We start from the raw sequence: 288,358 nt of genomic DNA, 5'->3' as shown, positions 1-288,358 counted from the left end.
GCAGTTGACTGTCTGCCCTAGGCTTAGGTCATGATCCCGGAGTCCTGGGATCGAGTCCTGCATCAGGCTCCCAGCAGCTGCTTCTCACTCTGCCTGGGTCTCTGCCTCTCTCTGTGTCTCTTATGAATAAATAAATTTAAAAAATATTTTTAAAAAAATGAAATTAATGCCCTTATTAAAAAGACCTCAGAGAGCTTCCTTGCCCATTTGTCATTGTAAGACATTCTGTGAACTAGGAAATGGGTCCTCAGCAGACACTCAATCTGCATCATCTTGGTCTTGGACTTCCCAGTCTCCAGAACTATGAGAAATATATTTCTCTTTTTTATAAGCCACCCAGTCTATGTTATTCTGTTACAGCAGCCCAAATGGACTAAGACAATATATAAAGAATGATTTAAATTTTATGTATTTATTTATTTTAAACAGTGTCTCTAAAAATCGACATTGGTATAGTCCAGTGACTTTATTCTGATTTTATTACATATGCATGTACTTATTTACATATGCTTATGTGTGTGTGCATTTAGTTCTATGCAAATTTATCACATGTGTAGATTTATGTAACCACCCCTGGAGTCAGGAGATAGAACTATTCCATTACCACAAGGATCCTTTTTGATAGCCACATCCTTCTCTCCTTCCACCTCTCAGTCTTTAATTCTTGGTAGACACTAATCTACTTAGTATCTCTATAATCTTGTCAGTTCAAGAATTTTATAAAAATGGAATCACACATTTTGTGACCACTTAAGATTGGCTTTTGTCACTCGGTATAATGCTGTTGAATTTGATCCGATTATTGTATGCATTGATAGTATATTCACACACTACCAAAAATTCACTCAGAATTGATCACAGAGTTAAATATCAAACTATAACTTTTAGGGGAAAAAAGATACAGATAAAACTTGAGGAACTCAGGCTAAGAGAAAAGATCTTAAACTTGACAACAAAATTGTTTTCCATAATAAGGGGGAAAAAAGATAATTTGAACATCATCAAAATTTAAAACTTTTGCTAGGCAAAATCTTGTGAAGAGAATGGGAAGACAAGCTACAGACTGGGAGAAAATATTACAAACTATATAACCAACAAAGATCTTGTATTTAGAAATTATAAAGAACTTTCAAAATTCAAAAGTAAAGAAACAAACAATCCAATTAGAAAATATCAAATTACATGAACAGATACTCCAATGAAAAGAGTACGCAGGTGACAAGAAAGCAGCAGAAAGGTGTTCACTCAATAGCACCAACCATTAGGGAAATAAAGATGAAAACCACAATGACATATAACTACACAGTTATGAAAATGGTAAAAACAAAAACTAGTTAACACCAAATGCTGACTAGGATGGGGAGAAACTGAACCTTTCATACACTCATGATGGTAATATAAAATGCTAAAGCCACTCTTCAAAATTCTGTAGTAGCTTTTTTGATATTTTTAAACATCATAAGACATTAAAATTATTCTTTAGGATCAACATACAGTTAATATTCTAGTATATTTGCTTTCCTATTTGCTCTCTTGCTTTTCATTCATTCTTGCCAATTCTACTTTTCTATGAGATTGTGTTCCTTCTGCTTAAAGAATTCCAATTAGTGTTTACTTTTTTTAGTGCTTATCAGCTGGTAAAAACTCCCTCAGATTATTTTTCTCTAGAAATGCACTTATTATTTTTTTTAATTTTTGAAGGCTATTTTTGAAGGATATAGAATTCTAAGTTGGCTTTTACTTTCTTTTGACATTTAAGGGATCAAACCAGCTTCTAAAAAATGTTTGTCAACACCTTTAGACAATTTTGCAAAATTGCCAGCCTTTTAAACTGCAATTAGGGTCAGAAGAATGTCTATCTCTGTCTCTGTCTTCAATGAATCTATTTCACTGGAACAAGGCAATAAAGGAAATCATTTCCGCTAGTACTCACATAGTAGCAGCAGAAGTGAGGTTTCTTTGAAGGCCAGTTTTTAGATATCATTCCTTCAAGTTTTGTCTTGGGTCTACTTCCCCAGTCCTCCAAATAATTCTGTAGCTTCACTGTAGCCTTTTAATTAACTCCTAATTTTTCAGCTAGAATTGTGTTTTATGGCTTCAAATAAAAACCCTTGTTGATACCATTTCAATTAGCCTCAGCAACTTACTAGGCATTTCTTTCCCCTCTTGAAATGTCTCTGCTCTTGACCTCTGCTTCTCTAATCTTGCCACGCCACATCTTAGTTAAGCCTACCTAGATTTCAGAGCAAGTGTATGTGTCACTCATTTAGTGATCTCTCAGTCTATTGATTTTCCTTTCTCCAATACATACCATGATTTATGGCATGTTTACAGTACTTTGATCAAGGTATTCAACCTCTCAATAACAGTCAATATCTCCTTGTGGAAAGCAATAATCACCCTATATATTATCTACCACCATATGTTCTTTTTTTCCTGATACATTTTTTTCATGATTTCAAATATATTTTTATGGTTTTATTATTTTTTTACTCTCCCATGTATTCTTCTGGATTTTAAAGTTGTGCATTATACCTTTTTTCAAGACATATCTATATTTTCTTCCCTTGCTCTTAGGCCTTCCCTGGATTCTCTGAGCTCACTAATTTCCTCCCTTCTATCAACTATCAACTTTTAAAGTGGAATCCTAATCATCAACAAATGTAATATTTGTATTTTTGTTTTATGTAGCCTCTGGCAAAGAATCTTAAAGGCATCACACCAGATGTTAAAAGATGCTAGAAAATGACAATAGATTTTTCCAAATCTTTTCTCAACTAATTTTAATGATTCTAAATATAAGTTTATTATTTATGTAGTAACTGATAAAAATATAAAAATTAATACTATTGAATCAGTTTATTAGAGAAACCATTTTTATATGAGAAAATATAGGTAATAATGAGAAAAATAAATTATACAACGTATTTTGAGTTTCTTTTCAAATAATTTAAAATAAGTTCTACCTTCTTCACAAACCTCATTGCTCTTTACTTGCTCTGAATTTTTTGCATTTAAACCGACACCCCCAAATTTAGTACTTGATTATGTATTGTCTTATGTGTTGTTGCTTTGCATGTGATGATTTCATTAGAAGAGTAGAGAAATAGAAAACAAGCTATTTTTCTTCAGTTACTCCAAAAGAACTTGAACCAAGAGTTCAGTAAATGCTTGTTTATTTCCAAAAATGGTGGGAAAACTAATTAGGGAAATCCCTCTAAAAGTGAATATCAAAATTCTAAAAGTGAGGTAATAAAATTACATTCTTGGATTACTCTATTATAACTGTAGGAACTGTAGGAAAATGAATATGGAAAATAAGTAAACATTATTTGAATAAAAGCACAAAGGATTTATTAAGGAAAATAATTAGAGATCACAAAATTGTTCTCTCTTATAAAAATGCTTAGGATTAGTGAGAAATACTAAGACAGAGAGCATTACGGTGATAAGAACAATGCGAGGTAATTTAGAATTCAGAAAAGGAATATGAAGTAAATGACACAAAAAAGGAAAATTCTGATGAGCTGAACAAGGTTACAGAAAGCATACAAAGAACAGAACTGAGAGAAGCTCATACAAAGAAGTACTAGGACAAATTGAAGGTCAAGCACCAAATAATGTTTTACTAACATATGTTTTGATTTGAAAAGAGATGGAAAAATCAACAACAGTACATGATCACTACACCCTCAAAGGCAAGGGAGCTAATTAGAAATAAGGCAATTGAAAAGTCATAAATAATAGACATATTTTGCATATTATTAAAAAATGATAGGGAGCAATGGGAAAATCTTTCAATGTCCCCTTAAGATACTATTAACAAAATATAGTGTATCTTTGTTCCTCAAATAATTACAAAGAAATGGAAGATACACAATGGAAATACATGTTTCTGACAAAATAATTTAACTTCTTTTTTTAATATTTTATTTATTTATTCATGAAAGACACAGGTAGAGAGAGAGGCAGAGACACAGGCAGAGGGAGAAGCAGGCTCCATGCAGGGAGCCCAACTGGGACTTGATCCTGGGTCTCCAGGATCACACCCTGGGCTGAAGACGGCACTAAACCACTGAGCCACCCAGGCTGCCCAATAATTTAACTTCTTAATTTAGAAACAAAACAAAACAAAAAAGTTTAAAGGATCCCAACATTGAGGTTTCAAAGCAAAAAAGGTAGAGTATAAATTTTTATATTTACACAAAGTAGGAAGACCCCAATTCTCAGTGACTCTTAAAAGTATTGAAAACACTTTTTCAGTAATGACATATTATGTCAGCATTGAATTTATAGGTATATTTTTAATTAAATATTTCTTTTTTCCATTTACAGAATTTTCTACACCTCCATTGTTACTTAAAACAATCTTATTGATCATACAAAGTTATTTTTCAGTGTATGCGTATAATTTTTACACAAATGTAGCATATGATATGACAAAATAACTAATTTGCCTCATCTGTAATGATTCCCTAATCTGTACAACTGCCTAATCTTCAAAAGCTTCAATTTTTTAAAATGGCATTCTCCAGTAGACCACTAGATGTCACTCAAGATAAGGTTTCCCCTTTGGTAGCCCAGCACCCCTTCAGCTTTTAATCAACTCTGGGTTCAGCATTCTTATTTGGCAAATTTTATGTTGTGTTCATACCCATTTATATTTCATTATTTCCCACTGTGAAACTTCAGATGGATATTTTCACATATAAAAAAATAAACCCCTAGGATTAATAATAATCTTGATTACATATGAAATATGTAAAATACTGTAGAAAAAATAAGGTAGAGGTCTTTATTATGGTGAAGATTCTGTGGACTATGGAAATACCTGGAGTATAATTTTCAATTCCAGTTAATCTTACACGATTAATAGAAATAATTTTAGAAAAAAAATAAATCAGTTTTACCAATTGTTTCATATCATTGATGAATAAGGTTTTATTGTTGCATACTTCAATATTTCATGCTTTACTTAACTCATGTTTTTAAATAGAGATAATCCTATGAGAGAAATTACTGAATTGGTGTAAGTTTATACTATTTTCTTCCAACATTTACTCATAGTCTCCTTTGCATTGAACAAGGTCTTTACTTTCTGATTTTCCGGTAGAGTGCTGTGCTTGTTCCTCAAGGAATGGGAGATGTGTTCACAAGCTCCCATGTTGGTGTACAGCAGGGAAGTCTTGAATAACAGGTAACTCTTCTTATTTCAACTACCTTCCTTAAACTAAAATTGCCTATTAGTTTTTTTTTGTAATTATAGCTTGCAAAAAGTATTTTTAACAGTAAGTATGGAACTAGCCCTAGAGCACTCCATGATTGATAAATTTGTCACTGCTTTTTGACAAATATCTCTTGGAAAAAGTACTTTTTGTAGAGAGAACATTTTGTCTTTCATAAACTTATTATTTCCTTATTATGCCCTAAAACTAGGACTTTTTTTTATTAAAGTATAGTCTCCCAAAACATGACCTAATATCTGAGATTAAATTTGGCACTTCAGAAACGTATTAATTCTTTGAGTCACCAGGGCATCAAGCAAAGTGAGTGTTTCATTGTATGAAATAGTACTCCAGGGACTGAGTTAGTCCTCCATACTGTCGAGTCCAAAGAAAAGCCTCATGTATTATTAATTGTAACTGTACACAGTCAAGCTTTACTAGGGAAATAGAAATTGGACAAGTATTCAGACTTTACCTATAAACTTTGGATACGTAACTCCAGCAATAAAATAGCTCCAAAACAAAGAGCAGTCTAGAGTCAACAGTCAATCTGGAAAAAACATTTGGGTACACATGAGACAATAACTCCACTAAATAAATAAAATTCTCCAAGGCCAGTAGTAAAATAGTAATAAAAAACAGTGAACAAAAGATGAAAAATAAATAAGCTCACTTTTTGGAATAATGATCTAAAACATATAGTACATTAAGCTGTCTAAATTTAAAATTTTTAACCATACCTAGCACTTTTGAACACTAAAATAATATGCATGTGGGTCTCTTGAAGAAAAATTTTAAAGAGCTGCCACAACTGGTAAAAATTATTAACACATTGCTTATTGGTCTGAAATAGCTTCACATAATGCAACATGGAGGCAAAGGCTGATGGATCTGCCTTCGTGAAGATAAATGATTAGATAAAGCAGAGATTTCAACATGGTGCTACACTGTGATCTTCATTCTGCTTGGCCTACAAAGCATAAGTAAGTCATTGTTTCTGTACTTTCTGGAAGACATTATATTGTAGTGGGGTTGGGGTCAATTTTGTTTTTTGAAAAAAAATTTATTTATTTATTTCATAGAGTGAGCAAGAGAGAGAGAGCACAGAGGGAGAGGGAGAAGCAGACACCCCACTGAGCAGGGAGCCCAATGCGGGGCTGTGGATCCCAGCACCCTAAGATCATGACCTGAGTCAAAGGCAGACGCTTAAGTGACTGAGACAACTGACCTAGCGGCCAATTTTCAAAAAAGGTAGGAGTGTGTCTTTCTATGCCAGTATATCCCTACTATTCTGTGTTTTGTTGTTTGGTTTGGTAATTTCTGCATTTTATCCTACCCCACAAAAGCATTCACTTTCTTGGCTGCCTGCTCCCTTTCGTCACTTAAGGAAATTAATCTGATGAGTTGATGCACACGGAATGGCTGAAGAAGGAAAGTATTGCTTTTTGTGACCATTTGTTTCAAAATGGTGGAATTTTGGTTGCCACCAGGAAAAATATTTGGGGGCAGAAGAGTATTCAAAAGCTCTCTAGTACTTCAGCATAGGCTATGTAAAAGTTGTTTTCTTCAAAGGTATTAAATGATTTACGGGAAGCTTACTTTCAAAGAGGACTTAAGATGCTTCACGTGGAATGGCTTAAAGAGTAAACCATCAACGTTTGGATGGAAATGAAAGATTCATATAAGAAAGGAAATTGTTCTCTATTTTAAAAATATTATTAATTTTAGAGAGAGAGCACATGTGCACACAGGGGAGCAGGGAGAGGGTGGAGACAGAGGGAGAGGGAGAGGGGGAGGGGGAGGGGGAGGGAGAGGGAGAGGGAGAGGGGGAGGGAGAGGGAGAGGGAGAGTTCTCAAGCAGACTCCCCGCTGAGCATGGAGCCTAAGGCAGGGCTCCCTCCCATGAGCCTGAGATCACCACCAGAACCAGAGTCAGGAGTTGGACACTCAACTGAGTGATACACCCGGTGCCCCTGGAAATTACTATCTTAAAAGACTCAGGAGCAGAATACAATTTAACATTGGGATACCACACAATTATGGCAAAAATGAAGGCAAAGCAAGATAGCGCCTCCTGTACGATGACATGTGCTTCCGGCTCTGAACTTGCAGAGAAGTTTCCACCTAGGGACGAGAGCACACGCAAGGCCCGCAATGATGAAGAAAAAGAAACCAATATCTCTGGTTTCAGTGCTAGATATTCGGGTGAAATGGATAGACAGCAGAGGATGTTAGAATTCATAACCCAAGGATGACTTCACTGTAATCTATATACACAGAGGATGAGTTAGGATTGCTTTTATTCTCCCACCTTTAGTGAAAGAGTAAAGAAGGAAATAAATTAAACATATTTGTTTAAGGTGCGAAAAATCTTATATGAAGTATGCATACTTGAAGCACACTATTCTATTTTTAAATGAAATTTAAAATTGCCATTTGAGTTTTCCTCTTTTTTTTTTCAGTTCAAAGATTTACTTTCTCCATTGTAAAGTCGGCATTTTTAGGCTTTTCCTATGATTTATCACATAAAGCAATACAGTAGCCTAGGGTTTTGAACTAAGATGTTTAAATTAATTTGAGATGCTACTGGAAAGGGTCTGGGAAGGTCTGATGTACCTAGAAAGTGTTTATAGCTATCTTCTAAAATTGTTTTGTTTTCTCAGATTTTGCAGAATGGTACATTGCTGAAGTCCAATAGCTCAAATATCTGGGCACATTTATCAAGACCGAGCAAACCCAGCCTCTGCTTTTGGCATTATCAGAATCCTCATGGAACTCATCACTTCTAGGTCGTAGCTGTAAATGGCCTTGGGAGAGGCGATTTCAGGGACATCAGTCAAGATTTTGTCTTGAAACATAAGGGTAGGAGATTAGAAATAATGCATTACCCCAGTAAACCACTCCACCAGGCTTTATTAATAATATAGTTTTTATAAGGCAGTTTCCCAGTGTTACATAGACATATAAAACTCACATGGACTGTTTGTTTTCAAACCCATACTTGGGTATTAAAAAAAAATGGCTAACTGGTATGAAGATTTGAAAATAGAAGAGAGAATTGGGGAGGGAGTTTTAGAAATATGTATGTGAAAAAGGAATGACCTAGTTACAAGTATACTTAGAAAAATATATGCGTGTGTGTGTGTGTATACACACAATTAATGAAACAAAGTGTGTTAGAGTTCCAGTGTGCCTGCTTATAAATTGCAGGTTTGTTACTAATGAAAATAGAATACCACAAGGTCTCCAAGCATGTCAAAAGCAAACCTCAGTCATCATAACCTTCTATAATCAACGCAGATTTAGGGGTTTTGAAGGATTTTAGTTAGTCCCCATGCACATCTCCAGAAAAATATACAAGCATACAAGGTGTGCATAATATAGTTCAGAGGACGCATTTTTATTAGGGTCTAGATTTGTTTATGAAGGCGAAACACAAACTTATTAAACTATCTTTTTATTCATTCCACAGAGGAATGAACAGAAATTCATTCTAGTAACTCTACTCATTCTGCTCAAGAACATGTCATTCAAGTAATGTTTTTGGGCCTCTTTCAACTATGACACTTTCTGTCCTCCATATTTTGCTAGTAATAAAAAAGGAATGCAAGTTATAAATATTTATGAAGATATATTTTTAATATGGTTTAGGGAGAAAATTTATAGATGCATGATGTAATCTACTTCTTGGTTTTTAAATACCTGCATGTTAATAATGCTGATATACCCACTGTTAATTTTAAATATCAGGCAAAGCCATATTTAGCTAATAATAAATAATCTCTTGGCCCTTGATAAGGAGGATTTTTCAAAAACGTTTTAAATTATTCATTAGGAAAATACCTTGGCATGCTAATGAAAATATGAAAATGAACTATAATTTCATCCATATATAGTTAATTTAGAAGTTTATATTTTAAATGTAGGACATATCCATGGTGAATTTAAATTTATTACAAGGCAAAAAGACTTAACTATTTTATAATCACACTTTTGTTTATTCAAGTAAGCTTAATGTGCCCCAACTAATACTTGGGTACAAGAACACAAAGATAAATAAAACTAGGATCTTGTTTTGGATTGCTTACAATTCAATCACAGACACTGACATGTAACATATGGTTAGATCGGGGGGTATTCATGGAATATAGTGATATCACAAAGGAGGAAAAATTGGTTTTGTCATTGTCAGAAAGAGGGTGCTTATGGCAGGCTTCCCCCCACCCCCTTGCCACCTCCACCCCAGCAAAGACTCAGAATGAACTAGGGAGGTAAGATTGTTAAAGGTATTCCAGAGAGAGAACTTTGCGATGGAGGCATCTAGGAAAGCAGGTAAATCTGATTGACACATAGCTGGAGAGGGAACAAGGGGAGGCTGAAGGCAATACTGGGAACAAGTTACATAAGACCTTTTGTACTCTGCCCAGAAATTTTGAATTAGTTCTACGAGAAGTGGGAAGTTACTGAAGATTTTCAAGCTCACAAATCACCTATCCCTGCAGTTCCAGACAAATAGTTGTGGTGCTATGGGAAGAAGTTGGATGAGGAGAGACATGCTTATTATGGAATATTTCAGTTTGGAGAGAGACAATGTAGAAGAAAATTATAGGATTCATAGTTGGGGATTCTGTGTTTGCAATTTGGTTTAATAGTTGATTAGCAGGGTGCCTGGGTGGCTCAGTCAGTCAAGCATCTGCCTTCAGCTCAGGTCATGATCCCTGGGCCCTGGAATCGAGCCCCACGTCAGACTCCCTGCTCCATGGGGAGCCTACTTCTCCCTTTTCCTCTGCCTGCCACTCCCCCTGCTTGTGCTCTCTCTCTCTGTCTCAAATAAATGGGAAAAAAATAGTTGACTAGCAGTATAACCTTGGGCAAGTCCCTAGTCCTTTGGAGACTTACATTTTCAGGTATGAAATTGTGATGAGTGGGAACAACCCAAAAAGTTGTGAGGATTATCTGAGGAAAATTAATGTGTGTATGCCAGGATAGTTATTAAATATTAGTTCTTTCCTGTAAAATGATCTTGACAATTTAACTACTAATCTGTGACTAACATGATAAAATGTATTCAATGTTTTAAAAGATCTCCCATAGCCACAGGTATCCAATACCTGATTTAAATATTTATAGTTATTACATTTATAATAAAGTCATGTACTTTTTTCTAACAGCTAAAACTGAATACCTTACAAGTAGCTTAATTTGTTTCTCCCTTTTGTTGTTCTTACTGTTTAGTTTTTATTTCATAATCATAAACTTAATTCTGTAATCCAGCTAGATAGACTTGGAGGGGCGTAACCAAACCAGGGATCCCACAGAAGTGCTGGGAGAGCACAGAGAATATAAGTTACTGCAAGCAGATGGGGATGGGGATGGGGATGAAGGGGCCGTCTGAGCTACGGAAGGAAAGGTCTGGAAGTCAGATAAAACACAAGTCAAATGTCAGATCTGTCCACAGTCAGCAGTGGTGCTCTGGCCGGCCTTGCCATCCCTAGACCCGCTGCCTCCGTGGCTTGCACAACCTCCCGGCCGCCCTCCTTGTGCGAGAGCACAGGCGCGCCCTGCGAGCACCCAGTCGTAGCCGTGCAGACGGGGACCTGCTGTGCTGGGCCAGCCTTTGCCGTGTGCCAGGTGCCAGGACCCATGTGCCTCAGGGCGAAATGCCCGTCATCAAACTTCTCCCCACAGATGCACCTGCCGCCAGTGCCGTCAAGGCCCGTCAAGCGCACAAAGGCCGGAAGGATCCCGTGAAAGCAGGAGACCTGGTCACCCAGGCCTTTCTCCGCACTGCGCAGAGCAGGAAGTTCCCTGTTGTCCTCGGAACTTTGCAAACAGCTCGAAGGAGGCACAAGCCAAGGGCTCAGGGCTCAGGGCTCAGGGCGTCGCGGAAGAACGGGGTGGGGGTGCCCCTGGCTGGGCAGCGCCCCGAGCGGTGGCATCTGCAAGGTGGCCTATTTCTTCATCTTTAGCTTCAACAGAATGAGGATAATGATAATGATCCCCTTCTGTGAAAATGCTTAAAGATGTGAAGATTTAAAAATTGTTCTTATAACTGCATATTTTGAGGCCTAACTGCAAACTTACTGAATCAAAATACCTGGATCTGGAACCTTGATATTGCATGTTTAGAATTTTAATAATTTTAATATTCAGCTGTATTTGAAATCCACTACTCTCTCCTTCTCTCTTTTTTTTTAAAGGATTTTTCTTTTCTTTCCTTTCTTTTCTTCTTACTTTCTTTCTTTCTTTTTTTTTTTTTTTTTTTTTGTTGTTGTTGTTTAGATTGTATTCATTTATTCATGAGAGACATAGAGTGAGAGGCAGAGATACAGGCAGAAGGAGAAGCAGGATCCCTGCGGGGACCCCGATGTGGGACGCGATCCCAGGATCCCCGGTGTCACGCCCTGGGCCACAGGCAGATACCCAACCGCTGAGCCAGCCAGGTATCCCTTCTTTTCTTTTTAAATCTCAGAACTTAGGATCCACATCTAAATTCATTTTAAAGATTTCTACTGGACCTCTTTTAATTATAACCGCTCCTCTATTATTATTATTTGTAAGGTGTAAGTGCACAACTCAGCCAATAAGCACAGCCTTCTGCCTCACAGATGTGAAATAAACGTTTACTTAATCTTCCACTTCATAGAGCACTCACTGGAAGGAGGATGGTTCGGTAGTCAATATCCATTCTTTTGGAAGGTAAAATAAAGGAGACTAGCACTCTGACTACACTCATTGGAAATGTTAACCTTGTAGCAAATTAATATTTTATTCTTTACTAGTTTTTCAGTACAGCACAGTGTTTAAAATGTCAGCCTTGTAACATGAGCCTCAAATCACATGGAAGTGTGTTTAAAAATCATGGCCCTGTGCCCTGTCTCCAAACTATAGAATCTGTATCTTGTGGAGGGGAACCACATACCAAATTTTTATAAGCATTCAAGATGATTCTTGTAAACATAATGTTTGCTCATCATTGGTCTAATTCCTATGACTCTTCTCTGCTATTTGGTATATGTGCACATATATATTCATATATCATGTATACATTAGTAATTTTTTTACCTAAATAATATTATCCCTTTTTCTTCTCAGAATACTTGCCTTTTTTAGTCTGATCTGCATTAAATAATGTAACGTTCTTCCTTTCTAACTGGCTACCATCAGGCAAACTTAAGATTGATTTGATGGATGTCAGGGACAGAAAGACTGAGTATCCAAATTAAAACAGAAAACCAAGAAATCTCCCCCTCGACTCTAGGACCAACAACAAATCTGAGTATCATGTATTGATTGCCAATTGTTTGTTGATTGCCGTTGGATTAACAGTTAAAGTTTACAATGATATTTATAAATTTCTGTATTAGTGGAAAAAATCTTGAAGCACATAGGCCATATCAGGCCCATAAGCATATTTTGTTTGGCTTGCACATAATTTTTAAAACAAAATTGTTTGTTGAGACTTAAAAATCAGAATATTTAAAAAGAAAATTTCACATTTCCAGTCTCGCTTTAAAAAATGGTAAATCTAAAATATCTGTGCCTATATAACCTTATTGAACCTTAGGTTGTCGTTTTTCCTAGGTACTTAAACTTCAGAGAGCCTTGTTCAGTACTGGTCCACTTCAACTCATTTACTTGTCCAGCTTCTATAGGCATGAGAGTTTGCAACTCTTATTCTAGAAATGTGATATAATGTCAACTACGCCATCTCAAAAAGCAACAGCAAATAAATGTGTGTTGGTTGGATATAAGAATGAATGAATCTGGGAAAAGTAGCTACATTTAAAAGTTTTAAGTTACAACTGTGAAATTAGATGGTCACAATTTGTTAAGGATCTCTAAATACTGAGCCACCTAACAACCAGGGAAAATAAGTTATGTATTTTCATTTATTATAGAGTTTAATATAAAGATGGAACTCAATTTCTAACCACAATAATCTTTCTGTCTTCTAACAGGAAATTGGGCTAGAAATGTCTAACTCAAAGTAAAATCATCTTGCAGTCTTCAAACTGTTAATGCTAATTATTCCTATACTTCTCTGTACTTCCTTATTAAAAAAAACAAACTCTCAGACTTGTATTTTCTAAGGTCATATTGTTTTTGATTTGGGGAGTAAAGCATCTGATTCCATAGTAATCACAAGTTATGTCTCTATCCTATTATAATTTGCCATTTGTTCAAGTACAATTTTTGCTAAACTAGTTTCATTTGCAAAATAAATATTTATCATCCAAATTCAGTATCTTTCCAAAAGGATTCATTTAAACCGTTCTGTTTGTCAATAAACAATAGTTTGAAAATGTGCTGAAACAATGGCTTACATAATGTTCCTCCTTTTCTGTTTTCTCATTGGCTTTTTCACTAAAACTGTGTTTTCATCAAAATGAAGCAAAAGGATGTGATTTTTTTTAATTTTAAGAGTGTCAGCACATACTCTCCTAGGTAAGAATGCTATCATATTATGTATAACATATTATATATTTTACAGAATATATCTTCTAGGTTCTAGTGATCCATTAACTCAAAATGCTACTGAGTATGTAAGTTGGCTTAGGTCTTTTATAGTAATTAAAGAAATGGTATTTCTTAAAAGGAATTTTTATTTATTTTATTTATTTTATTTTTTAAAGGATGCAGACTGAATCAGAATACATTGAGGCAATACACACTTGTTCTGGGAATCACAATTTAAACTCAGAGCTGGCACAGATTTGAGGAATGTGCAGGATTCTTATCCAAACCATGTCTGGTATTTATCCAGGTTAAAATTTTCTTTTCTTTTCTTTCTTTCCTTTTTTTTAATGTGAGAAGAATGCAATAAATGATACATTTTCTTTTCACTCTCCAGTGTTCAAGTTAGAAGTTCATATAAGTTGTATTCATTCAATTCATTTTATTTCTTGACTTAGCTTAATATACCTAGCGGACTTTGAAAACATGGCTGAATAAATTTATGAATGAAAATTGCCAAGTTCTAATCCTGGCTCTTACCATTATTTTTCACAATCTTTGGAAGAAAAGCAATCCCAGTACGTGCAGAGAAGCCGTGTAGGGACACAGGAAGAAGGTAGCCATCTATAAGCCACAAAGAAATGCCTCACAAGAAACCAAACCTGTTAAGACCTGAATTTTGGACTCCAAGCCTTCAAAAATGTGAGAAAATACATTTCTGTTGTTTATTTAAGCCGTATGGTCTGTGGTGTTTTGTTATGACAGCCTGAGCTAATACACCTGCCCACAAAGCTATAACTGAAGGTGCCTCCAGGGATTCCCAGGGATCAACTGATCCTGATGAGCTGTATTGAGAGTGAAGCTTTTGGGTAAGAATTTGAAGAAGAAGTTAAATTCTAGTGGCTAAATTCTCTAATACTAGAGTAGTGCATAGGAAATGTCAAAGTCATGTGAAGGTGGGGAAGAGTGTTGAGAACTTGGCTAATTCCACTAAATGTTTTCTTTATGTGCCATTTGCTAAATTATAAAATGTATTTACACTATAAACTACCTCTACTTAATTATCTGCAGCAGTCGTCATAATTAGAACTACCATTCTGAGGGTGTCTTATGTACCACTCATTGAATTTTAGCATTTTACTAAACATTACAGCAACTTCCTAATACAGACATTATTAACCCATTTGGCAGATAAGGAAACTAAAGCTGAAAATGGTGAGGTTTTTTTCAACAACATGCAGTTGGAGAGAAAGCTAACAGTCTAATTTATTATGATGTTTAAACAAAAGACAAATATACAGAAAAGGCCTAGTATAATTCTAAGGTTTCAAATGAATATGTGAAAATATATTTTCCTCCTTTTTTTATCTTAATTTTGCTTTGTTTTCTGGAGAACCCAGATTTATTCTATTAGCCTATTATGTACATGTTTGGGTCAGTTTTGTCAAAAGGACCTTTGTCCATATGTGACCCTATTACAGCCACTGTAAATCAGAGTACAAAGTCTTGTATTCTTAGTACGAGTCTTTTAAGGAGTCTCACCTAGCCACACATTCTTATAAACTATTCACCTAGCTGGCAGTGGGAAGAAACAACTAATCACTTTGGATGAAGCTAACAAAAAGCTGCTAAGTGATATTATAGTATTAATGGTCTGACAATTAATGACATTCTTCACTGGAGTTCTTTGTATCAACAATAAAGAACATGATGAAGCATATTACCTATCACATATTTCACTTTCCTTTTTATTTAAAAATTTGAAGTTTTATATAGAAGCTTTAAAGATAGTCTTTTCATTTCTTTGCAGATTCATTCCCTTAGTTTCCCACAGAAATTAGTGGAATATGTTTTTAAACCACTAGCTAATAACGCAAATTCTGCTAAATGTGGTTGTAACACCATATCTGAGATATTTCCCCTCTGTTTTCTTACTGGTTTTTATGTTTCTGAGTGGGAGCTCTGTTCTTATTCTTTTATGTCAGTTTAAAAGGAAAGAAACCAAGTTCCAAATTGGAAGTCAACAACTGAAAAGAAGGAATTTGAAGTCCTGGGATCAGAGAGGTACTTCAGTACATCTTAATAGATTTTTATGCTAACCTATAAACAGAACAATGGGCAGGAAAATATGATTTATATACACATCAGGAAAAATCATTTATATAATACTAATGATGCTACATCAGTTCATAAATTTGAAAGACAGACAACAAAGAAATTTTTATTTCCTTTAAGGAAAGTAATGCTTAGCAGCCAGACATGGCCCATGATCAAGTGCACTGAAAAACAAAATTGTTAAGCTTGCACAAAAAAGCCAGAGAGGTAATGTCTTCTGGTGATTGTCACCATATGTATACATTTGTAGGTGTCTATGTGAGATTTTATATGGGTATGTAACTATATGTCACTTTTTTTAACAGCTAAAGAAAAAAGTTATTTCAAACAAAGTTGGGATGTCACCAACAAATCTTTTTAGGTCAGCTTAAAAATATTAGCAAAGTCAACAATATAAATTCTTACCAGAAATCGTAAACAAAAGTTTTTCTTTACCTTTTAAGTTGTTTAAGAATTCTGTGGTTAAAAAATAATTTCCTATGTTTATCAGGTCTTTGGTTACTTAAAAATAACTGAGGCTTAATAGTAAAAGAGCTCAATTTTACTCACAATTACATAACCTTTTATAGCTGTCTTTGATATCTTCTGTTGTCACTTTGGCTTGATGTATAATTAAATATTGTCTCATAAAAATAAATTCTTATCATAATACACACCACACACTTATATAAACACACACACACTTTGATGATGGTAATGATGAAGTGAGAGGAAGAGAGAATGATTCTGTAAAACTGAACTCCTGAACAATTCCTTAATTATTTTGGTATTAAAGTATATTTAATAATTTAGATTGGTTAAGATGACAGGGAAAAAGCAATTCAACTGTCTACTAAATCCATCATATGACTGTGAATATTTTGAGTCTAAAAGCAGTCAGAAATGATGTGAGAAGATAGCAGTATAAACATAGCACAAGGCTTAAAAATTAATGAAAGGTCAACTGTTCAAATGGAAAACTGAGAACATATCTGTGGGAGGAAGTAATGCTTCAGACAGATTTTTCACTTGAGGTAATTGAAGACTTCTCTATGTGACCTGAATCTACCTGACAGATTGTCACATTTTGAAATTTCTTCTTTTATATTTTTCATGTTTCTTTTCTTATCTTTGTCCTTATTGTGTTTTTGCAAAGATACATATGTTTGCTTTTTTCAAGTAGTTTTCTCAATGCAGTGATTTAATTTTCTATATCTGAATTTAATTTGATGGCAAAGAGGAAGAGAAAATTAAAACCGAATGCATTTATTTTTAGTTTGCTTTATCTGGAGCACACTTATTTTGAAAAATAAGTAACTAGAAGTTACTTATTTTAACTGTAAACTGGAGGTTTTTAATTACTTGCCCAAGGTAACACAGCTAGTGAATAGTGAAACCAAGAGTCAACCTCAGGCACTGTGGCACCAGAGTCCATGCTCTTGACCACTTCACTTTACTATCCTTACAGAAAAATCCATAGACTTTAAAGAAGAAACAATGCTTGAGATGATTGTTAAAAGACTTAGGAATGTTATACATTGAGCAAAAGAAGAAGCACATTTTAGGCTGAGGAATTGTGCATATGGAGAGCATGATGGCTTCACAGACTCCAGATTGTTTAGAATTAGACTATAGAATAAGCAGAAGAGAGAAGTATGAGATACAGCCACAGATGAGGGTAGCTACCCGCAAGCGATTGTGTCACGGATCATGATAAAGAGCTAAGAATCCAGTGTTAAGGTGGTAGACCACAAACTGAATAGTTAGGGGTGACAAGAAATGGGGCCAATATAAGCATTTAAGGAACACTTTTGATCTATGCCAGGTGTCTGCAAACTTTTTCTTTTTTCTTTTTTTTTTTAACAGGGACAGATGGTATATATTTTAAGCTTAGTGAAAAACAGGCAAATCAGAGATATTGTGCTGACCCTTGATGTAAGAGAAAAAGCAAAAACCTGGGATAAGGCAATAGTTTCTGGTAAGGTTGATGTTAATTGTGGCAAAGAATCAACATTAGATTGAGAACTTACTAGAAGTTTAAATTTTAATATTTTGTGATTGATTGAATATGGAACTTGGCAAAGAAAGATGAATGTGCAATGCCTCTGAAGAGTGTTTAGGTGGCATATTATTCCTCTCCTTCCACCTGCCATGAGCATGCCTGCACATCACACAAGTCCACATGTTCACATGCACACTTGAAATGGAAATCAGGAAGTCAATAAAATTAGTTCTCATTGATTTCACTTTGACCCTTGTAAAAGTTTCTCAAATGCTTCTTCTGAAATACCCTCTTTTGCCCTGGCCTCAGTGATGCTGGATTTTCTGCCAATCTCTGAAATTATCATATGTGTAGCTTGAAATATCACTAAGATCCCTTCTAAGTTTACTTAAGACTGAATCAACTCAGAGATAATAAGACAAATCAGCAAGCACAAACACTACTTTCAAGAAACTTGGCAATGATAAAAGTAATGTAAAGAAAATAAGGACATTTTTAGTAAACTAGCAAACTAGATATCCAGAGAAGCTTCTAGTAAGAATATCTGTTTGTTGGATGAAATTAATAGCAAATGCAAATAAAAAAGTAAACGAAAATGCACACACACACACACATGCATACACACAATTATCTTCTTTTAACTGTATAATGGAGTATCTGAGAAATGAAAAGAAATTCACAGGGTCAGGGCAAAAAAAAAAGAATTTGCAACAGTGGCTCTTGTTTATTCTGAGTGACCTAGAGCCTGACTTTAATGGATCTGGCCTTGTTCCTGTGAGGAAGAGGTATGACACTTGAACCCTGAGCAAGATAGAATGCTAAATTGGAGATCCCAGGATTTGACATGTATTCTCAAGGGCCAATAATTTCAGAGAGTGAACTAAAAAAATGAATCCTGATCCATTAGGAATTGGCAGAAATACTTGTTTACCTCCCTGGAGAGACCTCTGCTACAATTATGCTGAAAACCCCTATGAAATGAAGTGTTCTTTAATTGGCATGATACATATAATCCTCCTAACTTGAATGTCATTGTAATTAAGTCTGGAAAGCTCAGTGTCCCCCATTCATAAACACCTTTAAGAGTAATCTACAGAAAGCTATAAGGAAGAAACAGAAAAGAATACATTAAGCCGTGAGCCAGTAAATCAATAAAAGACTTTTGAAGGCTCTGAGCTTCTAGGACCTTTGAACATCTGTCACATGCATACAATCTTGCTAGTGACTTGGAGTCTATGGAAGGTGAAAAACAAAGCATTTTCCTGACAACAGCTCAGCTTCTTTTTCCCAATCCATCTGGTGTGTGATTGCCATTCCTAAACCATGCTGTACAAGATGAGACTTCTTATTTGGAAGTTGTCTTCTGTCTTATCTTCACTGGTATTGTAATCATAACTTATCTACACCATTGTCAACTTTTCTTCACACATCTTTGGCTTTCCCTGATGACTTAAGCCAATGATTCTCAACATTAGCATCAGTATAAGCTGGTATGGGCCAAATTATGTCCTGCCAATATTCATGTATTGACACAATCCCCAAGTACCTCAGAATGTGACTGTTTGGGGAGATAGAGACTTTAAGGAGGTATTAAATTAAAATGAAGCCATGAGAATGGGCCCATATCCAATCTAATGGTGTCCTAATAAGAAAATGAAATGAGAAAGCTGCATGCACAGAGAAAAGAACATGCGAAGGAACAGCAAAAATGTATCTATCTTCAAACCAATGAGAAGGGCCTCAGAAAAAACTAACTCCACTAATACCTTGAGCTGAGATTTCCACCCTCCAGAACTATAAAAAAATAAATTTATGCTGTTGAAACGACCCAGTGTGTGATATCTTGTTATGGCAGCCCTAGCAAATCAATATACCTAGGAACTTATAAGATATGCAAATCCTTGGGTTCACACAAAATCTATTGAATCAGAACTTCTGGAGATGGAGCCCAGCAATTTTATTTTACCAAGATTTCCAGATAGTGCTGATACATACTAATGCTTGAAAATCACCGATTTTATTCTGTGTTGTTGAGGAATGAGTTAATGATATGATCCCCAACTCAGTTCATTGCAATAAAATTCACAAAGGGTCTCATTTCCGTCTTAGTATCACCACTCATTTCTCTGTACTTTTACATCAATAAATGCTCCTAGGGGTCAAATACTTATCAGCACTCAGATGTTTATGGAGAATAAAGAAATATATATATATATAACACACTCCAACATCCAAGGGCAAAGATTTGCTAATACGAAAAAAAGGAAGACTGAGAAAATATAATAAAAACTAATGCAACACCTAAACTGTAAAGGGCTACTTTATATTACTTTCCTTTGTATTTGGAGACTGATACAGGAGAGGGGAGACTGGGGGATGAAGGTGATTTAACTTGGTTACATAGTCTATACTTTTTTATATTACACAAAACTAAGGAAGAGCAACAGTATACTAGTGGAAGGAATGAATAATATAGCTTCTGCAAGCAGTTGTAGGAGTAAAAGAGAAATGAGAGCCAACTGAAAGAGCTTCCAATGCTCAAAGCTGGAAAAATTTGAGTGAAAAATGAACGAGTATGGATTACAATCCAAAGTATAAAGTAAATGTTCATGAATCCATACTGACATAAATAAATAATTGAATGAATGAATGAATAAATAAATAAATAAATAAATAAATAAATAAATAAATAACAATAGACAAATCTCCCCTGCAGCAGAACTTCAAATAATTTGTGTAGATGCTGTGCACTCAAGCAGGTGCAGCATAACTCCCTACTCCTTAAGTGTGGGCTCTTCGTAATGACTTTCATTCAAAGAGGACAGCATGGAAAGGGAAAATTAGTCATTTTATAGCTGCTTGACAAACAATGACAAAAACTCAGCCAAGAGATCAAGATTAACATCAACAGTGATGTCATATTGATAGTAGGTACACTTGCTGTGATGTGATAAGATGGCACTTTACCTGTGTGTTCTTCTTCCAAAAAACCATAATGCCAAGAATAATCATGAGGAAAACATCAGACAAATCACAGCCAAAGTACATTCTATGAAATAATCAGATCAATATTTTCAAAACATCAATATCAACAAAAAGGGAATTCTCAGAAACTAAAACAACCAAATGGAGCCTAAAGAAAAATGAGCACCAAATGCCATGTGATATCCTGGATAGGATCATGGGACAAAAAAGGACATTAGGTTAAAATCTAAGGAAATTTTTTAAAAATGGAAAGTTTTAGTGAACCATAGCTTTAGTTAATAATAATGTACTGATGTGCGTTCATTTATTGTGAATATTGTATGATATTAATTTTAAGATATTAATAATAAAGAGAACTAAGTGTGGTACATATGAGAGCTCTATATTGTCTATAAGTTTTCTGTAAATCTATAACTATTTTAATATAAAATATGTATTTAAAAAGCGAACTTAGAATTTAGCATGAGAAAATTGTTTTGCAAGCAGAAAAGCACTGTATGAAATGTAAAGGGTTCATATTATCAAGTGCCATTAAAAAAAATAAAAACAAAATGCTATAACCAGTGGGAAGAGAGAGCTCCAGAGAAAGCTCATGGTGAGAGGTGGGAAATGGAGGAGTGGGCGTTTAATAGCTGTATGACCTTGTACAGGAAACTCAATATCTCTGAGGTATCACATCATGATGTCTTTCATGACTAATTCAGGTTATATTTTTTGAAAAGCATTTGGGAATTAAACATAAAATTTGAGGTGATGCTATTATTGTGATTTTTTTAAATGTTGTTAATATAATTAAAAATTCCGGTGGAAAAAGTAGAGTATTTGATGAGTAAATCTGGGAGAAAAAAGCATTACAATGGAAAATTGAACAAGTATAAAGGAAGGAGGGCTTAAAGGGCAATGATAAGACCATTCTGGCTAATTTGGGTGAGTTCTATATAATCATCCTTATCTGTATTCATGAATTTATTTGTGGAAATTTTACATCCCATATTTAATATTTCTGAAATTAATCTAGGCATATGATAGGAGATATGTGTTATTGGACATCATCCTGGCTGTTGTGTGAAGAAGGACTAGGGAGGGACAAGATTGAAGGTAGAAGGACTGATTCAAAGGCTGAGAGCCTGCTATGGTCACCAATACAAGAGATGAATAGAGCCCTGCCTACATTTGTGGCAGAGGGATTGGAAAAAAATTAATGGATTTGGAGCATAGGTTGGAGATAGAATTGGCAAAATTTGATAATGCATTGGATTGGAGAGTGAGGACAAATCAAAAGTCAAGGGCAAATACTAGGTAGTGTCTGTCATTTACTGAAATAAGAAAGAAAGGAGGAGAAAAAAACAGCATACAGAGAAATACCATATATATTTTTGGATAGGTTGGGTTTGAAATATTTATAGGACATTCAGATAGAATGGTCTACTGTGTGCTTACCTATAGATCTAAGTGTTAAAAAGAATGGTACCAGACAGAGATATATACATGGGAGCCTGTGAGCACATAGAATAACTAACAATTGAAGATTGGGCAATGGAGGGGATCATCAGAAGAGGCAAGTAGTGTGAAATGAAAGAAAACCAGGCTCTGACGGACAAAGACATTCTACAGATAAACCTTAACTCCTGGTTAAAGCCTCATCTATTTAGCATCCACAGTATTGTCCCATTCAATGTCATGATGCAGTATAAGTCAGATTAATGTGTCTCAAACAAAAATGTCATCTTCTTAGCCCTCGCCCCAGCATCCTGCTCTGTCCTCTTGGAATGTCAACATTATTCGAGCTAACAATTCCTTTATTTATTCACATGTTTATCAAGACAATCACTTAGTAAGTGGAATCTCATTGAGGAGATTCCATAGGATGTCACTGGGCTCTTCATAACCCACTTCATACAGCCACTTCAAGCCACCTTACACTCAGTGATGTACCTTTCAAGCTCACAGTCACTCATGCTTTGGGGTTATCATGGACTCTCAACTCATCTATCTTGCTGGAACAGTCATGTAACATTTAGCCCCATTCTGCTTTTCACTGTTCCTTATTTTTGTGTGTGCATGTATGTCTTTAGGTAGATTTTAAGTATCTAGACAGCTGAGACCACTCCCATTTTTCAGATCACCTAGCAAACTGTCTTGCCACTAAGAATTTGTTGTCTCACTGATTATAATTTCCTGACTCAAACAAACAACAACAACAAAAGTTTTGCTCACTAAGGAAAAGTGAGAAGAATGTGAAAACTTGAAAGGGCTGTTCAAGAAACGAGTTTGCTGTATTTTAATTCTTCCAATGGTGATTGAAATGGTAATTCTATAGTAGGCCATCTTCCTTTGTTAGTGAAGAGTAAAAATAAAGTTTTTGTACATGACAAAATGTATTTTCTATTTTTAGCTTATAGCAAATAAAAATAGTTAAAGAGTTAGACATTTTAAAACCATGCTTTTTAAGTTTTCTTCCAATAACCACAATATGTATAACACCTGTTGGTTGTAGATTTTAAGAAGATTTTCTATATCTGATTTAATTGCAAGTTCCCTTGCCATTAACAGGTTTAGAGAGACATGGTCATGAATTTCTAACTTCAAGGCAGTCAGTGCATACTCAGATATGACAGTTTGACCTCCAGAAACACCCTATGACCCTGACTTGGTACAAGAAATGGTTGGCCATAGAAATCCGAATCCCTCCCCTCCCCCAGCAAAAATGAACAACACTTTCTCCTTTGAAATGTCTCCCAACTGCTCCCAATACAGCCAGCCAAAGACTACCAAGTATACCTGAATACCAGTTTGAAATCCCTCCAATACCGCCCTTCTCCAAATCCCACCGTAATAGAGTAATTGCTGCAATTAGAAGAGCCTTTGTCAAAATTTCTTTTTTTTATTTTAAAATGTATTCTCCTTGCTAGTACCTCTGAACCTCTGCAACACAAGGGTTCCCTCACCATACTTATTTGTGAATAAGTATCAATTGCTAGCTTTGTGTCAAACTTATTTTGTCTTTGACACGGAGTAAGAAAAGTAAGTGTGCTATACTGCATTTTAATATGTTATTTTAAATTATCCAAGATAATATTAGTACAAATTGTTGAGAAAATATAATTCGCCCTAGTAGAGATTTTGATGATCTTTTAGGTAGAAGATATCTTGTTATACATTCATTGAGGTGCATTCAATGAGTCTATTACATATTGGATTAGGACTAAGTTCATAGTCCTCTAATCATTTGCAACACAGACAAAATATCATGGTGACATTTTCCTTATAGTATATCCTGATGTTCCTGAGAATATCTCTGGAGCATTTTCCGCTTTTTGATGAGCTTTGTTACAGTCTCAGATAATGGTTTTCGTTCTGTCTAGAGATAGGTTTCCAGGCTAAACCTTTAATTTTGTAGCAATTGAAAGGTGAGCACCTTCTGTTAAGCAACAGAAGGACTATATTGTGGTAATAAGAATCCATTGCACCTCCACTGGGTAATGTCTAAATATAAGGAGCTTGGCATGTCAGTTACCTGGTGTAGAAGTTAATATGAAAGAGTTTAACACACATTTATTCTTTTTGTTTTCTCTAGCTTTTCAATTGCATCCCAAACAACAAACTGTTAACCTTTCAGGGCCTAATCTATAATTCGTATTCTGGCCAACAGTTGATTTACTTGACTGAAAGTTGTGCTGAGGTAAGGAGCAAAGGATCAGGCATTTAATGGATATGTAACTAAAAGCTCAACTCCATGAATTTAAATCCATTTTACAATAAAAGAACTTATGATAAGTTTATGGCAATAAAATGTCAAGATGTTAATAAGAATTGGCATATTTCCATGTGATTAAATGACAGAATTACAGCCCCAAATGCCACCTTTTTGTTGGAAATGCAAGAAATACACTGAACAGATGCATTCAGAAGGATAATCATTGTAAAGACATCTGTCTACACTCTATAAATCATTCCTTATAAAGTCATTGGTAATTTATCTCTCTACAATGCCTCTTAGACGACTTTGAAAATATGGCATCAGAAGAGATTAGAGTTTTGAAACAAGGCCTCCTCATTTGCTTTTAGGGGTGCTCCCACTTGATGAAATCGACAACCTTGCAGATACTAATATACTCTGTTTTTAATGAAAACATTTAAGAAGTTAAATATAGATACCCCTTCTGTCTCTTTCGATGGATATAGACTGATTTTAAAGGTATATAATCCTTGATAATTTATTTACTTTTAAAGACTTTATTTATTCATTTATTTATTTATTTATTTATTTACTTGAGAGAGACAGAGATAGCAGCGGAAAGCACAAGTAGGGAGGACAGGGAGAAGCTGACTCCCCACTGAGCAGGGAGCCCCATGTGGGGCTTGATCCCAGGACCCCTGGATCATGATCTGAGCCAAAGGCAGTTGCTTAACTGATTAAGCTACCCAGGCACCCTAGTATAGTCCTTGCTAATTTAAATCAAGGAGATTATGTTGATTCTTCAGTGACTCCACAAATCTGCCCTCTGCCTTCATTATTTTCAGTTCGTGTAATCAGCATTTATTGCTTTTAGCTCCTTATTACTTCATCAGATTATAAAATCTATGACATCAGGAATCTTGATTTTTCTTTTCACTGTGTCTTATAGAGTCTAGTAGAGAATTTAATAGTTATTTTTTAAAGTAGAATGAATAATTAGATAAAGTCTAAAATATACTTTGGCACTGTAATGATATACTTATGTTCTTACTTATGTTTATATGTGAGACTCTCCACTATTCATTTGTTTGATTTTACATTCTAGGATGTTAGTTTTTGAAGAGGATATTTCCATTCTGAACACATCTATGTTTACTTGATTTCCAGCCAGTTAGTTTATTTTTTAAAAAAGAGTCAAAATGCTTGTTATGCTGTACATATAACATAGAATTAAATGTTTAATTTTTTCCCCCTACTGTCTAATTGACAATTGTAGATTTGTGTGGACACAATATGACCAACCCCATCAGGTTAACAGAGCCATCAAAGGAGGCCTAGTTAGGACCCAGAATCCTCCAAGGCCATTGTCTGATGATTAGCACAGAACAGTTTGTTGCTGATATTGTCAAGAGTCCTCTCTACTCCCTCAACTCAATTTCTCGCTTCATTGCTCTGAACCCCTATGGGGCATCAGCAGTTGAAGGGATGTCAACAAGAATACTCTTGTTCTCTCAGGAATTCAGTACAAGAGGAGAAACAGCTACACAGCTGGGCAAACTAATAGGTATAGAAGTGTGTGACTTAGTGTTTAATAAATGCATGAGCTTTTTACAAGACCTAGTGGACCCTCCTCAGAATTACTGAATTTGATTGATATATATAGAGTTGACTTGAGGTAATTTTTGCTTAAAAACACAGCGATAGATTTTTTTTATTAGATGTGACAAACATCATGTTTAGTTCATTGAGAACCCAAATATAAAGCCATATTTTGTCAAGTATTTCTGTAAATATAAAAAATTTTTGAGAAAAAAATTCAGATAAATGCCTTAATCATATTCTATTTTGTGTACGTGTGACAGTGTTTATGAATAGTTTAGGATCCATAAATGAACAGAGAGAGGCTCTGCACTTATTTTCTGTACTCCTTTTAATATTGATTTATTTAAATACTGAGTCTTAGGGGCTCTTAATCCTTTAAAGAAGGATTGCAGGACAGCAAACAACCTATGACTTGAGGAGTGAAAATTTATGGAATGCAAACTTGCTATTTCTACTCTAGAGTATAACTAACTACAATTTATCTGGCTGGAGCATGCAGCCATTATATCCAGTCGTTGAATGGATCTTATTTTAATGTCACAGAAATTTTTACCTGAACCCTCTTCTAGGATCCAGTGGTTTAAATCATGGCCCATTACTACTTCTCCCCCAGATCCGCAAAGAGATGATCATGGCTGTGTGGCGAGGGTTGGCTTTGCCGCTATGAATTGTGGCCTACGACCCATCCTCATGTCTTCTAGAGAGAGTTCATTACTCAAATTTCAACCACCAGTAATTTCTTTCTTTTTACTTGTGACAGGAGTAAAACTGATGCTGAAACATATGGGATATGCGACTTATTGAAAAACAGGTAGAATTTGTTAAAATCTTCTTGGGAGGCTCTGCCTTGCAGAATGGCGCTGAAATAAAAAATGAAATTGACAGCATTTTGCCACTGCCACTTCAATTGCCAAAACTCCCTTTCAAAAATATAATATAATAAGAGTGTTGGTCCAAAAATATGAAAAGGCATCTATTTTATCAATTCAAAAAATATTTTTCAAGCTACAGCTGGAGAATATTATGTGAATACTATTTTATACTAATTAAACCCACTGGCAGCAGCAGATTCCTTTTCTCTGGAATCATTGCTAAAGCCTATTTAAAGTATTGGAACATTTTATGAGGTCAGGAAGAATTATACTGTATATTTTTAGTTTCCCCACTCCACACATGCTATTACCATTACTGATAGAATCACAGAGACTACGTCTAAAATACTTAAGGCAACTTACTTATGACTTTTGTTTACTCGTGTGTAGGAAAAAAATCTTTAAGCTTCTTATACTACAGTTCCCTCCTCATTTTTAAGGCAGTTTTGAATTGGGTCGAGTCCCGAAATTAGGAAATCGCCTAGGACCAGCCTTAAGTAAAATTTCTGATAAGTGCAACGTTTTCCTCTTGCTCTCCTTTCTTTCTCTCTCTCCGATACACCTTTCAGTAGCCAGTCATTCCTTTCTTTATATGGTGTTTTGGCTTCTCCAAACCCAGGTAATTTCCTGTGATGTGCTCCATTTTTTGAAAGGACCACTCTTTCCTTCCTTTTGCTGCTCATGACCTTCATTAAAATGTTCGTGTTTTGAAAATATGTTTCAGGGAGTCAGAAGAAAAGTAATTGGGGAATCCCTGGGTGACTCAAAGGTTTAGTGCCGGCCTTAGCCCCAGGGCATGATCCTGGAGTCCCCAGATGGAGTCCCACTCTGCTTCTCCCTCTGCCTGTGTCTCTGCCTCTCTCTCTCTCTCTCTCTCTCTGTGTGTGTGTGTGTCTTTCATGAATAAATAAATAAAACCTTTAAAAAAAAAAGTAATTGGATTGAAAAGTGAGTAAAAAGTGAATAATCTCTTGAAGTGTTTGAATTTTTTATTTGCATAAATTATCGCTCATCAGCATGGGTAATAATTCTTTTGACAGAGGGTTGAACTAAATTACTTTTTAATGTCCCTTCCTCCACAAGATATCAGAAAATAAATAAAGTGAGCTATTAAAGAGTTTGGGAACATAATTTGGATAGAAGACCAGAAAAAGCTTAACAGGCATCAATTATAATACTTAGACCACTACTCAGTTGCCTTCTCATGAAACCATCCCTGCCTGGTGTTTTATGATAATAAAATAGAACATGAAATAGGTAGTAGTCAAATTCCGAACTGGAAAAATGAAAGTGAGTAATAAAACTTAGTAAAACTTCACACAAACACAAATAGTCCTCATACAAACATAAAACATTCCAGTCTTGAATTACTAAGGCTTTGTTTTACCTAGGTTCTAATTTGAATTCCAAAGATATGATTTCTGTTCAAAAATATTTAAACACTTCTCAAATATGTTGAATGCATATTTGTCATAATTTTTCCACACTATGTTCAAGGTGTAGAGAGTGATCCAGCTTAATTTAGTGTTAATAGTAGCTTATCCTTATTGATGAAAGTTTTTTAAAGTAAGGAAACATAAGTTCAGGGATAAAAAATAAATATAGTTATTTATAAGCTTATTATTTAACTTTGCAGCTGTTGTAACACTATATGTAGGGAATAGTGTTACAAGGGAATAGTAAAATTTTGTATTAATAGATCCTCCACAGATCAGTGATACAAACAGTACATTACAGCTTTTTAGACATGTGAAATACCAAACCTTTGACATTACTGAAGAGTTTTATGACCAGAGCATTGTATCTCATATAAAATCCACAGTTGAATTGCTTTGTTTATATATTTTCAAATCTTCCTACCCCACCCCTCTGGCCTGCTAGGCACAAGACATACATGCTTGCATTTGCAGGGAGAAAAGAAAATTTGCAATTTGGAATCATAATTTGCTTTGAATTTCTATTAAACATTGAAATTAAAAATAGCTCCCTGTAGGTCTGGATAAACATTTGGTTTGTTACTTTGCTTCCAATTTTCTGTTTTGGGAAAAAAATTAAAATAAAATTCTTTGTGTTCCAAACAATGGCTTAGTCATGCATAAAAATACTCAGTAATATATGAAAATTATTATTTGACGATACCTTGTTAATTCAAAGTTGCTTTCTCAAATACTGTGTTAAGAACTCCCTAGAAGAATTTAACATTTTATTTGTTTGGGAATACTATCAAATACTGAATTAGTTATCAAACCAAGGACTTAATTGTTTGATAGTATTTTCACATCTGTTTCATTGTCATAAATGGCTTTTCCTGTGTAATGCATTGAGCTTTTTTCTACTATAAAATAGAAACTAAAACTTTTTAAAGCTGGGGCGTCCTACAATCATATCATATGTGAAGGAACACAGCTCTTTAGTTAGACAACTTGGGTTTAATTCTACTTCTGAACCTTTTGACTATTTACATCTCTGTTTTTTTTTTCAACTGTTAAATGAGAAAAATAATACATATCTTAGGGCTTCTAATGTTGTTAGAGATTTTTAAAATATAATATATGAAAAGTTTTTGTGAAGTGCTGACAAAAATTAGCATCAATAGTGTCCCATTAGAAATAGGGAATGATAAGATGTCACTATGTCAGCCCTCCGTATTAATCTAGAGCTTACAGTGGGCAAGGCAACAATGACCAAGGGAAGCAGAGCCTTCCACTAAGAAGTTTACACTACGGTGAAAAGGTCTAAAGATACAGACACTATATATAAAGATAAAATGTATTTCAGTGAATAACAAATGTTATATACTAAATTAAATAGAGTGATGTGGCTATTTATTAATGCATATGAATCAAAGTATTACTGATTTGGATAATGCTGCCCAAGATCTAGCACTTTGTGCTTTGGTGGCCTGAAATTGTATGCTGCTTACTTCATCTATTCTTACATACTTCTACTGGAAGAAATTAGTGATTTGAAATTATCTATGCATATCTATGAATATTATCTTGCTTCTTTCCCATGTTTTATAATTGAGGATTTATGACTTTTGATTCATTGTGTCTAACCCCCCAAGGTTGACACATTAGTCCCATTTTCCTAAATACCTAGCATGATTAAAATCTTTTATTTTTTTCAAGTATAATCTCCATTTTTTTTTTCCAGAGAACAGTTTTTCTTCAGTACTTAAGGACTAAGCTCATTCCATGGGCTTTGGTAGAGGTCATGAGGCAGTACCTGGAGGCCTAGATCAAGGTAGAAGTGTTCAGTTCTTCACGAGAGTGATTCCTTACCTTGCTGTGAATGGCACATTCACACAGTGATGGAGTTTCACATACAGCTTGGGAAGTGCATAAGTCTCAACAACTCATGCTTTGGCAATGTCCCTGACCATGGTGGCCTCCACTATGTTCCAAATATGGAACTTCTTAATGGCTTTGGTCTTGGGCACGCAACTGGTACAACTGGTACAGTAAATAGGCCCCAGGTGGCCAGGACCCTTTTGGCACACCCATCATTCCCTCATTTCTTGGTCATCTTGGAAGCCAGACTGGAGAGAATGATTAAAATATTTAAAATAGTCTTCCAGGATACAACTTGTAATATTTATAATATTTATTGGAGTGATGGCTATGGAATCAGGATTAATTCTCCTATATCTTTTGACCAGAGAATGTTGGAAGACTTTTCCCAGTTCACTCATTCATACTGTTACATATTTAAAAGGTCTCCTAATCAATAACACCAAGGACAGAAAGAAGAGTGAGGGCCAGAAACAGACATTTAGTATGATTTGTTAGCACCTAAGAAACAGAGACTATAAGAATTCTAGTAAGAAAAACATGATTTAAGGTAGCCAGAAATGAGATCATGTGCCTTCTGGGAAGATTCATAACTTGTTGCTACACCTAAAGAATATGCTTTGGGGACCTAATCACTTATCCTGGATAATTCATACAAAATAAAAGAATAAAAAAGAAAAATATAACTCTATACTGTGTCAGTTGATAAGTTGTTCAACAGTCCATCTGGAAAAAAAGGCATCCATATAAATCAATTGGAATTACTTACACCTTGTCTTTAAATGTGACTTTATAATACCCAGTAAATTGAAAGTGATGTTAAATATGTTCCATTTGTAAAATGTTTGTCGTAACTTAAAATCTAACATCACTTTTTTTACATTTTTTATTTGAAATAATAACTTTTTGGGGATAGACCAAAATACATAACATTTTTCTTAAATTTCTCATTTTGTTACATTAATTCATCCCTTCCTCATACAACTTTTATTGGCCATTCAATTCTTATTTGTAAAGGAAACTTCCTTATTAGGAATTTTAGAAACGAACACACACAAAAAAATTTACCTGTCTAAAATTTTGCCATTCCTTATGTGTGTTCTCGAAAGCCTTTTTTGTAGGCTCAGCCATCCACTTGCCAAAGGAGTTGTACCCTAATAAACCTTATTTTGTGATTATAATGTGACAGAAGCTCAATGAAAAGAAAATTTGAGCCTCATAAAAATAAAATCTGTAGTAAGGAGATGAAGATAGCCTTGTAAATGGCTGTACACACACACACACAAATGGAGTTGGAGCACTCGGACAGCCTTTTGACTCTTATTTTTTAGAAATAACATCTTTGCTGAACAGTTTCCTCAGCAAAAAAAGCACGTGCATATTGTAGGGCTGGAGGTTTTTTTCCCCCACTAATTTAAAATCCACTATTTAAATGATTTTGTCCCACTTTGTTTCCCTCCTTCCCTATTTTAAAGACAAATATTTTCATTTTTACTTTCATAATAATAATGTGAACATATTTTTTAAAAGAAAAATATCAGTTCCTTCTGAAAACTAAAAACAAAAACAAAATAACTCTAGTTAAAGCCCAGAACTCAGTACTAGACAGTAAAATCAACAATGAAATAGAAAATCCCATTCTTATTCTTTAACTCTTTGATTTCTTTTCACTATCTCTGCAATAAGAATGAAAATACCCAATGTTCGACAACTGCAAAATAGACTAGAGTTCTAATTATTTGTATAATGCATATATCTCCCTAAATGTTGAGAGTGAATCCAAAAGGATAAATTGATATTTTTGAAGATATAAATAGATAAATGCTATTTAAATAAATTGTATACTTATATGCATTTGTGAAACCTATTATGCCCCAGTTAATCTATGGGGTGAAAATGATTTTTCACATAGACCATTTACTTAATGTAATGCTCTACATCTACTGAATGTAGGTCCTGAAGTTGAGATGCCTATTTCACTGACATGCCAAGGAGATGGTATAATGTACATTTCTCTCCTGTGGGGGTTCTTTACCAAATCTGTGCACTGATATGGTTGAGATATTTCATTCAAAATTAATATTGCTTACCATCACCTAATGTACTTGTGGTTTTAACTACTACCACAAGATATGGTGATGTCCCAAAGAGAACAGGGCAGAGAACATGCTCCACCTCAAATACCCTTGGGCAAAAAAGATGGTGGCAAGAAAATAAACTTGAGCATTTCTTCTGCACTCTATGAGAGTTATTGCAAAATATCAGGGATAATGTAAATCATTTAAGAAGCTTCTTATAGCACAATGTGGCCCTGTAAATTATACCAATGGGTGACATGGTGACAGGTCGATGAAAAAGAAAAAAAAAATTAAGAATCAGAATATTAAACATGGAAGTCTTTAGCAATTATCTAGTCCAACCTGCTCATATGAAAGGTGCATAATCTGAAACCAACAAAGGAAAATGGAATCTCATCACCCCTTCAAGAATAATTACTATTTTGTTGACCATTTATTATGTGCCAACCACTTGCTAAATGCTAAACATTGCACAGTAAAATAGGAATTTTGTAGAGGAGAAACTGAACCTTATTAAAGTTAATGTAAGCTGTCCAAGGTCACAGAGTTGTTATGAAGTTAGGACTTAAATTTGGCCCTGCTGGACTCCAAATCTTATCGTCTTTTTATAATTTAGCTATAATGCAAATTTCTGTAGCATTCTAATCACATAGCTCCTTTGCCACAATGATACACGTGGGTTAATGTGTGACTGAGCCACCTGACTCACACATGGGCTTGTGCATTAACAAGAATAATTTTCCTCAAAAGCCACAGTCAGGTGGGGGATATTAAACAATGTAAAACAAAGAAAAAGAAAGAAATTGAACAGAGACATTCAGGTTGTAAGCAGAAATCCTGTCACTTATTGCAAGCTTATTTTAAGCAAAATTGCCATTATGTATTAATTATAACATTATGCCTATGTAGAAATCAAATATAGTGACATTCTCTCTGCTTTTTATCATATAAACCTCCACATTTTATCTCATTGGTGGATCCTGAGGGAAAACTGCTTTCTATTAAAACTAAGATCTTTACCTTTCTTTTGTTTGTTTTGTAATTTTTTTGTGGGAATTTTAACAGAATCAAAATGTATTTAGAAAGAGTACAAGTCTATTTCCTTCTTATAGGTAAACATTGTTTAGTTATTTCTCATCAAACTTGAATGAAATCAATCAGATTGACTCCCATTTGCTAACAAAACAGAGGCATTAAAATTCAAAGAATCTTCTATTTAATAGCTCCCAGAGACTTTAAAGTTTATTTAATCAGCCACCTTATTTTTTGGATGAAGAAATAGGCTCAGAGTGATTAACAAATTATTTTCAATTATTTTCCCTCACAATTATACTTAGTGATAGAGTTGTCAAATGACTGTTCAACTCCTAACACAGTCAACATGTTTCCACTGAGCCACATTCCTCTCCATAATATTGTAATATCTATAAAGCACTCTTAAAAAATAAGAATTTAAATAATGAAGGAAATAAGACAGATGACCAGAATCCAGAGAATCAGGGTATTCAGCCAACAAGCAATGCCATTTTGCAAAGTTTAGAATGTGGCTAATTAGAGGCTTTGTAGACAACAGCACTTCCAGGGTGAAATGGAGAACCCTAGGAAGAAATACATTGAAAGGTTGCAATGTTATGCAGTGATTCTGACTTGGACCACCCAAAGTCAGCACAGACTCCACAAGCTAAGGGCATAGTGCCCGACAAGACTGCCCTCATGTCTGCTCCAAGTTTGGGGATCTCCTGTCTACCTGCATTTCTGATTAACTGATTAAAATTCGAGGCATAATCGATTGAATTTTTGGCCACAAAACTGAACTTGATCCCTAGACCCTCTCTCCTTCCCAATTGTCAGGATATCAGGCTGATATATGAGGCTTAAGGCCCCAAATCTCTAACCACATAGTTAGGTTTTTTGATAGGACTAGTCTCTATTCTGAACCTTGGTTGACATAAATTCAGGTGTCGTCCAAGGGCCCATCATCAATAACGAAGAGATTCCCATAAGTCAGAAAATCCCAAGGGTTTAGAGTTTCCTCCCAGGAACCATGAACAGAGACCAAATTCTATATTTTACAAAAAAAGTGTACATAATGAATTAAGAGGAGTATGTTTTTCTTGCCTCCTAAACCTACCATGATGATAAGAAACTATTCTACTCATGGTAGTCATAAATAAAGGATGAGTACTGCTCTACAGACCATGTACAATTCTTTATACATTAAGTACTTTTTCATTATTGCTGTTCCAAAATTTCAAACACCTCAGTAAGTTCCTTGAGTTTCAATCTATTAAAAAGTGGGCACCTGGTGGCTCAGTTGGTTAAGCCTCTGACCTCGACTCAGGTCATGATCCCAGGGTCCTGGGATCCAGCCCCAATTTGGGCTCTTGCTTAGCCAGAAGTCTGCTTCTCTCTCTCCTTCCACCCTTACCTTTCACTTGTTTTCTCTCTCTGTCTCTCTCTCTCTCTGTCTCTCTCTCTTTCTGTCTCTCTCTCACTCTCTGTCTCTGTCCCTCTCTCTCTCTCTCTATCTCAAATAAATGAATAAAATCTTTAAAATAATAACAGAAAAATAAAACAAAAATCCAAGATATTAAGGAATGGGTAAGTAGTGTTTACTACTAGTCACACATATCACTGAAACAGCCAAGCACTTAGTTCAAATACACAAACATCCCTTCAACCACAAACAACTCTAAAGCCTGAATCTGACAAAATCCATTAACTGAGAAAATTGTAATAATCCTAGTAATTAATGGCCTGCAAAAGGCTTCCAGATGGCATAGACAAATACACTTAATTATAGTTCATCATTCTTGCTTGTACTTAGAACCTCTAGCATTGTAGGACAATTCTGAAATTTATATAGTTATGAATTATTGTTATGCCATATGGAAAGGCAATTTTGATAGAACTGCACATTTAAAATTCTACTTATTCAACAAACACATAACTTTAAAAATTTTGTGCCTATAAAAATTTTAAGTCATAAATATCTAAACCAGAATGTTAACGGACTTTAATATTCTTGCACAAATTACTTATTCAAGAATCATGTCATACTTAGTAAATAAAGAGGAAACAGCAGATTCATTTATAGAATCCGAGTGTACTCACAAAAAATAAAAAAGGCAAAAAACAACAACAACAACAAGACTAAAAGCCAAAGGATTCCTTTGAACTTGCTTGGAGTAATCAAGTAAATGTGTCTCTTCCTTGATAGCACTTATTTCTCATGTTATATCAATGGTCATGTGTCAAATGATTCTTCCTCCAAAAAAAGCTATGGATTTCTTTAGGGCATCTGTGAAAACAAAATACAGTGAAAAGAAGTTTCTGGCTTTTTGATATTTCCTTGTTAATCTTTTATAAAACCAGTATGGAATACTTCATTGGAATGATACATGAAAAATGATAGAGTTTATCATAATTATTTATAAATACCATTTGTACTATTGTTATTAGGCCACCTGATTGGAATAAAACAAATGACAGTGCATCCTCCTGTCATATACCATTCTATCACCATTGATAAACATGACACAGGCAGAAGGCCTGTGGAGAAGTCATAAGTAGGACCAAGCCATCAAAAGCATCCTGTATGTACAGAAACTTTCCCATTGCATTTTGATATTGCTCATTATTGCTCAGGCTTAGTATTTTAAATGATGTTTGAGATAAATTCAACATCCACTTGAAACAAGGCACTTTGTAAGTTATCCCAGGCATGCAGTATAGTTTGAGATCATTAAAAACACTAGATAGTCATCAGGGAAAGGCAAATCAAAACCATTTCACACCCTCTAGGATGAATATAATAAAAAGACAGAGAATAACAAGCTTTAGAGAGCATGTAGAGAAATTGGAAGCCTCCTACAATGTTATTGGAGATGTAAAATGATCCAGAGAAATACTTTGGAAAATAGTATAGCAATTCCACAAAAGCTTAACCAAAGACTTATCACATGACTCTGTGATTCTACTCCTAGATAGGTCTCCAAAAATGAAAACATATGTCCATATGAAACCTTGTAAACAAATTTTCATTATATTCATAAGAGCCAAAGTGTGAAAACCCACGTGTTCATCAACTGATGAGTGGATAAATAAAATGGAATATTATTTGGTAATTAAAAAATGTTAAAATACATGTTACAATATGAACAAACCTTTAGAACATTGGTAAGTGAAAAGAAACTAGACACAAAAGAACAGACATTTAGGTGATTCCATTATATGAAATGTTCAGAATAGGACAATTTGTAGAGGCCAAAGTGGTTGCCCAGGACTGGAGGAAAGTTCTAGAAGATAGCTACCATTGCATATGGAGTGTCTCTTTAGGGTGATAAAAAGTTTCTAACAACACTGATTGTGGTGATGATGGTTGTACAACTTTGTGAACATGCTAAAAATCACTGAATTGAGCTGTTGAACTGAGTGAATTATATAGTATGTGAATTACATTTCAATAAGGTTGTTATTTTTAAAACATACATCTTTCCTACAATTTTCTTTTAGGATTAATGTGCTTAGAATTAATTGGTAGTAAGTTCAGTGTCATCTTCTCTCAGAATACATTTTAACATAAGAGTGTATATAATGAATCAAAAGTAAGAGATCAGTTATCATTATAGTGGTATTAAATAATGAAACTCTAATTTTTAAAAATAATGGATGAAAAAATAATTTCAAATAAAAAATTGTCATTGTAGAGGGGTGGATGGGGATAAAGGACGAAACTTCAGGTTGAAGCAAATGTAACTCCAATTACTTTAATATAATATTCTATAGAACCAACCAATTAGGTTGCCTAAAAATGGAACATCAGATTAAAATGAATCCATTTGGTTAAAGAAGATGAGGTCTATGTATACAATGGAATATTACTCAGCCATTAGAAACAACTAATACTCATCATTTACTTCGACCTGGATGGAACTGGAGGGTATTTTGCTGAGTGAAGTAAGTCAATCAGAGGACAAATATTATATGGTTTCATTCATATGGGGAATATAAGAAACAGTGAAAGGGATTAAGGGGGAAAGGAGAGAAAATGAGTGGGAAATATCAGAGAGGGTGACAGAACATGAAAGATTCCTAACTCTGGGAAATGAACAAGGGGTAGTGGAAGAGGAGGCAGGTGGAGGGAATGGGGTGACTGGGTGACGGGCACTGAGGGGGGCACTTGACAGGATGAGCAGGGGGTGTTACACTATATGTTGGCAAATAGAACTCTAATAAAAACATACACAAAAAAATAAATAAAAATGAATCCATTTGGGATGGAGATAGAGTGAGGGGAGTGGAATATAATCAGGAGCTCTTCCGTCTATATAGAAAGCTTAATTTCTTAAAATTCTCCTAATTTTCTCCCTTCATAACACTTTCATCAAAACTTTATCTCATTTCAAGTTCTCTCAACCACACCCTTTCATTTACTCACTAATATCTACTGAGGCACATACTAACATACTTATGAGCAGGAGGGGAAGACGGCGGAAGAGTAGGGTCCCCAGGTCACCTGTCCCCACCAAATTACCTAGATAACCTTCAACTCATCCTGAAAATCTAGGAATTCGGCCTGAGATTTAAAGAGAGACCAGCTGGAATGCTGCAGTGAGAAGAGTTCACGCTTCTATCAAGGCAGGAAGACGGGGAAAAAGAAATAAAGACACAAAAGGCCTCCAAGGGGGAGGGGCCCGCGAGGAGCCGGGCTGAGGCCGGGGCGAGTGTCCGCAGGACAGGAGAGCCCCGTCCCGGAGGAGCAGGAGCTGCACCGACCTTCCCGGGGGAAAGGGGCTCGCAGGGAGGTGGAGCAGGACCCGGGAGGGCGGGGATGCCCTCGGGCTCCGGGGACACTAACAGACACCTGCGCCCCAGGAGAGTGCGCCGAGCTCCCTAAGGGCTGCAGCGCGCACGGGGGACCCGGAGCAGCTCGGGGGGCTCGGGGGCGGCTCCGCGGAGGGGGCTGCGGGGCGGGAGCAGCTCGGGGGGCTCGGGGGCGGCTCCGCGGAGGGGGCTGCGGGGCGGGAGCAGCTCGGGGGGCTCGGGGGCGGCTCCGCGGAGGGGGCTGCGGGGCGGGAGCACGAATCCACCAGCGCAGGCCTCGGAGCACAGGGCGCCAGGACACAGCCCAGGATCCGGCCTCCCCCGGGACAGGCAGAGGCCGGGAGGGCCCAGGACAGCGAGGACGCTCCTGCCCCAGCTGAGCAGATCAGCGGCCCCGCCCGGAGCCTCCAGGCCCTGCAGACGGAGAGCTCTGTGGTGACTGCAGGAGCTGACTCCAGGGCTCCAGAGCTGGCCCCGCCACTGCGGTTGTTCCTCCTGGGGCCTCACGGGGTGAACAACCCCCACTGAGCCCTGCACCAGGCAGGGGCAGAGCAGCTCCCCCAAGTGCTCACACCTGAAAATCAGCACAACAGGCCCCTCCCCCAGAAGATCATCTAGAAGGACAGGGGAAAAACAAATTATTGACCAAACAGCACTGGAAAGTTCCAGGGGAAGTCGAGGGATTTACAGTATAGAGAATCAGAGGATACTCCCCTTTGTTTTTTTATTTGTTTGCTTCCCCCCCCCCTTTTTCTTTTTTTTTTTTTTTCGTTTTTTCTTCTTTTTTTTTTTTTCTTTTTTCCTTTTTCCTTTTCCTTTTCTTGTGTCTCTTCTCTTTTGTTCTCCCTTTGCCACTACAACTTGTTTTTGGCCACTCTTCACTGACCAAAATGACTAGAAGGAAAACCTCACCTCAAAAGAAAGAATCAGAAACAGTCCTCTCACCCACAGAGTTACAAAATCTGGATTACAATTCAATGTCAGAAAGCCAATTCAGAAGCACTATTATACAGCTACTGGTGGCTCCAGAAAAAAGCATAAAGGACTCAAGAGGCTTCATGACTGCAGAATTTACATCTAATCAGGCAGAAATTAAAAATCAATTAAATGAGATGCAATCCAAACTAGAAGTCCTAACGACAAGGGTTAACGAGGTAGAAGAACGAGTGAGTGACATAGAAGACAAGGTGATGGCAAGGAGGAAAACTGAGAAAAAAAGAGACAAACAATTAAAAGATCATGAGGATAGATTAAGGGAAATAGGTGACAGCCTGAGGAAGAAAAATCTACGTTTAATTAGGGTTTCCAAGGGCGCTAAAAGGGACAGAGAGCCAGAATATGTATTTGAACAAATCATAGCTGAAAACTTTCCTAATCTGGGAAGGGAAACAGGCATTCAGATCCAGGAAATAGAGACATCCCCCCCTAAAATCAATAAAAACTGTTCAACACCTCGACACTTAATAGTTAAGCTTGCAAATTCCAAAGATAAAGAGAAGATCCTTAAAGCAACAAGAGACAGGAGATCCCTAACTTATATGAGGAGAAATATCAGATTAACAGCAGACCTCTCCACAGAGACCTGGCAGGCCAGAAAGGGCTGGCAGGATATATTCAGGGTCCTAAATGAGAAGAACATGCAGCCAAGAATACTTTATCCAGCAAGGCTCTCATTCAAAATGGAAGGAGAGATTTTAAAGAACTTCCAAGACAGGCATGAACTGAAAGAATATGTGACCTCCAAACCAGTTCCTCAAGATATTTTAAGGGGGACTCTTAAAATTCCTATTTTAGAAGAAGTCCAATGGAACAATCCACAAAAACACAGACTGAATAGGTATCATGATGACACTAAACTCGGATATTTCAATAGTAACTCAGAACGTGAATGGACTTAATGACCCCATCAAAAGGCGCAGGGTTTCAGACTGGATAAAAAAAGCAGGACCCATCTATTTGCTGTCTACAAGAGACTCATTCTACTCAGAAAGACACCTCCAGCCTGAAAATAAAAGGTTGGAAAACCATTTACCATTCAAATGGTCCTCAAATTAAAGCAGGGGTAGCCATTCTTAGATAAACTAAAGTTTATCCCGAAGACTGTAGTGAAAGACGAAGAGGGACACTATATCATACTTAAAGGATCTATCCAACAAGAGGACTTATCAATCATCAACATATATGCCCCAAATGTGGGAGCTGCCAAATATATCAATTACTTAGTAACCAAAGTTAAGACATACTTAGATAATAATACACTTATACTTGGTGACTTCAATCTAGTGCTTTCTATACTCGATAGGTCTTCTAAACACATCTTCAAAGAAACAAGGGCATTAAATGATACACTGGACCAGATGGATTTCACAGATATTTACAGAACTTTACATCCAAACGCAACTGAATACACATTTTTCTCAAGTGCACATGGAACTTTCTCCAGAAGAGACCACATACTGGGTCACAAATGACGTCTGACCCAATACCAAAAGATTGGAATTGTCCCCTGCGTATTCTCAGACCAAATGCCTTGAAATTAGAACTAAATCACAATAAGAAGTTTGGAAGGACCTCAAACACGTGGAGGTTAAGGACCATCCTGCTAAAAGATGAAAGGGTCAACCAGGAAATTAAGGAAGAATTAAAAAGATTCATGGAAACTAATGAGAATGAAGATACAACCATCCAAAATCTTTGGGATGCAGCAAAAGCAGTCCTAAGGGGGAAATACATCGCAATACAAGCATCCATCCAAAAACTGGAAAGAACTCAAATACAAAAGCTAACCTTACACCTAAAGGAGCTAGGAAAAAAACAGCAGTTGGACCCCACGCCCAGCAGAAGAAGAGAGTTAATTAAAATTCGAGCAGAACTCAACGAAATCGAGACCAGAAGAACTGTGGAACAGATCAACAGAACCAGGAGTTGGTTCTTTGAAAGAATTAATAAGATAGATAAACCATTAGCCAGCCTTATTAAAAAGAAGAGAGAGAAGACTCAAATTAATAAAATCATGAATGAGAAAGGAGAGATCACTACCAACACCAAGGAAATGCAAACGATTTTAAAAACATATTATGAACAGCTATACGCCTATAAATTAGGCAATCTAGAAGAAATGGACGCATTCCTGGAAAGCCACAAACAACCAAAACTGGAACAGGAAGAAAAGAAAACCTGAACAGACCAATAACCAGGGAGGAAATAGAAGCAGTCATCAAAAACCTCCCAAGACACAAAAGTCCAGGGCCAGATGGCTTCCCTGGGGAATTCTATCAAACGTTTAGAGAAGAAACCATACCTATTCTACTAAAGCTGTTCGGAAAGATAGAAAGAGATGGAGTACTTCCAAATTCGTTCCATGAGGCCAGCATCACCTTAATTCCAAAACCAGACAAAGACCCCACCAAAAAGGAGAATTACAGACCAATATCCCTGATGAACATGGATGCAAAAATTCTCAACAAGATACTAGCCAATAGGATCCAACAGTACATTAAGAAAATTATTCACCATGACCAAGTAGGATTTACCCCCAGGACGCTCGTAAAACTCGCAAAGGCTGGTTCCACACTCGTAAAACAATCAATGTGATTGATCATATCAGCAAGAGAAAAAACAAGAACCATATGATCCTTTGAATAAATGCAGAGAAAGCATTTGACAAAATACAGCATCCATTCCTGATCAAAACTCTTCAGAGTGTAGGGATAGAGGGAACATTCCTCAGCATCTTAAAAGCCATCTACGAAAAGCCCACAGCAAATATCATTCTCAATGGGGAAGCACTGGGAGCCTTTCCTCTAAGATCAGAAACAGAACAGGGATGTCCACTCTCCCCACTGCTATTCAACATAGTACTGGAAGTCCTAGCCTCAGCAATCAGACAACAAAAAGACATTAAAGGCATTCAAATTGGCAAAGAAGAAGTCCAACTCTCCCTCTTCACCGATGACATGATACTCTACATAGAAAACCCAAAAGCCTCCACCCCAAGATTGCTAGAACTCAAACAGCAATTTGGCAGTGTGGCAGGATACAAAATCAATGCCCAGAAATCAGTGGCATTTCTATACACTAACAATGAGACTGAAGAAAGAGAAATTAAGGAGTCAATCCCATTTACAATTGCACCCAAAAGCATAAGATACCTAGGAATAAACCTAACCAAAGCAGTAAAGGATCTATACCCTAAAAACTATAGAACACTTCTGAAAGAAATTGAGGAAGACAGAAAGAGATGGAAAAATATTCTATGCTCATGGATTGGAAGAATTAATATTGTGAAAATGTCCATGCTACCCAGGGCAATTTACACGTTTAATGCAATCCCTATCAAAATACCATGGACTTTCTTCAGAGAGTTGGAACAAATTATTTTAAGATTTGTGTGGAATCAGAAAAGATCCCGAATAGCCAGGGGAATTTTAAAAAAGAAAACCATATCTGGGGGCATCACAATGCCAGATTTCAGGTTGTACTACAAAGCTGTGGTCATCAAGACAGTGTGGTACTGGCACAAAAACAGACACATAGATCAATGGAACAGAACAGAGAACCCAGAAGTGGACCCTGAACTTTATGGTCAACTAATATTCGACAAAGGAGGAAAGACTATCCACTGGAAGAAAGACAGTCTCTTCAATAGATGGTGCTGGGAAAATAGGACATCCACATGCAGAAGAATGAAACTAGACCACTCTCTTGCACCATACACAAAGATGAACTCAAAATGGATGAAAGATCTAAATGTGAGACAAGATTCCATCACAATCCTAGAGGAGAACACAGGCAACACCCTTTTTTGAACTTGGCCACAGTAACTTCTTGCAAGATACATCCACGAAGGCAAAAGAAACAAAAGCAAAAATGAACTATTGGGACTTCATCAAGATAAGAAGCTTTTGCACAGCAAAGGATACAGTCAGCAAAACTAAAAGAGAACCTACAGAATGGGAGAAGATATTTGCAAATGACGTATCAGATAAAGGGCTAGTTTCCAAGATCTATAAAGAACTTATTAAACTCAACAGCAAAGAAACAAACGATCCAATCATGAAATGGGCAAAAGACATGAACAGAAATCTCACAGAGGAAGACATAGACATGGCCAACACGCACATGAGAAAATGCTCTGCATCACTTGCCATCAGGGAAATACAAATCAAAACCACAATGAGATCCCACCTCACACCAGTGAGAATGGGGAAAATTAACAAGACAGGAAAAAAACAAATGTTGGAGAGGATGTGGAGAAAAGGGAACCCTCTTGCATTGTTGGTGGGAATGTGACCTGGTGCAGCCACTCTGGAAAACTGTGTGGAGGTTCCTCAAAGAGTTAAAAATAGACCTGCCCTACACCCAGCAATTGCACTGCTGGGGATTTACCCCAAAGATAAAGATGCAATGAAAAGCCGGGACACCTGCACCCCGATGTTTATAGCAGGAATGTCCACAATCGCCAAACTGTGGAAGGAGCCTCGGTGTCCATCGAAAGATGAATGGATAAAGAAGATGTGGTCTATGTATACAATGGAATATTCCTCAGCCATTAGAAACGACAAATACCCACCATTTGCTTCAACGTGGATGGAACTGGAGGGTATTATGCTGAGTGAAGTAAGTCAATCGTAGAAGGACAAACATTATATGGTCTCATTCATTTGGGGAATATAAAAAAAAATAGTTAAAGGGAATAAAGGGGAAAGGAGAAAAAATAAGTAGGAAACATTCAGAAAAGGAGACATAACATGAAAGACTCCTAATTCTGGGTAACGATCTAGGGGTGGTGGAAGGGGAGGAGGGCGGGGGGTGGGAGTGACTGGGTGGCGGGCACTGAGGGGGGCACTTGACGGGATGAGCACTGGGTGTTATTCTATATGTTGGCAAATTGAACACCAATAAAAAATAAATTTATTAAAAAAATAACACACTTATGATAAAATTAACATTTTGTAAATATTTATACACTGTTGTGCATTGTTCAGATTGAGGGAAAAGACTCTTCCAAAATCCACAGGCAGAGAGAAGGACCAACAAAAGCAAGGCAGGGAGATTCAGGGGGGTTATTATCTTGTTAGATGATGGGAAGGCGCTACTTATATAGGAAAATTAATAGGGAATAAAAATATAAAAGGAGAAATAAAAGAAAATAGATAGGCTAGGTCAACACCAGGGATGAACGAAGTAGAGTTTCATGTGTGTTGGTCCATTAAATGCACACTAAGTGTGTTCCTGAATTAGTCATTTCCAGATATGATTGGCAGTTGAGTTGCCCAGTTAACTGAGCAGTGGGGGTGGACAAGATGCTCTAGTTGTCCTATCAGGGAGCACTCAAATTCTGAATCTTAGAAAATGTACATGATAGGAGACATTTATTTGCCTTTTAGAGCAGTTTTTAAATTGTATTAGGGTCCATTCATAATTTTTTAAATTTGGAAAACAGAACAGAGTGAAAAATGCTAGTGAGAATGAGAATATCTAACACAAATTTGTGCTTATTTACTTTGTACAAGTAATTTTTAAAAAGTTTTTATTATGAGATCATGTATTTTATCATAAAACATCAAATGTGTGTTTTATAAATGTTTAGCAACAATTATTTAACTGGAAACCCATATAATGATTAATATCAGGGAAACACTAAATCTTTTCCTACATCTTTGGCTCCAGATCATCAGTAGGCTAGACCTTTTCATCTTCTATAACTTTTTATACTTCCAGATGTTCATATACACCAGGAAAAAGTTTATGGGTAATATTCTAATTATTTATCCCAGGGTCAAAGAAATTAACTTGTTTTCGGTTATTCTTTTTAGAGCAATGTGTAAAATATGATAAATTAATGAATGGTGCTTTCTTAAGATTGGATTAAAAAATCGGTTAAATAGTATTGCTGATATTTTAAATGAATAAAATTGAAAGGAATCCTTATGATATTTCTAACATATTTGACTACTAAGTGTTTCTAGATGAAATACAATGTCTCATTTTTACCACATTTATTCCAAAGAGAGGTAGAAGATTTAAATACAGGTATATGAGACATATATGACACTTAACAGAAAATACCACCCAACTTTATATATTCTTATACTTTCTTATATATTATAACATTAGCTTGCTATAATCCTTACCATTAGTGGTAGAAATAACATACTAAGTTTATTTTGGAATTACCATTAGCATATAATCACATATATTCATGGTTAGCACCTATGAAAAGGTTTTGGTCTTTATTAGCTTTTATTTGTTTTGCTTTCAAGAAGAATAAAAAAGAATGGATGTTGAAAAATTGTCTTCAAGAACTTCAATGTTTTTAATTATTTTTTCTTTAAATATTTTAATATTATAAGCAGCACTTTTTTATTTACATTGAATTTAGTTAACATAGTGTATTCATCAGTTGCATCTAACAACACTCAGTGCTCATAAAATCACGCCCCCCCCAACACCCATTACCCATCACCCCTTCCCTCCACCCATATCCCCTCCAGCAACTCTCAGTTTGTCTCCTATAGTTAAGAGTCTCTTATGGTTTGTTTCCCTCTCAGTTTTTATGTAAAATAAGATAAAATAAAATAAGTTTTCCTTTCCTTCCCCTGTTTGTTTTGTTTCTTAAATTCCACATATGAGAGAAATCATAGGGTATTTGCCTTTCTCTGACTGACTTATTTCACTTAATGTAATAGCCTCTAGTTCCATCCACGTTGTTACAAATAGCAAGATTTCTTTCTTTTTGATGGCTGAGTAATATTCCATTATAGATATAGATTCACACACACACACACACACATGTATATATATATATATTTAAAATCGTTATCCATTCATCTGTCAGTGGACATCTGGGCTTTTTCCATAGTTTGGCTGTTGTGGATATTGCTGATATAGACATTGGGGTGCAGGTGCTGCTTCAGATCACTACTTTTGTATCCTTGGGTAACTACTTATTAACAAGGAGAACTTTAATATTTTCAAGCCCTTTCTGCCCTCCATTGCATATAATAAATACATATTATACTTTGTCTGTAAGCAAAACACTTTTATGGGTATTAGAAACCTGAAAATGTACTAGCAATAAATCTAATACAAAACATACTGCCCAAAGTGATTTTTTTTCTCAGCCACTAACTTAATTCCTTCAACTTCCATATTTAATCTATCAATATTTCCCGTGGGTTCTACTTTCAAAATACAGCCAGAAAGTAGATATTTCTTATCACGTAATATAAGCTTCAGTTTGAATGACTGAAATCACCTGTATAGAGTGTAGTCTATAATCATTATCCTCATAGTAATGATTTATTTATATTTAATTTTCTTTATATTTAAATTTATATTTAAATACAAGTCACATATCATTTTCCCTAAAATCTTCCAACTACTTCCCATCTTTCAATATTCTAGCTATTTTTGCATGGAACATGGTCAATTTAAGCATTGAATTTAAGAATTTAAGAATTGTAAAAATTATCAAAGGTCAAATCTACTAGAAATATGAGAACTCCTCTTAATTTTAAACATATTTGGAAAATTCCCTAATACTATTTAACCCATTGTTTTATTTGATCCTGAAAAGCACCATTTGGCTCTCTGCCATGGTACATAATGTTCCAGATCACATGGGCTTGTTTACATCTTTTTTTTTTTTTTTTTTTAAGAGCAAGAGGGGGCAAGCAGAGGGAGAGAGAGGATTTTTTTTTAGATTTATTTATTTATTTATTTATTCATGAGAGACAGAAAGACAGAGGAAAAGACAGAGGTAGAGGAAGAAGCAGACTCTCTGCGGGGAGTCCAATACAGGCAGGACTCGATTCCAGGACTGCAGGATCACGATCTGAGCCAAAGGCAAGATGCTCAACCACTGAGCCACCAAGTATCCCAGGAGAGAGTCTTAAGCAGGCTCCACACTCAGCATGAAGCCAGACCTGAGGCTCCATCTCATGACCCTGAGATGGTGACCTTAGCCGAAATTAAGAGTCAGTACTTAACCAACTGGGCCACCTACCCAGGCTCCCCTGGGCTTGTTCACATCTTAGATCCTTTCCTTTGGCCCCAGCCACACTGGAGAGGCTGGTGTTCCTTCAAGAGTTCAAGTGTGTGCATTCCCTCTACATCAGTTTATTCTCATTTGCTTGGAAAGACCTCCAACAGACTATCATTCTTGCATTCAAAAATATTCATTACCTTCTTTCTGTGTGCCAAATATTATAATAGGTGAAAACATATCAATTTATTTACTTCCTGAAGCTTAGAATCTATTAGCAATGATAAATAGTCATTCAATAATTCTCTATAGTACTTCAGTTATAGTTTTGCTTAGTAATTCCCAAATAATAAAAGCTCTTTTTGCAATATAATTTCAAAATTTTAGGAATAGTCAATGTAAGAAAGTTTCATTCCATTTTTGATATTTGACCTCTGACATTTTCCATGTGCACCTTCCTTTTTTTTTCATTTCCCCCAACACTTGGTGATAAGCCTCCCTTGACTGTACAGGGAAAGTTTAAACTATGCAAATCCTGGCCTTCTTGGCACCTTCTAACTTCAATTAAAAACAGAGCCACCTGCCTGCAAATCCACTCTCCTGCCCCTTTTGTTTCTATTCTGGGCAAAAATTGAGCTCTTCTCCTTAGAGAATCCTTTGGTTATTTACTAGGTTTCTTTACTTTGTTTATTCATTGGTAACTATGTGTCCTTCATTCCAACCTCTATAAATCCATCAGAGGATGCTTCGGCCCTAATACAACAATTGATACTATAAGCATGATGCCATGGCAACCATCACTGATGTGATGTAGCCTTAGTTTCTCTCTCTTGACTTACTAACTGGGCTTACTTACATACAGTTCAGTGGGCTTAAATAAGATCAGTTAATGCTCTGCTTATATATTTATGCTCTGGGTTGTGTTCCTTTATGTTTGTTTGGCTAGGTTTTGCCTCTCTTAAATTTGTCTAGCTTGAGCTGTCCCTATGAGTGGGGGAAAGTGGCAAAGAGCCTAATGTTGAGTAGGATTAGAGAAGTAAAAAAGAAATGAGAGGCTGAGTTGCTTAACAAGCATAGTGTCATTGTGATGCATCTAACCAGGCACTGACTCCTGTATTTCAGGAATGGTATGCTAAAGGATAATGGATCTCCTAGGTGGTCACTAGCTACAATGTGGCATCCACACCTCAATGGTATAGAACTGCAAGTTAAACATAAAAGTTGCTATTCTCCTTTATTTCACAATATTTTGATCAACATTTTGATTCCCTCATAAAAGAAAAAAATAATAAAATAAAAATTTTCTTAAAATATATGTAATTACAAAGGCATAGATAAAATAACAAGAAGTAAAGAAAAAAATGTGATAATGATCCAAATTTGGTACAAAACCTGAATAGTCTACATATAATACATAAACTATGCAGACAAGACCTCCACCACATCTAGTTGTCCCGTGGAATAGAGATATGACATTTTTGGTTATAATTTTTCTACACACAAACACAGATCTTTAGAAATATATATATACACTGCATGTCTTAAAGACACTCGTAAAAAGTGAAAGAATATAAATTATTTTTCTCTAGTCGTATTCTGGTCAAGTCAAGTAAGTAAAAAAAAAAAAAACACATTTCTGACTTGGTATTTATTTAATTTTGGATCGAAGCAGTTTAAATTAAGTTTCATTGAGATGAGCTCAGTTTCTCCTTCAAAATAATGACTACCCTGCAATGGGTTTTACTGAGTTGACAGATGTCTACAATATGCATAACTGGATACATACATAAACATTTAAAACTTCTATAGAAGTGCAATTTGAGCAGAGAGAGGAAAGAAAATAAAAAGTAGCAGATAATTTCTTATTAAACTTATCCAGAAAGGGCATGAATTATACAACTTTAGGGTGCATTTACCACTAGATTAATGGAAATTTATTCACAAAACTCCCTAGGAACAAAGTTGGGCATATACTATTTACATTTCTCATTTTACAAATTATAAGTTTATATTTGTCAGTAAGTTATATACTTAAAAGACCAGCAGGCAAAATGTTAATAAGAAATAATCTTTTGATCTTGTGTTGATGTTTAGTTACATGTAGAGAAACACAGGAATTTAAAATGTTTATATCAAACCCAAAAAGTTACCTCGCATGAGGCAATTGAGACTATACTTCCTCACATGGTGATACTGCAACTCTAAGCTAAAATTGTACTTTTGTTTCTATTGTAAATATAGCCTTTATTATTCTTCTTGATGTTGAGAAGGGTATTCCATATCAGATCTTCTGCATGTGAAACAATTCAGGAACTCATTTTAAAGACCATTTCAATCACTTTCTCCAAGATTTTTAAAAACAATTCTAGCTTTTCTCTTACCTTTAATATTGCCTCTATATAAAAATTTCTTCCTTACAGAAAAGTTATTAGATAAACTGAAATATATTTTAAATAAACTCTTCAAATCCCAATGATGTTGCAATCAAAGGAATACTTGTATAAAAAGCTTTGATGAGGCTAACATAAAATAAAAGGTGCACATAAGTACATTTCTATCTTATCAAGAGATGGGTAATCCTCTAACTTTAAAATTTATCTACAAGTTAGCAAAACAAAACAAGAAGTTGGTCTTGAAATCATTGAGAGAATCTATTGATACTTACATTTGATACTATTTTGATTTGTTAAAATATGGTTAAAACCCCAAACCTATGAGTTGATCTTAAAAGTTAGAATATGAATTACAAATTCTTACCAGTCACTTTGGGAACATAAGGAGAGGCAGCGATTGCCATTTGAGAAAAGACAGAAGATTGTTACCAGCTTTTTGTAATCTACTAGCAGGTAACAATCCCAGAAATATCTCCTTTCTGAGATGGTTCAAAATGATAGATGGAAGACCCTGAAGTCACCTTTTCCCCAGACATAACAAATTTACAGCTATGTATGGAATAATTTTCCTGTTGAAAAGACCTGAAAACTAGATGAACAACACCACCATAACAAAAGACACATCATGAAGGGTAGGAGAGGCAGACACAGCCCTACCTGGGATGCCACCCAGGAGGTGGTGACCCCACAAATGAAAGCAATTCCCAAAATGGAATATTTTTTTCAGGGATAAAGGACTTGTACCCCATACCAGGCACCTTTTCCCTGGAGGGCAGTACTAGAAATACAAGCCCACATAACATCTAATTTTGAAATTCAATGAGGATTAAGACCAAGAGAGAACTATAAAGAACAAAGACCCCACTCTTATTAGGCTAACACACAAGCTCACTTGCCCTGAAATCCAGCATAAAATCTACAGAGTGAAAATCACCTAGACTACATGTGAAGGAAACTCACTAATTTTTAAGTGGTGTGGGAGAGGCAGGTGCATGCAGGGAATTTATTCAAGGATAGAAGTGCTAGTGGATACCATTTTTGCAATTTCATCCTAACTTGCTGGTGACAGAGCACATAAGTACCATTTCTGCTTCCATCTCTTGAGCCTGCTAGCACCTGAGGATATGCTTTGCCCACCTTTCACTACTAGTTGAGCACCCTGTGCCCAGTGCACTCTACACAGAGATTGAGCTGTAACCAGAATGGAGGGCACCCCAGTCCTGACCTTTCCATGCATCAAATGAGCTGCAACTAGGCTGAGCAAGTGCCCTGAGCCTCATCTTCCCCACACATCAGACAAGCTGCAACCAGGACATTCATTTCTTGAAAAAGAATGTACATGGAATATTCTCTAAGACAGATCACACATTAGATCACAAAACAAGACCCCCCAAATTTAAGAAGATTAAATCTTTTTAAGCATCTCTTCCTACCACAATGGTATAAAACTAAACAATCAATTACAAGGGAAAAGGTAGAAAAAACACAAATGTGTGCAGACTAGGCAACATGCTATTAAACAAAGACTCAAAGACAACATGCTACTAAAAACCTAATGAGTCAACAAAGAAAGCAAGGAAGGAATCAAAACATACCTTGAGACAAGTAAAAATGGAAATATAATGTTCTGAAATCTTTGAGATATAGCAAAATGTTGTTACAAATTAAAAAAGTTATTCATAATTCTCAATCTAATTTTACATTTAAAGGAACTAGAAAAAGAAAAATAATTTAAGGAACTAAAATTAAATTTAAAATTAAATTAAATCTATTTCCTTTAAATTTAAAGAAACTTGAAAAAGAAAATCAAAGCCCAAAGTTAGTAGAAGGAAGGAAATAATAAACATCAGAGTGGAAATAAATGAAATAAAGACTAAAAACAAAATTAAAAAAAAAAAAGAAAAGATCAGTGAAACTGAAAGCTGTTTCTTTATGTTTTTTTAAAAGAGCTATTTATTGGGGCACCTGGGCGGCTCAGTCAGTTAGGTGTCTGCCTTTGGCTCAGGTCATGATCCAGGGGTCCTGGGATAGAACCCCCTATTGGGCTCCCTGCTCTGTGGAAGCCTGCTTCTCCCTCTCCTCCCTACTCCTGCTTTCTGTTGCTATCTCTGTCTATCTTAAATAAATAAACAAAATCTTTAAAAAATAAAAAAATAAAAATAAATAAAAAAGCTGTTTCTCTAAAAAGATAACCAAATCCATAAAACTTTTAGCCAGACTCATCAAGAAAACAAGAGGAAAATAAGCAAAATCAGAAATCGAAGAAGAGAACTTGCAATTAATACCACAGAAACAAAAAGAGGTCATGGGAATACTATGAGCAATTACATGCCAACAAATTAGACAATCTGGTAAAAAAGAAAAAAAAAAAAAAAAAAAGGCAATAACCTCTTAGGTGCACAAATCTTCCAAAAGTGAATCATACCAAAATAGAAAATCTGAATAGACTGATTCCTAGTAATAAAACTGAACAGTAAAAAAAAACAAAAAAACAAAAAAACAAACAAACAAACAAAAAACAACTCTCAACAAACACAAGTCTGGACAAGATGACTTCATAGGTAAATCTTACCAAATGTTTAAAGAAGAGTTAATACTACCTTTCTTAAATTAATTTAAAATTTTGAAGAGGAAGGAACACTTCTGAACTCATTTTTACAAGGCCAGCATGACCCTAATGCCAATACCAGGCAAAGATGCTACATAAATTAGTGGCAAGATAAACATAGATGCAAAACTCCTCAACAAAATACTAGCAAATAGAATTTAACAATATATTCAAAGGATCATGCTCCATGACCAAGTGGGATTAATTCCAGGAATGCAAAGATGGTTTAATATCTGCAAATCAATCATATGATAAACTGCATTAACAAAATGAAGGATAAAAATCATACAATCATCTCAATAGAGGAATAAAAAGCACTTGACAAAATTCAACATCCATTTTTGATTAGAACACTCAACCAAGGGAGTAGAGAGAGAACATATCTCATCATGATAAAAGCAATATATGACAAACCCACAGGTAACATCATACTCAATGGTAAAAAGTTAAACTTTTTTCTCTAAAATCAAAAACATTCTTGCCACTTTTATTCAACATAATATTGAAAGTCCTAGCCATGGCAATTAGACTAATAATAATAATAATAATAGTCATTCAAATTGGAAAGGAAAAAGTCAAACTGTCATTATTTGCAGATGACGTGATACATGTACATGACATGACACTGTACATTCAAAACCCTAGAGTCCATCCAAAAACTATTAGAATAAATGAGTTCACTAAAGTTGCAGAATACAAAGTTAACATATAGAAATCTGTTATGTTTCAGGGTACCTGGGTGGCTTGGGTCATGATCCCAAGGTCCTGGGATCGAGTGGGATCCTTGTGGAGAGCCTGCTCTTCCCTTTGCATATGTCTCTGCCTCTCTCTGTGTGTCTCTCAAAAATAAAAAAAAAAAAAATTAAAAAGTATTGTATTTAGAAATCTGTTATTTTTCTATACATTGATAATAAACTATCAAAAAGGTAAAATAAGAAAATAATCCTATTTACAATTACATCAGAATGAACAAATGTAGCCAAGGAAGTGAATGAACTGCTCTCTGAAAACTATAAGAACTTAATGAAAGAAATTGAAGACAACACAAATAAGGAAATACATAGTGTGCTCATGAATTGGAAGCATTTATATTGTTAAAATGTTCATTCTACCCAAAGCAATCTACAAATTAATGTAATTCCTATCAAAATACCAATGGCTTTTTTCACAGAATTGGAACAAATAATCCTAAATTTTGTATGGAACCACAAAAGATCACAAATAGCCAAAGCAATCTTGAGAAAGCACAAACTGGAAGGAACATGCTTCCTGATTTCAGGCTATAATACAAAGCTATAGTAATCAAAACAGTATGGTACTGGCACACAGATTCATCAATCAATAAAATGGAATGGAGAGCCCATAAATAAACCCATACTTACTTATATGTCAATAAATCTGTGACAAAGGAGCCAAAAACATACAACAGGGAAAAGATGATCTCTTCAATATAAGTGCTGGGAAAACTGGACAGCCACAAGCAAAAGAATGAAACTAGACCACTTTCTTAGACCATGTACAAAAATAAACTCAAAATACAGTAAACATTTAAATATAAGACTCGAAACCATAAAACTCCTAGAAGAAAACATAAGCAGTAAGCTCTTTAACATCAGTCTAAGCAATATATTTATTTTGGGTATGTCTCCTTTTGTAAGGGAAACAAAAACAAAAATAAACAAATTAGACTACACCAAACAAAAAAGCTTTTGCACAGTGAAGGAAACCATCAACAAAACCAAAAAGCCTACTGAATGGGAGAAGATTCTTGAAAATTATATATGCCTGATAATGGATTGATATCTAAAATATATTAAGAACTCATGCAACTCAAAAACAAACAAACAAACAAAAAATTCTGTTTAAAAATGGGCCAAGGACCTGAACAGACATTTTTCCAAAGAAGACATACAGATGGCCAAAAGGCACATGAAAAGATGCCCAATATCACTCAGCATTAGAGAAATACAAATCAGAACTACAATGAGGGGACACCTGGGTGACTCAGAGGTTGAGCGTCTGCCTTTGGCTCAGGGCGTGATTCTGGAGTCCAGGGATTGAGTCCCATGTCGAGGTCTCCGCAGTGAGCCTGCTTCTCCCTCTCCCTATGTCTCTGCCTCTCTCTGTGTCTCTCATGAATAAATGAATAAAAATCTTTAAAAAAAAGAACTACAATGAGATTTCACCTCACACCTGTCAGAATGGCTAAAATTAACAACTCAGGAAACAACAGGTATTGGCAGATGTGGATAAAGGGGAACCTTCTTGCACTGTTGGTAAGAATGCAAATCAGCATGGTTACTCTGGAAAACAGCATGGAAGTTCCTCAAAAAGTTAAAAATAGAGCTACCCTATGACCCAGCAATTGCATTAATAGGTATTTGCCCAAAGGATACAAACATACTGATTTGAAGGGGGAGAAGCACCCTGATGTTTTTAGCAATATTATAAATAATAGCCAAGTTATGGAAGCAATCCAAGTGTCCATTGACTGATTACTGGATAAACAAGATGTGGTTTATATGTAGAATGGAATATTACTGAGCCATAAAAAAGAATGAAATCTTGCCATTAGCAATGACATGGATGGAGCTAGAGAACATCGTGCTAAGCAAAATAAGTCAGAGAAAGACAAATACCATATGATTTCACTTATATGTGGAATTTAAGAAACAAAATAGATGACCATAGGGGAGAAAAGAAAAAGGAGGGGTAGACCAGAAAACAGACTCTCAACTATAGAGAACAAACTGAGGATTGTTGGAGGGGAGACTGGTGGGGAATGGGTTAAATGGGTGATGGCATTAACAAGGGAAGTTGTTGTGATGAGCACTGGGTGATGTCTGTAAGTGATGAATCACTAAATTCTACACCTGAAACTAATATTACATTGTATGTTAACTAGCTGGAATTTAAATAAAAACTTGAAAAAGAAAAAAAAACCTTCAATGAGATATCACTTCATACCTGTCAAAATGGCTAGTATCAAAGGGGTAAGAATAAGTGTTGACAAGTTTCTAAAGAAAAGAGAACTCTTGGGCACTGTTGGTGGGAATGTAAATTGGTGCAGCCAATGATCTGCAGTTCCTTCAAAAACTTAAAAATAGAGCTACCATATGATCTAGCCATTCCACTTCTGGATATTTCTATGAATAACACAGAAATACTAATTTGAAAACATGTATGTACCCCTACAGTCAATGAAGCATTATTTATAATAGTCAAGATATAGAAGCAACCTAAGTGTCCATTAATAGATGAATGGATAAAGAATATATGATAGATAGAGATAGATATAGACAGACACACACAATGGAATATTACTTAGCCATAAAAAAAGAATGAAATTTTGCCTTTTGCAACAATATGGATGTACCTATAGGGCACTATGCTAACTGAAATAAGTTAAAGAATAATAAATGCTATATAATTTAATGCATACGTGGAATCTGAAAACAAAACAAAACAAAAATAGACTCAGAAATACAGAGAAGAAACTGGTGGGTGCCCAGAGGAGAGGGGAGTAGGAGGATGACAGAGGAAACAGGTCCAGTGGTTTAAGAGGTACAAACTTCCAGTTATAAAATAAGTAAATCATGGGGATATAATGTACGGCATATGGAATATACATGATAACACTGTTATAACTTTGGTGACAGATGGTAATTAGACTTATCATGGTGATCATTTTGTAAGGTATAAAAATATCAAATCACTATTTTTCACTCCTGACACTAGTATAATATTGTATGTCAATTATGATCCAATAAAAAAGGAAACTTCTCAACACATGTTGACAGTAAGTCATCTTTGAATAAGAGCAAAAATACATTTCTAAGCACCCATAGATTATTTCTTAGTTAAGATTCTTGTGTTAAGGGGATCCCTGGGTGGCTCAGCAGTTTAGCGCCTGCCTTTGGCCCAGGGCGTGATCCTGGAGTCCCGGGATCAAGTCCCACTTCAGGCTCCCGGCATGAAGCCTGCTTCTCCCTCTGCCTGTGTCTCTGCCTCTCTCTCTCTCTCTCACTCTCTATCTCTATCTCTATCTCTATCATAAATAAATTAATTAATTAAAAAAAAAGATTCTTGTGTTAAGAACCCAGTTTTCTCAGTTGCCTTCCCAAACACTAGAATCCTATTAACTCCAGTTTATGTTCATATATCTCAATGTAAAAGTTTAATATATATGTATATATTAAAAGTTAAATATATATATTATATATATAATATTATAAATGCACCGTTGAGCAAACAGTTAAATAGGCTTTCTCTTAACTTTCATGTTTCAGCAAGAACTTCTAAGTATATCTTACATGTTAACATTTTAATGGAAGAAAAAGAAATGGTTTTGTGAGTTTCTAACTTGAATCAGAAGATATTTTGACATTATTCATGTGGAAAATATTTATGTGCAAATAACAAACAAATAAAATTAAACCATGTTGTTTTGGTAACCACTTCAGTGTATTGTATGACAGTGTGTGGTAACTGATGTATTATGTGCCAATTGTTTTTTCCAAACAGCTAAATATTTTCCATATATTGTTTCTTTTTCCAAATAAAAAAATGCAGACAGCTCTAGAAAGTTTTGGAAATAAAAAAAATGTTTTTGACCTTCAGATCACACAATTTTATTAATATTCAGTAACATGAACATCCAAAGGACAGCCATCAGCACATTTTCTGCATTCCTCTGACTTACTTTACATGAATAAAAAATCAACTACATATTCAAAATGGATGAAACCTTGTAAAATATTACATGCTTTTCTTAACTCACAGATAACTGAGAAAAAGTACATTAACTAATAATTCTCTACTCTCCATATAAACAATGTTACAATCTTCTTTAAAATAGTCTTTTAATTTAACCATTACAATACTTGGGTAATAAACACCTTAAAAATAGTCACAAAGATGCTCTCAAATTTAAGGTGCAATGTATAAATTCCTAGGTCTACATATGACTCAGCTATTTACACTAGCTCTCTCTTAAGTAGAGAAATTATCAACAGTCTCAGAATCCAATGTCTGCAGTTGATCTACTTTTTAAAAGTCATACTTTTTATTTACACTCTAAGTGTGGGATTGGGCCCCGCATCAGGCTCTGCACGCAGCGTGAAGCCTGCTTGAGATTCTTTCTCTCCCTCTACAAAAAATACAAACAACAAAAAACTTCGCTGGGATACACAGGCATTGGAGCCCAGAGGAGCAAGGGCTCATCAAAAAAACATGTTAACTATGTATTATAGTGAGAAAAAAAAATCCTATGCTTTCTTAAAGTATTAATAAAAGAGCCTGCAGCTTGTCAGGTGACTTCTAATATATTAGGAATTAAGGAGTACCAAATCAAGTTCACTCACTATCCTTCTGAATTTAAATTATTGAAATTTAATATTATGTGTTGGGCAATAGTTCCTGTTCAAAATGAAAACTTAGCTGAAAATGGTTACAGAACTACAGTGTTCCTGAGTTGGAGGACTGAAAAATCAACAAAGGCTTTCAGAAAGCAGGAAAATTGTCAGGTGTGACTATTTTACTCAAATTGTCCTTCCATCCCCCTTGGGATGGAAGAGGTTAGTTCCTGAATCTGACTCTAATGAGGAATTTAAAAAGGATCTATTCTATAGACCAAATTAAGCCCGTAGGTATGTTTTCTTGGTAGTCATAGTGTTATTATACCTGTGTGTTCCTTATTCTTGTGTTAAATTAAAATTTCTTTAGGAGAATCATGCATTAACCAATATGCACTGCCCCACCATTTCCTACTATGTTTCATACAACTCAATTTATACAATTATGTTTTTTAGCATCCTCTCTGGCCTATGTTCTACATAAACTATCCTAACTCAAATTTGAAATATTTTCTATAAAATCTGGGAAGTTCTTATCTAAGAATTTAGGTTAAGATGGTTTTGGAGTTCCATTTATACCTGAGCCAGTTTATACCTGATTTGCCTACCTTGTTGCTGTTTGCAATGCCACAAATTTGAAATTTGCACAATTTTATGCCTCATATTTTATGGTGTACTATAATTTAGCTTCTCCAGGAACAGGAAGCTTATATCTTTTAAGACATTGCTTGGATAACAAATAATAATAATAATGGTCAGACAACCAAAATCTGAATATTTTTGAGTCTGAAGATTATAAGCATCACTATATCTCAGTTGAGCATATAAAGTAGATATTTGTCATACTGGGACTAGAAGCCTTTTGTTTGGATTTTTGAAAGTCAGTTGCCCATCAATATCCCTTGGACACCCAAAACTAAAGAGTTTAACCAATTTGCTGTTTAGAATTGAAATACTTTACCAATAGCCCCTGCCGTGAGTGAAATTAACTTAGATTACAAAATCTACACTCACAGCAAGGGTCAAGGGCAAATCACATCACTATTTGAGAGTGTCTCCTGTGAGCTGCAAGCTAGTATGACAAGAAAACAGAGAAGACATGAGGGCAGAAAACAAACAACCACAGAAACCACCGAAGCAATAACTACAAAAAAAAAATTATGTGTATGCAGCCTTTAAATTCTGACTCATTGAAGAGACTGCTGACATTTAATTACAACCCGATCCTTTATTTGAGTAAGATTTTATTTGCGCAGTTTTGTAGAAATGGCTATACTTATAAATTTCAAGAATTTTCTAAGACACTAATCACTCAGCTTTCAGTATTTATATCCTTCTCATAGTAAATTAAGAATAGGGACACCAGAAGGAAATATACAATGTGTTTAGTGCCCTCCTGTTGATAATACAACAAGCAAAAACAGAGACAATTGTACTAATTTATTTTCAAGAACACCATAGGGCAATTGCTTACGCACACGTGTTTCCACACACATGTGCACGCACACACGTCTACACAAGACTTGTTTTGATAAATGATATTACCCTTCTGGACACTAGTTCTTATTGCTAAACTAAATCAGATTTTTTTTTAAAATTTTTATTTATTTATGATAGTCACAGAGAGAGAGAGAGGCAGAGACTTAGGCAGAGGGAGAAGCAGGCTCCATGCACCGGGAGCCCGACATGGGATTCGATCCCGGGTCTCCAGGATCACGCCCTGGGCCAAAGGCAGGCGCCAAACTGCTACGCCACCCAGGGATCCCTAAATCAGATTTTGTATAGTTTTTAGTGACAACTTCCTGTTTCAAACATCATCTTACTAATAGGATAGAAATGCTTACCAATGGACTAAAAAGGTGCTGTCCCTCCATTAGACAAGAACTTTACTATAGCTTCCCCATCTAGTTGTTTCCAGAATTTAAGTGCTGTTTCCAACAGCAAGGCTCAAGGATTATGTGCATCAGAATCTTCTAGAATGCTTAATACCAATGCATTTTTCCCAAACATCCATATCTCAATCTCTGGGGTTAGGCCGTGAACACTCCATGTGATCTCTCTAATTTGAGAATCGTGATTTTTACTATAAAACTGCAGAAGAAAAAAGGAAGAGCTATCATTCTACCATTAACTAAAAAAAATGTGATGAAAGTAAGCCACAGTATGCCTTCAAGTAAAGTTTTAATGTTAATTTGTCATAAAACTTTCATTCATTCATTTATTCATACTACCATGATGCTAATACTGGTCTTTCATTGAGTTCATAATTACATTGCATAAGTGTATGAAACACATATTTTTATCTCTAGATATTTGGCACAACTATGGATCCATGAATCTTTACAAAAACTATCTCCCTTTGAGTTTCTTGGGTTGCAGATTAGGAACTACTATTGAAAATTATAAGTAGTTTCCTTGACCACTCTTGACCAAGTAAGAACATTTATCCTTTTCTATTATCTATTACCAGTCATAGTTATGCAATGTTCCTATAACAGAAAGGAAGAAAGCTGCTCTAGTATATGTTCATCCATGAGTTCTCTCAAATCTAGGAACAATCAGGAGAACAAAGTCAGTGCTTTTCCATTATAAACATCAATTTCTAGAATTCTATTTTGCAAAGCCCACCTACAGAAATAATCCTGGAATCAAGTGATTCTGTTTCAGAAAGATAGATTTGCATGGTTAATATCTTAAAATAAAATTAATGAGGGGTCCCTGGTTGGCTCAATCATTTAGGTGTCTGCCTTCGGCTCAGATCATAATCTCATAGTCCTTGGATCAAGCCCCACAGACTCGCAGCTCAGCAGGGGAATCTTCTTGTCCCTTCGTGCCTCCCCCTACTCATGCTCTTCTTCCCTCTCTCTCTCAAATAAAGAAAATCTTTAAAATAAATAAATAAATAAAACAAAACTGATACATTTTTCTTGATACGTCAGTCCATGCTTGTTTATAAATTTTATAAGTAAAATAAAATGCAGTAAAATACAATGAAACAAAGGTGGCTTCTATCCCTACCACTCAATGATGACCAATGTTATTTGGGTGGATTTTCTGGAATTCATGTATTTTTTTTCTTTACAAACTGCTGATATACTATGAGCATTTATTTTTTTACTTCATAATATATATCTATATTTTCTACATTATAGATTTATTATTATAATGAAAATGGTTACCTAATATTTCATAAGGAATATCCTACCACAATTTGCTTAAGACTATAACATTTTTAAGTATTTACAGGATTTCCAATATTTCAAGGTAATAAACGACAGTGAAAAGAATCTTAGCCTTAAAGCACTGTATAAATTTTGAATTGTTTCCTTTAGGCAAATTTTTAGGAGTAGAAATATATAATCAAAGGGCATAAAATATTAAGGCTTTTGATACCTACTTAGAAATTATTTCTCAGGGATTTTACTAGCTTTATGGATGATGACATGAAAATACATCTCAGAATCTTTAAAATGCCTTTTTTATTGAATTTGGCTATTAGGCATCTGTAATACAAATAATAATGAATAGGCTAAAATATTTAGGGTTATTTATAGACTTTAATAGGAAAAATCCAACAATAAAGGTTACCTAAAGATCAGAAAAGAAGTTATATAATATTTCATAACAAAGTATCATTGAAGCAAAAAATATACAATAATTGTTCTTGATAGTTTTAGGTTAAAAACTTGGTAATCAAAATGTCATACATATGGTTTTATATATATAAGTTACATATATATGGTTACACATATATTTCTACATATGGTAAATATAATATATAACAATAATTTATAAATACTATATGTATACATATGCCTGATAGGAATGCACATATTTTTAAATGTTATTTTTAGCTCTTTATATCTATACATACACACATATATATTGTATGTCAAAAATGGATATTATAATCAGAAAAAACACATGCATAAAGGTGTGCTAATTTCATTTACACAGCCTTGGGTGAGAATGTCATTTTCCATAGCTTTGCAAACCATCACTCTATTTTTAAAGCTAAATGTACTTTTAAATAATTATAGAAAACAGTACTATTGGTATGCAGATATGTTTTCAATTTGGGAAATCTTGCTGTTACAAAGTGCTTTTCTTAAAGGAATTTGACAGCTTTACCCAAAAGGTAAAAATTGAGAACTTCACCTTGGCAAAACATATTTGTAAGAATGACTATTGTGATAATGGTTAAAGTGTGCTTTCTGAGGAGATGGCATCAGACAGGATGTGTACTAAGCAATCTGATGTCTGATGAGAGGATTTGCTTCATTGACTTTGCAGTATGTCTAATAATCCCAATATTTTATAGCAACTAAATTTTGACATTTGTAGAACAATTCTATATGTAGAATAATGCTTTATTACCCCTCAAATGATCTGACTGTTGCTAACAATTCTGAAATAAAGATGCCATAAAAATAAGTAAGTATATGACACAAGAGTATAAATTTTTTAGGAATACAATTTCAAAAATTACTTTTGGAAATATGTTATATTTTAGATACGTGATAGTTATCATCTCAAATAAAAATATGGTATATTCAGTGGCATTAATTTCTATGCATAATTACTAAAGAATATTATTAGACCATGCCAACATAAGTTAAAATCTACTGATACAGGATCTACATCAAATAGTTGTGAGCCTAACCTCGTGCCCATGAATAAAATGTTATGCTCTAAGCATAAAGTGGAACATGGCAAATCAGCTGTTTCCTTTTTCATCTTGAACTTATTAGTGTTTATAACTATTTTTGCGATGTTCTTGGGAAACAACTGTACAATTTTCAAAAACCCATCTGCAGTTTTACTTTGGGGATTCTACGAAGCACTAGTAGAGCTTTCCACAGAAAATGCTGAATAGATTATCACTTATCAAGATGAGTATTTCATCCATTTTTTTGCATACCATTTTATAAAAATTGTGCTTTTCTTTCAGAATGTCATATAATGGTGTAAAAATTAGATTAATTATCTGTAAGTGGGGTAGTAATTTTACAAATTAAAAGTAGAAAAAGTAATGAGTAATGAGTAAACCGACCTATCTCAAAAAAGTGTGTAAATAATCTATAAGTCTACTTCTTTTTTTTTACTAATATTAAGACAAAGAAGCTATGTTCTTTTTATAATGAATTACTTTCTTTTGTATAATATATGATATTAGCTGTCTCCATGTTCCAAGACATTTTAATATTCATGCGAGTCACTTCCCATCATTTTAAGAAAAGGTCTTCCTCTTAGCTACAGAGTGAAGAAGGCCCAGTGAGTTTTTCATATGCACCAGCCTTTGTTCATAAAAGAGAGTATATTGGCAGAGGTTTGGGGAATAATAACAAGCTCTTTTTACTGGGCAAATATTTCAAAGGAAATATATTGTCAATATCATCCTTAAATATGATGAGTATTTTAAGTATTACTACTCAAATTTTCATTTTGGGGTATTTTATTTTACAAATGCATGTCATTTATGTTGAAGCCACTTAGAACTGCTTTCGCTTGCTGCTTCCTCTTCTCTAAAGAAAATAGACTCTACCCTGGACAGGAGAGTTTGAATGGCAGCTAATAGCCATTCTACACCTCTAAGTTGTACACCTCTAAATCACTTCAAATTGCTTCCTGATTTTAGGGGCAATTAATGCCTAAAGTTAGTGTTAAGACAACAAATATTTAACAATACCAAATACATTTTACTCAAGATAGATACATAAATAATAGAACCTGTGTAGGTACAAGTGCTTTTAAAAAGCACTGGCCACAATGTAAGTGCTGCAAAAATATAAATACCAAAACAATGTGTGATAGCTAGTTAGAATTTTAAAACCTCACATTATAATATTTTACATTTAGTGCCTATGGTGCTTCGCTTGGGAGACTGTGACCCTAGGGCAACAATCATATCTAGTTTATTCTAACCGGGAAGTTTCACATTTTATGAAAAGCAAAAGGGGCCTTGAAAAACTTTGCAACTGATTAGATAATATAAAAGTACTACACACTGAATTTGTTTATTTTTTAAAAAAATTTTATTTATTTATGATAGTCACACAGAGAGAGAGAGAGAGGCAGAGTCACAGGCAGAGGGAGAAGCAGGCTCCATGCACTGGGAGCCCTGACGTGGGACTCGAATCCCAGGTCTCCAGGATAGCGCCCTGGTCCAAAGGCAGGACGCTAAACCGCTGCGCCACCCAGGGATCCCTGAATTTGTTTTTTCACAACTTTTTACTTATTAAATGACCTAAATCTGCGATTCCAATTCACTACACTGGCCTTTTAAAAAGGACAAACTATGGGTATACCACTAGATGGCAGGAAAAGATCAGAAAATTTCCATTACATCCTCCACATTAAAAAGTATGTATAGTGAGTGCACTTACATAAAATACGTTAAATCATGATCTGGCTATACTTTCACTTATCAGTAAAATGTGCCTTATAAATTTGATACAAGAATAAAATATTTTCTCTGATTATCCTTATTCCTTACTTGACCAAGAAGAGCCAAGATTTTGTCTAAACAGAAAATTAGGAAAAGCATCAGACTGAGCTATTAAACACTGGATCCAGCTTTACCTCTACACCTGGCATGCCCTGTAATCCTTAGTAGGCCAATACCTTGATGCCAATAAATAGGTGAAAAAAGTTTGGTGCCTAAAAGTTCTCATGGAAGAGAGGAGAATGATTTCATTAATACATGAGTGATTTTTTTCTACTTGCCTGTTTTAGAAAAGCTTAAATAAAATGGGGTTCGGTTCAATTTTATACTATCATAACCTTGCTTCTTTAAGCCTGAATTTTTAGAGTTCCTCTTACATCCATGTGTCTAAAAAGTCTTCATATTTCTTACTTCCCCTCCTAAAACTTATCACCTGTTACTTATCTTCCCTCCTTCTCTCTTATTGGGACTGATGAGATAAAAGAATCAGAAACTTAGTATTTTAGAATCAGTTGGGCAAGGACATCTTCCGTTTTTCTGAATTCTTTAGGACTTAGAAAAAAATTGAGGTTATTAACTTAAAATTTGTTGTAAATAAATCATACTAGGTGTAAGGATGACTTTCACTGGGTGGCTGAGCAGAAATTTGGGAAAATTTTCTAAAAATTTTCTAAAAACCGGCTATTATTTTTTCCAAATATCTACAAACATCTATAATGTCAAGCCAAATACACGCATACCTATCTACCTACATACATACATAAGTTTGAGGCTCTGAGTCCTCATATCTATGAATGTTAATGTTCATTTCAAGTAGATAAAACCTTTTTACACCTATGCTTACAAAACACTGAGACATGGCTTCAATCATAATAGTACACTACAGGTAACACTCAGAAGTCTTAGAGTTCTTCCTGTTTATGCTACACCTTTGGCACTACCAATAATGTGTTTTTAAAAAATAATATTTTTGGATGCCTGGGTGGCTCAGTAGTTGAGCATCTGCCTTCGGCTCAGTTGGTGATCCCGGGGTCCCAGATTCAAGTCCCAGATTCAAGTTCCACATAAGTCTTGCCTCAAGGAGACTGCTACTCCCTCTGCCTGTGTCTCTGCCTCTCTGTGTCTCTCATGAATGAATGAATAAATAAATAAATAAATAAATAAATAAATAAATAAATAAATAAAATCTTTAAAAAATTTCTCTATCTTAAAAGTAACATAAGTATTTTTGAAGTCTTTCTCATCTAATGAGATTGTAGGCACTTTGTGGGCTAGGGCAGTATCTGGGGCATTTTCAATTTCTAGGCATTCTTAGCATATAGGCATTTAATAAATATTTATGGGTTCATTACCTTATTATACAAACTCAGAAAAAAACAATTCTTCTGATGCATACTCATTTATATTCTGTAACCAAATGTTTTCTCTAACCTCAGGAACTACTATGTTCTTAGTATTTATTATCTTGTTACTACTATCTTTTGACGCTTTAAGAGTAGTTTTGAATAAATGGTGTTTGAGAAACATTAACCATAAGCATTCTGATTGCAGAGCCATAAATAAGGAACCTGTAGTCATACTGAGGCCACTAGAAGCATCTGATTCCTGGGGTTCCTAGTTCCTAGACTTTTAAAAACTTCTGCTGTTTATCAATAGGTTAGGAGAGACAATTAGGCTTAAAAATATCAGTGGCCTCTGATTTCCAAGGCTGAACAGGAATTCCCTTCTCCAGCCCCCCAAACCAAAAGTAATATCCAGATTATTTATTGATTTCTACCAAACTGCATCTGATTATTTTTTTAGTCTACTGTTCTATCCCCACCAAGGGATTGTTTCCTGCCTGGTAGTCTTCAGCATAAGCACATATTTCCCAAATTGTGTAATGTACCTAAGCACAGTCCTGAGGTCAACAGTTCCACTTCTCAGAACGCAGGAATACTTAAAAATACAACAGTTATGAATAATAACAAAATGATGATGACAATTCATCAATATGAACTGATCTGGTCTGCCCCATCCTGTCCTAGGAACATATGGGGATGTCATCACTTGTGCTAGTTGTTAAGATAACAACCTCAAAAAGCTGAAGGACAAGTTTTGTACCACTATTTTGTCTGTAGGCTGGAATTGTGTGCAGCTCTACCACACAAATCTTTCTCACTTGGGTTTCAGGCTAAAGAAACAGCCCTACCTCCGTGTCAGCGAAAACGGAAAAGCAGACAACTTCACATTTTAATGGGGGCGTATTTTTATGATTTAATAATCTCTGACATATAATCTGTTTTTTCCTAATGTTTTGAATTTGCTCCCTTAATGTCCTTAGATTTCTCCTATAATCATCCTGGGTAATTAATCCTTACTGCATATCAATCTACCAACAGCTAGAAAAAATCCCCATTCATTCTTTCCTCTCCAAGGAAGAACTTTTAGTGAGAAAAACCATAGATATAATCTACATAATATTTTCCTGAAAGATCTATGGATGGTGTCACTTTAATAAGAATAAACACAACTCTCTATGGGCACATTTTACGTTTTTTTCCAGATAAAATGAAATTTGAGAGATTTGAAGATAACAGAAAGGAAAATTCACCAACTAAAGAAACTATATCACTGTCCTGCCAAACTTCAAATGATATGCTTGTTTTTGTTGTTGTTCTTGAAGTAGAAGAAATTTAGCAACTATAAACTTAGTATTTTTTAAAGATTTTTCTAATTTGAGAAACTTCCTACTTCCTCTGCTTTGATAGGATTGTCAAGTCTGAAAAATATAACCTTAGCATCAATTAATCTTATGTTTCCTGTTTACCTCCTAAGCTTTATTTGACGTCCTTTGAACTTTCCACCTATCCACACATTATTTCTTATAACAAGAAACTACATACAAGGGTTTAGTAAAGACTCTAATCAATGTTTAAGAGAAATATTTTCTTTTCCTTCACATTCTATATTTTCTATTAATATATTTGCTTCCTTAAAACACCATTGCTAAGAAATATACTGCTTATGGCCCACGGTGTTCTCAATCTTATTCTTAATCAATTGTCCCACAGTGGGTTCCTGACTTTACTCACATAATGCAGAGCAAATATGGTAAACACTGCCCCCTGAATACTTTGTCTTTTGTTTCTCTATTTTATATGTTTATTGATATTTTCTATCACTTGACTTTCAGGGAAAGTTCAAATTCCATTTAAAGTAGTTGTAATGATAACCAATGGTATCGTCTGTCTACTCATTGACATACACACACACACACAGTATCATAATGGCTTAATTATCTAACTCTATTTTGAGAATTTATCAGTTTAGGAATTATCTCTTATGAAATAATTCCTCCAGATGTTGAAGAGAACATGAAGGAGTGATGGGACAATGTCCTCATCCATAAGGAGGTTTAGAGTTCAATAACTGTGATATCCCGGCAGAGAAAAGTTATTTCTTCCTCTTTCTCTTGTTTCCTGCCAAGTTTTCCTCAGCTTTTGAGCATTTCTATGGCTTTTGTCCAAAGAGATTTTGCTACATAATCAGTGTAAAGTATCTTCTGAAAAGGATCAAAATACATCCCTATGAGAACAGCTCCTGAACACACTGGTCAACAGTTTGTTGATTGCCTTCCCCTTCAGAGAAGAACACTTGAGGCAATACATGAAAAGGATTGCTAAACTCTAGCTTAGGTAAAGATGCCTGGTTATTACCAAACTGATACTTGCTGTTATTTAATTGGATTGGCCATGAAAGACTATCCTTCTAGAAATCTTCTAGCTTTTGTAGTAATTCATCTGATATCTGCCGTAAGGTTTAAAAAAAAAAAAAAGCCTGCACAGTTTTGACTATGAAAATTAGTTAAAACACCTCTCCAGTCTTTCATAATGGCACTACTGGATTTAGGGAAGCACAATCCTTTGTTCTGAGAGGCTGTCCTATGCATTACAGAATATTTAGCATCCCCGTCCTCCAAGTAATAAATACCACTTGCTCCCTCCTCCCAGTGATTGTTACCACTAAAGCATCACAATTATTTTACTAAAACCTCTTGGGGGTGGAAGAGACATTACACGCCCTGAGAATTGCTGCTATATGATTTTTTCTATTAATGTAAAACATAATACTGTATATATTATACATTCCTATATTTGAAACATATATACAAAATTAAGCAGAGGATAGTTCCAAGAAAACATAAATTCCTAAATATCACTATTAAAATGCTCAGATGTGGTCAAACTTGGATTCTGAGCTTCTGAAGAGAGGTATTCAAAAGCATGTTCACTTTAATAAAATGCCTTAGACGTTTCTAGAAGCAAGAAGTGTCAAAATGCTTTCTAGTCCACGGCCTAACCTCATCTCTCAAATTAGCACTAGTGTTCTAACACCACTAGACCCATCTTAGGGAAAACCCTAAGGGATGACCCTTTGTCATCCCTTCCATTCTAATTGGAATAAATGAAGTGCAAACAAAACTTTAGACCTAAGTCTCATTCTTAATGATTAATGATGAATGCAGTCAAAAAACTTCTTTGGCTGCCGATGCCGTCTCTTAATTATGGTGTTTTTGATCTGTCATAAATATTTCTTTATACACCTTATTTCTAATATCCCACTAATCTTAATCAAAATAATCAGTTCCTTTAAACACATTTGAATATAAAGTAATAGGGTATTGTATGACTTAATCATACTATTCATGAAGGAACAATGACATTAAACTAGAATTCATGGAACATGACATATTGTGTCCAACAGGTTCGCTTTTAGGTCTCAACTCGTGATAGAGTGCCATCTTGGATGGAAACAGATCTGTTGTGCAATTCAAAGATGTCACTACTGTTACGTATGGTGAAACTTGCCATTGTGTCACAGAAAGAATAATTTTTTTTTTAAGAATAAAATTTGTTGGGCTAAATTTATTCTTCAGAGAGCCTCACTGTTTACACTATCTCAGTGTTTACTTTTTTTGATAATATCAAATTGAGAATTGAATGAGTCAAGGAATCAAAGTTAAACTGTCCAATTTAGGATCCTATATTCTTCTTTTTTATTATTTATGAAAAAGAGAAGCTGCACATGCTGCTTTGCCTTTTCTATTCAAGATCGTCATGAACCAAATTCCTGACTCCAGGAACTTTAACTTTTCCTGTGTCCACTTTACTCTTACTTTCTTTCTAGTAACTCCTCTTGCCTGCAGAATCGTATTTGGAAATTAATAAGATAAACTTGCTCTCAGAGTCTCTCACTTGTGATATGACCTTACTTTTTCTAATTCTCATGTGAGTGAGAGGGGAAAAATAAGACTTTGAAAATCTCCCCTAATACATTCCAATTTTTCTTATTCCCATTGCTTTCTTTTTCTACTAGGATTAATTCATATTCACACTACTTTCATTCTATCCTCCATCCTCAGTCTCTGGAGATCAATGTGAGCCCTCATAACAGATTGGCAGCTGGAGGAAGCCAGTAGACAGGTATCAGCTTGTCATTCTGCTCATAAGCTTGAGTTAACCAAGAGTAGAAAATCTTTCCAAATATGTCTGAGAGTATGAAAAAATGTGGTTCTTTCATGCTTGAATAACTGAAAGGTAGCCAAACTACTTCTATCCAACTTAGAATCAGACTGAGAATAGCATGATAAATTTTGACTCAAAAGTTAATTTATTCAAAAGGTTACAGAGCACTTGAAATCAAAGAATTTAAATAGGGAATGCCTCTTGAACATCTGGAGTATCCTTGCAAGAAAAGTGAAACTGATAAGGAAATATATGAGAAAGCAAAGAGATATCCAGTTAATTATAAATTCTGTTCAGTAGATGGATATATGGAAATAAATTTCTCTTATCTTTTTGTACCTGTAACAGACTCACATTCGTCCAAAATTTCATTTTGAAATATGTCATCTGTGCAAATGTCCTTTCCAATTCCTTCTTTGGTATAATTTCTGCAGTGTACTTATTAGGTGACATGAATGAAAACATTTTAAGTCCCTGTGGTGAGTTTTTAGAAATACTTTTTTTTTTTTTAATTTTGATCCATTTTGAGGAAGATTCCATATCTGTTGTCTCAGTAGACATTTTCAGTCTCAGCTACCATTCTGGAAGAAGTGAGAGTTTGTGACTGTGCTAATAATTCGAAATTTCAAAAGATCATTAAATCAGTGTTGTATAATTTCCTAAAGAAATCACATACCTTCACTAGACACTATGTGCAAAGACATGAAAATATTTCTATTTCCATTGATTGTGGAAAATATTTTTGGTTTTGCAACTCGTTATCTATTCCTTCATATGTTCCCATATGCTGAAACACTATGCATAATGAGCTGACTGGAAAGTAAAACAATCAATTTAACATTGCAAATAAGTGCCAAATAAATGGCTCTTGCTCAGAAAATAAATAAATTTCCAGACCTCAAATCCTGAGGTTAGATACTTATACAAGATAAGTGGGGTCCTGGGAAAAATCCAACTGCTGAGGTTGTATTACTTCTTCACCTCTTGTTTCCTTCTCATTGCAAAATAGACTCAAATTCATAATGCAAACACATACTTGCCCTTCTAGTTTTATATCAGGATAAGCTGTCCAAAATTTGTAGTGAAATGCCTTTTAACATAAAAGAATGGATAGAAATATAGACACAAAGAGTAAACTTGTTTATGCCTCAGGCTTAGTTTGATGTCTGAAACATGTGTGAAAACTCAAGAGCCTTGTAAATGTTGTTACCTCCACCTCATAAACTCCATCTCCTCGTCCTCCAAGAGAAATGTATTATAATGATCCTCATTGTTAGCCAGTTAACATTTTAGTGGTTAAAATGTAAATGAAATACTAGTGCTAGAGCTAGAAGATCTCCATAATAGAGGTATTTTTTTATTCTATTTGAGATATATTTGAATTTTTCTTTACAAGAAAAAAGTTCAACATGTCTTGCTTTCATCTATGTGTTTACTTCACTTTTAATAGCTGAGAACTATTGCTTTCTAGAGAAATCTCACATTTTAGAACAGCAGTGTGTCTAAGGCAGACCTCAAGGTGTAAGATCTACAATCACTTCTGGACAAAAATGCAGTCAAATGTTAGCAAATGTTATCTTCCTAGTTAAAATTATATATTGGCAAAACAACATAAAGTATTCAGATTTGAATGATAGATTGCTTTTATTTCATTTTCCTTTTCCCATTTTTATTTGTATTATAGAGGCACTAACATCTAGTTTTTGTTTTGTTTTGTTTTGTTTTGTTTTTTCAGCTTATATCAACTGCAATAACTGAATGTACCATAAACGTTATGACCATGTTGTCTGAATTTCTACATCATTTCTATATTCTTTGGAGCTGTAACTACTGTTGAATAACCAGACATCTGTTGTTAAGTTAGTTTTTAAGAGTCAATATTACCAATATCACTGAACATGCATATACATAACTTATGCTATGAATTTCTGACATTATCTTAAGGATAAATTGCAGAAGAAAAATTATTGAATTAAAGCAAGCTAACAGTGTGCCGAAAGTTGTACCAATTACCCTGCCATCAGCTTAGCTTCTCTAATCCTCATCATAAGACGTTAACAGTTTTTAAAGACATTAATTTTAAAATGGATTGGAGAAATGATAATTCTTTTTGTTTACAGTGTTGTTCGGATAAATCTAAACCTTTTTGTCACTTAAAAGCAAAAAGGACAACAACACACCAAGATATGTCTAACTACTTAATTTCCCTAATTTAAACAAATGATTTCTTGAATTTTTTTCCATTTAAATAAATTCTTAATTTCCTCTTTAATATCTGCTTCAAAGAAGGGTTTTCCCCGTGTAAAACCCTGGTCCGTAAACGTGTGCCACAGGTTAATAAAAGTTAATGATTACACAGCTTATGAGGATATTGAAATAGATGTTTTTAAAAAATAGTTCATTTTGTGGTTTATCTATCTCTGCATTCAGTTATAATGAATTGAGTAGCTTCTATGCCCCTGTAGGCAATACCCTATGTGCAATGGCTTCCACGGTTCACACCAGAAGATCCGTATGTCCCCAAGAGTAAAATTCCAAGGATAGTAAGCTCCCTCGAGTGACACAAGCTTTGCCTCCGCTTAGATATTCAAAATTGGCAAAATGTTAGATCCGTCGGGAACTGCTGGGTTGCTGCCGTCACCCTCCTGATGCACTTCTATACAGAAGGGGTGAGCAGCAGGGGCCCCGCAAGGTCACAGCGTGGCTGCGGACGCCCCGGCTGGCCGCCACCCCTCCCTTGCTACACCGATAGCACAGCAGCAAAGAACCTGACGCCTCTGTAGGTAAAGATCAGAGTATTTTGGGTACGTGCTGAAGTGTCCCTTCGTCCGACGTGTACGGGCCTCCCAGACAAGCTGTGTTCCTTAGAAGCGCTGTGTAAGGTCTTCACTGGTTGTTGCAACAAGTCGATCGCCTCTCAGCGATCATAGTCATAGAAGGTAAATGAATGTTTGGGCCAAGTAGGAAGTGAACGTTCCTTCTGCACGTTCGCTGCCCGTGTACACGCTCCGTTCCTGCCTCCTATGCTCCTGCAGAGCCAAAAGGCTAATTCAGCAGCGAGTACGATGCACATACAGTACGGATATTCCATCCTTTATAACATGACTTCTCAGGTTATTTCTAGCTTTATCTCTGGGCCTACTTTTACACTACTCTACTTCTACATCTTTAAACCAAAGGATAACTTGTTAATAAGGTGATTGGAATTTACTCCTCAGTGTAATATGTATTCTACTCTACTTTGTCAACTTTCCTGTTATAACTAAATCAAGTGTATTATAGCTATTTCTTGATTTACTGTCCACTTTTTTAAAACATCCATTCAGGAGAATGTTATATTCCAGACTGAAATCATTTTTATTTTGAAAACTCGACAGCTTGAATTTTCATTATGAATTAGAAAATAAAATTCCCAAATAATAAGCAAATACTAGATTATTTCAGAGAAATACTCTAATTTTGTCAAATAGACCAAAGCAATCAGAATGGTCCAATAATGTGCATAGGAGCCAATATTCCCAGGTTGTATCAGAAGCATTTTTTTTCACACATTCTGATATCACATACAAAGTCACTTCACATTAATAGTTCATGCGTACTGCTTAGTGGCATGATAAACAGAATTCATTCATCCCTAAAACCTAAATCATTAACCTACAGTTTCTGAAAAGGCAGGAAAAGACAGCAGCCTTAAGACATGAACCATCCTGTACCCTTTAACATTTTAAATGAAAATTTACAGCAATTCTCCTGGCTCATGGTCATTTTTAGCACTCGGCTCCCCAATTTCTCCTTTGCTACTCCAGTTACCATTTTTGGGAATTCAGTGTAGATCCAAAATCTTTGATCTCTTCAACTTCTAACGTTATTCCCTCCTGGATTTTGTCATCGCTAGGAAGCCTACCTCCAAAATCTGCATTTTAATGATCCCATTTCACTACCATATTCTGTCTTGTTTACTTACTGAAGTAATCCTACTCCAGCTAAGCTTCTAACTTTCACAGGCCCCTGAGAGTTTGACTCTACTTTTACCCTCTCTAAAATCTGTCTCTTTACCTTTCTCCACACCCCTGTTTTACTGCTTTTCTTACCCAACTGAGATTCCAGAGATTCCGTAGATGACTACACAGCACAATGACCCATGCCCTGCGAACACTCTTGTCCTCCTCTCCCTCTGGCCTACTTGCTGACAAACCCCCAATCGTGGTTCAATTTAACTATTCACTGACCATCTATTCAGCTATATATGGCTGGAGGAAAAAATGCTCTCTGCTGCATGGACTGATCTCACTTTAAATTTGCGCTTACACATTTCTGATGGACACTCAGCGCATGTAACAATTCCACTGTGCTTCCCCAAGCTCTTAAGGTCCTATTTCATACATTTTCTTCTGTCTCCAGACGCTTAACTTATGCCACTTTTTCTCACTCTCCACTGAAGATATTATATCAAACGTCATTGAAAATCATTTGTTACTGTAAGAGTGGATCTTATCTTCCTCAACCACATTCACTCATTTGTCTGTACCTGTAATCAGTCTTCTTCCTCTTGCTATGAAGGAAAAGACATCTGCTGCGATGTAAGCCCAGCTTCTCCTAGATAGTCTGAAGAACCCCTTCAGTCTCACCCATTTATTGGCTTTGCTTCTTATAATTATGATTTGTCTGTAGTTATAGAACCTGCACCACGTCTTCAGTTCTCTCCTCAACCCACTTGAAATGGGTTTCAATCACCCCTCCGGTTTACTGAAATTGTTTATTAAAATGTCTATAGAGATCTCCATGTTGCAATATCTAATCTAAATAACCCCTTGACACAACTGCCAATTCCCTCCTGGGCAGACCTTCACTCTAACTTTCTGTGGCACCGTACTCGTCTGATTGTCTTTTTAACTTGCTGCCACTTTTCAGGCGTCATTGCTGGTTTGAAATGCTGGATTTCTGTAGGCTTCTTTTAATACATGTCTTTTTTTCCTTTCAGCTTACAATTTCTCTTTGTAGAATATTTAGATTTAGGTCTTGAAATGCACTGGCACATTGTCTCTGTCTCAACCCACTCTTTGGACCTCCTTCCCTGTACGTCCTACTGTCTACTGTCTATCTCGGCACATGTATTTGAGATACAAACTTCAATACTCCATCATGCAGGAGTTTGAATCGTCTTCCCTTCCACCAGTCAGAGGTAGTCCTCTCAACTGCCACCTTTGAAGGGCTCACCCTTGTTCCCTCTGTTCCCACCTACACCCTCCATCCAGCACATCATTTCCATTGACATCACCTCCAACATATATCTTGGCTCTTTCTGCTCTTTACAGCTAAAACTCTAATTCAAGTCATCACTGCTCACCTGATTTAAAGAGTGGGCAAAACAAACTTTTGAAAGTCTAAACATACCATTTTATTCCATAGTCTCATGAAAACCACATTTCTTTTCAACTTTTTAGATATTGTATTAGTTTCTTAGGGTAGGCATAACAAAGGACCTCAGATTGAGTAGCTTAGGCGATAGAAATTTATCTTCTAAGAGTTCTGGAGGCCAGGAGTCCATTATCAAGTGTCGACAGCTGTGGTTTCTTCTGAGGCCTCTCTCCTTGACTTCCCAGAGGCTACCTTCTCCCTGTGCCTTCACATAGTCTTCCCTCTGTCCATGTCCATTCCACATTTCTTCTCTTTTAGGAACACCAGGCATATTGGATTAAAGCCCTTCCTATGATCTCATTTTAACTTAATTTCCTCTTTTAAAACCCTATCTCCAAATGTAGTCACATTCTGAGGTACTAATGGATAGGACTTCAACATCTAAATTTTGAGGGGACATAATTCAGCACATAATGGATACCTTTTGAGGAAAAGTCAGATCAGTGTTCCAATCTAGTTTTGCCACCTTTTCAAACCTTGCAGAAGTTAACTTAATCATAAGAATTGTTTCATTTTCACTGAGGTGATAACTAATAAAAGCCACCTCAAAGGATTATCGTTAACATTAAAGGGAAAACATTAGGAGACTATAATATGTGCTTGTCACACAAGAAAAAAAAAAATGAATCACAATGTGCTTGTCACACATGTGATCATTTTATATTATAAATTAGTACTGTTCCCCTGTCTTTGTCCTTTTTATTGTATGTCCTTCCCTATTGTAAAGTGTGTGTTTGTGTGTTTCCCCATTATCTTCTAACAGCACAAGTTTACATTCTCTCCATATGAAGAGTAAAGGTAGAGTAAGTGGTGCAATTAATTACGCAGAACATAAAAAAAAAAAAAAAAAAATTACGCAGAACATTGGCTCAGCATGCAGCCACTCTCTCCCGAACACTGAGAGTCCTGCTCACATGCTACAAAACCTGTCTAGGCCGCAGTATTCTCTGTTAACAAGTACAGTGTCTGCCTGTTTTGAATTGGCAGTCACGTTAGAGTGAGCAAGAGTGAACTGTCATTGAGAATCTCCTGTGTTTCCTTTAATCTGAAAGATGTTAGAAATGAATGAAATATGGTCTCCGACCCTAAAGAGTAAATAATCCAGCTCAGGAGTAGGAAAGCATTTTTTTTCTGTAAAGAGCCAGGTAGTAAATATTTGAGGCTTTGTGGCCCACAGGGTCTCTGTTTCTAACTACTCAATTCTGAAGTCCTAATGCAAGAGCAGTCATGAACAATACACAGATAAAGGTGACTGTGTTCCAGTGCACATTTATTTATGGAAATTGAAATTTGAATTTCATGTAATTGTCATGGGCCATGATATATTTATTTTTCTTCTTTGGGCCGTTTTCAACGATGACTTTAAAACATTTTTGTAGCCTGTGTACCTATAAAAAACAGGTAGTAGGCCTCATTTGGCCTGCTGTCCAAAGTCTGACAGCCCCTGAACCTAGTTTAAAAAGTGAGAAAATACTTAGGAGATATTTTGTTACTTGCACATGAAATTGAGTGATATATTTTGCAGCAGAAACATTATGTGATTTCAATGGCCTAGTGCTCTTAATATAAATTATTTTATAAGAGTGTCAAAATGAGGTGTAATGGATCCTTCTACTCCCACCCCTTAGAAGATAACTACATCATTAGTTAGGACTATCATTAGATCTTTACTCCTATGTTCATATCAGGCAAATCTCTCAGTCCCAGCTTGGATAATTGGTTTTACTGCATGCTATGGGAACCTGGAAGATGGCAATTCTCAGAGTCCATTCCTTTCTGGCATTCATTCAAGAATCCCAAGTGTAAGTCATGTCTTGTCCCATGGGGGAGAAACCAAGTATTCCAACCTAGAGAGCAAGAGGAGTGGGTGAAGTATAGTTCTCACTGTTGAGGAGATAAATGTCTGAACCCAGAGCTCATCTGATAGGTGAGTTGCCAATAAATCTCTATGGATAACAGCAGTTATGAAAGACATCCATAACATTCTGAGATACCTTCCTACTTTCACTCATCTGGCTTGTCAAGACTTCACAATGCTGGCCTTGAGGCACATGGCAACATAAGCAGTATGAATGTTTTCACAAGTGGACACCACCATGAGGTCATGAAAGGAAGCAATTAAATCAGATTGGGATCATTTCTGGTAGAAAGGGTACCTGGGTAAAAGGAATGTCCAAGTAGGTGGATTTATACAAGAATTTAGAAACTCCACAAATCTATTCTACTTTAGAGCCTAAAGATACTTTAAACTACTAGAGCAGAGGTGTTTGACTTGTATTAATGAAAAGTGACATTCATTCACAGTTATAAATTAAAAGTTACTTTTACAGAAGGAAAAGTCCTATATTTGAAAGTATTATCGGTTTTGAAGATAGAAGCTCTGGAGCATATATTCAGTTTTTAGACCGGGAAGTCTTTCTCAGTTTTCCGTATCCTATGAAATGAATGTCTGCTAAATTCACTGCTCTAATTTATGATGCTATACAAAGTTTGCATCCAATCTATAATCTTTAACAGTAGACTGCAATTCTAGAATTTAAAAATCAGTTCAGTAAATAAATGACTGTTTGAAATGTACCTATGTTAAAGGAATATTTACTGAAACTCTTTAATTCATGTTTATTTTCACATGCCATAGAATAAATAATGCCATTTAATATTTGGCCTCTTTTAGAAGTTTTCTATAATTTTGTTTTTAAATGATGTTATACTTAATTTTGTAAACTAACTCAAATCCTGTTTGGAAGTAAGCAAAAAGTGTAAGACAAATAAGAACATAAGTTTAATTTTGTACTTCTACGCCATCGATCTATAATGCCAGATATGAATATATAGCAAAAGACATGTAGCTCATAACAATGGTAACGTAATCATTCCAAAAACCAAAGTTAAAATGCACATGAATTTCCTGTTTAACCAATTTTCAGGCAAAACCCTTTTTCTACCCAGTTAGTTGTCTTGTATTTGAATATGTTTTCTTTTCTTTTATTTCCTCTAATGTAATTGCCTTTGCATACAACAGAATGGCTAATGCCATCACTTGGTTTACATTTGTTTTGCTTCCTGCTGTTGAATGAACAATCGGTGTTTACAGATTAGCAGCAGTTGTAGTCTTCTGACTTTTACTCCTTTCAAACAGGCAAATGAGAAGCATTTATATTTGTTGCTCTGGCATTTTTGGAGTAGCTAGGACATTCACAGTGCACACCACTGTTATTCATACTGTTATAATTCCTTTGCAGTTAAGTCATTACGAGCAATCATAGCAGGCTTGTAGTACAATACCTTATATGGGAATGTCATGTGAGATGCCCAGAGCAACACAAAAAATAAAGGCCAACTTGTCTGGCTGAGGAGGGATTTATTGCAAGCCCCCTGGCAGAGGGATCTTTTGGAAAGTATTATATGCTTCTGCAGGGCAGATCATATGAACATGAAATGCAGCAGGTGTCCTGAGCCTCAAAGGAAAGGTGCAATGAACATCCAACCATACAGCAATTCTAAAAGAATTTATCACAATTCCAGTTGCATTGCCTCTGTACACAAAACTTTAACTGAATTATTTTGATAATTAAAATATTAACCAAAATTAGTACAGATCAGCAAAACCACGAAAGCACTCTGGGACATTTAGTTAGCCCCACTTCCCTACTTACTTCCCTGCTTAGAAGCAAACTGGAAAGACAAGTTTACTTTCTTGTCCATGGACCTATATCTCTGCATGCCTGTAATTTGCTGTGAGATACTTTGAAAGAATGATTCCAAAGTACACGTGGAATGAGGCCCTTAATTTATCAATCCCAAGAGTCTCAGAAATTTAATTTATGAGGCCCTGGGGCAATTTAACACCTGGTCTTGCCTCAGACATAAACCCCATGTCAAGAGAGAATTTGGAAGTTTTAAAGTAGTTCCAACAAGGGAAACACTGTAGGGAAAGACAGCAAATGTAGAAGTTCCAGAACTATTTCTTGAACCATCTAATCAAGTCTCTTATCTTTTTCTCTGTATGTTATTATTTTAATTAAAGTGAAAATAGTACCCTATCCAAGTGTGTGCTAAGGCAATAAATTATTAATAACTAACATTGATGTAACATCTTATTGCTAACATCTAACGTCAGTACATTTGACCCTCACACCTACATGATGAGATATGGTGAGAATGGATATAAGTGAGAAAACAAAGCATGAGAGATTTAGTGAAATGGTTAATTTCAAGAGAAATATATACAGTCATCACAACTAGGTATTCTTACTAAATAGTCACTACTTTTTTTTTGTTGAGATTTTCTTTTTAAGAAATCTCTATACCCAGCATGGGGTTTGAACTTACAACCTTAAGATCAAGAGTCAAATGCTCCACCAAATGAGCCAGACAGGTGTCCCAGTCCCTACTCTTTTAAATATACTTACTGTACAATATGAAATATTGATTTCAGAATCGAAATGGTTTGTCTCAGTGCAAGGTGAAAGGTCTAAATGCAAAATCATATTTTCTGAATCCTCTTAATTGCAAGAACTGGCAAGGATTTCAGAGAGCATCCTCTAAACCACTGGTTCTATGAAATGAACCAGCAAAATCTGTAGACTTTTTACAGAACTTTATACAGACTTTTAAAGGCAATGGGAAAAAAATAAAAAATAAAAAAAAAAAAATAAAGGCAACGGGTAACTTCTACACCCCGTGATAGATGCCAGATTTCTGACTCAGATCATTTTAAAAATTTTGAATTAACTGAATAAACATGAGAGTAAACAATGATGCCGACAAGAATTGAAGCAAAGATGCCAACCAAGACCAACTATAAGCACAGTCTAATATGTTTTAATCTTGTGCTGCATTTCTGTTCTTCAGTAGACAAAATAATGACCTCGCAAAGATGTCCATACCCCAGTCCCCAGAACCTGTGAATGTTACTTTACATAGCAAGAGGAACTTTATGTACGCTAGTAAGATGAAAGATCTTGAGATGGGAACATCATCCTGGATCATCTTGGTTGGCCCAATCTAATCATAGTAACCAAAAGCTTCCTAAGCCAGGTCGAAGACAGAGATGTGACAATGAAGAAGGGACAGCGAGTTGAAATCCCTGGCTTTTAAGACAGAGGAAGGAGGCCCTGAGCCAAGGAACACAAGTGAACTACAGAAGCTGGAAAGGCGAAGGGAATGAATTTTCTGCTAGAGTCTCTAGAAAGAACAAGCCTGCTCATCTCTTGATTTTAGCACAGTGAAACCTCTGTCGAACTACTAAGTGACAAAACTTAAAAGGTTACAAATGTCTTGTTTTAATTCACTATGTTTGTAGTAAGTGGTTATAGCAACAATAACACACATTAATATATACTCTATTTCTAAACCTTTGACTTAACTGATTAAGTTAATTAGAAAAATATCACAATAAGGCTGTAAACACTTATCATTGATTCAAACTGACTTTATCCTTTTAATGGCTTTTTTGACTAATTTTTTATAACATCTTATGCTGAAGTTATGCTTTCATGGGTGATTTTTATATCACAACTCTTCTAAAAACTAAAAAAAATAAACGTGTTTTATTCATTTGATGATGAACATTGGTTTGACAATTATTTTTTCTCATTAAAATAAATGAATGTATTTTTTCAATAAGCAATGATTTTGACAAAAGATGTAGTATTTCTTTTTTTTAAAGATTTTATGTATTTATTTATTTATTTTATTTATTTGAGAGAGTGAGTGAGCAGGTGAGAGAGAGAGCACAGAGAGGGCAAGAGAGAAGGGGAGAAGCAGACTCCCCACTGAGCAGAGAGCTAGGTGGTGAGCTCTATCCCAGGACCCCAGGACCATGACCTGAGCCAAAGACAGACACCTAAGCAGCTGAGCCACCCAGGCACCCCTGTACCATTTCTATAGACGTATACCAGCGTGTATCATCTTTCACAGTAACATGATATTGATATGTGTAGAGTAGTATGGGTGACTACTTGGTCATTTTATTTGAGTTAAATCTGCTTCTGTAATAATGGACTGCTGTTTTTAAATTCTAAAACAGCAGCGCCTCTCATATGAGGATTTTGATAAAGAAGATTCATTTGTCATCTTGTTTTCAGTCTGAATTTTTGATGTATTATACTTGCATGACACTTGAGACGAATATTGAAGATCACCAAAGAAATGGGAAGCCACGGTTACATTTATAGTTAATGTTGTGTGTCGCATTTTATGGAGGCTTTTCTATCTTCACATGTGGTTGACTTGGCTGGCTCACTGGTTATATGTAATTCTTGATCCATTTCAATCCTACTTCAACACTGTAATGAAGTAAACTTAAATATTTTATATGCTACGTTTTCAGCAATATATACAAACACATTACAGGGCTTGTTCCAGGACACTGAAATACCACTCATATCCCTTTTGCTTACTCCTTATACTGATGAAATTCATGTGGAATAGCCAACTGCTCCCAGCAAATTTATATGGATTTAGAAAACTATCATTTAATAGATTATTCTTTTTTTCAAACTAGAAATTCTATGGTATGACCATAGCCTCAATTTAAAGAATATTCAGTTATTCCTTTTGTGTTTTAAAAACAAAAACAACAACAACAACAAAAAAAAACCAAATTTGCAGTTCATCTCAAGTGCTCCCACTCTAAAAAATTATTTCATGGTAAGTAAATTAAAAAGGATAGTCATTTATAAATTAGAATGTCAATAAATTCATGAACATTGAGAAATGTGCCACCTTCTAATCTGCAATAATTACATTGACTAGTTAGAGAGATTTCATCTCTAAAAGATTAAGGGCTTGGAAGGGAAAGCAAATGAATATGAGAAGGGTGTTTCAGTGAATACAGTTGAATCTGTTTCACTGACAAGATCCTTAGAGGTTTTTCTGGCCTAATCCTGTACATATTGAAAATCATAGTCCAAAGATGCTGAACCTAGAGTATCCAGAAGTCCTGGGTAAACAGCGTTGGCATTAAATATTTGTGGTAGCTGGCTTTTTACAAATAACCAAATGAATAATCCATTCAGAGTTATCCAATCAAGAGTTGAAGGAGAATGAACCATTATAAGACCTTGACATTGAAACTGATTTAAATGACTTCTAATGGGTAATTCGCTGAGCAAAGCATGGACTTAGTACACTTTTTAAAGATGCCTTCTCAGAGGAAAATTTATTAAAATCTATATTGATGATCATGATAATGATATAACTAATTAAAAACGTTTACATTTGTGTATTGAATTGTCTAGGATCACATAACAGTCAATCTGAATCTGTGTCCATTGCTCTCTCAGCTACAATAAAACAAAATTAGACTGTTTTATCTTACTATCTAGTATCAGTACACCTGATAGCTTGGCATGTCTATTTCTACCATGAGAATATCTCCAAAGTAAATCAAAATACTTTCTTGAACTACATTGTGTAAACTTAACTCTGGTTATTTTTGCGTGTTCTAGATTCCAAGAATATGTACTTATATTTCTACACTACCTTTCAAATGTAATGTGTTACAATCAATTAGTTCATAGCTTACTTCATATGAGTTTTATTTTATTCTTGCTGTGAGATTTCAAAAAAAAAGCTTAACTAGTTTTCTCAATCTGTTGTCTATGATGCACCCTTGAGATTATAAAATATTCATGTTCTTATTGCCTTCAAAGACAGTGATAGGCCAAATTCCATCTCCACTTCCTGCTTTTTTTTCTTAAAGGAAGCTCTACATCCAATAGGGGGGTTATACGCACAACCTCAAAATCAAGAGTTGCGTGCTCTCTTCATCAAGACTGTCAGGCATCCCCCTACTCCCCTGCTTTTATTCATCACTAAATATGCTCCCAAATGCCACAGAGCTCCCAACTGCCCCATTTATTTACAAAGTAAATATTTTATAAATATAAGATTACAGTATTAAACCACACATATATATGCCATCTGTAATCCCTTGATAGAATTTATAGAGTGGTCTACTCCTACCAGCATTAACATTTACCACTACTAGTGGTAGCTAACTCACATTTATCACGCCCTTGCCATGAGTCAAATAATGTATCAAATTTACGTGTATTTGTTTATTTGTTTTATAGATGAAGACTAAAATATTTAGTGTTGAGTATTATACCCAGGAGTCAACTTGGAACTCAGGGGCATACTCCAGTTTGGGGCTTTAATATTTATTACCACCTAAGATGACCCTACAAAGGATACAAAGAATCATATTATAAATCAATTCAGCTAAATAAAAGCAATGACCTTTCCTCCAGATCTTCTACTGACTCTCCATGTCCTTCAGAGATGGCCTGTCCATGTACACTGATCTTCAAAATCTTCTGCAATCTGGTCCCTTTACTATTCTACTACACTCTAGCCATATTACCTTGTCCACTACACTCCAGTCATGCTAGCCGTCATGCTATTCCTTGAACACAATAGGCATTATCTTCTCTTTTCACTGACTGTCCTTTCCACTTGGAATACTTTTTCCACAGATACTAACATGGTGAATGACCTTAGCCTCTCCTCTAAATCTCTTATGAAATATAACATTCTTTGTAATGCTAAAAATTGTATTTAAAATTGCAACCTCCTTCCACCACTTCCAACTCCACCACCCTCTGGCTTTCCCAACACCCTTTCCCCTATTATTTGTCATTAATAGCACTTATCACTATAAATTTTTTTAAAATTTACTTTCTAGGGCAGCCCAGGTGGCTCAGCGGTTTAGTGCCGCCTTCAGCCCAGGGCGTGATTCTGGAGACCGAGGATCGAGTCCCACGTCAGGCTCCCCGCATGGAGCCTGCTTTTCCCTCTGCCTCTCTCTCTCCCTCTCTCTCTCTCTCTCTGCGTGTCTCTTGTGAATAAATAAATAAAATATTTTTTAAAAATTTACTTTCTAAAATCTGCATTAAAAAAAATTTAAAAAAATTAAAAAAAATAAAAATAAAAAATAAAATAAAATCCGCATTGCTAGGGTTAGTATCCAAAATATATAAAGAACTTACACAATACCAATAATAATAATAATAATAATAATCCAATTTAAAAATGGGAAAAAGGGATCCCTGGGTGGCGCAGCGGTTTGGCGCCTGCCTTTGGCCCAGGGCGCGATCCTGGAGACCCGGGATCGAATCCCACGTTGGGCTCCCGGTGCATGGAGCCTGCTTCTCCCTCTGCCTCTCTCTCTCTCTCTCTCTCTCTCTCTGTGACTATCATAAATAAATAAAAATTTTTAAAAACTTTAAAAATGGGAAGAAGACATGAACATACATTTCTTCAAAGAAGACATATAGATGTCCAACAGGTAAGTGAAAATAAGCTCTACATCACTCCTCAGCAGATAAATGCAAATCAAAACTACAATGACATATCACCTCACACCTGTCAGAATGGTTAAAATCAAAAACTCAAGAAACAACAAGTGTTGCCAAGAATGTGGAGAAAAAGGAACCTTCATGTACTGTTGGTGGGAATACAAACTGATACAGTCACTGTGGAAAACAGTGTGGAGATTCCTCAAAAAATTAAAAATAGAGCTACCCTACAATCTAGTAATCACTACTGGGTATTTACTCAAATAATAGGAAAACATTAACTCAAACAATAACCCCTATATTTATTGCATCATCATTTGTAAGAGCCAAACTATGGAAGCAACACAAGTATCCACTGATAGATGAATGGATAAAGATGGAGGTGTATGAACATATACATGGAAATATTACTCAGCCATAAAAAGAGTGAAATCTTACAATTTGCAACAATATAGATGGATCTAGAGAGTATAATCCTAAATGAAATAAATCAGTCAGAGAAAGACAACTACCATATGATTTCACTCTTACATGGGGTTTAAGACACAAAACAAATGAACAAAAGGAAAGGGGGGACAGGGGCACCAGGGTGGTTCAGTTGGTTAAGCATCTACCTCCATCTCAGGTCATGATCCCAGGGTCCTGGGATCGAGCCCTGCATTGGGCTCCCTGATCAGGAGGGAGTCTGCTTCTTCTTCCCTTTCTGTCCCTCCCCACTGCTTATGCTTTCTTTCTCTCTCTCTTTCTAAAATAAATATTTTTTTTAAAAGGGACAAACCAGAAAAACTAAATAACTAACTAAAGGTCACACAGATGTTACCAGATGAGAGGTGGGTGAGAGAATGGGTTAAATAGATGATGAAGATCAGGAATGAACTTGTCTTAATGAGCCCTGAGTAATGTATGGAACTATTGGAGAACTATACTGTACACCTAAAACTAATATAGCACTGTATGTTAACTATACTGGACTAAAAATAAATTTAAATAATAAAATATCCCTCAAAAAATCCACATTAATCTATTGATTGTAAAGTCTGTAAGGGCAGCTTTCTGTTTTATATTTTTGGAGGGCAATCTGTTTTGTTCACTTATATATATCAAATACCTAAGGTACATAGTAGGCAGGAAATGTTTGTTGAGTAAATGAATAATGACCTCTGCCCCTTTGCTCCTGTAATATAATCAAAAGCTTTACAGCATTGATTTGTACCATGTTTTCTAATGTTCCTAAAAAGATCTTCACACAGATTCATTTTTTATCATCATTTCATCATCCAGGAATCATTAGATACAGTGATATCATCTAATTTTATGCTGAAAGTAAGAATGGTAATTGGAGTTTCTGCATTAATCTTTTGTGAGCCAGGATAATTGTAAATTTTGCCTTGTCTTTTTTTTTTTTTAAGTTAAATGTCATTTATATAAAGGGGATTAAAACCAAATTTATAGATTGTACCTATATTATGGAAAAACAAACTTGACTGCACAGCTCTATAGTCACAGATCCAGCCTAACCATCATCAATTGTTCACATATACTATGTGATAACTTCAAGGAAAATCTGCCAAGAAGGGCAGTCCTGGTGGCTCAGAGGTTTAGCACCACCTTTAGCCCAGGGTGTGATCCTGGAAACCCGGGATCGAGTCCCACGACGGGCTCCCTGCATGGAGCCTGCTTCTCCCTCTGCCTGTGTTTCTGCCTCTCTCTCTGTGTCTCTCATGAATAAATAAATAAAATCTAAAAAAAAAAAAAAAGAATCTGACAAAAGTGCTAAAAGAATTCTGCAAAAAAATTCAAGTACTACAATAAATCATATAAAAAGAGTATACAATGGACTATGTTTATCTATCACAAATAAACTCAAAGCTTCTATGTTTCTAAAGATCGCAACTATTTCCCATGTGAATTGTAGTATTTTAGTATAAGGCTATTTGGGACCATGTAGTTTATATTACCTACTAATTCCAAAAAATATGGTATACTCTCTCAATCCCCCTTAACTCACTATTAGTAAACCATCTGAAGACTTTTTTAAAAGTAATCTCTACACCCAATATAGGGCTTGAACCTACAACCATGAGATCAAGAATTGCAGTCTTTTTTTTTTTTTAAGACTTTATTTCTTTATTCACAAGAGACACAGAGAGAGACAGAGACAGAGACATAGGCAGAGGGAAAAGCAGGCTTCATGCAGGGAGCCTGTTGCAGGACTCGATCCTGGGTCTCTAGGATCACGCCTTGATCTCAGCTGCTGAGCCACCCAGGCATCCCAAGAATCTCATGTTCTACCAACTGAAGCAGCCAGGCTCCATCATTTGAGATCATATTATCATGTAGAGAGTCCCTTTTAATTCTGAGTACTGTTAATTCAGTGTTGTTATTTTTTCTGAGTTAAGTTCATTCATATTTTTTTCAAGATAGCTTTCATTACATAGTATGGCATTTCTTATATTTCTTATAATGATAATAGACATTTATCAGCTTTTTGGTCACCCAGTTTCTGATCCATTTTTAGGAATGGGATATTGACTCCCTACACTCAAATTTGAAGATGTTAAAAGAAAAGGTCATTCCAAGACTCTCCTGATGTAAAGATACAAGCACAAGATCTAGATTTTACCCAAATATCTCTATCCCAGACTGTAACCTTGAAACAATAACAAGGGAATTCAGGTATCACACAGAATCCTGCTTGGTGAAGAGAAGGAGAGGTGTCAGCGGCTGTAGCTACTGCAAAAGCAGTAATAGTAACAGATGAAGCACCAGAGTCCAGAGTTGGTAAGGAGGTATGCAATGTTTGAGCAGCAGTGTCCAGAGCCCAGTAGGAGTGACTCCATTATCAATAATCTCTGAATGATGGGTGGATAACCATCAGCCTTATTCTCTGGCCTTCGCCAAGGACACTCCATGCCCTCTCAATAGCTTGTTTTTTTGTATTTTTAGTTTAAATTAAGTAGGATCAGTTTATATTTCTTGATTCTAAAACTCTAGTCTGGTATACTAATAAATGTGCATTACAAGTATGCTCATTAATATTTAACAGTGATTGATTCATATTTCTACGTACTAAAATGTTTTAAGCTGTATTCATGTCCTCCCTAACAGCATGTTCTAGCCATCAATTTGTTATTTACTTAATATTTAGAAATAACCTGGTAAAATTAACTGAGTAAAGCAATGTACAAAAAAATATAATGTGTGATTAGCAGTCTTAATGTATCACCAGTACTAGTGGAGTAAGCCCAGCCTTCATATAGTTTTATAAACACGCAAATTTATTGAAAAATCAGATTTTAATTTCTTGAAGTGTAATCATTCTTAATAGTGCTGACAACTAGTTTTTATTGTATTCAAATATCAAGTCTTTGAAATAATGGAGAGGGAATTCAACTGGGATTCAGGAAATATCATTTTCAATATTATTGGTATTCTCATTACCATAACCCAACATCCTCCTTTGAGGAAAAGACACAGAATCATTAATGTATAAATTTCCCATGAAGTGGCCATGAATACATTGTTCTAGACTTACAGTGTTGAAACAGTTTCTAACTTAAAGTAAAAATGTATGAAGCAAATATCATAAAATGTTAATATTTGTCAATCTACTTTGTTGAGTCTGTTACATGGTGATCTGCTGTATTGATCTTTAAATTTTATTTGTAATACTTTATGTTAAATTTTTAAAAATATTTTAAAATAAACTGAATAAAAGAATTCACAGACCTCAACACTAAAGAAACAATCCAATTAAATACTGGGCAGAGGACCTAAATATACGTTTTCCCAAAGAAAACATACAGATGACCAATAGGCACATTGAAAAATGCTCAGTGTCCCTCATCATCAGGTAAACAAATCAAAACCACAATGGGATATCACTTCATGCCTGTCAGAACAGCTAGTATCAAAACCAAAAAATAATAAGTGGAGAAAAGGGAGCCCTCATGCACTGTTGGTGGAAATCTGAATTAGTATCACCACTATGGGAAACAGTATGGAAGTTTCTCAAAAAATTGAAAATAGAAATAACATATAACCCCATAATTCCACTACTAGGTATTCACGCTGAGGAAAAAAAACTAATTTGAAAAGATATATGCACCCCTATGTTCATTGCAATATTATTTACAATAGCCAAGATGTGGAAGCAACCTAAATGTCCATCAATAGATAAATGGATAATGTGATATATATAATGAAATATTACTCAGTCATAAAAAAATGACATTTTTGCCTTTCACAATAACACGGATGGGCCTAAGGGGCATTATGCTATGAGAAAGAAGTCAGAGAAAGACAAATGCCATATAATTTCATCTCCATGTAGAATCTAAAAAACAAATAAAAAACGGAAATAGATTCATAAATACAGAGAAGAAACAGGTGATTGCTGGGGAGGTGGGGAAAAGGGATATAAAAATAGGTGAAACCCAGTTACCAAATAAATCATGAGGCTAAAAACTATAGCACAGGAAATATAATCAACAATATTGTAGTGATAGATGATAACTATACTTATCATGATGAGCATTTTGTAATATATATAACTGTCAAGTCACTATGTTGTACACCTGAAACAAATATTATATTGCATTTCAATTACATGTCAATAAAAAAAACTTTATTTCTGACAGGAAAAATTTATTTGTAATATTTCATATTAAAAAATAAAATATTATAAAATTGATTCAAGAGAATGTCATCTTTTTCCATGATAATTGTGCAATAAGAGTCAGTACACATGACCAAGGCTCACATATTGTTAAACTAATTTCTTTTGAATTTCTTATGTTTTGTAATTCAACCCATTCTGTAGAAGCAGTACATCAGAAGCTACATAATAGACGTGAGTTACATGTAAAGATAGATGTGGATATAGATATAGGTATAGATATGTTTTTTAAACTATACACGTTTAAGTTACTTTCACTAAGGCTATTAAGGATGTCATTGTCACAGTGTCTATGAAAACTATGTTGGAAATAAAGAAAACCTATAATAAGAGACCATTCACATAAATTTTGTTAAATTGTTATAATCGTTCTATTTTATTATTAGTTTCTGTTGTTAATCTCTGTGCCTAATTCATAAATTAAAATTTGTCATAGATACGCATGTGTAGGAAAGAACATAGTATATATAGGGCTCAGTACTATTAGCAGTTTCAGGTATCCACTGGAATTCTTTCAATAGATCTCCTGTGGATAAGAGAAGGAATACTGTACTGGTCTTTCTCTCCTTTATTTCACTTAACATGATGCCCTAAAGGTCCTTCCATATTGTCCCAAGTGGCAGCATTTCCTTCTTTCTCGTGGTCAAATAGTATTGCATTTTCTTTAACCATTCATCTTTAGACATACAGGTTATTTCCACAAATTGGCTATGATGAATAATGCCATAATTGACACGGGAGTATAGATATCTCTTCAACATCCTAATTTTATTTCCTTTAGATACATACCAGAAGTTGGCTTACTGAATTCTATGGAAACTCTACTTTTAATTTATTGAGGAATCTCCATACATACTGTTTTCTATACTGGCTGTACCACATTACATTCCCACCAAAGGTGCACAAGAGTTCCCTTTTTTCCACATTGTTGCCAACACTTGTTCTCTTTTGTCTTTTTGACAGTAGCCATTCTAACAGGTGTGAAGTGATATCTCATTGTGGTTTTGTTTCACATTTCCCTGATGATTGGCAAGTGAGCATATTTTCATGTTCTGTTGTTTATGTGTATGTTTTCTTTGGAAAAAATGTTCCTCTGACCATTTTTAAATCAGATTGGTTTTTTGCTATTGAGTTTATGAGTTCCTTATATATTTTGAATCTTAACCACTTAACAGGTTATGATCAGATTACAAATAGTTTCTCCTATCCTATAGATTGCCATAATTATTAAGCCAAATTAAAAGATACTTTTAACTCTTTATATACCCTTAAGGTAATACTTTATTTTCATCAGGTAACTGATAAGACAGATTAATGTTGAAAATATAGTACAAAATGGTTAACTGTGCTACATTTGACTTACACTGAATATTTCCAAAGGATAGGCTCATATATGTCTATTCTGTTGCAGGATGCCCAAATAGTCCATATACACAGGGCAAACAACCACGTAGAATGGGAATATTTCACAGTCAAATATTTTGACCTACCTTTTCTAAACAAAATCTTTAAATTACTCAACAATTTCTGATCACAATGTTATATTGTGATAACTCACAAATTTTGTCCTCAAATTCAGAAAGTTAGTTAACTTTGTGACTTAAGTTTCCTTAAATTTAAAATAATAAGGTTAGCTTCATGTATATTTCAGCTTCCTTCCAGCTCCAGAATATTATAAATTAGCTGTAGAATTATGTTTTGCTTCTCTTCTTTCCATCCAAAATTAAAATTAATCTTATATATAGTGAAATATTGAATATTACTGAAGTGAATAGATAGGTAATATCAGCACAACAAAAAAATATATATAAAATAAGCTAGTTCCATATTTTCTAATTTGTTTCTATTACTTACAGTTAAAATCTACTATCTTCCTTTTGTAACATAACTGAGATACTGTAAAATTGTTCCCCAAAGAAATCAAACGTGGTTGAAGGACCAATCAATGAATATTCCTTTAAAAAAAGGAATTTTCAATTTTCCTGTCACTTGCCACTAAAAAAAATTTTTAAATAGTACTCAGTGTTCTTATCTTGAAAAAATAATCTATATATTTTATAAGTTTAGTTTTAGCACAATGAACAAAATTGTCATTGATTAGGTCAAATCAATTTTTCATGATGACTATAGTAAAAAATTTATATATTTGCCATCTTCATTCAAATGCTTTGTATGTATTTGCTCATTTAGGGACAACAATTTTTAAAAACACTGCTAAAATGATAAAATAATTTCAATACATAAGGTGAATGAACTTTAAATAGAAATTTTGGATATTTGGGGAATCCATTTGTATTTTTGTCTGGTTTTGTTTGTTTTCCTAACTAATTCAATTCTAATCAGCTTACACATAAATATATATATACATATATTTGTGTGTAAGCTGATTACATATATATATATGTAATATATGTAATATGTAATAATATATATATGTAAGCAATAATATATATGTATATATATGTAAGCAACAAAAGAATAATTTAAGTGATATATTCTACACTTGAGTACTGAGAATTTTTTTGTTGCTTTCTCCAGTGTCCTTTATTTTCTACAGGTAGTGCTATTCAAGCTTTTTAACAATCTTCATTTCTGGGTGTATACACAGTATTGGCTGACTCCATTGATAAGGCCAAATTTAGCCTGAAATAATTAAATCTGCTTATACTAAACTCATCACAAAGTTAAGTGATCAGTTGCCTTTTGTATTAGTGTTAGCAAAGTAACATAGCTCAAAAATATCTTCTAGCCTAAGGGCATTTTCAAACTGGTTAACATTTTGATTTACGACTTGATTATGATAGATTTCTAACTATATTTAAGATAGGATAAGTTCCTTGGATCTTCATGTACCACTTTCCTGGGTCAGTTTGAAGATTCTTGGGACAGATCTTCAAAATGAGGCATAAGGGAGAATGTTAGTTATGCAAGGCATTCACAAATGTATGCAGTGCCACTCACTGACATCTACAAAGAGTCCATTTTATAAATTGTCAAAGAAGCCATTGTGACAGAGTGACACCAGAGAAGAGCTGTCAATTCTATTATTAAATTGACATTCCACACATGCTGCTTTCAGATGGAGACCCTTTATGACCTTAGTTTCCTTCTTTTCCCCTGTGCACCATTGAGTGTCTTCTTTCTCATCTGCTCTTCAAGTAGTCATCAGTTTATACTGGTGTTGGCTAAGTGAGCCCAATGAGATGCCATCTTTCTGGTTCATTGACAAAATACCTGGGGAAGAGTCTTCACAGCATCTCTGTTGCTCAAGAATACTACAATGACGGCTACAGAAACTATGACATCTCCTAGGGTATTGTCAATCAAGCATTTGAGGGTAAAAACAAGAACAACAACAAAGAGTGTCTTAAGCAAGATAACAAATAGTATGGTAATCCTATTTGTGAAAAAGAAGAACAAGGCATTGTCTTAATCAGAAGAGCACAACACCCAGTTTTTGCATGTTTTTGACAATGTAAAGCAAAGAAAAGGGCACATGTTTTAGCCAAAACTGAGTGTTTGACAAGCTGGTTGTTAATTCTCTTGGGATCTCCATTATTCCCCTAGAGACTGGAGTCATGTGTGCCAAATAGGCATCCAGTGAAGAAAATACCCTACAATCTTTGTTCATTTGTTTAATGACATTCTTGTTGTTCTACATCCCCCAAGCCTGGATTTCCCAGGTAGCCAATCTTGCTATCCTGCCTGCTGTGAGTCTTCTATGAAGATGACAAACATCAAGCGATAGCTAACTTTTGTTCTCAGAGGTGTCTTGTTATGGGTATCCTGTGACTGACAGCTGTTGGGAAGCAGGACAAGGAGATTTTGACATCTGTTTACTGCCTTGAAGTTTCCCCATTCCTTCTCACATTGACCATTGTCATTCGAGGAAGAACAAGAATTCCTACACTTCCAATGCAGATGCCACAGAGCTATGGAACTGAAAGTTGTCATTATATGAGACATAAGAAGTGGATTGGGGTCACTGGGAGTGGAATTCATGCATAGGCTACAAGTTAGAACATAAACATTCCTAACATTAAGATATTTCATCTTACATTATTTTTTATGTGAAGCAGAAGGCTTAAACACTGTATATTTTCTTTTTTTTTTTTTAACACTGTATATTTTCAAAAGGATATTGGTAGAATGAGATCTAAATTAATTGTATTAATTGTGTCTCAGCTGTTTTGCTTTGAACTTTTTGATTTCTTATTACAGCTAGTATTTCTTATTATAGCTAAAAAACTGGCTGAGTGGAATGAAGATACCTCTGGCAGTAAAATGATGGAGTCACCTATAAGTTTTGCATTTTCAAAAGGTAATTGTTTTTATTTCCCTTTTTTCTTTTTAAACTTGCTTGTCACCTAATTGCTGGGACTTTACATTCCATAATTAGTTGCTTGACTATCATCTATACTTTACTTCAAACATGATAGTGTAATAATATCTGAGGCTTATGTAAAAACTTCAGCACAGAAATTATACTACGGAACTTTCCTAAATAAAGAAACCAAATTAACGGAATTCCCGTGCCCATTATGTGGTCTAAAACTTTCTGAAAAATGTTTTACTGTGGCATATAACTTAGTCAGTGTAAGTGGTTTCTATAGAGCTATTGAAAAGCCTTCCTGTCACTTACTGGCTTTAAGATGATGGGATTTTAAGCCCTTTGATCCAGAGCCTATGTTTCACAGTCAAGACTAAAAGCCAAGACTAAAGCATAATTGAACTTCCTAACTTAAAAAAAGGATTGAGTTATGGATAGCCTTAGGGGAAAAAAAGTGGTATGTCTTCAGACTAAAAAATATGTGCTAAGTGAATATGAAACCTTGAAATATACATGTCAGCTAAAAAATCAAGTCTCAAATGTAGTACATCTACCTATCTTTTTTCTAACTAGCTACACATGTTATTCATTTATATACATATATTAAATATATAAAACAAAATATTTTCTTTCATGTCATTTCACAGTAAAATTATCTAAAACACCTTATTCTGCTTTAGAACAAGAAATAACTTTGAATACTTTTATAAGGGAGGAAAAATTACTTTTCTTACTACCCTCCTAGGTTTTCTGACTGTAGCTCTGTAAAATAGACTGTGAAAAGGTAGATTAACAAAGGAAAAGCACACAAATGTATTTAATAGAAGTTTTATGTAATACAGAGCCTTCATAAGGAAACAAAGACCTGAAGAAAGAGTTAAGTCTGAGTTCTCTCATACTCATTTTGATGGAGTGAAAAGTCATAAAAAAATATGTCAAGACAAAAAAGGTATGAACTAAGGGTAGTAAACTGGGAGAAACAACAATGCCTGTTCCTTCAGATTCCTTTTGGCATCCCCTCATCTTTGAAGATAAGGATGCTTCTTTCCTCCGGGTATAGGGAAGTCACCTCTCACATGAGGGTTTTATGACGTGCTTCAGAGGACAAGGGAGAAGTCAGTTTTCCCTGCACCTGTCACTTCTCAAATTCCTTGAACTTAAAATAGTCTATATGACAAGTCACTGTATTTTGGGGTAGTGTGCTCTAGACCTCTTTCAATATAATAATTTTAGGTATTTTGAATTTTTTAAACAACTTTGATTTTTTTTCTTCCTTTTCACCTCTCAATCCTATATGACTTAGAATAAAATATGTGATCAACATCAAGAAATATCACAAAAACTTCAACATAATTGGAGGGTCATCTTACTATATAATGATTTATGGAAAATCACCAGTAAAAATATTACACTTTTTATCTAAGCAAAACAAGAATCATTTCTAATGCTGTATAAGCTGTAACATTTTATGATTCCATCACTATAAGTGCAATGGATTTTTGACATAAGGAATCCAACGTTGCTTATTTTAGAAGAAATACACTTGCAGATAAAGCATAAATTGAATGCAATTCTAAAGTTACCAGTCAGGTACCAGAAACTTACAATCTTCAACATTTCAAATGTTAAATTTTACAAATTTTTTCAATTATCTGTTTACTTAGCAAAAATATAATGACATGGTAGTGTATTACTGGGGGTATAGCAAAAAACAAACAAAATGATCCCAGCCTTCATGGAGCTTACGTTGCAACACAAGGAGATATTAACTATTACTAAGTTGTATTATTAGTTGATGATAGTAAGTAAAATATAGGATAAAAGGAGGCAGTTATTTTAAATAGTGTGATCAGGAAAGGCTGAGGAAAAGAAAAGAAAGAAGAAAGAGAGAGAAAGAAAGAAGAAAGAAAGAAAGAAGAAGAAAAAAGAAGAAAAAGAAGACTACAAAGAAAGAAGAAAGAAAAAACAAGAAAGAAAGAAAAAGACGAATCAGAAAAGAAGACCGAAAGAACTTCATACTACGCAGACAATCACTCCATAAATAACCCCTACATCCCCAATCACCTCCAGATCCGCACCCAACTACCCAATCACTACAAATCATCGCAAAGAATACCGCTACATTACAAAGAAAAAAGACCAACGAAACAGACACCAAAGCAAGTAAAACTGAGTTATATAGGCATTATGTAGAAGGGGTATCCAGTAGAGGGAAGAACACATAAAAGTCCCTGAGGCAAAAGCATATCTGGCTTATTTCCAGAAGAGCAAGGGTATGGCTGAAATAGCAAAAGCAAAGCTAAGGAGGACAGAGAATAAGGTCAAAGGTATAAAAAGGTCAGGTTATGCAAGGTTTGTGGAACATTCTATAAACTTTACTCTGAATGACACAGAATGTCACTAGAAAGTTTCAGTCAGAAAAATGAAACAATCTAGTATGTGTTTTTAAATGGCTAAGGTGTTGTGACTAAACTGGAGAGTTAGTACAAGGCCCAAAGCAGGTAGACAAGTTAGTAGACTTCTACAACACTGCAGATGAAGACGGCAGTGTCTGGTAGGTCACGGCAGTGGAAATGAGGAGAAACAATTCAATTCTGGAGATATATATATAGACCTCTTTATACCTCTGACTATATATATATATATATATATATATATATGATTTTATTTATGTATTCATGAGAGACTCAGAGGCAGAGACACAGGTAGAGGGAGAAGCAGGGGCCCTGCAGGGGCCCTGCAGGGAGCCCAACATGGGACTTGATCCCAGGACCCTGGGATCACGACCTGAGACAAAGGCACATCCTCAAGGACTGAACCACCAGGTGCCCCTAATTCTGGATACATTTTAAATGTAGAGCCAAGAGGTTTTGCTGCTAGACAGTACATGAAGTTTGAAGACCCATGTGTTTCCCCCAAGATCTTTTACCTAAGCAAGGATAGGATTGTCATTAACTGAGACTGGATGACTGTGTAAGAAGCAAGTTTGATAGGTAAGATGAGATGATTGATTATAGACATATTATGTTTAAAATGTATATTAGATAATTCAAGAGATAAATAAATAACTATATGAAACATGTTCATGAGAAAAAGCCAGTCTAGGAAAATAAATTTGGGCATTTACATATCACAAATACCATAGTTGGCATATAAAGTCTGAAGACTAAATCATCTAGAAAAAACACAATTGTATATAATATATAAAATCTGAAGACTGAACACTGGGACATTCCAAAGTTCAGAAACCAAGACATGAGGAACCAGCAAAGACTCAAATAGAAGAAAAATTAGAAGAGTAGGTATCCTGGCAGTCAAGTCAAAATAATGAATTTTTGAGGAAGGTGCTTAGAAAGCTCAATAAGAGTACAATTCCATATGCATTTCAAAGGGAGGGTAATAACTGGATTTCTCTAAAAAAAATGGGTGGAAGAGTGCCTGGCTGGCTCACTTGGTAGAATATATGACTCTTGATCTCAGGATCATGATTCTGAGCCCCACACTGGGCATAAAGTTTACTTAAAAGTCAATCAATCAATCAATCAATCAGAAATAAAATGGGGAAAATGTCCCTGGCATTGGTGTGGTTTTGGACCTCCCCATAAAACAGTCATAGTAACTAGAGTATCAAGACTAAAAGATTCACAATGTTTACAATAAAACCTAGTTATAAATTCATTTGGGGAAAATAAAATAACTTGTTTTTTTTTTTATCAATATTGTCACACCCTAGAAATAATTACTGCATAACATGCTTATTTCCTCTCTTCTTTCAAAATAAGTAAACTCGGCAATGTGGAGTTTCATCACTTCACTTTTAAAATTTAACTTGAAAAGAATTAGATTTATTCTGAATATGATATACTATAGGAATGCTGACTACAAAACGTGGCAATCTTTATTTAGCAAACAAATAATACATAAACTTTAAGAAGTACACTTGATGGGATGAGCACCAGGTGTTATATGGAAGTGTTGAATTACTACACTGTACACCTGAAACTAATATTACACTATATATTAACTAACTGGAATTAAAATTAACGCTTTAAAAAAATTAAAATTAACACTTTTTAAAAATAATTAAAATTAACATTTTAAAAAATATATAAACTAAAAATTTAGTAAAAAGCTAAAATAATAGTAATACACTAAAAATATAGATCAATGGATATATAAATGGGGCTGAAGGAGAAATTAATGTTAACAGCAGTTGGCTCGGAATGAGAGGCTAGCGAGTAAATGTATTTTAATCTTATTTACTTTTCCACATTTTCCAGATTTTCTATGATAAATATAATTTTTCTAATTAAAAAAAATAAAGAACGTTAGAGGATTCCCATTGCTCTAAAATAAACCATAATTTTTTTCTCATGGCTCCTTTCACACAACTTTGCTTTCTTGGCTCTTGAACACTGTCTGTGCCCAGAATTAATGAACTATTTTCAACTTCCTGAACTAAGTGCTGCTTCTTTTCCCTGTGCCACTAGTCCATCAGAAATGTCCCTCTCTCCCTCATTCACCTGGTGAGCTCGCTTGATGAGTCACCTTTCAAGACTCCCCTCGAATATTTCTTCCTCCGAGAAACATTCCAAGACAGAACTCTAACAATGTTTTTTCATCTATCTTCTTTGAATTGCTTCTTACTGTTCTAGAATTTAATACCTCTCATTTCAACTCACTTCATGCCACCTACATGTGTCAATCAAATTGGGAACATGAAAAAAGAGGAAAAAAGGTCTCTTTATCAAGTTCATTGGGAAAAGTTGTTAGTGGTATCCATCATTAGCCTCCTTTATGTCCTTTTCCTGGACTCTTTCACCTTGGAATGCATATGGTTGGCCAATACACAGAGACCTTTTTAAAACCATGACTTGAATTTACTTGGTCTCTGTCAAAATAATTAATTACAAGTTTCAAAAGTTAAGAAGCTAAGACTTTCGATACCTTCTTTGCAAACTGCCATGTACTATGGCATCTGTTTTCCTGCCCAACTCATACCAGAAGCAAAATGTGATTCACAAAAGTCGAGCTCCCCTAAACTTGTATCAAAAGTGGGATTTTACTTTCCTTTGACTTATTAATGCTCAAGATGTCTCATAAGAAGTGTTTAGTTATTATTTGCCCTACTCTTTTAGCTTGCTTTCAGAGTTAGTATCTAGGTACATGTTCAGAGTATGTTCCTGAGTTCAGTTCTGACTCATTCACATTTAAGAGGTGGTTTTGCTCAGTTTCTTATCATAGTACTTGCTCTGCAAAAACAAAGAATAAGATAGATAAAGAAGAAGGTAAGAAAAATAAAAGCTTGCAGCTTGTTCTACTTTCTCTTGCCCCAAGGCCAGAGACTATAAGGAGGTACCCACCCTACATATATGCATATACTCCCTATGACAGTAATTATCATTTTACATTTTTGTAATTTATTTCCATGTATTTCTCTACTCTTGAGATGCTTAGGATAGGAACTATGTCTTACTTGCTTCTGTATTCTTAGTACCTGGGAAACAGTGGTCATGAAAGAAGTGTTTAGGGGCACCTGGGTGGCTCAGTCAGTTAAGCATATGCCTTGGGCTAAGGTCATGATCCCAGGGTCCTGGGATCCAGCCTCAAGTTGGGAGTCCCTACTCAGTGGAGAGTCTGCTTCTTCTTCCTCTGCCCCCTCCCCATCTCTCATGTGTGCTCTCTTTCTCCCTCTCTCTCAAACAAGTAAAATCTTTTTTTAAATAATAAAAAATAAAGAAGGGTTTAATAAATGTTTTTAATAAGTAAATGAATACATGGATGAATATCGGAATATTAAGGTGTAGCTCTTGAGTGTAGCTAAAGGTGTAGCTCAAAATTATAGGACCTAAAACAAAGGTACAAATAACTATAAGGCAAAGGAAAAAATGATAACTACAGATAAAAGTACAGATTTATCTCACAAATTATTTTACTATATGTTACTCTAATGTTACAAGACAGACATTTTTATTTAAACCAAATCTCTATTATCTTGTTGTTAAGTATTAATACAACAACATACATGAGATAGGAGATATAAGTGTGGAGAGTAGGTATGGCCAGACAAAAAAATGGGAGTGGGGGAAGACTGAAAGAGTGAGAGATGGGAGTTATTACTGAAGGTATATATTGGCACAAGCATTCTAGAAGTAACGGGCAATACTTAGTAAAACTACATATGAGAATGCCCCTTGACGCAGGGATCATGGTTCTGGATTCATGTCTCAGAGAAATTCTCACGTGGCCTGTAAAATAATAAACAGTTCTCAGGCCCCTGGGTGGCTCGGTAGATTAAGCATCCAACTCTTGATATCAGCTAAGGTCATGATCTCAGGGTTGTGAGATCAAGCCCTGCTCAGGAGAGGGAGAGAGAGAATCTTAAGGCTATGAGTCTTTGTTTCCTCCTTTTTAATATGGGGATGATACCTTGTGAACTCTTTTTCTCAGCGCTAATATAGAATAGTAATATCTTCAGAAAACAAAGGCTCATAGAATAATGACCATCTACAGTGTTACTTTGTACCAAGGATTCTAAGCTCCTTACATATGTTAACTTACTTAATTGTAAGAACTCTATTATCCACATGTTGTATAAAATAACATCATCATCCCTCTTAGTGAGGACCACCCTAAGTAAACATTTTTATTCTCCTGGCATTCTTGTGAGTTAGATATTATTATTCTATACTAAAGTTGAGGTAAAAAGTTCACTAAGAGGATGATGTTTCAGTAGATACCCAAAAATAAAGAAAGCAGACCTGCCAATATCTTGCAGAATAATAGTCAAGATGGGAGGAGCAGCAAGTATGAAGGTCCTGAAGCAGGAGTTTTCATGGCATGTTACAATGACAGCAAGGAGACCAGCGTCACTATCAGCAGAGTGAGTGAAGAGGAAATAGGATGAAATCGGAAATGCTGGGGATCAGAAAACATAGGGCTTTATAGATCATTTCTCTGTCTGAGTGACATGACTTACTTGACTTTCAAAAGATGCATTCTGATATCCATTTTGAGAATAAACCAAGGGGCCCAAGCACTGAATTAGGGAAGAACATTAGTAGACTCAATAACCAGCAAGAGATGATGATAGAGACAGAGAGAAGCAGAGGGATTTTTGTTTGTTTGTTTGTTTAATGCACTGTGTGGAAAAAATAAGAAGACAACTTCATTTTAAGAATCTGGAGTTGAGGAAATGATTCAGGCTGTAGAAATAAATATGAGAATTGACAGCGGTCACGAAATCTGAGACCTGAGAATTGTCTAGTGCATAGCAATATGAAGATCTTCAGAGACACCTGACAAGAGAGTTTCAAGCAGTGTGATGGGCCAAAAGCTAATTAGACTCAAATAAGAATGGGAAGGAGGGGAGTTAAAAAGAAATAGTATAGATAAATGTTTGAGGAGATTTACCATAAGGAAAAGAGGTGCCATAAGGAAAAGAGGTATCAGTAAGTAAACATAAGGTCAAGGAAAAAGTGTTTAAAGCTGACATGAGATTTTTGCACATTGACAAGAAACAGGGAAAATTTGATCATGCTAAAGAGTTGGGAGAGTTTGGGGAACTATAGCCTTGGGTAGGCAAAGAGGGTTGAAATGAAGTGCAATAGAGGAGAAGTTAGCCTCGAAAAGCATTAAGGTAGCTTACAGTTACAGGATGTCGGTGGGATGTGTGGCACATGTGTAAGTGGTCCGTGTAGTCATAGTTTGAGAAGTCTTTTTGGTTGCAAATCAGTTTTCCTAGAGAAATAGGAAGTAAGGTAATCATCTGTGAGAGAGTTTGGTGTTGTGGAACAGATCTAAGAAGAGAGGGGAAATTTTAAAATTCTAATGAAAAGTTATTGGAGAATTAACAGACAAGGGAAACTTAAATTTAGAAGTCCTGGATTTCAAGCCTTGCTAGGTTGGTTTTTTTGTAGCCGTATTCATTTGCAAAGGCAGAGCTGAATTGAGCCACATTGGAAGTTTTCCCAGGGGAGCATTCAAAGCCAAAAAGGGACAAATGGCTCTCTGCTCCTCCCCATTCGACAGACATCTTCTGGTGCAGCGCCAGCTCCGTCCGGAGACACGATGGTGAAGATTGGAGTAAACGGATTTGGCCGTATTGGGCGCCTGGTCACCCAGGGCTCCTTTTAATTCTGGCCAAGTGGGTATTGTCACCATCAGTGACCCCTTCATTGACCTCAACTACATGGTGTACATGTTCCAGTATGATTCTACCCACGGCAAATTCCACGGCACAGTCAAGGCTGAGAACGGGAAACTTGTCATCAACGGGAAGTCCATCTCCATCTTCCAGGAGCGAGATCCCGCCAATATCAAATGAGGTGATGCTGGTGCTGAGTATGTTGTGGAGTCCACTGGGGTCTTCACCACCATGGGAAGGCTGGGGCTCACTTGAAGGGTGGGGCCGAGAGGGTCATCATCTCTGCTTCTTCTGCTGATGCCCCCATGTTTGTGATGGGCATGAACCACGAGAAGTAGGAAAACTCCCTCAAGATTGTCAGCAATGCCTCCTGCACCACCAACTGCTTGGCTCCTCTGGCCAAAGTCATCAATGACCACTTCGGCATCATGGAGGGCCTCATGACCACTATCCATGCCATCATTTCCACCCATAAGACCGTGGATGGCCCCTCTAGGAAACTGGAGTGATGGCCGAGGAGCTGCCCAGAACATCATCCATGCTTCCACCGGTGCTGCCAAGGCTGTGGGCAAGGTCAGCCTGGCATGGCCTTCCGTGTCCCCACCCCCAATGTGTCAGTTGTGGATCTGACCTGCCGCCTGGAGAAAGCTGCCAAATATGATGACATCAAGAAGGTGGTGAAGCAGGCATCAGAGGGCCCCCTCAAGGGCATCCTGGGCTACTCTGAGAACCAGGTTGTCTTCTCCAACTTCAACAGTGACACCCACTCTTCCACCTTCAACGCCGGGGCTGGCATTGCCCTCAATGACCACTTCGTCAAGTTCATTTCCTGGTATGACCATGAATTTGGCTATAGCAACTGGGTGGTGGACCTCTTGGTCCACATGGCCTCCAAGGAGCAAGAGCCCCCTGGACCACCAGCCCCAGCAAGAACAAGAGAAAGAAAGAGGCTCTCAGCTGCTGGAGAGTCCCTGCCCCAACTTAATCCCCCAACACACTGAGAATCTTCTGACCTTCAATATTTACATCCCAGACCTCCTAAGGAAGGGGAAGGGCTTGGGGAGCCCTACCTTGTCATGTACCATCAATAAAGCATACTGTACCCCCCCCCCAAAAAAAAGGGACAAAGGGGTTAAAAGAATTTGCAAAGAAGTGATCATAATAAGGACCTTAGGATCTAGAAAGACAAGACAGGGGGTGAGAGTTAGTGAAAAGCTGGATAATAGATTGTAAGTTCCAATGAAGTTGAAAAATAATATGAATTGAGATATTACATAGATTTGGCTAGCAAGACAGAAGCTAAGACTTGGAGGGGAAGATGTTCAGAACTGAAATTCTGGGTGATTACCAAAAAAAAAAAACTGGTATATTATCATGGGAATGAATGGCTGAGATAGAAAGGGGGACAAGACAATTTTAGGAAGAAAAAGTCTGGTAACAGGCTAGAATATTGAAAGAGCCATCAGCATAGGTATTAAAACTGCTAAGAATTTGAACACCGCCCGTGCTAAAGTGACAAGAAATGAAGTCTTGAAGAGATGACCAGAATGCGGCATTTGCGTACATTAGACTATGTCACAAGAATAATTCTTTCTCAACTCACGTTTTGTTAAAGATTTTATTTATTTGTGGGACAGAGAGAGCAGGCGAGTGCAGGCAGGGGAAGCAGCTGAGGCCTGGGAGACTGGGGCTGCGGCGGGGCGGGGAGCCCAGGGGAGCCCAGGGGAGCCAGGCGGGCTGGATCCCAGGCCCGGCCGCGGCGGAGCCAAGCCCAAATCCACCCCCAGCCCCGGGCGCCCCTGCGTGGGCTGCGGGGAGGGTCCGGCCCGGCCCTTCCGAGGTCGGCCGCAGAGGCCCAGGTGGCGGCCCGGGGTTCTAAGCCGGCGCCCGACGGGACAGGGGTACCGAAGTGGCCTTGACAGGGCGCAGGGATATTAGGATAAATTTCAAACTCCTTGTCTTGGCAAATGCAACTTTTAGTGATCTGGCCCTTGCCTACCCGTCCAGTTCCTGGTCTCTTTCTGCTGCACTATGTTGTGCTTGGAAGGTCCTTGCCTCATTTATATGTCACCACCCCCCTTCTGCCTTGAAACTCAGTGTGATGTAATAGGTTCTGGAGAAACTTCCTTCCCCCTTCTCACATGTCCCTCTATTTGAAACTCTGCGGAACTGGGATCCTGCACAACACTGTCCCAGGCCGCTGGGATTCACCTTTCTGTGCTCCCTGCCACACCCTTAGGGCAGCACCACGTGTAATTTGTCTTTGTTTACTCCATGATTAAAAGTCACTGGTACACAAAGCAGGCAGTTAATAAACATTGGCTGAATGAATGAATGAATGAATGAATGAATATGTATGTGTCTTTGTTTTGGTTTTGTTTATTCTGTGGCTTTTCATGAAATGCAGATTTTTTAAAAGTCTGTTTTCCTTTTGAAAAAAACCAGCACGGGTTGTTGCACCAAATGTTTTCTTTTATTCCTCAGCATGTCCAGCTCTCTGAGCAACCATTTCTCCTTTTGTAGAGCTTAATCTGTCTTTGAATAATTAGTATTTAAACCATTAAAGTCCTTCTCTTGACAAATTACCATGATAATAATAAAACCACAAAAAAGTCTTTTTTTTTCTGTGCCTTAATAAAACACAATTAGAATTTAATAAGAGCTCTGTATTTCCATTTATCCAATTCTGCACATCCGGAGAGAGGCAACCGAGGTGTTACAACAGGACCAATTAAATAGCCAGTTGTGGTTAAACTCCAATTCACAGAGAGGTGAGTGTAATTCTGCACTTAACATTCCAGCTCATGGCTTTTTTTGAGCAGAACATCCGCTTTTTTGTTTTTTCAGTCCTGTCCACATTTCAGTATGTTGCAGAGCTAAGAGGTCTCAGTTTATTATATTTGTTGATATTATGATATTTCTCTAATGTTTTCTTCATCATCCATTTTCTTCCAACAGATTAATGTCTAAGTACCATCGTTTTAAGATGCATTTCCCTTTACATCACTTACCACCACTGTCCTCACAGAGAAGAAAAGGAGAAAATCAGAAATGGAACATATACTTTTAAATGACTAGAGGTCATTTTAAAAGTACAAGCAGCAGCAGCAGCAGCAGCAGCATTTTCCAAATATTGAAAATATCCATGAAGGATTCTTGCAGAAGTATACACTTTCCCTTTTCTAAGATTCGAAAAATATATTTCGAAACACGAGCGAAATGGAATTAACATATGCTACTGCCTTTGGCAGCCCGCAGGCCTGACCCCGGCCCTCTCACTCCGTCCGGCGGGGACGCCGAGGGCGACCGGGTCGCAGGCCACACAGGCCCAGCGCGCCGACCCGACCACGAGCAGGGGGCCCGAGAGACCCCGCTGGGAGGCGGGAAGAGGCGAGGAGGGACGGCGAGACCCCTGCCCGCCCGCGTCACGTCGCCGTCGGCCGGTGGCCCCGGGAGGGCCGAGGCTCACCCACCCGCTTTGCGGTCCGCTTCGATCAAGTCCTGGATGGGCCTCGCCGTTGCTTAGGAAGATATTTAAAGTCTCAACATGAAAGATACGCTGCGTACTTCGAACCCGGTAGGTCACAGTGACAGCTTTCGGTGGAGGCATTTGTCTGGCAAACCCAGGAAAGCTCGTAGAAACCTGAGAGTAGGGTCCCTGGGCGGCGCAGCGGCGTGGAGCCCGCCTTGGGCCCAGGGCGCGATCCGGGGTCCGGGATCGAGTCCCGCGTCGGGCTCCCGGGACGGAGCCTGCTTCTCCCTCCGCCTGTGTCTCTGCCTCTCTCTCTCTCTCTCTCTCTCTCTGTGTCTATCATGAATAAATAAATAAATAAATAAATCTTAAAAAGCAAAACAAAAAAACGACTAAGAGTAGTTGTTGATTCTTTTTTTAAGAAAGACTATTTGTGGTCAGGAGAAACAAAACTGGTGTTTTCAAAAGGTAATCATAGAATCATAGTGATAATCAACAGAGTGGATTTTTTTTTTTTTTTAATTTGAGGGTCAGACATATTTGAAGTGTTCTATATTCTCACACTTTCTTTTTTTCTTCTGTGGTATTGCCACCGATGTTCTTATTTCTTAAAAAGACTGGAGCTCACAATGTTTTTAAAAAGTAACTACAGGACCTGGAACATGTGTTTTGTTTTGCTTTTTTACCTTTGATAATGCTATAAGTTTTATTTCTTATGATTGCTGATATTCCTTAAGAAGCACTGTTGATAGATTAATACATTGGAAGAAAATTATGGATTATTTAGAAACTAATGAAAACATTGCCATGGATTTAATAGCCAGTAAAGTAATTAAAACTGTTTTACTTGCTTTCATTTTTTTTTTTGATGTGCCATTGAAACTTTTAATGTTAATTCCAGAGAAAGGAAAATATTATGACATGCATTTTATTGCCTTTCCATCTGACTAAAATTAGTTAGAACTGGTTTAACTATACCATCTAAATAATACCAGCTTGAATCTCTCTCAGGCATTTGTATTAAGTTCTGAGCGTCGTTTTTTTATTTACATATACTGAAATTTCACTTTGGCTGTGTTTACATGTATACCTGTCTAATATTTTAACTACATTATCTGCATTCCTAAGGTTCATTTGAAATGGTTTAACTAATATTCTTTTAGACTCAGGATTCCTGTTTGGGAGGGAGCTGGAAAGGTAATGGAAACACCTGCATTTTCAGGATCATTTGAATGGACACTTCCATACTGAAATAATCTATATTTCCTTTACCATTTGCCTCTAAATTGTCGTTATACACCTTTTTGACATTTTCCAATACAACAATTTCAAGATGAGACAGATTTCTTTGCTTGCATTTTGTAGGAGTTAGGCAACTTGAAATTTTCCGACTGGCTATTTTTTACTGCAATCTGGTTGTTCTCAATCTTGGCTGGGAGCTCTGAAAGCAAACTGAAACCCAGGCCTCACCCCACACCAAATGAATCAGAACATCTGTGGGCAGGGACAAAGGAGAGGCAAGGCAAGGAGGGTTTAATGTGTCATGAGCTAGAGAACCACAGCTATATAACCTCTGCAGTATTTTCTTGGAAGTCACAGTTTGTACCTGCAGGTTTGTATGAATAGTTCCTGATAACTATTTTAGTTTTCAGGAAGAAAACTAAGCCATCTCTACCACAGAGCAATGTGAACAAAACAATCATGTGCAAAATATAATAACCATAACAAACTGGGTTATTTTGTTAAAAAGGAAAAGATGTCAAAAAAATAAAATAAAAAAATAAAAATAAAAAGGAAAAGATGTCAAGCAAACATATTATGCCCAAGTGTCCTTTTGCAAGTTCATTGTTCTAATCTACAGAGTTTAAGAAATATCTGTAATTCTACTGAATGTATGTCTGTAGGGACTGTACTCTGTAGCTGGAGAGAAAAGACTATATTGACCACTGTTGGTGCCCTGATCAGGTCTCCTCCCATAGTTCTCCCTGGTTCTGCACTACCTTGCTGGTAATGCTTCACACCTGGGGGGGGGAGGGGACATTCTTCTGAGGACAATCTGTGAACTTCCTGGTTGTGCTTGAGATTTTACACCACCACCGTGCCCCCACCCTGCCTTCCACAGCCCATAGCCAAAGATTGACTAGTGCAACATACACAAGTCCAGCCCCATAAACATTAACTAGAACAATCTCGGGGGAGCAATTTACACTTCAGAACTCTACATGAGATCAAGCTGAGGCTCAACTTCACCTGATCATACCCTTACTTACCTTCTTCCCTTCCTGTCCTGCCTGCTTGCAACCATAATCACTTGCAGAGGAATCGGTCTCAGGCTTGTCTTCTAGCAAGCCAAACCAAAACTGTAAGAGTATCTCACATAAACAATGTGGAACACATAAAGAACACAGTAGTGATACTGTGAATGAGTGCTGGTGTAAAGTGAGTACCTTCATTGTATCAAGCACTATGCAGACAAGTTTAATCAATTATTCTAATATTTACAATAAGCCATTATTATCACTCCCCCCAATTTGTAGATCGAGAATCAGAAGTTTTGAGTGGGCTAGTGACTTCCCCACTTCCCCAAGGCTCCCAGCTAGCCAAGGGACCCAAGTAAGCCTACAGTTTTAACTTCTCTATAAATTCAGTGCTTAAATACTAATCAATAGATTCATATAGCATAGAGATCAATGAAAACCCTAAGTATAAAGAGCAGAGGTTGGGATCAAACAGACCTACACTTTTGCCATGGACCAGACAGTTATTAGTTGTGCTGATTAGCAAAGTTACTTAGGTCTGTGACTGCAATTTATCTCTGCCTTGTCAGATTTTCAGAAATTCCATGAGGCTCTTATTTAAAGCTCTTAGCATAAGAGTTACTGAGAATTAAAAATAATAATAATAATAATAATAATAATAATAATAATTACAAAATTCCCTCTGTCGAAGTCACAGAGTAACTTAACATTTCAGTTACATGGCCAAAGTAGTTAGTAGTTAGATGTATAATGTTTCTTGGGGAACCAAAGTTTCTAATTGAGAGATTTGGTTAACTCATTAATATTGTGAAGGGGATATAAATATATTTTACACACATACACACCCCAATATGGTTATGGCTAGAATTACAAAAAAAATTTTTTTACATTTTTTTATTGGAGTTCTATTTGCCAGCATAACACCCAGTAACACCCAGTGCTCATCCCATCAAGTGTCCCCATCAGTGCCCATCACCCAGTCACCCCAAACCCCTGCCTACCTCCCCTTCCACAACCCTTTGTTCATTTCTCAGAGTTAGGTGTCTCTCATGGTTTGTCTCCCTCCCTAATTTTTCCCACTCAGTTCCCTTCTTTTCCCCTATAATCCCTTTCACTATTTCTTATATTCCCCGTATGAGTGAAACCATATGATGACTGCCCTTCTCCGATTGACTTATTTCACTCAGCATAATACCCTCCAGTTTCATCCACATCGAAACAAATGGTGGGTATTCATCCTTTCTAATGACTAATATCCCATTGTATATATACACCACACCTTCTCTATCCATTCATCTGTCGATGGACACCAAGGCTCAGTTTGGCTACTGTGGACATTGCTGCTATAAACATTGGGGTGCAGATGTCCCTGGCATTTCACTGCATCTGTATCTTTGGGGTAAATCCCCAGCAGTGCAATTGCTGGGTCATAGGGCAGCTCTATTTTTAATTTCTTGAGGAACTGCCATACTGTTTTCGAGAGTGGCTGTACTAGAATTACATAAATTAATGGGTACTTAGGTTCACACAGGTCCTGGGACAGAGCAAGCACTAAAGGATATAATTTCCTTTGCTAAAAATGGCTTTATTCATACAGACATAAATGATTACAAAAATTAAGTGGAATAAATAAGTCTTTTATACAGAAGAATTGCAACGAAGTTACACAGATACTTTTCCACCAAGGAGTTTTCACCCATTAAATGTTGGCTGCACTTAAGGACTTGCTTCCAAAGAATACAGTACAAGAAGAAGGGGGAAGTAGCTTATAGTGGAGAAAACTGTCAAACACTCACCAGTGTATGGACAGCAGAGAAACCTTGCAAACTCTATGTCAAGCCACATGATTAAGGTTAACATTATCAATGACAATGTATGTTCAGAGTCTATACCCTTGATGTAATAAGAATAGTACATCTGCAGTTTAAAAAAAAATTCATAACCTCAGCTTAATCATGAGAAAAACATTAAAATACATGAACAGTGTTCAGAAAAACAGCCTCGGTCTTTAAAAACAAAGTCTGAGAGTCACAATCCAGAAAAGTCTAGGGAGACATGACAACTAAGTGTAATGTGGTCTCCTAGATGGGATATCAGAAAAGAAAAGGGAAATGATGTAAACATCAAGGAAATCTTAAGAAAATGGACTTTAGTTAATAATAAGTATCAACCTCAGATCATTAATTCTAACACAGGGACTACACTAAGATGTAGTGTAGTTCCTCACAGGGAAAATGGCCTGTGGGGCAGATAGAAACTATCTGTGTAACTTTTCTGCAAATCTAAAACCTACTCGAAAATAAAAGGTTTATTTCTTTAAATGAAAGACTTCATGGAAGAGATGTAAAATGTGGGTAGAATTCTCTAAAAGGAAGTCACTGGCAACCATGAGAATGTAAAAAGCACTCAATGTCATACACACAACGTAACATTCAGCCTTAAAAAAAAAAAAAAAGAGAGAAACTTTAACACACAGTATAACATGTAAAAAGCTTAAACATATGCTTGGTGAAGTCAGCCAGTCAAAAATATTGTTCCTAGAGTAATTAAATTCATTGAGACAGAAAGTCGAATAGTTGTTGACAGGAGAGGAGGGATGGCAAAAGGGGAGTTCCTGTTTAATCGTTAACAGTTTCAGCTGCGGAAGATGTTAAGTCCTGGAAATAGATGGTGATCGTCCCACAACAATGTGAATGCACTTACCACCACAGAACTGTACATGTAAAAATGGTTAAAATGCTAAGTTTTATGTTATATATGTTCTTGGTATTTGTTTTGCTTGTTTTTTAAACAGGTTCCTCTTCCAGTGTGGAGCCCAGCATGGGGCTTGAACTCACAACCCTGAGATCAAGACCTGAACTTAGACCAAGAGACAGATGCTTAATAGACTGAGCCACCTGGGTGCCACATATATTTTTTAACACAATAAAATAGGTGCCTAATGTCAAAATCAATTCATACATATGTAGTATTGCGAGTTCTTTGAAAGGAGGTATCATACATTTTTATTCATTTTATTATTAAAGATCTCTTAGTGCCTACAGTGGCACCTGAAATGGATCAGGCATATCAGGACAAAAACATCAGGACGTGATGCTTGAGATTTAATTAAATATGAGGGGAAGGTGTGATTTCACAGAAAAATTCAGAATTTAATGATATTACCACAATTACTTTATTTTACTACCACAACTTTTAACCATTATAATGGAGACGGTGGTTTCACACCTCGGGAAGAGTGGAGTTTTAATAGGGGTGTGTACTTTTCTTTAAACGTTCTATTGACGAAGATTAAAAGAGGCCCTTTTAAAAGTTGCCCTAAAAAATTCTTAAAAGAGAAAATGTTGTTTCAGAGATTTAGAATTTATACACTTAACATAAATGTTAACTTAAGCCAAGGCAATTCAACTTTTTGAGTAAATTTGAAATTCTTACATGCCCTGTTACTAAATATTATTTTGAAGCGTGCTTGTAAAAATCCACAAGTTACACTTTAAAACCTTTTTGGACTGTGTTTGGCCTCTAGGCCTAGATCCTCATTCTCTCTCTCTCTCTCTATTTTTTTTTTTTTAAAGATTTATCTATTTATTCATGAGAGACACAGAGAGAAAGAGAGGCAGCAACACAGGCAGAGGGAGAAGCAGGCTCCATGCAGCGAGCCTGACATGGGACTCGATCCTGGGTCTCCAGGATCATGCCCTGGGCTGAAGGTAGCACTAAACCACTGAGCCACCCGGGCTGCCCCTCATTCTCTATTTGGGCTGCAATATCCCTGGAAGAAGCCTCTAACATCCACTGTGTCTGTGCTTTCACTGAACTAAAATTCACACTGGACGATATATGTTTTTTTCTACTGGAGCTCTCTGCATTTTTCCAGAGGGTCTTTCTTGCCTTACAAAAATCAGAATCATTGATTGGGATACAATCACGCATAATTGTTCTCCTTTCGTGTGAAGTTGTAAAGTGTGCTTTTACAGGCTATATCTCCAAATGTCAGATATTTAAAGCACATTTAGAATTGTTAGCAGTACGACAAACTGACTTGCAGCTTGAGGGTAGCATTTGGCTGGCTAGTATTGAGAATGAATAGATAATGTTGGCAGTAGATACAGTAGATAACCTCAAGTGTTTTGTATTAAATTTTGAAATTTCTTTTAAAATACCTAATGTAATACTTTTCACTGACAATACCTTTAACTGACAAAGTACCATGGGCTAGGCATTATGCTACTCTTTTAAAAGTATTATCTGGGGGCGCCCAGGTGTCTCAGTTGGTTAAGGGTCTGCCTTCTGCTCAGCTTTTGGTCCCTGGTCCTATGATGGAGCCCCACAGGGGGCTCCCTGCTCAGCGGGGAACCTGCTGCTCCCTCTCCCTCTGCCCCTCCCCCAGTTCATGCTCTCTCTCTCTCTCTCTCTCTCTAGCTCTGCACTCTTTCTTAAATAAATAAAATCTTTAAAAAATACGTGAATTAAAAATAAAATAAGAGTATTATCTGGTTTAATCTCAAAATAGCCATATCAATAAAGATTATTATGCCAGTTATATGAGGAAACTGAGGGTTTAATGATTAAAGTTAAATATCTACCTAAAGATTCATGCAACCAGCTAGTCAAGAAGCTTGGTTCTATTCCAGGCATTGTGTACTTTCCTAACTCTAAGGAAGACACTATAAACATGAAAGAGGAGTCTCAGGGTCCTTCTTTAATTTAGGTATATAGTCAACAGTTGAAGTCATTATTTGACATTTTTTAAGTTCTAGACATTTCCACTATAACATCTATAGTTTACTTCTCAATTGAAACTAAAGGCTGAGATTTGTTTAATGCTAAAGGACCATAACAGCTTAATATTAAAGTTTCATTTCATTTTTTAAAACCATATCTTATCCCTAACTATGTCCCACATTTTCCCTAATGAAAAGTCATCCATAAAAATCCTGCAAAGGACAAATGAAAGAGTTGTGCCAGGTGCCAGATGGCTTTGGTGGAAGAATTTGTACCTACACAGGATCACCCTGAAGATGGTATAATGTCACAGGATCATTCTCTGCCACCTCCCGTTTTCTCCTTTCTCCTTCCTTCCCCCCCCTCCCCAATTGATAGGTTCTTTGTCTCTTTTTTCATTTCTTTTTTTCTCTTATTTTAACTCTTTCCTTCTTTTGTTTCTTTTTCCCCATAATCTACCTTTTAGTTTGATTGGCTAGTCTTGTCCCCTAGAGGGAAAGGAAATCAGCCCTGGAGCCTGAAGAAGGAAGATTTAGAAAGAAGCATTCATTTAAGATCCACCTTTCCACTTACCCTTAACCCTTTTGTGTAAGCTACGTCTTTAAAATATTCTTTTGGCTCTGAGGTTAAAACAAGTATAAAAATCCATTTCAGTCCTTTCTCACCTCATTCCCTACATTTTCCTGCCAAAAATTTGGATATATGGCAATAACCCCTGTGTTTGCTGTTGGATCAAATTCACATTATTTTCCCCATTTTAATAATCATTAAATAATAGTTATCAGTTTTGTTTCTATTTACCAGCTGATGACCATGTCAGCTACTATGAAGCCATTAGACAAGACCGTTTTACTCAAAATAAAATAAAGCCTAAGTGAAGTGTTTTACTCATGACTCTGGCTCAGGCTAGAGGTTGTCTTTCTGCTAGAGGTTGTCTTTCTGCTTTCAAACTTTTTCTAATTGTTTTATTCTGATATTTTGTATTTCACATATGGTGGTTGTTACTCTTGAAGTCGCATGAAAGAAAAAGTAAATTAATGGAGCAACCTACCACTGTAGAATATTAAAGAGGCTCTGATGGGACATTGAGGAAATAATCAAATATTGGAAAAATGTTTAACTGCGTCTATTTAGGACATCTTTATGCATGTCGGCTCAGAAGGAAAAAGACCTTTATGCAGACACAGTGCATCCCAGGTGAAGCAGCTACCTGCCCGCCCAGGACTCACCTGGGGGCGCGCAGCCTAGCGGCTCCCTCCCGGGGCGACTGGGGGTACGACCTTCTCCCTATACTCCTCAGGCTTCGCCTCCCACCCGAAGCCCCGCTGCTGAAGGTCACCTTTCCCTAAGGTCGCGGCCCCGCTCCCGAGCCGCCCCTGTCACCCAGGCAGCAAAGGCCCGGCCTCCTGACCCGGGCGCGGCCCCTCCGAGCCACCCGGCTCCAAGCTCACCTGCGGGCTGGCGACCTGCGGCGGTTCGCGGGCGGCCTGGCCTCCTCCCCGCGGCCCGCACCGGCTGGCGCCTCCTCGCAGTCCGCAGGTGCTGCTCTGGGAGCGCCCCGTGGGAATACCCTGTGCGCTCCACACCTTTTCACACTCAGTTTGCTGGGAAACAAACAATTTCCTCATGCTTCCATTCCTTCATATTTAAGATAGTGTAAGGAAATTCTTTTTTAAGTGTTAGGGATCTTAAAATTCAGTTACTCTTAGTCGCAATCACCTCTGTGGCCTTGGCATCATTCAAGGTAATTAAAGGGACATTTCCATAACCTACAAAAAATCAATCATTGAGTTTTGAAAAAATCATGCACACACAGAAACAATTTTACCCATGAAGATAATAATTCCATGAAAATAAAGTCTGGAAATGGGTAAAATGGAGGGGCAGAAAGCTACAGTGAATATTCAGTTCAAAATTAAATGTTTCAATTGAAAGTTATTTTTTGCCAATAGAAATTGGAACTACATTGTATCTCCACGAGGAGAAAGTGGAGAGAGCTGAACACCGAAAACAAGTGGAGAGTCCGATAGCAGGAGCTCTCTGGGGCACTGTCCTCGACCTTCGACCTCGCTCCAGGTAGGCAGATTCTTTGACACCCCTGTGCCTCCAGCACGCAGCAACTGTTCCTAAATAACTGCAATTTGCTACAAAACAGAACGCAAATAATTTCTCTTCAAAAAACATTTCAGAGGACTCGTGGGTAACTTGCTCTTAGGAACCAACACCATGGCATCTGGCTGCAAGATTGGCCTGTCCATCCTTAACAGCGATTTGGACAATTTAGGGGCTGAGTGCCTCCGGATCCTGGACTCTGGGGGCCGATTACTTGCACTTGGATGTAACAGACGGGCCTTTTGTTCCCAACATCACCTTTGGACACCCTGTGGCAGAAAGCCTCTGAAAGTAGCGAGGCCAGGACCCTTTCTTTGATAATGCACATGATGATATCCAGACCAGAACAGCAGGTAAAACCAATGGCTGTAGCAGGAGCCAATGGATACACCTTTCATCTTGAGGCAACAAAAACCCAGGGGCTTTGATTAAAGACATTCGGGAGAATGGGATGAAGCTTGGCCTTGCCATCAAACCAGGAACTACAGTTGATTATTTGGCACCGTGGGCTAATCAGATAGATATGGCCTTGGTTATGACAGTGGAACCTGGGTTTGGAGGGCAGAAATTCGTGGAAGATATGATGCTGAGGGTTAATTGGTTGAGAATGCAATTCCCATCTTTGGGCATAGAAGTCGATGGTGGAGTAGGTCCTGACACTATCCATAAGTGTGCAGAGGCAGGAGCTAACATGATTGTGTCTGGCAGTGCCATTATGAGGAGGGATGACCCCAGATCTGTGATCAACCTGTTAAGAAATGTTTGCTCAGAAACGTTCTCTTGATCGATGAAACCACAAGGAGTCCAGTGTTTATGCTTATGAAATCTTTTTACTGGAAGATAAGAATATTGACTACCAAACCCTATCATGGTTGAAGGAGTGCTATTTTCCTGAGCAGCTGCTCATTCCAGTGACTAAAATCTATTCTGCAGAATGTTCCAACAGGTTCGAAATTGGTATATATGACTATATTTTTAGCTATGGAATTTAAAGATTAGTGTGGTAAAATACAATTTTTACTGAGAGACTTGATTTTTATAAAGTAAAAATACACCTGTATTAAGGTTATAAACAGAAATGTGTATTAATGCCTAATGAAGGCATTACTAGCTACTAACGAAAAAATGTTTTCTTCTGCATTTTAAATCTTCTCGCTTCTTGATTGTTTTCCAAAGCAAAGGAAGTCCCTAAAAAAATAATAATTTCAGAACCAAGTAATTAAAATTGCTTATGTCCATTACTGAGTACAGAAAGGATGACCAATATAAAGAAAATAAAAGCATGACAAGAGGAAGGATAGGGGTGGGGGGGGGGGGGAGATCTCTCTTCAAAAAAGAAAACAGTATTGTCCTTGCAATTCAAATGCCTTTGCCTATTATCATTATGTAACCTAACAAAAGTGTTCCTCCCATGAAATCCATCAGCACTGTTGTGTTTTATCATTCCTTGTGACTTTTAAATTCACTCTGGGTACCTTAGTGTTCTGGAGCCACTTGGAAACCTGAAAGAATAAGGACAACAAAAACAACTCTTGGAAGAAACATTAAGATATTACGTAATACTTTAAACAGTTTTGCACTGGAAGCCCATGTTTCCCACTCACCTGCTCATTACTGATGCTATAATAGGGATCAGGTCAAAAAAAAATTTTTTTTTCATCTTAAGGTGCCCATTTGAATACTCCTCTCCCCAGCCAAAAAAATAAATATATAGACCATGTCTGCTCTGAAAGACTCATTAAAATGAATTCAGAAAAAAAAAAAGATGAAAAAAAAATTAATTCAGGTTGTGGCCAGGGCTACACTGTAAGTTAGAAATACAACTCTAGTAACTCTATTCTTAAAACAGACTGGACCATGGATTTTGACAGATGGTGACAAATTGGAAATAATTTACTCATTCATTTTATTATTTAGTAACAGAACTGACAATATTGACTAAAGCTAGTTCAGATTTTTAGTCTTTTCCTATAGCAAGTTTTCTGTTTCACATTCTCTTTGTGCTTCTTCCTTGATCTGCCTTTCTCACATTGAGTCTCTATTTAGTTTTAGTTTTAGTTTTTTAAAAGATTTTGCTTATTTGAGAGAGAGAGAGAGAGAGAGAGCATGCATGAGGGGCAGGGAGACAGAGAAGCAGGGTCCTGACCCATCAGGGAGCTTGAGGCAGGGCTCAATCCCAGGACCCAGGGGTCATGACCTGAGGTGAAGACAGGTGGGTTTTGTTATATATATATATATATATATATATATATATATATATATATATATATATTTATTTATTGAAGTTTGAAGTTCGATTTGCCAACCCAGAAACCGAAGCCAAGAAATTAACATAAAATATTTACATCCCTAGGGTTCTTGAGGATAAGCAAAATCATCTGTCCAAAACCTTTCACAACTCAGGGATAACAGCATTCTCACAGAAAACAGGTCTCATTGAACAAGAGCTAACAATATCACTTAGGACAAAGATGACAAAAACTGATTAAAAAAATGAAAGGACAAGTGGTTAATGAAAATAAAAATATTAAGGTATACCTCCACAGAATTGGAGATGAAGGAACCGTTTGAAAACATGACAACATAGACATGCTTTAGATGACTCAAGAGATTAAATAAGACACGTGAATCAATAAGAAGAATAGGAGAACATGAAATAAAACAAGTAGCTTTGAAAAAAACTAAGAAAAGTAAATTGTATTTTAGAAACATTGTCATCATTGTAATAAAAAAAAACCCAATAAGTCAATTACAATGAAAAAAATAATTAATGTCCTCAGTGGCCATATTACCCAGATTTAAATACAGGGAGACACAGATGTGGAAAATGCTCAAGACAGATCAAAAATATAATAATCAAAAAACAAAAAAGGTCTACTACATGTGTCTTAGAACTTTCAAGCATAAAGAAAAGGAGGGGAGAAGTAATACTTAAAGAGGTTTTTTCTGATCATTTAAAATGCTTAAAGAAAGAAACATGGATTCAAAAGGAAGTAGCACAGCCTGCCCCCCAAATTTAAATAAGCATCAATCTTCTACCCAGTCATATAAAGAAGAACTTAAAATATAGAAGAGCACTCTTTAAACCAACTTTAGGAAAAAAGGTGGATTTTCTAAAAAGAGATTGGGATTTGTTTTTTGTATATTTTTTATTGGAGTTCGATTTACCAGCATAGCATAACACTCACTGCTCATCCTCTCAAGTGTCCCCCTCAGTGCCCATCACCCAGTCACCCCATCCCCCCATCCACCTCCCTTTCCACTACCCCTTGTTCATTTCCCAGAGTTAGGAGTCTCTCATGTCTGTCACCCTAACTGATATTTCCCACTCATTTTCTCTCCTTTCCCCTTTATTCCCCTTCACTATTTTATATATTCCCCAAATGAATGAGACCATATAATGTTTGTCCTTCTCCAATTGACTTACTTCACTCAGCATAATACCCTCCAGTTCCATCCACTTTGAAGCAAATGGTGGGTATTCATCATTTCTGATGGCTGAGTAATATTCCACTGTATACATACACCACATCGTCTTCATTCATCTGTTAATGGACACCGAGGCTCCTTCCACAGTTTGGCTATTGTTTACATTGTTGCATGTAAACATTGGGGTGCAGGTGTCCCAGCGTTTCACTGCATCTGTATCTTTGGGGTAAATCCCCAGCAGTGCAGTTGCTGGGTCATAGGGCAGTTCTAGTTTTAACTCTTTGAGGAACCTCCACACAGTTTTCCAGAGTGGCTGCACCAGTTCACATTCCCACCAACAGTGCAAGAGGGTTGCCCTTTCTCGACGTCCTCTCCAACATTTGTTGTTTCCTGCCTTGTTAATTTTCCCCATTTTCACTGGTGTGAGGTGGTATCTCATTGTGGTTTTGATTTGTATCTCCCTGATGGAAAGTGATGCAGAGCATTTTCTCATGTGCTTGTTGGCCATGTCTATGTCTTATTTGGTGAAATTTCTGTTCATGTCTTTTGCCCATTTCATGATTGGATTGTTTGTTTCTTTGCTGTTGAGTTTACTAAGTTCTTTTTTTTTAATTTTTATTTATTTATGATAGTCACACAGAGAGAGAGAGAGAGGCAGAGACATAGGCAGAGGGAGAAGCAGGCTCCATGCACCGGGAGCCTGATGTGGGAATCGATCCCGGGTCTCCAGGATCGCACCCTGGGCCAAAGGCAGGCGCTAAACCACTGCGCCACCCAGGGATCCCGAGTTTACTAAGTTCTTTATAGAGCTTGGATACTACCCCTTTATCTGATAGGTCATTTGCAAATATCTTCTCCCATTCTGTAGGTTGTCTTTTAGTTTTGTTGACTCTTTCTTTTGCTGTGCAGAAGCTCTTTATCTTGATGAAGTCCCAAAAGTTCATTTCTGCTTTTGTTTCCCTTGCCTTAATAGATGTATCTTACAAGAAGTTGCTGTGGCCAAGTTCAAAAAGGGTGTTGCCTGTGTTCTCCTCTAGGATTTTGATGGAATCTTGTCTCACATTTAGATCTTTCATCTATTTTGAGTTTATCTTTGTGTCTGGTCCTAGTTTCATTCTTCTGATGTGGCTGTTCAATTTCCCAGTACCATTTATTGAAGAGACTGTCTTTTTTTCCAGTGGATAGTCTTTCCTGCTTTGTCGATGATTAGTTGACCGTAGAGTTACAGGCCCATTTCTGGATTCTCTATTCTGTTCCATGGATCTATGTGTCTGGTTTTGTGCCAGTATCAAATGTCTTGATGATCACAGCTTTGTATTAAAACTTGAAATCTGCCATTGTGATGCCCCTGGCTCTGGTTTTCTTTTTCAATATCCCCCTGGGTATTCGGGGGTCTTTTCTGATTCCACACAAATCTTGAGATGATTTGTTCCAAGTCTGTGAAGAAAGTCCATGGTATTTTGATAGGGATTGCATTGAACGTGTACAATTGCCCTGGGTAGCATAGACATTTTCACAATATTTATTCTTCTAATCCATGAGCATGGAATATTTTTCCATGTCTTTGTCTCTTCCTCAATTTCTTTCAGAAGTGTTCTGTAGTTTTTAGGGCATAGGTCCTTTGCCACTTTGGTTAGGTTTATTCCTAGGTATCTTATGCTTTTGGGTGTAATTGTAAATGGGATTGATTCCTTAATTTCTCTTTCTTCAGTTTCATTGTTAGTGTATAGAAATGCCATTGATTTCTGAGCATTGCTTTTGTATCCTAAGGCAGACGTTTAACTGACTGAGATAAAACTACTGTTTTAACACTAAAACTACTGTTTTAACACTGTTTTAACACTAAATTTTTTACTTTTTTGTTAGTACCTAAGGTCCATCACAAATTGGGAAAGGAAAAAAAAATTGGGAAAGGGCTCTTCCCATGCCATCTTCATTCAGGGAAGAGCATGCACTCTTTGGAAAAGGGATAAGCTAAATGGCACCTCAGCACTCAAGTGCTTCTGCTTATGTTTCATTGGCCAATGCAATTCATGTGGCCATGCCTAATTTCAAGGCACAAGTTTCCTACATGTTCAGAAGAAGAAAAAGCTAAAATCTTAGTGAAAAATTTAATATCCACCACAGCCTGATTATTTTCAAATAGGAATATGAGATTGCATACACACACACATAAGGTTAGATTGATTGATTGATGGGTTGGGGATGATCTAAGCAGCTTGTTAAGACAAGAATACAGGCCCAAATGGAGCTGCTCATGCTAAGCCCTGTATCACCAAAACAAGACTATAAATACCAATCAGTCAAGAACCTACCTCATCAGCACTAGTAAGGTCATCTGGCTGCTAGATTCCTGCACTCCCCAAAAGGACAGTGACCTTGCAATAACCAACCAGCTTTTTTGTCTTGGGTAACTTCCTTGTTCCCTCATCCTTCTGCCTGTAAAAGACTTTCATTTCACACAGGTCCTCAGAGCTCCTTTCTGCCTCCTAGATAGGATGCTGCCCAGTTGGAATCACTGTTTGCTCAGATAAACTCAAAACATTTTTAATATGCCCCAGTTTATCTTTTAACAGTCCAAATCCATTTCCTTGTACACTGCAATTGTGCTTGCTCTAGGATTATTATCTAGAATTTGAAAAATTATTTTTTAATGGAGTTTCGTGGTAGGCATCTCAAAACAAAACAAAAACATACCTGTAAAGGAGATTAGGAGGGGTGACTTGAATAGGTAATCTTGTTATCTCTCAGTATATTTCAGTAAGTGGCTTTTTACAGAAAATATCCTTGCAGTCTTTTTATTTTCTATCTTAAATCAAAAGTGAGTGGGTATCAATATATATCTATATATATTTGAAGAGATTCTATCTAAAAGCAGCAATCTTGGTATGCCTGGGTGGCTCAGGGGGTTGTGTCCAACTCTTGATTTCAGCTCAGGTCATGACTTCAAGGTCATGAGGTGGAGCCCTTCATTGGGCTCCGTGCTTAGTGGAGAGTCTGCCTGAAAGTCTCTCCCTTTGCCCCCACCCCCCACTCTTGCACTTTCTCTCTCAAATAAATAAATCTTTAAAAAAAATTGAAAAGTAAAAGTAGCAACCCTACCACCTACTCCTTTAATACAATGCAAATAATTTTGCAGCTCTTCAGTATAAATGTTATTTTTCAATATTTCTGTTAACATTCTCTGAAAATTTAGTAATGCATTTCTGCAGTATTTAAAAACATATTTGGAGATCCATATTTTTAAACTTTTACTGTAATAAAGTTCCTCTGCAATATATTGCTTAGTTGGGGCTCGACACCATTGATAGAAGAGATAAAGTGGAATTTGAAGGAATATAAATATTAATAGGAAAGTAGGGAATGATGTAAATTTCTAAATAATTGATAGAATCAAATGGCTAGTTCAAGCTGGCCTGCATACCAAACTCTAATTTGTGAAATCTAATCTTAAATTTATTTCAAGAGTAAAGCCTTACATGTGTTTACTCCTCTACCCTGGGGTCTAGACAATATGGAGAAAAAAATTATATATATTTTTAAGGTTTTTATTTAGTTAAGTAATCTCTACACCCAACCTGGGGCTTGAACTCATGACCCGAGATCGACAGTTAAGACTCTCGAGAGTAAGACTCTTCCAACTGAACCAGCAAGGAGCCTCAAAAGTTTTATAATCTTAGCAAAAATAGATGTAAACTGGGTAAAGTTAATAAGTTATTCTAAAGAATATAACTGCAAAATAAAAACTGTTAGTGAGATTATTTTAGGATTAAATTTACTTTGCATTAATCCATATATGAATAATTAAATCATAGATCTAAGACACTAAATTGGAAGCCCAGAAACAAATCTTATTTACTTAGTATTCTTGGCTAAATAATGAAAATGTGAGTAGAAATACTATTTTAGATTTTGAAGACATAACAATGAAAAGAAAATAATTTTCATTGTAGTTTTCCATTACATTATCCATTAAAAAAAAAAAAAAACTACACAGGAATTATACATTTAGAATATAGACCCTAAATCTGAGGAACTTTATTTCTTGGTAATTTCATCTATGTCTATTTCAGTGAAGCAATCATAAAGGAAAACTTGGAGTTTTGCAGGCATCTCAAAATCAATCCGTATCTTCCTAAAGTCAAGAAAATGATATGACCAAGAGGAAACCCATTCTGACCAAATAAGCATTTTGAATCTTTAATTTGTTAGTATCTATGTCTTTGTGTTAATTTATATGTTAACAACGCATGTTCCCAAGTTTTCAAGAACTTCAGAATGCTGAAATAATCCACTTTTTTCCTCTTGCAATCTTCTCTCCCCCTATGCTGACTTTCAGATTTTGAAATTCAGTCCTTTCTTCTGAGCATCTGGCATAAATCTCCATCAGACTCAAAGAGGAGGGGCAAATTCTGTGGTTTGCATGAGAACAGCCTGACAGTTGCCAGTTTAATCCCTTGACAATGCAAAAATGTCTTCAAGGAGGGAATCCCACTTAACATGCAAACAGTCAAGCTTGATAGAGTTGGTTTCTTTCCATGTTAGTGATATTAATTAGAATGAAACAGAAGAGCATCCATTTTTTAACTTTTTTCTGAAAAATAGTTAAAATCATAGAAAAGGAATTTTATGCCAGCATCTAGATAACTCAGATTTACATAGTAAACTTGAAACGACATTGTATATTTATAAAATGTGAATTATTAAGCATACTGATAACTTTGAACATATTATAATACAATAGTTTGGTAAAAACTTTGAGGAATCCTTAAACTTAAGACCCTGAATACAGGATAGATATTGGAAAAAAGAGAGGTGCTATGGGTGGGGTGGACAAGGGATGATTTTCATGCTTTTACATACGTGCTTTTATTTTTTTCCTGACACATCCCTTAGCTTTAACCAGATAATCCTCACCACCATGGCTGTGATCTGGCCCAATCTTGTAATTCTGGGCAGAACTCCATTTACTGGAAACCTTCTATGCCTGCTCCCCCCAAAGTTATAGCTGTTTGTCCTTTCATGAGTTATTCCCTAAATCCAGTCTTCTTCAGTTATGCATTCCAGCAATTCACAAGCCTTGGAGCCAGAAAGAGTCACAACTAATCTGAGACTTCCAGAGAGAAAGTCAAATGCTGTCTCCCACGTATTGTCCTGGCATCTACTTCAAAACCATGGCAGAATTATTTTGCTCCCCACTGCGGTCAGCACCCCTGGGTGCATTGTTCATAATCCAAATTAGAGTTGAGCCGGTTCTGAAATCACTCTTTGTGTCCTGGTTGAGAACAAACTGGTTCTCATTCCAAAAGAATGGACCACTTCTAGTTCCCTTTCTGTGTTTCCATCTACTAGAGAGAGAGAGAGCTGTTAGTATGTCTCGGTTTAAGCCATGACGTCTGAGAGAATCTTGGGGCAGATAGAATCTCATTACAATCACTACCAAGTACAACTCTTTATTTACAAGTCTCATTCTTATTTTACATCCTCCCCAGCCTGCCTCGGAGCAATAATAGCTAACGCACAAATTATTTACCATCATTGGGCACTCTTTGAAGTGCTTTACACATTTATTCCTTGCGTGAGGCACTCTGGACACCTTCTCAGATTTCCCTGATGGCCTGTCCCACGGAGGCCTCCCTGCACTGGCTCTCTTCCCCATTTTCGGACTGTGAGGGACCTCTCTGCAGGGTTTCTCAAGGAAACACCAAGGGCTGAATGACAATCTGGAAATCCAGGAGAGCCAACTCCATGTTAAAGTGAACTTTGAACTTTGACCAATAGCAAAGAACCGAAAAGCAGTCACCACGATAACTTCTCCCTCCCTTCTCTGTGGCTCTTCCCTGTGCGACCTTTCTAGGTAATTTACACATACAGAATAAACATACCTGCCCAGAGACCCAGTTCTTCTCTAGGTGGTTTGCTGTGAAATAGCGCCCAGATCAACAAATGTCACATCATGTTACCTTCTTTGTTACTGCAGTTAACTTCTTCTCTGACTCTTAATTGCCCTGGGTTGTAACCACCAAAATAAAGGGCTAACCTCTTAAATCTTTCCTCCTGCTATGCTTTCTAGAGGACCTGAACTAAGGTTCTTATTTAGTTTCTATAAAAATCCTTTAAAGCAGGTATGGTGGTTTTGCCTATTGTACAGATAAGAAAACTGACACAGGGACGCCTGGATGGCTCAACGGTTAAGCATCTGCCTTCGGCTCAGGTCGTGATCCTAGAGTCCTGGGATCAAGTCCTGCATGGGGCTTCCCCTCAGGGAGCCTGCTTCTCTGCCTGCCTCATCAATAAATAAATAAAATCTTAAAAAAAAAAATGAAACTGTGATTAAGTCACTTATTCAAATTAATGCAGCTAGTAAATAGCAGGCCAGGATATAAACACAGGCCTCTTTGGTCCAGAAGTGCATGCTCTTAAATCACGGCTGTGTGATGTCTGGATCAAGAGGCCAGTTTGGAGCCAAATCTCCTCTGGAGTCAGCTTCATCTCTATAAGCACAAGGAATGATTAGAAAGATTAAAAAAAAATACTGGAAATAGTTGTCTTGGGTACTGGACAATACCACAGAAAGTGTGAAAATAGGCAATGCCACGATATCAGTTAGGTCTGCTATCTAATTGGAATATCACTGCCGAGGGGTATCTGCTAACTAGCTAGCTAACTAACTATATATATTTGCAGGGTAGAGTTTTGTTTTGTTTTGTTATAGCACCATCAGTGCCAGAATATTCTAGAAATACCAGAAAATCATGTGAATAAACAAACTCTGGATTACTAAATTCTTTTGAGTAAACCTCTGAAAAATATCCCTTCCTTTTTATATTTCTTATGTATTAACTTATGGCAAAATATATCTTTATTAGTTTTAAATAATAAATCTATCCATAATTTAGGATGAGGTATTTATTAATGATTGATTCTTCCGAATTTTGACTGTATGTCATTTTATTTTTTTACAAGATATATTTATTTATTTTAAAGAGAGAGAGAAAGAATGTGACTAAGGGAGGGGCAGAGGGAGAGGAAGAGAGAGAGAATCTCAAACAGACTCCCTGTTGAGTGTAGAGACTTACTCAGGGCTTGATCAATACCCTGAGATCATGACCTGAGCCGAAACCAAGAGTCCGATGTTCAAATGATGGAGCCACTCAGGTGCCCCTTATTATTATTATTTTTTTAAGAGACAGAGAAAGGGGATGTCGAGGAAAGGCAGAGGTAGAAGGAAATAAAGAATCTTAAGCAGACTGCATACCCAGTGTAAGTCTGACATGGGGCTTTATCTCATGACCCTGATATCACCACCTGAGCCGAGGTCAAGAGTCGATCACTTAACCAACTGAGCCACCCGGGTGCCCCTTGACTGTATGTCATTTTACAGTGGAACTTCCCTTTTCAAAATCAAACTTAATAAATTCTCAAATTAATGTAGCAGTGCAGACTCTTATCACTCAAACTTAAAAAGCAGTTGTAATAAAATTATAAAACCAGGAAATACATAGCCTGGCTAGGGAAAATATAAAATTAATATTTGTTTATTGGGGATGAGAACTTAAATTGTTAACATAAAAAAGTTGGGAAATCTAAACACTTGTTCTTAGTAATATTTTCATGTGTATATACAATAATAAATCTGATAACCTACTAAATTCAGAATGGACTACGGTCTGCCTCAAGCACATACAAACCATTCCACTCATTCCAAAAGATCAGTTATAATTCTTTCAGGAAATTGTGGAGGAACCTCCAAATCCAGGTGAATTTTTGGGGAGTTTAAATTCCAAACTTCATGTTCTTCAGACTCATAATCTAACTATTATTTTTAAATCCCCATTCTTTCTATTTCCCACATACAAATCATTAGATTTTACCAATCCTCCCTTTACAGCATTTTCTCAGCTTTAACATTTCCTTTCATTTTCAGAGCTTTAGTACACTCTATTTGCAGACTGTAATCCAACCAATATGGCCCCAGGCATAGTAGATACTGTACTGCATCCCACAGCTTTAGGGAGAAATATTTCCCTAAATGACTTTGTGAATTGCATTTCCTCCCCCAAATTTGTGAGGCATTCCATATTCCATCACAATCACAATCCTCCGTTTGATCAAAAATATCTCTTCATATACAGCTGGCTACAAATTCTCAAATCATTTTCATGTGTTCCCTTTCCATTTAGAACCTCCAACACTATTCTGTCGATTTTCACAATCTGTCACTCAATTCTTCAATCTGTAGGCAGAATGGCATCATTGTTACATTTTTTGTATATTTCTCTTTTTGGTATTATGTTGGGTTTTCTTTCGTTATATCTGAATTTTTTTTAAGATTTTATTTATTTGAGAGAGAGTAAGGGAAAGAGCATGAGCAAGGCAGAAAGGGAAAAGCAGGGAGACCAATATGGGGCTTAATCCCAGGACCCTGGGATCATGACCTGAGCTAAAAGCAAATGCTTAACCAACTGAGCCACCCAGTGCCCCAATATATTTGATTTTTTAATCCAATCAAATCTCAAGCATAATTAATAGGGTTCTCCAAGGAAACATATATACATTCACACATATGTCTATATATATAAGTGTATATATTAACACACACACATACATCCTAATTATATCCTATGCATCTATATATGTATGCATGTATCATACACACACATACATGCACACAATATTTATTTATTTATTTATTTATTTATTTATTTATTTATTATAAGGAATTGGCTTACATGATCATGGAGGCTTGTGAACTCAAAAACTGCACTATAGACCAACAGGCTGGAAACCCAGGATAGCTAATGGTGCAAATGAAATCCAAAGGCAATCTGACAGTATTCTGGAAAATTATCCAGAGGAATTTCAGAGAAGCTGTGGTCTTTTTATTCTATTCAGGCTTTCAACTGATAGACCAGGATCACCCCCATTATGGAGAGTAATCCACTTATTCAAAGTTTACCAATTTAAATGCTAATCTCATCCAAAAACACCTTCCAAGTTCATACATAAAAATAAGTCTCATAATGCTATTTTATTCCCCTCCCCCCATAACAGTAGCCAGTACTCATACTCTGTTTAGCAGTGGATAGTTTATAACTTAGGTGACAAGGTCATAGTATGTTTTGCAGATGTCTGAGAAATAGATTAGGCTGGAAAAGATAATTTTGCATAATAAAAATGTAATAGGTTAATAAAAATTGATTTTTATGATCTTTATTTTTGTATGTTATATCCTTAGAAATCACGGAATTCACAAATAATGCATGTTACAAAAGTGATTTTCAGTTTCTAAGCTGTCTATCACACTTTTAGATAACTCTTTAGTAACTTGCAATGTAGGGTAGACATGAAACTCAGACTGGAGTCAAACTACTTGAGATTTAAATCCTGGTTCTATCCCTGAGAAGCTGTGTCACTTTGGGCAAGGCACTTCATCTCTCTGTTCCTCGATTTACTCACATATACAATATTGATTAAATCTTCTTTATGAGCTGTGTTACAGACTAAATGTTTGTACTCCCTCAAATTCATTTGTTGAAACCTTAACCTGTGAAGTATGATGGTGGAAGTGAGACCTTTGAGAGATAATTAGGATTAGGTTGGGTCATGAGCATGGCACCCTCATGATGAGATTATAGCCCTCATTTTTAAAAAGAGGATGAGACAGATCTCTTTTTCACTGTTTCATACAAGGATACTGGAGAGAAGGCTCTCACCAGAATCTGACCAAGCTGGCACCCTGTTCTTAGATTTCCCAGCCTCCAGAGCTGTGAGAAATAAATGTTATTTAAGCTACGCCGCATGTGGTATTTTTGTTATTACAGCCCAAGCTAACAAAGACAGGTCATTAGGAAAATTAAACGAGTTACTATTTGTAAAGTCCTTAGAATAATTTCGCTGCTACTGACTACTTTATGAGTTTGCTAAATAATAAACAAACAGAGAAACAAAATATTTGTCTTGCGTTAGGCAGGGGTCTTTTCACTGCTGTGAATTGACTTTGGAGAAGTGCAAAATCAGTGTGACTATTTTAGCTAATTAAATCCTCAAATTCACTTAAATAAACATTTTATATAAGTCAAAATAATGAGCTTGAAAGTGTTTGCATGAGATATTTGCTCTAATGGTCAGATCTGTGTGAGCAGGACAATGCTAGCTTGCCCTGTTGAAGAAATGAAGTTGTCAGTGTCATTGCGACACACCAGTGTGCATAACTAACTGCATGCAGATGAGCGGACAGTTTAATCTCTTCGACAAGTAAAAAGTCAGCAAGTTTAGTGACGTGGGGCTGGTGGGATGTTTGGCATTGTACACACACATGAACTTATTAGCCAGTATTTCCTTTTCCAGTTTTTAACCAGTGTATGTCATTGTATATAAGCCCAGAGCAATGAAAATATTCCTGGGGGAGGGGTGGCAGAGAGGTTGGGTAATGCCTTTTTGTGCTGTACTTCGATACAGTATTGAATTATAATATCCGCTCTCCTTGTATGCTATTTTTATACTGTAAGGAGGGTAATAAATCTGGCCATGGTCAAATATTAATACCTATAATTACGTGAGGCTGCCTGAAGAACCTCGAGATGTTTCAAACATCTGAAGATTTTGGGATCCCTGGGTGGCGCAGCGGTTTGGCGCCTGCCTTTGGCCCAGGGCGCGATCCTGGAGACCCGGGATCGAATCCCCACGTCGGGCTCCCTGGTGCATGGAGCCTGCTTCTCCGTCTGCCTGTGTCTCCGCCTCTCTCTCTCTCTCTCTCTGTGTGACTATCATAAATAAATTAAAAAAAAAAAAAAAACTTAAAAAAAAAAACATTTGAAGATTTTTTTTTCTGGATTTCTAATATCAAATTCACCTTCTAAATAGAGCAGCTCCTACAGATCAATCCTCTCTACTGCTCCAGGTCAGAAGACAAGAGCGCACGCGTCCGTCTCCTTAGGCTTCCGTGGGTTAGCACAAGTTGACTAACCAAGGATTTATATGGCTTCTGCCCTGCGATTGCTGCATTCAGCCTCTGCTTGATCAGCAATAGATGCTGATGTCTGTTCCTAATTGCTGACTGGCTCTCCAGCTCTTGTACTATGAGAGGTTGGGTCACAATGACCCAGAAGAGTAAAACCCTGAGTGAGGTAGCTCCGCATTTCCACACAAGGCTATCCTCTCATGTTCAGGTCAGACTGGGGGTCTGACTCCGTAGTAGGTAGAGCACTTAGGGGCATCTCGACGCACAGAAATATGGGGAAAGATCATGGGAGTATGGTGTTGGATTTGAAGAACTTGATTATTTTTTAACTGTAGTGGGGAAAAAAATGTAACGAAGCTACCATCCCATGCCCATCCAATTGAATATAAGAGGCCGCTGTAACCCCAACATGTTCCTCCCTAGACAAACTTCACAAAGGCACAGGAACGTGAGGACGCTCCAAGCAGCAGCAGCAAACAGCAATGATTCTCTCTTTCCTTATTAGTGAGAGAAATTTTCAAGACATATTTCATATTGATTTATAAGAGGTCCTTAAAATATATATATATATAAATTTGTATATTTGATATTATTCTTTTCACTTATGCGCTGAAAATGTAGGCTTACAGAATTTCTATCTTGTTTTGGGAACGTGTAGATGTTAAATGAATCCTTATCTTAATTTATGTTTAATTCGTGGTTAAAGAGGCCTCCTCTACCCCAAGATTACAGATTATTCACCAAAGATTTTTGCACATACTTACACAATCTCTCATTTTACATATAAATTAATAACTGATTTTGTATAAATAGTGAATAAATGTCCATATTTATTTTTAACACCGTTTGTTGAATGATTCAATTTCTCCTCACTAATTTTATTTATTTTTTTCACAGTTCTTTCTAGTTTATTATTTGGTAGAAAGACAGGCTCTTGAACACTGTATAAACATCTCAAGTGCTTCTTCTGGATTATGGAAAGTCAAGGCCAGTTTTCTTTTTTTTTTTTTTTTAATTTTTAATTTATTTACTTATGATAGACACACAGAGAGAGAGAGGCAGAGACATAGGCAGAGGGAGAAGCAGGCTCCATGCACCGGGAGCCCGACGTGGGACTCGATCCCGGGTCTCCAGGATCGCGCCCTGGGCCAAAGGCAGGCGCCGAACCGCTGCGCCTCCCAGGGATCCCAAGGCCAGTTTTCTTTGAGACGCGGGCCCTGTAGCCTGACACTAAGGAGACCGCTGTGGCACCTCACATTCCGGAGGGCACCTCCACGAGGGCACGCTAGGACCTGTCTCAAGCCTCAAGCATCGAGAGATCCGTCTTTCCTTCCAGCGCCTCGCGGTGGTAAGAAGAGGGGGAAGCGAGGTGTGTGGGTGTTGGATGAGTCGGAGGCGGCTTCCCACTGCCTCTGAGATCCCGGCCTTCGTTCTCTCTCGAGACTCGGGGGTCGGGCCCCGCCTGTCTCCGGGCCGCGCTCTCCGTCCACCTGCGGTCTTCCCGGGACCTGGGCGCCCCCTGCACGCCCCCTGCACTGCAGCGCACCCCAGCGCCTCATCGGGCTGCTTGAAAGGGCTTCCGGTGACACAAACAGCTTTAATTTAGTCACTGCCGATCTTTAGCCCTTAGACAAGTATTTTTTAAGACAAAAAAATGGAGGGGGGCACAGGCTATTCTAAGGAATTCGACGCGGAAATAAGCACCTTTTATGAAAGGGCTGTTGCGCCCTCTGAGCTCGCGGGGCGGCACCTGCTCCCCGGGGCCCGGCGCGCTCGGGGGCGTCCGGCCAAAGCGCCGCGTTGGGAACGGCACGTGCGGCGGGAGCGCGGCCGCTCCTCGGCCCTAGGCTGCCCGCGTGGAAGTGGGCGCCGGAGACACGGGACGGCCCCGCTGGACCGCCCCGAGCAGCCGGGCCCGGGCCCGCGGGGGCGTCGGCCTTGGCGGCGGGGCGTGGGGAGACGGGGCCCCACGGGGGGCGTCGCGGGGGCTCCGGGCCCGCCCCCTCCTCCGGGGCACGCGGGGCGGGCTCGGTACTGGTGCTGGCCCGCGCGGCCCTCGTGCTCGCAGCCTGGGCGGTCCGCGCGCCCACGCTCGCTCGCTGCCGCGTGTCGGACGCGCCGGGATTTGCGCCTCTCGGAGCAGCCGCACGACGCCGCCGCTGAGTCCCGGGGGCGGCGCGGGCCTTCCCGGGCCTTCCCGGGCCTTCCCGGCCTCGAGGACGTCCCCAGAGCGCGGCCGCCAGCAGCCGAGGGGCCGTCCCCGGGAGGTGCCGTGCGCCGGCCGCGAGGTGCGCGAGTCCGCCCCGCCCGCCCCAGACCCCAGACCTGGTCCCGGCCACCCGCGCCGAGCACGTTTACTCGGAGTCAGACCACGCCTCACACCTTTGTCATTTCTATTGTTCTGTTCCCCGTGTTTATTCCCACAGATGTCCTTCCAGTATTTCTTTTTTGATTCGGAGTATTTTTTAAGATCATATTTTTAGGTGCTCTCTGCACCCAATGTGGGACTTGAACTTACAAGCCCGACGTCAGGAGCTGCGAGTTCCACCAACGGAGCTAGTCAGGGACCCGGAATAATTGTTTTCTTTAAAGACTCTAAGAATTTGATAGTGATGGACTGCACAGCACTAGTAGATTAATTTAGGGAGAATTGACAGATTCGCTATTTTCCCGTCCAGAAGGAAAAAAAAATATCTATCTTTCCATCTTGATGGTCTTCGGCAAAAGGTTTCAGAGTTTTAATTATGTTTTCTATATTGTTCTACCATGTTTTGTGTTAAGATATTCCTAATTTTCCTTTTACCTCTTCATAATATTTCGATTTTATAGATAGGAAAGCTACGGACTAAATTTGTTTCTAAAAGTTTGTAAGTGAACTTATCGATTAAAAATTATCTGTGGCACCTGGGTGACTCGATCTGCTAAGTGACTGACCCAGTTTGGTTTCAGCTCAGGTCACGATCCCAGAATTGTGAGACTGATCTCTGGACCAGGCAACGCGCTCAGAGGGGAGTCTACTTCATTGTCTCTCCCTCTGCCACTCCCCCTGCTTATGTGTGCGCGCCGTCTCTCTAAAATAAATAGATAAATCTTTTAAAAAATCTTCATAGCTTTTTAAAATAGTGGTACATTTTATTTCCTCTGTACGTAATGCCTGCCTGGGGAATGTGTGCAAAAAGGGGATCCCTGGGTGGCGCAGCGGTTTGGCGCCTGCCTTTGGCCCGGGGCACGATCCTGGAGACCCGGGATCGAATCCCACGTCGGGCTCCCGGTGCATGGAGCCTGTTTCTCCCTCTGCCTGTGTCTCTGCCTCTCTCTCTCTCTCTGTGACTATCATAAATAAATAAAAGTTAAAAAAAATTAAAAAAAAAAAAAAGGGTTCTCAGACTCATTGCTGTGTTTCCAAATTTGCCCAGCACTAACAGATCCACAGATTTGTATGCAACTGAATCATATGGTTGTTTAAATTCATTTTTCCCAGATGAGTCTGTAATTCACATTGATATGAGTCCCCTTTGTAAAGCTTGTTAAAAGCATAATCCATGTCATAGAATTTAAGAGCTAGATGAAACTATAAGACATCATGAAACCCAATCCTTTAAATGTTTCCCATACCTCAAATATATTGAACTCTTTGAAAATACTGAATACTTTTCTTAGTTTTTTTAATGAACTATAATCATCACTACTCCATTGTTTCAATTACTGGGTTTTGGTAATTGCGTTGCTTCACATACTCATGGCCCAGGACCAACTCAAGTGGTGGCTCTCATTTCACCTAAAATAAAAAACTGTTATCAGAAAAAAATATATTGGTGTCTGCAAGGCAATCAATCTCCTTAACAGTACATTGGAGTCATTGGCTCCCTGAAGGTTGGGCAGAAAACTATTTATCATTGTCAAAAAAGTGATTATTTGGACAAGTCTAGGTAACAGAGTGACCCTCTATGATTCAGCAATCTTCCTCTACCAAATTTTTCAGTAGCAAAAATCATAAATCTTTCTTCTTTAATAACAAATGGATCGTTATTTTCTACTTCTGCCAAACTATGAATGAGATAGTCTCTATCATCTATAGTTAAGAAACAAGTTAGATACTAAAGATGAGATCTAATCCCTGTGCAGCTGATCGGGAATTAGGGAAAAAAGGCTCATGTTTTTGGTACAGATTCGTTAAGGGGTATAATAATCAAGTAAATTAAAAAATAAACATATGGTATGTCGTGACATCAGCTGAAGAAGCCTAAACTTTTTTTGCACAAATTCCTACCAACCGAAGAGTATTTTCCCCTGTTGACCGTTTGAATGACAAGAGTCTCTTAAAACAATTTTCTCTTATTCTTACTATTGCCTATGCTTTCAGAATAGCTCTACCTTAAGAATCATTCAACTGGCAATAAAAATCGTGTGTCATTAAAGTTAATAAGTGTTTAATATTGTTAATGTAGTATGTGAAGCTAATGGCAGCCCATCTACTCTGTCACCAAACCACTCAGTTTCTCTTAATAACATGTGTTGGATTTCCAATCACATAGATGATTTCCTTTTAGCCAAAATGATGAATAAAATCTGCCTATACTAGGCTTTCCATTATCTGGCAACTGCCTTTTTCTGGCACAATACTGGCCTTAGGTGTGGCAGTTGTGTCACAAGACGAATGCTGTAGGGACTACATCACCACGTCGTCTACCAGGCTTTATGGAAAGGGACAAAATAGGCTCATGCACGTGAGGCTCAAGCAGCAAGAGTTCCTTGCTCTGATACTCTGTGCACAAAGCAATAGTGTAATAATTTGTCTTTTAATACAGCTTGCCTAAAGGGAAAGAATATGCTTAGAGAATGAATATAAACATCTAGTCTTCCTATAATTGTACCACCTACTGTAAATTAATAAATTCATATATATTGGTTTTTATACATAGTCTTTTGTGAACATTTTCAAAGTTGGAAACCTTAAAGGATCATTTCTAGAACACTTGATTTTTTTTTAATTTTTATTTATTTATGATAGTCACAGAGAGAGAGAGAGAGAGAGAGAGGCAGAGACATAGGCAGAGGGAGAAGCAGGCTCCATGCACCGGGAGCCTGACGTGGGATTCGATCCCGGGTCTCCAGGATCGCGCCCTGGGCCAAAGGCAGGCGCTAAACCGCTGTGCCACCCAGGGATCCCCATTTCTAGAACACTTGAAAAGATCACTTTTGGGGCATGGCCAGGTTATGAGCCAACTCTGGATTTATTTCTATTTTTGAAAATAATTCCATTGATACTTAATCTCTTCATACACTGAGGAACTGTATTAAAGAAATACCTCTTTAACACAAAGAATTTATTTTTCATGCATGTCTTGCCTACTAATCTATGAAGCTTGGAGGTCAGAAGTAGCATCTTATTTTCTTTTACATTCACAGCATCTAGTGCAGTGCCTGGTACATGTTAGGCAAATATTTAATAGTTTATGAAAGGAAAGGAACAGTGCTATGAACTGAATATTTGTGTCCCCTGAAAATTTATATTTGAAATCTAATCCACCATATGATGATTTTTGGAGGTGGGGCCTTGGGAAGTGATGAGATCATGAGAGCAAAGCGTTTATTAATGGGATAGTGCCCTTATAATAGAGACCCCAGAGAGATCTCTAACCGTTTCTGCCATGTTAGATTACATTGAAAAGACAGCTGTCTAGATAGCAAACACTAAATCTGTCAGCAGCTTGATCCTATAATTTCTAGCCTCCAGAACTGTGAGAAATAAATCTTTGGGTTTATAATCTACCTGGTCTATGGTATTTTGTTATGGCAACCCAAACGGACTAAGATAAACAGTTACTCAAAAGGTGGAATTATAGGTAAAAGAAGCCCTTTTCCATTGAACAAGATTATAATATCCTTAGTATTTAACAATTGCTTTCTTGGTTTTCTGTGTAGCAGGTTTTTCAATGTGGCAGGTTGCATTGTATAACAGCCGTTCTGGTGGCAGTTTGCATTAAGTGGCTGATAAATGCAACTTGTTGAACTACATAGCAGATCTATGTGACAGGTTGTGTCATTAGTCCTATTGTGAGAAGGGATGAGGTGGTTTAGATTTGTAAAATACCTGACCTCTTGCTCCTTTAAATGTGTGATAGAGACAGGCACCATGTTAACTTGCTCAGCTCTCTCAGTGGATGTCTGAAAGCCTTTTTTTTTTTAATTGAATAGCAGAATTAACACAGATTTTGTTTAAACCGCCTGACATTAAATAGTATGTTTAAAACAGAGTATTTAACATACAAATGATTTTGATAACTTGAGCTGCAAACACAATTTTCTCCAAAATCTTGGGGATTTTTCATCTGTATTGCAGCAACTGAAGAGTTTCCAAGACAAGGAAAGGTACTTGGGAGGGGATTTTTTAAATCAAAACACCGTCTCCCCCACCCCAACTCCAAGTAGGCTATGGAGAGCAAACTGTGACTTTTTTTTTTATTTTTTTTATTTATGATAGTCACACACACAGAGAGAGAGAGAGAGAGAGAGAGAGGCAGAGACACAGGCAGAGGGAGAAGCAGGCTCCATGCACCGGGAGCCCGACGTGGGATTCGATCCTGGGTCTCCAGGATCGCGCCCTGGGCCAAAGGCAGGCGCCAAACCGCTGCGCCACCCAGGGATCCCAAACTGTGACTTTTTAAGGTTAACTTACAGGTTATTGAATTTTTCTTAATGTTTACTTCCATTGAGTATCTTAACAAATAATTTCTTAATAAGATGGAAGCAAACACAAAAGCCTATGCAAGACAGGAAACTGGGCAGAGGACTAGGAATCATTCTTCAAAGGCATAAAGTTACAGAAACCAATTGCTAAGAGGTTCCCTCCATTGAATGAAACAATGAACAACAGAGTGCTCAGCAGTAGAGCTAAATTTACAAACCTAGGGCTGAAAACATGGAGGTTCAAATCTAAGGGAAAAAGAAGAGAGGAACAAAGGAAGAAGTTGTGAGAAATATAAGTATTCAGAGCAAATTAGCCAAACTAAAGTTAAAACTCAGTAAATCAGGTAAGAATTATGAGCCCCAGCCACTTGATGCTCAACTCTGAGCTACTATATGATGATTCTTACCTTCAGAAAAGATAAGAGTAAGGGGCCAGAATTGGGCCATATAAAACCAGCAAGGAACAAACACTAATCAGTAAAATAGTAAAAGGAATTACAAGATGAGCTCAAAGAAGGAATACAAGTATGTGTGGATTTAAAATCAGTAACTAGAGACAAGAAGAAGACCCCTAACTATAACTGCGTCGGATTAGCACCAAAGGAGCCTGCCAAGGCAAAGAATTGCTCTTTACATCCTGTTTCACAAGTTTATCTTTTTGCCATGGGTGAACTTATTACCCCTGAAGTTCTTAGAGAAATGGTAAACAGTGGAATTCTTTTAACATAGGCAGATTCTGATTTTGATGAAATTGTTTTGAGTTTTTGTTGTTGTTGTTGTTTTTTAATATAATCACCAAGTCACTATGGAAAGACATTCCTACCCCCTCCCTTCTAGTGAAGCTATCATGTAGACACAATCCAAAAAAAGATGAATGACTCTTATTAGATAAATGACAATTTGCCAGCAATTTATTAAATAAGAACTGTGCACTTATACCTTATAACATAAATTTTACTCATGGTTATCTTTGTGCTTCACTGTAAATTTCTTTATATTTTCCTCTCTATTATATTCCTGAATTCGATTTATCCAGTATGTTCAAAATTTCATATTAAAGACAAATGAGTTGATGCTGGGCATATCTCATAAAACATATTTGGAGAACAAGTTTTGATGGATAAGAAACCTTTTTGGTCAAACTTGCAGTTGGTTTTCAAAGGTCATTTTTTTCAACTCAAATTCAATTAGTCTTATAAAATGGGAGTTCATCATGTCCATCCAATTCCCAACAAACATATCCTGATCCAGTAGCATATAGAGCTGGGATGGGTATGCCAAATAGCAAATTTACCTTTAGTTTCTTCCTCCCCATTCCACTTGATGAAGTCCAATCAATCAAAGAGGAATTTGGTCTTCTAGAGAAAATTTCAGTGACTTCTAAAGTAAAAGATTATTGCTTCTGAAAAACTTGGTTGGGAGAATAGTCAGTGTTTTTTTTTTGTTGTTGTTGTTCCTGAAGATAGATCGTGTATGTCCTCTTCATTAGTTTTTCTAATCATAAACAGATGAAAACTCGTTGTAGAAATTGTAACTTAAAAAATCCCCAGATTTAGAATGAACCGTTATTTTTTAAAGTTACTTTTAAAATGGCTTTTAATAATTTTCCTCATATAATAATAGCTTTTATATATGGTACTCAGGTGTTCTCAGGAATACTGCAAAATCTCTTAGGTATTGTTTTCTAACATTTTGAGATAAAAACATTTAAATAAGAAAAAAAGATATAATAAAGCTAATAAAAGTTTTTTTTCTTAAAAAAAAACCTATTGGTAAAATCTGACTAATGTTAGTATTTTATAATAAGTCCAGCATCCCATGCTATTTACTGATATTTCCCTCTATAAAGATCTGAAAGAAGTTGTAATTATAAAAAACACAAAAAATATCAAGATATTTTTGATAGGAAAATGCAGAGAACTTGCTTTTCTAGTCGGTCAAGCTAGTTAAGAAAGTAAAAGGAACGTTTCTCGTTCACAGTTCCACGAACCGTTTTACGTAGGCTACAAAGCGGACAGTGCAGTGCCCTTGTGTTGCTCCTGCCCTCCTGCCCTGTCCTGCTGAAACCAAATGTGGCTTGAGAAAATGTCTCAAACAGTGATCTTACTGAGCCCGTCTTAGTGCAGTTAGATGATTGAGAAGCACAACATGCTCTGCAGATGTGGAGACCGTGTAATTCTGAGCTTCCTCCAGGAAAGAATGAGCTTTGATAGGCTGGAACTAAAGCTTCTCTAAAGGTGTAAAATCACCGTGAATTTCCTATTACCATGGACAACTATTTCAGATATTCACAGCTAACTTAAGCAGGGTGGCTAACAGCTGTTCATAATAATGCCTTCAAGTACGTGTACCTTCTAACAAGAGTGGGGGGTACATTCTTCATTCTTCCTTTTTTAAAGAAATTATAACCATGTTATTTTTGCTTACCTTCTGATTTACTCCTTTGTTTGATTTGATGAGATTTGCCTTTTATAAAAGGCATCTAGAAGTACTACATTCTTGTTTTATAGAAGTTTGAATTTTGCCTCAGAAATATATTTTTATTTAGAAATTAAACACAAATCTTTATCAGTTGCAAAGTTTGAGAAGTAAGCTTTCCAATTTTGCCTAATTCTAAGGACAATAATTTTAACTATATAGATAACTGCCCAGAGATGCAACCCATAAAAATTCAAGTAGTTGCCCATTTTAGTTTAGCTTTAATAGAACATTAGTTCAGGGGTACCTGGATGGCTCAGTGGTTTAGTGGCTCACCTTCAGCTCAGGTCATGATCCTGGGGTCCTGGGATCAAGACCCACATTGGGCTCCCATAGGGAGCCTGCTTCTTCTTTTTCCTATGTCTCTGCCTCTCTCTCTGTGTCTCTCATGAATAAATACAAATCTTAAAAAAAATAGAATATTAGTTCAAAGACAAAATTTAATACAATGGAAATGGAATGTCTTTCATATACCCTGATAGAAAGGCTATTTTTTGATCAAATACATAACAGTTTGCATATCTACCTGGAAGTTCTCTATGTCTTTTGACCTAGAGGGATTGTAATAAGCATTCTAAATTCTAACATCAATTCAGATCTGTGAAATTGGCTTCGATCTGAGAAATCTCAATGCCATAGATAATGAAAGTCTAGTATATAATAGGTTTATACATATCACTCAGTAAGTATCAATAGAAGATGATGATGGGGATGGGGATGGGGAAGGATGTGTGTGAAATATGGAGGCTAGTTACAGCTTTAACATGAATTTCTGGAAACAGAAATAACATGGCACTAGTAATATATCCCCCTCAAACACATTAATTTTTCCAAAGTAAAATGAATTGCCTTGGTTTCAGGGGACAATTTGTATCCATGGCTATTGTATTGGGAGAGTACTCATAGACTTAAATAGATGACTGGATCTACTTGTGTACCCTGCAAATCATTTTATAATCAGCACTTCAATTAATCACCCTTTACATCCAATTCAGGAAAACTTATGAGAATTGAGGCACTGTACGTACTTTATACTTGGGTGCCTTTTATTGTCTTGCTTTGGGAACGCAGATCGATAAAGTTCAAAATATTATTCCATTTGCTTTGATAATCATATTTCAACATCACAATCAAGGAATATTACATTTTATATTATAAACCTAATTACAAACCCAAGATGTAACAAAATGTAAAATGCAAACCTAGATTCACTATACATACATTTCTAATTCATTTTCAAAAGCTTGTTTTTGTTTTGTTTCTTAAAGGGATATAGTCAATGAAAGGAAGATTGCTTTTAAAATATTTTAACCATGATGGTTGACAGAAAAGATAGGATACTGAGAAACATTGTGATACTTTAATTTCGAAAATCATTAATGTTAAAACACCTGGGTGGCATGGTCAATTAAGCCTCTGACTCTTGGTTTCAACTCAGGTCACGATCTCAGGAGTGAGATGGAACCCCACATTGGAGTGCGTTGGAGGGTAGAGCCACTTGAGATTCTCTCTCTCTTTCCCTCTGTCCCTGAACTCGTGCTTTCTCTATATATAATATAAATAAACCTTTACAAAAGTCAGTAATGTTGTTTTCATATTGAAATGCATATTTTGCAGAAAAATATTAATGTACATCAGTGTTATTAAAACTCATTTACTTCTTCAAAAATAATTTACTATTTCTCTTACAGAAAAGTTAGCTTTGTGGTATCTAAATTTTAATCCACCTCAATATTAAACTTCAGAGATGAAATTCAACTATACTTTCTAGAGTTACATATATTTCTTTTTTTTAAGATTTTATTTATTTATTCATGAGAGACACAAAGAGAGAGAGAGAGGCAGAGACACAAGCAGAAGGAGAAACAGGCTCCATGTGCGAAGCCTGTCATGCGACTCGATCCCGGATCTCCAGGATCATGCCCTGGGCTGAAGGCGGTGCTAAACCACTGGGCCACCCAGGCTGCCGTAGAGTTACATATATTTCTAAAGTGGACTAATGATTGATATATTTTGTCATTTTGTTATGAAAATGTTCTCATGGTTAAAATCATGTACAAAGTTATTAAACTACTTAAAACTAAGTAAAATGATGTTTATTTTTTTCAATAAATTCAAATACTATAAAGGGAGGGATCACCTTCCCATATAAATAGTACTTATGATGGACTTGGCACTAATCTAGGTTTTCTGTATATATGTATATATACATTAATTAATTCTCACCATATTCTTATGTGAGAATAATATAATGTTATGGACATAATATTACTTTTCTCTGGAATACTGTATAGCTCAGATATGAAAAATCTTTTAGATTTCCTAAATTCCCAAATGCCATTGCTATTAGCAAGTTATAAATGATAAAATTTAAATAAAAATGATATTTTCTGGGCTTTCTTTTACTGTTTTAAGTAATTTTTACCTGGTTTCATAATAATATAAAATCATATATTATCAAATTTGCAAACTACCATAGTTCAAAAACTTGGAGTTACTTGCTAGTACAGAGATATAACAAAGAGGCTATTCTATTTTCATTGTGAAAATTGTCTATAAGGAGGAAATCTTAACCAAAAAGAGAACAAAATGGTGGGGAAGGAAAAGGAGTTTTTTGTACCTTCTCTTTAAAATCTATTGTTATTGTGATCATTATGTTTTCACTATGCTCAGTGGACATTGTCACAGGGGAGGAAAAAGGCTTAATAGCATGAAAAGAAAATTTCAAAATTTATGTTTTTATGAGACTATCCATTTAGATCAGACTAGAGATTGGCATATGAACTAGTTCACACCAAATGAGTCATTTGAGATGACAACAGTTATTTGTTGAAATCGTTGTTTTGAAAATCAGTGCTGCCTTCACAATCCATTAAAAAAAAAAAAAGACTAGAGACACCTAGGTGGCTCAGTGTTGAGTGTCTGCCTTTGGCTCAGGTTGTGATCCTGGGGTCCAGGGATCAAGTCCCACATCGGATTCCCTGCTGGGAGCCTGCTTCTCCCTCTGTCTGTGTCTCTGTTTCTCTCTGCCTCTCAGGAATAAATAAATAAAATCTTTAAAAAAAAGAAAGAGGAGCTAATTTATTAGTCTTATTTTCATCCCCAAAACAAATGCTTCTAAAAAAGGAGGGGGCCATAACGTTGATTCCATTTGTAAATTAGTCTACTTGAGAAGTGTAGATACATAGGACAAGATAGCAGTGATGAAGATAAGGCAGTGGAATCCAAAACTCTATGCCTCTCTCAATCTTATCTTCAATAAACTTGTATGAATTATTCTCATTTTTCAGGAATCCTGACAATCTTAATCTCATTTCCCCATCATCCAAAATGGCTACCTAGCCAAAAATGGCCCTATCCTGGCTCCAGTGAGTCTAGCGAAGAAATGGCAAATGTTGTCAGAAAGCTTAAACGATTCTTATTTTGGTAATCATTGATAAATCTAAAAAGTTAATCACTCCAGTGAAATGAAAATAAAATTCCACAAGGTTATACCTATATATATAAATTGATAAAACAGGTTGGCCAATGGAGACAATTAAAAAGCAAACAAAAGTGAAGATCATCTACAAAAACATGGTTGTTACTTATCTGGCAAATGAACTGACCAATAAAAAAATAATTGATTAATTCAAGATGAACCATAATGTTGTAAGAAGACCAGGCTTTTGAGTCTGACAGAGGTGTGGTTCACTGCCTAGACTCTAAACTTATCTTTTTAAATATTTTTTGAGATTTTATTTTTTAAAGTATTATCTATACCCACAATACAGGCTTGAACCCACAACCCCAAAATTAAGAGTTGTGTACTTCACTGACTAAGCCAGCCACGTATCCCTTGACATCTTTTTTTTCTTATCATATTTTTAATCCCTTTAAGTAACATAATCCTGTGTCATAATCCTCATAAATAAATAAATAAATGATATATCCTTTTTAAGACTATTGTAATAATTAAATAATATAGAGATTATAAAAAGCTTCATACCAGGGGGACAATGTATAGAGAATTTTGCCATATTTGTACATGTGTTATGGGCTGAATTGTGTTTCCCTCAAAATTCGTATGCTGGAGCTCTAATTCCTAGTACCTTAGAACATGACTGCATTTGAAAATCGGGCCTTTAAATAGGAAATTAAGTAAAAATGAAGCTTTTAGGGTGGACCCTAATCTCATCTGACTTGTGCCATTGAAAGAAAAAATCAGAGCACTCAAAAGAGACACCAGGGATGCTTGCACACAGAGGAGAGACCATATGAGGACACAGCAAGATGGCAACCATCTGCAGGATTCAGGAGAGCCCACCCTGTTGACATCACAGTATTGGACTTCCAACATGCAGAACTATGAAAAAATAAATTTGTGTTGTCTAGTATTTTATTGTGGCAGCCCTGGCAAACTTTATGCATAAATACTTTATGCATATGAAGAAATAACAAATTATCCCAATGTAGGCAATATGTATTATTTCATGTAATCCTCAAATAGTGATAATGGATTAAGTGCTATTTTAATATTCATTTTACAATGAGGAAACTGAGTCACAGAAGATTTTAATGACCTAAGGTCACAGTTAGCCCAAAATTAGAGCCTATGCTCATGACCACTGTGCTACAAAAAGAAACAGCAGATTTTTTTTTAATGAGTAAACATTCAGTTTTATGGGCATGTCGTACAAATTGTACATTCTTATTCATTAAAGAGCATGAAACTCCACAAACCTTTGTTAAAAATGAAGGAAAAGTCATATAGACTTTAAACCTAATTTGGGCATACATGAGTGCATGTTATCAGATCTATTTATATGAGAACTTTTTAATGCTCATTTTCATGAGGAATGTAGATGACACACAGTTTTAGAACACTAAGAGTTGTTTTTAGTGTAGCCCACACTATAATTTTAGAACCCCTTAGTCCTATCTGTTCCATGTACCCACTGATTAATTCCATGAGCACAAACACAAAGCAGATATAACTCAAGGAAATAAAAGCTGACTACCTTGTCTGACCATAGTTGAAATGCTCATACTTTCAACTTAAAAAATTGTATTTCATTTTGCTGAAGTAATTTGGTGGAAGGATTTAAATAGGTCAAATATCTGAATTATATATTATCTTAACAGAAACTTGGCTTGATAGTTTAAATTACTGTTAATCAAATATTGATATGGAGAGGCCTAAGAGATATAAAATAAGAATTTGATACAGTGTTGAACATCAGTTACTTATAAATAAATGTATCTGAAAAGATTAAAATAGCATGGTTAGTAATGAAAAAACGTATTATCAGGTGCCAGTCACGTCCCTAGATTTCAAGGATAGCATTTTTCATAAATGAGAAAAATACCTAGTAAAATAGTTTAATACCATTACTTTCTGTTGAAATGTTTTTTTTTGTTTTCGATGGAGCAAAAGAAAACTTTACCTGATGCTTCTCTAAACATAATCATAGGGGATCCCTGGGTGGCTCAGCAGTTTAGCACCTGCCTTTGGCCCAGGGCGTGATCCTGGAGTCCCGGTATCGAGTCCCACGTCAGGCTCCCAGTGCGTGGAGCCTGCTTCTCCCTCTGCCAGTGTCTCTGCCTCTCTCTCTCTCTCTCTGTCTATGATAAATAAATAAATAAATCTTTAAAAAAACATAATCATAAATTCTAATATTTAATTCTGCTAAAGCAGTATTTTTATTAAGTTACTTATTCAGTCTTACCCATTACATGTCTTAAAATCTAGAAGGATTGTACTTTAAATATTTCCTCCAGTTGTAAGAGCAGTACATAACAATTGGAAAATTTTAATGAAACAAATACTAGCACTTGTATTCCCTTCACCTTTAAGGATCAGTACTATTCAGATATTGATTTGATATAGCTTCATTTTAGTTTGGTATTTCTATATATGTATTTGTGCCCTGAAATTTTGATTCATGTATTCATTTATTATTTAGTTTAACAAATGGGTATTGCACAACCACTCTGTACCAGAGCAACAGATTATAGGAGTGACAACTGTGTATTCTAAGGTGGAGAAATCCACGGATGGATAAAAATACCAGGTAATTGGATTTGGACATGTTGAGTTTGAGGTGTGCATTAAACCCTCAAATGGAAAAGTTGAGCATGGAGTTGGATATTGTATGGTCCAGAAGAAATGTCTGGTCTGGATATGGACCATCTGGGAGTAGAAGTTATTTAAACCCAGAAGGCCATATAAGGCAGCAAAGATGTAGAGCATGTAGAGCATGTAGAGAAAAGAAGAGGCCAAGGACTGAGCACTGAAGCACTTCAATATTAAAAGGATGAGAAGGGGACATCTAGGTGGATCAGAGGTTGAGCATCTGCCTTTCGCTCAGGTCATGATCCTGAGGTCTGAGATTGAATCTCACATCGGGCTTCCTGTGGGGAGCCTGCTTCTCCCTCTGCCTCTCTCTCTCTCTCCTCTTTCTCTCTGTGTGTGTGTCTCTCATGGATAAATAAATAAAATCTTTAAAAAACAATATGGGAGAGCTGTGATGCCCAGGAGCAAGAAAGGGAATGGAAGTGCTTTCCTCAGACAGATGAGAGGTTGAGCTCTAGAAGTGGGCAGGAGGTCAAAGAATAGTAGGTAAGATAGGTAGTGATTAACCATGGTCTGAAATGATGCCTTTTGACGACTGAGTGAATGAACTAGAAATAGGATAGAGTAGACATTGAAAAGTCAAGGATAATTTCATGAATTTATAGTGAGAACAATCAGGATGGTGTGTTCCCTGCTCATGTTCAGCTGATGTGATGCTGATTTGGAGTTAGATGGCATTGGCTAGGCCATGGCATGGCCAAGAAAGCAAAATAAAGATTTTCATGAAATTTTTTTTCTCATTTAATATTAACTGATGAGTTTCTTTCCTGTGTTATCAAATATCCTTTAAGCATTATTTCAATGCTTATATGTAATCATATATTGAAATATTTCCCTATTTTTAAAATTGTTTTTACTTATTATATATAATATTTCAATAATTATAGATTTAAGAGTCAAAACTTAGAACCAATTGTAAGAAGAAAGGTGTCTGAAGGAACAAAGATATTGCAAAGGGATTCCAAAGGAATAAACTGTTTTAGTAAAGATCCATTGGTATGTAACAATTCACTTCCAAAGTTCAGTGACATCAAAAACAAGAGCTCTTCATTTGTTCCCATTTATACAATTTAAGTATTACATGGTGGGAATAGATTGTTTTTCCTTCAAAATGTATCAGCTAAAGCAACTTGACTGGAAAAAATACTTTCAGAGTGGAGTCACTCACATGACTGTTGCTGGTGGCTGGCCCCAGGAGCAGACTGGGGATATTTGAAAGATTATAACATATCTTAGAAAGCAATATCTCTTTTTTTAAGATTTTATTTATTTATTCATGAGAGACATAGAGAGAGAGGCAGAGACATAAGAAGAGGGAGGAGAAGCAGGCTCCATGCAAGGAGCCCAATATGGGACTCGATCCTGGAACTCCGGGATCACACCCTGAGCCAAATGCAGATGCTCAACCGCTGAGCCACCCAGGCATCCTAGAAATCAATTTAATTGATGGATATGAATTTAGATTAGATTAGAAGAGTTTTCATTTATTCTATTATTTTCAAAAATCGATATAAAACCAATTCTACTTAAGAAAATAATTTCTGCCTCAAATTTTTGTAATAGTTTCCCTATCTCTTGGAGGTATACAATGTTGCTCTTTGTATGGCCTATCAAATAAATTCTTTTCATTCTCTATAATTATTAAAATATGTAAAAATATGCTTGTGCCTCTGATATAATTTTGGACACATATGCTTTACAGTGATGTTGATGGCTAAATAATTCACCATTGTAATTTGTTTTCTATTTTATACAGTACTTTTTAGCCCAGATCTGCTATGCTTTGTTCTTTTTCTGTTTATTTTTGTTGAGTTTTGGGGGTTTTTTGTTTTGTTTTGTTTTGTTCTTTGGGTTTTTTGTTGTTGTTGTTTTTTAGATTTCTTTCTTTTTAAAGATTTTTTATTTATTTATTCGTGAGAGACACAGAAAGAGAGGTAAAGACACAGGAGAGGGAGAAGCAGACTCCCTGTGGGGAACCCCATGTGGGACTTGATCCCTGGATCCTGAGATCAGGACCTGAGCTGAAAGCAGATGCTCAGCCGCTGAGCCACCAGGCATCCCATCATTTCTTTTATAGAAATACAGTGTTTTCATTCACATTAATCATCTGTTACTATACAATCAATTGTACTTGGCAAAACAAAATATGAATAATCCATTCATTGTCAAGCTATACAAATAACTTAAAAGACTATTCTATTGTTTTATTATTATTATGACATAAACTGGGCATTAACTTCTTATATCTAGAATCCTTCTGTTCCCCAATCCTAAATTATATATTGTTTCTGGGTGTTAAAGTCATATATCTGAATTTTTTATTCTCCTCCAATATTTAAAAATACTTTAAAAATATTTTTCAAATGTATTTAGGCCTAAAAACACAGTTACCATTTTATTCACAGGATGCTTCTTCCTATACTCACAGCATCTCGAGTTTGAGTACAGTAAATCTCTTGTGATAAAGTTTATCTTAAATATTCATGCTTTTTATGACTTCATCAATTGTACTAATCGTTTCATCCACCTGGATATAAAGCAGAGAAAGAACTATATTAATCACATGTTTAACAGCATTGCAGTCTAAGGGTATTTACTATATTCACATATCTCTTCTTTTGACTATAATTTTGCAAAACTGATCTCAGGATTTATTTTTACATTGCTATTTTAATTTTATTGAAAAGTATTATTCAGTTCAGTTAATATTTTAGCACAGCAACTATTAATTAATAATATTTTCTAGAGTTATTATTGATAAGTTAAACATTTCAATGACATTCTGTATGTAATATCACAAAAGTCACAACTACTTGACTTTCATCATTTGCATACTAAGGAAATGACTCTTAACAATATTTCTATGGAACAAAAAGTATGTTCTTTGTGAACTGCATTAACATAAACATTTGTCTTCTTGGTTTGGAATTACGCTTGTAATAACATGAGCAAATTCTGTGTGAATTAAACGCTTCCTAGGTGATCTAAATATATTCTTGAAGTCAGAGCTGACTAATAGCTAATTATTTTTATAAATAAGCCTCTGTGTTAGAATTGTGAGGTTCATAGGTATATTTTAATGCCATTTCAACAAATGCACCTCCATACCCAGACAATAAACCTAGATTATGGAGATCGTCTGCTGGAGTTCCAGAACTATTTGACAAGATATTCTTTTTTCTATAAAACATGTTTATATTTTAAGTTTACTATTATTCTACTGTTGTGGCTTTCCTTTTTTCTTTTATTCTTGTTCTACATATAATTTTTATCTTCAATCTTGAACAACATAGTTTTCCCCCTCAGATGTAACAAACAACTATATCAGAGAGTAAATCACCTTTATTGCCATCTCTAGGAAAATAACACATAGCACTTTAATTCCCTAGGTAAAGAAATCTTATAGGAAAGATAAATTTTATTACAGCCTCTATTCTAGAATGTAGAAATGCATTTTGTTATTATTACTGGTGTTTCTGCCTGTTTTTAAAGACCCAACATCCATATGGGAAATTTTGATGTTATTCTTATAATCCTTTTAATACACACACACACACACACACACACACATTCATTTTGAAGATCTCACACACTCTCTCTCACACACACAAGCAATATCTCAGTATTTGAAAACCTAACCTAAATATATGTCAGCATATAGAGAGTTATGAACTACATCAATGATAGCAGATCTCTTAATTAGAATCCTGTGTTCTCCATTTAACGCCTATTTATTTTTTTGCAAGCTACTAAATCTTTCCAAGTTTTGAAACTTTTATCTATTAAGTGATATATTTTACTGAGGACCATGTGAAGATTTAGAAGATAGCATATCTAAAGGGTGATGTATTCCTGGTACCTAGTAAGAACTTGCTGTATGTTAACTATAACTTTTATTGTGTTTATTTTCATATCAATATAATTTTAAATGGAAGTATATGCAGACAATTATGTGTGTCATTGTAAAAAAAAATGTTTACAGTTTAGGGCAATATGTGGTGAATAACAAATAGTGGATTCCACAAGGAAATTTGAATAAAATCTAGATATTTGAAGAAGAGGAAATCATTTTTAATTGATGTTAATTTAATTTTCTTTAAATTTTTATTTATTTATGATAGTCACAGAGAGAGAGAGAGAGAGAGGCAGAGACATAGGCAGAGGGAGAAGCAGGCTCCATGCACCAGGGAGCCCGATGTGGGATTCGATCCCGGGTCTCCAGGATCACGCCCTGGGCCAAAGGCAGGCTCCAAACCGCTGCGCCACCCAGGGATCCCATTAATTTAATTTTTAATTGATGTTTTCAGAAAAGACTCCATGAATAAATAAGACACTTGGTAGTCACTGACATAGATTCGCAAGTTTATTTGGTTATTAAAATAATAGGTAATTGGAAGACACAGGTGCACTTTCAATATACTAGAATTAATACGTATTTTTTAATTAAAATGGATTCAATATATATATGGTTTATAATTTAATTCTCTATCATATTTGAATCCTTTGGGTGTGTTCAAGAAGCAAAGCAAAGTACGATTGTTTCTAAAAGTCACAGGTTAAAAAGTACGTGAAATACTTTTTAGAAAATATTTCAATTGGTTACTGCACAGATAATAACCTGTGGTTACTGCATGTGGTCATGAATTAAATGCAAAATAACATCAGGAGCCCTGCTTCAAGAAATAATTAGGCCTTCTGCAGAGTCATTCAGTAAAATTACATTATTGTGTTCAACTGAGAGGAGCTGTGTAGAATTGTATTTGTAAAATATAATTGCAGGGACAGCTGGCCTGAAAAAGGAAGAATCTTAATAATATATGTTGCTGAGGTGGTTGGTTGTTTACTCCCCATTATGAGAGTGGTTGATAAGAAGAACAGTCATTGTTGCATAGTAGAGAGAAATTAATTCCGGAAAATAATGATGTAGCTTCTCATGCAGTTTACCTGAATTTTAAAGTGAAATGTATTGTTAGCCATGCAAGCAACATGCCTTGAGGATTTGTTCTTGCTCCTACTCCTGAAGCTTCAAATCTTCTATGTGGCCTTTCTCAGTTGGCTTCATCTTTTATTTTCTTAACATCCCTCTTATAATGTAAACATGGGAAAGAGAAAGTGGTATAAGAACAAAGGATAAGCATACAAAATAGCTCCACTTTCTTTGCAGAAAGATTTAATAGGGAAACGGTACCACACTGAGATTTTATGAAAAGATTGATAATGGTGTGTTCATTTAAACCGAATGGGGAGCCACTGTATGTTTTGCCATTTTAAAGTTAATTTCACTTTTTACTTAAAGTCCTTCTAGATTTTTTTCCACTGTTTGTCAAACAAGACAATTAATTTTATCAACATGACTTTTCAATGCCATTGTAAGCTCACATGCGCTGAAATAAATGTCTTGATACCCTCATGAACATGAATTATACAGACAATCACATGAAATATGGGGGCTAGTATTTCATATACAATATGCTGTCATGTTAATTAAACACAAAGAAGGGAAGACAAAGAAAATTTGTTGGTTGATTAACTCCAGAGAGAACTATAAGTTTTAATATGATATTTAATAGTAAACTAATCTTTAAATGGCTTTGGCTATGTAAATGAATATCAAGTAAATATACATCCCTAAAAATAAAGGCATTAATAAATGCATGTTAATTACTTCTTCAAAAATAAAAACTTTTATCTTTAGACGATATCAGAATACCTTTCTTTTTAAAAAATATTGGGGTGAATTGTAATTTTTACTTACTAAAACAAAGTTTATAATTTTCAGCAAGAGGACAAAGTTTTACTTCTACAGCAAATATTTATTGAGGCTATTATGTGCCAGTCACTTTTATGCAGGAAACAAACTAGGGAAATGATATGCAAAAATGTCAGTAATGATAAGTGTAATGAAGAAAAAATAAGCAGAGTAAGGAGGCCAATGAAAGATACACAAATAGGTTGGTCAAGGAAGATCTCTCTGAGGAGGTGAAATTTAAGCAAGGTTCCATCTTTTATTCTGTTTTGTTTTTGTTTTTAGAATTCTTTAATATTCTGAATTTAAGGAGAAAAAATTGTAAGATCTATATGGAAGACCATGTGTAGGTCTTCTTTGGTGAAATTTCTGTTCATGTCTTTTGCCCATTTCATGATTGGATTGTTTGTTTCTTTGCTGTTGAGTTTAATAAGTTCTTTGTAGATCTTGGATACTAGCCCTTTATCTGATATGTCATTTGCAAATATCTTCTCCCATTCTGTAGGTTGTCTTTTAGGTTTGTTGACTGTTTCTTTTGCTGTGCAGAAGCTTTTTATCCTGATTAAGTCTCAATAGTTTATTTTTGCTTTTGTTCCCCTTGCCTTCAAAAATGTCTCTTGCAAGAAGTGGCTGTGGCCAAGTTCAAAAAGGGTGTTGCCTGTGTTCTCCTCTAGGATTTTGATGGATTCTTGTCTCACATTTGGATCCTTCAACCATCTTGAGTGTACTTTGTGTCTGGTTTAAGAGAATGGTCCAGTTTCATTCTCCTGCATGTGGCTGTCCAATTTTTCCAGCACCATTTATTGAAGAGACTGTCCTTTTTCCAGTGGATAGTCTTTCCTGCTTTGTCGATGATTAATTGACCATAGATAGAGTTGCGGGCCCATTTCTGGGTTCTCTATTCTGTTCCATGGATCTGTGTGTCTGTTTTTGTGCCAGTACCACACTGTCTTGATGATCACAGCTTGAAATCTGGCACTGTGATGCCCCTGACTCTGGTTTTCTTTTTCAATATTCCCCTGGCTATTAACAAGACAGGAAACAACAAATGTTGGAGAGGAATTGGAGAAGGGAGAACCCTTTTGCACTGTTGGTGGGAAAGTTTACATTGGTTACATTGGTTACTGGTTACAGCCACTCTGGAAAACTGTGTGGAGATTCCTCAAAGAGTTAAAAATAGAGCTACCCTACGACCCAGCAATTGTACTACTGGGGATTTACCCCAAAGATACAGATGCAGTGAGAGACCAAGACACATGCATCCCAATGTTTATAGCAGCAATGTCCACAATAGCCACGCTGGGGAAGGAGCCTCAATGTCCACTGACAGATGGATAAAGAAGATTGTGTGTGTGTGTTATATATATATATATACAATGGAATATTACTTGGCCATTAGAAATGATGAATACCTACCATTTGCTTCAATGTGGATGGAACTGGAGGGTATTATGCTGAATGAAGTAAGTCGATTGGAGAAGGACAATCATCATATGGTTTCACTCATATTGGAATATAAGGAATAGTGAAAGGGATTAAAGGGGAAAGGAGAGAAAATGAGTGGGAAAAATTAGAGAGGGAGACAGAACATGAGAGACTCCCAACTCTGGAAAACGAATAAGGGGTAGTGGAAGGGGAGGTGGGTGGGGGGATGGGGTGACTGGGTGACGGGCACTGAGGGGGGCACTTGATGGGATAAGCACTGGGTGTTATACTATATGTTGGGAAATCGAACTCCAATAAAAAAATTATACATAAAAATCTATATGGAAGAATTCTGTGATACTCGTGACAGAAAACCAGTTAAGTTCCCTCAATTATATACAGTTTTTATTGACAAAAAATGTTTTATTGGCTTTACTTATATAGAAAATATAATTTAAAAAAAAAAGAAAATATAATTTAAGTAAAGCACTGGGAGATATGTAAACCCCATCATTAGTTTATTATATTTCATGATCTTATGGGTCAATAATTCAGACAGAGCTCAGCTGGGCTCTTCTGTTCCATGTGGTTTTGGCAAAGGCCGCTCTGGTATTCAACGGCAGGGCTGGTCTGGTCTGGAAGGTCCAATGTGGTTTCTTTCATTCATACAGCTGGGGCCTTAATGTGGATGACCGAAGTCTGAGCATGGTCCAGGGCTGTCAAGGAGGATGCCTAATGTGCCAGTCAGCACGGTAGTCTCCAGCAATCAGAATTCCTATGTAGTGGCTCAGAACTTCCTTGAGAGAATGTTCCAAGAAACAGGAAGCAGATACTCCCAGACTCTTAAGGTCCAGACCCAGGCCCTGTCCACAGGGTTATTGTGGCTGTGTGTTATTGCCCAAAACAGTCACAGCATTCACTCAGATTCAAAGTGTTGATACAGGCTCCACTTCCTCATGGGGGCAGCATCAGAGTTTGCAGCCATCCTGAATATGCCCACAATCCATTAAAAAAATTAATAACAAAATTTACTCAAAGATAATGACCAAAAGCATATTCATCTAAAGTGTTTGGATAGTTCTATAGGATTTTCTGCAATTGTGTGTGTGTGTGTGTTTGTGTGTGTGTGTGTAGTATTTGGACCAAACCTAAAATGCTGTAGGTATCATGAGAACATCGTGTTTTCCCATGGATATTCAGAAGCTCATATACTAAAATCCAGTCAAAGAAACATTAATTACTTACATATTGAAGGTGGCAACATGAATCCATGAAATGCAGCAAAAGCTACTGTACTATTGCTATTTCTCTTACAGAAAAATTTCATAGTTTATTTTCATTTAAATATTGATTTTAGCCCTTTAATCCTTACATAATGATCTCCTTTATTTTTAACATCCCGCTGAAAAAATTATAAAATAAATTATCTATACAATGTCAAAATTATGATGTCCTTATTTAACTTAAAGACTGCATTGTATTTGCTCCAGAAAAACTTGCAAACCACTCTTTTGGTTGCTGAGTTGTTTCTAATCAGTACAGCCTTTGCTTTTGAAGTCTCTTTGGACAGAGAACTCGAAATTCCAAGCAAATTATTTAACCAGTTTTACCTACAGTAACAATACAATTATCCTAGTTCTCTGATACATTTGTTTTTCTCCTTCATTCACCTTCATTCATTAGGTCTACTTTAATAGAACAGATAAGATCACTTAGAATATCTGCTATACTCATAGAAACCTTAATTTGGGGAACTATGAGGAGTTTTAATAATTGGGGTCTAATAGTAGCTATAAGTTAATTATATTACTAATTTTATTTTCTATGTAAAAGTTTTTTACATATTTAAATTGCCAAATGTTTGCTATGATATTGGTATGACTTTGTCAAATTGATATTTACTAAATGGAGCATAGGGTGCTGGATGGTAAGCCATGGTTCAACTACAAACTACAAGAGCAAATCAAATAGGACAATCTATTACTCACAGGTCCTAGGGGAAGTAGACAGCATGCCTCAAAGAGTGGCATAGAGAGGTCAAGGCAGGGTGCAGGCAGAGAAAGAGAGGCTGGACCTGAAGCACATGCCTTTATTATGGTTCATGGGTGGAATGCTTTGGAGTTCCTGGGCTAAAGTAGGATTGGTCAATTCAAATGAAAAGAGCGGGGTTTTGGTGACCTCCACAGGATCTTATCTAAGGGGAGGATGAAGGATAGGCACTGGGAGGCGGGGGAGAATGTTGATCACAATGGCAATTGGGTCGGTCACATTAGAAACCTACATTGGCTTGTGACTGGGCTGCTGCCTAGGGCATGCACCTGCAGGAGAGACTCATGCCAGCTTCAGGGCCTGGAGATTACCAGGCCGAACAAAGTGGGTGTGGAGGCAGCGATACCATGGAGTCGCTTAAACTCTTGACAGATATCTTAAATAAGAGTATGTAAAATTTTAGAACAGCTTTGTCTCCATTATGTTAGTTCTCTGATTTATCCAAATTTTGGTTTGTGTGGACAGCAAGATTATATTTTTCTTGAATTCCCTTGAGATTTAACAAGGATTCTTATTTCCATATATTCAGGCAAATCTGAAGATAGCTGTGCACACTATTCACCTGGACACAACATACTTTCTTCAGAGACACCTTTTATTTTGTCCTTTTGAAGTCCCTTTGACACTCGGTGTAACCAGAGCTTATATAATTAGATAGGCTTTTTCAAGACCTAACTTCTCCTAATTTATTTTTATGGTAATGAATCAGGAAGATCTATGGCTGCATGACTTAGAAATAAAAAATTCCCCTTGAATTTTTGCTCATTAAACATACAAAAGTTACTCAGAAACGGGCCCGAGGTATTGCCCATTGCAATAAATTTAAAAAGGAAACTACATTCCATTCTTTTTGTGCTAGTTTCATGGAATAGTCTCGTTCACTCTTTAAAATATGTCTCTAAAGTTTGATGTTGGCCTGGAAGATAAGATCCTAATCACAATCTGTTCTCTTTGAACTGGGGGGGTGGGGGGGTCTGCTGGTCAACTTCTGCTTGCACATTCACAGTCTCAAATTAGTCATGGAATTAATTAATAGCCACTTTAATTCCTTTCTTGAAAGGCATATAAAAAATCCCAACACTTAAATGCCTTGCCATATAATCACCTGGAGATGCGAATAATATCTGTCTGGCTAGATTTCACTATTACAGGAATATCTAGGGCCAGATATTTGGAAATATTTGAAAGTTTAATACCTAACCTATTTTCTTTCTTTCAGGTTCTTTCTCTTTTTTCTAGGCTTTTCGCATTAGGTAGGCCTAACTAGAGATGATTTGATAACTGAATAATTTTTTTATAGGAAGCACTCATAGTATTGAGTGTCTTACTGGATTTACAAATTTTATTTTCTAGAAGCCAAATGTGCTTTTTAAGAGCTGTGGACTCATAAGCATGGGTAAAAAGAGCTAACTCTTACTCAGGTATTACTCCAACCACTTCTTTGTGTATTAATTCCTTTAATCTTCATTATAACACTATAAGGAAGATACTTTTTTGGAAGAGAAGAAGTCATCCCTGGTTATAGAGGGGGAATCTGACCTAGAGAAGGTCACAAAGGTAGTAAATGGTAGGATTGGGATTTGAAGTCAGGCTGTTTAGCCTGCATGGTCCTTATTTGCTATATTGTTCTTTCTTTCTATATGAGATTATGGATGACACTATTTGTAAAAATTCAGTGGCTTCAGGTAAGTCATAACAGAACAAATACATTCAAAATTACCCGGTGTGAATCATGGTAGTTTTCAAGGCTTTATGTCTATGAACTTTATTTAAGCTAAACTCAACATACCTTAGACCATATAGGATATCTAACATAACCTCTTTTGGTGAAAGACACTCCTTTTCATCATTTTCTATGTATACCATATGATTATCGTTTGAATAAGTATATATATTTTTCTGTTCAGAATTTCTGGACAAAAATGTGTACATGTTAAATATATGGAAATGTTACTATTTTAGATTTTACAAAATAGAATTTTCCTTCTAAGTTTATCTTGTTCTAAAGTATATCTAGAAAGTAAAAACAAACCAGCCAAATTACATTTGGAATTTCTTTTTCTAAATTAATGTTCTACTAGAGGGTATTATACTAAGTGAAATACATCAATCAGAGAAAGACAGTTATCATATGATCTCATTCATATGTGGAATTTAAGAAACAGAACACAGGATTATAGGGGAAGGGAAAGAAAAATAAAACAAGACAAAATCAGAGAAGGAGACAAACCATAAGAGACTCTTAATCATAGCAAACAAATGGGTTGCTGCAGGGGGGATGGGGGATGGGGGTATGGAACAACTGGGTGATGCACATGAAGGGGAGCACATGATGTAATGAGCATTGGGTGTTGTATAAGACTGATGAATCACTGATCTCTATCTCTGAAACGAATAATGCTATATGTTAATTAATTGAATTTAAATAAAATAAATAAATAAATAAATAAATAAATAAATAAATAAATAATTTAAAAGGGTTTATTTGAGAGAGAGAGAACATGCAGGGGGTTGGGGGGGGGAAAGGACTGAGGGAGAGTCTTAAGCAGACTTGCTGCTGATCCCAGAGCCCCATGCCAGCTGGATCTCAGCACCTTGAGACCACACATGACCTGAGTCAAAATCAATAGTCCGTTGCTTACCCAACTGTGCAACCCAGGCACCCCTCAAAGAAATTTCTAGGTCTATCTTCCTCACTTCCTTCTGGTCCACACACTTTAATAAGACCAAGTAAGGTAGCTTGGTCGAGGAATGAGGCTATCTCCAAATAGAGATCATTACTTTTTTTTTTCCAGATATCATTTGAGTTGCATGGATACAGAGAACCAAAATTCTGATACAGAGCAAAACTTATCCTATTACAATTAATTTGCCTCTCTGAATCATTCACATGATAATTAAGTTTACTCCTCTCCAAATTGCATAAGATAGTGTTTTAAAGACAACTCCTTCTTGGGACGCCTGGGTGGCTCAGTTGGTTAAGCACCCCACTGGCGATTTTGGCTCAGGTCCTGATCTCAGGGTCCTCAGATCAAACCCTGCCTCAAGCTCAGCAGGGAATCTGCTTGGGATTCTTTCTCTCTCCCTTTCCCTCTGTCCCTCCCCCACTTCTCACTCTGTCTCTGTCTCTCTATCCCTAAAATAAATAAATAAATCTTTAAATTTTTTTTTAAAGACAAATCCTTTTTTTTTTTCTTTATAATCTTGAGTTGTGGAATTTTTTTCCATGAGGTTCTTTGAAATCTTATCCTAAAATACTTTCTTGAGTTAAAGGAAGAAAAGGAAACCTCTGTCTTAAAAAGTTTTTTTTCTTAAACTACAATTAATTTATGATACAGGATGTTTAACAGATATCTCTGAGGCAAGATTTTTTTCTTTTAAGAAATAATTAACATGTGTTATATCAGTTTCAGGTGTACAACAGAATGGTTTGACATTTGTATATATTACAAAATGATTACCTCAATAAATTTAGTTAACATTCATCACCACAAAAAAAAAAAAGTCAATAAAAAATAAATTAATTAGATAATGTTCTACCCTCAGTGACCTCATGAAGATATTCCAAAGTGGGAGGTGGAGGAATGGAGGATTGGGAAGAGGACATCTTTAAACAGCAAAAGCATTTCATGTATTTTGATGTTTAACAACATGGACTGTTAAGTGACTGAAATATTGCTAAGAAAAGTAAAAATCTGATGTCAAAACAATAATTTCTTACTGTATATAAGTCTTTTACATGCATCTTGTCATAGTACTTAAGTGAGTTTTGACCTCATGAATACTTGTTTACAAATATATACTAATAGATATAATTGACATTATTTTAGGAAAAACATCTGTTGGGTTTAGCAAAATTCACTTTAGGAAATTTCCAAAATAATTTTAAAAATTATTTAAAGGTGTGAGAATATTTTTACATTAGCATTTATGGGCCATGAAAATATTTCTTAAATATAAGAGAAATATCAAGATAAAAATTTTCAAGATAAAATTTTTTCTTTATAACTTGTTAAAACAGAACCTCTCTTGTGGAATCAGAAATTTAACACATCAGCAAAATATGCTTCTAACCTAAAGTGTGTGTGGAATGAGTAGCAAATTTTACTTAAATTGCTATTACATGGTGTGCTTTTTCTGCTCTGACTATGCAAGGTATGGACTCATTATAGTATAAATCAAAGAAATTTCTATTTGAAAAACATCATAACTGTATCCCCAAATAGGTCTTCCTTATGATCTCTTCAGAAATGAACTGCTTTTTCCAGACATTATTTAGCTTTAGCATTTGGTCAGTGAATCAATAAATAGAAAAGTTGTAACCTCAAGGGATATCTTAAAATATCTGATGCTAAGTGTGGATATAAAATAACAAGCATTTGGGGGCCATGATTTTGGCAGTTCTTCTTGAAAGCATTATATGTTTTCTGAGGCTGGGGCCATATACTATTCATCTTGACTCTAGCACAATTTCTGACACATAGTAGGCAGTTAAAAAATATTTGTTGAATGGAAAAATGGCTGAATGACTGGATGTACTTAACTGTTCCTGCTTAGCACTTAGAAGGCTATTTTTAAAATTGTTGGAGTGACGAATATACTCATTGAAAACAGCAGAAAATATTTTCCTTTCACAAATCTCCAAGGAGTTTTGATAGGTATGTTAGCTCCCCAGTGTGCCAAAAGCTCCAGTCACTGTTTTCTTTTCAATGCAAGCACCGTGAAAGTCTTTGGTTAAATCCTAAAGAGCTTAAGTTTGTATTTCCAGCTGTTCTATTTATGGAAATGTTCATTTTCATGTTGAATTTTCCATTTTAAGAAATATCATTAATGGTTTTTATGCATGATGGCTTAGAGTTAAAAGCAGTTTTTCTTAAAACAATTCTCCTTTCTTAAATACCATGTAACAATTACTTTATTTTACGTAAACCTCACAGCAACTCTAAGATGTAGATATTATAATTACTGTTCCTATGAAATTAGACCTAGATATCTTAAAAAATATTATTCCACTAGTAACAGGGTCAGACGTGACAGATTCTAAATTGTTGCCACTATACTATGGTCTTTAACTATTTTTGTTGGCATTATAAGATGTGCCACATTCACTGCTTTAGCATGTATATATTAATTTGTAATTCATCTATTCCGACATAAAATGTAATCAATTTAGAATTCTTGTTTTGGCAAAATAATTCCTTTATGTTTAGAACCAAAACACATGGCTGGAAATGTTATATTTCAACGTATTGTATGATAACAATATAATTCATTTTTAATGTCTTAAAATATATAGAATTTCTTTCATTTTTTCATATTCTTAAGGACATCTATGTAGAGATAGAAAAGCCTGAAGAATTAAGACAAAACTTGCTTATTTTTAAGCACCAAATTTGTTTTTCATTATGGAAAATATTTTTGTTTTCTCACTTCCCAGAATGCATACATGGTTGTGCCTGGACACAGATCTACTTGTTTATGATATTCTAGTGTTCTTCAGGCAAACACAGTTTCTTTCCTTTTTTTTCAGACTGTTCTTTTATTAATGTAAGCCAATATGCCACTAAAATTTCTATAAGACTAATTAAGGAACATATCTGAAACCATTATTGTCCAGAAACGAGTAGAAAACACATGTATTTAAATTACCCCAAAAAAGTGCTTCTATTCCTTCTTCAATCTGTACAATTCAGATATGACTAGTGATGAACCAGACTCTCTGAGAGCCATAATTGTATTCCTATTATGTCATTTGGATGCTCTCAGCTGCTTTTGTATCAGTGAGCCACATCATGGCCATAGAACAGGCTGTTTCTTGCCAAAAGCAGCAACAGAGTAGTAACAGTTCTCTGTAAAAAGAGCAGCAAAGTACTGCCATGTTCATATTTTTGCATGATCATTATAAGTTGCTTCCATTTTCAAAGTTTAACATTCACCAGGGTTATTATTACGTCCAAAGCAACAAAAATAACTATATAATTTAAAAGTTATTTTGATTAGAGTGATAATGTAACAACTGATTCAAGGGGGTCAATATAAAATCCCAGTTCTATTGTAATACTCTTAGTATCTATATTCTTGCTGTGGGCTTTCTAAATAGACAAATAAATTGACCATTTTAATGTGCAACTTATTTATGACAATAAAAATTTATAAATTTAGATGAAAAGATGTCAAGCCCTATATCAATTCTTTAACATATTTGTTGAATAAATGAGTGAACTAAGCCCATCTCAGCTGTTTGAGTAAAGTCAAACCAGTTGACGAGGTGAGGCCAAAATGACAGACCATGGATGCTCATTTGAATATTATAAGTAATAGAGAGAAAAATCTCTCCTTTTTAAAGTTATGGATTTTTTTTTAAATAGCATAATTTGAAGATTAGTGATTTAGGAATCAAGGACCTAGATGCTAATCGGTTCTGCTATGTAATGCTACGTGACCTGTTGCCATTTATTTAACCACACTGGGTCCCAATGTTTTCATGGAGACTACCACAACTTGCTGGACTCATGATTTTGTAGTGACTATCAAAAGATACAAGATATGGTACAAAACAAAAAACAAATGTAAATTGTAAAGAGCCTTACTGCTAGATTTTTCTTATTAGTATAGAGTTGAGAATTGCCTGGAGTTTGCCTTATTCAGAAGGAATCCCTACCTCCAGCAGCTTGTTCCTTTTTAAATCTTTGGAATTTTCCATGTCTATCCCAAGAATAGCAAGTGGTAAATTTCCTTGATGAGTTTACAGATCATAGAGATAAACAAGGGAAGTAGGCACCCCATCATTAGATCAGAAGACTAAATGTAGCCATCATTCCAGAGTGCCTTATGGTCTCATGTACCCAAAACAACATCAGGGGTTTTATATGCATGTGTGCATGAGTATGTGCATGCACTCATATGTGTCCATGTACATTTTTGCTGTGTTTTTGTCTTTATAATAAATATGCATTATCCCTTCAACGAACTATGCCAGTTTTCAACTCTTGAATAATTCACTGCACATAGAACTAAGTTAATACTCTATGCCTTAGAGGAAAGCCCTTATACAAAGAAAACAGATTTAGGTTTCCTACAGAACAGCAGAGCACAAAGACATTATACAGGAGAAATAGCTGGCTTGTTTAAAAGAACCAGTCTTAAAAAGACATGTTTTATGTTATCACATAGAAATGATGGATACTCCTCATAAATGGGATCAGACAGCAATAAGAGGGAGCATATCTGATAGCTACAATATTGGGACCAATTAGACAAATAGGACAGTAGCGCCTAACAGACAGCATACATTTGTTGTTACAAAGTGAAGTACTTCAAGGAATTTGAGGATTACATAAGAAAGAGTAGAGGAATTTCACACACTTTGACTTAGTCTCTAGATTGAGATACCATAAATCTATTTTCATGCTAGAGTAATAACATTTCCCAAAAAAAGAAAAAAATCTATCTCAAACAAATATTGTGATATTCAAGAAAGAAAAGAAAATATGATATTCAAGAAAAAATAACTTTGCTTCCAAGCAGTTAACCAAGAGAAAATACACAATTACTTTTGTTGCAAAAGTAGTTTTGAAAAATAAAATAAAATTTAGCAATACAGATGGCAAGAAACTAATTTCGGATCATCACATAGATAGGTACTTTTTTTCTACCATGAAAATGAAGAATGACAATTTTTTTAAAAGATTTTATTTATTTATTCATGAGAGACAGAGAGAGAGGCAGAGACACAGGCAGAGGGAGAAGAAGGATCCCTGCAGGGTGCCCAATGCGGGACCAGATCCCAGGACCCCCGGATTCCGCCCTGAGCCCAAGACAGACACTCAACTGCTGAGCCACCCAGGTGTCCCAAGCATGACAATTTTTAAGTGGGTTTTAGTGGCAGTGATGTGTTATTATAATCTGATATCAATGTTGGAAAGTTACAAAACTTTTGCACCTATTTAACTGCCCAGTGATCAAAATACCCCAAATTAGTACATTATAGCTTTGAAAATGAAAGCAACTTAGTCTAAATTTTTTTTCAGAAGAAGATAATTTTGGACACCAGGGTGGCTCAGCAGTTGAGCGTCTGCCTTCGGCTCAGGTGTGACCCTGGAGTCCCAGGATCGAGTCCCGCGTGCTTCTCCCTCTGCCTGTGTCTCTGCTTCTCTCTCTGTGTCTCTCATGAATAAATAAATAACATCTTTAAAAAAAAAGAAAGAAAAAGATAATTTGGGGGGATGAACTGATGCAAATTGATTTTAGTATTAACCTATTATTCATGTTCAAATACACCTATCTACTTTCCCATTGGAATTCTAACTAAAAACACATATTAATGATCCTTTCTTCAATCAGCACATTTAGCCAAGGGATTAAAGTGCCTCCTTTAAAGATAAACCACAACAAAATAAACAATATAACTGAGTACTGAGCCCATATTCTAAAACCTCTGATATATATTATTCTCTGATGCTAGGAAAAATGAAGTAAAACTTACATATAAGAAGTAGGCCAAATATTGTGTCGTAGTATTTTCTTCTATAAACTTGGCAAATAATTACTTTTACTATGAAACCAATAAAAGCGTTTGGTATGATCTCCATCACATTATTATTTTTTCAGCATGCCCTCAAGTTTCTCTAAGTTACACATGCTATTTGGAGAAGAGAAACAAAGTCAAATTTACTGGCACATAGCCAATGCTGTTAGAGTTTGCTTTTGCCTTTGGCCTAGTTGATATTAGGATGGTGGTTGAGGGTAGGGTGGGGGTTGTTTTTAGGTTAACAATGTAGGAAGAAATACTTTTGGGGGTAACAAAGCTTAACTTATATAATTATTTTTCAGTGAGCCACTTTGAATTAGGCTCTAGGCTGTTGGTTGTTGTAGAAATTTGAAAATTCAGAGGGTCTTGGGAGAAAAGAAAAGAAAAAAATCACCCACCACTGAAATATTTAGAAATATTGTTTTTTTCCTATAAGGCTCAAGCAATTCTGTTTCTGTCTCACTGCTATAGTCTAAATAATGTTGAGCTAAAATACAGAAGGACCTCATGGGTATAGCAACAGATGCAGTGAAACTCAGATACAATGATGATGATGTTGATGATATATCTAGCATATACAAAGTACTTACTATGTACCTGGAATTGTTCTAAGACACATACAGATAGATAAGCAGATAGATAAGCAGGTAAACAGGGACATATTTAACATGTCACATGTATATGTGTAGGTACATATACACAGATATAATATAAACATGTATATATAAACATGTTTATATTTATATATGACACATGTATATATGCAGATATAATATATACACAGATATAATATAAACATACACACACAGAAACAGAAACAGAGAGAGAAATGTCTACCCCAATTCCTTATGTGACGAATACTATTTTATCTTAATGTCAAAAGTAGGAAATCAGCATCGAGGATCTAATAACTTTTTAATGATCAATCAGCACACAAATTGTGGAGGCAGGGTTCAAAATCAGAAGCGGGAAGACCTTAGGGTCTGCATGTTAAATCTCTACACCAGCTTTCACTGTTCACTAAAGCCCCAAACTCTTTTAAAGAAGAAAAATTCTGAGTTACATCCCCTAAATCTGCCTTCAAGCAAATGACCTTGGTCATGTTATTTTTGTTGCTTCTCACTCCAAGTTGGTTCAAACACTTGATAGACTTCAAAGTCTGCCATACTTCAGTTTGGATACTGGCCAATGTATTATTTACTCCATGTGTGATTTGGGGTTAATCACTTATCATTCCTGAATATCCGTTTCCCCATTATTATTTACTCTATTATTTACATTCTCTAAACAATGGGGAATAATCATTTCCTTTTACTATTGTATACAAAATTAAACAAAGATCAGTTTGATTGTGAAGTTCTTGACACAGGGCATAGAAATTGCTAAAGCAGAATAAATGGCATTATTATTAATATAATTGCTGCCATCATCATCATCATCATCATCATCCTTTGGCATGGTGTTCAGGTTTTTTAGACAAGTGAATAATATGAAATACACATTTCTTAAATATATATTGAATAATGAATGAGTGTTCATGTTATCCTATAACTTCTTATAGAGTATCAACTCTATTTTATCAACATTGTTACTGTTTTAGAGAATATTAGCCCTATACATTAAATTGAGGAAGTATGCTTGGGATGTGCTTGGGATTTTGGGAGATATTTAATTTTTATTAATAAATTCATTTCCAATATGTACCCACTACCCAGCATTCCTTCTCTGAACCAAGGTATTCATGACTATATACAATTGACTTCAATTTAATCCCTGATAAGTTTTGTGGTTCAGCCCATATCTTGATCCAAGTCTTTTTATGCAATAAGAAACCTAATAATTTCTATAATTAATTGCACTTAAGTATGTTTGAGGAAAACTGACATCCAACACAAGAAACACTTTGTCTTTGAGCCATCTTTGAGGAGCGAAGGTCAATTTTCAGAGATTCCAAATTTTTCATTTAGATAGTTGCCTGATCTTGAACACATCTAAAAAAAAATTTATCATCCATTATATGCGTAAAAAAAACTTCACCATGTTGGTGATCCTGCTTTAAAGAGGTTTAATATTGACATAATATTGTAAATGTAGTAACAAAGACTCACATTTTCTTTAATAAGAGGAAAAGTTTCTCTACAGGTTCTTATTTCTTCTTCTTTTTTTTTTTAATATGTGACAGCAAGGATACTGACCTTTATATGTGAATCTAAAAGCCCTAAAATCTCATTTGGTTCAACAAACACCTACATGGTACCTATTAATAAAATTAGCTATTATTTATTATCCATTTCACATTTGATAGACTTTTTTTTTTTATAGACTTTTTAATTTTGGAAATAATCCCATTAGGTATCTTATGGAAGATAAGGTATTACCTCCTTTAAAATAAGAAGAAAACTGGGGCACCTGGGTGGCTCAGTTGGTTAAGCCTCCAACTCTTGATCTTAGGGCAAGTCATGATCCCAGGGTCTTGGCATCAAGCCCGCATTGGGCTCTATGCTCAGCATGGGGTCTGCTTGAGATTCTCTCTCCCTCTGTCCCTGTGCCCCATGTTCTCTCTCTCTCTCTCTCTCTCTCTCTCAAATAATAAATAAATCTTTTAAAAAAAAAAGAGGGAAACTAAAACCAAAGAGATGAATAATTCAAAAGACACAGAGCTATCACTGCAAGTAAATGTTGCAAGCTACTGCAGTAGGGGACAACCAGGAACAAAATAGCTTTACTGGGCAGCCTAGGTGGTTTAGTGTTTGAGCGCCCCCTTCAGCCCAGGGTGTGATCCTGGAGACCTAGGATCAAGTCCCATGCCCGGCTTCCTGCATGGAGCCTGCTTCTCCCTCTGCCTGTGTCTCTGCCTCTCTCTCTCAATATGTGTCTCTCATGAATAAATAAATAAAATCTTTAAAAAACAAAGAATAGCTTTACACAAGGCACAACATAGGCTAAGCTGTATAAGCAAGATACTTTGCATGCACAGAGTGGGGAGTACATGATGCTGATTGCAGAAAGCTAGACGGAATTGCCCTTTGATATAACTGGAAAGAAAAAGTGAGCATCTGAAACTGTTGAAAAGGACTGTTGAGGCAGAAGAAAGAATTTAAGCAAAGGCACAAAGGTGTGCCAGTGTAAGGCAAAATCAGAAATGAGGGGGTCGTCACATGCAGTTGTAGTGTGGAATGTCTGAGGAGATCTGCTCTCTAACTTCAGTGCACATCACAATTACCCAGTTAGTAGACCCAAGAGTTTTCATTTCTAACAAGTGACAAGGTTATTCTAATGCTTCTGATTCAGGGAGTGTACTTCGAGAACTACTAGCTTAGGGGCATATGTGTTGCTAAGTTTACTTCAAATTGAAATTAATTGCAGAGCATAAGATAATACAATTGCTTATAATTAGTAAAACAAGATGTCTAATTTTGGCCTACAATGTTAAAACCCTACGAGTGAAAGTATAATTGAATATAACCCTGAAAGACCGATTGAGAAAGGACTTGGCACAATGGAGTCAGCAGTTCCTATGACTGTATATTGGAGTGCCTGCTCAGAGCCCTGAGGATGAAAGCACTGTTAAAATTGGCATAAGATCAAGCTGCTTGTAAGAACAAACATTAAAGCAGCAATCAGTGCCCTGCGTGTGGTAACCTATCAACAATACACCCCAAATAGAGCCTAGAGAAGCAAAGCAACACCATGTGACATATGCTAAAGGGATGCTATGTGAAACCAAGAAAACTCTTTGAAGCATCTCATCTCTGTGAAGATCTATTGCAAATGGTCTATGAATTTGTACATGGCCCAAAAGTATCTAGCTGGAGTAGAAAGGGGGAGTTAAAGTCCACCTCTAATCCTCATCCCCTGATGCTTGACATGGAAACCACTGTGCATCTTTCCTGGCACAAAATATTCATCGGTCCAGAGGTACATCCATTTGTAATTCATCATCCCACTTCAGGAGTCTAGCTTTACATTCAAACCCAACAAGCCAAAGAATTTGGGCCAATTTGTCAGTACCTAAAATACAGAGAGAAAGCACTCACAATCATAATGTGATACTGTAGTAGCTGGTCACATGACTGTAAGTAAGTAACCGGTCTAATTCTTCTGGGCCAGTTTCCTAAAACATAAATTGACATGGTTGGAATAAGTAATCTCAAGTGTTCTTTCATCCCTGATATCTAAAAATCCTATGTTTTAGAATAAAGGAAGATAGTACATGAATAGAAAAAGTCATGAGCTTTGACACTGAGCAGATCTGGGTAGAAATCCACATTCAGAATATTTCCTTCCTGACTGGTTTTAGATGCACCATTTAATCTGGATTTCAATTTGCTCATCTGCAAAATGAGGATGATGATTCTTACTTCATAAAACTGAAGAACAATGAGTTCCAACATAAATACTTTGTTGAAGTCATTAAAGCAAAAAATTGTTTCCATTATTTGTCTGTCTTTGGTAAAATAAAGAACCAAACAGAAGAAAATTCACACCCACTCCCATATCACATCTCCCCTCGTCCAATCCTGAAAGGTTTAAATCTATAGTTAAATTTCTTTAAAAAGTCGGGAAGGAGGAAAGAAGGGATAGAAACAGATGGAAGAAATAAGGAAGGAAAAGATGTGGGGAAGGAAGGAGAGGTCTTTTAAATCTAGAAGAGAACTCTTCCTTTTTATTCCTAAAGAGATGAAATAGGCCATGTGAAAAATTACTATAAAAATTAAATTGTCAATAGCTAAAGTATGACCACAAAAGGAATAAGCCAGCAGCAAAAGAAATATTTCACAGGTATCTGAATAGAGAAAAGATTTAGCCTTAGCAGGTCAAATTCCCAGAAGGGTCCTTAAAAGATAGGAGGTGCTATACTATTTTCTAGGAATATTGGAAACATTGTGGGTACAGAGGGTCAAACCAAATCCTATTTGAATCTTGATTCTAACACTTGTACTCCAATAATGTGACATGGAACCAGTTATTTACACTTTCGCAGACGTAATTCCCTCATTTATCAAATGTAGATAAGACTACCTACTTCCCTAATAAGTCTGTTGTTTACTAATCAGGCAACCCCATGACAAATGTAAATATTTCCAGCCCTGTTTCTGAGCCATCTCTAAGTATTGTCTCTTCTGGGGATTAAATATGATAATGTATTAAAAGTACTTGTATGTAGCACTCATTCAATAAATATCAACTTTATTAACATTAATGTTAGTATAAAAGTACTCAGGTTACATTCAGTTAAAGATATTTACCTGTAGATATCATCATTTCGATTATTTTACCACCCTGTGATCTTTAGCTTTGTGAAAATAAAATATTTATGTTTACCTCCAAAATTAGTAAAAGCTAAATGAAGATAAAGAATTTTCTACAGATTCTGTTACTTTTCATGGGACATAGGAGAAACATGACCACTTCAAGATTCAGTTTTTCTATACAAGTCAAATCCTATTAGTAGCATTTCTCAATATTTGTCAATTTATCCAAGCAAGCAAACAATAACACAGCGGTGCCTGCCTAAAACACAAGTAGAAGAGTCAGCTATTTATGTGTGAGCCCTGAACACTGTTTTGCACAAATCCCAAAATGATAATGCCCCAACAAATATCCTTTTATCTTCTCAATACCTGAAATTCCAAATTTTAGTGTTTCGTTGAGTTCAAAGCTATGATCCCCCTTATTATTATGTTCAAATGCTCCTGGAGAACATACTTTTCAAGATAATCAGTGGGTCTCCATACTTACTCTCATATGTAATCATGATTTTGACCAACTGCCTCCCCTGACATAGTCAGTCTTATAATCCGGGTGACTTTTCTACTCCTTGTGGTTGTGTACTTAAAATCCAAATGTTAGCCCACTTGAAATGATTGAATAATCAGTACTACTATTCAGGCTACAAACTAAACCCTTTATTATTAGAAGTAATAAATATGTAGGTACATTGTGCAAATTTCAAAGAAAAACAAAAGTTAAAGAAGAAAATCAGTATTACCTTTCACTCAGAAGTATGTGAATAGCAACAGAAAACTCATACCTGACGATTTTCATATATCTTAAGTATTTTCCCTGGTGATTAAAATTTTTTGTTACTGTTTCTAATGACTGTGTAAAATACATTCACACATTTTTTAATTTTGTAAAACTTCTTAAAATCTAAATTCGATTAGCTGAGTACATCCTTAGTTTCAGATGTAGTGTTCAAGATGCAGTCACACATCTGTACTATAATTCGCTTCAACAACTCTTACTATTGATGCCAATTTTTTGGAATCATAAATGGTATTACAATAAAAAATTATAAATAAACCTAAGAATTATGTATTATTTTAAAATAGCTTCTTAAGAGGGGAATCCCTGATCCAAGGTTAATAAATAGAGCTACTGTTGGTAAGTACTTTATTTTGCTCTCCAAGAAGATTGTACCAGTTAATGTTAAATAAGATCACTGTTTAAAATATTTCCTTCCAGTATTTCCACTGATGCCCCCCTGGCTCAGTGGATGGAGCACATGATTCTTGATCTTGAGTTGTTAGTCTGAGCCCCATCCACTGGGGAGGGGTCAAAATTTTAAAAGCAGATAAAATATTTGTTTTTTTAAAGATTTTATTATTTATTTATTTATTTATTTATTTATTTATTTATTCATGAGAGACAGAGAGAGAGAGAGAGAGAGAGAGGCAGACACCTAGGCAGAGGGAGAAGCAGGTTCCATGCAAGAAGCACGATGTGGATCCCAGATCCTGGGATCACGCCCTGAGCCAAAGGCAGATGCTCAACCTCTGAGCCACTCTGAGGCGTCCCAAATAAAATATTTCCAGTAACATTGACTTTTAGTTTTATGGAAGTATAATTAATTTATGTTCTTTGCAAAAAAATTAGAAAATACAGGAGAAAAAATTTTAAATCTACTAAAAATGTTTATCATTCACAACGAATAATTGTTCCCCTTTTCAACAGAGCTTTTGTATGTATAGTATACACATAATTTTTCAAGGACAATTAAGAATATATACTTTGGAGCTCTACTGTTTCTTTTTTTTTTTTCTTTTTTTTCTACTGTTTCTTTTTGGCGTTGTATCATGAGCATTTTCTGACTTTCAATTCTTTTTTTCCCTATCTCAATCAACCCCACTATCCACCCTAATCAGAAACGGAGGAATCACTCCAGACATGACTTTGTTTTATCCAATACCAACAGCTTACCAGCTCTCAAATGTCCATCTTTAGAATAAGCCTCAGGAGCTTCAGCCTTCCTACAACCATATTTCCACTGATTTTCTCACTCCTGTTATTGCAAATACCCTTTACTGGCTCTTTCTAAGCCTAATCCAGTTATTGTATATCCCACACTCCTTGATGCTGGAGTGTTCTTTCTGTTGTTGAAATAAAACCTTACCATTCCAATGTTTATAATGATTCGTTTAAGATAAAAATCCTGTTTTTTTCAACGTGATGTCTAACTCTTTGGCTTCAAGATGCCCTCAGGCAATGCCAAACCACTAGCTCTGCATGTTGCTCTTTCAGTGAGTATGCAAATTCCACATGGGAAGACTCTATAAGGACTAAGAACAGGAGCCCTGGAGGCACACTGCCTATATTTAAGTTCTGGCTGTGTCCACTGCTTACTCTGGGCAATTCACTTAACTTTCAGGTGTGAATCACATGGAAAATTAGGATAGCAATAGTGCTTACCCCGTGGGATAGTTACAAGGATTGAATGAGTTAATGTTTGTGACATGCTTAGCATAGTAACCAGCACAAGAAAGTGCTATGTGTCTATTAAATAAAGGCTTTCATTTTGCCTATTATATTGCTTAGTTCATACAGCCTGCTTAACTTCGAAATCTCTCCAAAAGTATTTCCTGAAATGAGACTGATTTGCTTGCTTCTACTCTTTTACCTTGGTCCTATCACTTTTCACACAGAGGTGATACTGTCTACATTGGTGACTTCCAAAACAGGCAGTTGTCTGGGAGGAAGGTCATTTTTCTTGTCTTCACCTGGCAGCTAGCATTAGGCTAAGGAATGCCCTGCTGCATGTGGTCAGTCACTATCTGTTTTGCAAATGGACCATATTTTAGAACTGGTGGTTTTATTAAGGTCTTGTGCACCACTTGTTTTTGTGTGCAATATGTTTTCAAGACCCCAGTTAATAAAATATTTTAAGGGTCAAACCTCACATTACAATAAATTACAAACATATATTCTATTTTTAAAAAGAAACTGAGTGAAAACCCACTTTAATCTAGTATTTTGCTGTTTTCTTCATGGAGCAAACAAGTAGCACATGTCATATATTAACAGCGCAAATTAACAACCAACTAGCCATATTTCTGAGATCATAAATTGTGGCAATCAGAACTAAGTACAATGAGAAGATGTGAAGGAAAAGAAAGACACAGATCTTACTTTAAAAGATCTTGCGGCTCTCTTTTGTTTCAGAACACACATCTACATGATTATTCAGGACTGCCTAAAGTCATGCAACAGGATACAATTCAAATAATAAGCAAATTAAGATGATGTATTGTCCACAGGTATAAAGAGGCCATAAATGGAATAAACAGGACAGACTCAGCTCAACAATTAAACAGTTTAAGGGAAGTGAGATTGAATTCAGATTACAAAGACAGACAATTATATAAGAATTTTAAGAGAAGGCAAAAATAGCTAAGGGAGATGAATAGCACACTTAAAATCATGAAAGTGGAAATAAGATGGATAAACTGAAAGCTTTTTGAAGGATGTAAAACACCTGGCAAACTCTCTCTGCTTGATAATCAGAAAACAAAATAGGTGAGTACACTACAAAGCCTGGAAGTCTTTTTCCAGTTGTGTCTTCAATTAATAGGAAGTTAAAACACTTTGTAAAGAAAGAGGTCCCTAAAATATTTTTATAACCCCATTAACACTAACGTCACTATTAAGTTTCTATTAACAATAATGGCAAATAATGCCACAATAATATCATCACAACTGATTGCAATGAAAATGATGAAGATTATCATTATATGAATAGATGAGGGGAAATAAGATAGGAGGACAAATATAGATATTGTAGATTATGTTATTTATATACTTGAAAAACTGAACACCTGGGTATCTAAAAAGAATTATCCCAAAGAATATGCTATTCCTTTAGTAACGAAAAGAGCTTCAAAGGAAAATAAATAAATTCCAAAGTCTTTTTGGTCTCCAAGTCTCTTATACAAGAGGAATTTGATGAGTTAAGTACAAATGCATAAGAAACATGTGGATTGCATTTTCTTTAAAAATACACAAGGGCTTAAAAATTAAGGAGAAAAGTGTTTGGCACAATGCATTTTTCATGAAGCCAAACCAAAAACATTCAAGACAGTTTCAGATTGTAGTATGACCTTCAGCATTGTTGTGTTTATATCTGTTAAATTAATCTAAAAATAAACACTATTTTTAAGTAGGAGAGCTGAAGCAATAAAATATTCGCCAAGATATAGATTCAAATGAGTAAAAGTTCTTTCTTCCTTCCTTCCTTCCTTCCTTCCTTTCTTTCTTTCTTTCTTTCTTCTCTTCTTTCTTTCTTTCTTTCTTTCTTTCTTTCTTTCTTTCTTTCTCTCTCTCTCTCTCTCTCTCTCTCTTTCTTTCTTTCTTTCTTTCTTCTTCTTCCTTCCTTTCTTCCTTTCTTTCTGGTCTCCTATCCAGAGATGCTCAAACAAATGCCCACCATATGTGTCATACTCTATGTCTATTCCATTATTTCTTCATAATGTTTCTGGTTCACATAGTAGAGGAGACAACATCTGAATATGTGTAAGAAAAATGTCAACCCTCCCCTAGTGGTAGGATTACCACAACTTAACCACAACTTGTGATCTTCAATTGGTTTAAATGTATTCTCAATTTGAGTCATTTTTTAATACTTTCAGCCTGTTCTTTGTTCCAATCTCTGCCTATGTGTTTGTTGCAAATACACTTTCTGAGATGACATTTTGTTCCTGTAAACAGGCAAGCATGAAACTTGAATAGCTGGGTTGAGCTACACTGATGGGTGGGTCAAGGTGATGGAACCTACACCAGGATAGGCAAGATCGATGTTGACAGGCTGCACCAAGTGGGAGGAATGATGAAGTGAGAATGGGAAAATTGGTGCTTTTATTTTCATTGTTTGCTGCTGGCACACCTGGTGCCTCTGTTCGAATGGAGCATTTCAATGATTTGGGGCTGTTACTTTGTTTTTCTTGAACCAGAGTTATCATAATGAACATTTTGCTCTTCCTCAAATTGCCCCAGTTATCATTCATGGTCCTCAGCTCCAGCATTCCTTTTATATCAAGCATGAAGTCTTGTCAATGATTACTTTGCACTTTTCCTCAAAGACATCCTTTCTTTTTATTTTCCATTACCACCTTCTAAAATGGCCTTATCTCTACTCCTAAAATGCAGTTATAAAAAGGAAGAGATCATCTCTTTGTCTTCTGTTTCAAGGATGTCCCCATACCTATTGACAAGGATGTATTTCTAAAGTAGTTTTTATTCTACTACTTTTCTGCTCAATAATCTTCAAGGATATCCTAGTGCTTAAAAGCAAAAATTCTAAATCAGTATAGTAGAAAGTAGTATTTATTCAATAGTTGTTGAGAGAATCAATGTATTCTTCTCATTCACAGCCCTCTAACACCTATCTCCAAACCACCTCTACTAAATCTTGAAGCACACTAAGTCTCTGGTAGGCAGAATGGTTCTTCCAAGATGTCCAACCCCTAATCCTAGGAATCCATGAATATGTTATGTTACATGGCAGCAGAGAATTCACTGATGTAATTAAGATCACAGATTCTAACATATGAAAGATAACCTGGATTATTCAGGTATGTTCAATCTAATCATGGCAGCTCTTAAAAGAGAACTTTTCCTGGTTGCAGGCAGAAAAAAGATGGGAAAATGCAAAGTAAGGGATTTGTGGCAGAAGGGAAAGTCAGGGAGACTCCAACCTTGACCATAGTTCATGTGCTCTTATTGGCTCTCAGATAGAAGGACCTGGAAAGACCATGAGCAGCCCCAATAACACAGCCAGCAAGGAAACGGGAACCTCAATTCTACAACTACAAGGAACTGGATTTTTCCAAAAACCTGTGTAAGTTTGGAAATACGGATGGTTCTAAATTTATGATGATTTGACTTATGATTTTCCTACTTTACCATGGTTCAAAAGTGATTCACATTTAGTAGGAACTGTACTTCAATTTTTATTTTATTTTTAAAAATATTTTACCTATTTACTTGAGAGAGTGAGCATGAGAGAGAGAGAGCACAAGCAGGGGGGAGGTGCAGAGGCAGAAGCAGACTACCCACTGAGCAGGGAGCCCAATGCAGGACTCGATCCCAGGACCCTGGGATCATGACCTGAGTCGAACTCAGACCCTTAACTGAGTGAGCCACCCAGGAACCCTGTACTTCAAATTTTAAATTTTGATCTGTTCCTGAGCAAGTGGTATGCAGTGCAATATTCTTTCCTGATGCTGGGCAGTGGCCATGAGCAACAGTCCCTAGTCAGCCACACAACAGTGAACAACTGATACAATCATCTTGTTTTTCACTTTTAGACAGTATTCAATTAATTACATGAGATACTCAACACTTAATTTTAGAACAGACTTTGCGTTAAATGATTTTGCCCAACTGTAGGCTAATACAAGTGTTCTGAGCATTTTTAAGGCAGGCTAGGCTAAGTTATAATTTCAGTAGTTTAGGTATATGGTTTTTATTTTATTTTATTTATTTATTTATATGACAGAGAGACAGACAGAGAGAGCAAGAGAACACAAGAAAGGGGAGCAGTAGAGGGAGAGAAAGGAGGCTCCCTGCTGAGCAGGACCCTGAAATCCCAGGACCCAAGCCAAAGGCAGATACTTAACCGACTGAGCAACCCAGGTCCTACTCCATAGGTTAGGTGTATTAATGCGTTTCTGATATACAATATTTTCAAGTTACAATGGGTTTATTGGGACATAACCCCATCATAAGCTGAAGACCTGTAGAGTCTTCCCAAGAACTCCTGATAAAAGCCAAGTTTCCCAACATCTTTATTTTAGCCTTCTGAAAATGTCAAATCTCAGAGGACAGAAATTGGCAAAGTTGGAATCACTGTAAGATAATAAATTTGTGTTGTTTTAAGCAAAGTTTTTGGTTGTTACATCAGCAACAAAAAACTAATATACTCCCTAAAATACTTTCCTTCAGTTCCATGCATGTGTATCACTGCCTCTTTACCTGTGATTGACACTGTTTATCTATGGCAATATCACACTGTTCATATCACTTCCTTTCTCAACCCCAATCCACAAGACTTCTTTAAAAAAAATACAATGAGTCCCTCATAGAAAAATTTTAATTAATCTGTTCGACTGAAAGGAACAATGTCTTTGTTTGACTGAAAAGAATAATATACCTTTTGGAGCACATGCTATTATGTATAAAACTTTGATTCATGACTCAGGATTTAAGAAAGAGAAACACTTTAAGCTAGTACGTAGCAAACCTAAGTCTGCAGGTATAGTACGCAGGGATCATGTTAAAATGCACATTCTGATTAAGTAAGTAGGTCTGGGATGGGCCTGGGGAGTCTTCATGTCTAGTCAGCTTTCACTGCATTCTGCCATTTACTTTTTGTGTGACCTTGGGTAAAGCATTTCAAAATAGAAACATAAGTTTTCTATCTGTAAAGTGGACATTGTGAATATAAATGAGATCATGTGTATAAGGGAAATGCTTCTGTTTGTGCCCCACGCCACATGCCCGTGGCCCGTTCTAAGCTGCATTTGTTATAGGGCACAACACACTTACCACACCCCATATGAAACACAAGCCACGTTCACTACTTCTATGGTACAGCAACTCTATGCCAGTCAAGCAGCCCAGGAATGTGTTCCATGGACAAATCCGTCGATCAGTGGTGTTCAGGAGTTGGTGATGAAGGCCCAGGCTCTGGTTCTTCATCCAGGGGTGCACTCAACACAGTTCTTAAAGAGACTGAGGCTCACGGTGGATGAGTCCAGCTACTTGCAGTGAGATTGAGTTCCATTGTTCTCAGTGGGAACAAGGTTTTTTTTTTTTTTTTTTTTTTTTTCTTTTTTTTTCTTTTTATCCTGTTCCTGCCATTATCTTTATATTCATTAGGAGTCTCACCTTCTTTGCAATGGGATCGGGGTGGAAGAGAGAGACAAACTGCCTGGGGACGATGTAAATGTAAAGACAGTTTTAGAAATCATGGAATTACCTAACTTTTTATTTGCATTGGAAACTTTGGAGAAATAAAATGCCAGCCTGAAATTACTACCTAAAAACTCAGAGAATGCTGGGAAAGACAGAAGATCTTCATGGAAATGTTTTAAAGATCCTCATTTCCTACAGCTGAGGGTAGACACTGGTGAAATTCAAACCTAGGATTTGATAGTAAAGGAAAAACTGCAGGGAAGACAATGTTTGGCCTTAGTGGGTCTTCTATGCTAAAATATGGCCAAGATACTGATTATATAGGAAGCTGAGATCTAGCAATACTTGTATACCCAAGGTGTGTGTTAGTGTGGAGAACACTAGCATCTTTGAGAAACTCAGTGTGACTGTCCTCTGTAGAAACCAAAATCACAGGAGATGATGATTTTATGAGAGACAGGCTTCTAGTGTCATTGAAAAGGACACTTCCAGAACAGCAAAAGCCAGGTACCTACCCATCAGAAGTAGAGTAAGCATAATTACACAAAGCAGAGCAATATGAATATGGCACAAAAGGGGTCTTTCACTTGCAGTGTTCTCTTCTGACGGCTAAGAGACTGTGGTATGTTTAGCTAAGTGAAATAAATGAGCAGCCAGCAAGGGTGTTGCTTGATTTGCAGAGAAATCTCAAGGTTTCTCTTTAACCTATTCAACAACAACAACAAAAATCACCATTCCTTGCTCAGTTTCCAAATCTGAGCTGGCCTCAGATACAGGATCCTCTGACCAGAGTGAAGATCATTTTCTTGAGGAAAGATTGTGTTATACCACCAAAATAATATCAAATAAATGTTACACTAAACTCTCCTTAAAGGACCTCTGGCCTTGTGCCTGAGTAATTGTGTATTGAGAAAAAAGTATCCAAAATCTTTCAAGAGATGGTGAAAATGGAGTCTTATATAATACTGAAATTAAAGTGACCCTAAACCCTGTACATTATCGTAAGGACAATTTCAAATGGTTCTAGAGAACTTTTGGAAGTCACTTGAAATTAGGAGATGGCTAACCAAGAAAGAGAAGGATCCCAGTACTAGAATACACAGATGTGGAAGACAAACATTGAGATGATTGACAACCATCACCTTCTAACCTCAAGTAACCCATTGGGGAGCTTATGATGCTCACTCCTGCAACAGTAGACTCTGCAGAGTTCAAGGCTTTCAACCTCATTTGGAAAATGTTTCTTCTATGGGATGTACTAAGGGTTCCTTCAAAGCTAAAGTAGGCTTCAACTTTTGCCTACTCATTTTTGGTTCCTCATGGCTTTAGAGCAGCAAGTAAATAAAAGAATTAGTAAATCAACAGTGTCATTGACTCTATCATGAGTTTCTAAGGTCACTGCCACATCATAAATGCATAGAGGAATGTATTGGGCCCTGCGAGGGATCACTATGGTATCTGCTGGTGTCTCTATGCTCAGTAATAACAGAAAGGAAACAAGGCTTTTGTAGCAACAATTGCTTGATAAGGGGCCCTGTAACTAAAGACTCAGACACCCAAGGGACAAAGGACTAGGTTTCTTTTTCAGGTAAGCAGCTTATATGCCAACTGGAGAGCTGGCTAAGCATGAAGGGCCCCTAGGATGGATGGTATTGATGGGAGATATGAATATCAATAACAGACTTGGGACCCACCACTGTAGTAGGAACCTGTTTTATATTCTTTATTTCAATAGTTCGTGACCAGCCATAATTTTTCTGAGTTATTCAAAAGCGTGAACTTAGTGTGAGGCAGTGAGTTTTCTGAGCAGCGACCAGGGATGCTATGACAGACAATGAGTGGTGGCTCTGTGTTAAGTTCCCTGAACCAACCTACAATTCAGCTGTCACTCCAGCAGCATCCCACCTCAAAGGCCTGCTTCACTCCTCTGCTTTTGTGGAAGTCACAGCAAGCTCCTTCACTGCACACAGGACACCTAGGATTGCCCCCTGAGGCGCAGCCCTCAACAACAGACAAACATCATGATAAAGACCCCAGCTTCCTATCCTTCAAAGAAACAATTCTAAGAGTCCCTAGCAGGACTGAGCTTTAGTTGACCTCAGTGGTCAACTAAGATGCTGTTGGCATCTCTTCCTGCCCTATCTCATTCAGCTTGCTTTTCCATACAGTCTGTCTACTCTCATACTTCTACAGTAGTTTTATCAAACATGGAGTGTCACTAGGTCCCTTCTCAGAGATACAGGCAGCTGGTGAAACCTTAAGAGAGAGGTCTGCCCCTTGGTATACACCAAATTCTTCCCATGAGCACCTACATGAATGTAACATGTTTTGAAATGTAGTCAAACCTGAAAGTAAAACTTTTGTTTGAGATGAAGGCAGTTAGAGCTTAAACTTGGGGAATTATAAAATTCCAGATTCAAGGTAACTCCTAATTGATTCTATTTAAAACAGAACCACTTATCTCAAGAAAATGAACTTGAATAAAATTCTAAGTAGGTAAGAGTATGAGTAGGCATGCTGTGATTAATTGATGTGAAACATAATCGTTTTATCAGACTAGATATGTCCAGTGAATAAATATGAACAGTTAGAGTCTTTTATAAAACTTCCAAAAAATAATATTTTTAAATATATTATTTTAAATATATTATTTCTGCATTGATTAGACTCAAAGACTGTAAAAGTAGTCCTAGGATTGCAGATTGTTAGACAGAAAGCCCTGTAGAGAATGTCCAAACCATCCTCTGTCGCTTTGTCATCCTTTTGGCTCAGGAAAAGAAGTGCGACATTAAGGTTAAAACTAGAATCTGGAGGCAAACCATCCAGGTTCCAAATGTGGCTGCAACAAAGTTACCTAACTTCCCCAGCTACCAGTTTCTTACCTGTGCAATGGGGGTATTAATAGGAGTAGCCAGTTACAGGGCTATTGGAAAACTGAGTGACTTAATCCACAGATCTTAGAAGAATTTGTCAGACACTGAGTATGATAAATTTTATTATTTTTGTTTTTCTTCCTTCAGTCACTGTTTATTGAGTGAGTACCCACCAGATGCAATCACTGACCGGGTACTGAAAATATAAAGATGACTATCATGGTTTTTGCTTTCAAGATGCTGAGAAGCTAGGAGGAGATGAACACAAATTGCACAGGACAAGAGTGCAATGAACAGACTGAATAAATTTCTGGGAGCAGTCTCTACAGATTAGAGGATATTTTAACTAGCTTTTGAAAGTTAGGTAAGAGCTCTCTGAGAAGATGCTACTGTTGCTGCTGTTTCTGAAGATAATAAGAAATACTAATTAATAATAGAATCTTTAGTTAGTGGCTAACATTTACTGGGTCCTTACAATAGGCCAGATAATCTGTAATATCAATATGTATTATTTTGCTTAATCATGAGAAAGATCCCATGAATTCAGTTTCATTTTTATCTTGAAACTGAGATAAATCTGAATTAAAAAACTGAGGCCCAGAGAGATAATGACATTTTCTGAAGGTCACTAAGAGAGTAAATGGCAGAGCTACAAAGTGAGCACAGCAGAAATGCATTTTAAGCATTGAGATAAACAGTGGAGAGCACACCTAATTATGAAATAGCAAGGCATGACCTGAATGAGAAAAATATTCAGAGTGGCTCTAGCAAGGAGTGCTTGAGATGTTAAGGATGGTGGAAGGGGATAAAGAAACTTGAATATTTTGCTAAAAGCTGTAACATAATACAGAAGGACCCAGTAGGAAAGGAGACACTTGCGGAAGCTTACAAGGGGGGAAATAAGCAAATTGCAACTGTTTACTAAGAAATTTACATCCATTCATTATCTCATTTAATTCTCCCCAAATCTGTGATCCATATAATCATATCTTGTTTGTACAAAAAAAAAAAAAAAAAAAAGAAAAGAAAGAAAGAAAAGAAAAGAAAAAGGAAGCTTAACATTTAGAGGGATCAATCACTTTCCTAAAAATGTTGGAAAGATTATGTGGGAGTCAGTGCACCTGAGACATGTCTTAATGGGAGGGGAGGGTAAGACGAGAGAAATGATAAAGTCAACAGTAACTGTAGTTCTGTCCTAGGGTATCAAGTAAGAAATGATACCATTAAGTAAGATTCATAAGAGAGTTTGAGGAGTAGAAGAGGACATAAAGAAATCAAGTTTTACATAAAGACTTTCATCATTATTGGACTTCCCAGAAGTTTTTCAAAGGGTAGTTGAAATATGCATCTAAATTCAGAAAAGAAGATAGATGAGAATGCCAATGCAGGTAATGATATGAAAAGTATTAATATACTGTGCTCTTGACCTTTTCTGCATATATAACCATCATGCTGATTGACCTAAGGTCCAGGTCTGTAGGCATCACTGGGGGATGAGAACATGAAAGTGTACTTCAGAGGAAATGTAAAGAGAAAGAGGATGATACCAGTTACCCTGAGGATGATAACAGTTACCTTGTCAGTAATATTTTACAGACTATGGATCATAAATTTTGTCATTACAGAGAAATAGGATGCTTGATTTCTTGAGTTTACATTAAAATATATAGGGTTAAACCAAGTATTTTGTAATAGGGAAAGCAACCATATTCTCCAGAGGTTAGTATGTGAAGGACCATAGTAAGTGAAATAACACTTTCCCTGATCCTGAAGGTTGGTCAGAGCCTGGAGAGGGAGACTGACTTGGGTCTTAGTATTTCCTCTCCGGGTTTGAGTTGAGTATGAGGAAAGTCTATTAGATAATTGAAAGAGTACCAAATTCAGGGACTATCATGCACTTTTTCAGTTGAGATCATTTGAGTGGAACCACTATGCTCTGTGAACTTTGCTAATATGAAGTAGCCCAGGCCAGTAAAGAAGGTGGAAGAGCCTGGTGAAAGAGAAACGTGGTTGGCACTCTCTTGGGCCTGCCATAGTTCTTTAGAGCGAGACCATGCTGGAAGATACCAGGTCTGTGAGCATTCTTACTCTAGTAAGTTAGGATAAGTTTTTATATCACTATACTATATCACTTCATGAGTAGTGCGAGTACTTTTAAATAAAATAACCCTAATTCCTTCTTTCCATCCCTTGTATTGTTAATGTCATTCATTTCACTTACATATAAGCATATATAACAAATATGTGTATGATTCATATATAAACATACATAACTAAAACATTGTTGCTATTAATTTGAGGGAGAAAAAACCTGTTACCTATTAGAACAAAGAATAATAAGAAAACTAAAAGTTGTTACCTTCATTTATTCCTTCTTCAATGTTCTTCTCTTTACATAGGTCTGAGTTTCTGACCTATATGATTTTTTCCTTTTCTCAATAGTTTTGTTTTATTTTGTTTTTACATTTCATGTGAAGCAGGTCTATTAGCAACAATGTCCTCAATTTTTGGTCGATTGAGAAAGTCATTATTTCTTATTTGCTTTGGTTTTGTTTTTAAAGATTTTATTTGGGGATCCCTGGGTGGCTCAGCGGTTTAGCGCCTGTCTTTGGCCCAGGGCGTGATCCTGGAGACCCGGGATCGAATCCCACGTCAGGTTTCCGGCATGGAGCCTGCTTCTCCCTCCTCCTGTATCTCTGTCTCTCTCTCTATATATATGTCTCTCATAAGTAAGTAAGTTTAAAAAAAAAAAATTAACATTTTATTTATTTATTTATGAGAGACATGGAGAGAGAGAGAGAGAGAGAGAGAGAGAGGCAGAGACACAGGCAGAGGGAGAAGCAGGCTCCATGCCGGGAGCCCGACGTGGGACTCGATCCTAGGTCTCCAGGATCACGCCCCCAGCTGAAGGCGGCGCTAAACTGCTGGGCCTCGGGGGCTGCCCTTTTATTCGTTTTTGAAGGATATTTTCAGAGGGTACAAAATTATACTTTGGTGGGGAATTTTTTCCCCTCTCAACACTTTATAAATATTTCATTTATTTCTATTATTGTTTGCATGGTTTCTGGGAAGAAGTGGGATATAATTATCTTTGTTCCTCTATAGTTAAAGGTATCCCCTCCCACAAACCTCCCCTCCCCTCCTCTCCCCCCCTTCTCTGCCTCTTTCAGGAAATGATGCTAAAGGTGTAATAGTCCTTTTTTTTTTTTTAGTGTTTATCTTGCTTGGTGGTTTTTTTCTTCCCCTTCTTTTTTAAGATCCATTTATTTATTTGAGAAAGAAAGAGTACAGGGTCCTGGGATCAAGACCTGAGATAAAAGCAGATGCCCAACTAACTGAGCCACCCAGGCGCCTACTGCTTGGTGTTTTCTAAGCTTCCTGGATCTGTGGTTCAGTGTCAGAGATCTGATGTTAATTTTGGGAAATCTCAGTCATTATTGTTTCAAATATGTATTCCGTTCTTTGTTATTTTTCTGATACTCCCAGTACATGTATATCTTTTTTAGTCTTTTCTCCCCTTGTCCTTAGACATTGTGTTCTGTTTTTCTCAGGTTTTGCTCTTTTCTGTTTTTGAAGATTCTATTGATATTCCTTTTAGGTCAGAGATTCTTTCCTCAGCTGTATCCAGTCTACTAAGTTCAAAAGCTTTTTTCAGTGTTTTTGATCTCTAGCATTTCTTTTTTTTTTCTTTTAATTTTGTTAAAGATTTTATTTATTCATGAGAGACAGAGAGAGAGAGAGAGAGAGAGAGAGAGAGAGGCAGAGACACAGGCAGAGGGAGAAGCAGGCTCCATGCAGGGAGCCCAAGGTGGGACTTGATCTCGGGTCTCCAGGATCAGGCCCTGGGCTGAAGGTGGCGCTAAACCACTGAGCCACCCGGGCTGCCCTTGTTTTTTTTTTTTTTTTTTTTTTTTTTAGGATTTCCATTTCTTTGCTTACACTGCCCATCTGGTCTTGCGCGCTGTCTACCTTATCCATTAGAGCCCTTAGCACATTAATCACAATTGTTTTAAATTACTGGTCTGATAATTCCAACATCCTTGCCACGTCTGGTCTTGATGTTTGCTCTGCCTCTTCAGATTGTGTGTTCTGCCTTTGATAGGATTGTGATTTTTTTCTTGACAGTTAGACAAGCCGAGTAAAAGGAACGCTGTAAGTCAGTCTTTAGTAATGTGGAGAAGTGTAGGGCAAGGGGAAACTTTCTACATTCCTAGGATTGGCTTTTAATCTTTTAGTGAGGCAATGCCTCTGGGCTGTGAACTTCAGAAGAGATTCTTGGGTAACTGGAACAGGGTAACTAGAGTGGGTTGGGGTTAAGCATTTCCCTTCTGCCATGAGCTGGGTATCCCCCTTCTCCAGGTCAATTAGTCTTTGATAATATCTCAGCAGGTTAGGACCTGGTTAACTCACTTCCCCTGAGGGCAGGACTTGTTAAGAAAACGGTACTCTGGATTATTTCAAAAGGTTCGTTCCCTTCTCCCACCCCGCCCCCCCCCCCCAAAAAAAAAAAACTGCAGGAGGCCTCAGGGTATTTTTCTAGATAGTTACTGTGAGGAATTTTGTCAAGGTCCTGGAGGTAAATCGAAGGCCCTTCTCCCCCTAAATACTCCTGGAGTTTTAAGCTCTCAGCCTTTCCCACCTCACAGAGCCTCCAGAAACCTATCCATTGCAGTTCAGGTTTTCCTACCCCAACAACTACCCCAACAACTGTGGGTTCCTCTGATGCTTTCAGCTCATGGGTCTTTGTTCCCGCAGCCAGGATTCCCTTTATTCGCCTGTTTAACCAATCTTGGGGGCACCAGTTTGCCCTGTGTACTTTGCTCTCTTAGGGACTCAAGAGAATCGCTGATTTTTCAGTCTGTTCAGCTCTTTACTTATCCTTAGGGTGGAATAGTGACTTCTAATCCCCTTACATGCAGAACTAGAAACGAGAGTCCACCCATGTTCTCTTCCAGCGTGCTATCCACCTCAGGAGAGAAGGGTCACCATATATGTGCAGGCGCACTTGCGGATGAAAGAAAAAAAAAATCACAACAGCAAAGCCTTCTTTAGACTCTCCAAAATTTGGAGATAATTTGAGTATTATTGCATTCAAGAGGACTCCCTGGCTGGAAATTGGCAAAGGAAGCAAGAGAAAACACTCCCTCCCCTTTGTTGCAGACTTCTGGCCCTCAAGCAATGAAAAGAAGAAACCTTGGGGAAGGAACATCAGAAAATTACAGTTGAGTTGATGTTGCCCTCATTGCCTATTCATAAGCTCTCACAGACACAGAACCACATCACAGTGCTGAGGGTTTAAAAAATATATATAAGTCTATATATAAATAAATCTATATATAAATATATATATATATATATATATATATATATCCCAGGGTTTGTTTGTTTGGAAATAAATATCTATTTGAAATACATATACTAATAAAATCTGATAGAAATAGGATCACAAAAATCTCTTTGATATTGTTAGGACTAGAAGCATCACGTTAGATATACCTATGGAGGAAATATGTTGCAAAATTCTATACTGGGCACTTAACATGGAGAAAATGCCAGAGGAAAATATAATGTATATTGCTTAGGGGTCAGATAATGGGAGGCTACAAATAGCTAAGCAAGAGTAGGCTGAGGAATCATTGGTTGGTAGGAGGAACTCAGTTCCTTTGTTTTGCTCTGAAAAATATTTCCAGGAACTGCAAATAATGTTGAAATTTCCAAAAGTCTCAACTGAAAGCCAAAAGTTTATAAAAATGGTTGGACCATTTCAACTGCTACAGATTTTGCAACGATGCTATCAGGCATGTTCTTTTATACTCCCTGGGCAATAAGTAGTAGGAGTAGGTGTAAAAAGGAACAAGCTTGTGAAAGAATTTAAAATTCTCTTCCCCATTCCCTAAATAAGTATTTATTTAACTGCCATAAGGAAGAAAAATGCTCTTATTTGAAAACATAAAGAATCCTTTCATCAGAGCTTTCTTTTGAAATTTAGACTGGCTATATAGGTAGACTCAAAAAAAAAAAAAAAAAAAGAAGAAAAGAAAAAAAAAGTCACTCTTTTTTCTAAGATTTTATTTTTAAGTAATCTCCACACCCAACACAGGGGTTGGACTCACAACTACCATGACCAAGAATTGCCCACCCCACTGATTGAACCAGCCAAGTTGCACCTTGAAAGAACAACTTCAAGAGAATTTGAAGAGAATTTTAACCCTGAATTGAAGGGAACAGAACCCTGTAGACTGTGATACCTTAAGATCTTATTAAGGAGACTGAATAGTAAAAAAGAGCTCAAATTTATGCCACCCAGGGTACACAAGAAGGCACAAAACATTACGAATGCTTAATGATGATAGAGGCTTTCACGCAGTGCCTCATTTATAGTAATTCTTTAACCTCTGTATAAATTGGAACTCCTTGTCAAACTTGATGATAAAAGATGATAAAAACTAAACTCAGTAAAGACGGTATCAGATTCAATGTTCACTAAAAATCAGAGCCTGGATTCAAACCCACATTCACTTTTTTGTTTTATTATAAAAAAATTTTTTTTCAACTAATCGTCACTTCCAGGATATTTTTTGGAGTTCTTCAAATGCACCAGAGGAGAAAATGTCAAATATCAAAGAAATAGTGAGGACTGGTATAATTGTGAGGGCACAGTGCACTTTTTAATAAGATTTTATGATTTAATATACATTTACCTTATCTTCAACCCATCCAGCTTCCTCCTTGTACCGTCGGCATCAAGATGTTCATTTTCTTCTTGAACAAGTTCTCAGAACTCACTGACTTCTATTTCAAGTTGAGTTGCTTAGTTTCTACATTGCTACTTATCTATTATTCAGAAATTTCTATTCTTGAGTTCTCTGAATCTGGTACGTGTATTCTTGGATTTCTTTCAATCCCCCTCTCCCAATCCATCCTTCATTTTGTCATAATACACATTATTTTTTAAGGAGGAATTTACAGGTAGTAAACTGAGATTTTTACATTTCCGAAATGCCTTTGCTTCTCACCTTGATATTTTGCCTGAGGCTGGATATCAATTTTAAAGCCATTTATCCTAAACATTTGAAGGCATGTTCTATCACCGCGTATCCAGTGATGCTTATGAGAAATATGAGCCCATCTTAAAACTGATCCATTGTAGGTAACTGCTTAGTGCAATTTTCAATTTTGAAATCTTCTGCCAACAAATTTTAAAAATCTTCTCTTGTTCTAAATTTCGTGATGTATCTACCTGTGTTCTCCACCCCACCCCCACCACTGAATGTTCTTTTATACTTAGAGAGATTAATTCAATTTCAAAAATACTGGGGTTTTTTTGGTTTGGTTTTGTTTTTGCCTTTCGGAAATCCCACTCTGCTTTCCCCTTGGTTATTTTATTCTCTCTTTATTAATTTCCCACTGCTACTGTAACAAATTACCACAACCGCAATAGCTTAAAACAATATAGTCATTATCTTGCTGTTCTGGAAATCAGGAGTCCTGAAATGAAGGTGTCAGCCCAGCTGCATTAGTTCTGGATGTTCTAAAGGGGCATCTATTTCCTTATGTTTTCCAGCTTCTAGGACCTGCCAGCCTGCCTATCAGCCTTGCTTCAAGTCCCTTTCTCAAATCATCCCAACCCATACTTCCATCATCACATTCTCCAACTCTGACCTTCATGCCTTCCTCTTATAAAGACCCTTGTGATTACATTGGGTTCACCCAATAATAATAAAATAATAATTCAGGGTACTCTCCCTATCTTGAGATCTTTAATTTACAGCTGTAGATGCTGCTCAGTCCTGTATGGTAACATAGTCACAGGTTCTGGGAATGAAAACATAGACATCTTTGGGAGCCACCATGTTGTCTACCACACCCTTCATTTTCTTCATTCTGCCTTCAAAGAACTCAGTTTCACAGATGCTGACTTTTTAGAATGATCATTTATCTCCAATATTGTTTTCTTATATTTTCATCTCTTTCTCTTTCTGTATATATTCTTGTAATTTCCTTGATATTTTTTCAAGTCTATTTTTAGCATTTTATGCTAATGATTGTGGGGTTTTTATCATACACAGCAGCTCCTTTCAATTTTGTGAACTTTTCTTTTGTAATAGGTTTAAACCTGGCTGCCCTTCATCTGATGTATATTTTCAATAATTCCATCTGAATTTCATTATTTAGAAATTAAATGTTCTAATGCTAGCCTCACTTCACTTAACAATTTTTTCTTGTCATCTCTACTTCTGTATTGTCATTTCACTGAATTCTCGGGAAGTAAAATAAATACATGTGTCCTGTGTAACAACTTAAACTGGAAGTTCTATGAATCTGAAATTTAGTTTTACTATGCTTTACAAATAACAAAAGATCCTCTGTGACAGATGGAGGAAATAAGAAAACCTAAAGAAAAGCATCACTAGAAAGAGAAATAGGGACAACTCAAAAGGCAGATAAACAGCAGTGATGGCAGGACAGAGAAAGAAAGAAAAAAGAAAGAAAGAAAGAAGAAAAAAACATCAGAGAGAGGTATCCTAGTAGACAGAAATCTTTACTATATGGAAGAAAGCAATTACATGTGAGATGAATGTTAAACTGACCTCTTCACACAAGGATAGTAGGAGAAATACACATAAGGCAGTGCATAAAGGAATAGAGACCCTTTTAATCTGAGTGCTAATGAGGAATTAAATTTCAAGCATAAGTTTAGATGAGAATTAAAGTGGTTAATATTTAGGCTTTTAGTATTTTGAATGCTAAAGATTGTTTAATGATATACATTTTAGTCCATATAAACTGGTTTGTGTTATGTAATACTTCATGTTCTGTGTTAAACATTCAACAAAATCCAACAAACATTCAACAAAATGTGATGTGTGAATATGGTGGATATTTTTACCATCTAATAAACATAAGTCGTGTGGTGTTTGGTAACAGTGTAGGTATGGAATTTGTTGGACTGGGGATATGACTCTACCTGCACTCAGGGCTCTATCTATTCTATAAGAGCCAGCCAGGTGACACTAACTGCAGACAATCTATCTCTGAGGCATCTTAATTGACAACATATAGCAACTCCAGCTTTGCAAAGGGAACTACTACATCACAGGATCTCATGTCAGCATCAGAAGCACAGCTGAACTAAAGCCAGAGATATAGAGGACACTGTGGCCTTCTGGGTTGTTCCTGGGCAGGCATGACTGCCAGCACTCAGCCTGCAGATGGCAAGAACTTCATATTATTATGAAGTTCATATTATTATGACTCTAGGGAGGTATCAAAATTTATCCCCACAAGGCAGGGATCAGAGAGAAACCCTAGGGTAACAAAAGTACTGGTTGCCTACTTTTATCAACTGCTTTCAAAGTCCAATTATTCTATTTGTGTTAACAACTCTAAACTCAGAATCTGCCCCATCCTTGCGCAAACCTTCCTATACAACAACCTGAAACATCTAATGACATGTGAAATGGCTTAGCGGGGGTCCACTCCTTGTGTCCAGACTGTGTATGTTTGAATTCCATTTCCTCTGCTCATTTAGCCATATGTGAGCTTGAACATGTTACTTAACCCTCTATGCCTCTGTTTTCCTTCTGAACAATCAGGATAATAATAGCACATTTTTCCTAAGATGATTGTGAGGATTAAGAGGGTCACTATATGCAAAGTCATCAAAAAAAGTGCCAAGATAATTAGGCACTGAAAGAATGTAAGTATTGTTACCTGTGCTTTCTCGTCTCTCTTCTTTCCAGAAATAAGTGAAGGGTGAACCAATCAGTGTATCAATATATTGATTAATAGTCTGCTTTTTGTTTTAGTGTTCATGAGGCTGACTGACGCTTGAACTACATCTCTGATGTTCTTGGACAGCCGACAACATTGCTACCTCATTCCCAACTCAAAGGACCTTGTCCAGAAAGTCAGGCCCTGCCTAGCCCCTTCTGCTGTAGCTTCTTTGGTACAGGGTAGATCTGGACACCATGGCCCAAGAGCTTAGTAGAGGCCAACCACGTTTCCTACTTGCAAGCTCTTCATTTTATGTTTGGGTTTCCATTTTCTTTCTGCCTACATTTCCAAAGCAAAGCAACTATCTTTGTTTAATTCTCAAGGTTGTAAGGGTTAAACTATTCTCTCACTTTGCTATGAGAACTGCATTGCTCCCCACCCTCTTATTGGAAAGAGGCTTGCCTTTAAGAGAAAGGCAAACCTTGAATACTACTGAGTCATGATAAATGATGAAACTTCAGCCCACAGAGCATTTATCTTTTTTTTTTTTTTTTTAGAAACTGTTTATTTTCCAGAGCATTTATCTTTGAACATATTTTTGTTCTGACATCTTGAAAATATATTATGCAATTATCTCCACAAGTATTTATTTAAACCACTTTCCATTCCAAATGGAACCTCAGGTTATATCATCATCCTCATCCCATGAACTCCTACTTGGTATAAGCTATTTTAAGGATATGGCTAATAATAAGAACTGTGTCACAGATATTGGCCACTAAGAGGTTAAGACTGTTTTGGGAAATTGTGCAAGCACAGAAAAATTATGGTCCCAGACAAGATTTGCCAAGTGGCTTGTAATTGTAGCAGGTAATAGGTGTGATATACAGAGTATAAAGCAGCTTTGAAGGGTCTTAAAAGATAAGTAATATTGAGACAAGGGCAATAAGTACATCAGAGCATTCTTGACAGAAGAAATGTAGTCAGCACACATGGTGGAGTCTGGAAATCATATGTCATGCCTGAGAAACAAGAGTCTACTCTACCAACAGTTTGGTCACTGAAGAATTTCAATATGGAATAGTTTTTCTATTTTATTTCATTTATTTAAGGATTTTATCTATTCATTTATGAGAGACACAGAGAGAGAGGCAGAGACACAGGCAGAAGGAGAAGCAGGATCCATGCAGGTAGCCCAATGTGGGACTCCATCCCAGGATCCCAGGATCACACCCTGAGCTGAAAGCAGATACTCAACCGCTGAGCCACCCAGGAGTCCCTCATTTTTCTATTTTAGTAAAAAGTACAGAGTTCATAAGAGAAAAGGAAAAGAAGCCCCAAGCATCAATAAAAACACAATATTAATGATAGCTCTTAGGTGAATATTCTTGCTGTAAACAAGTATTTCTTTTTCATGTCCTTCTTTCTCTTCCTTTCTAATGGAAACCTAATGTTCAAAGAATCCATTTGATTTTGTCAAGTTATATGACACCAAATGAGAACATCTTGAATTTGTTTTCATGAAACAAAGAAATAAAAAATAAAAAACAAAAAAATCTAGAATGATTATCACCTGAAGAGTATAGAAACTAAGAAGAGCCAGGTGGTGTATCCAGTATGAAATGGGTCCAGTGTGTTTAGAAGGCCTCTGCTTTTAGCCCATGTACTCGGCTAGTTTTGTTGTATTTCAAAATATGGTCAAGTTCTGTGGTGTATTGAACTACTTGTTCTTTTTCTCCTTCTCTTCAGTGGTTAAAATAAGCAAGAGAAATTGGGTGATGATCATAACAGGAAGAATGTGGGTATGGGAGGTGTGAGGAATCAGTGCCTGGGGCTTGAGTTGGTTCTTTTTAGAATGACTGGAAGTAACCATGTGGCCTGATGACCAGAACACACACCAAAAATTTCAAGAAGCTTCAGTCCAGGCCCAGGGGAATAGTATTCTGCAAGGATGAATCTAATCATCCCTTACTTTTGCCAAAACAATTAGCCAGGAGAAGAATGTTCCTCTCCCACCAGGTCCTGTTTCTTTGTCCCAGGATGTAGTATTGCCTGTTGCTAATGAACCCTTAGGACCGCCTCAAACACACCCTGACAGCTGCAGAAGATTTTGGTAACAGCCCTAATTCTAGTTTCCCTTCCATCTGTCTGCAGATGTTTTAAATTTGACTCCTCAAAAAAAAAAAAAAAAAAAAAAAAGAAAAGAAAAAGTATCCTACCAAGAGGCAAGTACTATGCTTGTATATTTCCCATTTAAAAAATGACAGGATTGTGATTTGCAAGAGTCTTGTAATTGTGGATTATGTTGGGAGTTTGACACTCATTCTGGACACGGAGATTTTTTACACTATTTGGGGCTGGATCGCTAATATTTCATTTAGATTTATTCAAACTGTCAATCATAAAGACATAGGAAATAATCAGAAATGTCAGCCATCATCCTGAAGGAAGTAAATCCTTTCAAAATTATTCATTGCTTTTATTTTTCTTTTTTTTTTTTTTTTTTTTTTTTTTTTTTTTGCTTTTATTTTTTTGCTTTTATTTTTCTTTTTCAAAATATCTTTCAACTACAATAGGATGATACAACACCAGAATGTTTGTGTATCATGTGCCATCTGGATTTCCTTTATTAATTATATAATTCTTTCTACAAAATTTTGCTTCTGAGAATTGCAAAGCAATTTTAAGGTTTTATTTCAATGTTCCCCACATAGTTTAAGGGGGTTATTTTTGTATAAATAATACAACCAAGACAACTTAGGAGAAATAAACGTGATTAAAATCCTAGAATAGGGGATCCCTGGGTGTCTCAGTGGTTCAGCACCTACCTTAGGCCCAGGGCATGATCCTGGAGTCCTGGGATCAAGTTCTGCATGGGGCCCCAGCATGGAGCCTGCTTCTCCCTCTGCCTGTGTCTCTGCCTCTCTCTCTCTCTCTCTATGTCTATCATGAGTAAATAAAAAATCTTAAAAAAAATCCTAGAATATTTCAAAGAATTATAGGCTCCTAGAATCTTTAGGGCCTCAAAGCTTTCTGGTCCCGGTCTCTCTTTTGCTAGGTGGGGGTCTTAGGTACAGGAAGGGTTGATCTGCCCTGACTTACTCCTTTAGTTTCCCACTAAGCCAGAAGGAGATACTAGTTCTCCTGATGCCTGATTTAATACTTCTTGTATTAAATTTTTCCAAAGATGTACTTTTGACACCTAAGTCTCACATAGTCATTCTTGAATAAGTCAAGTTTTTGTACTGATTTCATTCCTCTATAAATAAAAATCTCTGAAATAGAAGAAATTTCATTTGTAACATACCAAAGCAATATTTTAAAACACTTGCTTTGTGTACGGTACTGTAGAGCTTACCAAGAGACACAATCCCTGGTGTAAAGAAGCATATTATTCCCTGGGGAAATAATCTTGGGGAATCAAAGCCAATGCATGTGAAAATATAATTAAGACTGTAAGGATGCATATTATAGAAAATGAAGGACACAGTAGATACAGGAGAGAACAGGGCTTCTCACTGGCTTTCAACAGGTACTGCATGAATACTTACTAAGGCATTGAGCTATATTTACTTGGAGAAGAACTTTCTGGGAAGAGGAAGGATGAAGTCGACAATGTCACCTACTAATTTTCAGTAACAATTCTATAGACTTGGGCTTAATTTGGTACTTAGTTGAGTGCTTTTTATTTTTTGTAATCTTTAAAACTTTATTCATTTATTTTAGAGAGAGAGCTAGAGAGGGAGCATGAGCAGAAGGGGCAGAGGGAGAAGGAAAGAGAATCGAGCAGATCCTATGCTGGGCCCAGAGCCCAGCTCGAGGCTTGATTTCAGAACCCTGAGATCATGACCTGAGCGGAAACAAAGAGTAGGTGGCTGAACTGACTGCACCACCCACACACCCTAATTGTAAGCTTCTACAGCATATTTAAATGTAAAATAAGTCTGGAAAGACATTTCGGTGTTACGCATTCATTCTATAAACTTAATGATAAAATTATGGGTTATATTCATATGTGAGAAAAAAAATTATTTCTTTAAATAATTTTCTAAGTATTTTACCAGTAGCTTTCTGAGCTGTGATGGTAAATTTTATATGTCAACTTTCTTAGACCACAGAATCCAGATATTTGGTCAAACACAAGTCTAGATGTTGCTGTGAAGGTATTTTTCAAATCAGTAGGCTAAGCAAATCAAATTACCCTCCATAAGGTTAGTGGGTCTTATGCAACCAGTTGAAATGAGTGTTTCTTGCATTAAGCACCTGAAATTTGGTTATTGTAATCTCAGCATAACTTTCCTATCCTGGCTAAAAAAGGTCTTAAGAGAAAAAACAAAAAACAAAAAACTGTTATCTCCCAGGCAGAAGGAATTCTGACCACAGTCTGCCTTCTGATTCTTTTTTTTTTTTTTTAAAGGTTTTATTTATTTATTCATGAAAGACACAGAAAGAGAGAGAGGCAGAGACACAGGCAGAGGGAGAGGCAGGCTCCATGCAAGGAACCTGACATGGGACTTGATCCTAGGTCTCCAGGATCAGGCCCTGGGCTGAAGGTGGTGCTAAATTGCTGAGCCACCTGGGCTGCCTGCCTTCTGATTCTAACTGCAACATCAATTTTTCCTGGGTCTCCTGCCTATAAGTGTACCATGCCAATTTGGAACTTGCCCAATGAATGAACAAATGAACGCAGGAACAAGTAAATAAATGAATAAATAAGTAAATAATACACACACACACACACACACACACACACACATTGCTTCTGTTTCTCTGGGAACTCTGATCAATAATACACCATCAACCTACAAATATTAATAAAGTATCATAATAAAGGGCTATTCAAAGGAAGATTCATCTCAGTGGTTCAACAGAAAAACAAGAGTGACACAGAAATCAATAGAGAATTAGCACTGTGTGTGACCATTTAACTATTGCCTTGGATTTTGGCTATTGGAATATTGTCTTGCAGGTAGAGAACTGCTAAGTTGTACCATTAAGGCAGAATAATTTGTGCTCTAGTCTCAGAGATGAATTGTACCTTGTCTCAGTTATTTCTTGGCTGTATATCTTGAGTAAGGCATATGCTCTCTGAATCATTATTTTTAAATTGTAATTCATTTTAAAATTGCCTGTAATAATAACACATGTATATAATAATGATAATAATAATAATAACAATATAACTATATTCCTATCCATAGGAAAAATATGCTATAATATTTTATTACTTTTACTGGTTATTCTCTTTCTTCCTAATGTGAATGGATACTTGATTTTTGGAATCCTTTGGAAAAGTTGTATCATTTTAGTTGGATGATTGTATTATTGAAGAAATACTTCCATGGTTAGCTTTTAGGTTTCTTGAAGACAGTTGGGGATTAATATTTTATTCTGTGCTCAGGATTTTGCCCAATAATTTACATATTTGTAGGTCCTCAATAAATATGTGTTACTGATGGTGGCCGCAGCAGAGAAAATGTTCACCAAGTATTTCTTGCCCAGTTTTTCCCATGTTCTTATAGCTGGATAGGACCACGTGAATAGTTTGAACCAATTAAATATGGACAGAAGGAGGGACATGTTTAACTTCTATCAGGAATCCATTCTACATGGCAGAAACTGAAAAGACTAAGGATTCTAGCCTGTTGGAACTTCAAGATGCAAAACCTTCCTTATTCTGGGTTCTAGAGTGATGGAAGTTCCTGTCAACTTCGATACTGAGTGCAGAATAAATGTTTCTTACATTAAGCCTTTGAGGTCTTATAATTATATTTCCAGCCTAATGTTCCTATCCTGTCTAAAACAGTGCTATGCAATGCTAACCCCTCAATAAGAATAGAGACATTCCCAAATAACTGGAGACTCCAAAAAAAAAAAAAAAACACACTACATTAAGTAAAATATAATGAATTATCTACAATATTTGTGCTGAGAAGACAAGATAATGAGATGACTCAGATTGGAAAGGGTATTTTCTTTTTAACCTTTTGCTTCTACATTTGTATTTAAAGTTTGATGTTTAAGGATTCTATATACTCCTTACTTCAAATAAAACTAATTCTGAAACTCTTTATAGTAGGTTTAATCAATTTTAGGGAGACTAACATATATTAAATGGGTTTGGCATTTTTAATTGCAAGGCATATTTTAATATTTAAGATAAACCCTTTTATCCATACAAATTCATAAATTTAGTTTCAGGAAGTTGAAATGCCATTTCCACTAACACTCAAATATCATTGCAGAGTTGAGATTGTGTCAGAAGCTAAAGAACAATATCCTTCAATTATTAGAATGTTTAGATATTGGAATGGTTCTAGAATGTGTTTGAAAGAAACTTAGAAGAGCTGTTCTAGTACTAGTAGAACAATTTCTGTAACTCTAGTACTAGTTATATAAAGAACTATGACTGGGACATATTAGAATGGTAAATCATTGACAAGATCTTATAATATTTAGTATCTTGAACCATAGAAGCCATGTTCTTGTCAAAAGTACAGATCATTTTAAACTCCAAAAAGTAAATTTCCTTAGTAGTTTAAAGTACATTAGATCTAAGGGGAAAAAATCCAGAAATACATTAATTCTTTATACTTTCTAGAAATTGTAATGCTTATCTATATTTCCAATAATGGTCATTCTAAATTTTAAAAAGTCCCAAGTAATTTAACCTTGCTTTGTAATAATCTAGCTGGTCACAGATAGTTCTTTAAAATATATGTATATACTAATAATGACTTTGGAAAAGTCATTTACAATCTAGAAATGTTCCATTTAAAAAGGTAATATGCCCCTTTTATAAAATTTCCCACGCAAATACAATCTTAACTCTAAGTAATTGAGCATGTAAAGCTAAGTGAAACAAAGACATGTGAAAAAAAACCCTTTGAGATAACAGTACCAAAATTATTTTCAAAGAAGACCTGTGGGGCACCTGGGTGGCTCAGTTGGTTAAGCATTTGACTTTGACCAAGGTCATGATCTTAGGCTCCTCTGATGGAGCCCTGCATCAGGCTCCCTGCCAGGTAGGGAGTTTGCTTGTCCCTCTCCCCCTGCCCTTTGCCCCACCACTTGTTCTCTTTCCCTCAAGTAAATAAAATCTTAAAAAAAAAAAAAAAAAGAACTGTAAGGAGTTTTCATATAAAATATCTGTGACTATAAGTTAGGTTCTGTAAGTCAGAAAAAAACTAGTGAAAGGTCAGATTTTAAATAAAAAAAACAAAAGCAAGGATGATTTGCGTAATCAATGTAGGTGGTTAGCTCTAGACAGAGTATCTTCATTAACTGAGGGACAATTTTAAGGTGCCATCTGCAGAAAAATAATAGTTTATATGTGCATAGCATTTTAGTGTCTCAAAAATGTGGGACATATATTCGTTATTAATTAAGAGAAATGTATTAAGCATGCACAACCAGTAAGTGATGAAGACAAAGTGCTCAATGCACAAAGATGTTAAAATGCAATTACATATGGTTCTGTCCTTAAAGTCTAACAATAAGATAGTAAAATAAGACAGATATGAAAATAAGAATATGTCTACTTTATTTTTTTATTTTTTATTTTTTTAGAATATGCCTACTTTAAACTGTATACTAAAGAGCTATATCTTAAAGATGTTCATTTATTTTAAAATAAGTGTGAAATAATTTGAGGGAATAAAATGAGAATTTCATTTATGTTCAAGTCCTACTCATAGGACAAGTATTGGTAGAAGAATCTGTTCCAGACAGACAAGAAAAGTTTTGTCTAAATGAGGAGGATAAATCCTAATTTTTTTTAAAAAAATAAAATTTTAATTGGGAAAAATTACATGTGCTAAATCAAAATCATGAAATGGAGTCAGATCTACATAGCTCGTTATCTGGTATCTAGAAAATCAGAAGAAGAAGTGAGCTTTCCATGTAGGGCAATTCATTCAGCGGTCTTAATAAAAGTCTGAAGACCTTAAGGTCTCTTACACGATGTACAGTAAACGCAGCTTGCTTCAAGGACTGAGCTGAAGTGACCACAATGACCCTCTCAAGTTTGGCAGATAAGAAAGTGGAAAATTAGATATTCTCTCCTATTTTACAGATCCTGAGCTCCCATGAGATGAACTCATGCTTGAATCATGTTTCTTTCCTGGGAACTGACCTCAAGTAGCTGTAACTTCACAGACTCCCCACATAACGAGCACTAATGAGGGATGCCAGGGTGGCTCAGCGGTTAAACGTCTGCCTCTGGCTTAGGTGGTGATCCTGGGATCGAGTCCCACATCATGTTCCCTGCAGGGAGTCTGCTTCTCCCTCTGCCTGTGTCTCTGTGTGTCTCTCACAAATAAATAAACAAAATATTAAAAACAAAAAACAAGCACTAATGGTACCACGTCTGTGGTGCTCGGGGGCTATGTTATTTAACCCTTATGGCTGTTACTCTTGCCCTTGGCCTACACCTCAGATGGTCTGGTTTATCACCTACTGGGGTATCAAACCTACATTTCTGAAGGGTCTGAGTTCCCAGGCCCTGCCTCTATAGGTTTTGTATCATCTTCCATTGATCTTAGTATGAAATATGGAAATACTAAGATATATCCTCTAAGAATCCCCTGAATTCCATACACATTTCTTCTTACCACAAATTACTAGCAATCTATTTCCTCTTGGTTTTATAACCTTCCTCCATACCCATTGGTTCAGTACCATGAGGAGCTCAAAATAGCCAGGTGTTAGTCTCCACTCCCAGTTTAATAAAAGAACTCTTGCAGCCCCTGGTAAAAAAATGTTCCTTCATTAGGGACTGAGATCATCGCAAAGCAGCACTCAAATCTGTAGGAAGGTAAAGCAAAAACTTGTAAAGTGGATTTTTTATTGCAAAGAAGTCACAAATCTGCACCATGAAGAACACATGTGCTTACAGTGTATACAGAGAATTTATTAGATGTGTGTGTGTGTGTGTGTGTGTGTGTGTGTGTGTGTGTGTCTATGCTCTCATTGGGGAATAGCACTTATTGGGGAGTAGCTCATAATAGAGAAACAGTACAGCATACACTGCCTCCTGGATTTAGGAGCTTCTTCTGAATTCCACACTTAAGCAGGGTAGACATGGCCCGGATGCACCCTGATTACTGTCCCCCAAAGGGGACCTGCCAGGATAGAAGGCTGGAGGAGCAGAAGAGACCATGCCAAGACAGCAAATGAGTCCCAAGCCCACATCACATTGCACATTTATAGGTGAGTCTAAGAAGAAATAGGAAAAAACCTAACTAGACTGAACAAGAAATACATCAAGTTATCTCTGGGCCCAAGTACAACGTTACCGAGGAGGCATTAAAATGATTCCGAGGCCGCATCCTGAGCACCCTGAGAAAGTCTTGCATGCCGGGAGTGCATACATAGATTAAAGCCTTTCTTGTTTCTCTGTAGGCTTTTGCTCCTGCTGAGCCAGCTCTCTGCTAAGATACCAAAAAGGGAGCGCAAAGGAGCCTCTGGTCCATCTAGATTGGTCTCTTACCAGGGTTACTCCTACTTCCCTAAGCTTCCGCACCAGTGTCTTCTGATGGTGGCGAAGACGGCACCACATAGGAGCTATGATTTCAAAGCAAGTTCAGCAAAGCTCGTGAGAGCGTGTTGTGCAGGTGGCCCCCACATGGAGCCTGTGGCCACTCCGCTGCTCTACCGCGCCGGTGGGTCCAGGGTTCAGTAGCTTCGGGGGCTGTGGCCGCGATGGTTTTCCCGGTTGGCAGCAGGGACCGGGGGCCGCGGGTCCCGAGGCTCTCCTGGAGGAAGCAGCAGGTGCCCCACTGGGGTAAGTCAGCTTGGGAACTATGTATCCATTTTTCATGGAAATCAATTTTGCTCCCCAAAAGTCATTTCTTCTCCTGAGAGATACATTGTGCAAGTTCCAACAAGCCGCCTTTCACCTTTGAACTTTCCGACACGCTTGCAGAAATGTTGCTGACAGGGCGGAAGTTGGAATCTTCACTTTTTTGGTTCCTGCTCCCCACACACAAATAACTTCCTAGGTTTTAGGTCATGTCTGTGCTGCCTTCCTCACCAGACGCAAGCGGCAACAGTGTCATGGACTAGTGGACTGTGCTAAGGAATACCCTGGTCAAGGTCTTGAGGACTTTCTTATAAACAGAAAACAGGAAAATTCAAAAGCCCCAAGATGTCGCAGTGCCTGTACCCTAGATTATATATTTATACATTCTGTACACCGACATCCCCGACAGGTGAAATTCTGTTAATCCTTGCAAATTATTACGGAGAAGAAACAATCTGCCAGCAAGCTTAATAATTGTGCACTAAGTTCCAAGGGCTGCTCTGATTTATTGTGCTCAGGATACGCGCCTGGAACAGGCGTTACGACTGGAGCCGTCACCTGCTTAAGTTTATGACAGACCACAGCTGGGCTCCAAGGCCCCTCCTGCTTTTTGTAGATGAGTTAAATATAGGAGTCGGGAGAATTGCTATTGCTTCATCCTTTATTTCTTTGAAGGGAAAACTGATACATACACAGTTCCTCAAGAGTTAGGGTTTGGCTTCTCTTTAACTTTTTGAGTCTGGATGGGCCCTTCCATGAACTGACAGGTGGCTCTTCTTATCAATGGCCACTGCAGGGATTCTGACATTTGCATCTACTTTACCCAATTATGTGAGCAGGAGCCTGGACAGTAACCAAAGGATGGACCGAAGGATTTCATAGGCCCACTGTGAGGTAGCTTGGGGCCAAAACCATTCACCAGCCAACTTTCATAAGCTTCACATAGTGGTTCACACAGTGGCACTTCAGGGGCACAAGGATTAGGGTTTACTCAAGGTCAGTGCCTGGGATTTTTCCCTTTCTCCAGTGCAGACTGTAGGAAAAATAGCTATGTACCATATCAGGAGATGCTTAGATGTTTAAAATCTGTTCACATGACAGTGTTGCAAGGTTTTCTCAAGGGGGACCTAGTCTGTCCTTCAATCAAGGGGTTCAGGTTTACAGACTAGCTTGGGTGGAGGAATTGGGTAAGAGACCATGACTTGAGGCAGTGACTCCCATAAGATTTCTACTCCATAAATTTCCCATAATATAGATCAAGTTATATTTTATTACTATTTATTTTCCTGGGACTCTGTAATCTATGAGCCATGCCCCAGATCCCTAATGGTTTTAATGTTTTACATTATGAATGTCAGTCCATCCCTACAGCAGTTACAGTAATTGAGCTGTTCCTATCTCTGATGGTAAGTCCTGCCACCTGGCTTCTGTTGCTCTGGGATCCCACAATTCTCATTAAAATCATGTGAACTACGTCAAGGGTGGCAACTCCCACCATCATTCCCAATCTATGGGTGACAGCCAGCATCAAGTTTCAAAGATTCTGCTATTTCTCTCATAACACATTTCTCAATGCCCCAGGAATAGGAGTGTTTTCTGTAACTTTTAGGTAACATTGTCAGAAGGAGAGAAAGTAAGTTGTATGTAGTAATAAGTTTATCAACATTATCAAATTTGTGATTCTGTTGGATTCCTTACTTTAAATAATTGCAGGGAAGTTCTGGCATCTTGACCTCATTAAACCTAGCCCCTGTGGCATCCATGCCTTAGTCAGTCAGCCAAGCAAATTTTGGAGCCATTTCCAGCCAGTCAAGTTAGTATATGAAATCTGGTATCCAACAGATCTAGCCAACCTGACTTTCTATTCCATCTCCTTGGGCTAACATGCTAAGGATCCATTCTTTTGCATGCTTCTCAGTTTCCAAATGGTAAATATGAGCAAATTCTTACAATCCTTGTGATGTATAGGCTATCTTCTCCCAGGATAACTAGCGATTCTACCCTGGGTCTTAGTGGAATCTGAGGAATTGCTTCAAGTAATAAATGAATTTTAGGATTCAATTATGGAATTTATTTAATTATATGACTCCAGAATTTCCAGCTTCATCTAAATGTTTCAGCTGGCATCTAAAGGAATCATTCCTTCCTTACTAAATCCCCTAAGGTTAATGGAAAACACTTGTTAAAGTTGTCTGACCATTTTACTTCCTAATTCTCCAAACTGTACCAAAAGATTTTAGTCTTGATCATCAGCCATGCTTCCTCTGTGTCCATAACGAATAAAAACACTCATTTAAATCCGTCATGAAGTTTTCTGGGTTTCTCCCCTTGTATTTTGACCAACTCAAAAACTTGGTCCGTCCTTCCTTCCTTCCTTACTTCTTTTTTTCTTTTCTTTTTATTTCTTTCTTTCATTTCTTTGGAAAACCTCAGTGCAGTCTCAAATACTTTTCTAACCTCTGCAGTACTGGTAACCATTGTCACTGCCATAGTAGCCAAGTTCAGCAGACTTCATTTCTTAGACTCGGGATGGTTCAGGTGCTTGTGATGCCATTGCATATCATGGATTACTAAAGTTCCTCTCTCTGCCTGCATGGGGTCATTCCTACACTCGTGCTCTAACCTGGAAACTCTATGCCACAGATCTTTCTTGAGAATTTGTTTCCTGGGACTAATCCTTATAGGCAAAGTGTTCCTGCCACATTCCAACCAAGTAAGTAAAAACCACTCTGAGTACTTAAAATAGCAAATTCAACTTAGAAATATGGTTACACAGTAATAGAAGAGGTAAGGAGATGGTGAAGCAAACCAAAGAAGATCAATGTCAAGGCCATTCCCATGTGTAGAGGCAAGAGGAGAAGCAAAATTCAGAGAGCCTAGGGCCAGGGCACCTGGCAGGAGCTAGAAGGCTGGTGGGAGCTGAGGCCAGACAGGAGCCATAGTCATTGCCAGAGATGCAGCTACTGCCAGAGATGCTGTCCAATTGCACACGGCAGGAGGCAGCAAAATATCATGGCTTCTCTTCACCTCCTGGTTCCATGCTTTCATCTCCTGCCAGTGCCACGGGTCAATCCTTCTGCAATACTGAGTAGAGCATTGGAAGATCTAGGAAGAGATCTGAGAGCCCACAAACATGCAAAAAACAATGTGGTTGCCCTTTCTAGACCTGAGTGGTTTGCTCAGGAGGAGAAAATCTTCTTCTTTCCACCTCAGAATACACTCATGGCTCTGTCACACAGAAAAAAAAAAAAGCACTGCCCAGTGAGGAGAGCATCAGGCTCCCTGTGTGCAATCTACCTACAATTAGAAGAGTGAAAACCAACCAATGATGCATTAGGATATTTACTAGGGGAAATAAATTTTTTTTGTATATTTTCTTATTGGAGTTCGATTTGCCAACATATAGTATAACACCCAGTGTTCATCTCGTCAAGTGCCCCCCTCAGTGCCCGTCATCCAGTCACCCCATCCCCCCACCCACCCCACCCTTCCACTACCCCTTGTTCGTTTCCCAGAGTTTGGAGTCTCTCATGTTGTCACCCTCTCTGATATTTCCCACTCATTTTCTCTCCTTTAAGGGGGAGAAATTGAGGATAAACAGACATTGACTTATAGAAATGAAGGAAATAAAATAGGATTTATTTGGAAAAATTATTGATAGAACATAATGTGATCGAGATTCAAACAAATGGTACTTCCAGACCAAGGAAGTTGAAAATATTTTTAGGGCACAGGGACTGTGTTCATTTAACTCATTTTATCCAACATGAGACATGGCATCATGAGGAGATGTTAAATGATTTCAGATTATGGTGATGAAGCATGAATGGCTGTAGGTAATTACATGAAATTTTGGACAGGAGATTTAGTCAACAAATGTTTATTGATATTGAAGTGTATTCAATTATTAGTTTCCAGTGGAAATCATAGAAGCCAACATGGTTTGTTAAAATTAAGCTGGACATGTCACAAGGATTTTGTTTTTTAAACCATTCAGAGCTAAGTAGAGGGTAAGACTAGATAACTTATTATGTCTTTAATGATATATGTCTGTAACTTCATCTACTGTGTTGGACATAATTAGTAATAAGAATGCTGTAAGTGAATTCTTTTTGATTTGTACATTTCTATTTTCCCCAACTGAATAATTCAAACCAGCAAGTGGAACACATGGGATGAGCAAAAACGTCTAAATTACACACAGGTTTGAATTTTGGCTCCTTGAGGGATAAACTGTGTTAGAAATACAAATTCCAGAATGTTCAATTTCTAGGGGAATTGTGTCTCTCGCTTAAAAAAAAAAAAAAAACTTCAGATTTATATAAATACCAATGATTTGTTACAAAAATATTTTTTGGAATTTTTCTTTGTTCCACTCTGTACAATATTGTCATGATTGAATTTTTCATAGTTCAGACTTACAAATTGACATCTGAAGAAGTTGTCAAATAATCTTTTCCAATTAGGTTGTTCTTTCCAAAGTATTTTAGCTCCAGGAAAATTTTAATTCTAATGCCTAAATAGGTTAATGTATTTTATTTAAAGAAAACACGTGTAGAATCTCAGAACTTTTAGAACTAGAAGAAGCTTTAAAGATTGTCTCATTTAATGTTGATTTTACAGATGAGAAAACACACCAAGGACATTTAGTGATTTTTACAGAAGCACATGAGTTGTTAATGATAGAACTAGGTCAGAAATTCATTTTTTTTTCCTCCAGATAATCTAAGAAAGCATTCTTTGCTTCATTATGCAGTAAGACTTCATTTTTTTGAACATGCTATATAGTGGTCATGAATAGTTGCAAACATCATATAGTCTTTTTTTTTTTTTATCCTTAAGAAAAACAAGACTGTTTTTTCTAGGAGATAACTCATTCCTCACTGTTCTCAGCTTCAGGTTATTTGTCCATAAATTCTTCAGTTCAATCATCTTGCAAACTATTTTCTCCTTTGTTTGTCTATGTTGAATTCCTTCCAAAAAATTTCAGCTTTTTCTTCTGTCTCCCTCTCTCAGACTGAAGCCTTTTAAAATCTTGGTTATTCGGTATGGAACTCTTATCATCTTTGGATTTGTAGTTTAATGTACTGTAACAGACAGGAACCAGAAAATTAAAAGTGTGAAGCCACATATCAATGTTGTTGTAAGTAGGACTTCTTTTCTTTTTCTTTTTCTTTTTTTTTTTTTTTTTTTTTTTTTTTACCATGGAAACAAATTTAAGAGGTGTGATTTGCTCTAAGCTTAGGAGGATAAAGCTTTTGGGTCCTTTATTTGCACAGGCACCCTCCAAAGCTCTGAGATGAATCCTAGCATTCATCTTCACATAAGTTTTTGCAAATTAAAAAAAATAAGCTAGTTTAACCACAATCATATAAAAAAAAAACCTTTTCCCCTCGGATGTTCCCTCCACCACCTTTTCCTTTGTGGGGTGGGAAAGATCTACCAGATACATGTAGTTTGAATTTGGATTAGGGTTTAGTGGGATATATTTAGACCATTCTCAAACACTTACAGATATAAGTAATCATATTCTAGTGAAAAAATGGTGTCGCGGAATATTGTAATCCCTCACTATGTTGTTTCAAGAGCGGCTGAGAACATATTACTCTATAAACAGAACCTACCTATTCTACCACCAAATAAGAAGCATGTTTGAAATATGCTAAGGTTAAAATGAAGATAAATGTGCTAGTTGCTGGAAGAGTAGTATGTTATGCTATCCATGTAGCTTAAGCACGTAGTTAATACAAATTCACATGATTTTTCTGAATTTTGTATTTATAGTATTCATCAACTTTTCAAAATTCTGTTGTCTCATACATATTCTAAATACATACTCACTTTCATAATTTAGTATGCTTTTCTATCTTCTTACAAAGCTCCCTTCTGGCCCCCTCTCTTCCTCAGTGCTGCCTGCCGAGGTGGCAGCCATCTGCTACTGGATGTCATGGCTGCCCTCAGACCTCTGGTAAAGCCCACGATTGTTAAAGAGGACCAAGAAGTTCATCCAGCCCCAGGGAGACCGATACGTCAAAATTAAGCGCAACTGGCAGAAACCCAGAGGCACTGACAATAGGGTGTGCAGAAGACTCAAGGGCCAGATCTTGATGCCCAACATTGGTTACAAGAGCAAGAAGAAAACAAAGCCCATGCTGCCCTGTGGCTTCCCAGGTCTCAATGTCAAGGAACTTGAAGTGTTGCTGATGTTCAACTAATATTACTATGCAGAGATTGCCCACGATGTCTCCTCAAGAACTGCAAAGCCATTATAGAAAGAGCAGCCCAGCTGGCCAGCAGTCACCAATCTAATGCCAGGCTGTGCAGCAAAGAAAATGAATAGACAGCTTGTGTGCATATCATATTTGTGTAAAACCATAAAACTACAAAATTTAAAGCTCCCCCCTCCACAACTTTTATAGGTTTCAGATCCTAGATCAGCCCTTGGGTAATGAACTTGCCAAATTTAATCCTTTCTGCCTTCAGGATAGCCTGGTCCTGACATGCTCCAGGAGCTAGAATTCAGTAGGCCTGGTGGAGGAAAGACCTATATGAACAACCAAAGAAGTCAAAACAGACAAAAAAACTTCTTCTGAGAAGTACAGGAAAAAGATCAACATCAAAACTATTGGGTTCTATTGACAGGTGTAAGGGCATCATCACGGGGCCAGGAAACACAGGTTAAGTTCATAAGCTTCACAGGTAGGCCCAGACATACAAGCAGAGAGCAAGAAGCAGTAGTTGCATCTAGGAATATTTCCTTGAAAAAGCTGGCTTTCTTAAGACTTTTTATGAATGCGCGCTGCCTAATAGGAAGGTAGTTTGGTTTAACTCAAATAGTACAGATGCTGTATCCAGTGTCAGCTGTCTAGGCTAAAGAATTTAATATCCATATAACTTCAAGATCATGGCCTCTGGGGATTGAAATCATTATTTTACTTGCATATAGTTGATCTTGTAGAAAAACTAGATGCAGAAGAAAAAAATATGTTACACACACACACACACACACACACACACACACACACACACGGTTCTGGAGTTCCAGGAGCAGAGAGATTTCTACTGCTCCATTTTCATAGGATCTGGATGAAAAAGAAAATTGGAATTATTCCAGTTGGCTAAGGAATTATTAAAAGATGCTCACAGAAAATACCTTCAGATATGACAAGAGCAAGAGTTTCAGAGGGTAGTGTGGTGGTTGTGGTGGTCTAAGATTCTTTCTTTATGTTTTGTTAAATCTGGCTTGATTTGGTTGGATCCCCTGCTCTGTTACTTCTAGTCAAGTACCCTTGGGCAAGGGCTTGACTATTTTCCTAAGTCCCTAAATTCCTAAAAAATAAGATTAATAAAAAGATAAACAATAGTATTTACAATTTTATTTTATTTATTTATGATAGGCACACAGAGAGAGAGAGAGGGGCAGAGACACAAGCAGAGGGAGAAGCAGGCTCCATGCACCGGGAGCCCGACGTGGGATTCGATCCCCGGTCTCCAGGATCGCGCCCTGGGCCAAAGGCAGGCGCTAAACCGCTGCGCCACCCAGGGATCCCTGAAGTACTTTTAATATCTTCATTTGACTTAAACTGGCTTAAACTTAAACTTAAAGAGGCTGAGGAAATTGTCGAAGGACATCCAGCTTCTAAATAGCATACTTTTTATATTGCTAACTGCCTCCCAAATAGTGCTGTCTACATATTGCTATTTGTGAGAATTCTTTAATATAAATTCATGCAATGCTCATGATATATAGAGTTTTAATAAATACCAATTCCTGTCTCTTTGTACAGTACTTTTAGTTTTCTCAAAATAGTTTACATTTATTTTATTTGATCTTTATGTTACTGATAGGGAAACTGACTAAATGATATCAACAAATTATGAGTGGAACTGGTCCTAGGTCCCAGGGTTTCTCGCTTCGCATTTGCCACCTTTTCATCTCCAAACTTGTCAAAATGCTGTAAGAAGAGGCTTTCATTTTTTGCCTCTTTTGGGTCCTCCCTTCCTTTTTTGGGCTGTAGGTAGAAAGGCATATGCTTATTTTGCTAAATGAATGAGTGCCTTGATGTTACAGAACCTGATAGCATGCATTTAAAATGATTACTTTGTGTTCTTTGGGAACATCATAGCAGAAAGGACACGCAAAACCAGACGTTCCCTCCCCTTGCAATGACAAGCCTTAATGGAATCTGGCCTGCGGAGTGTCTGGGCTGTGTGCGAGGCTGGTGTCAGAGCAAGTGCAAGCAAGTTGGCGATGCTCATCTTTTAAAACATCATGTAACTCAAACAGTCCTTCAAGGCACCACCCACCTTTTCCAGGGGGAATCTGCTGAAATGATTCTCTTGGAAGCAGCATGGAAATAGGGGGGAAGGGTGTGAAGTATGTGCTTTTATTTGTGGATGGGTGAGTGGGTGGGGACAGGGGTGGGGGTGGGGGTAAGGGAGATGGAAGCAAAGATGGAAAAAACATCCACCACTGCCACCAAAATATTCTGCTCAAGGATGGGGTTGTACACCCTACAGCTGTTAGCACTGTTTAGCATATTTTGCATATTTACATATACCAAGTATTTCCAAACAGCCTTGTATTTGTTTTAAAATCCCACACGAAAATGTCTGGTAAAGCTGTCACTGGAAAGCTTATTTTCTTGGTGATGTTTGGAAAACTGTTTTCAAGATTCTGTGTATATACATCATAAACCAAGCAGAAGAGTTAACTGTCATTACCAACATTATACTCTAGACTAGTCCATCTACTCATCCGACAACACTCAGAGCAAAATACCCATGTTCTAAGGCAAAGAAAACACCATTGGTTGAAGAGGATTTTTCACAATTACTTTTTTGGTTCTGTACAAAGTGAAACACAGAACATCACCCAGTGATTCTCAGTCTCAAAGCCACCAAAGTGTGATTTTCTTATTGCTATTGACTTTCATCTTTGATTTAGAAATGTTTTATTTTGGGGACTTTTTTTTTTTTTTTTGGTAAGAAAGATGATTAATACTGGATGGATTTCTCGTATAGCCATTTTTTTTTAAAGAAACATTAAACCACACATAGCCCATTTGAAAAAAATTAAGGAACTTCCAGCAGAAGGAATGGGGTAGTTAAAGGCTATATTTTCCTTCTAGCAAGATCCACAAGAAAAAGATAGAGTGTTGTGTTTAAAGGGGAACAGATTTTGTATTTTTTGGCATGATAATAAATCCTCTGTTGCTATATTTGGCTCCCTGCAAATAGTCTCTTTTACAAGTGCAAAGCAAAGATCAATGCTGGTGTTCTCCATTCAGCCATAGCCAGACTTGGGATGGAAAGTGAAAAAGTTGTGCTTGAGTGTTGTTTCTAAGACAATCTAGCTCATTTACTGATCAACAGCATTCCAAAGCATAGGTACCTACTTTACACCTTAAATGTATCAAAACATGTTTGCTTTCCGTAACGGTTGTTCCACTGCTTAACTGATAACAGATGTAATGATTCACTCTGGACAAAAATGTAAAAGCTTTACCATGTCAATGTGGTCATATATATTTTGTCAAATGTGTATAAGCAGGTCAAATGAGATGCTTGGAGACTGAGGACATCACAGGATGATCATACGTTCCCCAAAAAGGAAGCAAAACAATTAAATGGTAGTTGATTATCCCCAGAGAAAAGACACTTCAGCTAGGAAGAATCTGCACCAGATGTCCTGCTCTCCACCCCTGCGAGTGCTCGTCTGCCATAAATACCGCAGAGTCCTTTAGAGTCCAAGGCACTATAATAACCACATGATATGTTTGAAATAACAACAGAAAATCCCTTCGTATGCAATTATTTAAGTGAATGAAGATGAATCCTACACAAATGACCATTGCAAACATAGAATAAGCCTTGCTGGTTTCAGTGATATACTAAATACTCCCAGATGACAGGGCTGATGAAAAAATACGCCGAAATCTACTACTAATTGTGGTAGTAGAATAATGCCCCTTCCAAAAAAAAAAAAAAAATTCCTAATCTCTAGAACCTGTAAATAGGTTACCTTATGTTTAAGGACTTTGCAGATGTAATTAAATTAAGAACCTTGAGATGAGGAGACAATCCAGGCAGACTCAACGTAACTACAAAGGTCTTTAAACATGTGAGAGAGGCAAAAGAGAGAGGGTCAGAGTGATGCCACGTGAGAAGGATCTGACCAGGGGCTAATTGCTTAGAAGATGGGGAGGAAGAGTGCCATGAGTCAAGGACTCCAGAAGCTTGGAACAGCAAGGAAAGAGATTCTCTCTTAGAGCATCCAGAAGGAATGCAGCTGACACTATGATTTTAGCCTGACAGCAGTGCTGAATGTCTGCCTACAGAGTGGTTAAGATCATAGATTTGTGTTGTTTGAAGCTATTACGTTGTAATTTTTTATAGTGGCCAAAAAACCCTCATAACACTAGTCTCATTTAAATATAGCATACAGGGGCACCTGGGTGGCTCAGCGGTTGAGCATCTACCTTTGGCTCAGGTCATGACCCCGGGATCCTGGGATCAAGTCCTGCATCAGGCTTCCTGCTTGGAGCATGCTTCTTCCTCTGTCTGTGTCTCTGCCTCTCTACCTGTGTCTCTCATGAATAAATAAATAATCTAAATAAATAAATCAATCAAACAATTAAGAATGCCAAATTATATCTCCTGTATGTTGGAGGGTCTACTGATTTAAACACTTATTTCTAGATTTTTGCACTTTTATATGGAAGATTCCTCTAAGAAGAAAGTAGAGTCCACTGTAGGGAAACTCTAGCTTCCTTCAAAAATATAAGGTCTTGGAAATTTCTTCTCCAGGTGCAGTTCTTTGGTGCCAATGAATTGTTAGGAAAGTTTTTTTTTTTTTTTTTTTTTTCCCATAACAATTACAGCAGGTTCTGTATCAAGTGTAAAAACAAAGCAACACAAAACTCATAAAGAGTCAACTGATAAACTTAGAAGCATTGTATTAAAAAATTCATTCTCGAGCTTCCTGCTGTTACGTAATGAACATAGCCCATTTCACTTGCTCTTCCATTATAAACACCTGTTTTATAACCCACTCCTCACTGTAACAACTAAATTCTTTGGCCTTAGAAATTAACCTCATAAAAACAGACAAGTAAAACACTAGATGTTTTAATTTCCAAAGGTATTTATAAATTGCTTAATTGGATAGGAAAACAGAGACTTAGTTAATTGTCAAGAAATGCAGACCAAAGCAAAATGCTACATTAAAATATAAGCATTAAATTCACATTATTTATTGAACAAATTGAAGATGACATTGTTTTTACTACAAAGTCCTCCACCATCTTTTATCATTGACACGTAGTTATGCGACCTGCATTTGAGGAGTGAACAGAAATATGAAAATGTCTTTTACCCTAACCCCAAGAAAAGTAGAAGAAAAATTAATATTTTATAATTAGCTTGTAAAGCCAAAAGTTTTATGAATTTTGTAAATTAAGACTGACAACATGGGTAAGATTAGTTAATTAGTCTTTCTTTCTGAAAATGTAAAATTAAGACAGCATAAAATTTGTTCATGAAACTAACAAGTCTGGAATTTCATTATATTTCAATGTTGTAAGATAATATTTCTATTAATAGTTTTCAGTTTACCTAATCAAATGACAAATGTAAAGTCTTTCACACCGTTAATTTTTTTTATAAAATTACTTCACCTTACCTACATTTATATGATAAAAACAAATTAATTCATGTTTTCCCTTTCAATATATGCACTTTAAAATGATACAAAGAATTCACATGAAAACCTTTCCCTATATTGTATATCCAGAAAAATGTCTGGAAGAGTATTTTTAAATCCTATATAATATATAAGATTGTAAATATCCTAAGAAATTAAATCATGTGTGTAAATAATCATTATTAATTTTTGCCTTAGCCACAGCTTTAAAAAAATGCACATCTCTATTAGTATAAAGGGATATCGTTAGAAAAGTTCACATCTTGTGCATACATCAAAATAAAACCCTAAGAAATCTTATATTCTAAAAGTTATTCTTAAGTCAAGATTTAGTAGTCCAGAAATTGTTAAAAAGAAAGCTAATTGATATTAACCTGCCCTTTTCTAGAAGGTATCCTCACTTCCTTCTTCCTTATACAATGGAATTGGTAAATTACACTTAATTCAATTAATATTTCTTGGAACTTTAAAAGTAGATTCAGATAAATTTATTGGATCAAACTAATTTGCAATTTCAAGTGAACACTAGTTTGATCAATTATTTGAAACTAAAAATATTTTTCAAACAAACAAAAAAGCATAATGGACAATAAAGGAAATAAGAAAATCACGATATTTTAATAATAATGGCTATTTCTTTATTTTGGAAAAGTGGATAGGGTGAAACTCCCAGAGGCACTAAAAGAAAAAAGCCTGCTGAAAAATTCTAAAAGTTTGTTCTGTGATCAATGTCCACGACCATGTTGCCAACGTAATTAACGTTTTGAAACTCTTGAGAATGAGGCTTCCCTGCAGGGCCCACCCCATACCCCAATCTTTGATTATTCATTTTTGTATAATTTACACACTTGTCTTCCACATACATTTTTGAACTAAAAGTATAACCTTATTTTAATACTTTAATAAGATATTTAAAGAGCTCTTAGGCCATGTTTGTAGGGAATAAATTTGAATTTTTCAAAGAAGCCTTCAATTTTCTGAAAGATGTGTCTTTTATCCTGGAGGAAAGAAAACATAAAGCAAAACGAAACCGGGTCCTTAAGATCCTGTACATTAAAATCGGTAGGCTGATTTCAGTCTTGGTCTCATAGAGTTTCTGCTTTTCTGCTGTCCTTATGTCTGCTGTGAAGGTGATCGATCACAGGGATTCTAACTGACTCTTTTGCAAATGCAATGGTTCAAGTGAACTCTTTCCATCTTCAATAACTGACACAGTGTCAACATCTGCTTCCAATAAAATTGTTTCTTTTTCTCTCAAGCAGAGTAAATCTGCTGAGATCGTAAAGGGATTTTTTTCCCTCCCCTTTTCATGCAAACGATTTTTTTCCACCATATTTTGCAATTTTTCCTCCAAGGCAAGTAAAAAAAAAAAAAGAATAATTTCAAAAGAGATGTTTTCAATTCCAGGTGCTAAGGAAGACCACAATACAACTGCAAAATATAAACTTTGGTGATTTAGTAAAGACGGTGCCTTAATTTGGGAGAAAATACTACATAGGATCCTGGATGAATGAAATTTTGAAATATGTAAGAAAACTCACAGTTGGACCTACATACCACTAAAAGGTTAATTTATTTTACTTAATAAAGGACACAGTAAAGTAACAGAAATAATTAAGAAATTTGCATTTTATCTTCAACAAATAGTAGTGGACAAAGATTTTCTTGCAACAATTTGTTATGAAAAAGCAGTCATATATCTATCTATTTGATTGCTGCAGAAAAGGATATGGTAAGTATAAAGAAGAGACATTTGGGAGCTCAATTTTATGACCTACTTACTTGACAGACATTTGTGGTACCTGTCATTTATTGAACATCTACTATGAAACAGATATGATTGATCATATACATATAGATAGGTAGATATGATTTCCACACTTTGCATCCTACTGGTTAGATACTATTATCTCACTTTACTCATAAGATAAATAAACCCCAAATGACACATATCTAATTGTGGCCAGGCCAAAATTCAGACCTGATGCACAAGCCAATGCTCTTTTCCATGAATTCATTCTGCTTCTCTATTCATCCCGCAGCCAACACTCCAATATATAAACTTTCCTTTTCCACCACTTAATGCCACTGTCCTATTGACTTAATGTGGCAAATATTATGTAACAAAGGGACACTCACTAAGAACAGAATTTAGTTTCTTGAAATAGAGTTTCTGACTGCAACTTTAAATGACAAGTATAACATTAAACCAGATAGCAAATGCAAAAACTAGATAGATCCTGCCCTATTCTGCAGGTCTTAGAATAGGAATAGGAAATATGAGTTTGCAAAATGAATAATGAGCTCCTAAAGGGCATGTTTTATGCCAGTGCCTAGAATGTTTTTTATTTGTTATAAAGTTAAAAGAACTAATTCCTTAATTATTTGCAACCCACTGGTTCTCATTTGCAAAATGTAGAGTAATCCTGGACATTTTGGCTTAAAATAATAATGTAAATAATTTTAAGAGGACAAAGAAAGAAAAAAAATTGGAGATGAAAGTTAGGAGGGGAGAGTTAACCTTCTTAAAAAAAAAAAACACTGGTTTTTAAAAACACTTAGAGGCTCTTTTCAAATAAACAATGATGGACAAAATAGCCTGTTGATATCTAAATTATCACTTTAATGCTGTTCCCTAACTCATGTTAGTTTAGTGGTCCAAGCCTAGATTAGAGGTCAAATAAATGAGATGATTTCATAAGGTCTAGCTCACAGACCTTTAAAAACCTTGAATGAAGTCTGATTTTTAAAATAGTCAAAGGTGGAGTGCTTCCAAATGACTTGGGGAGGAAACTAGTAGCCCTTGGTAAAGAAGTATAGAAGCTTCCAAGTTCAACAGCATCATTCTGATGTGAGAAAAGCAGACCCAGAGAGTGACAGCATTTTAAACTTAAAATAAATTCAGAATATCAAGCTAAATTGCAACTCATCCTCTTTCATAACTTCTGGTGGTAAAGGTAATATGATCGTAATAAGGGGATGCCAGGCAAAACAAATGAACCAACAAACAAAAACCAATAAAGAAAAAAAAAAAACTAAACAAGGGAATGCCAGGCAATTATAGAGACATTAAAGAGTCTTTTTACTTGGACTTTGATCCATTCCTTGTCTGTGCAAGGATCTAATCGTTGCAATAGGTCAACAATGTCTTTTCTCAACAGGAGATCCCACTTACAAATCTGTCCTGGATACAGCACAATTCAGGCCCCCAACTTTTCTTGGGCCCCAGAACCCAGGAATGTGTCACACTAGAGTTACCAGGGGTATCACAGAACACAGTCCAAATTCAGGGTGAAGTTATTAGCCAGTTGTCTGTCTCTCTCCTTGAATTCAATTCAATGGAGACTAAGGAAAGGAGCAGAGAATTAATAATTTTCTTCTCCTTTAATTGGGAAAATCCAGTTGAATGAACTGAATGAATTGGGCCACAACGCTGTTCTAAGAGAAACGGCAAAGGAAGTTAACAGGTTCCAAGGGAAGAGGAGGAAAATAAATAATCCCCAGTGAGTCATCCCATGGGAACTGCCGAATACTTGTCTTTGAAAACTTAGGAGTACACAAGAGGAAACCAGTTTTAGAGATTCATTTAACTTCATGCTCCACGGATTGGGCAAAGGACATACAACCGTAACAAGTCAAATTATAGATCAAAATACAGATAATTTAACCAAGCCACTCCCTAGAAATCTAAATTCATATCATTAGTAAGTTGAAAATTCCTTAAGTTTTGACCTCACATTAGGTAAAAATATGCATATTGTGTTAAGAAGAGTCTGATTAAGAAGAAGCAACTTAGTGATAAGAACACAAGACAGTATAAAAAAAAAAAAAGAACACAAGACAGTATATAGACATAACTCACCAGAGGCACGGGAGGCGGGGGGGAAACTAATGTAAAAAAACAGAGATAAGGGAACTTTATATTATCTGTAAGAACCCTGCTTAGCTGAGCAGAGGTACTGTTCTTATACCTAAAATGTTTATGCACAAGATATACAAATTTAAAATGGAAAGCGGTATGTCATTAAACACTGTATTTCATATGGGCAAAGACAAGGATGGGGCACATTTAAGAAACTTTTACCGAACTAAAACTTCTATGTAACACTAACTTTTTAATGTGGCCCATCACTGGAAGCAGCTGTAAGAAAATGGACTTTGCATCAAAATCCTTAAAATATTAGTAACTGCTACTTTTATAACCCTAATCTTTTCCTAACAGGGTCTTAATGATAATTCCAATTTCATCTTATTTAGATCCTGAGGGTCATGCCAAGTTGAATCCTGAGTTTTCAAGAATAAATTTCTAAGAATAAATAGTCAATTTATTATCTCAATTTAAGTACTCGTGGCATAAATTCCAATTTAAATTTCATTTTGCTCTAAACATTTTTCTTAAAAGAGTTTAATCTACTAAAACCAGATTTAAACAAAGAAGACGGGAAAAAACTTACATTTAAAATATTACATACAATATACTATTTTTCAATTTACAATGATGAGTAACATTATCAAAACTAGCCATTGAATTAAAGGCTTTGTGACGTGTCTAGTACCTTCCCAAATATTACCCTTCAAACCATCTCCAGGGGAAAAAAATCCACTTAAAATATGACCTTCAAAATTGCCATGACTGAATAATTAGAAACAAGGAAACTAAGCCATCGGCAATCAAAGGTAGCACGGATGGGTAAATGCGTTTATTTTCCAGTAGTTGGATACAAACTGGTTCCATTTATAAAGTTGGATGGGCTAGAAAGACAATTATATTCTCTAGGCAAACTCTCCATCTGACTTCCATGTTTCTGCAAACTTTCATCTTAGCCAAACTCCAAGTACTCTTTCGGACAAACTGAAGTAATGTAATACCCTTTTTTTTTAGTGAGGTCATTAAAACACTTCCCTTTCAAGCTATACATATAACTAAAAGCTAAGTGAGCTAGCATGGAATTAAATCTTCACTGAGATTTAATGTAGAACAATACTATATTGGCTTGGCTACGGTGCTACTTTTGTAAAAAAGGAGAAACTCTCAAACACTTGAGGTAAGCTAGAAAGCACAGAGCATATCACAGACATCTTAAAGACAAGCATTTTCAACATTTTTGCCAGTGCTTCTCTGAGAGCAAGTTCTTTAAACAGAACTTAACAATTTTTACAATATTAAAAAAAATACATCCCTCAAAAATAGCCCATCAATGCTAAAGCAAATTTTTTGTATTTCTACAAAAATAGATACACATAGAGCTACAAAATTGTATTCCTGAAGGAATGGGCATTTTCATTTGTGGTTCATCTTTTCCTGACAAGGCTGGTTGGTTCAAAAAGGAAAACAAACAAACAAACCCCAAAACATCAAAATGAAACAAAAATTAAACCATGTATTCATAAAAGCAAGACAAAAAAAGAGAGTTGCACAGTTGGCAAAGGCTCAGATGAGGGGAAAATACAAACAAAAATGCTTTTCTTCAATGTCTAGGACCCACTCTGCTTTCTCAAAGAAAGGCTCCAAACCAAAGTCAGCTGGCTGATGCTTCCTCTTCTCCTTCCATGTCTATTGTGTCCCACTGCAGAATGGAAAATCCTGGCACCATCTTTTCCAGTGGGCCCATGGATTCACACTCCAACCTGACTTGCTAATACTGTATTTCAGTACCAGGGTGATTCCTTGTTCTTGTCTTGATGCTGTAGACCTAGAAAAGGTAACAATGAGAGAAACAGAAGGCCTTAATACAGGAAGCACTCGAAAATGGGCATCATCTACAATCCACTGGATATAGAAACCAAAGAGACAATCTAGGCAACTGTGGAGTATGGTCAAAGGATGACCTGATCTCTAAAGAAATTCTGTTTGAGCTCACAATTTTATTTTATTTTATTTTATTTTATTTTATTTTTTTATTTTATTTTATTTTATTTTATTTTATTTTTATTTTTATTTTTTTTGAGCTCACAATTTTAAAAAAGCCAACAACACAGCAGTTGGCAAAAACTCTAGACTAGCATAGTGCTATTTGTACATTAGACATTCTTCTTCTTCTTCTTTTTTTTTTTTTGACACAGTAGAAATTTCTTACTATGGTTTTTATTTTCTTGGAGTATGAGTGATAACAAATAAAATAAAATAATATGAACAAAACCTTTTTATTTCTAATTTGAAAAGGAGCTGATATTTGGAGAAACCAAGTTAACCAATCTTTGGGGCATTTCAGTTAATACTTTTCAGCAATAAAAATGATAGTTTTGAACTAAAATTGTGAGTAAATTCTGGTGCCACTTTAAAATATAATCCATACCACAGTGGTATTGCTATCAAATCTGATGAGGAATTAGACATGGTTCAAAACTGGATCTAATAGTGTAAGTAAAATAGACAACTGGTTCATAAATAATAGCATAAATCTATATTATTTTTATAAATTTACTTGTTTTTTTAATCTTCCTCCAGAAAATATTTAAGATGGCTTACAAAAATTTATACTTCATAAGAAAATAAAATTTGCAGACAAGTTTTTAAAAGTAGTGACAAAAGGAAAACAAGTGAACATGTAAGAATTCCAACTCAAAGCTAAAGTGATTAAGAAGTTAATCAAACAGGAAAAAGAAAATGTGACTCTGATTTGGTTCCAATTGTCAGTTGACTAATTTCTGATGTGGACAATTAGCATAGCAACTTCAGCTTATACCACTTGAAATCACTTACCTCAGTTTCCTTTATTTTTGCCATAATAGTTTGGAAGAGGAAAGACCAAGTAATGATTGCCTGTAAGTTGTTTACAACCAAATACCAAAACATGAAGGAAGATTACTGAATAAATGGGCAGAAATGCAGCACGACTGGGTGCTCAGATCACAGGATATTTTCTTGATCTAAAACTGTTGTAAGTCTGGGCTGGATGTCACAAATGGAATGGTTAAATTATAATTGTTACTAAAACAGTTGCAGTGATTTCATTTCTCGTCCCTCCAACTTATCAAATAATTTTACAAAACAATGGGTGTCATTACAAAACAGACAAAATTATTTAGTCATTGATGGAAGACATAAAGACCATCTATGAAAAGACTACATAAAGGAAGAGAGAATAAACAGAAAAAGACAATGAAGTATTTATATCCTATAGCACTTGCATACTGGGGGGAAAGCAACACTTTCTAAAAAAAAAAAAGATTAGTTCCATCTCAATTTTTTTTTCTCGTGCAGCTAGTATTTTTTTTCCATGCAGCTAGTATTATGTTTAGATACAAAGTCAACAGTTTTCCTTTCAAAAAGAGAGGAGACAGAGGAGAAACAGAAGAGGGGAAGGAAGAAATAAAAGGATTTGGGGCATACTAGTTCCCTCTAAATTTGCTCTACGTGTTTTCAAATGATTTTATGGTTTGAATAATTTGCAACCTGACACAGTCTCTGTTTGGTGACTTTTATAATCTAAACCACCTTAACTGACAATCTGCTGACTGCATAAATATTGTTTTCATTATTGAAATGTCTCATCTTCTGTATGACTCAGTATTTCCACACTTGAAGACTCCATCAATCTATAGAATGTCAGCACGGCAAGTCATGAATAGTGTTGGACTCATCAAGTGGTTTGAGTGTCTTTCTTTTCCCCCTTAAATAAAGGCAATCCCTAGTTTGCTTTGCAAAGACATATGACTTTCAAAATCATGTTAGGCTTTTTCTGCAGAGGAGCATTGCATTACTTACCATACCTCTACAATCTCCAGCCAGAATAACGGAGGGCATTCTCTCATTATAACTTCATCTTTTCATTGTTTTTATTCCAAGTCTTTGCATTACTTGAATGCAATCCTTAAAAAAAAAATCAATTCATCTATAGCCTAAAAAAGTAAATATTTAAGTGGTCCTTATACAAGGTTTAGCTTCTTGGTGATGGTACATTAACTCAAGCCTTTGATTTAATTACCAGGTATTTCAAAAATACCCATAAAATTCCACAACAGGCACTAAAAAACACAAGAAAGTGAACAACCACAAACAAAAGACCCTAGTACTAAATAAGTTGCAACAGAGAAGTGGTGCTAGGGTTTTTCTTGTTAGACAACTGATGAAGACAGACCAGGATATTTAAGAGTCAGCTGGTACATTTAGTTTTCTCAGTAAGGGTTGAAGAGGACAAAATCATTGACTTTTATCCTTATGAGGTCTACATACAACATTTCTTGCCAGAACACAAAATCCCTCTGCTATATTGCTCCCATTCAGGCTTGTTTTGCCTCTCACTTTTCTAACAAAAACCTATAGAAAATTGGTTCATAGCATATCCCGAAATCTCCCCACTGGCTGTCTGAAATCACCCATGTTTATCTTCTTGGTATCAGTAACTCAGTTTTAATTTTATTGTTTAGTCTGTGAAATTTTTAGTAGAAGACAAAATAAACATCATAAAAATGTCAGTGAACGTTTTCTTACAGCTGAATATGACAGACACTGTGTGAAGTGCTTTTCACGAAATATTTTATTTAATGTTCCCAATCATGCTACAATAATATTTATTTTACAAATGAGAAAATTGAGACTAAGAGAAATTATGGAACTATTAAGTGGTAGAACTAGGATTGAAAACAAAGTAGTCTGGTGTCAGAGTCAAAGGTCTTAACTATAGCGCATATGGCTCCCCCCCAATCTGGACTATATTTGCCAGACACTATCTCACTATCCTACACTACCACAACTCCGCAAGTCAAAATCCTTTCATTAAATCAACTTGATGAAAAACACATTTTTATATTCCTTTTTGCATTGTTTAGAAATAACCTGATTTAACAGAAACAATATCAGACTTAACAATAGAACTCTCTTACTAATCTTTTTAAACTATACATCTGCAATGTTTTTTCTAAGATGCAGTAATTGATTGCACAGTAGTTTATTAGACTTAGATGAAGATTCTTTCAGTTGTGTAAGTGGATTTTCCTGTGTTTGACATATAACCCCCCAGGCCACAAAAAGAAACCTTCCCCAGTCTGAATGCTGATGGCAAAGGGTGGCATTTGGGTCATGAAGTTTTCAGAAATGGGACCAGAAAACAAAGACATCAGATCATTGGCTTTTCAGAGTTTGAGAATCTGGGATTCAGTTTGGAAAAAAGCTTGAAGGGAAATGCAAGCCCACAGACCCAGTTTCTCAATTCGATTCCAACACCACTAACACCTGACCACCAAAAGAACAAGAAAAAAAAAATCTAGACTTAAGAGAGCAAAGGAAGAAATATGAACACAGAAAAGAAGTATATGATAATTAGAAGCAGGAGAGAAGTCTTAGTCAAGGAAAGAAGATTATAACAGAATTTCCCTTTAAAATTAGAAGTATTTGATTATATAACAAAGCATCATAACTTTAAGATTTTTTTTAAAGATTTTATTTATTCATGAGATACAGAGAGACAGACAGACAGAGACAGAGAGGCAGAGACACAGGCAGGGGGAGAAGCAGGCTCCATGCAGGGAGCCTGATGTGGGACTGAATCCCAGGTCTCCAGGATAACGCCCTGAGCCAAAGGCGGCCCTAAACCGCTGAGCCACCCAGGGATCCCAGATTTTTTTTTTTTTTTTTGAGGGTAGGCAAGGAGGGGCAGAGGGAGAAAAAAACTCAAGCAGATTCTGCACTCAGCACTGAGCTCCACGTGGGGCTCCAACCCATGACCTTGAGATCACAATCTGAGCCAAAACCAAGAGTCAGACACTCAACTGACTGTACCACCCAGGTGCCCCAGAGGTTCACCTCTTACAAAAGGCTCCAGGAATAAGGAAGTAGAGATGGCAACAGCGCTTGTCTAAGGAGGAAAGGCCTGGATATTTCCAGCTCTGTAGTTTCCCTCCACTCCTAGGTGTCTTATAAAAAGATCCTAAAGTTTCCATAGGATCCCCCAAAAAAGGCACATGAGTGAGCGCAGAGAAAATGCTGGCAGGCTTACTAGTTTGTCTGATAGCTATGATGTGGGTGCCCCACAGCAGAAGAAATGGCACCAGCCACCCCAACTGAGAATCTTGGAGGGATCACAACCACTAGAAGCTGAACTCAAATAGATCATCACTTGAGGGAGTACTGTACAGAGAATGAACTGAAAAACAGAGTTGGTGGAGGGGATAGGTTTGGAAACAAAGGCCAAGATAGGAAGGAAATGACAAAATCAAGAAGCGATCAGCAACCTCTTGACAGTTTTTGTGATACAATTGATCTGAGAAGAATTTTCAACTTTAGAGTGGACATTTTACTAAATAAACTGAGAGCAGTGGAGATGCCATTAAGTTGGAGTAAGAATACTCAGAATTAATGAGGTTAACTTTTCTGCTATTGGGTAGAAATAAATAATTTAGGTTACTGAAAAGCTACACTCCAGCACGCCTAAGTTTTAGGGAGTGTTTGCTTGTTGCAGAGTCATATCCATTAGAAAAGTATGTCCTACTTCTAAGCAAGCATAATCACCTGACCACACCATTGACTATAGCTCTTAAGTAAGTTGAACATGGTTCCAATTAATTTTATTGCTATAGATAAAAGAGGTAATGTGGTAACCATACACTGGGGAACACACTGCTGATAAAAAAGGAGAAAACATGAGAACACAAAACCTGGAAGTATGAGGAGAACATTTTACAACCTGAAATTCAAGGAATACTTCAATACATAAAAATAAATTTTTCATATCAAAGCTATTAAGAGTCTAGAAACTCTTTACAGTCAAAATGCTTGCCATTAGACCAGTAGAAGCTGATAGCTTATTCCTTCCTTAAAAAAAAAAAAAAAAGAAAGAATCCCCTGCTCCATCCCTGCTTTAATAAAGATAAGTCATATTTACTACAAATATAAGTATATACGACACTATGTTGGATACTTTATCAAAATATCCAGCCTTTACTAATAATTTGATACCTCACACTGACACAGTGACAAATGATCACAAAGTGATATAAGAGACAGTCATATTCTCTTCTCTTACTTTATAAAATTATCATTGGTAATGATCATACAACTGCATTTGTTTGTGCCCCAGGGCAATCAGTTTAAATGCTAGTTAAGAATTTCCAAATAAGATCTAGGTGGGGGTAGCACCTTAACACTAAATGGGGGAAAGACAAAAGTGGGGGGAGGGGAATAAGAATGAGAACTATCCATTCAGGAACTACCACTTCATTTCAAGTAAATATTTAGACCATGTTTAACCACCATGGACACCTTCCCTCATTCTTTTTAAATATATCTTTCTTTTTCAAATTTCAAAACATCATAGATTTCTTGTTTAATAACAAGTCATAGGGTATTTAGAAAATGTAAGTTCTACATGACATCCCTTGTCAAAACAGAACTCACTGGATATACTTTAGATGTATGTACATACACCACTGTTTATACTATGCTAGAACATGTTTATTTCATTAGCAATATTAGCTTGGAAAACCGTTTATTCCATGTCAGTCCATGTAGATGAACCCTTCTGGAGGGATGTATAATATTCATTCTACCCTGCAGTGTGAATTACCCAATTCTCTATAGATGTACATCATTTGGAGACACAGACATGTGTACAAATATACTTGTTATTTATGTGAACATGTTGGTAGATAAGACAAATTCCTGGAAATATGTTTGTATAACTGCTGAACCTCAGCATATATGTACACTTACATGTGCATACTTCATTGTGGGTGCCAAGTGTTTCAGCAAGTGTGTACCAATATTCGTATGATTTTTTACTACTTATTATTATAGATTAAAAATATCTATTTCAGTTTGTATTTCTTCTCATATTAGTGAAGGTAAACATTCTGTGATTATGTCATTTCTTCCTCTGTGTTTTATCTTTGGCCAATTTCCTATGCATTTTAGAAAGCAACTTCCTCATTTATTTCTAACTGCTTTTTGTATGGTAGCTACTCAAGTATTCTTTTTCTCGTATTTTATAAAATATTTTAGCCAGTTCAATAACACTAAGCATCTTCATGGTTAGGACTTCAATGCTGGACAATAATTCTTTTTAAAGTCATCACAAACAAAATGTACTCTTGAACCAGACCAAAGATTAAGTTTATTATGACACGTGATTTACAATTACCTCCTTATCATCTTGCAAACTAAAACAATGGTAAAAGGTATTTAACTATGGCAGTGAAATAATTTATTAGCAGAGGGATGTCTTTCTGTGTATAAAGATATTTTCTTGAGGCACTTTTAGAATTGACTTAAAATTTCCATGTAGTAGTACTGTCAGAAACAATGAGGTGAAAACTGTCTAAACTTGCCAAAGTATCTTTAAGTTCAAATTCAAAAGACAAATAGAAATGTAAAACCCGCTGAACCCAGTAGACAACAATTTACTAGGTTTTTGTAAAGAGCACAGCACCTGCACACCTGAGGCAACCAGTGTAGGTGGCCAGTGGGTTGGTGCCCAGGTGTTCCCCGCTGCTCCTGCTTACCCCACCCCAGATGGCCGCCCTGCCAGTCTGCTGCCCTGCCTGCCAGCTCACCACCTCCCTTCCTCCAAACCACAAACTCTTCCATGGGCACCACTGCCAGCCCTTGCCTTTAGCAACATCCACGTCCTCAGACTTGAGGAGGTTTAAATGGCCAGCTAGACGGAGACTGGCAAGTACTTAAACCATCAGGACATGGAGTTACAAATCTGAACCAGTCATTTTATAATTGACCTTGTGGGGGCATCCAGGTGGCTCAGGGTGCAGTCCCAGGGTCCAGGGATCAGTCCCGCCTTGGGATCCCCACAGGCCTGCTTCTCCCTCTGCCTGTGTCTCTGCCTCTCTGTGTGTCTCTCATGAATAAATACATAAAATCTTTTTTAAAAGGATTTTTAAAAAATAAAAATAAAAATAAATAAAAGTGACCATGCAGACAAATACAAAACAGAAATTAACAGAGTTGGGTTGTTTTTGGTCATAGTAGCAATTTACTATGCTCAAAATTTGAATATCAATTCGATAATCTCTTAGGTGAGAGAAACTGGGAGGTACAATATGGAAATAGACACTGCTCACCAATTCCAAAAGCAGATACTAAAAAAACAAAAACAAAAACAAAACATTGAAGACAGAAACAAAGAATAAAGGAAAGGGGGAATGGGGATGAGGGAAATGGAATACCCTCTGTAATTTCTTCTATAGACTTTCTCCCAGAACTAGAGAGGATCAGGACCAAAAAATGCTTGGATCGCTAATTGTAACTGAAACCACAAGTTATAATACTCTCAAGAGATTCTAACTATCCAGACATCTGTTGGATAAAAATGCAGCCAAACATGCATCTTTAAAGAAGTTCGTAGATTATGCAGTGACAGGTTTATGATCCAGAAAATAGATAATTCAACCAGAGGAAGAGCTAATCTGGATTCACTGCTTACCCATAAAAACATAATTAGGGATACAACACCAATACAGGAAACACCGTACCTAGAGGTAGGAGTTATTTAAAGACTCCAAAATTTTAAAAATTACTTCAGAACCACAGAAATACAAATGTATTTTTATACCCATTTGATTTAAGTAATCAATCTCTCCATTAAAGCTAATTATATTGGAAAATATTCTGTAAGAATGAGATATATTGCATATCAATTATTTCTACATAGACATCAGTAATTTTTCATCTTTCTTATTTGTGGTATAAACACAAGTTTGTTCTGACATTTTCCAGAAGAGACTGTTGATTCCAAGCAAACATAAATAGGGCATCAAAGATTCTGAAGATGCCAAGCACCACATGATACTGCCCAAGCAAAGTAGCCATGAAAATGGGCATTATAACACATGCTTACAGCTGACAAAAATTATGAAAGTAAATACATAGTATATCAGGCTGTATCCAAAAAAAGAATGGCATATTTTGCCTCTAGCAGTCTCTCATAAGACTTTTGTTATCTTTTTGCCAAGGAATTCACAACATGTTGGCCACAGACAACTGTTTGTGAAACCTTATACTGTTGATAAATAAGAACAGAGTTAGATAGCCTGGAAAGGAATAAAAAAGAATCTGTAAATTCCACAGGCCGTATAGAATTTTTGTATATAATTTTTGCATCTTATTTGAAAACTGATGTGAAACTGTCTGGGACAAGTTCTGAAACAGATTTCTTCATTCAAGCTGTTTCTTTTAGATGTACCCCTAGAGATGTGATATAAGAATTAGTAAATCATTACTGAAAAGATAATTTGTGAATATAAAATATACTGACCCTGAAACAGAACTTTTAATGCTTTGAGTGGTTCTCCATTCAGAGTCACACTAGAATATCCTGGGAGTTTTTTTCAACCTCTACACCTCTCCTCTCAGATGAGAACAGAAGTTTCTCTTGAGAAGAAGACATGGTGTAGTTTGAAAAAATACCCAACTCCCAACCATAACTAGTTGATGAGGACTCCTTTAAGAAAACAGTCAAAAGATGATGGTGTTGCCTAGTTTTGTTTGCAGTTTTGGGGAAAATACTTTAGAAAGCAAGAGATGCTACCCGATTTATATAGCAATAAATAGCTTATTTACAAAATTAATACTGCAATGGAAAAATGAATCAGTTTTTAGTTGACAACTTTTAAAGACTAGCATGTATTAATGGGGTTTGGGTGAATTTAGTTATATACCATCTAACTGCCTCATTCTGTGCATAAAATTTGTTTGATCTATATAAGTGATGAGGGCAAATGTCTCACTGAATGGTGAGACAAATAATACTTAAACCCAAGGGGATAGGATCAATTTTTTAGTACCCTCTCATTCCACAAGGCAGTGTTATAGACAGGGAAAAAAAAAAAAAAACTTGTTTAAATATATCTTGAAGAGGCACATCCTAAAATTCTTTCAAATCCGTTTCCTCTTGGTTCTTTACTACACCTCTCCCACTGTCTGGGCAACCAATACAAAAGCACATGGTTTTTATTGTATGGCCAATACCAGCAAACAGCAGTATTAGGAAATTTAGCTCTAGCAAATATCACAGTTATTCTTTTTTTTTAATTTAAGATTTTATTTATTTTAGAGAAAGAGAGAGAGAAAGAGAGACAATGGGGGGAGGGGTAGAAAGGGACAGAAACTGAACCAGACCCCACAGAAACTGAACCAGACCCCACGCTGAGCATAGAGCCCTATGCAGGGCTGGATCACATGACCCTGAGATTAGACCTGAGCCAAAACCAAGAGTTGGATGCTCATCAGAGTGTGCCACCCAGAAGCCCCAAATCACAGCTATTCCTGAAGAATAGAAGCCAATCAAGGTAGAGTCAGGGAGTGCCAGAAGCATTCAAGGCTTGCATCTTAATTATTCATGATGTCTCACATCTCCAGTTTGAAATGCAATGTATTCAGTAAGAGTACTGAGAACTTTAGTTCTCCCTCATGTGCACCATCTAGAAAACACAACCATGTGCAGTAGTTCATTGGAATCTCTCAGCTGTGGCAGAGTAAGGAGTATCATCTCCATTCTGCATCAGAGGAAGAGGAGGAATGTCAGGTTATGAAACTTGCCCAACAACAGACAGCTAGCTAAGTGGTGATGTGGGTCTTAGAATTTAGTTTTTGGTCCTCTGCTTTTCCCATACACATCTCTAGACACACATTTCTACATGTCTGCAAAGATTAAAGTTCTCTATAATGACCAACATTTTTATGAGCTCCTAAGTGGGGGGAGGGGTTACTAAACTACTCTCTCATCTCTCCTTGTCTCTTTCTCTTGCACACACACCATTATTTGTATTATTATGCAAATGATCCTGAAACATTTGGAATCCTCTCAGAAGGCTCCTGCATTTGCTGTATAAAGTAGGAGGAGGACCTAGGAGACAAAATCCCCACGCTTTGGGCATTGTAACATGATGGCACCATTCAATGGAAGAAGGCCCAGAAGGCAGCATGGGCAAGATCTACAAGACTGTGGGAGTGCAGGGGAAATTCATTAAGGCTCCACAGAATCCAGCCATGGATACTTGAAACTGACAGCAGTGCTCTGGAATGCATTTCTCCCTCTGAATCACCATCCAGTTACTTTTCATGCAGATCTCACTTCTGGCTGTGATCTCCTGATATTCTGCATGCATCTCAAAGATGGTTTCCATTACCCTTCTGGTCACAAAATTGTCATTCTGGACATATGCCCTATACAACTAACACCATTCAGGAGTGTGTAAATATTTTAACATACTTCTGATGTTTTGTTTTGTTTTTTTTACTTTCAGTGGAAAACAGGATTATGATATATGCCAAAGGAAAAGAAAAAGGTTTGCAGAAAGCGTTAATTAGTTGTTAATTATTAGAGTCTTTATTGTTACCAAATCATAATAAATTCTAAAAAAAAGTCCAGAGAAAGTATTAGTTCAAAAACATCCTAAAATATTTTTTAAAAATCTGCAACTATTGCTTTGTGACATCTGAACTATCCTAATTGAGATGATGTTCTCAAGGTAAGTATCTAGAAATCTATAAATCTTTACTGAATAGCATGATTGCCACTGCAGAATCACATAGTCCCAGGGCTGGCTTCTACATGATATGGTATTTAATATGTCTACCTGCTGAAATCAAATGATTAGAAGAAGTAAGTTTCTGTGCCTATTCTATTTTAAAACACAATTGCAGCAAATTTCCTCATCACTTACAAAACTTACTAACAAAAAAAAAATTACTAACAATGTTAGGAAAGGTTTCAATAAATCACTAACCCCATAGCCTTCAGAATTCAGACAACGTATATGCTCCATGAGAAGACATGAAAAGGAAAGGAAGGAAACTGCTTTTAGCTGAGCACCTACCACGTATGTTGCTTTGATGCTCTCTTCTCTAGAATAAAGACTATCTTAGTGCTTTAATATTTTATATAAATCATATTATCCTGTCAATTATTACTTTAGCTTTCTGATGATTTGTGTCCAAAGTTACCACCTTTCTCACTCATTGTAAAGCCTGGAACTGTGGAGCATTATGATGTGTCATGTAAATATCCAAGTGCACTGGGTTGGTAACTATTGTTTCCTATAGTCTTTTTTTTTTTTTTTTTGTAAATGTATATATTTAGAGAGAGAAATGGTTTCCAAGAGGTCAATGGATATAAAGCTCTATGATTTTAATCCCTTTGATATCTCCAATGAAATTCAAAATTTAGTAACATTTTACAAGAGGATGTTAAAATAGTTTAGCATGGTTATTTTTGAGAACTTTCATGTAATCAGTCTCCGTTGCCCAGGCTTGTCAATGCCAGACCACCTACAAGAAAGCGCAGGTCTTGAGATGTGATCTAGAGAGATGGCAAACTTACAGGGTGAATGGAAAAGCAAGTAGTAACTTGATGCCCATTTCTCTTTCATGGAGAGAAATTGCATATCTGCTGCTCTAGTTCACTTGTGCAATGTAAAGCACCCACAAAGTATTAAACAAGAGTGACCACCATGGTCTTAACAACTGAAGTCATTTGATTAGCCTATTTCAAAGAGAGAACTATATAACAATTTTGAGCAGTAATGGCTTACATTGCTTTAAGTTACAATTTTTGCCTTTTGTGAAGGAGGTCCGTTGCACAAAATATTCAGACTAGGGGATTCAAATTAAATACATTTTATAAAATGTAATATACAGGCCTTATATTATAAAAACAACAACAACATGGAATTCTTTCATAATATTATCAGATACTTGATGTCTGAGGGGAAAAATATCAATATAAAGGGTATTTGGCTACTCCTAACTTCCCCATCGGTACCCAGTGCTCCTATCCATTATCAAAATTTAACTTTTCAAAGAATTTTTTCCAGACTTCTTAACAGTAATTCTATTCACAGGTTAATCAGGCCCATTATTATGAAAGTCTCTTCAGAAATAATTCCAGGGCAGCCCAGGTGGCTCAGCGGTTTAGCGCTGCCTTCAGCCCAGGGCATGATCCAGGAGACCCAGGATCGAGTCCCACGTTGGGCTCCCTGCATGGAGCCTGCTTCTCCCTCTGCCTGTGTCCCTGCCTCTCTCTCTCTCTCTCTCTCTCTCTCTTTCTCTCTGTATCTCTCATGAATAAATAAATAAAATCTTAAAAAGAAAAAGAAACAATTCCATTTATGCCTTAACATATGAGAGAATACTAGAAACATAGCTTCTTGTACTTATGGAAAAATTTCACAGCCTGTATCCAGCAAATTATGTTAAGATCTAGTAGCTATTGTAGTTTCCTTTTTCTGTCTAACAAGGGTCCGTGTCCCATTCCTGTAATACATAATTTCGACTTCACTTGATAACTGTAAATATGCTCATTAGTGAGAGATAAACCAGATACTGTTTAATATTTGGCTATAATCATAGGGTAGAATCATATGATGATTTCCTCATCAAATCTACTACTTATACAAATGTATGGCTAATGCTTATGTGACAAATTTTTTAAGAAGCCATAAGACACATCAGTATATATTAATTCCCTTTTAGAGCCCGATTTCCCAAATCTGTGTTATAGTAGAGAATGTTGTTTTGTTTTCTAATGTTAGGCCACTTAAGTGTATTTTAGCAAAAAGAAACTCTTTATGTATATTTTATATTGGTCATTATGGCATTCCTCAAAGTAAAAAATAAATAAATAAATTTGTAACAAAATTGTAGCTAAAATAACATGAGGAATCCTAAGAAAAATAAATCTGTGGCTCTGCAGATGAAAACAATCTCAAGCCATGAGCAGCTTGTGTTTATACAGAAGTCATACCACAAAGCATGATCCTTTTTCCTTTTGGTAAATTTAAATATAGTGGATGAAGTGGAAATTATAAATAAAACCAACTTTGTATTTGGTAAAAAGGCTTCACTAACAAATCTTAACTTGCATAATTAGTTCAAACTAGTTGGGATGAATTACATATATTTTACATTAAGTAAATTATTGGCAGTAACAGGAAATAAGAATGACAGCATTTCAGTGTAATGAATTGCATGGTAATGGTCACTGAAAAGTGAATACTAGAACAGAATTTATTTAATGTCATCATAAATATCTGAGTATGATAGAGATATATCTTATTTATACATGCATCTCTAATAAGCTGTTGTATCATAATAAATAAGATAAAATCAAGAAATATAGAAGTATATAAAAGTTCTCTCAACCCCATAATCTCATCCCTTGGTATATACCCAAAAGAACTGAGAACATCAATTTATAGAAAGGCCTGTACATGAATTTTCATAATAGTATCATTCATGAATTAGCTAAAAAGTAGGAATGAATGAATGAATAAACAAAATGTGCTATATCTATATAATAGAAGAGTATCTACTCCTAAAAAAGAATGAAGTTCTGCTACATGCTACATTGATGAATCTGGAAAAGATAGGCTAAGTGAAAGAAAGAAGATACAAAAGGCTACACACTGAATGACTACATTTATATGAAATGTCCAAAGTGGAAAAATCCAGGGAGGCAGAAAGTAGACTAGTAGTTGCCAGGGCACAGGAGGATGAAAGAATATATATTGGGTATATATTTTATATCCCTAAAATATAGGGATTTCCTGAGGTGATGGGAATGTTCTAGAATTAGATAATGGGAATGGCTGCACAACATCATGAACATACCACTGAGTGGTACCCTTTAAAATGGTACACACATATATAAAGATTTATTTGAGAGAAAGAGCTTACAGTGGGCAGGGGCAGAGGGAGAGGGAGAGAATCTCAAGCAAGCTCCATGCCCAGCCACAGAGCCCTATGTGAGGCTCAATCCCATGACCCTGAGATTATGACCCAAGCCAAAATCAAAAGGCAGAGGTTTAACTTACTGAGCCACCCAGGTGCCCCTCAATAATATATTTTTTAAGGATTTTATTTTTTAAGTAATCCCTATACCCTCCATGGGGCTCAAGCTCACAACCCCAAGATCAAGAACCACGTGTTCCACTGACTAAGCTAGCCAGGTATCCCATCAATAATGTATTTTCTAAAGCTATAAAAAGTGGGGGTCTGGTCACCTTCCTTCCATATCTAAAATTTATGGAGAACCTATTATCTGCAGACCACATTTGTAAATGATTTACTTCATTGATTCATTTAATCCTCAACACAACCCATCTTTTAAAGAAAAGGAAGTTGAGGTACAAAGAGGGTTAAATAATTTGCACAAAGTCCTGCAGCTACTAAGTGATAGAACTGGGCTTATAAAACCAGGCAATCTCGCTTCAAAGCTCAGGCCACACACTAATTGCCAGGAGCAATGACCATTAAAAGATGTGATATATATTTCCAGCTAATTTTTATTGAGGGAGTGCAGGCAGACACATGTATATGTGTGGGTGTAGACCGATAAGAATTATACATGTGGAACTATACTAGAGGTCAGCAAACTATAGCTCACAGGCCAAATCAAGCTTGCTTCTGTTTATATATAGCCCATGAGCTAAGAATGAAAGAATGGGATTTGTATTTTTACATGATTCAGAAAGAAGGGGATACAAGAAAAAGAGTAGTGTTTCATGACAAATAAAATTCACTTTTAGTGTCCATCAATGAAGTGTTATAGGGACACAGACATCTTCATTTATCTAAGTTTCATCTGTGGCTGCAAACACTATGCTATAAAAGCAGAGCTGAGTAGTGGCAACAGAAACAGTTGGGCCCTGCAAAACATGGAATATTTCTATCAGGACCTTCATAGAAAAATTTTGCTGACTCTTGGATTATACTATAAATGATACTCTAAAATTTTGTCACTAAGCATTATACCACTTTGAACCTTCCAGATTTCCTTAATTTCTTTAATGGCTGCAAAATAAAAATGCACCTAAAATTATTAAACCTTTCCCCTACTGATGAAAATGTCATATCCTTTACCAACCACATTGCTCTCAAAATAGTTGGATTAATTTATTTGCCTCCTAATGGAATGTGAAAATGACCTACATTTTGGTGGCCTTCATATGTACTTCGAGAATTTTCAGACCTGTATCACCTGAATACAAGCTCTTCCCTCAACTGCTCAGTAGCCACCCAACGTTGATGCTGAGTCCTGAGCTAAGCCACTATTTTAGACTACCTGGTCTAGTCAACTTTGCATATTCTGTATAGAGGAACCCACTTCACATTCTTTTCAACTGCCCTACTTTCTTGGCTTAGGCATGTTACACAGAAGCTTTTGTTCCTATTAAGTAGTTAGAAAAGTGGAAGGGTAACTACTGTTCTTTAGTTGTTCCCCTGCAGTGGATACTGCAGTGGACTTCAGATCTCTCCCCATTCTGTGTTGAGACTTGGGAATTGCCTTCAGCAGAACAAAGTCACTTTGCCTAATGTCATGTCCCTTTTCCAGAGACAAACACATCCAGTAACTAACTGGTTGATGCAGATGTATAAAAGCCCATCCACCTTGACTTAAGGAAGGACAATTAAAAAGTACCACCCCAACTCCAGAGCTCCTTACAGAATCCACTAGGTTCAGCTGAACTTAAGCAGAGCAAGACTTCCCTTACACAATTCTCTCACTGCACAAAGATGTTTCCCTGAGAACAATACACCATAAATTGTCCACAAAGAGAGTCTGGTTTTCGGGGAAACTGACCTAAAACACTCCTCTTTAACTGTTCCTCAACACAAGAAAGAGAGATTTGATATTTGATATGACTCCTAAGTTTCGGGGAAGAAAATGAGTACATTATGGCTCAGCCCTCCCACAGTCTCTTTGGGCCAGCATCCACGCAGAGAGGTGCACACTCCTCCTGCTACTGTACTTGCCGGGGTAAGCACATTGGGTTCATGTCGCAGGCTATGCTTTCTGATTCAAGGCAACTTTGGGCAACCATCAATTTCTTTTCATAGTAATGAGGCTTTAAACTATGTGACAAGGAGGGGGTCTAAGGGAGTCTTCTCTGAGGTCTCGATTGTTTCTAGGATTGAATCTCCCAGAACCTAAACTTAGGTGAAAATACTAGAAGTCCAACTGTGAAAGTAAAGCAAATTGAGGATCTCTAGCTCAGCCTGATCAGTGATTAAGCCAATGATGTGATCTTCATCTGCTTATTCCTAAACCACACTGACGAAGAGCAGCACTACATGCTTCCATAGGTAAACCTTCATTCCTTATTATTAACTATTAACAGTTTAATATAACAGTCTTAATATTCAAATTTATCTATATTTACAGGGAGGTAGTACCCTAGAAACGTCTTAGATTTGGGGCAGGTTTTAATTCAAATCCAGTTTGGGCATTTTAGATTTAAGAAACAGTTTTCAAATAGGAAAACTGAGCCTTGCTTCCTTATTGTTAATGCATCTAGGAACATCCAGCTCAGATTTAGTTTAAGAATTAAAAGCAGTAATACAAATAGCATGCCTCTGGCACTATCTTGTATGTAGGTACTCAATAAATGTTGATTCACAGCTTAGTAAGTATTAAGAACTATTTATATTATGCCCAAATGGGCCCACTGTAGGTTTTTCAAAAAGAACAGAAATCATCTCTCCTCCACTTCCAAAAGGTAGGATGACTTTTCATACTGAAGAGATCATTTCAAGTCAAAATTCCAAACAATGAGTAGGTAAATAAAGCTCACACCAGAAATAAGGATATAAAAGAAAGCCCAGAAAATTCCCTTGTCTCTTCTACTATTTGAGGAGACACTGAGAAGATAGTGTCCATGCACTAGGAAGTAAACCCTCACCAGACACTGAATGTGCTGGCACCTTGATGTTGGCCTTTCCAGTCTCCAGCACTGTGAGAACTAAATGTGTGTTGGTTAAGTCAGCCACTATATGGCATTCTGTTATAGCAGCCCAGACTGACTAAGAGAACATTTCCTATGCCTACTAAGAGCACTGTTAGCTTTGGCCCCACAGATACCCCAGAAGAAAGGGAAGAGCCTCCAAGGACTGGTTGCCTACCATGGCAGTTACCAGATTCAGTCTCTGATCAGACCTAGTCCCAGGCATCAAACAACTTAAGAATTGCCTTTATTCTGCTTAGTATGTGGCAAGGAAGGGAAGTGTGCAATTAGCCCCGGCACACTCTCTTCTCTTAGAGAGAGAGAAGCAAGTACTCTGATAGTTTGTTTAGAAAAAGCAGCTTGAACCCAGGGACTTAATAAGAAGCTGAAATGAATGAGTTGAAGCAACAGACAACAGTGGAAAGTTCGGTGGAGAACCAGTTAACCAAGATAAGAATGTTCACTTATTCAGAGTGAATGCAACTTGATGCGAAGCAATGATCACTCTGGGGAGATTTCTGCTGTGAACCAGCATTCAGATGAAAGACCTTGCACATTAAGAATAAAACTAAGGAAAACTAGAAAAACTAAGAAAAAAATGAGTTTCTATAAATTCCTGGAAAGAAAGTCCTAATAGATCACAAAGTATTCCCGAACAAGAACCTGGAATCGGGGGTGGAGGTGGGTGGCTTTGGAATGTAAACTCTGGGGATGTAATCAATGACTTGATTTGTATTTTTAGCCTCTGATGCCTCTGATTTTTGTGAACTCAGAACTATTAATACAATTAATATGAGTAGTCTGGTCTAAAAACCAAGATCAAACATTTACCACCATGACCTTCAGAACCAGCAAATTCCAGAGAAGAGCTAGCTGACTGCTCTGTGAAGAAACATTTACCTGGCCAAATTTATCAAAATCTGTTGAATATAATCTTTATAGTCATCTTTTGTCTCATGCTATTTAAAACAGAGATAGAGCGAGAGAGGGAGAAGGAGGTGGTAAAGAAAGGGAGGGAAGACAAGGGAAATCCATTCCTTTAAAATACGTTCCCTAATTCTTTTCAAAGGACCATGATTATATTCCATGGATTATATTCCAGAAAGCTGTTTTATTAATCATATGTAATACCTGACAAAAAGGATAAAAGGTAAATTTACCAAATTTCTGAATTCTACTAGGCATTATACATTGTATAGGGCACAGAGACAGGGGAGATTTAAAGAATGTGCTCAATCCTTTGTAAACATAAGGTTAGTAGAGATTCCGGTTCTAAGGACCAGATTACTAATTTAAGACATGGGAGAAAAGTTCCGACCCCTCTCTCAAGCTCACCATACTTGTTTCTGCAGGAGTGCAGGAATTATCGCAAAGTGGTTAGTTCTCTAAACATATTGTCAAAGCTTAATTTTACACAGAAGAGAAAAAATATTTCAAAGTATTTGAAAACATCCTCCACGTCTTTGTATTTATTTCTCTACTTTTCTTTCTTTTTATGGAAAGAAGAAAATTTCCCAGCTCACCTGTTTCAAACCCCACACTTGGCACTAAGTCCACGGTTCCATGAAAAGCTCCGGCCCATGCTGAGGTAGCAGTGGTGACTGTAGTCGGATCTGTCTTTGTGATGTCACACTGGGGAGCAGGAATCCTGGCTGCACGCACTGATGGCATCAGCAGGGGCCCATAGGACGGATCCAGGGCAGAACCAGCAGAAGGGTGATGGTGGTGGTGGTGGTGGTGATGGCGTTGGTGCATGTGGGCATGGGGGTGGTGGTGCCGCATGTACACGTCATGCATGTGGCTGTAGGACGGGCTCACCTGAGATGCCAAAGGATAGTGCCAGGACTCGGATGCAGGACGGGGAGGGGCTGGGCCAGTCTGATGCAGCCCATGTCCCGGCCAGGGGCTGGGGTCGGCTGCAGTAAAGGTGCCAGGGGGTGCAGTGACCTGGAAGTCGGGATGAACCCCACCTAAGCAGGGTGCAGATGGGGGCTGGTAAGAGCTGGTCCAAAAGGAAGTCGGGAAACTACTCCGCTGGTTTGAGAGAGCTGAGCTGTCTGAGAAGACAGAAAAATTATTTACATAAGATTCAGTTCCAGGATAAGACTTGCCTCTACTTGTTCAATATTTTACAAGCAGACTAATTAGTATGCACTCTTTTCTCCCCACACAGAGGTAAATTGATAGCAGGTAAGTCTCTCAGATTCCATACCAAGTCATTGCACACAGTTCAAGGTGCTGAATGAGTGCCCCTATCCCTTATTTGCTTAGTTTATGTAGTCACAGTCTAAGCTGAGGTTTGCCAAGTCTGAGATTGAAAAGCTTCATTTCCTGCTGGGCGGCTTGCTGCCCTCGGGGTCTCTGAGCAGAGGTCACAGGTACATACATCACGAGGAAAGAAAGCTCATGCCATAGATATGATGCAGGAATGTTGGAAATGTTGATGTTTATCAAACTTCTCACAAATGCAAATGCAATTTTCATTCAAACAACATTTTAATGCTGAAAGTAATAAATGGAAATAAGATCATACTGAATTATGCTCACCAACACTCATTTCCCACCAAGAAGAGTGTAACCGAAGCTTTTTTTTTTTTTTTTTTTTTTTTGGTAGAGGTCTGGGAGTGTCTGGACGGATAATAATAAATGTTAATATTTAGTTACAGCAACCAAATGTCCAATCCTAGTCCAGGGGCTTTTCATGGATGATATTATTGGATCCTCATTCAAGCCCTCTGAGGTAGTTATTGTTATTACCCCCATTCTAGAGATATGGAGATTGAAGCAGGGAAGAAGCCCAAGATCTCACAGCTGGTAAGAAGGAGATGAAACTTTGAAAACAGGTAGCCTGCTTCAGTGCCTGGCACTCTTCCTAACTGTGGCACAAAAGGGCACAACTGCAACCGGGACAGGAACACCTAGAATTTGGTGGGGATTCTGTGGAGACTTTTGAGGGGAAGAGATTCAAGTAAGGCTGACAGACGTGAGAGGGTTTAGGCAGAGGAATAATAATAATAAAAAAAAATAGCACTTAGAGATAAATGAGGGAAACTGCCCCTCTTCCCCATCTTCAGTTGAATTTCTCCACTCAACCTCCATAACATATTTATAGATGACTACTACATGCCAAACATAGGTCAGGGATGACCAAACAGATATCACTCTTAATCACAATCTAGCAGGGGACAGGTAAATAAGTAAACCTGTGCAATGTGACCTGATAGGGGCTCTCATAAGGAGAAAGCATAGAGAGAGGGCACAGAAGCAGCCTAAGAAAAAATAAAAGGGTAAGAAGAGTTAGCCTTGTGAAGAGGCAGGGAAGAGTGGCTTAGGCAAATAAAAAAGTATGTGAAAAAGGCCAGAAATTACACAAAGTAGCATAGGAGGAACAAAAAAGAATCGTGTGGGCAGAAGATGGCAAAAAATATTAAACTAAAAAGTCAGACTGGGTCCAAGAAAAGATCCAGATGGGCCTTGCCAACCATGTAATGAGTGTGGGCACTGTCCTGAGGAGATGCTAGTGACCTTTCAAGGGCTTTACTCTAGGGAATTATACAGTCAGATCTGTGACCAGAAAGAGCCCTAACTCCAGCGATAGCCTGTCTAGGGTTTAAAGAGCAAGCCCTGGACTGGGAGTCTAGGGAGCCCGGCAGAGAGCTAGCACCTACCAACCACCTCATCTGATTTGACCTCAAATGGATCTGTTGGTCTCTCTGGGGCTCAGTTTCTTCCATATGAGGTATTTGAATTACAATTCCAAATATCTTCTGGCTCTCTATCATTCTGTGAGGTGGCCTATGATTTCTATCTAAAGACGAAGAGAAGGTTCCTTAGCACATGAATCATGCATGTGTAATAAGATACTATTTTCATACAGGGTTCCACACGAAAGAACCTAGCTGCATCTTTTCACTGAGTGAAGACTAGCCTAAGAAGTACTCTGAAATATAAGTATTCAGAAGTCTGACATGTCCATGTTCTCACTTCATGAATTTCCAGGACACAATTTTCTCACCACAGAGGAAAGCTGCTGTGACTTGAACCAGGCACCATATACATAATTTGACTAACATATTTAGGATATTGCCATGGTGTTCCAATGTCTCCTTTCTCCAGCTTCCCTGATGACTCTTCCCCTTGCTCCCTGTTAACCCTACACCAGGGCGATCCTCATTCACCCCATTCATTCTATGGATGGGCAGCTCTTTGGTGTCTCACATTCAAGTCTGTTCCCCAAAGAATCTCCAAGGATCTCAAAACCCTTGGGGGAAATTAAAAAAAATTCTCCAAGAGGCAAAGGATGGACATGCACATTGTTCTTCAAGTCTTCAAACAGTCCAGGCAAACTTTTGATGGAATGACTTTGCCTTGTCACCATCACATCCATCAGAAAATAGTACTTAAAGTCAAACTCACTGGCATCGGGGCACGTATGTTTTCTTTCAGAATTGTCTCCCTTTGATATCTAAAAAGTAGCTGCTAATGACCAACAAAGAAAGTCATGTAAGCTGTGAGAAGAAAATTCAATTTGCCTTCAATGGTGGCCACTTGTAGAATTTTCTGTCATACCCACCACGATGGCTGCCAACATTAAAGTTAGAACCCACACAAAAAGTTACAGAGGCTCGTTACATGCAGCTTTGCTGCCCTGAACCCGCCACTTTGCTGTCACAGATTGAATCTCTGGTACCAGACTGAACCTTCATTCTGCTTATAACTTTCATCGCCTGTTGGAGCCAGAATCCCATTATGAAAACTACTAATCCCCCCCCCCACCTCCAGGTACATGCCAGAGATACTGAGCTGCCCTTATTAAAATCCCCCATTAAAATGTCAAAACTACAAAGTATATGTCATTTTCCGGGATGCTTTCCTTATAGTTCCTTTTATTTATATATACGTGGACCCAATTTTATTTTATATATGCTTATGCATTTAGAGATGCATGCACAAATGTGAATAATGGGCAAATTCCTTACCCAAAATATTACCCTATTTATGAATCATTGTATTGTAATTAGTGAACACATTGTCAATGATAGTGGAAATCTATTTTTAAAAACATGCTCCATAAAGACTGAACAAAGCTTTAAAATGCCTCAGCGAAAAATAAAATTAGAAGCAATTTAATGTTTTCCCAGTTCATATGTCTCCCAAGATTAAAGTCTGCAGAGATCTCTGTGGCTCTTTTCAAAGACATTGTTGCATTTTACAAGTAAATGAAACAATATTGAAGAGAAAATATGTTTATGGATAGTCTACACTTCAAAACCACTATTTGGTATCTTGGTTGTTAAAAAAAAAAAAAAAAGATCTTGATACAAAGAAACATGATATACTTTGTTTGAAGCCTGGGAATCAGTGTGCTTATTTCATATGTAGGTAAATTCTTTTTCATTACATGACTTTTTGTTTAGGAGTACTTAATCAAAGCCACATTTGTTTGATGAAAAAGCATATGAAAAACTTGTGTACAAACTATTTCCATGGAATTTTACTTTTCAGGTTAATGGAGGCAATTTAGAACTGTCAGATGTTACCATTCTGTGGTGACTTTGGATTCAATGGTACTCAATATTTGGATGATGTTAACACTGACATTATGACACATGCAAAAAAATCTAAATACACTTAGGTTCAATTTGCATTTGGAATTAAAAGTTTCTCTCTCTCTCTCTCTCTCTCTCACACACACACACACACACACACACCCTTATTTCTAAACAACAAGAATGACAAAATTGTTATGTTGTCTAATACAACCTACCCAAGGCTTACTCAGTAATTTCACTGTGTGAATTATACAGAAAATACGTTAAAGACACAGAAGAGTTCAACATGGAACATCAAGCTATTCCTTCAATTTCATAATAGATGGGATACTTTTTGTATTAACTCTAAATACTAAAAAAAAAAAAAAAAAATTCTCTAAGGACAAACAAGCCAGAGAAAATTCAACATTTAGTTTAAAAAATCAAACATTTTATTATTCAATTTTGAAAAAATGAAAACTATATTAAAAGGAAAATGGGACAATAGAATATTGTAAAACATGTATCTTAAGTCATCTTTAAAATCTCCAGGAAACACATTCTTAGGATAATGATACAACACATCGTTAAAAGACAACATTTACCTTTTTATTAACTTAAGTGAAAAAATGCAACTCAGCTCTTAATCCAAAGAGTTCCCATCCTCTAATTTAATTCCCATCCTCTTATTCTGCTTCCCGTGAAAACAAATGGTGGGGTCAGAGGTGAAAGAATATATTTTCCAATGTCTTCTGTCCCTCAGGAATAGGCATCACCAGTATGTTCAAAGACTGTCCTCTACTTACTTGATTCTAGAGTTGCTCACAATGGATGCTGTGACTAAAATGAGAGTTTCAAAGAGTCGGGAGGTAAGTCAGGCCTCACTTTCCTTCCACGTGTTTGTCCTAAACTTGCCAGCATGGATTCCCTCCAGTGCCTCCTGGAGATGCAGCTCAGCTGTCTTTCCCTGTGTCACCAGCTCAAGACACTGGCCCTCCTTTCCTTTCCCCTCTCTTGCTGTTTTAGGTCGATCCTCATTTTGAGAAGTCTTTGCAATGAGAATGAGTTGCTCTAAGCAGACACTATATGTCAATCAAGCAATAATTATTTACCTTGTAGCAACAACAAACTATCAAGTTCATCATTCAGCAAGGTTTTTAAGTTAGTGGTATTTTTATTTTGTTAAGGCTCAGCTGCTCCATTTCCCTGCACATAGGTGCATACGTACACACAGACACACTTCCTGTAATAACACTTGGGCACTGAGATCAATGCATAGACATATTTAAAGCCAATGCTTCTATTTAGATGGGGATAAGAGGGCAATCAGATCCTCAACGTTTTCTCAACTGAGAAGCCCTATTCAATCCCTATAAGATTATATACTGGGATAAAAGGTAATTGAAGTGATATTGTGCTAAATGAAGTACAAATATTTCCTACAAATTGTTTGCCTAAAAGCTGCAAAACACCTAAAGAGGACTTTCCTAACACCCATCAAGACACACACTTAAAATATGACCATTATTCCATTATTAGCTGACATTCTATCTTTGTCTAACGATTTACTGTGGACATATATTCTGAAATCAAACATAACTCAGTTTTAAATTCCTTTGTAGCACTATAGCACTTGTGTAGCACTGTAAAAACTTCATGCCATAAATTAGACCCTTTGACTTAATACAGCTGGCTAGCAGCTCCTAAGTAAAGTATCACCACCAAGGCCATCAACATTGTCAATAGCGCTGAGTAGCTACTTTATCCAAGACACTGTGTTTTTAGCCAGAAATGCAAACTTCCAGAAAACAATGTTTCGGATAAAAACCCAAGGTTGGTTTTCTATGTGCCGAATGAGTGGAAACTTACTTAAGGAAGAGAGAAAAGGCATCTATCTGATCATTGAGCACCTTGCATAAAGCCCTGTGCCACAAAGGATTCATACACATTATTAGAGAATCTTTATGATAACCCTGGGAAATGTGCATCAGTAAATACGCATTATAGTTGAAGTTGAGGTTGGAGAGATTTAAATAATTAATTCAAGGTCATGCAATAGTCAGACATACTAAGACCCCAAAATCAACAGAATCCAATGCCCGCATTATCCAAACCTGTGTTACTTTGGCAATTAATACAAAATTACTAGCAACTCTCTTCACCAAACATGGGAATCTCAATTTATTATACCTCTCTTAAAGATATTACTTTCTAAATCTTAAATTATATTTTTGTAGATCTCCTTTCAATCACATCCAAGTATATATGTTTATCAAAACTCAAGTAATTCACAACTAGAAACAACTACAGCAAAGTTCTATCACAAATAGAAAGTAAATAATACACTTAAAATCACAGAACTTTACAGAGAAAAGATTTCAAAGTTTAATACAACCCCCTTATTTGACAAATAAGGAAACCATAGCCAAAGATTTCATACTTAATGCTCATAAATCTTATACTGAGAAGTTTTTTGAGTTCTCATCTGGGGTAAATGGCATGAAATTGATTCATCTAATTGAGTCATAATCGTTCAATTCATATTTATTCTTGATTTTCTAGACAGAAATGTATTATCTTGAGTATCAGGAAAAATGAGGTGAGAAAACCAGGTATGTAGTATGTAGTCTCACTGGGAGAGGAAGAGATGAAAATTGAAGAGTCTGCTGGGTTTGCCTGCATTGCCGTAATACACCGAATTGAAAATCCTCGTCTCTACCAAGCACTCTGCTTTTCCTTCCACTCTTGGCAGCACTCTTGCTTCCTACTGAACACTCTAGGCTCAGTCCTTCCATAGAGCCTTTGCACTGCCTCAAATAACTTCTCCCCCAGGACACTCTGACTTCCTTCAGGTCTGTACCCACATGTAACAGACTCAGACCATCGATCATCACTCAAAGGAAAACACCTAGCATTTCATTATATACATACTATCTGTCTCTTCCACTAAAAAGATCCATGAATGTAGAGGCTTAGACTCTCCTGTCCAGTAATATATTCCTACTCCCTAGAACATAGTGGGATCTTAATATTTGCTGCTTATGTCAATGACTGAAACAGGAGGTAAACTTGAAGGCCAAACATAGGAGAATCCCAAGAAAAGTGTAGTAATAGTTACAGAAACATTACCATCATCCAGCCTTTCTATATGGAAATTGAACATCAATCCAAAGATCTCGCTATTCAGTCGCACAATTGACGGGAAAAACACTGGACTGTAGAGTTTTTGCATATACACAACACCTCACTTGAAACTCTCCTGGTTATAATGCTATAACCACATCTATCTGTAATTTCGAGCTCTTGTTTCTACATTCCAGATTCAATGACTACTAGGTCATATATGCCATTATGCTTACAAAAAAAAAGGTAGGCATTGTATTTAGTACTTTCATAGGACAGATTATCCTGGTATGATTTATTATTGATAAATCAGACTAATTTATTAAAGCCAGCTAATTTATTGAATTTTTCCTGTTTTCACTTCCACACATATTAAAAGTATTTACCACAAGCTACCAAACAGAATATTGGTTGATTTCACAAGCACCTTAGGCTTCCAAAGACTAAGTTCTCAGTTTTGTGGAAAATCTGTAAATTTTACTAATCAAATAAGCAATTATGCTCCCCAACTCATTTCTATCAAGGCCTCCATCATTTGGGTTTGTATTCCACCTTCCTCTTTATAGTCACTACTATCTCAGTGTTGTTCATATGTACTAAAAAGAAAGAAAGAAGGCAGGCGGGCAAGCCAGCAGTCGGGTCAGGCCTGGCAATGTCCTACAGCCATGAGCTCTCCCACCATAGAGCAGACGCATTCCTCTAACGCTGAAAGGGAATGACCATATATCACCTCTCATCTGCCCTCTACCAGAGGTGGCCTACCACAGATGGCCAGCCTTTCCTCACCCTAGGATCGCTTGTGGGCACTTGCTAAGATGTGATTCCCAGTCTCCCTCTGGAGAGACTGATTTACTAGGTCCAAGTTAGGCACCAGCATCTTTGCTTTTAAAGGCACTAAGTTAACGATTTTCAAACTTGAGCCTTTATGTGAATCAACTGGGAGGGCTGCTTAAAACACAATTTGCTCTGCCCTTGAGTTTCTGATTATTTCTGGGGTGTGGTCCCGGAATCTGCATTTCTAGCAAGCTCCCGTGTGATGCCCATGTTCTCAGTACTGGAAAGCACACATGGACAATGATTTTACTAGAGGTTTCTTATAACCAGGTGAGTTCAGAACAAACTTCCATGACATATTTCTCTCAAACTATCATTGAAATGATGTGTTATTTCTCCTTGACCTTATAATTTGTCCAATTAAGATGTCATCCAATGATTTTCTGTGAGCCAGGAATCAGATGCAAACACATCTCTGTGACTTCCATAGGGAGGGAAGTAGAGAAGAGGATGGCCAAGCAACTGCTTTCCTTTAGTAAGGTAAAAACAACAGTCTAAACCCTGTAGACAGTCAATAATGTCTGGACTATAAAGGCAAAGAGCTCACACCACAACAAAGCAGGACAGAGAGAGCTATCAAGAGAACACAGAAGGCTTTCAAAGTTTGTACTCCCGGGTCAGACTCAGATTTCTGCTATGTCACCACGTAGCACCTAGTGGAATGAGCAAGAGCTGATTTCTAAAAGCTGATACGGGCACGCCTTTTATTTAGAGATCCAAATTGGGCCATTGGGGCTTAAGGAATGGTGCTTCACAGCCCCATCCTGCCACTACAAACTCAGGCTGGTTGCATCACTATTTTCCATGAGGAAGTTAAGGGGTGTGACTGCATCCTTTCCAACCCTGCATTCCACATGTGACAAAACTGATCCAGCTGTTTGTCTGAAAGAAATTCCTTGCTGTCCTTAAAAATTAAAAAGCAAGAGGATATCCATCCTCCAGGGGCAAGTCTCCAGCTGGAACCTGGTATAGGCAGTTGCGAAACAGAGACAGTGCCCTGGAGAGCATCTGCTTTTGAATTCTTACCTCGCCATAGGGGGGTTAGCCCCATCTTGCTTTTTGAAATGGCAGATTCTGGATGGAGGGTGCTGGCTTGGCCCAAAGCTCTTGAGAAGTGTTCATCCACTACTGACCCAATGTCTCCCTGGAAATAAGTGAAAAGGACACAGCGAGAGTTAAGGTACTCCATCTCGGCAGGCTGGTCTTTCTCCTCCTCCTCCTCCTCCTCATCCTCATCCTCCTCCTCCTCTTGTTTGCTGGGAAGGGTGACTTCCAGAGAGTCCTGCATCTTGCTGTATACCGCTAACTTCTTCTGGGATGGAATAAACAAAACACGGTATCAAAGACAGTTTGGAAAAAAACCGCATTAACTACTTAACTTTTCACTTTAAAAAAGCTCAATATTAACATATGTTTGCAAACTGATTCTTCTTTGTCTGCTTTACTCCATCTTTCCCCTCCCCAAACCAGTCTTCAACCTTCCCACCCTGAAAAAAAAAAGCCTGTTATTTCAAATTTGGCAAAAAAAAAAAAAAAAAAAAAAAAAAAAAAAAGAAACCATTATCTGACAATATATTTTCAGAGTGTAAAAGACAGGTTTGTTTGGTTTTTCTGTTTCGGAATCTAAATATACCAAAAGAAGAATGACTTTTAAAAAGGGTCAGATTCATTCCAGTTTTTCATCAATTTTCTATTTTAAAGTTTTAATGTACGTCAACATTAAAGTTTGGGACAGGGAGGAATGGGGGACAAAAGGGAGCCCCTGGGGGAGGGGTGAAGAAGAAAAGAGTTTTCCATAAATGAAATAAACTAAAATAAAAACAGGAATGTAGCATCTTATAAAAGGATTTGGCAGATGTGCCGAACTCATTTCTCCAAAATCAAACTAAAATGACAAAATAAGTCTGTGTGAAGATCCATTTTGCATGGAACATATTTTGCAGATGTTCCAATTGCCACCATTATCATGGAAGGGAAAAAATATATTATGGCTTATTGAAAATAATACAAGGTGCCACCAATGGCTAGGGTGGCTTTCAAACAAAAATGAGAACGTTTTGATAATTTTAAAATGTTTTTAAAACATACAATCATAGCTATAATAATCGTTAATAGATATGACATCGGGCACTCATAAAACTTTGCATTTACTACCTCATTTAATTTTTATAATTCTGTATTATCGTTATTATTACTATTTGTATTTTAAAGGTGAAGAAACAAAGACACAGAGAAGTGAAGTAACTTGCCACAGATCACAGAGCGTAAGAGTGGTAGAGCAGGAACACATAATAAAAACACACAAGTATATTTATGTGTGTTTAGAAGGGGAGGGAAGGCCTATCTATTGTGCGGGGAAAAAATCACCAAAATGATACGCTATTGCTTTCTGGCTGGTAGGTTTTGAAGTTGTTATTCCTGCTTTTCAATATTTCCAAATGTTTTTCATTGGGTATACATTATTTTTATAAGCAAAACTTCAATGTGAACTATATATATAAGATAATGCCAAAGATTATAAAACTTATGATCCTCATGATGAAATGAGCTCTCTATCATCTGTATATCTGAAAAATCTGATTCTTTGTTGTACCATTTTTACTTCAGAAAAAAAATGCATGCTGGCAAATGAATGTGAGTAGAAAAAAAAAATCAATCATTCTAGAATACTCAGTAAGCACACATAACATTTGCAAATGTTATCAAAACACATAACCCAGAGTCATATTCCTAATGTAATTACTAGCTTCAAAAATCTATACCCCAAATTATAAATGCATCATTCAATAAATTGAACCCTTTCCCCCTAGCAATGAATATGTCATTCTTGTGTGAGGTGGGCCCTAAAATGTTCAGGCATATTATGAGCTGGTGGTTATTATGTAGGGGCTGTTATTTATAAACATATGTATTACTTTATATTTAAAATCTCTGCCAATGTGGTTATCACTTGTTGATGAATAGATAATTCATTCTTGTGAGTGGAATATGCCTCGTTGATGAATAGGCGATTGTAATGACTATGTGGTTATATTTATTACAATCTGTTTTGCACAGGTTTGAACATGTTTATATTTAACCTCAAAGGTAAAAACACCACAGTAACAAAGGTTATGTATACAAATAAGAGGATTGAACTACAGGCCTCTAAAGTTATTCCTGACTTTAAATTCTATTACAAAATAAACAAATATTATAATTTATTAGTCAAATCACAGTACTATTCCTCTGTGTGCATGTATATTTATCTGAAGTTATGCCATTAAGCATATATACACACTTTCTGCCAAGTACTCCAACATATTAAAAAGAAGCACTGTTTTTACATAGGAAAGGAGTTAAAACTGATCTAGAGAGTGACTTCACTGTCCACTGGTGTTCATTACTATCTCCGAAACTGATTTTTTTTTCTCCCTGTTAATGTCTAGCTCAGCATCAGTTTGTGAGAGTCAGGTTTTGCATCTAATTGTTTCATTTGTTCAATTTTAACATTTATTCTTTAAAGGAAAGAGCGCTGGGATGTACTAATTATCCAAGGAAAGGCAATGTTTTATTTTATCCCAATTAGCAAATAACTCTTAGATGAAATAAAATTAAAGTTTTATATATACTTAAAAGATTTACAGCTACAAATCTGGATATAAAGGTAGCATAGTACTACCATGACCAATAATAGCAGTCATAAAATATCTTTATTAATTGATGGCAGTTGAATTTAACCTATAGATTTTCAATTTATTATACAATTTTCTAAATGCTATACAATTTCACGCTACTCTGTTTGACCAAGTGTTGAATGGTTGGATACAAATAAGTCTAAAATTTACATGTGAAAAATTCAATATGAAATGGGGAAAAAGTGAACAAAATCAGCCATTGTATCAAAATACCTTTTATTAGTCCATTTTCTAAAAATGATTCTCCTGTCTATGGATGCATTTATTCCCAATACCCTTTATATTTCATGGATATGTAATATATGTCTGTATATACACATATGCTTTTACATAAATATATACTGATATATTATTTATTTTAATAGGAAAACACCTGTGATTTTATAAAAATATATGTATCCACTCTATTTAAATACAGTTTTTTGAATATATATAAAAGATGTTTTTTTTTCTCTTCCAGCTCTTTAAGATAGGTCTTCTATTAAGTAAATAAATTTGCTTGGAGACTATCAAACAAATAAAATGGAGAGGGAGACTGTGATACACCTACCAATAAGCAGGATATAAGGCCTATCATTCTCTCATACTTTTTTCAGATAGAGTTGAGTCAATTTTTACAAATTATAGTGAACCAATTTATATATTTACATTTACCCCCCCACACACACACACACAGAGGCACACACATTTAGCTTCACCATCAATACACACTGGTCAACATAAGAATTCTAAAGTATTCAAATAGCCTGAAAGCTCCCTAAAATGCATACTTTTAATTTTTTTTATTGGAGAACAATATAAACAGAAAAGGCTACACATCATACATGTAAACTGAGTACATCAATGAAACTAGCAACAGATCAAGGAGAGCATCCTCAGTACCCCAGAGGCCCCACTTCCTTCAAGCTACTCCCTCTTCAACAGCAACCACCACCCACACTTTCTATCAATGTCCATTAGCCACACGGTCTTTTGTACGTTACACAAATGGACTCATACAGCTCGCACCCCTTTGCATCTGGCTTCTTTCACTCAATATCACGTTCGAGATTCACGCATATTGTCTCATGTAGTTGTAGACTGCTGAATCTCCTTGCTGTGTAGCCATCCATTTATCTACTGTACCACTTACAGGCATTTGGCCAGTTTCCAGATGTGGGCTATTATGAATGGTACTCCTATGACATGTGAGTATGTTTTCTGATGAATATATGCCTGCATTTCTTTGGGGTATATAGTGAAGAGAAGATTGCTGGGTCACAGGTATGGATGGAGGTGGTTCACAGATAGTGCCAGTTTCCTCAAGTCACTTTAACCACCTGACACACCCGCTGCTAGTTGGTGAGAGTTCCTGTCGCTCGATATCCCTGTCAGCACTTGGTATTATGTGTCTTTTGTCACTTTTTGCTCTCCTGATAGATATCCCAATTTTTTTAACTTTTTTTTTTCATTGAGGTGAAATTAACATAAAATTAACCTTTTGGAAGTGAATGATTCTGTGGCATTTAGTATATTGAGAATGTTATGCAACTACCACGTCTAGCTAATCCAAAACATCAACCCAAAAGGAAATCCTGTACCTATTAAGTATTAACTCCCTATTCTCTGGCTCCTCCCCATCAGTCCATGATAACCACCAACCCAATTCTATCCCCATGAATTCATCTATTCTGGATATTTCATATAAATTGAATCATATGTATGTGACTGTTTTGCTTCTAGAACTTTGCTTTTAGCATGTTTTCAAGGTTGATTCACATTGTACCAGTACCTCATTCTTTTTATATATAGCTGAACAATATTTCATTGTATGTATATACCAGTTTGTTGATCCATGTATCCATAGATGGGCATTTGAGTCATATCCACCTTCTGGCTACTGCAAATAGTGCTGTTATGAATACATGTATACATGTGTTTGGTTGCATACTTTTCAGTTCTCTTGGGTAGGTATATGTGAGAGCTGGGTCATATGGTAACACTATGCTTAACTTATTAGGGACCTGCCAAACTGTTTCCACAGCAGCTGAAAAATTTTAGATTCCTACCAGCAATGTACTAGGGGTCCAATTTATCTACATCCCTTGGCAGAAAAGTAACACTTGTTATTTTCTGGACTTTAAAAAGAATTATTATTACAACTGTAGTCATCCTAGTGGGTATGAAGTGGTACCTCACTGTGGTTTTGATTTGCATTTCCCTAATGGCTAATGATGTTGAACAATTTGCATACATTTAAAAATATTAACTGTGAGTACAAAGAAAACAAGAACAGAAATTAAACAGCAATTGACTCATATGCTGACAATCACGCCACCTTAATATTCTCCTCTATAGACTCCTAAGCCTTAGCTACTTTCTTATATCTACGCCTTGGTGCCTGTAAATCAATTCTTAACCTATTTTTAACTAAGTGAATTATTTATGTGAGTTTTGTCATATTCTGTATTCACTTGGTGTTTGCTCATTGGAATGAAACTTGCCTGGCATTACGTTCTTTCTTGAGAAAAATATATAACATCCAAAACGCTGAGATTTGAATAAATCTCAAATCATCAGAACCTAGACTTCCCGATTTGAGGTCAAAAGGCAATCTAGTTCATATTTTTGTTTTGTCAAAATGCACAATCCCTTCCTAAAAATACGCAAATCTCAGAAATGTTCATGCTTTTCTTGCGAGTCTCTGAAGAATTGTTAACCAAAATAAAGACGTCATAAGCAGGGACTTCAACACCTCCAAATTGGTTTATTTAGTGTACCTTAAGTGGCTCATCCCCATTTCAGAGTAATGACAATTTTCCCCCAGGCGAAATACCCCTGCGCTGCTGAAATCACAGCCACCTTCTCCTCCGAGAACTCACTCTCTAAGAAGAGAGGTCGCAGCAGAGCAGGGCAGCAAACCAGACCAGCCACCTCGGCCTTGGCCTCCGGCCTGGAGGTCCACAGGAACAAATGGTCACAGGGACATGCAGGGGGAAGGGCTGCCTGACAACAGAGACTTCCACGTCAGGAGCCAAATACCACTAACTCCCCAAGGCTTACGCTTACAAAATGCCAAATGATTACTGTGCATATGTGGAAACTTCTTTTCTTAAAAAACTAAAAGTATTTTAATGAATCATTGGATATTTGGAAACAGCCCTTTTTTCATTCTTTTTTCTCTTTTCTTTTTTTCAATTTTACTGGCTCTCTTCCCTACATGCAAGGATTCTTTTACGTTCAAAGACACGGTTGGCACCTTTAAGAAAGGACCACCAGCCTGCAGTAAATGTTTCAAAGTGTGAAGTCCATAAAAGCAGCTGATTTGTTCTTGATCATATTTTTCCGAATTTACTTGGTAACAGATTTTTTTTTTTAAATATCTCAGAGAGACTTGAAATTTTGATCCTTAGCCTGCTTGGAAAAGGAGGAATCAGGTGAAGGGAGGATGGGTCAGGATGAAGAGCTATGCCACAGAACTTTTACACATAGTATTTTGCTTACCTCTCTCAAACACACACACACACACACACACACACAAATATTTTGTCCAAATCATTGTTTCCAGTGTACATATTCAAAAACTGAATAGCTTAGCTAAGATGATCTAGTAAATGGCAAAGACAGGCTTAGAACCTATTTCTGTCTGACTACAAAGCATGAGCCAAGAAAATAGATGAAAGGAAACAAGACTCTATACATTTATTTTAATTGAAGAAATAAACAGAAGCCCACAATCAGCAAGGCATCAAAAGGCATCACATAACTAAGGAGAGCCAAAGTTACTTATAAGATCAAAAAAAAAAAAAAGAGATGTAAACATGTATCAGAATTACGGGCTGCACTGCTGTTCAAAATATATATACATCTACATTAAACTGAAGTCTGTATCTAAAAAGATACTGTCCCCTTGGCAAGTCAGATACATAATACAATTGCCTCCATTTTTCTGGAAATCCTGTTCTGAAAATGTAAGCCGAGCCAATTTTGTGAGAAGCAGTCAGAACTTGAGATTCTGTTTGTTTTGTTTTTTTATTTTTCTTAACAGTAGAGAGGGACAAACCAAAAATAATATTAACTTGATCAGCTATTTTTGAACACACTTGCCTCTCGGTGATTCTGGTCATTATAAAGACTCAAACTCATCCTTTCCAAGGATAAAAAGTTTCCAGTTTTGAGGATGTTCAAAAAAATGTGCCACATGCTTAGAGAGAATTTCAAAATTTGCATTCCCAAAATACTTTAAGCAGTGATCACATCATAAGGGTATGCGTTCTCTCTTTAACTACTTTGAATGAAACAAGTTTCCAATGTGTGAATTTCTGATATGTCTTTATAATCCTATTACTAGACATAAGATATGACTTCATTTTTAAAAATTCATCTGTTATTCATCGAATTGCTAATTAACTCCTCTCTTCTATCAGTATCTGTGCAAAGACATGGAGCCACAAGATTAAAGTCGTAGCCTATCACTGAACTCAAGCTGCTCATTTTGTTTGAGCAGTTTGAGTTTGTTGGAAGAGCTTTGTACGATCAACAGTAAATAAGGAGAACCTCATAGTTTATCCATCTGGCCACTTGTCTAATTTCTCCAAGTAGCTAATACTTAAAAATTTTTAAATAAGAAAAGTAAGAAGGTATCATTAGGTAAATTACTTATTATTTCCTTGTTTCCAAGGAAATCTGGACAAGAAGGGAACACAACAGAAAGACAACTGGAATAGGAAGGAGGATTTGACCAAAATGAGTTCATGAGTCTGGGTAAGTCACCAAACTGTCTGGCCCCCAGCTTCCTCTTCTGAAAATGAGGAATTCTGAGACTTGATTATCTCAGAGGTCTCGTCCAACTCTATATCCTAATAAGCAACATGCTGGAGCTCTAGACAAATTCACACTTAATTTTGTTTCTTACGTTGGCCGCCTCTTCTGATTTTGCAGGACACTGGCCAAAAAAACTCTACAGACCATCGAAGACTAATTCATTTCTGGACACGGGTCATCTAGCCCAATTCCTAGGAATTAGTTTTGGTATCTCCTTTATCTATGTTCATAGCAACAAGAAAGGATGCATCCTTCAACCCCTTCACCCCTCACTCCATCCCCCATGGACAAGTGTTTTGGCATACTAAAACAATATAATTCTACAAGAAGAGGACACCTGTTTAAGTCATTCTTTTCTTTCTTTTTCTTCCCTTATTCCAAAGCACAAGACAAATGAAAAGTAGTCCAGTTACCCCAGTTCGGACCACACTTTTAAATTTTGGCATCAATCTGGTATCCACTGAAATATCTAGAAATATGGCATATATGACTCGTTGTTAGCAGCAGATGCTTGGGTCTACTTATTAAAGGCACTATTGGGTCTTCCTAAATGAATAGTTAAAGCAGAAAATTAGCTGCTTAAGAGGTGCTATTTGAAAGATTCAGGGCGAAGTTTTGCCCAAAATTATTTCCTTCACTGTGTCTGCCAGAACCTGAAATTCAAGTATCAGACAGCTTTTGTTTCTTGAATTAAAATATTTTTCTGAAAATAAAATAAAATAAAATATTTTTCTGGAGATAATACCTTAAATGATTATCTATTACTAGATGAATAAGTTTGGGATTTTTTTTAAGCTAGCTGGAAACAGGGCCTATGGATATAAGATCCAACTTTAGCACCCATGTTTTAGAATGACAGACAACAAGACTGGATGCACAAGTTTGCTTTAGGATCTGCCCTGAGCCTCCTGAGCATAATATTTTTAGTCTCATTGAACAGTTCCCTTTGCACAGAAGGATACAAGACAGAAATATATATACTACCCGAAGAGGTCAGTTCAGCATCTTTGCTGCTATCACCCAAAGAGTCACTGTGCACGATCGTAAGCTTCTACCCTCTGAACACGCTCGTTTCCTTTGCTGCCATTCCCAACTTCGTGAGATGGGAGACTTTATTAAGTACTGGGTGAAGCAGGCCTTCTTGGCATTTGTCCAAAATACCTCTTTCTTTCCAAAGAGTGTCACCTTGTCTTGGCATTTGGTTTCCTGGTCAACATATCTTCACTATGCATGGTTTTATGAATTCCAAGCCTTCCTTTCTTTTTTTTTTTTGTTGGCATGTTACTCATTTATTAGAAATTGTAAATAAGAAATTATTTCAACACCTGAGGACCAAACTATAACAGAAGATTCCATAGGTTCAAGATTTTGAGACATTCTGGAAAGAGTTTTCTGTAAAGTATAACCTTTCCGTGGCATGGCAACATCATTCTTCAAAAAAGTTACTGGGCAGACATCATTCCTTTCTAACCTTATTGTAATCTCTCTTCTGGTTGACTACCAGAGACAACAGTTTAGTTTAGTTATTTTAAAGTTTAATTTTTTTCTTTAGTTTTGAATTTTCTGGCTGGGAAGTTATTGGGAGCATAAAACTCTGAGGCGCATTAAGCTTCTAAGCCTCTGCAGTCAAGTTAAATTCTGTAGTGTGGAAGGCACAGGGGCTGTTCTTTCTCAAAGAAGTCCTGTATGAATTCTCTTATAAATCCACATAAGTCCTTGCTTACAGTTGCAAGAAATTTGGAGCTTCCACCTTAAATGAGTTGGCTGTGTACTGAAACTACTTACGATATAATTGTATTCTTTCCATTTAATGTATTTAAACTTACTTTGGAGTAACAGTAATATATGTGGCACTTAAAGCTGACTGTTAATACCACTTCCTGAAGATGATTTTAAAATAAATAAATGTTCATTTGCTAAGTGGATATTTAGCCCTCATCAACAAAGGACACAGAATGGATAGCAAAAGTCATCAGCATAATACAAATAAATGCTTTCAAAAGGACTTTGGAATGCCTAAACTAAAAAAGTACACTACCAAGGACTTGGAAAGAATTTCAGGCTCCAAGGCCAAAGAATCTACTGCATATTAATCTTCTTTATCAAAAAGTTGATTTGGAGCATTAAAGACAAAAATAAGCCTATTGTGCAATAGTAAAAGAAAAAAAAGGTTGGGAGACTGCATGGCACGGTGGAAAGATGGGGAGCAGGGGATTTGGTAGTCCTAATTTTGTCACCAATGAGCTCTTAAATCTTTGGCTAGCCACTTCAGCCCTGTAAGCATCCATTTTCCCATTTGCAAAAGGAGGGGGGTTGAAGTATGTTTTTTCAGGGTGTCTTCTTCGACAAAAAATAAAAAAAAAAAAATAGAAAGCTTTTTATGACCCAACCAAAGTGGCAAAGTCCAGAGAAATAGTTTGAAAATAGTTCTGCCTCCTAAAAGCATCTGATTCTTTTAAGTGAAAGCATGCAGACAGATTCACCCAGCTGTCACCCCTGAAGAGGACACAGTAAATATGCTCTAACTTACATGAAATCCAAAGTGTAATTGTTAAGAACCCCTATGCACAATTAGAAAACTGGAGATTTTGTTTTCTGTTTTCACCACCTCATCAACAAACTACACTATTCTGAAAGCTTTAAGTACCTTTCTACTTTTTGAGTAAATGGGGGGGGGCAGTTTCAGACAATAACAGACTGTCTATATTTAAGATGAGAAGTCCCCTGGGTATGAAGGGAATCTATGATTTCATTTCATATCATTTCCCTCAATTTTTCCTGACACATATTTGGAAATTTCTTTCTCTTAGTTCCTACTTGTCACTGTTAGAATACAAGCACATTCCTTTCTGGACACGTTCTGCAGTGTCATCATGCCTTTGGAGTGTGTGCTGAGAGACTAAGTCAAGAGTTCTCTTGAGGAGATGTTAGAGAGATGGTGGGCATGGGGACCAGGGAGCTTAGCATCTCAGCCGATCCTGGCTGGCTAAAGCACACTCTGAGACTTACAGCCATGCAATTTCCAGGAATTAATGTCAGGGACTATAAAATGTTCTCTGAGACATCCTTACCCATCATTTTGCTTCATGAGCCTACTGTATGCCTAAGTAACACATCACAGTACACCCTGGTATACATACAGTTAACTATGTCTTTAAAACACCAACCTATTACCCATCTACAATGCATAATATGCTTGACGAAAATCTGAACTTAAAATTCCAACTGCACACTTGTGCTTTTAAGGGAAAAGCAGAGTACACATGCCTGGAATATGGTGCTCTACTATTTCAAGAATAATTTTCAGCTATATGATCATACATGAAAAAGGAAAAATATATCTATGTATAAGATCCATCCCATTATGCTATACTAACTTAAAACGACTTCTGAGCTATACAAATTTGAGGGGGAAAAAATAAGTTCAAAGATACACCACTACAATTGATTACAGAAGTAATACAAAGCTGAAATGCTCTCTCTTCTAACATTTTATCAATGACCATTAACCTTTCTTTAGAACTCTCAACCTTTTTTTGCTATTCTTTTTTCTGCTCAACAAATCAATTTTTCAAATGCGGTAAGGAGTGGTAGCCTTTATTTTTGTCTCCCAGGCAAGATGCTATTAGGGGTCACTTCCCATGGACAGAGAAAACAATCTTCACGGATAATAATGATAAAACCTTATGGAATGCAAAAACAACCAAAATATGTATTCTCGGATGACTGCAGTAGGGCCAAGTCAATATTAGTCCCATTTCACCCACGCATCACATAGCCTATAAATGCTGTCAGCCTGATAAGAATTTCCTGATTTACTCTTTTTTCCAATAGAAAATATAGGTCATCAAAATAAACTCCTGACAGTAAAAGAACAGTAGTTACACTATCAAGTCCCTTTATTTCGCTAGCCCAGTTATAGTCAGTTACCTTACTTAACAACCACAGAAAAAATGACCTCCAACAAGCCATTTTAGTAAAAGGAACATGAAAATTTCCAGGCACATCTCTCAGCTAAGTTCTTAGAGTCAACTCAGTCTAATTATGTACTCGAAAGACACCTATGGAACCCTAAAGCGTGGCAAAGTTGATATTCACTAGTAGCGCAACTCACATCGTGGACAATTCAGCAAAAAGGAAAGTTCATTCTTCAGTTTGTGGATGGTCTTAGCAAAAGAGTGAAATTTGGGGATTAAGTTGCAGCGCTATTACGAAAGTTAGAGTACTAGAGTTACTTCTTACTGACAACTGGATTTTATGATTAGTAATTTATAATTTTTCTGATGCTGAATTTTATTTTCTACTTCAAGAGTATTACAACCCTAACCTCCACCACAGATTCATATATTAATGGAATTATTTTCACAATTCTATAGAACAAAACATCACTTCTATAGTTCAAGTTATTTTTTAAGGGAAAAATACTTGTCTGTATGCTTAGTAATTTTGAGTCTGTTGCTTGTCCACATTCCAATTGACAATGGAAAGCCTCTACAGTCTCTGAGATGGAGAAAGGAAGGGAGGTAATACGATGGTTCATCTGGGGCTGAGTGTTTATAAAACACATAATAATGATATCAGGAATCTCTTTGCCTCACTTGCCTAATTTGTACCTAAACAGGTTTTCTCCATTACTTAATACCATTCATACTTAAAATTAAAAAAAAACAGGCAGCACAACCAAAATGTTTAAATCTATCACCTTTGACCATAAATTACAAAATACTTTCCCATTTCTCTTTCCTGAAAGTAATCTTGCTTTCAAATGCTAAAGCTTCTGAATATTTAAAAGAAAAGAAAAGAAAAGAAAAGGAAAAGGAAAAAGAAAAGAAAGGAAAAGAAAAGAAAAGAAAAGAAAAGAAAAGAAAAGAAAAGAAAAGAAAAGAAAAGAAAAGAAAAGAAAAGAAAATAGCAATAAAGTGGGGCTCCTTCCTCTTTCGTTCTACTTGGTCCTGTTAAGGTTATACTGTTTAGCCGCTAACTCTGGGGCATGTACTTTGCTCCAGAACCAGCTGAATTTTAGAGTCCCTAAATTCTAAACTGAAGTTATGATTTCTTTTCAAAGAGTAGCACTACAAATCTAAGCAAAGAAACAGGTAAAGGGAATACAGAAATCAAAATGAATTATATAAATTATAATAAAGAGCCAAACCCTTAAGACTACAATAAAATATACAGTTTCTAAGAAATTTTTAAAAAGCCAATCAACAAATTCTGTCGATGGTAATTTCCAAACTGTATCTAGTTCCCTGAGAAGTGTCTCCACCTCGCCGTGCATGACCTGTATTTTTTCACTCTCCCCAAATTAACCCACCGTAACTCCCAGACTCTTGAGGACCCTACTTTGGTGCACGCCGGTGCCGTATACTCACATATGTATTCTTGATAGCACTAACTAAAGCTTGACACACACCCTGTTGGTGTCCAGAGAGGAATGTCCAGGGGTACCTCGCGCCAAATCCCCACACCGAAGTCTCCCTTCTAGGGGAGCGATAGCATCTTCCTGGTTCTGGAACCCTTTGGACCCACCACACTCTGTCATTCTCAGCGTGGTGAAGGTTCACCATCTGGTGGTCCGGGGTCCCCTCCTGAGTGGGGACACACTTTAGCGGACTCGGCTGTAACCTCTCTGCGATTGGACGGAACGAAAAATGAATGAGGAAGTTGGGATCAATCCCTGCCCTCGGCTCCAGCCTGCAGCGAGGAGCTCAGCAACGCCGACGCCGCGCCCCGGACCCCGCAGCGGGGAGTCCCGGGTGGTCAGGCGGCCCCGCGCCGGCCACACCGTCTCCCCTTATCAAGACAACCGCGAAACACTCCGCCTTTCCAAAGAGCAAGTATTCGGTATGAAGGAAGTTTGCTCACACACTCCTAAGGCAGACGCCCTTGGTGGATGTGGGACCGAGCCCGGGAGCTGACAAGGCGGCCCCGCCGGGCGGCCTCGGGCTCCGTGACGGGCGCTCCGCGGAGCCCGGGCCAGGGTCGGCCTCGCTCCCCGCGCCCCGCGCCCCCCGCGCCCCGCGCCCCCCCGCGCCCCGCGCCCCCCGGCGCCCCGCGCCCCGCCCGCGCCCCGGACCCCCGCCCCCCCGCGGGCTGCGCGGCCGCCGACTCACCTGCCGGCCGGGTTGGGGCGCCGGGAGGCGGCGGGCCGCGGGGCAAGCGGCGGCTGCGGCGGGGCTGGGCGCACACTGGGGCGCGCCATGCGGCTGCGGGGGATACATCAGCTCCGCGCAACTCATGGCAGCCGGGGCAGCGGCGGTCCCCGAGCTGCCGCCGCCGCCGCCGGGGTCGCTGCTGCAGCGGCTACTGCGGCGAAGGCGGGTCCTCGGCGGCCGCGGGCTCCGCGCGGGGCGCGGGCGCGGGCGCGGGCGCGGGCGCGGGCGGGGGCGCGGGCGGGGTCGGCAAGCGGCGGGCGCCCCGCGCGGGCACCTTCATCTTCAGCCGCTCCGAGGGTGCCCGGCCCGCCGCGCGGCGTGGGCGTGACAGGCTCGGCTCCCGCGCACCGCGGCGCCCCGCGCAGCCGCAGCCACAGCCACAGCCGCAGCCGCGGGGGCCGGCGGGCAGCGGGGAGCGGGGAGCGGGGCTCAGCCTCGCGGGCGCGCTGCACGCCCGGGGCTCGCCCCACGCCCGGAGCCCGCGCCTGGGCAGGGCCGGGCCGGGGCGGGGCGGGGCGGGGCGGGGCGCGGGGGGGCGCGGGGGCGCTCCGCCAAGTCCCTCCACCTCGGCCCGGGGCTGCGGATTGGAGCGCAGCTCGAGCCTCCCCGCCTCCCCGCCTCCCCGCCTCCCCGCCGCGGGCCGAGGTGGAGGGAACCGTGGGCGAGGGCCCCGCGCCCCGGGGCGCCGCTTGCACCCGCCCTGGCCACCCGGCCGTCGGGGGGCGTGGGGGACACCGACGCCGAGACCCGCCTAAGCGAAGGCCAGGTGTGCGAAGAGGTAAAGCGGAGTAACACTGGGGTTAGCCCCCGCGTCACACAGGACCCCAAGTGGAAGTTGACTTCACTACAAGGACGCGCAAGCCAAGGATGCAACGCGGTTTCCTACGAACGATCTCAGCTCCAAGTTTACACCTTCACGGTCGGGACACTCCTGCGGGACGTCAACCTTTCCTGGCTCTTCCCACCTGGTTTCCATAGAGTAACAGACAATGACAACTGGTCAAACCCATTCAGCTATTAAAGGTTGATCTATTTGCAAGTGGTTTATAATCCCCCCCCCAAAAAAAAACATCCCTTTGTACGAATATGACTGTATTTTTATATAATCAGGTAAAGTAGCAAAGAATTATAATTATTTTCTAAATAAGCAAACTCTTTGAACTTTAACAAGTATGTCTTGTTTCTTTACTTTCAGAGACTATCTTTTGCCTGAGAGAAAGTCAATCGGGATGTCACATGTACTGATGTTACGGATTGAATTGTGTCCCTCCAAAATTCTTATGTTGAAGTCTAATTGCCAATGTGACTGTTTGGAGACAGGGCCTATTAGGAGGTAATTAAATTTGAATGAGGTCATAACTGGAGTCCTAACCTAAAACTGGTATCCTTATAGAAGAGGAGGTGACAGTAGGGATGGCTGTCTGCAGTGGTACAGAGGAAAGGCTTTATGGCAGCCAGTCATATGCAGCCAGGTGCAGTCTATAAGCCAGGAAGAGACATCTCACTAGAAACTAGCCTTGAGGGCAGCATGACATTGGACTTCTAAGCTGTCAGAAAGTAAATTTCTGTCGTTCAGGGCACCCAGTCCTGTGTTTTTTGTTATGGCAGCCCTAGCAGCCTCATAGACATATACACTATTAATAAATTGCTAATCTTGATAGGAATGTGTATGTGTGATACATAACTCTACAGACTCACATACATAAATGCATGTATATTCACACGTATATACACTTATACAAATACAGGAACTATAGTAGTTGACAGGAACTCTTTGCTACTCAAAACAGCTCCTATACACTCATTTATTCTTTCATCCATTGAATATTAAAAGCATACTAATTAAGGGCTTTCACAGTTTGGATTTTGTGCTTTTCGTAATGAGGAGGTATTCTTATCAATAAGACATATATGAAATTATTTGAAATGTTTATCGCTGCCTTTTCAAAAAATGACATCCTCTGGTCACCCTTTCCTGTGTTCCAGATTCATCTATTTGGCTTCTACTAGATGGTTCCATAGGAACTTTAGTCATGATAGCACTGATATTTTCCCACAGCCCCACCTGATCCTCCTTTTTTAATTTCCAGCTCAGATATTAAAACTCCCATCTACCAATTGCCAAGCTAGAAATGATCAGACGCTTCTTTCTTCTTTTTACAGTCCCTACGTCGGGTCTTAGAGTCCACTTGATTCCAGCTTTTACACTTCTGATTCTCTTCCTTCATCTTCTGATCTCTGCTGCTATAACCCTTAGTTCACACAGCATCTTTCATCCAGACTCCTGCAAGAGGCTTCTTCCTGATTTCCAAACCCCAGGTTGAACCCTCTTCTGATCCATTCTTCACACAGTTTATCCTCCTACTGTTTTCTGTCCCAGCCACTGCAAATCCAACAGAGTAATAATGTTTTACCCCTCTTTTAAAAACTTTTGTAATATCTCCCCACAGTCCCAAGTCTTGAACCTTCAAATTCTGGTCCCTGCCTCTGGTCCCTGTCACCAACTTATATAACTATCTATTCAGCCATGTGCATTGAACCTCCCTTTCCAGGAAAGAGCCTGGTGTCTCCTATGACCTTCCTTTATTATGCATGACCAGAACTTCTGCACCAACACACTCTACCTTCTTCACTTGTTACCTCCTTTTTGCTTTTTAGGGAATCATCTTCCAAAACATCTACTGAAGACTAGCTTTGATGCCTCTACTCTCGGCAACTCCACCATACCAACTACTTGATCTGAAATTGTATATTTGCTCTTTCCCCCCGACATGACCATGGCCACTTGAGAATTGGGACTGTGATTTTTTTAAATCTGTGAATCTCAATCATATAATGCCTGGCTTAATAAGCATTCATTGAAGAGTATTTTAAAAAGGAGTAAAAAAATTCTTCAAAGGGCTTAAAACTTTGTGGAGGATTCACGCCCATCAGTGAAGGTCGTAATTCAGAACATGGGGTTTCAGATCTTGCATCAGGATTTCCACATCAGAATGAGAAGATCCTTGTGAGATGAGAAACTTTTGGACCTGGAGTGGAAAGTGACTAAATTAGGCCACAAAGCTAGTTTGCAAGGGCACCCTTTCCTCTATTGCAAGCCTCCTGTTTTAAACACTTAACACTTCCAACTATATCTCCAAATAACTTAATTATCTGTAGCTCATTGTTTTTAGTATAATTATGTGTTCAATGTATCTCCGACAATGGACTTGCAGAGAACATTTAAATGTGAATGCATAGTCCACATTTAGAAGATGTTCAGTATATATCTGTTGACTTAGAAAATGAAGCCAAAACTAAATCCAAAATGTCCATACGCCCAATTTCTGCATCTTCCTTGTTCCCCATATGGCCTCCAGTATGTTGCAAATATTTATTATATGACAAAGATGTAGTTCTTGGATACTAATAAGTCATGGACTCAAAAGCCTGGAGGTATTTGGCAAAATCATTCTATAATGAAGTATCTTTATTTTGATACCTTTCCATTTGTATATTGTACTGATGGGGAAAAAATGAGAGACTAACAAAAAGTTCTGCACAGAATTAGAATCTAGGAGAGACGTGGACTGGACAGAGAGGGAAGATAAATTGTCAAGGGCTGGGAATCTTGGTTTGCTCATTAATAGAATGTAGAATAATTCCTGTTAAGGAAAGTTAAGTTGGAGCTCTGGTAGGAGAGCACATATACCTGACTTCCCAGGTAGATGTTTAGGGTGTTAGAGTAGAAAAGGATCAAAAAGATCATCTAGTCTAAAATATCTTCCAATGATAAGCAAACATGTGGTCTGATTAACATCTACAGAATTGGAGGCACACTACTACCAAAATTATAGGCATAAAGTGGTATGCACGTGTAGTGTGTGTGTGTGTGTGTGTGTGTGTGTATCCTTTTAAGCATATACATACCATAAAAGAAGAGTTTTTAGATCAGATCATTTGGTCATCTTGGAGTTTTAGAAAAGGGGTGGGGAAGAAAAAATGTAGGCCAATTGCATTTAACAGTAGTGAGTCACACAGATCAGAGAATGTGATCTGATCACTGGTGTATTCATTGTCATGTCTATTACGCTGAGGTGTCACAATTACTTGGAATAAAATAATAATGAAATGGAACTTGATTATTTGTACTTCTGAGCTAAAATTCCTTAAATTTTACCCTTTTATATTTTTTCTTCCTTCCCAAACTGTTCCACCTCCCTTCTGGTTCAGTTGTGATGTAGAACTAGATCTTACCCACTGGTGTTTATCTTCTTACTCTTTTCTATCCCAGCCACTACAATTCCAATAGAATACCAAAATTACCTTAAATGTTCCCAACTTCTCTGAGACGGGTTTACAGTCACTGTAGTTTTGGCTCCCCTCACCAAATTTCCCAGCATGTTTACAATTTTATAGCTGGAATTTGGTGGTGTGCAATCCACAAACCAGTTTTATTTAGAAGGGGTAACATGAAATGGGTTTTTCCAATATCTCTTGGAATGAGATAAGGCAAAAAAGAAAGCAGCTTTCTTTCTTTTCTTGAGTGATGATGGCCAGGTTCGTCTGTAACTTGGGGAACCAGCATAAGGAACCATTGGGAACCAACAGTCCAAACACGTGTATTTCTCAACCTGTGTATCTACACCGTCCTCTCAATTCACCTTACAGCTTATTCTTGACTCACCCTCTGGCCTAAACTGAGGCCCCTGATAATGCAGCCCATTCTAGGAATCATGGCTCAGAAAGTGGACTTGGGTCATCTGCACAGGGATTTCCCAAGTCTTTAGTACAGAAACATGGTTGTTCTAGGCAGAATAATGCTTCTCCAGTCCCTGAAGATGTTAAATTCTAATCTCTAGATTTTATGAATACTCTAATTTCACATGGCAAAAGGGAGCTAAGATTGCTGATGGAATTAAGGCTACTAAGGAGCAGGTTTTAAGAAAGGAAAATTATTCTGGATTGTCTGAGCGGGCTGGAGGCAGAAGAGTGAGTGTCACATTGATCTGAAGTGAAAAGGACTCTACGGGCTCTTGATAACTGAAAATGAAAAGAAGCAACAAGCCAAGGAATATAGGCAGCTTCTAGAAGCTGTAAAAGGCAAGACAGTGGCCCGAATGCTGCCAGAAGGAATAGAGCCCTGCCAACATCATTTTGGACTTCTGACCCCCAGAGCTGTAAGATAATCAATTTGCATGGTTTTAAGCCCATGAGTTAGTGGCAATTTGTTACAGCAGCAATAGGAAATTAATACAATAGTTTAATGTGGGAAGGAGGGACTAAAAGGAAGGCCTTTGCCTTTGTCCCCTTTGCCCTATAGATTCCCATGAGGAGAGGCACAATAGGAAGAGGGCCAGTGGGAGTAATCTAAAACTCAGAGGCCAGAGGGGGGCTCTGGTTGCCTGGATCTAGGGGTGATGCCTGTAATACCACTGGAATGGTTGTAAAAAACAGGTCAAAACTCACATGTAAAGCAATAAACCACTTTATTCAGGTGATCCTTTGGGATCACCTGCCTTAAATGGGCCTTCCTCAATGCTCAGCAACTTTACTATGTATATCTAGCATGATTACCCACGTTGCCTTACAACTCTTGCCTCCTATCTCCTCCACCATCTTTAAATCCCTCAAATTCACTTTCTCCATGTTATCCCTTTCCATTACCGTTTTAGTCTGCTTGCAAACAGATTTCTGTCTCATCACCCCACAAAAATTTTTTAAAGTCTAATAATGATGACACTTACCAGTTCAAAGTTCATTTTAAAACTGCATCCTCATTGATGATTCATACATTTTGACATTAAGGATTAATCACTCCTTAAAATTCTCTCTTCTCTTGACATCCTTTGATGGCATTCCCCTGTCTGAATCTGTCTACTAACACTTCAGCTATTCTTTCTTGGCTTCCTCTGCCAAGTTCTCCTCTACTTCAACTCTAAATATTGAGTTTCTTGGTTGCTTTGACCTAGGACTTTTTCTTATCTTATTCAAGCCTCTCCTCCTAAGAGACCTCATCCATCTTCAAATCATCTATATATACAAATAACTCACAAAAATTTACCTCCAACCCAGAGCACTTCAACAGAACGCAAGACTTATAGAGTGGAGATATATCTTACATGGAACTCTAAAGTCAATAAATAAAGCAAATGAAACCATATGCAGCCCAATTATTACTGAAAACTTCTTCAGTACCCTACAATAAACTGGATGCACATGTACTGAGTCTTAAGTTCAACACAGATACTTTGAGCTTGAGCATTGAAAAGACTACCTTTTCTTGGATTGAACAGATGAAGTATAGTCCATGTTTAAGGTGTCATGTCATTTATGCTAATTTTTAAATGCTAGAATCATACTCAAATTCACAAGATATACATAATATGAGAGAGGCATGTGGGAATTAGACCAACTCAAGGAATAATAGATTCATGTGTCCCATCTTACCCTTACTCTGGGCTAGGTCATCGTCCACCGAGTTGAATAGTGAATATAGTGCTTCTTATAAAATTATCTCTCCGTCTCCCTCCATCTCTCTCTGTTTCTGTTTCTCTCTCTCATTTCTTCTCTCTTCCCCTGCCAACTTACTTCCATACCCTTCTACCCATTCCATCCCCACCCTTCTCTCCAATAACTGCCTGCTTACCACCTTCCTTTTGAAATACAGGTTTTTTCCTAACTTTCCCCCCTTTGTTTCTCCATAATGATCCATACAGGCATAAAACATATATGTTTTCTTCACTATTGTATCATGGTACAAGTATTCATTAGAAATTTATTGGATGAGGCAATTATTTTGTACTTTATTAAGGAATAATTTCCTCTGGGGTTCAACATAGTCACAGTTGTAGGGATAGGCTTAGTTTAAAAGTTGATTTTCACCACTTGCCATGTAGGTTATAGACTAGTTAGATGATTTAAAGCATGTGCTTTTATAAGAGGATGAAGGATAATGGAGGGGTTTATATAGATCAGGTATTTATGATTTTTGAACTTCCATGGAGGAAATAGTGATAAAGAGAACTCACACTTTATAAGGCTCTGCGATGGGCCAGACATTTATGTTAAAATTGCTTTTATCTCACTCATTTAATTCTCACGACAATCCTATGCAGTATTTGTTATCATCACTTCAGATATGGAAGAGCTGAACTGCAGAAAAATTAAAAATTAAATATTTTAAATATCACCTAGCTCGTGAGTGGCTGAGCCAGGATTTGACTGCAGTGTTTGATTCCAAAACACTCCAAAAAAACCGTATTACCATATTACCGAATAATTAATGGGTACTAAACCATTATATAATATATATAATGTTATATAATATATATAACTTCATATATATGTGTGAAGGACGTAATAAGATAGATTCACCAAAGAACTGACAAGCCTCAGAAAAGACTTTCTAGATTGATTGTCTAATGGAACAATTTAATTAAAACTTCTGCCAAGCATGGGTTTCCAGCTTTAAGAACTAGTTTGGAAAGAAGTGGAGGAACTCCTGAAAATTCCCAAGTGCAACAGAAGAATGAATTGTAAGGGATTATAGGAGCAACTTATAAATTTTCTTTTTGGGTAGAACTGAGAACTTTTATCTCAAAAGTACTTTTCTGGTTAATTTTTCTTCTTTTTGTTTCCTTCATAATGTACTAAAAATTGAATAGCTTGTGATATTACCAGAATCATGGCCGTGGTTCCAGGAAACAAGGACTTTCAGTGGAGTAAAGAAGAGTGGCCAGAGTAGGCGGGTGGACAGGACAGCAAGTTGTGTAGGAGAGGGTGATTAGAGAAGTCACCTGTATTCCTGAAACACTCAGCATGCTCTCTCTGCGGAGGTGTTTTTTGTTTGTTTGTATCAATCTTGGCTGGAATTGTACTCTTGATCTGGTGTATTTTATAGAGATTTAATAATGGAGGAATCGAAGTTGGGAAACAGTGAGATGAAGAGTATCAAGACATTGCTTAGCCTGTACTAAAAATTAGCAAAGAGAACATACTTAATCGTGAAATAGAATCATCTGTCCTCATGGAAGATAATGATAGACCATTAGCTCATTGTGTACCATGAGTTCCTCGCCTGCTTCTTTGCTGGTTTTCAGGGTAGTGATGGTAGATCCGAACTAATTTAACTACATTGTCTCTGTCAGCCTCTGACAAGTGGAATATAATCACATGAAGTCTGGCCTGGGGTTGGGTATAGTCCTATCCGTGGAATGGAACAAAGCTAAGTAGACCAGGGAAGATTAAACCCTTGATCTTGGCATCATTAACATTCTGTTCTAATGCATTGGGCTAACTAGCCACAGACAAAGACCAATTGGACTAATAACTCACAGCAGCCAGAACAATGTGGTTTGAATTTATTTCTCATTTTTAATACATTAGTTTTATAATTTGATTTAAATATTTTAGGGTTAACGAAGCCAAAGGCCCATGTTGCTGTCATTCAGAAAAGAGAAAGCAGAGAGGATAAGCTATGTCACACAACTTCCCACGATCACTAGGCACAAAATGGCACAAAGGACTGTGCTGTCACTTTGTAAGAGAGGTGTCAACCTGGAACACTGAGAGTCAATCACCATTTTTGTAAATAATTACAGTTAACAAACACAAAAGAGGTTTTGCATTTAAAGAAGCCTTTTTGAACCACTTTGAAGACCAACGACTTTTACGAAACAAACAAACAAAAAATCCTCAACTCTTTGTTGTTTGGCTTTGCCAAATTTCCATGCACTGTGCTTGATAAAAAAAAAAAAAAAAAAAAAAGTGAAGTATGCGTGGTTCTTCAAATCCTGAAAGTAATTTATTTGCGTCCCAACTGCCTATTTCATTCTCATTAAATAAAGAGATCATTGGAGAGGATATCTTAACATTATTATCCCTGTGGCTTTAGATGCCTGGAGTTAATTCAAAATCCCACTTACTTCCAAGGCCCATTATAATAAGTTGTACCTTTTCTAGAAAGCATATCTTAACATTTTAAAACTGGCTTCTTTTATGCCATTATAGTTTGTACTGCCTGCACCTTATATTTTGTGGCTTGATATATGCAATTATTATTGTTATTCTTTATTTTGCCTTAATCATTTCAATTACCATATTTGCCTCCCTTATGAAAAGATAAAACAATAAATTCCCTGGGGGAAAAGGCAGAGTTCGATGTTTCTTTGGTGACTCACACAGCACGAAAAGTAAGTACGGTGTAAACCTGCTGTCATTAATTTGAATTGAACGACTCACTCTGTGATCTGTGAATGTTGTGGAATTGTTAATCTATAATGTTCTTGTTGGTCTCCTTCAACACCAAATAGGAAGAACACAGACACTAGGAATATTTTATGTAAACTTTACCCAGAAAATATACCTTTAATTATCATTTAGCCTAATTTCCCTTTCCTTCTTTGAGAAGTAAGTAATGTCTTCAAACACATGTCTCTTTTCATATTGTCTTTAGAATAATGAGAAAATGTTGGATGTGATGAGTATTTTTGATACTTTTGAAAACATCTTTTTTTTTATTTTCTAAGGATTTTTTAAGATTTTTTATTTATTCATGAGAGAGAGAGAGAGAGGCAGAGACACAGGCAGAGGGAGAAGCAGGCTCCATGCAGGGAGCCCAATGTGGGACTCAATCCCGGGTCTCCAGGATCAGGCCCTGAGCCGAAGGCAGCACTAAACCACTGAGCCTCCCAGGCTGCCCTATTTTCTAAGGATTTTAATGTGAACAGTTTCTTTAACAGAGTATAGCTGTATTACAACTGAAAAATACAAAATCCATTGAGATTTCAGAGATTCATATCATCTCCACTGACAATAAATTACAGCTATTCATCCTTCATATGTTAGTGTCCAAAAAGATTACAAAATCAAGTCCACGCAGGTCGTATAGGTAGAGATAGATTCCCTAAAGTTATCTAACCATAAAATTGATCAGATAAGGAAGTAAAGTAACAGTAATAATAGTGATGATGATAATAATAATAACAACAATAATAGTTAGCTTTTATATAGTACCTGCTCTGTGCCTGGCACTTTACATATATTGACTCATTTAATTCTCATAAAAGCTTCATGAGGTAAATACAATAATTATCTCCATTATACATATTAGGAAATCAAGGCATCAAGTGGTTAAGTGATTTCCTCAACATTATTCACCCCAGTAATCTGTTTCCACAGTCCAACTCTTTGTGCAGACCCTCTTTGTGCAGACCATATCTCAAAAGGGATGTTGAAAAAAGCTGATGTGGAATTGTGGCAATTCTAGATGATTTTACGCATTCTATCCTAGGAATCCACATTGTCTTGTCTACAATCTTTTTTTAGCAGTTGAACAAATAACATCATTTCTAATGTCTACAATGATGTTCTGTATTCTAGATGATAGTGGTGCTCACCAGAAGAACAGAAACAGGTGACAACAACCTACATACACCACCTTCCTGAAATCTCAAAAAGATACAGTAAAAGCAAACTAAATAAAACAGTATCTGTATTGCCTTAATATTTGTTTCATTTTCTTACTTATATACAAATATGAATTTTATTCATTTCTTAAAAGTGAATAACTGAAATAATGGTATGTCTGCTGCCAATTTTGTGGGATTAAATCTCATAAATTCTCAAGGACTGAACTATTTGTTTAGACTTTCCCTGGAAGTACACCATGTTCTCTATGGATAATAACAAATATTAAAAAAAAAAAAACTGAAAGCGATTTCAGAGCATTTGATAATCAGGTCATGACATCATCAATTTCAGATATGCTGGGAATATGAGGAACTTGATATGAACAGATGGAAGAGATAAAGAATTGTGGGAGCTATTCTTGAGGCAGTGTGAGGTACTATATTGAATATTAATTGTTACTTCAAGCTCAGGAAATGTGCAAATACTGGTCATCAGCTACAGCACTGTTTCTCAAAGTGTGGTCTATAGTCATGCAGAATTGTTGTCTACAAGCTTTTTTAGAAGTAGAAACTCTCAGGCCCCAGTCCAAACCTGCTGAATCTGAATCTACATTTTGATAAGAACTTCCAGGTGATTCCTATGCACATTAAAATTTGAGAAGCACTGAACTAGAGTGTCTCTCTACACTCAATATCAACATGTAATATCAAACTACTTACATTTAACCTAGCATAATTTTAAGACCCACAACCAGCTGGTAGAAATAGACTAATGGTGATATATTTTTGGCAATTTAAATATTATAAAACCATTTTTTCAGGCATTTAGCTCACTTAATATCCTCATTCTGTTATGAAAAAGTCAGAATATGTGTTTTACATGGTGAAACTGTTGCTAAGAGAGAAGTGATAATGGGGCCAAATACATGAAGGTGGTAATTTACAGTCAGATCTTCTACACCCCAATCCAGTACCTTTCCCATTCACAAGCAAACCATCTGCAGTTGTATCCTTGGAAATGCTAAAAGGTTGATAATATTTTTCTAAGACACAACTTATTCCCTGTTAAAGCACACAGTCTTCCTAAAGGCAGAAAAGGTAATCTCAGTCAAATACAGTAAATTCAGTCACTGACATGTGTTCTCAACTTTTTCTGGGTACGCTCATGATTTCAGGCTAAGGTGGACGTTTCCTATTTTTCCCCTTCTCCTGAAATGGTATTAGGCTCTTTGTAGGGCACAGGGGGTGGGGAAACTCTGCTGGGGAGGGGAGACCATGGTTGCCTCAGTTCTTAGTCTTGACTTTTCACAAAGCCACCTCCCCTCATTTCCCATGCTATGGTGACATTCTTGGGAGGCTGCTGCCTCTCAGCATGTGAGACAAAGGGCAGAGACACAGGTATTGTATCCTTTTTAAAAAATATTTTATTTATTTATTCATGAGAGACACAGAGAGGCAGACATAGAGGCAGAGGGAGAAGCAGGCTCCATGCAGGGAGCCTAATGTGGGACTCAATCCCAGGACCCCAGGATCACGACCTGAGCCGAAGGCAGACGCTCGACCACTGAGCCACTCAGGTGTCCTGTACTGTATCCTTTCAAATTTCATTTATGACTGACTTTTATTGTTCCTCCGCCCTTTTCAGGACCAACTCCAAACATGAGGGTGGAAGGGGAGAGGACAGGGCACAGAAACCTACTCTTCCCGGTATCTAACTCTCTAGCTTCCTCTGTAACTCCATTTCTTCCATCCCAGAGAATTACTATCTCTTCAAGGGCAGGAAAAACTTGATCTTCAAGTATTATTTCATGGCTTTTTTAAAAAAGCTTAAAAGCCAGGAATTTGTTCTCTAGTTTCCATAGTTGCCACTCCCCCTTGAGGCAATGCCTGTGTGAAGTCCAGTGGCCTAAATGGAGGAGAGGTGACAGGCTAAAATGGAATGAGGTATGGCAAGCTCAGTTAATACTTAAAAATATTGTCCTTCCTGGTGTCCTGTAATTCTCATGAGATAATATGTAAGGCAAGAGGTGTTGGATTAGAGTCTCTAGAATTTAAATCATGACAAATTCGGCTCACTCCATCGATGTTTGCCTGACAACATCTAAGGTACTATATTCACCTCTTAGTGGTTCTATTTATTTATTTATTTATTTATTTATTTATTTATTTATTTATTTTTAGTGGTTCTCTTTAAATGTTTTCGACAATGTAAGGTGTGACCATAGGAAAATAGTCAACATGATAAGGTGTCTGAGAATGATTTCATGTGTGGCCTGATTGTAGGGATTATGATCACTTAGCCTAGGAAAAAGAAAGACTAAAGGGAAATAAATACTGGAATGTCTATCATATCATGTGGGAAAGAATAAACGCTTTTTGTTTTGTTTTGCTCTAAGGGAAGACAGAATCAATGGATTAAGTTTAAAAAATCAGATTTTAATTCAAATTAAGTAACACTGAAGACAATTCTGCCATTTTCATTTTACTCTTGCATAGAGCAACAGTATAGAAGAGCCTCAAATCCTGCGATATCACTTAAAAGAGAGAGCCACCAGGAAGGCAAGTGTCCTGAGCTGGATTGAATGATAATGTGAGAAATAAAGAAACTTTTTATTAAGCAACGTCATTCATTAATGTTTTGTGGTTTTTATGTTATCACAGCATATCCTCTACTAGCCTAACAGAATAAGGAAGAACTTTCAAAGAAGTTCAGCAAAGGACTGAATTTCCTGTGCAGAAGTAACTACCCCATTTTGGAAAGTATCAGGCAGTAAAGAGTATACATTTATTTTAAAATAATATCCATAAATTATTTATTTACTAGACTTTATGTTCTGTGAGTACATACTATGCACCAGTTATTCCATCATGCTCTGGACCAAAGTGGTAGGCAAGAAGAGCATGACCTCTCGGTATTTGCTAGTAGTTCTGACAGGTGATTCTCACCATTTGCTTTCCATTTTAAAGTTTTTAGTGTCCATTTAATAAATTAATAGAATATTGCTACCACCACATCCTATGGTATAATGTTCCTGTTGCTATAATATCTAGCTATCTTCATTTTTTCTATATACATGAGAGGGATATGTTTGTATATCTATATGCACATTTTTATGTTTAGACAGGTACGTTTTTACACTTCTGATAATTCACCTACAGATTGTCAGGAATCGTGAAAATTTTGAAATTCTATCCAACTTGCTAGTTCACAAGTTAGCTTGGATGCTAGCAGAAGGCAAAAGACTCCTGCATTAAAAACAAAGGACACTTTATTATTCATAGCGAATAGCTGCAGCCAAAATATCAGCATTTGCCCAAGTCTCAATTCCTACAGAAGGAGGAATGATGAAGTCCAGGTGACATATGCGCATGCAATGGGATACATTACAGAAAAGGAATCCCAAATTTAGAAAATGTCAGTCTTTCAGAACTGGCTACAAACAAGCCTGCCCACACTTTGTCCCAGAGGGAAGCATTAATTCGTTTATAATGGACAACAATGTCTCTCTCTGCTCTGGAGGAAGACATATCTCTGTCTCCCAAGGTTGTTCTGTACATAAACATCTTTGAAAATATAATCAGAACAAAAGGCTGTCAGTGCTTCTGTTCACAAGACATGCAGAAACATTAGAGGTCCATATAGAATTGTCTTGTGATGATACCCACTGGATCACAGACTGCCATGAACCAGAACTAAGCCTAAATTTTCATCACTATACCTTCAATTTCTGGGACCCAGTAAAAAGGAGCTACCAGTTACTGAGGTCTTATCATACGCCAGGATTTTTCAAGCATTGCATGTGTTAACTTAATCCCAGCAACTACAATATGGTTAAAATATTATCTGCACTTTACATATGAGGAAGCTGATGCCAAAAGTGTTTAGCAACTCATTTAAGAGTTCTATTAATAATAGGCAACTCAGCTAATAAGCTCAACTAATAAGTGGTGCAACTTAAGTATGTCTTGAAGAAGTGAACTGGATGGAAGGATGGATAAATAAGTCTGGAACAGAAAAGCATCTGCAAGTATATGCATCCAACTATGTACCAGGTTGCAATTTTGAGTTTTGAACCCAGTGCAGTTCTGTCCTGGACCTCACATACTACTAAAGCCACACTGAAATCAGACGCTAATGCATCTTGTTAGAGTACTTGCTGATTTCTGTAACTGCAATCCGCTCAGAGACTCTACGTGGAAGTCCGTACTGCAGCATGTCTAATTGAAACTTTATTGTCTAGGTTTCATTTGCCTGACTTGGCCAAACTTCATGGTAAGAGACTAATTCTCTGAAAAAATATGAGAATTCATTTCATACTCATTGTTCTTAGCAGTATGTTCATTGGCAGAACATTAAAAACAAGTAGAATCACTCAGTTTTATTAGCTGTGGAATAAATGTACAATGGAAAAACTAGCTCATGACTGAAACAGAGAAAAGTCATTTCTGTGCTATGTCACCATTCCTGGATGTAGACAGGACTGTAGCTACACAAAGTACATACCACACTATGTCCTAATTTTCGTTTTTCAAAAAATGCCATCTGTTTATTTCTAATCTCCTTCTTTATGGGATTCTCTCTTTTGTCCAGCTCTATACATAAACTGACATGTACTGGGGTAGAAGGAGACTGAAAATATGTATTCATGCATATCAACAGTAAATATATGGGGACAGCAAGGTGGGAAAAGGGAAGCAAAAGTTCAGAAAATTAGGAAAAAGGTACCTATAACTCAACACTACAACACAGAAGCATTATCACATTAATTTTTATATATATATATATATATATATTCTTCTTATATTTACTTTAAGTTATTCATTGAGAAAGTCACACAATATTGAGCACCTGGTATGTGCCAGATACATACACCTCAGGATGCCAGGGATTTAGGGGTATACAAAATGAAACAGATATTCCCTCTGCACATTCTAGAGAGGGCTTTTTTAGATGGTATACATCAAATTTTGAAAATTCCGTTTTAAACATATGAACAGATGTTAAATGTTCCTCTTTGGTTTTTATAACCATCATCTTTAAGAACTGAATTATCTTCCCTGAATAGCTAATGACAAACTGTTTTTGTGTCATTGTTATATATTTCTTTGTTTCTCTTCTTTTAAGCAAATAACCCCATAATGAACATCCAGACAGATCATTTTTTCCTACATATTTTGTAGAAGTGTACTCTTTCAGCACACATTTCTCCTGGACTTCTGCACACTGCCGTTGGGCCCTGTTCTCCTCTCATTTTGTGCAAGAGTCGCATTTAACGCATTGACATTTCTGCCAACAGAATTGCCATTGAATGACTTGAGAGGTAGCAAACTGTGATGCTTCGGAAATCTTCATCCATAGCTGATAGTTGACATTTCGAGGTTAAAGTTCCATCTTTGTTCTCTTTTAAAATGCACATATCACTCTAATACTAATATCTTGCAAATCTATAACACCTTTTTAAGAACAAATAGAAGGCAGCCTTGATAGGTAGAGGAATATGGCAGGAGGCCAATGCGAACACTGTGCTCTAGGCATAAAATACAGGCAAGTAAATTTCTCTGTGTGCACGTGTGTATGTTATTGCTTATTTCACCATTACTGTGAAGTATCTAGTGTGGGATATAGACTGTTATAACTGTAACATCAGTATAGTTATTTCATTTTCATCCTCAGATGAAGGAACTGAGGAACTTGACCAAGTCATAAAAATAGTACAATATTTCTAATCTAGTATCCTTTAGGCTCCAGCTTGCTGCCTCCATACCAGGGTGAGTTTTTGGACACTTTATAGTGGCTATTGAAAAATTCTATAGTCTTTTGCCTTTTTGGAGGAAAGAGGAAATCAGTAAATGCTTTTAATTTTATTTTTTCCTTTTGACCTGGGATTTTAAAGTGTTTCATGAATACACTTTATATAAATATGGAATAGGATGAGAAAACAAGAGGAATAGGAAAATAGCAGAGTGAAAAAAATTGAAAGGAAATTAGGTGAATTAAGTCATTCTTCTTTAATTTGTAACAATATATAAAGCTTAACTTGTGGGGTTTTTTAATTTTTTTTTTTCAACTTGTGTCTTTGATATGAAAATTCAAAACACTGCATTCCACTGATGGGAACTATTCTCTCCTTTGAGGGTCCTGCTTCCTGGAACAAAATGGAGCATCTCCCTTTCTCTGTTAGGAATTAGGCCAGCCGTGAACTCTGGGTTTCTTAAGGCAAAGTCCTATCTGTCCTTAAGGCAAGCTAAATAATTGTTTTTAATGCTAGTGGATTTAATTTCTGTTCTAACAGATGATTATACTCTTCTCCAAGAATCTGATAGTACTATTATGAGAAATAAAGGAGCAGAAAAACAATTTGTTTGTTTTCTTATGAGGGAGTGAAAGAGTGTGGGTGAAAATTCTTGAGGATACTGGAAAGTTGGGAAGACTAATTAGAGGAGTGCAAAATCCAAAGGTCAAGTGCATCTAAGCATGGTCCTCTACATGGAGCTGCTTTCAGAAATTCCTGGGGCAAGTAGGTAGGGACAAAGACCTTATAGGAAGGCCAATCTAATACCCAGGTGTTGTGCCAGAGAAGAAAACCACCTTTAGCCATCTGTCATTATTACATGATGGAAATACCCCCGCCCCCTTGCCTGCTGGTGACTTAAGCTTGGAGTGATTGAGAGCCATGATACATGTATCATCACTCCAGTCTTCCCTGCTAACCTTGTTTGTTCCATGAGGCTGACTGCCCAGATTCCCAGGATATCTGTATGCAATAGATTATAAATTGCTTATTACTGAGAAGAAATGTGAGTCTGTATTTGGGAGCAGAATGGAATTTACCAAACAGAACTGGAGGCACTTAAATACATCTCATTACTCTCCCTTTGTGAAAGTTGATCTTTTTTTGCTATCGATTTTTCTGAGAGGGTAGATGAATACTTGGATAAAAGTATTTTATTTTTGATCATCATTTTTTATGATTCCATATGTCTTTCTTATCAACTCCTTTGGTCCTCAAAGCATTTGTGATTTAGGAAGCCAGAAGTAAAAGGCTATAGTGCCTTTGTAATGTACACACTATTAGGTATGAAGTGGCAGGCAATGTTTCTTAGTAAAGCTGCCTCCGGAATGTATAATAGACAGGAAGTGTCATCATGCTGCACCAACAGTAAATCCAGTTTAGATTCAGTTTGCAAACAGAACAAGACTCTTCCCACCAAAATCTTACACAAGATTACAGACACATGATAGGGAAACCAGAGCATAAGATGCATCCCCTCTGACTATCTACAGTCTTTAGTAATCTAGAGAGTAGAGCTGAAGTGTTGCTCTGCTATATTGGGGTTCACAAGAAGAGATTAAGAAATGTGATTAGCAATAAACTCTTTATGTAAAAAGATCCTTAGTAGATCAGACTGCATAAGAATGTCTAATACCTCACAGTACAAGTGCACATAATAGTCCTTGATAAAGTCCCCGCCAGAAAATACCCATAAGCAAACAGTGTGATTTGGTTTTGTCTTAAAATATTTAATAAAAATTAATCTGCATATTTATCTTAATTCACCAATTCTTCAACTGAATTACTTTAATCGCATAAGACTATTTTGAACAGAAACAAAAATTTAAGTTATTTTCCCCTATGCTATTATAGCTTTTTTTTTTTTTTTACTATTTACTGGATTATTAGTGGAAATAGCAAAGTAATCCTTTCCTTCTTTTTCTGTATTTACTATGCTATCTTGAAGTGAGAAGCAGGGAGAGAGAAAGAGAATTAGAGAGACAAGAGAGGGATTATATTTCATTCTTTTTTCTCCACTCATCTTTCTGGATAATTATTCATCCTTGAATAATGCATGTCAGTTGAATTTGCACATGTTTACATAATTTATAAACCGCCAGAACACAATTTTGTGCAACTAACAAATTAAAATATTATGCCCATTAAAATGTACATTCTTTATTTAGATTATGCAGTATTTCTTAGGGAATGGGAATGACTCAAAAGCAATTTATAATTCTTTATTGAGGCCTACTCTTCTTGTAAAACATGTGAGCCATAAACTCCATGATACACATTATATACTGAGGGTTATTTCCTCAAAAGAAAATTAAAATTAAATTTATTATTTGTAAGATTCAATATTTAGTTGTAACTTTGAGAAGCTATATCTATATTAATGAATTACTGCCCCCCCCAAAAGACTACATATAAATGAATAGTTAAGTTGCTTAGTCTACGTTAATTTGGTTACATATTTCTAGGCCTAGGTTAGTTTTTAAATGTATATTAAGTAATTTAAATATGAAGTTATAATTTATTTTTTTAAATATTTTATTTATTTATTCATGAGAGACACAGAGGCAAAGAGAGAGGCAGAGACACAGGCAGAGGGAGAAGCAGGCTCCATGCAGGGAGCCCAATGTGGGACTTGATCCCGGGGTTCCCAGGATCATGCCCTGGGCCGAAGGCAGACCCTCAACCACTGAGCCACCCAGGTGTCACTGAAGTTATAATTTATGAAGTAAATATGGTTTCCTATTAACTCATGTATGTTAAGGCATAATTTATATAAAGTAAAATTTTTCTTTCTAGGGATATATTTAAGAAACTACGCAGTTGTGTAACCACCATCACAGGAGTATAGAATACTCCTGCTGTCCTTCCAAAACTCCCTTGTTTCCACTTGAAGTTAATGTCTCCTCCACTGACCAGTCTGCCAACCACCACTCTGCTTTCAAAGTTTGTCCTTTTCAGAATGTCATACAAATTAAATAATATGCTCTAAACCATTAAATCTGGCTTCTTTCACTTAGTATAAATAATGTCTTTGATATTCATCCATGTTGTTGTTGAATGTATCATTAGTAAGAACTTTGCTGATTTTTTTAAAATCCTGAATATTATTCTATTTATAGATGCAGCACAATATTTTTTTCTGTTCACTAGTTGATATACATTTGTATTGTTCCCATTCTTGTGATTATTGTGAATAAATATTTATTTCCTGCCCCTCACTGTAAGATTACATCTTCTCCTTTTGATATCAGGGTTCTCCAATAAAATGTGAGCAAAAGTACTTGTGCAGCTTCTGAGTAAAAGCTTTAAGGAACAATGCACGATTCTTCTTCACGCTTTTCCCTCTACCATGTAAACAGCATGTCCCAATAGGGCTGCTCCTTGAGCCCAGACCTGGAGAGAAGACACATGGAGCAAAGAGCCACAGTCAACCCATCGACCACCTGTAACTTGAGAGATGATCATTTGCTGTTGAATGCACCAGAGGCTTTGAGTTTGTTAACTCAGCATAACCTAAGAAAAACTACTGATAAAACCTTGGAAACTCCTACCTTTCTTAACTTCATGTAATATTTGACATCCACTTCCTTGAACTTATTTCTTCGCTCCTCTGAGCCTGATATAGGACTGTCTTCATTTCCAACCCCCTCTTTGTTTTTTTTTGTTTTTTTTGTTTGTTTTAAATTTTTATGATAGTCACACAGAGAGAGAGAGAGGCAGAGACACAGGCAGGGGGAGAAGCAGGCTCCATGCACCGGGAGCCCGATGTGGGACCCGATCCCGGGTCTCCAGGATCACGCCCTGCGCCAAAGGCAGGCGCCAACCGCTGCGCCACCCAGAGATCCCCTCCAACCCCCTCTTTGTTACTTCTTCATTCTTATTTTCACTGGGTTGTCTTTCTGCTGCCATTCTTCTTTAAATCACACCTTTATATCTTCATAATAATGTGTCATGGTAGATGTTTAACTAGTCTCACAGTTCTGAATCTATCATCTCCTAGCCTAGATGATACATTCATGGTACTCTGTGAGCCTTAAAACAAACAAATAAACAAACAAAACAAAAACAATACTCTCCTAATACTCTGTTTCTATTAGAAAACCTCCAGTAACTACTCATTAATTATAGGGTTAATCTGACCACCTCACCTTTGTTTACAAGGTACTTAAAAAAAAAAAGATTTCATTTATTTATTCATGACAGACACAGAGAGAGAGAGAGAGGAGAGAGAGAGAGAGAGAGGCAGAGACACAGGCAGAGGGAGAAGCAGGCTCCATGCAGAGAGCCTGATGAGGGACCAGATCCCGGGACTCCAGGATCACGCCCTAGGCCAAAGGCAGGCACTAAACCGCTGAGCCACCCAGGGATCCCCGACCAAGTACTTTTTATTCTTGAATTCCCTCCTCTATCATTTCCACCATTACAAACACCTTCTGATACTCTACTGAATGAACCTCTCTTCCAATCACACAGGAATACTCCTTGGTTCAGGTTTTGCAGAAAGTATTTCTATTCCCTTTGTGCCTATCCTTTCTCATCATTTAAGATTCATCCAGACTCTCTAATTTCATCATTGTAGGGAAAACTTCCTACTGATTCCACTCAGTTACTATTAGATCCTCCAAGCCATGCTCCACAAAACAGCTAGAATGACATTATCTATCCTTCCTCTCTACCTTACTTAAATTATTTCACTGGCAGTTAGGATAAATAGTGAAGTCTGGAGACTTCAGTATTGGGAGGGGAGGTTGGTCCCTCCCTACTTTTTTTGGTCTCTTCCCTCTCTAGCATTCTGGCTGCACTGGTTCTCTTTTTGTTCCACTGAACATCAGGTCTGAGGTCCAAATTTCTTAATATATTCTTTATTACAGTATCATTTGCCCACCCTTCCTCAAGGTACTCACCAGTTACAATTTTACATTTATCTTTGTTTGTTACATCCTCTACCTGTTTGAGCTTCAGCACTGTAGACCCATATCATCCATGGAACAATATCTAACACATTATTTGCTGGATATTTCTCAAAGACTGGCAGTACATGGTGTGTAGAGCTTTCATTCAGTATCTGTAACATTACTGATTTGTAGTCTTGTATTGTTGATCTGTGGTTTAGATCTATATCACTCTGTATTGGCATTTGTCTCTTGTTTGCATGTCTCATCACTGTATCAACAAACACAGACACCTAGTAAGTTCTATGCTATTAGCTGAATAAATGAATAATTTCTAATTATTTTCAAACATGAATACTATTAGACTGAAGGTTAGTCGATGGAACAATATTGACATCAATATGCAGCCACTTTCAGAAACTTTAGTCCACAGTTTCATTTATATATCCAAACAAAACTGTTTAAATAAAACCACTGAATGTGCAGTATCATCAGCACTAGGTTAATGTTGCCAGATAAAACTTCAACCATGAATAACTTTTTAGTGTATGTTCCCAATATTGCATAGGGCAGAATTATACTAAAATTTACCTGTGATTTATTTGAAACTCAAGTTTAATGGGGAATCCCTTATTCTTACTTGCTTTGTCAGGCAACTCTAATAATGATAGCCTCTGAAATGATAATGCTTGCTCTCCATTGAGTGTTGATCATTAATCACACACAGCATCAAGTGCTGTCTACTGATTTTATTTCATTTTTACAACTAAGTAAGTAGGTCCTATGAACATTTACTTTAAACACATGGAAAAACTAAGGCACGGAATAAAGAACTTGCACAGTGTTACACAAATGTTAAGTGGCAAGTCTTACATATGTTTCAAGGTGTTTAAGATCTTAAAGCCTATACTCATAACCACTGTAAAATATCACCTCATCTTGCACTATCTAAGCCATTGAACACACACACCAGGCAACTCCAGAGACAATGAGACTTTTGTCATTGAGTGCTCTGAGTATTTTTAACTATGGTAAACCAAAGATCCTGACGTAAGACCCAGCATTGAATGTGTGAAACAGCAAATGCATTTCTGACACTCCCTACGAAATTTCAGGTTATTTAGCCACTATATGGATTCTGAATTTACATGAATATGCTACAGTATCACTGTCTCTATAACTTATTACATTGACTCTATAATTGCCCATGAGTTAACTTAGAGAAAAATCTAGATAGAGTTTATAAGGGCAAGGTAATGTATACCTCTCTTGGTGACAAAAGCATCTCGTAGATCAAGTTTTCTCTGAGGATTTATAAGATGTGCACCATATTCACCATTTTATTTCAATGGTAACTTTCTATATTGACAGACCACCCAATGCTTTCCAGTATAGTCATGTAAACACTATGTGAATGGGTCCAGTTTTTTTATATGTTATTACTTTTTAAGTATTAGTTCCAATTTCTCTCTCTTTAATTTAAATTATTAGGTGACTTTAAAATAGTTCCTGAGTTCAATCCAAAAGGCAGCCTGAGAAAATTGATGGATTGATTCTTGTGCAGAGTTTAAAAATCAGTTTCAAAGATGGAAAGAAGAAATTTTAAGGTATATCATATATCAATAATGTTGGCCCTTCAAGGTGTTGTGCATTCAATCATCCTTTTACAATCATCTTTCAAGGAAAATGAGATTCCTTGGGTTTCAATCCAAGTAAACCTCAGCTCCTTCATCACTAGATAACTTTCACTAAGCGGTGGGTCTTAGACACAGATTTAAAACGGTTATGTCCCACACTGAGCCAATACGTGTTCTCTCTCTGATTCATTTAACTTAGTTCCCTCATTCTTTTTCACCCTCTTCCATTGCTCCCATGAGATCTTGTCACTCAGCACTCCCAGGGATAAACTGCCCCTTTCTCTGATGTGGTGACAGTAATACAAAGACAGCAGTAGAGGCTCTTGAGTCAAATCCCAGATCTATTTATTAGCTGTGTGACTAGGCCTCAGTATTTAATTATTCTCTCCCTCCATTTATTCGCTTGAAAAAATCACAATAATGGTAGCACCAACTTCTTAACAGTAGTTACAAATATTAAGTGGATAATGCATGAAGATCATAGGTAAAGACTAAGCAGTCAAATGCTAACCTATCATTATTGCTGTCATTTCATGGCAGCAGAATGTGAATAACATACCTTCGTAAACAAGGGGAAAAAAAAGTCCCAGCTTTTACTTGTCTATTAGACTACACTCTAATCTCTCCTCTCAATTTTCCTATTAATAAGCTGCCTCTAATGTAGTGACTTATTTTTTTATTTCAAAATGCACCACAGGAAAGTCATTAAATTTGATAGTATCAGTGAAGAACACAGAGCAGTACATGTTGCCAACTTTGCTCACTTCCACCCTTCCCCACACCTCAGCACTTTCACCACCAGGCTGGACCTGTACTTGAGCTCAGCCTCCTAAAGTAAAATAAATGTACTCATTTGCATAAATTATCAAAAGTATACTCTTCCAGAATAAAATTCTCTCCTGATTTAGAAGAGAGATTTGGAGCAAATACTTCTCATTTTGTTCAAAACATTATCATTGGGTTTTGTGAAGTAATGGTAGAATCATTCCACGCCGGGGAGGAAGACATGAATCCTCTCTCTTCTGTGTTGAATGCCACTCTACTACCTCTGCTGTATTTTTTCAACCTGATGGAAATACTGTCCATTCATTCATACCTCATTAGAAATTCCATCATATCTGGGATATAATTACTTATTCATAACAAAACAGTCTCTCTCTCTCCTCTCTCTCTCTCTCGCTCTCTCTTTCTCCCCCTGTCTCCCTGTCTTCAGACTTCATCATCTATAATGCATCATTCTCTTAGGACACAAAAGCCTAGTTTTCCCTTCCTAGCAGTATGTCTGTGTTTGTGTGTGCATGTGTGCGTGCCCATGCATGTGGGTGTGCATGTAGACATGAGAGATATTCGTGTATTTCCAGACCAAGGAGACTAGTGAAAGTCCATATTTGCACACTCATCAGGTAGAGTTTCATATGCCTGCATCTTAAAAATTTGTCAGTGCTTGGAGTAGCAGATATTTTGCCACAAAATAAACTTTTGAAATCTTTATGTTCAGCAAAACTGATTATAGACCCACAAGTAGCTGCTTATGGTGATTGCAACAATATCTCCATGTTGGTACAATTCTTACTATAAACGTTGTTCTTAACAAATAATAGGTGTTTCAAATCCTCTTTTGCAGGAAAATAGTATTTGAGAGAGTGGCACAGGTTACTGTTAAGTTACATATTTTTTTATTAAAATAAATACCTATAGGGATCCCTGGGAGGCGCAGCGGTTTGGCGCCTGCCTTTGGCCCAGGGCGCGATCCTGGAGACCCGGGATCGAATCCCACATCGGGCTCCCGGTGCATGGAGCCTGCTTCTCCCTCTGCCTGTGTCTCTGCCTCTCTCTCTCTATCTATCTGTGTGTGACTATCATAAATAAATAAAAATTTATTAAAAAAATAATAAAATAAAATAAAATAAATACCTATAAAGCCCCTTATGCAAAAACTCTGCTGAATACTTGAAAAAAATGCGGAAAAATCATATGTATATTAAGCATTCAATTCTTAAATTCATTTTTTTGATAAATGTTTGTTAAGAAACTACTATATTTCAAACTTTGGGCAAACAGGAAGGATAGATACCGAGCAAGATACCATATCCAGGTTCCTACTTTCATGTAGTTTTTGTTCTAAAGAAGACACTTATCAAGTAAATAATATTTTCATATATATAATTCTGTGAAGAAGGTTTAGTTGGTTCTGTGAAAGTGTGCATTAGACTGAATGAGGAATGAGGATGAATCAAAAAAAATCTGAAGACCTAAAATTACTTCAAATTAAAAAAATACTAGATTATCATTTGGTCTGCTATTTTTTAAACTAAAAATGGATTTCCCATGTGTTTATTAGATTGACCTTTCATATATAATTATGGAAAATTGTAGTTATCTATATTATGCCAGGTTAAACCAGAATTCTCCTTGAAGGAAAAATCTGTATTCTGAAATCTACTGTTTTCATCAGTTGGGAGGGTTAAGATATAACTTCTTTAGGAGGATCATAGCTCCAAAATGTAAATGTGAGTTAATGAACAGATATGATTTTATATAGTGATACCATATTAAGTTCCTTGAATACCATTGCTTTAGGGTATTAGGAAACAATAGTGGCATTTTTGTGTGCAATACTAATGAATTTAGATTTTATTGTTTTTAGTGGTGAACCAGCAGTGCTTCTCAAGCAGCAGAGTGACAAGATCAGAAGTACTTTTTAGAAATTCTTCTCTGCTGTTAGTATGACCTACAATATGAGAATCGGGCAGGCCATGGTGAACCAGACAGATGACCAGAGCAATAATCTGGCTGAGAGATGGTATCACTCCACACAATTCATAATCTGGAATTATTAGATCTGTGATAGTTATTCCTAATGGGAAATAACAGGGAAGTTGAATACACAGAGGATTGTCAGATTGCTTTAGACCAATAATATTGAAGCACAGCACCAACTTTTAGTAAAAAGTTAGCATCACGGGTGAACAGTTTCTGACCAAAGAAGCAGGAAGCCATAGCTCATGGGATACAACCCGCATGACCAGCATGAATTTTGATCTTAGACCCACACAGTGAAAGTCAGGGCTTCAGATTTTATATAGTTTCTTAAACATCAAACAAAAGTTAAAATGTTTAGGCTTATTTATATTCCTGTTCTTATCCTTTACAGATGACTTGCATTTCTATATTCCTTTAAGCTGCAGTCACCAATGTCAGTTTCTTCACAGGGGCAGCTGATGGAATCAACAGTTGGCTGGGTGAACTCTCTGCTTTGGGTTTCTAAGCAACATACTCTGCATGTGGTCAGAGTTAAAGTTTGTTGTAGTCCAGGGTGTTTTGGCTGCTGCAGAAAGGTTTCTTTTTGTTTTATTTTTTTAAGTTTTCAACCATGTCTATTGATAGTTTATCATCAAATGCATAAAATTGCCTACCATAAGGCAAAGTTACAGATCTGAAAGAAAATGAAGACATGAGCAGGAACTTTTCTGAATATTGATCTATATAGAGACAGTCATTTGTGCTATCCTTTGAATCAATTTTCCTGTTTCTCTGACTTTATATTTTCCCATTTCTAATTTCCTTTGTCAAGTAAATCAATGATATCTTTCCAGGTATGGAGGTTGGATGGAATACAAGGTAAAATGAGGAGGGTCTCCCTTTAGTGTGCTGCTAAATTCTTTCATCTAGCTGAGTTCAGTCCCAGCTGAGGAAAATCCAGCCCCACTCTCCTTTTGTCATCAAGCACTGGCTGCTGTTGGGAGACAGAAACCTCCTATAAGCACGCGTTAAATGCATGCATGGATTTCCTCTGGCTGTGGAATGCAGTAGAGCCTGCAAAGCCTGTGGAATAAACTCAAGGATGTCTATTCCTATGCTGTTGAATCCTATTTGGGGATGGGAGTTTGGATCTATCCTTGTTGACCTGAATCACTTATTAATTTTTCCAGGCTGTGAAACATTAAAAAATCTAATCATGGAAGATGGTGATTTAGTCCCACCTCTCTCATCTCAAACAGATGTGGATGACCCCAGAACATAGCTCCTAAAACAGGCTTCTCCCTTGAGAAGAAGGGGTCATTAACTTGTATGATTTATTAGGTAGCAAAATGGAGTTCTGAAATAATGTTGGATTGGAAATCAAGAGACCATTCTCCCTCCTAGCAGATTACCAAGTACATTCACACTCCTTCATATTTCTCTCACATCAGGTTCCTTCTTATTTTCTAGTGGATCAGATCCTCATTTGTACCTTACAATCCTTACTAACCTATCTGTGGTTTGATGAAAACACAATACTATTTCATGCTTCTCTTCTGGTTCTCTTCTGCCTACCTACAGGGTCTTTTTTCTCTCCTGTTTATCTTCCGAATCTTTACTTTTCCTCCAAGATGTTATTCTGAAGTTACTTCTTCTGTGAAAATTGTTTCAATAACTCATCCTTATTCTCTTTTAATACTAAGATCCTTGCTCAGAGCTGCATATAGAAGCTACTTGATACATACCTTTAGAACAAATACAAGAAACCTTTGGTCATAACCACTGTTTTTGATTAATTAGGTTATGATTTTGAGCAAATTTCTTTCTTTTGCTAGGAATAAGTTTCCACGCCGGGTGACCTGCACCCCGAAGTTTATAGCAGCAATGGCCACAATAGCCAAACTGTGGAAGGAGTCTCGGTGTCCATCGAAAGATGAATGGATAAAGAAGATGTGGTTTACGTGTACAATGGAATATTACTCAGCCATTAGAAACAACAAATACCCACCATTTGCTTCAATGTGGATGGAACTGGAGGGTATTATGCTGAGTGAAGTAAGTCAATCGGAGAAGGACAAACATTATATGTTCTCATTCATTTGGGGAATATAAATAATAGTGAAAGGGAATATAAGGGAAGGGAGAAGAAATGTGTGGGAAATATCAGAAAGGGAGACAGAACATAAAGACTCCTGACTCTGGGAAACGAACTAGGGGTGGTGGAAGGGGAGGAGGGCGGGGAGTGGGAGTGAATGGGTGACGGGCACTGGGGGTTATTCCGTATGTTGGTAAATTGAACACCAATAAAAAATAAATTAAAAAAAAAGAAAGTTCTACTGGAATACACACACACACACACACACACACACACACAAAGGAATAAGTTTCCACATCTGCCAAATGGGTATAAACTGAATGATCTCAAAGATTCTTTCTATGGTAGTCATTAGAGTCATTAGGGCTGTTCATGAATATTCTCATCCTTCACTTATCAGACCTGTGTTAGACTCTAGTGACTAGTGGAAATGATACATGCTCCTTGCCAAGGTGAGACACTGAACTGCTTAATTCTTTCTTCTCCCTCCTTTCCTTGTAATGACTAGAAGCAGGGGTTGAAATAAGACTATATACCATGATGGTCTGTGTTGGATAAATAACATGAGTGAAAAACTTTTTCTCAGATTTCAGAGTTGTACCACAGTAAAACACACCTTTTCCTAAGTTCAACTCATACATTTTACAATTCTATTTTAAGAGAAGGTGCACACTTTCAATACAAGTCTAATGTCAGGTCATAAAAGTTATGGTTTCCAAAAATCTATTACATTAATATGTATTATATAAGGGTTATTTTAAAACTATCAACAGCACTTGAAACATTAAAATGTGCTTCTATTTAATGTCAGTAAGCAAATTACAATAAAATAAATGACTTCAAAATTAGTTTTATATAAACCATAAAGAGAAATGGGGTAGAATGGGAACTATTTTCCTCTTCTGCATTGAATTTATATTCAGAAAAGATGGTTTGGTTGCTATATTTTGGAAAACAGTGTTGCACATGGACTTAATTTTACTAAAAATGCAGTGTTTGTATATATTATTTTCCAAGTCATTCCTCTTTCTATGAAATGTGGCTAATTTCTCCCTTTTCTGCTGTAATACATTTTCACAACTTCATAAGTTATATGGTAATTTTTTTAATATTAGAGAAAAAATTTAAATATATTTTTCTAACTTTAAAGCTATCACCAAAACGTTAGACCAATGTCAAAATAATCCAAATATTTTTAAAATTTAGGCATCCATATGTTTCTAATTTGAGAGACCCGTCATTTGAATAGACTGAACAACCAAAGATGGCTGATATTCTTCAATTTTATTCAGAAAGTTTTATAATGCCAAATTGATTTAAAATCTATTTTAAAATTTATTTGAAAAAACATATTCTTCTAAGGGAAAATCCTTCAGTTTATCAACAAATCACATCTTCTCTTGCCATTGGTTGTAAAGATTTTGCTTTTTCTAACTAGACTCTGTTGGTAGAGGATGAAGTTACTATTAGTTTTTGATCCATATTCCTTATACAAAACACTTCAGATCTCCATTTATTCTTCATGCTATCCAATAATAAAGCAGTCCTATTTTCATAGTGAAATCTGAATCATACTCCTTAACCAATATACCAGGTTTAAAAAGCCCTGGGACCACTAAGAATGGATTTGTGATCTGATAAACTGAGTTCAATTCCTAGTGATAAGCCGACCAGCTGGTATTCTTTGAGAATTACTCATCTTCTAGAAGTCTCTAATTCTATGTTTACAAATGTGGGTATTGATAATTATCTGCTTCAGACATTCGTTAGGAAGGTAAATGGGATGTGACATTTAATTCCAGAACTACATGTTCCATAAAGCCATTTTGCTTTGCTCACTCTATAGTGACAGTGCCCACTATGCCTCACACAGAGGAGGCTTGTATAATGTTTGTTGAGTCAGTGATTGAATAAATATTTTATGAATACAGTGGATCAATAATAGAATAAAGAACTTTACATAATATATAACGTATTGGAAAATTTCTATAAATGATAGTCATCATTATTATTATTATTACTATTGCATAATATGCTATCTACTTTTACCTTTACACTCATCCAAGATTTTGTGGTTTGGCTCTTTTAAGAAAATAGTTTTATCAGTTTTCACAATTTTGATAAATCAAATGCCATGACTTAAGATTCTGGGCTACTACAAAGAAAATCCTTAACCTTGCTCTGATGAAAAGTCATTCATTCTTTTCAATATTTGATGTTAGTCCACAAAGACTATTCGTCTTTACTTTCAGGATTGAATTCACTTAAGATATGTTTATTCTACTGCCTTTAATGAAAATGTGAAGTCTGATAATTAGAATTTATCTCATGTAAGATGTTTTAAGCCACATATTCTCCAGATTTCTTTTTTTAAACTTTTATTTATTTATGATAGTCATCACACACACACACACAGAGGCGCAGAGACACAGGCAGAGGGAGAACCAGGCTCCATGCACCGGGAGCCGGACATGGGATTCGATCCCGGGTCTCCAGGATCGCGCCCTGGGCCGAAGGCAGGCGCCAAACCGCTGCACCACCCAGGGATCCCATTCTCCAGATTTCTTTTCTTCAGTCACTTTCCAAACCCTTTACTAAATGCTCCCCAAATTCATCCCCAAACATTCAGCACATGAACACATACAGCCTCTCTCTCTCTCTCTCTCTCCTCTTAAAACCATCTTTCTAGAGATTAGAGAAGAATTTGACAAGATCACACTGTGGAAAATGCATCACCATATAACCACACTTGTTTTTTGCCTCAGAGTGTTGACCATTTCACTTGTGGACTATAAAGACTTAAAGCACTGAACACTACACCCCTCCTGGAGTTGAGCTCCTCAGTAGGCAAGGCTTCCTGGCTCAGGAATTTTGTTATCCTATGAAATTCTGTGATGAGCCAAACAAATAATGAGAACTCTGAAATCCCTCAGGATATCAGAGCACAGGCAACTCTTCGGGATGCAAGGCAAATCAAAACACCTGTGGCTATGGTATAATCCTCCCTAAACCCAATTGATTACTAAAACTATGCTTGCAGATCTTGAAGGAAAGGATAAAGGAATCAGACGATATATATATATATTTGCTGTCACCGTACATATCTTCTTAAATATTCCACATTTGTACATTATTTTTCTTATCATTTTATGCTATTCCAGGAGTATTTGCCAGTGTGGCAGTACCTGGGTATCTTTGTTGCACTACTAAACAGAGAAATGCTTCATTTCCTTTGAAAAAAATAGCTAAGTCCCAGCTGGGATACAACAGCTACTTTAAAATCAGTATAAAGGGTTTTTGCAAGTTCTGTGAAGAAACGTATTTCTCTCTCTTATAAATCAACTAACAAAAATCCACAGCAACATACCAAAGAATTACAGATAAGAAGAATAAAGGATCTCAGTTCATTCTAGTCCAGAATTTCTTTCGGAAGAAGTGTATAAATTGTTTTAACAGGTCCATACTTCTAAATTATTACAAACTTTATTGTTCTTGGTTTCCTGGCCCAAAAGCAATGAAGTAACTCTTTAGGATAGGGATAGTGTCTGGAGTCTGGCTGCCTGAAGCAGGAAAGCGTGTTACACACGTTTGCTAAAATTCTCTTCTCAGGATCCTACCAAAACATGTTCATGTAAGATTTTGATTTTTCTAACAAATGAGAGAAGCTCTTTGGTTTGGCCCATAGATTGTCCACTGCCCACTAAAATGTCTAGTGCACAATAGTTGCTTCCTGAATATTTATGAAGTAAATGACTGGAAGAACACATTCTCTGGTAAATCGATGAAATAGGAAATTAGGATTAATTTATAGTCATTCAGTTTTGCAACAAATAGTTGATGAACAACTTTAGAACACACCAGCTTCACTCTTTTTATATTAATTATGAAGAATTTGATGCACAGAAAATTGCAATGTCAGCTACTTATCCTCAAGGGGCCCAGCATCACCATGGTCTTAAGGGATTCGGGGACGTTCTTCCAGAGAAACCGACCTACATGCAGAATTGTACAAAGTAAGAGCCAGATACAACACTGGTGAAGAATTTTACTTCAGGTCACATCACAAGTTTCAGAGTTGTGAAAATCCAGTTCTCTTGATGATCAGGTTGAGTTATTCTCTTTTAGCATCAACTGTGGTCCAGTCTTGCAAGAAGAAATTCCTCTTGTAAACAAATAAACAGTATCTCCCCCCCCCCTTATGTGTAGGGGATACATTCCAAGACTCCCAGTGAATACCTGAAACAGCAGAGAAGACTACCCTGTATATCTATGTTTTTTTCCTATACATATATATGATAAAATTTATCAATTAGGCACAGTAGGAGATTAACAACAATAACCAATAATAAAATAGAATAATTAAAAAATAGCAATAATAAAAGTTATGTAAATGTGGTTTCTCTCTCTCTCTTTCCCAAAAGATTTTATTATACCATATTCACCCTTTTTCTTGTGATGATGTGAGATGATAAAATGCCTGCATGATGACATGAAATGAGGTGAATGATGTAGGCATTGTGACATAGCATTAGGCTACTACTTACCTTCTGACAATACTCAGGAGGATCATCTGCTCCCAGATGGTGGTTTACTGTGGGCAACTGAAATCATGAAAAGCAAAACTGTGGATTAGGGAGGACTGTAGTATCTCACAACTCTCTCCTGTTCTTCCTCCCACTTAGACCATAAGTCCAGAATCAGTCTGAGCTTTCTTACTGCTTTAAGCAGCATACTTTCCAACAGCTCCCTGTGTTTCCTCCCTAGACATCCACCCCAGTCCTTTCCCAAGCCACATTTTCATTGCCAGTTCTTACTCAAGCTAACAACTCAGTCAACAAGCATTTAATGAGAATCTAGTCACATGTGCACTCATTTGCAGTGCTCACAATCTTTCCCGTTCACACATTTGAGTTTGGGTAAACTGGATGCAGAAGTTTATAAAAGGCCAGGAAACTCTAGGCCATACTTTCAACTAAAACAAATATGTTGTATTTCCAGGATGAGGTTTTGTTACCTCTCAGAATAAGAGCAAGAATTTAAGCATTTCTGCCAATCTTAATAGTCAATTTGCTTTATACTGTAAATCCAAACTTCAAACATCAGTACAGTCCCCAGTACATTCTTCTACTCAAAAGAAAATAACTTAAATGATTTTTTTAAAAAAGCTGTATCTAAGAAATACCTTTAAATCTATGCAGTTTGGGGAAAAAAAGGAAAGATGCTTTGCTTATTAACCAAGTGTTTTATATCAAATGGAGTGGGTCTTTTAGTTAACATGTCTTACCTATTTTTCTCATGAATATAGAAAATCAGGGCTGCAACACAATATAGAAGTTTCAAATCTGATATTTTGTTTTTCTAAGTATTTAGCAAATGAATAAGTACAAGAATTGTCAATCCATAAAACAATTATTTTCTAAATATTTCAAAATAGGTAAGTAAAAATAATG

General features: G+C 36.8%; 1 protein-coding gene, 4 long non-coding RNA genes and 1 pseudogene across 15 annotated transcripts; 4 read left to right on the top strand and 2 right to left on the bottom strand.

The window, feature by feature from the left end:
* Positions 1 to 113,967: 113,967 nt before the first annotated feature.
* LOC100688409 lies at positions 113,968 to 114,637 on the top strand (annotated as a pseudogene).
* Positions 114,638 to 121,498: 6,861 nt separating this feature from the next.
* On the bottom strand, positions 121,499 to 137,749 carry LOC111093432. 2 transcript variants are annotated; one of them, XR_005382052.1, is made up of 3 exons: positions 137,690 to 137,749; positions 136,230 to 136,429; positions 121,499 to 121,876 (listed from the first exon to the last, which is right to left on the bottom strand). It is a non-coding gene; the product is annotated as an uncharacterized LOC111093432 (long non-coding RNA). The 2 variants fall into 2 exon arrangements; XR_005382053.1 differs by lacking the exon at positions 121,499 to 121,876 and adding an exon at positions 131,896 to 132,023.
* Positions 137,750 to 137,756: 7 nt separating this feature from the next.
* VGLL3 (vestigial like family member 3) lies at positions 137,757 to 255,455 on the bottom strand. Of its 9 annotated transcripts, XR_005382044.1 has the most exons (7): positions 254,577 to 254,825; positions 241,751 to 242,036; positions 232,760 to 233,293; positions 214,080 to 214,258; positions 145,955 to 146,055; positions 142,840 to 143,017; positions 137,757 to 137,817 (listed from the first exon to the last, which is right to left on the bottom strand). XR_005382044.1 is itself a non-coding variant. In XM_038581186.1 (4 exons), the coding sequence occupies exons 1-4, from the start codon at positions 255,441 to 255,443 to the stop codon at positions 214,215 to 214,217; spliced, it is 990 nt and encodes a 329-aa protein (XP_038437114.1). In that variant the 5' UTR covers positions 255,444 to 255,455; the 3' UTR covers positions 207,990 to 214,214. The 9 variants fall into 9 exon arrangements, 5 of the variants coding, with proteins under 5 accessions (XP_038437114.1, XP_038437116.1, XP_038437112.1 ...); XR_005382045.1 differs by lacking the exon at positions 142,840 to 143,017 and having other exon boundaries at positions 137,799 to 137,817; XR_005382046.1 differs by lacking the exons at positions 137,757 to 137,817; positions 142,840 to 143,017; positions 145,955 to 146,055 and adding an exon at positions 200,726 to 201,948.
* Positions 232,877 to 236,373, top strand: LOC111093430. Its single transcript, XR_005382048.1, has 4 exons — positions 232,877 to 232,952; positions 233,410 to 233,426; positions 234,005 to 234,050; positions 235,114 to 236,373. It is a non-coding gene; the product is annotated as an uncharacterized LOC111093430 (long non-coding RNA).
* Positions 237,546 to 249,909, top strand: LOC111093431. 2 transcript variants are annotated; one of them, XR_005382051.1, is made up of 3 exons: positions 237,546 to 237,636; positions 249,062 to 249,144; positions 249,322 to 249,909. It is a non-coding gene; the product is annotated as an uncharacterized LOC111093431 (long non-coding RNA). The 2 variants fall into 2 exon arrangements; XR_005382050.1 differs by lacking the exon at positions 237,546 to 237,636 and adding an exon at positions 245,533 to 245,588.
* Positions 254,615 to 259,448, top strand: LOC102152193. Its single transcript, XR_005382049.1, has 3 exons — positions 254,615 to 255,048; positions 256,555 to 256,692; positions 258,018 to 259,448. It is a non-coding gene; the product is annotated as an uncharacterized LOC102152193 (long non-coding RNA).
* Positions 259,449 to 288,358: the final 28,910 nt, after the last annotated feature.

This window comes from Canis lupus, chromosome 31, assembly GCF_011100685.1.
Source record: "Canis lupus familiaris isolate Mischka breed German Shepherd chromosome 31, alternate assembly UU_Cfam_GSD_1.0, whole genome shotgun sequence".
In the NCBI taxonomy this organism is placed as follows: Eukaryota; Metazoa; Chordata; class Mammalia; order Carnivora; family Canidae; genus Canis; species Canis lupus.
The sequence above is the reverse complement of the archived record's forward strand: the minus strand, read 5'-3'. Positions and strand labels throughout refer to the sequence as shown.

What these genes read in the sequence shown, in the direction of transcription:
- VGLL3 (XM_038581184.1), bottom strand. Translation starts at nt 254,771, where the DNA reads ATGGTGAACCTTCACCACGCTGAGAATGACAGAGTGTGGTGGGTCCAA. An exon ending in GCTAACCCCCCTATGGCGAG is followed by an intron (nt 233,294 to 241,750) that starts GTAAGAATTCAA and finishes CTGTCTTCTCAG; the next exon opens with ACAGCTCAGCTCTCTCAAAC. An exon ending in AAGTGTGGGGTTTGAAACAG is followed by an intron (nt 214,259 to 232,759) that starts GTGAGCTGGGAA and finishes TACCTTTTCTAG; the next exon opens with GTCTACAGCATCAAGACAAG.